The sequence below is a fragment of the Bubalus bubalis genome, chromosome 18 (genome assembly GCF_019923935.1).
Source record: "Bubalus bubalis isolate 160015118507 breed Murrah chromosome 18, NDDB_SH_1, whole genome shotgun sequence".
Taxonomy (NCBI): domain Eukaryota; kingdom Metazoa; phylum Chordata; class Mammalia; order Artiodactyla; family Bovidae; genus Bubalus; species Bubalus bubalis.
Genome location: NC_059174.1, coordinates 3,819,516 through 4,063,308, shown reverse-complemented (window position 1 = coordinate 4,063,308; position 243,793 = coordinate 3,819,516). Strand labels below are relative to the sequence as shown.

General features: G+C 40.9%; 1 protein-coding gene, 1 long non-coding RNA gene and 1 other non-coding gene across 3 annotated transcripts; 2 read left to right on the top strand and 1 right to left on the bottom strand.

Moving 5' to 3' along the window:
- Positions 1–9,883: 9,883 nt before the first annotated feature.
- On the top strand, positions 9,884–187,261 carry LOC112580193. The gene is made up of 7 exons (XM_044931884.2): positions 9,884–9,960; positions 10,903–10,952; positions 19,995–20,526; positions 181,489–181,559; positions 182,630–182,679; positions 185,186–185,245; positions 186,526–187,261. Exons 1-7 carry the CDS (start codon positions 9,884–9,886, stop codon positions 186,601–186,603), a joined length of 918 nt encoding a protein of 305 aa, XP_044787819.1. The 3' UTR covers positions 186,604–187,261.
- Positions 135,280–135,352, bottom strand: TRNAS-GCU. The gene has a single exon. It is a non-coding gene; the product is annotated as a tRNA-Ser (tRNA).
- Positions 135,341–139,292, top strand: LOC123330454. Its single transcript, XR_006546417.2, has 2 exons — positions 135,341–138,077; positions 138,823–139,292. It is a non-coding gene; the product is annotated as an uncharacterized LOC123330454 (long non-coding RNA).
- Positions 187,262–243,793: the final 56,532 nt, after the last annotated feature.

The following is a 243,793-nucleotide window of genomic DNA, read 5'->3' as shown; positions in this document are numbered from 1 at the left end:
GTTAAAATCAGAGCTCCTTTCAAACAGAAGTGTTAGTCTCAAATTATGAGAAAAAAAAAATAGAAAAACAACTAATGCTCATTAAGCACCTATCATGCAAGGACTAAGTGAGCTCATTCACGCACACGACCTTGCTCACTCCTTACAATGGTCCTACGAAGCAAATATAATTATGCCCATTTTTATAGTTGATGAAACTGATTGACAGAGAAGTGAAACATCCTCCCCGAGGTCACAAAGCTAGCAACCGGAGAGGACAGGATCCGATCCAGATAGTCATTCACATACTATTCATGCAGCAAAAGGGTAGAAGTTATTTGGATTAGAAATGTTCCAGAACATAAGCTCCCCACTGCTGGCCTCCATTGTAGGATGATCTGTTTCCCTTCCATGGAACCATAGGGTTTCCAAATACTTCCTTTTCAATAGTGAGATAAGTATTTGTTTTCCAGTTACACTGAAAGGTGTTTGGGGCTGGATTCATTGGACTTTTGGAGATCTTTGCTGAATGATTTCAAATGGCATGTCTAGCTACCGGGCTCTATGGTCAGTGCTTGATATTTCAGAGTAGTGATCGTGCTTCCTTTGTTGTGGTGAGGGGTGCCACGCAGAACGTGGGAACTTAGTTCCCCCACCAGGGACTGATCTCGAGTCCTCTGGAAATGCGGTATTTTAACCACTGGGCCACCAGGGGAGTCCTGATTAGTGCTTCCTTTGGAAAAATATTTAAATTATCAGTTTTATCAGATGCATAGACTTGGAACATGTATGCAGGTCAAGAAGCAAGAGTTAGAACCGGACATGGAACAATGGACTGGTTCCAAATTGGGAAAGGAGTACATCAAGGCTGCATATTGTCTCCCTGCTTATTTAACTTATATGCAGGGTATGTCATACAAAATGCCAGGCTGGATAAAGCACAAACTGGTGTCAAGATTGCCGGGAGAAATATCAATAATCTCAGATATGCAGATAACATCACCCTTATGGCAGAAAGCGAACAGGAATTAAAGAGCCTCTTGATGAAGGTGAAAGCAGAGAGTGAAAAGCTGGCTTAAAACTCAACATTCAAAAAATGAAGATCATGGCATCTGGTCCCATCACTTCATGACAAATAGATGGGGAAACAATGGAAACAGTGACAGAGTTTATTTTCTTGGGCTCCAAAATCACTGCAGATCGTGACCGCAGTCCTGATATTAAAAGATGCTTGCTCCTTGGAAGAAAAGCTATGACCAACCTAGAGAGCATATTAAAAAGCAGAGACATTACTTTGTCAACAAAGGTCTGTCTAGTCAAGGCCATGGTTTTTCCAGTAGTCATGTATGGGTGTGAGATTTGGACCATAAAGAAGGCTGAGCACTGAAGAATTGATACTTTTGAACTGTGGTGTTGGAGAAGACTCTTGAGAGTCCCTTGGACTGCAAGGAGATCCAACCAGTACATCCTAAAGGAAATCAGTCCTGAACATTCGTTGGGAGAACTGATGTTGAAGCTGAAACTCCAATACGTTGGCCACCTGATGCGAAGAACTGACTCCCTGGAAAAGACCCTGATGCTGGCAAAGATTGAAGGCAGGAGGAGAAGGGGACAACAGAGGATGAGATATGGTATCACCGACTTGATGGACAGGAGTTTGAGCAAGCTCCAGAAGTTGGTGAAGGACAGGAAAGTCTGGCATGTTACAGTCCATGGGGTTGCAAAGAGTCGGACAAGGCTCTAGGCACACGATAGACTTTGGAATACATATGGGAGGGTAAGTGGGGCAGAGTTCCATATTTGCGGACAGCAGAGCATAATAGTTTCAGGAAATACTTCTTTTTTGTCCACAAAGAAAATAGAATAAATAAATGTTCAGAAGCAAGAGAATATCATTGGTAAAGATCATTTATCCTGCTCTTTGATTCAATCCTTATATTTTTGTCTCCCTTTATCCCCCTCCAAGGTTGTACACCAACTTTTCTGTGGCCTGTCTTTCATTCAGTCTCTTTCCCTCTTCCTCCTTCTCTGTTATCTCTCACTGTAAGGATACTTAGTGTCTCTCACTCAAGACAAGAAGTAGATAGCAGAGGATGGAGGGGACCATGTGGAAGTCATGAGAAGGAAATGAATTCTGCCACCTCTTCCCCCCGCCATCATCAAAAAACTGTATAAAAGATGTTTCCCAAACATCTGGGAGTACACTTGGTGGGCAGCGATTAACATCTTTGTGGGACAAACACAATAATATAAACCAGCCTCAAAGAGAGATGCTGAAGCAGCAGGTGGAACCAGAAACCCACAGCCTTGGGTGTCTGATAAACCCACCCAGGACTTTATTAGGAAACAGCCACACATTATTGACACAACAGGATAAGCCCCATCCATGACTTTTAAAAAGGAAATAATTGTATCACCTTATCTCGTATTTTAAGTTATTTTAGGTGTTTGGCTGAAAGTCACGAGTGAGGACAGCTACTTCAAGAAGTGGTTTAACCTGGATGGAGAGTCAGAGAATGATAAAATTATGCAGTTGCTAAAATATTTATTTAGAAGGATGGGGTCTAGATTTGAGATGTTTAGGGACTTGGAATCGCAGGTTTGGGGCAGAGGGTGATAACCTGTAGAATTGGTAAGGTTCTTTCAACTTCAGCTTACCTCAGGGAGAAACCTACTGGTAAAGGATGTTCAGATCTCACCTGTGGGGAAGGACAGACAAGTCAGCATGCCCCAAGGGAATCAAGATACTGGATTCAGGAACTTCAAGCAGCAGAATCTGGGAGAAAATACAACGTCTGTGGAGTCTGTTGCAGATGGAAGACAATGAAGTCCTAACATTAGATATCTTCAGTCTGATGGGTGGGTACCAGAGTTAAGTTCAAAGAGTGGTGCCTAAAATACCACTTGCTGGTCCAGGGTCTTGATGAGGGGTCTGTTTCTCTAACTCTTAGTTGTTTAAGGGCTAACATAAAAAGCAAGTTATATTAGTTCAGTGATGAATTCTCTTTTTGTGTTTTTGTTTTTGACTAAAATGAATTTTCTTTTTTTTTTTTTTTTTTTTTAATTTTATTTTATTTTTAAACTTTACATAACATGTAAACCTGTGGCGGATTCATTTTGATATTTGGCAAATCTAATCTAAAATGAATTTTCTTAAATAGCAACAACAACAGCAATGAAACAGGAAGATTTGAGGGAATGAATCAGGTTTGAAATTAGGTATCACTGAAGCTTAAAACCTTGAATTTTTTTTTCTTACAGTTTTATTGCAATGTAATTGACATACAGCACTGTATGCATTTAAGGTATATAATGTAATTATTTGATTTACTTATATCATGAAATGATTACCACAGTAAGTTCAGTGACCATCCATCACCTCTGCTGCTGCTGCTAAGTCGCTTCAGTCGTGTCTGACTCTGTGCGACCCCATAGACGGCAGCCTACCAGGCTCCCCCGTCCATGGGCTTCTCCAGGCAAGAACACTGGAGTGGGTTGCCATTTCTTTCTCCAATGCATGAAAGTGAAAAGGGAAAGTGAAGTTGCTCAGTCGTGTCCGACTCTTAGCGACCTCATGGACTGCAGCCTACCAGGCTCCTCTGTCCATGGGATTCTCCAGGCAAGAGTACTGGAGTGGGGTGCCATCGCCTTCTCCTCCATCACCTCGTATAGATGTAAAATTGTTGTTCAGTTGCTCAGTCATGTTGTTGAGTCTTTGTGACCCCATGGATTGCAGCACGCCAGGCTTCCCTGTCCTTCACCATCTCCTGGAGCTTGCTCAAACTCACGTCCATCGAGTCGGTGATGCCATCCAACCATCTCATACTCTGTTGTCCCCTTCTCCTGCCTTCAATCTTTCCCAGCATCAGGGTCTTTTCAAATGAGTCAGTTCTTCGCATCAGTTGGCCAAAGTATTCTCCAATTTCAACTTCAGCATCAGTCCTTCTTATGAATGTTCAGGATTGATTTCCTTTAGGATGGACTGGTTGGATCTCCTTGCAGTCCTAGAGACTCTCAAGAGTCTTCTCCAACACCACAGTTCAAAAGCATCAATTCTTCAGCATTCAGCCTTCTTTATGGTCCAACTCTCACATCCATACATGACTACTGGAAAAACCATAGCTTTGACTAGAGGGACCTTTGTCGGCAAAGTAATGTCTCTGCTTTTTAATTTCATGTCTGCGATCACCATCTGCAGTGATTTTGGAGCCCAAGAAAACAAACTCTGTCACTGTTTTCATTGTTTCCCCATCTATTTGCCATGAAGTAATGGGACCGGATGCTATAATCTTCATTTTTTAAAATGTTGAGATATAAAATCGGGCAAAGAAAAAAATTTTTTCCTTGTGAGGAGAACTCTTCAGATTTCCTCTCTTAACTTTCATATGTAAGGTACGGTAGTGTTAATTATGTTTATCGTGGTGTACGTTACATCCCTGGTAATTATTGGTTTGGCTGTGTCAGCTTTTAGTTGCAGCACGTGGGCTCTTTCACTGCGGGGCACGGGCTTCTCTAGTTGAGGTGCGTGCACCTAGTTTCCCCCGTGGCACGTGGGACCACAGCTCCCGGATCCGGCATCAAACCCTGTCCCTTACATTGCATGGTGGATTCTGAACCACTGGACCACCGGGGAAGTCCCCCTGGCATTTATTTATCTTATGGTTATAAGTTTGCACCTTTGCAATGCCTTCATTTACTTCTCTCTTCCCCGACCCCTGCCTCTAGTAACCACAAATCTGATCTCTCCTATATGAATGTTAATCTCCAACAGTATCCTGGTGAACAATATGGTGATTCCATGTGACTATAAATTTCAAAATGTTCACCGTGATAAGCCTAGTTAGCATCTGTCACCATGCAAAGCTATCACGTGATTGTTAACTGTGTCCCCACACCATACATTACACACTGACATTTATTTTGTAACTGGCGGTTTATGCCTCTTGTTCTCCATCACCTGTTTCTTTCCGCCCACCCCCTCCCCCTCCTCCTCTGGCAGCCACCTGTTCTCTGTATTATGACTCTGCTTTTGTTATGTTGTGTTCATGTGTTTTGTTTTTCAGATTCCACATGTAAGTGAAATTACATAGTATTTGTCTTCTCTGTTTGACTTATTTCATTAAGCATAATAACCTTTAGGTTCATCCATGTTATCACAAGTGGCAATATTTCCTTTGTGTGTGTGTGTGTGTGTGTGTGTATATATATATATATATATATAACATTTTTATCCATTCATTTATCAGTGGGCCTTTGGGTTGCTTCCATATCTTGGCTGTTGTAAATATTGTCGCAGTGAGCAAAGGGGTGTGTATATCTTTTTGAATTAGTGTCTTGATTTTCTTCAGATAAATGGCCAGGAGTGGAATTGCTGGATCCCATGGTTGTTCTATTATTGATATTTTGAGGACTTTCCATCCTGTTTTTCATAGTGACTGCACTGATTTACCTTCCCACCAACGGTGCATGAGGCTTCCTCCTTTTCCACAGTCTCATTAGCACTCGCTATTTGCTGTCTTTTTGATGACAGCCATTTCACAGGTGTGGGGTGCTATCTCTTTACGGTTTTGATTGACAGTTCCCCGATGCTTAGTGATGTTGAGCATCTTTTCATGTGCCTGTTGGCCAATCTGTATGTCTTCTTTGGGAAAGTGTCTATTTCGGGGCCTTCCTATGTTTCAGTTGGAAGTGTTTTTTTGACGGTGAGTTGTGTGAGTTCTTTGTATATTTTGGATATTAGTATTCTTCCTGCTTGTGGGTTGTCTCCCTGGGGGTGGAGGTCTTGATAAACATCATATCACTCTCCTTCTATCCATCTTGTTGGGGCTCCTTTTTTATATCTTTAGTGGCAGAAGATCTTTTCTGCTAGTCTTCTCATCACTAGTCGTCCAGTAAATCGCTGGTCTTGGTGTGCCTGTGGGGGGAGGTGAGCCTGGGGTCTTCTGGCCCCACCTCTGGGCTGCCCCTCCTGGGGTCTGACACCTTGATTTGCCACTTCTTAGCTGGGTGACCCAAGTCAGGTTACTTTATTATTTTGGTTTTCAGCCTTCTCAGTTCTAAAATTAGGAAACTGACACGTAACTTTTAGAGTTGTTGTTAAAAAAAAAAAAAAGAAAAAAAAATCCCCTCTTCACTGCCTGGAAATTTGTATGCAGTCAATAAACAATTTTGTGTAAGTGAAAATTATTTCAGTCTCTTGGCTACACGTATTCCAGGGAGCTATATTTACCCTGACTCCTTTGTCCCTGGCTGGCACTAACCTTTCTAACAAATGCAGAACTTACAGGCATAGTGTTCATGAAGAAACAACAAATTTCTTGTTAACTTACCTTGCAGATGCAAAGCATTTTAGTAATAGCAAATTCACAGCTTACAGCTGCAAAACTTGCATTAAGTTTTATGTATCCTCCTCTCCTCTTCCCATCATAAAATAAAAATGTTAAAGAAGTGTATACTGAGTAACAGTTAGGATTTTGAGAAACCAAGACCAAGTCTTTAAAACCCTCGAATAAGAGGAAAGTTGGCCATCCTTGGGGAGGAAATGAAGCCCTCCTTTACCTCAATTAACAAATGAAAGCACCAGTATTCTGCCTGAATAACAAAAATAATTGAAGTTGCATATACATATGTCACAAGAGAATAGATGCATCTTTGAGGACAAAATTAAAGGTGTACTTTGAAAATAATTCAGAAATGTGTAGCTTTAGACGCAACATCAAAAGTCGATTTCCGGGACTTCCCTGGTGGTCCAGTAGCTAAGACTTTGTGCTCCCAATGCAGGGGGCCCATGTTCGATCCCTAGTCAGGGAGCTAGATCTCACATGCCACAACTGAAAAAGATCCTGCATGCTGTAATGAAGACTGAAGATCCCCCGTGCTGCAGCTAAGACCTGGTACAGCCAAATAAATAAATAAACCAAACTCAGTTTCCTACAGGACAGCTTGAGTGAGAACTCTCTGTAGTAGTGTTTAAAAAGTGAAAGGCTAGGGAAATTCAAGCCACTTGCTTCCTCCTAACTCCTTTTTCCCAGAGCTCAGCCCTCTGACCTGGAGGTAAGGTCTGCAGGGCAGTGGTAAGTTTCAGCTCTGTGTTCAACTGAGCTAGTTCAGGACCAGGTCACTTATAGTTGTGTGGGGTTTTTTTGTTTGTTTGTTTTTTGGTCACCTTTGAGGCTTTCAGGATCTTAGTTCCCTGACCAGGGATCGAACCTGGACCCTTGGCAGTGAAAGCATGGAATCCTAACCAATGGACCACCAGGGAATCCCCCATTGTAGTTTCTGACAAAGGCAAAGCTGATGGCACTATTTCAACCACTTTAAATCTGTATCCTATTACTGTCGATACTAATATTTGCAGCCAGATCCCTAAATATTTTTTATTTATGCTATGATGAATCTGAATAGTAACAAAGAGCTGTGGCCGTAACGAATGGAAAATGACTGCCCATAGCTTACGTGCAAAAGGAAGTTGCTTCAAGATGACTGGTTAGCTCCTCAGATTGAAGGGAAAATTGAAAATCAATCAGGCACAGTATCAAGGCAGCTCTAAGAATTCAGTAGCAGGTGTGATTGGTCCTCCTCCTTTTGAGACAAGTGTGAATATATATAGCAATGGCTTAGATCCACCTTCCTTCCCACGATGAGTCATTTCTCTTGAGACTCAAGTTCTGGGAAACGGAGTCGAGTTGTCCTGAGTGAACGTCCAGTGGCACTGTGATTGACACAACCAAAAGCTTTGATCAGTTTTGCAAAGAAAAATCAGAGCGCTGTTATTTAAAAAACACTGGAAGTATTCTGGGCAGGCAAAACCTGTCTAGTCTACAAGTCGCATCATGCTGGCAGGTAATGATTTTACCTGGAGTAGAGCTTTCCCAGTAAATCAGTTGCTAATGATGAGTGAAGTATAACAGCAGCTCATTATGTGACTGACACCTCAGTCCCATTAGAGCTTAGCCATGGCAGGCCAATGGCATCATAGATGAGGTGACAAAAAAGGAAGAAACGGGAAAGATCAAGGGAGAAGAGGAAGAAGGAGAGACGTGAGGAAGGAAGAAGAAAAAGTGACTCCAGTCGAGCCACTTCAATGCAGTGGGAAGAGGAGACAGGAGATGGTTGCTCACGGGACAGGAGGTGCAGAGAACATTCCTTAAATGTTTACCATCTGTGAGTGCCTCGCCACTGCCTTACAGGATAGGCGTCTTCTCCCCCATTTTACTGAGAAGGAAGCAGAGTGTTCAGGGCATCCACAGACCTGGTGGAGGCTGGTGGGGGATGTGGCTCTCAGCATCTGGAGTCCTCACTGACCCCCGACACCCAGAGCCTCCTGGGAACAGGAAGAGCTGGATCCTGGGGCCCCTTGATGCCCCAGAGGTGCTCATTGAGCGAACACTCTTCTGGTTTGAAAAAAGCAATCTGCTGATACGCTCAGGTGTTTTTGACTTTGCCGTTGAGCATCCCAGAGCAGAGTTCCTTGAAAACAGAGACTCTCCATGTTAACTAGATTTATCGAGGTGATCATTCTGCTCTGTATAAAAATATTGAATCATTCTTTTGTACACCTGAAGCTTATATAGTGTTGTATGTCAATTATACTTCAGTAACAAAAAAGAAAATGGGAGCTCTCTCTTTTAGTGGTTTTTTTTTTTTTTTTTTAATATTCTGAAGCTTCTAGTAGGTATGTGATACAAAATTTTTATACTTGGACTAAACGATCCCTCTCAGTGTCATTTCGATTATAAAAAATGATTCAGAAATGGCAACAGCTCCCTTTGGCAGTATTTCAGATGGAGAGAAAGTCTAGAAGAGTAATTAATGCTGTGCATCCTGGAGTCTAAGGGGGCACCCTTGAGTCTGGCTCCCTACTCCATAGACTTGTAATTCTTGCTGAGGCCAGAGCTCTTCTCTGGAAAGCACTTCTCCAAATTCTGCATCTGGCCTGACTCTAATTCTTGCTGAGCACAAGGCCCCAGTTCCTAGCCTGCTCACGGTACAGAGTGGTATTTCCTATTTGCTTTCTTCTCTGGTCGCTCAGATGGTAAAGAATCTGCCTGCAATGCAGGAGACACGGGTTCAATCCCTGGATTGGCAGATCCCTTGGTGAAGGGAATGGCTACCCACTCCAGTATTCTTGCCTGGAGAATTCCATAGACAGAGGAGCCTAGAGGGCTATAGTTCATGGGGTCGCAAAGAGTCGAACACAACTGAGTGACTAACACTTTCACTTTTCACTCCTCAGAAAAACAGTTCAGGGAGACTTCCCTGGTTGTTCACTGGTTAAGGCTTCCAAGGCAGGGGTTGAGCTTTTGATCCCTGGTTGGGGAGCTAAGGCCTCTGGTCCAGGAGCTAAGATCCTTATGTTGGCTAAAACATAACACAGAGGCAATATTGTAACAGATTCAATAAAGACTTTAATAATGGTCCACATCAAAAAAAAAAAAAATCTTAGAAGGAAAACAATTCAATGCAAAAAACATGTAGCAGACACATGCCATTTGTCATGGCAAAGTCTGGGGTATATGATGTCTATAACAATTAGGCTTTTTGCAATCTTCAATCTCCAGTAATATCTTACACCTTGACATGATGTTTGATGTGACATTTCCCTGTAGAGACATAAGTGAAGACATTGGAACTGAGTTCGCATTTGAGAAGTTGTTACCCCAGCACTTGCACTTTAGGATGATATAGGAAAATAAGTCATCTTTGCATGATGTATTCCCAAAGCCCATTATCACAAAATGCCCCTGATAATTCAAGTTCACATTAAATTTCTGCCATTTGGAGAAAGGACAATTTGGGCAAATAAGTGCTTATTAAAATTTATTTAGAGGGAATATTTTTCATTAGGGTGTTTCATTATTTAAGAATAGAAGCCCATGCAGTAATGCATAATGCTCTCACCAACATGGCATTTCAGATAAATTACATTTGGATAAGGACGAACGTGTTTGGGTTTGGAAGGCTGCTGATTGATTCTAGCAGGTACTGTAGTTGCATAATTATAAGCCAGGTTGAAAGGAGTGTCTGAAAAACAAGGATGAGCCCAAAGAAATCCACCAACAAGCCAATAAAAAATTATTCCACACTGGTCTAATTTTGTTCCTTTTGAAACTGAGGTTTGGGACCTCCATATTGGTGGAGCAGGCCCATCTGTGGGTGGTTAAAGGGCTAGATGGACAATACAGTGGTGAATAGGGAATAACAGGCACCCTGAGGAATACAGACCCTAACTCAAGCACCACATTTCATTATTTTTAAGGCAAAGGAAGGATGATTTGGGCCAGATTTGGGGTTTGGCTCACTGGTGAGCAGCCATGACCTCTAAATGACCGCACATCTCTTAAAGAGCTGCATTTTTCATTCAGAACTCTGGCTTTAAAATACTCTCTCACACAGCCAGGGGCAAATTCTCAAGATGCCTTCTTTCTGCATCAAGGAGGTAATTTGCCCGGAAGCCTTGGATGGTTTCGCTTTCTCTCTGAACAGGTTCTGGTTGGCAGTTTCAATGTGTATGTGTGGGTGTACCCTACACCAACCAGCAATTCTTGGGACACCAGCGGCGTGTTGTACAATTCAACTCAATTCAGCCTCCTGGAGGTAACATCAGATTGTACTAGTTAAGTGTTTAGTCCTGCAATGCTGAGTGATGAGGCCTCCGGAGAAGGCTGTTGTCTTGTTCTCTGTGCATCCCCAGGGCCCCAAAGCCTGCCTTACCTATGCGATACTCTGGCAGCGGAGCTTCCTACACACTTGCCCCCGCCCGAGCTCGTGACCGTTCTAACCTTTAGACCAGAACATCACTGGTTAGCTCATCACAGGGGCCGGGAGGGGCCTCGTGCCCCTTTGCTGGTTCCCCTGGTAACTGATGAGCCCCCGCCCTCCCCCCGAATTCCCGCTCTAACCAGGAGCCTCCCTCTCCTCCAGGAGTGTGGACCGCTGCCATGCTGTGCCCACCGTCTACAGCACACGATGGGGTGTGGCTCCAGGACCTTGCTTTAGACGTGTCTGATCCCCTGCCCATTGACCCACTATTTCGCTGACTCCGGGCTCTTTCTTTGATCTTGAAGCTGGCTAAGTACAGACTTTGCAGACCCGGGGGTGCAACCTGACAAAGGCTGACTCCTCTCCCTCCCTTTGCCCCCCTCCCCTCCGGCTTGTGATGCAGGCTGCAAGCCCAGGCAGTTAGCTGTGCTTCTGACCTACTGGTCAGAAATCAGAAGTTCCCACGAACCCCTCCTTCAGTTCAGTTCAGTTCAGTACAGTCGCTCAGTCGTGTCTGACTCTTTGCGACCCCATGAATCGCAGCATGCCAGGCCTCCCTGTCCATCACCAACTTCCAGAGTTCATTCAGACTCACGTCCATCGAGTTGGTGATGCCATCCAGCCATCTCATCCTCTGTCGTCCCCTTCTCCTCCTGCCCCCAATCCCTCCCAGCATCAGAGTCTTTTCCAATGAGTCAACTCTTCACATGAGATGGCCAAAGTATTGGAGTTTCAGCTTTAGCATCATTCCTTCCAAAGAAATCCCAGGGCTGATCTCCTTTAGAATGGACTGGTTGGATCTCCTTGCAGTCCAAGGGACCTTCAAGAGTCTTCTCCAACACCACAGTTCAAAAGCATCAATTCTTTGGCACTCAGCTTTCTTCACAGTCCAACTCTCGCATCCATACATGACCACTGGAAAAACCATAGCCTTGACTAGACGAACTGCTTATTTAACTTATATGCAGAGTACATCATGAGAAACGCTGGGCTGGAAGAAGCACAAGCTGGAATCAAGACTGTTGGGAGAAATATCAATAACCTCAGATATGCAGATGATACCACCCTTATAGCAGAAATTGAAGAGGAACTCAAAAGCCTCTTGATGAAAGTGAAAGAGGAGAGTGAAAAAGTTGGCTTAAAGCTCAACATTCAGAAAACTAAGATTATGACATCTGGTCCCATCACTTCATGGGAAATAGATGGGGAAACAGTGTCAGACTTTATTTTTTTGGGTTCCAAAATCACTGCAGATGGTGACTGCAGCCATGAAATTAAAAGACACTTACTCCTTGGAAGGAAAGTTATGACCAACCTAGATAGCATATCGAAAAGCAGAGACATTACTTTGCCAACAAAGGTCTGTCTAGTCAAGGCCCCTCCTTGGGTTCAGTCATTTTGTTAGAGTGGCTCATAGATTTCAAGAGAAACGTTTTACTTACTAGATGAGCAGTTTATTGTAAAAGGATGTATAAAACTCAGGAGCAGCCACATGGAAGAGATGCACAGGGCAAGGCGTGGGGAAGGGGTGTGGAGCTTCCAGGTCCCCTTCCTTCTCCCTGAATTTCCATGTATTTACCAATCTAGAAGCCCACCAAAACCTGTCCTTTTGGGTTTTTATGGGAACTGCCTTACGGTAGGCACAGTTGATTAAATCATTGGCCATTGGGTCACTGGTTCAGCCTCAACATGTTCCCTTCCCTGAGGTTGTTGGTGTGGGGGGATACTGAAAGTTCTGACCCCTCTAATCACGTGGTTGGTTCACCTGGCAACTAGCCCCCATCCCTTTGTTCCCTACAGGCTTTCAAAGTCATCTCATTGACACAGTGAAAGATACCTTTATGCCTTCCCCACCTTTTTTTAAATTTGAAACTAAAGGCAGCTTTATCCCTCTTATCACAGGAAATTCCAAGGCTGCAGGCCAAATACTCATCTCTTATTATAGATCCCACTCTCCATCTCCCCACCCTTCCTCAGTGAGCCCCTTTTGCCTCCTCCTGTTCCCCTTGTGGTGTCCTCTGTACCTGGCTGCCACAGTTACGGTTGTCGTTCTCTTGTGCTCTCTACTCCTGGAATGCGGCCTGTTTCAAAATCTCTCTGGTGGTTGGTTGGTAGGCCCGTCTACTATGCTTACTGATTTCAGTTCCAGCTCCTTTCTCACTCAGCTCCCAGGGCACAAAAGGGCATCCTGCTGAGCCAGGAGAACGAGTGAGCCCAGCACAGGCAGGGAGAACACTGCTCAATCACCCACTGTGGAACCTGCCCAGGGTTCACGAAATCCATTAAGTGCTTCAAGCCTCAATCTCTTCATCAATGAAATAGCATAAAAGGTACTCCATAGGGAACTTTTGGAGCTAATGCATAGGAAAAAGCCAGCAAACTTCTACTGATTCAACAAACATTAATTAAGCAACAGTTCATGTGCTGTATATCCTACACAGTATTTCCTGGTCCTTGTTTTCATCATACTGTCTGCTCTCTGGAATGTGGCTGGCACTCAGTTAATGTTAAGAGAGAGTGACACAACCGGAAAGCAAATATTTCCTTTATTCTGTTCATTAAATTAAACGCTTAACTTCTTTGCTCAACTGTGTATATATATGGTCAACATCCATTTAAAATTCTAAGTGGGTTGCCTGCCATAGATTAGAACTTTGTATGACAAGGGCCAAATCAGATTCTTATTTCACACACAAAAAAGCATTTGGTATTGGTAAAAGCTTCTGATGGGTTTAGCATATATTAAGAGCAAGTCTCAGATACCCCACTTATCAAGTTATGTCCAACATGATTAAGATATGAAATATGTGCTTACCAACCAAAATAGACAGTTGCTAATTTGCTAAAAATTGGTATCATTCTCCTTTGTGTCCTTTTCCAAGTTAACTAACTGCTGACAAACTTGAACTTCAAGAAGAATAATCACCCAAACTTGTAAGACCTACAAGGTAAAATGAACTTTAGTTCTAGACAGACCACCAGTACATTCCTCTTTCTTGTTCTACATGTTTAAACATCATTTACTTGAGTTTACTTGAGTAACTCTGGTTCTTCAGGGAAAGAAAACTACTAGCAAGCTTTAGATATGCACGTTTTTTTTTTTTTTTTTGTCGTCGTCGTTTTTTTTTTGGGGTGCACTGCCCAGCTTGTGGGATCTTAGTTCCCCGACCAGGGATGGAACCCATGCCCTTGGCAGTAAAAGCACCAAGTCCTAACCAGTCAGCCACTGGGGAATTCCCATAGATGTGCACTTTTTAGAAATGTCAAAATAAACAAAAAAAGAGGAAATCAAGGTATTAAGTTTTTCTCAAGACAATGCTGCAAAACCTGGAAGTCTAGGTCCCGTGCTTCCAGTTGACAACATGTCTTATTCACCTGTTGTCACTTACTAAGGGCTGGGTTTTACGTACTCATGTTCCTTCACTGGAGTCAGGCTTGGGGGAAATATTGGAGATATTCCAAGACCTGCCCTGCAGGGAAGGTCAGTGGCATGTTGTCAGCCATGGAGATGATAAATGATTGGGTCTTAGAGGATCTTCAGATACACCTGTATCTTCAAGTACCTAAACCCTCCCAACCAATATATTATTACATTTAGTTTTATTCTGAAAACCTCTACTTCAGTATTTAGGAAAAATACTGAGTTTTTTTCTTATGCTAGATGCTTATTAAACTCAAATTTTTTTTAATTTTATTCTTGTACGATTGTTATTTTTAATTCAACTGCAGAAATGGACATTCATCCTTGTTTATGTTCAACTCATTTCCTCTCATCTTATTGTGAACACAGACATGCAGGGAATTAATTAACAACATGTAAGTATATTTTTTGTTTGTAATAAACTTTTATTTCCCTTCAATCCTGAAATTTTCTAAGGATTTCCTTAGGAAGATTTTCCTTAAAAGATTATCTTCTTTTTTATTACTATGTGGTTGGAAAAGAAAATTCAGATTTGGGTATAGGTCCAAACAGAACTACAGAGAAAACATAACTGCTATAACTCACAGTGGTCAAGTTAAAGAGTGTTGTTCCTCCACCACCAATCTTGTTTGTTTCAAATTCACTTAAATAATAAGCAGAAAATTTAACTGTTCATAGAAGCCAGAAATAAAGAATATTATCAGTCCTCTGGAAAAAATATTATTTTTAAAATACCTGGACATTCAGCTGAGATTCCATAAACTCAGTGCCATATGGGTAAAAACATGAGAATTAGGACAAATCTGTTAGCAAACCTAGCAAAATCTAAAAGTGATCTATTGGTATTTTAACTGCCACCACGACAAAAGTCAATACTCTTTAGAAGCTGATAATGTAATATAAAGTCTCAGTCGCAATGTCCAGCATGAAATAAAGAAGTTACCATACGTGACAAGAAGCAAGAAAAGTGTCTAGTGATAGGTATAATAGTCAATACAAACAGACCTGGAGATGATACAGAGTAAGTAGTAGGCAAGGGTTTCAGAAAACTGGATAATATGAGAAATGAGACAAAAGGATAAAATGAATATAAAATTAAATACTTCAATAAATAATTGTGACCTATAAAAAGAATCAAATGAATGTCCTAGAAATAACAAAATATAGTATTTGAAATAAGGAGCTCATTGATGGGTTTAGCTGCAGAATTAACACAACAAAAGACAGAACTAGTAAATGTGAAGAAATACCAAAGCAAAGGTCAATGTATGTGAGGCATGAAGCAGAAAGAAAGACAACCACTAAAAAACAAAAACCAAAAGAAAAAAACCAGAAATGAGCAAAAAGAAATCTGGGGCATTGTTAACAAGTTTCATGTATGTGTCATGTATGTGTCATTGGCAAGGGCTTCCCAGGTGGCACTAGTGGTGAAGAACCCGCCTGCCAATGCAGGAGATAGAAGAGACGCGGGTTCCATCCCTGGGTCAGGAAGATCCCCGGGAGAAGGGAATGGCAACCCACTCTGGTATCCTTGCCTGGAGAATCCCATGGACAGAGGAGCCTGGCGGGCTACAGTCCACAGGGTCACAAAGAGTCAGACACAACTGAGTGTGCATGTGTATGCATGTACACACACACACACACACAGGCAAACCAGACAGACCAAAAGGAGATGGTTCCTTTTTGGGGAGCAGAGGGCTGTGGTTCCAAGCTGTAGATACGTTCCTAAAACCATATATTTATGTTTACATATTTAGCAAATTATGGAATCTCTAAGATTAAATGTGATAATCCATTAAATTCCCTCTAAACTTTCTTAACCAGTGGCTACATGCAGAGTGGAAGTAATCTTCTCAGACCCTAATTAGGCACATGTCTATTCCCTATAAATTGCCCCAAGCTGTGAATCCCAGGGACGGGGGAGCCTGGTGGGCTGCCGTCTCTGGGGTCGCACAGAGTTGGACACGACTGAAGCAGCAGCAGCATGTCTCATATGGGCTGGAGCATAGCAACCAATCTTTCTGGAGAAAGCGTACTGGTAAGATTTACTTTGCAGTCCAAACTTTAGAATAATTAAGTAAAAAAATCAAAAGAGGAAAGTACTTACCCTGGGAGAAAAGGGATGCCTTTCAGCACGTTCCCAGGACTTGTTGGCTGCTCATGTTGTAGCCATTACCCTCATTTTGCTTTTTAAAAATCTCAGGTTTTTTCTCAGGTACCCACCTTCTTTGTTATGGTGAGGTGTAACCACATTAATTCCTCCTGCTAGGCATGGGTTTAGGAAGAGACTTAGGAAAAATTATGACCCAGAAGGGGGTGTGTGTGTGTGTGTGTGGAAGAAGACTGCTAGGTGGATTACTAAGATTTGTTTTTCGGAGGGGACATTGTGACAAAATACCTTCTCTCACTGGATTTTCTCAGCTGACACCTGGGATGGTGGCAGCTAGTCTATGTTCTAGCAGGGCAGCAAGAGAGAAAGAACCTGGCTCCTCAATGATGAACCTAGCTCCTCCTCTCCTCCAGCAAGACACTAAAAGACAAATAAAGCAATCATATAAAAAAAAGCAGTTCAGTTCAGTTGCTCAGTTGTGTCTGACTCTTTGCGACCCCACGGACTGCAGCACGCCAGGCTTCTCTGTCCTTCACTATCTCCTGGAGTTTGCTCAAACTTATGTCCACTGAGTCAGTCTCATCCTCTGTTGTCCCCTTCTCCTCCTGCCTTCAATCTTTCCCAGCATCAGGGTCTTTTCAAATCAGTCAGCTCTTCACATCAGGTGGCCAAAGTGGCAAATAAGCATCAGGTGGCAAATAAGCAGTATAACTAGCGAAATGATAGTACAGGTAACTTTAACGTATGTACCAACATTTCAATTTAATTTTAATTAATAAGTATCTTATTTCCTCTAATAGTCAAATGAAAATATATCCATTGTGTAAAAGATACATAGAATACAAAAGTACATGGACTTAAATGTGGACCTTTCTCTTAACCACAATCTCCCTTTCCTGGCCCAACCTGACTTGCCTCCTGAGACATAACCACTCGCCATTGTTGGGGATGTATTGTTTTCATTCTTTTACTTTGTAGTTAAATACTAATGTGTATTTATATTTGCACATAGTTTTATTTTACAAAATGGAATTATAGCACATGTACATGTCTTCAAGGTGATTCCCGCACCCCTCCCCCCCGCCAGTTTTAACATCTTTAGATTTTATTTCCAAATCATGTAAGGAGTGTATTTGTGTACACATAAAATCAATTCAGTAAGACAGACTCCCAGAAGAGGGTTTCTCTACTTGTGCCAGAGGCTGTGCCTGTTTAACTTTTGACTGATACGACGGGATTGCCATCTAAACTCTCACCTAAAGTGTATGGGAAAAAGCATTTTATATTTTCTGAAAAACTTTTTGGAGGGTAAAAGACAATCAAACTAATAAGTTGTATTGTGCTGGGTAACAGATTTCACCTTTTTACATCCTTTGTCACAGCCATTCCACTTATAGAAATTAATCCTACAGATGTAATTGAGTGAAGTCGTTCAGTCGTGTCCGACTCTTTGCGACCCCATGGACAATAGCCTACCAGGCTTCTCCATCCATGGAATTTTCCAGGCAAGAATACTGGAGTGGGTTTGCCATTTCCTTCTCTAGGAAATCTTCCTGACCCAGGGACTGAACCCGGGTCTCCCACATTGTAGGCCGACACTTTACTGTCTGAGCCACCAGGGAAGTCGCAGGTGTAATTACACAGGCGAATAAAGACACATCTTCCCGACCCAGGAATAGAACCAGGGTCTGCATTTGATTCTGGTGGATTCTTTTTACCAGCTGCACTACTAGGTAAGCTGCCGTAAGCATGGCAGATACAGCAATCTTGTAATCTTGGAGAATTAGAGGCCACTCAATGTCTGGCAAAAGGCAGTTTGCTCAGTGAATTATGATATGAGACTGTGTCTTGAGAAAGATTCAATATGTCAAATAGGCACCCATCTCAGAATATACATTCAAAGCTCATAAACTCTAATGGTCTTAGTTCTAGCTGTCTTGGGACAGCTCCATAAACATTTACCCCACTGGCAGAAGGTTAAGATGTAGCAAATGAAGCAACAACAAAATACAGGATTTCAAACTTATATTCTCAATTGTTTTATTGTAATTTATTTGAAAGTTAAAAAAAAAAAAAACTTACCTCAGAGCTTAAAAAATGAGTATCAACATAAACCAACAGAAATTAGGAAGAAACATTAACTGAAATGGAATCTGTGAAAATTCAAAGTAGAAATGAAAGCAGAAATGTTGGACAGGATGCATGGAATTGTAGCAGGTGCCTCCAGCCCCAGCCTGTATCCATTCCTGTCCTCTTATCCAAGAATAGAACTTTGATTTCACTCTTTTTTTTTTTTTTTCAGGTGGAAATCTACTTAGGCTGCATTCCTAGAACTTCCTTGCCTCAGACTGTGGCTCTATGATTAACTTCTGGTAGATGATAAATAAACAAAAGTATGGTCAGAACTTCTGGGATGGCTAATAAAGGGGGTTGAATTATTGGTGAAGCAATTCTTTTATCTTTCCCTTCTGCCTGCTGCTGGCCAGAAACACAAATCTGATCACTGAAGCACCACAGTTGAGAGTGATAAGATCACAAGGTTGGAAGCTAGGCAGTGCAATCACAGCTTGAAGACTATGTCTGGGTCCCTGATGATGTCACGGTGCTCAGACACAGTTCCAGGCTGCACACCTCTGCACCTCTCTTACCTGAGAGAGAAATGAACTGTTGTCTTGTTTAAGACACTGTTCTTTAATTTTTTGGTGATACATGACATGTTCTATGTTACATGATACAAAATACACATTTTTGTTCTTTAAAAAGAATAATAATAAATTCCTGGTAAACCTAATTTAAAAAGAGACAGAAAGAGAAGAATAAATGTACAATGTTATTAATAAGATACATTAGAGAAAAGCTTAAAAATTTATATTAAAGCATCTTGTACAAACTCATAATAAATCTGGAAACTTAGAGAAATGGACAACGTACTGTCAAAACATATAATATCCCATTTGACCCAAAATGATAAAGAAAATTCGAACAGACTAATAAGCATAGCTGAATTCAATGGAGGCTCAGATGGCTTTACCACTGAGTTTAATCTAAATTCATAGATCATGTAATTCCTATGCTATTTAAATAATTCCAATCCACAGGAAAAAATGAAAGACTCCTAATTCATTGTATAAAGCATTGTAAAGATAATGAGAGAAAATAAGATGAATTTCAATTACAAATATAGAAGCAAATATTTCAAGTAAACTGTTGGAAGTCTGAACCCAGCTATCCATTTATAAAATTATGATATAAACAAATGGGATCAATTTCAGTACTGCAAGGACTTCAGAAACAAGAAGTTTTATCAACATATTTGATTATACCAACAAACTAAAGGATATCAATAGATGTTGAGAAGCTATTCAATAAAATACATAGCTATTGTGAATAACTACAAAGAGTAGGATTAGAGAAAGGTATTTAAACAAATGCTATTTGCTAAAGATAGACAACACTATTTTAAAGGTTGCCATTTACCACTAAAAACTGGTATCAGTATTAAGCATTTTGCATTAACGTAACTCTCACTTCGGTCCTTTAAGAAGGAGACTTAATATCCCCATTTTAAAGATGAGAGAAAGTGAAGCCCAAAGCGGCTATGGTAAGGTAATTTACTCTACCTAGTTAGCCAGGAGCCAGGCTTCATACGCAGGCAATCTGGCCCCAGGAGCTCTGTCTTTCCCCTGCATCCAAGTCGGTTTATTTGATCTCCCCCGACCCCAGCCAGCAGGTTCACTGTCGAGCCCCAGCCACCTGCAGAGACCCCAAGACCTCGCGGTCCACAGGGCTGTCGTGCACAGGGCTGTCGTGGTCACGGGGTCTGCCACGTGCTTCCGAATCAGCCGGTCACGCGGGTGAAGCGGCCACGCCCCCTACACGGGCGCCCAGCGCGGCCCTGGGACAGGTCACGCGGCACACGAGGTCGCACACGTGAGGCTCGCAGCCCTCCCGCCGTCCAGCGCCCTTGCGCCGGCTGGGTCCTGAGCGTTGCCGAGCCGCTGAGGGCACGCCGTGAGCTTGAAGCAGCTCAGCTGTACGGCTGCCCAGGCCCCAGCCTCACGGCGCCCTGCAGCCTCTCGAAGGCCGCCTTTTTCAGGTGTAGCGTGTCCCTCCGGCTCGCGCAGGAAGCCCTCTGCGGGGACGACGGGGTGTGGGCGGCAGGGACAGGCCGCAGCGCCCGGCCCTCGACGGCGCCCCGGCTCCGTGGAACGTTCTGGGTCCGCTGGCCTGAGGCCGCTGTGTCAAACTTCCTGTGGTAAGTGTGGCCGCTCCCGCCGTGCAGTTTGCTCTGTGACTGTTCGCCCTCCCAGTCGCCTCCTCATTCCTTTCCAGCTTTTCCAACACGGGAAAGGAACCAGGGAATGAGGTCAGGTGAGCCAGCTTTGGAATGGCGTTTTCATATTGTAATCTTATTCCATCCTTTTCCTGTGTGTCTATGAGTTGGTATTTTGTGGATGACAGACAGTTCTTTTATTTTAAAATTCAGTTTGACAGTCTCAAACTGTCAAGTGTTTGAGACTTTTTTTTTTACTTGTAATGTTTACACAATTTATATTTAATGTTGTTATTGACACGGTGGGATTTACATCTGTTACCATCTTGCTACTTGTTTTCTTTTTGTCCCATCTGTTCTTCAATTCTTCTCCCTCTTTTCTGCCTTCTTTGGGGTTAATAGAGTATTATTATTATTTTTTAATATTGTTGTTCTGATAAGCTCAATGTGTATCCAGATGAACAAATTCTTGTCCTTATTGTAAGGTAAGGGAGTTAGAGAAGGCGAGGTTCAGAAAAAGAGACCGGCACTTTACAGGAACAGATCACCTTTAATGAGGCGAGAAGGGGCAGCAGTCAGATTAACGAGCTGCTGCACTAACCTACGGAGAAGGCAATGGCATCCCACTCCAGTACTCTTGCCTGGAAAATCCCATGGGTGGAGGAGCCTGGTGGGCTGCAGTCCATGGGGTCGCGAAGAGTCGGACACGACAGCGATTTCACTTTCACTTTTCACTTTCATGCATTGGAGAAGGAAATGGCAACACACTCCAGTGTTCTTGCCTGGAGAATCCCAGGGCCGGGGGATCCTGGTGGGCTGCAGCCTCTGGGGTCGCACAGAGTCGGACACGACTGAAGGGACTTAGTAGCAGCAGCATATAGGAATGTATGTGGAAAGTTAAGGGGGCCTGTTCTTCTCCAAGGTTGTTCAGAGTAGTTATGTCTTAAACGGCTGGGGCAAGGAATTTTGGAGATCGGCCAGAGGCTGGACCAGCTGGGAGCTGGGTGTAATCAACCTTAATGTCCATTTTTTTCCTTCCGGTGAGAGAGTTCTTTGTTTTGCATAGAATGGTGGGGAGGACCTGGAGGGGAGTTTTAGCTCCAGGCTATTTTGAGCCATGTAACTTTCCTTCGCTTATAAAAAAAAGTGATTTTTCCAAGTGTGCAAACTATCTTCCTGGATCAACTGAATCGCTCCAGGCTATTTTGAGCCATGTAACTTTCCTTCGCTTATAAAAAAAAGTGATTTTTCCAAGTGTGCAAACTATCTTCCTGGATCAACTGAATCGCAAGAATTTCCTGAAGGTAATAGTGAAGTAAAATTTCTTGGGTTGCTGACTTATCTTTATGTACTAGGCTCTCCTGGAGCAAATGGTTAAGGTTATGTTTGACACAGGTCATCTCAGCTCTCCAGCCCAAATATTTAAGTTTAATTTATCCACAGAGCAAGAGAATGGATAAAGTATGCCATTATCACACGCTTGAATATTTTACAGCAGTGAGAATTAATGTACTAAAATGAATTAGCATGAAAATGCTGACTCTCAAAAACAGGGAAAAGAAAGCAAGTTGTTAATGAGTACATGCAGTGTGAAGTCATTAATGTCAGTTTCAGAGTACATGAGTGGTAAAATTACAAATAAAAACAGGAATGATGAAAACAAAATTCTTAAGTGTTCCTTGGCCCGTTTCCCACAAGATAAGAGAAGGCTGTGATCAGGGAGCACCACCGAGTTTCCATAGCATTGCCCATCTGTTAAGATAAATGGACTATTCATGGTTCTTCAACTTATACATGCAAATGTGGTATACATTGTATATTTTTTATTTTTAGAAGTACTAATTTTAAGAAGACAAAATACTAAACTTGTACTGAAAACATGGTGTCACATGCATCCCTTTTTTCCTCAAGTATTACTAGATGTTCACTTCAGTTCAGTCGCTCAGTCGTGTCTGACTCTTTGCGACCCCATGAACTGCAGCACGCCAGGCCTCCCTATCTATCACCAATTCCTGGAGTCCACCCAAACCCATGTCCATTGAGTCGGTGATGCCATCCAACCACCTCATCCTCTGTCGTCTCCTTCTCCTCCTGCCCTCCATCTTTCCCAGCATCAGGGTCTTTTCAAATGAGTCAGCTCTTCACATGAGGTGGCCAAAGTATTGGAGTTTCAGCTTCAACATCAGTCCTTTCAATGAACACCCAGGACTGATCTCCTTTAGGATGGACTGGTTGTATCTCCTTGCAGTCCAAGGGACTCTCAAGAGTCTTCTCCAACACCACAGTTCAAAAGCATCAATTCTTTGGTGCTCAGCTTTCTTTATAGTCCAATTCTCACATCCATACATGACCACTGGAAAAACCATAGCCTTAACTAGACAGACCTTTGTTGGCAAAGTAATGTCTCTGCTTTTCAATATGCTATCTAGGTTGGTCATAACTTTCCTTCCAAGGAGTAAGCGTCTTTTAATTTCATGGCTGCAATCACCTAAAGTCAGCCACTGTTTCCCCATCTATTTGCCATTCAGTCACTAGTAAATTGAAAATTTTTCAGGTTGCCTCCACACTCTAGCCTTTCCTTTTTTCTCTGCAAGATAAGGAGAAACTGTTTTTATGTCCATTAAAGTTCCTTGCAGATAAATAAAATGCTTTGATTTTATAACTATATTTTAACCTCTTCCCTCCCTCCTGGAAAAAGCCACCTGGAATCAGAGTGTATTAGTACTCTATTTTGATCTTTTTTTTCTTTTTTTTTGAGCAGCAGCTCAAAATGAACAGCAGCAATATGAACAAGAAATATTTGAAATAAATATTGGAGAAAAGAAACATGTTGGTGACATGATTTGTAGAGTTAAAAACCCTATAAAGCTCTATAAGCTGTGAAAATTAAAAGAATTTGATAAAGTAGTGAAGGAAAATGTGAGGTGCTAACTGTACTTTCCATGATAGTGCTAAGAAGAAGAAAAGAGGAGAGGAAGGTGTTGTGTAAGAGATTGTAAAGAGGCGACTTAGTTTAGAGGGATCAAAAAGGTGTCTGTGAAGAGGTGACATTTTAGCAAGATCTTGAATGATTAGACCTTTGTTGATCTGTAATGGAGGATAAGTATCAGATGTTACACCTTGAGGTACCTCCAGTTAGCGATACATGGGCTCAGAGGAGGAGGTGATAGCTTTAAAGGACCTGAAGGTCGCATAACTTTTTCCAGGGGAAGTTTGGAAAATCCTGGCTGGAGTCTGAGCACAGAGATTACACTGCCTACTCTTAGGCAGGGAGCATCTTGCCCAGTTTCCAACCATTCTGCTGATTTTGGTGGGCTGGGTGATGGTGAGCCAGGTCAGGAGCTGGGGAGGCTCTTTATAGATCTCAGATTTATCTGAATTTGGGGGGAAGAGCAAACCCCCTCTATCCAAGCCTGCTGGTTTTGGATATGTTGGAAACTTTTTTTTTCCTGCAGGGCAGAGGAAAAATCCCAGTAGCCTAAGACGACCAAGGCAAACTTCCTGTCCAACAAAGCACAGATTTATTAACTCACTGCAGTGGGAGGGGGTTTATGCTGGTGCAGAGGTCACCAGCCTCTGGGTTCTAATGTCTGATGATCTGAGGTGGAGCTGATGTCATAATAATAAAGTACACAGCAAGTGTAACGTGCTTGCATCATCCCACACCATCCCTCTACCCCCTCAGTCTGTGGAAAAATTAACTTCTATGAAACTAGTCCCGGATGACAAAAAGGTTGGGACCCCTGTGAACTGTGAAATATGGTTGACCAAAAAGTTCGTTCAGGAAAACCCAAATGAACTTTTCAGTCAACCCATTTCTCCTGATGAGAAAGAGCAGGGAGGGTCTTTTAAAAATGAGGCTTGTACTTGAGTTCAGTGATTCTTAGGAAGGGTTAGAGGCAGCAGGAACCATTTCTGAATTGTTTGTGATCACGGAGAGGTGGACGTTGCAGAGCTGGGCTGGGGACATCTTTTGTGAGCCACCAGTAGCCCTCAAAGAAGAGGGTCATTATGGTATTCTGCAGCCACAGTGTGACCTTTGTGGAAATATTCCTTAATGTTAACTTTGCAGTTGGCTTTATTGTGTCTGTTATCACAGTCTGGCTAATGGCAGGCCTGATATTTAATACCTCAGAGGAAAAGTGTAAAATGTCCCTGACATTTTTAGGAAATCAGGGGTGTGATCAATAGTGTTTTTAAGCCCCATTGTACTTGAAGTGCGGAATGAACCCACAGGATAGCTACAGGCTGCCTTAAGTTGGACCAGCTATCTTCTGTCCAAGGCAGAGTGGTCCTAGTTAGTAATAGAGTCTGAATTGAAATGGCTTATTTTGCTGAACTGAAAATTAAATCTAAATACTTATTTTTTTAATTGAACCAAAAAAGATTTCCCTAAAAACTATTATTCAAGGGAAAACAACTTAACAAACCAGTTCAAATGAAAACATGACCAAGCTAACTTCTTTGGCATTTTGAAGTGTACAGTTCAGTAATTTTGAGTATGCTGCTGCTAAGTCACTTCAGTCGTGTCCGACTGTGTATGACCCCATAGACGGCAGCCCACCAGGCTCCCCCGTCCCTGGGATTCTCCAGACAAGAACACTGGAGTGTGTTGCCATTTCCTTCTCCAATGCATGAAAGTGAAAAGTGAAAGGGAAGTCGCTCAGTCGTGTCCGACTCTTAGCGAGCCCATGGACTGCAACCCACCAGGCTCCTCTGTCCATGGGATTTTCCAGGCAAGAGTACTGGAGTGGGGTGCCAGTGTATATTCACATAATTATGTGACAGATCTCCAGAATCTTTATCATTTTGCAACATGGAAACTCTATATCCGTTAAACACTGCTTCCCTCTTAACCTCCCCTCAGCCCTTGGTAGCCACTTTTCTATTTTCTATTTTTATAATTTTGACTAGTTATGTACTTCATGTGAGTATCTAAAATAGATACATGATTATTTGACTTTTTTCAATTAGCGTAAATGTCCTCAACTTTTATGCATGTTGTAGCCTGATAGGATTTCCTTCCTTTTCAAGGCTGCATAAAATTCAGTCATATGTATATGCTACATGTTTTTATCCACTCATTTGTTGGTGGGAATCTGGGTTGCTTCCACTTCCTGGCTGTTGTTAATAATGCTGGAATGAACATGAATGTGCAAATGTCTCTTTAGGAGTGTGTGTATGCTAAGTCACTTTAGTCATGTCTGACTCTTTGTGACCCTATGGACTATAGCCTGCTAGGCTCCTCTGCCCATGGATTTTTCCAGGAATGAATACTCTAGTTGGGTTGCCATGCCCTCCTCCAGGGGATCTTCCCAACCTAGGGACTGAACCCACATTTAACATCTCCTGCCTTGGCAGGTGGGTTCTTTACCACTAGTGCCTCCTGGGAAGCCTGTCTTCTGCTGTGTCTCATGGTGTATATACCCAGAAGTGAGATTGCTGGATTATCTACTTTTTAATTTTCTGAGGCACTTCCCTATTTCCATAATGTTTACCCCATTTGCATCTACAACAACAGTGCACAAGGATTCTAACTTCACATCCTCAACAACATTTATTTTCTTTTGATACTGGCACTCCAGATGGATGTGAGGTGCTATCTCATTGTGGTTTAGAGTTCTATTTCCCTAATAATTAGGGATGTTGAACATCTTTTCATGTGCTAATTGGTCATTTGTATATGTTCTTTCAAGAAATATCTATTCAAGTTCTTTACTAATTTTTTGAATCAGGTTTTTAGTTTTTTGTCATTGTTGAGTTGTATGAGCTTCTTGAATATCGGAGATGTTAATCCTTTTTCAGGTATATGATTTGTAGTTGTTTTCTCCTATTCCATAGGTTTCCTTTTCACTCTGTTCATTTTTTTTTCACTCCATTCATTGTTTCTTTTGACATGAAGAAAAATATAAGTTTGGTATAGTCCTATTTGTCTATTTTTTATCTCGTTGCTTGTGCATTTGGTATCATATCCAAGAAGTCATACCAGATCCACTGTCCGGAAGCCTTTTGCCTATGTTTTTCTTTTAGAAGTTTAGTAGTTTTAGGTCTTATGTTTTAGATCTTTAATTTTAGATTTTGAGTTAATTTTGTGTATTATGTCATAGACAACACAGATTACTTCTTTTCATATTGCATATCTTAATAGACTTATAATTACTTTTTATGCTTAAAAATTTCTTTACACATTTTAGGGGGTTTACTAACCTTTGCAATACAGCAGGCTTCTATGTTTGTCTCTGTATTTACTCATTCAGGGACCCTGAGGAGAGGTAGTGGTATGTGTCAGGAATTCCCACCTGGATTTTCCTGTGGTTGTCTTTATGCTCGCTTGGGGCACAGGAACCTTTTAATTGATTTCCTGTTTCCGGATGTCTCACAGAGGTGTTTTGTTGGCTTTCTGTTGTGAAATCCGTGTCTCTGTAGGGGATGGAGGGTCTGGGGCTTCCTATTCTAACTTACTGATGTCACTCCTCCCAGCTGACTTCTCCAAATACTCCCTACCTAGTTTAGTTAAGGATCTTGAGCACAGTTTGCAGAGAATCTGTGTGGTTGGAAATGTCTGGAAGAGACTAGAGGAAAGCTTATCAACACACATTCTAGTTTATTAAGCAGGAACAGAGTGCCTGATTTCTCCCTGCCTCAGCCTTCTCTTTAAAAATGTTACAGACAAACATTTTCAGATTTGATGATGAGTGCTGGGATGACAAAGAAAAATGGCACCATCCATGTCCTAATTTTATAGAATTAGAAACCAAGGTTTAAAAAAATTAAGGTTCTTCAAGGTTTAAAGAAATTAACCAAGAAATACATTTCGTAATTGACTAAGCTGCGATTTCAGTTCATGCCTGTCTGAACCCAGTTCCTTCAAGAAAACTGTTGTTGGAAAGGTCTCAAGACTTGGGCAGCTTCAGGCCACTGATGGCCCATTTCGCCCTTTCTCACCCTGCTTCACTTAGAATCCCAGCATAGGTTTTTATGAAGCAATAAGATAAGATAGTCAACCTTAGCCTTCTCTGGGTTCAAGGGAAAATTAGGCTTCAGTGAAAGACCAGAAATTGACTGAGCTGAAATATGATTATCAGTAGGTATTCTTGGTTCTGGACTTCTTTTCATCTGTTTATGAAGTGAGGGTTAGTTAAACCCACCACCAAGTGAGAACTTCCACCCTCAAGATTGATAAAACTCGAGGTGGTACAGACAGTTCAAAGAGCGATCTGGTCGAGGTTCCCTGTGGTTTTCAATTAGCAGGTTGCAAGAAATGGAGCTGTCAGTGTAGGAAAAAAAAATCTTTGAATGTCCACTGAAGCCATTAGGTGGCTGGCCTGGGAGACTGGTGGGATACTAGGTAGTTATTATCGAAAGAAACACCACCTCTTACTCTCTTCTCCCAATAAGAGGTTTGAGCAGATAATTGAAATGGAAGCTAAATTCCAAGTGCTGCCTTTGAAGGCATCCAGCCAGGAAAAGGGTGACTTTGTATTTCCATACCAACTAAAGCAAAGAGTGAGACAGTAATATGGCTGGAAGGTTTTTTCCCCCTTTTTTCCAGTGTTTGTCCTGGTTCTGAGGTAAAATCTATGAGGGAATGAAATGCAGGCCAGTGCAAAATATTTAATATTTCTGTTTGGTGCTTTCCCTCTTTTGTTCTCTCCATCCTGGAGCTCTTACAGGGAGAGCACTTAATGAACTGTGGCAGCAGAGGCCTGCTCTGCTCTGCAGTTCTCCAGCACACATAAAGAAAACAGAGCTGAGGAGTAAATAATCCTTTTCTCTATCCAACCCAGAACTGGGAGCACTAATAACTGCTTTGAAGGAAAGATGATCCTCTGCAGACAGTGATGATATTCTGTGGGCAAAGAAGATTATTTTTTATTTTCTTAATTAGATGGACCAGATCAGATCTGGGGCATGTGAGTGTTAAGCAGAGAACCTCAACTGTGGGCATTCTTGTCTCATCAGGCTTCCAGTAGTCCCACTTCTAAATTAATGAGTATACACACCCAGCTGTTAAGGCACACTGTGCTAGAGAAAAATAACTCATCAAAATATCTCCAGGTTCCGTTAAAAAAATAAAAGAGGACTACTTATTTTCTCAGTATCTTGAGGAGATTTAAATTTGTAATAACGATTCATTCTCTTTGTGCTGTTGTGTTTGTGGAATCTAGAAACCTGAAATTTTGGCTTCTACGTAAAACCCCTTACTTAAAATGTGAAACATTGTGTATGTACCATATTTTCAAAATAAAAATAGCTCTTGTTCACCTTTACATAAAGATTGCACCCTCATAAACATAATGATTTCCTGTAATTTAATTTCCTAAGTACTGCTTTTGTCTGCCTCCTCCTTTAAAAATGCTTTTATCATTCTGGGGTAGAGGTATGAAAGTCCAGTGTTTTGAAGACACTAGTTTGCTACAAGCAGCATGTAACCTTGAGTTCATCAGGAATTTAGGATAAATTTGAGAAGTGCTTCACTTATTTGTTCTTATAATGGTTACTCTGAAATAAAAGGCCCACTTTTTTTTTTTAAAGGAGGCCTCTTTTCTTAAACTATTTATTGAATTTGTTACAATATTGCTTCTGTTGTTTATGTCTGGTTTTTTGGCCATGAGGCATGTGGGATCTTAGCTGGCCTGCCAAGGATGGAACCTTTACCCCCTGTATTGGAAGGTGAAGTCTTAACCATTAGACCCTCAGGGAAGTCCCAAAGGCCCTTCTTAAGACACACCAGCAACTTTTAGTATAGCTCTGCAACCAGAACACAGAACCCCCACAAGTTCATAGTGAATTCAAGATCCACCAACTTCCAATGTTATTATTTATGTTTATGAAACATATTTTATTTAAAAATAGACAAAATACCCCCTGCACATGTCTGGCTGTCTGGGGAGCGGAACACTGGGACATGCAGGAGTGACCTGAGAAAGTCCAGGGCAAAGAGAACACCAGGGATATTGGAGAACTCTCTGTGACCTTGGATATTTTTCCCACAGTCATCTCAGACACAAACTGATTGGTAGAGGGTGGACGTATTAGCAACTTGAGATGCTTGTGCACAAATCTTACCCCTATCCTTAGCTGACCACTAAATTGTCCAGATACAGGAGAAACCCCCAAGAAACTGGGATAAAAAAGAAAAATAAGAATAAAAAGAACATACTACTCAAGAGAGATTTTTTTTTTTTTGAAGTTTAAGTCCAGGCAAGTAAATAATAATGGTAGTGTTCAGTCATGCCTGACTCTTTGCAACCCCCATGGACTATAGCCCACCAGGTTTCTCTGTCCATGGAATTCTCCAGGCAAGAATACTAGAGTGGGTTGCCATTCCCTACTCCAGGGGGATCTTCCTGATATTAATAATAATAATAACTACTACTATCCAATAATAGTAGTAGTAATAGAATTATCATTGTTACTATTTATGGATAATAAAAAGAACCCACAGATCCTACAATGTATTATCTCAAAAGGAATCCACAGTTTCTACAGTGTATTATCTAAAATGTCTAGTTTTCAACTAGAAAATATGAAAAATAAAGAAATGAATGTATGAGTCATACATAGAGGGAAAAAGCAATAAAAACTGACTCTGTACGCCCAAGCTATTGGATTTAGCAGTCAGAGACTTAAAGCGATATTCATGAGTATGTGCAGAGATTTAGGAAAATTATATTCAGAAAACTAAAGGAAAATACAATGTCAGTCATGCACCAGTGAGGAATCTCAAGTGAAAATTTGAAATTATAAAAAAGAACTAAATGGTATTTCTGTACTTAAAAATGATAATACTGAAATTAAATATTACTAGACAGGATTACTGGCATATTTTAGATGTTAGAGGAAATTGTGAACGTTAAGAAAGATCAATAGAAATTATCCACCCCAAAAAGGAGAGAGAAGAAAAAAAGATTGAAGATAAATGAACAGAGAAGGTCAGACTGAAAAATGACAGAGTAAGGAGCTTGGCAGTTCTTACGCCCAAAAATCAGTGGTGAAAGTGGACAGAATTAAAAAAAAAAAAAAAACTATTTTGGAACTTTGGATATTAACTAAAGGCATACAACAATTTGACAAGCATTTATTAAGGATAAATAAGTGAACTTTGGATAAGAACAACCTGAGCTTATGACATTTTAGCCTTGGGGGTGCTCTCATCCTACCCCATCTCCCCAACTCTCAGCTCCATTGGCATAGTAGTTCTGCCAGGGCAGGATAAGGTGTGAAAACCAGAAGCTCTGCTGTCAGAGAGGGCTGACTGAAGTTGGAGTGTGGCACAGAAATAATGAATGTCCCTGGCAATTGTTGGAAACAGTAGCAGATGAAGAAGGAAGAATGGTATAACAGCTCTTCTGAAGTTGTAACCATGAGTGGAGGAAGCAGTGGAGAGGCAGACTGGCCAGAAATGTATCAAGGCAGTTGGGGAATGACAGGGCCACAGTGGACAACAGTAAGCTCCCACATATCCCTGGAAGTCCTTACAGTTGTGCACATGCATCGGGTGGCATGAGCTTAGGAGACACAGCAAGGTCCCTGGCATTTTACATGTCTCTGGTCAAACACGATGCCTTGCACACAATGACATTATATGAGACACACAAATCAATAGGAACATGTGACCCATAACATAGGGGAAAAAATGAGTCACTAGAAACTGTCTCTGAGGCATCCCAGATGTTGGACTTGGAAGACAGCGACTTTAAAGGATCTGTTAAAAATAAATTCCAAGAACCAATGGAAAGCATGCTTTAGTAATTAAAGAAAAGCCTAGAAGGATACTTACAAGCACATAAAGGCATCTGATAAATGGTTTAAATAAAAAGACAAATTAAAAAAATGGAAATTCTGGAGTTGTCAAATACAGTAAAATAAAAAATTCAGTAAAGGTGTTTAACAGTGACGTTAGATGGCAGAAAAAAGAAAAAGAAAGCTTGAAGCTAGATCAATCGAATTTATCCAGTCGGAATAAAGAAAAGAAAAAAAAGAATAAAGAAAAATGAACAACCCCTCAGAGACCTGTGAGGTGCCAAGAAAGAACCGATGTGTGCATAATAGGAATTCCCAAAAGAAAAGGGAGAGAGAGAAATGAGTAGAACACATATTTGAGTAAACAATGGCTGATGTCTTCCCAAATTTTGTAGCTACTTGGAAGCATTTGACAGCCTTTAAAATCTTAAACATAGACTTATGGTCCAGTCCAGTTATTCCACTCCTAGTAATCTACTCAAAGAAGCCATTATCCACACAAAGACTTACACATTATTCTTAAAAGCTAAAAACTATCCAGATATTCCCTTTGTTGTTGAGTGGATAAGCCAGATGTGGTATATTTAGGCAATCAAAGGAAACAAACTGCTGACAGAATGCAAAACAAGGATGGATTTCAAAAACATAATCCTAAGTGAAAATAGCCAGACATTTAGGACTGCGTATTGTCTAACTCCATTTACTTGAAATTTCCAGAAAAGGCAAAACTATGGAGATATGAAGCAGAACTGATTTTGCTTGAGGCTGGTTATATATGCAGGCGTTGACCAAAAATGGGCACAAGGGAGCTTCTTAAGAGTGGTAATGGAAATTTTATATCAAGAAAGTTAGCCACAGTCTCAAAAATGGTATTTCAGAGAGGAATACACAGGGGCATTCATAGCCACATGGTGGGTAGTTCTGATAGGTCTGCATTTAGAGAGGAACTGTCTTCTGTCGAGGTCATACTTCTTGACTGTATTATTGTTAGCAATATTGGTGTTGCTGTTACTAAACATTGTGAGGTTTTTGTTTTTTTTTTCCCCCATTGGAAGAAACCCCATCTCAAAAGATCTGATTATTTTGCCTATACTTTCTTGGTTGTGGAATTGAGGGTTCTGTCCAAATATGCCAGACTTTTGGAAGACACAAGGATACCTCTTGTCTGGATAAATCCTTCTCATACTGCTGATGAACCCTGGGCATCGTGGTACACGGCGGGAGAAAGCAGGAAGAGAAGAAAACACTGTTCATGCTGCAGTGTTTTTCTGTGAGACTGTAGCTCTATGCATTCTTCTTCCAGATCAAGAAAAGTCCTGATCCACAGAACAGGATAGAGATACCATTGAGTTTGTTACTTAAAAGGAAGCAAAGGCATTTCACCGGTCTCTGAAACCATAGCTGTCCTCCCTCTGCCTTGTCATACTTTTTCAGACTGGGGCTGGAGAATTTCTTCTCAGAGGAGAGAGCAGCAGATGGGACTTTGGGGGTCAGCATGTAGCTGCTGAGAGCCTTCACTGGCTTTGTCAGGACTAGTCTTACCAAGAACAAACGCAGTTCCCTAGGAAGAAGACTGCATAGTGCCAGTCCCAGGATAAATACATGTGATGATCTCTTTCAGGAAGATAAATGAGCTCCTTATTCAGTCTTGGAACAGATGAGAGGCAGAGCAGTGCCTCTGAGACCCGACCAAGTGTGGCATGTGCAGTTCCCATGGAGAGGCGGAGTCGAGAGCAGAGGCAGAGTCCCCTTCAGCAGGGCTGGGGTGGCGCTGGGAGGTCACACATTGAGAAGCATGAAGGAATGAAGGGTTTTGTCAATTTTAGTAGAATAAAAGTACAGTTTGTTTGAAGAGTAACTCAGGAAGAAATGATTTTCTTTTCCATTGATATTCCTTTCATTTCAACCTGAGATAATGAGATTTTTGTGTAAGTCAAGGAGCTGAAGAAGAATGTGTTTATTGTTTTTGAAAGCTTTAGAAAGAAGCAGCCTTTTTTCACTCAGCCAATGGGCTAATCAAGGTCTCAAGTGATGTTTCTGAGAGGCTTACACTGAGTCGTTCAGCTGCGGTGTCAGGGAGGGTATTTCTGATAAAGCTTGCATTCAGCAAGAAACTGTCTCTAACATCAAATTCCTTGCCTTCTTTATTACGTATAACTATTTGTATTGTTACTGTCAAGCAAGGGGAAGTCACCTGTCAGGTCATTTCCTAAGTGGCTGTTACAGGGTTGTGTGCATCCTGGAAATGCACAAAAGGACCTTCTGGGTTTGGGAAGAAAAGACTTAGAACTTCTAGACTTCTTGAAATGTAATAATGAAAAAGTAAATTTAAGCTTTACTCTTACTATAATTTTGTCATATTTTAAAGATGTACTATTACTGGGTATTCCAGAAGGAAAAAAATTGCTGACTGTTAAACCATGACACAATTTGTTGTTGTTCAGTTGCTTGTTTGTGTTTCTGATCTTTGCGACCCCATGGACTGCAGCACACCGGGCTTCTCTGTCCTCACTATCTCCCGGAGTTTGCTCAAACTCATGTCCATTGATTCGCTGATGCCATCCAAAAATCTCATTCTCTGTTGCCCCATTCTCCTCCTGCCCTCAATCTTTTCCAGCATCAGGATCTTTTCTACTAAGTCAACTCTTCACATTAAGTGACCAAAGTATGGAGCTTCAGCTTTAGCATCAGTCCTTCCAATGAATATTCAGGATAGATTTCCTTTAGGATTGGCTGGTTTGATCTCCTTGCAGTCCAGGGGAATCTTAAGAGTCTTCTCCAGCACCACAATCAAAAACATCACTTCTTTGGCACTCAGCCTTCTTTGTGGTCCAGCTCTCACATCCGTACATGACTACTGGAAAAACCGTAGCTTTAGCTAGATGTACCTTTGTGGCGTGGTGATGGCTCTGCTTTTTAATGTGCTGTGTAGGTTTGTCATAGTTTCCCTGCCAAGGAGCAAGCGTCTTTTAATTTCATGGCTACAGTCACCATCTGCAGTGATTTTGGAGCCCAAGAAAATAAAATCTGTTTCCACTGTTTCCACATTTTCCCCCCTCTGTTTGCCATGAAGTGATGCGACCAGATGCCAAGATCTTAGTTTTTTGAATGTTGGATTTTAAGCCAGGCTTTTCACTCTCTTCTTTCACCTTTATCAAGAGGCTCTTGACACAATGCCTTCTTTTAAATCTTATACTTACTGAAAGAGCTCCTTTCTATTTACTTATACAGACATAGATTTTTAAATCATATATTGGTCTTGTGCATACATGAAAAAGGGAATAGAGGTAAAGTTCACATATGCTCAGGTAATGAGTAGGCAGGCCATAGCTGCTGTGGCCAACATCAATCAATCATGAGATAATCTTGATTTCAGAACCACTGGAGTGTGAAAGCCTTTATCTTGAATCATTGAAATAGGGTGAAATGCAGAGTAATCTTACACAGGCATACCTTGGAGGTATTGTGGGTTTGGTCCCAGACCACCACAGTTAAGCAGATAACATGATCAAGTGAATGAATCCCATGAACTTTTTAGTTTCCCATTGCATGTGAAAGTTACATTTACACTATCAAGTGAAGTCGCTCAGTCCCCCATCCATGGAATTTTCCAGGCAAGGATACTGGAGTGGGTTGCCATTTCCTTCTCCAGGAGATCTTCCCGACCCAGGGATCGAACCCGGGTCTTCCATACTGCAGGCAGACTCTTTACTCTGTAATCTGTTAAGTGTGCAATAGCATTGTGGCTAAAAATGTTGATATTTTGGATATTTTGATTTCTTTCCATGAACCTTGGATGTCCTTCATGGCATCTCAAATGGTGAATCCTTTCCAGAGGGTTTTCAATTGACTTCGCCCAGAAATGTCAGAAGGATCACTGTCTATGCCAGCAGTAGTCTCTCAGAATATATTTCTTTTAAGTCTCATAAAGTTTTTTTAAATTTTAATTGGAGGATAATTACTTTACAATATTGTGATGGTTTTTGCCATACATCAACATGAATCAACCATAGGCATACCCATGTCCCCACCCCACCCCCCAAGCTCCTCCCCCTGACTTCTCTCCCCACCCCATCCCTCCAGGTCATCACAGAGCACCAGCTTTGGGTGCCATCATACATCAGACTCCCATTGGGTATCTGTTTTACATGTAGCAATGTATATGTTTCACTGCTGTTCTCTTAAGTCATCCCACTCTCTCCTTCTCCCACTGAGTCCAAAAGTCTGTTCTTTACATCTGTGTCTCCTTTGCAGCCCTGTGCATAGGATTGTTGTTACCATCTTTCTAGATTCTGTATGTATGTGTTAATATATGATATTTGTCTTTCTCTTTCTTAAAGAATAAGGCTTGAAAGTTGAAGTTATTCCTTGATCCAGGGATCTGTTTCCAAAGAAATCCTGAAAGAAAAAGGAGATGCTACACCACATTGATTTTGTCCTGGAGTGTCTGTGGCACCTGTTTTCACCTCTTTTCCTGGTGGTACTGGCAGTACTGGTGGATGAAGTGACCTCAGACCCTGGCCACCTTGCATCCTGACACCAGGACAGACTGGAGCTGGCCCTTAAGACACCACAGGATGCGGATACTCCCATTATCCAGCTCCCTCTTCACTTTTCTCCTCTGAGTAGTTTAGAGTTCCACAGGGGAGTCCACATTTATTATCCTGAGCCTTTATAAAATTAGTACCCTGGACAGGGAGTCTGCTCAATTAAACCCTGCTGATTTTCTCAGGGATTAAGAAGCAAGCTCCTTGGCATTGCTGACTAGTCACAAGCGAGCTCTAGTGAGGAAGATGGGAACAGTGCTAATCTAGCCTCTTTTTCTCCCTCTGTCTCCTCTCTCTCTCGTGTTATAAAATACGATTTTGAGTTTGTTATATAGCAAAAGGACCCGACCAGTAAAAGGGCCTTTTTTGTACTTTTAGTTTATAACTGATCAGAGCAGAGCTTCACCCTGGAGAGTGTGACAAGCAGAGCAGGCATCTGCTGTGATCTTTATTTGAGGTGCTTGTTTTAAGTATATGACAATCCCAGTATCAGCTAGATTTGCAGAAAAAAACACTTAAAAAAATGAAAAACAAATTATTGTTCAGATGAAATAGCAAAACTGTTGTTGAGAAAGCAAAAGAAGTCGGTAGGGTAAGATAAGCTTCACTGCAAAGTATTTTCTCATCTTTATGGCTTATGGGCTTCCGTGATACCTCAGTTGGTAAAGAATCTGTCTGCAGTGCAGGACACCCTGATTCAATTCCTGGGTCAGGATGATCCCCTGGAGAAGGGATAGGCTAGCCACTCCAGTATTCTTAGGCTTCCCTTATGGCTCAGCTGGTAAAGAGTCCACCTGCAATGCAGGAGGCCTGTGTTTGATGCCTGGTTTTGGAAGATACCCTAGCGAAGGGAAAGGCTATCATTCTAGTATTCTGGCCTGGAGAATTCCATGGACTGTATAGTCCATGCAGTCGCAAGGAGTCAGACACCACTGAGCGACTTTCACTTATGGCTTATGCCTCTTTAGATTCAATGAAAAAAATATGCATTGTTCAGTTTCCTATGGCAGGGAGAACCAAATAGTTTTAGAATATTCAATAAAAATGGAAAAGACATAAATATTTCTTACAGCTTCCTAAGTAGATGGTCAGTTATACCAAATTAATCATCAGTAGATGCCTAAGAAATGATAAATAATGAACCTTAAAATATGAAATAAATATGGAGTCATCAGTTCATTCATGCATAAAGCCTATCTTTAAAGCTAATAAACATATCTGCATATAATTATCATATTTTTACATTTTTGATTATTGTTGATTAACTGTCCTGAAATCCTTAATTTATCAATAACACACAAAAAAGTGTATACTTACCTTAATTATAAAGAACACTTACATGTGTAGGTCTAGCTGTTTTTAAAATATCCTATTGATCCCAAATCTACATGACCTCAGATCTGACTTAATGATGTTGTCCTGAAATAACTTCCCACTTACACTCATGGGCTCGTGGAACAGATATACATTCTTCTGTCCCTCCCTCCCTTTCCTTCTTTCATCAGTGAGTTGACGACTCTAGGGAGGCTGAGTCTGACTCTCCCTGCATTAGATGGTAACCCACTGGGACCCAGGGATGAATGCACGTGACGTAAAATGTAATCTTGTAAGAAACACTACAACTCTCCTCCCTCAGCCTGGATCAGGACCAGAGTGGTAGGATAACCTGAGCAATGCTGGTCAAAGTCTCTTACCTGAGATGCTACCTCTGGCAAGCTGTGACTGTGGCACGACCTCAGAGGTAACCCTTCCCCGCTCGTCCCTCAGGCCCAGCTACTAGGGATGTACCCTTGGGGTCACCTGTGTCAATTTTCAAACTCACGGTGATTACAGTGCTGACTTCCTCATATTTAAAATTACAGAACAGATATCTGTACACCAACATTCACAGCAACATTAAAAAAAGCCAGATGTCCATTGCAAGATGAATGGATAAACAAAACGTGGCACACACATAGACTGGAATGTTACTCTGTTTTGACGCATGCTGTAATAGAGATGAACCTTGAAAGCATGCTCTGTGAACTAAGATCCAAAAGGACGAATGTGTGATTCTACATACAGTAGTCAAGCTCACAGAGAGTAGAGTGGTGGCTGCCAGGGGCTGAGGGAAGGGGGATGGGGAGTTATTGTTTACTGATTAGAGCTTCAGTTTGGAAAGATGGACAGGTTCTGGAGATGGATACTGATGAAGTTTGTGCAACAGAGTGAAAGTACTTTATGCCACTGAAGTGTATACTTCAAAATTATTAAAATGGAAAATTTTATATGGATTTTATCACAATAAAAAATAAAAATATAAAACAAGAAGGCTGTTTTCATCCAAGTCTAAAAATTGCACCAAATACCAAAATCCCCCACAAAAACAAGAAAATAATTACAAGGAAATGCTTGATTTTATTAGTGCAGGTTCCCCGGCTATGCGAAAGTAGAGTGTTCTAGGAAATCTTTCATAAGCCTGGTTGGTGTAAGGTGAAGAAGCAACCACCTTAGGACGCGTCTTGCTAACGGACGCACAAAATAAATCGAGATAAATCACAGATACTGACACAGTTCAAAACTGGAGGCGCCGAGCTGAGATGTTGTGTGTAGTTCCCAGGAATGACGCTTGGTGGCGCCACTCTCACCCTGGGGCTGCACGCTGCTATATGGGCTCAAAAGTGAAAGTGAAAGTCGCTCAGTGGAGTCCAACTCTGTGACCCCATGGACTATTCAGTCCAAGCCAGAATCCTGGAGTGGGTAGCTTTTCCCTGGGTAGGCTTTCCCTTCTCCAGAGGATCTTCCTAACCCAGGGATCAAACCCAGGTCTTCTGCATTGATCAAACCCAGGTCTTCTGCATTGCGGCTGGATTCTTAACCAGCTGAGCCAGCAAGGAATCCCAGAAGTGCTAGAATGGGTAGCCTATCCCTTCTCCAGCAGATCTTCCTGATCCAGGAATTGAACCAGGGTCTCCTGCATTACAAGTGCATTCTTACCAACTGAGCTAACAGGGAAGCCCTGATATATGGGCTCAACTCATTTGCAAAACCAATGTTGAAGGCTTTTCACCTTTTTTCGCAAAAGTGGAAATCCTCTTCTGATTTCTTTTCATTGGCGGAAACAGGTGCTAATGTAGGTCCTTCCTAAAAGTGAAGTGGCATAGGACAAACTTTCAAAAAGCGGAGGATACATGTACTGTGGACAATTGCATGGAATTGTGGGCTAGTAAGTGGTCCCATGATTTTGAGGGATTCAAAGTGCTTTTTGGGTATGGCACTCAGCATTGCAGGGGTTAAGGAAAAATGCGCATATGCTGTAAATACCAAAATATGCAGCTGTGTATTTCCAGTGCTTTCTTTTCCTTGTGTATTTCCAGTGCTTTCTTTCCCTTCCTCACTGGCAGGCATGGGTTTGTCCAGGAGCCCCTGCAGGTCTCCATGAGGTTCACCATCTTCCAGGCGTGTGTGGTGTGGCAGTGCCAAGTTCTTTCCTTGATCCATCTACAATCTTGGAAAGGCCAGGAACTAACAGGAGTTGGTTAGTTGGTTAGGAGTTGGTTTAAAAAAATAAAAAAGTTAGATGTTCAAGTTCAAACATTTATCCCAGACACTCTACCTTTTCACTCTTACACTCTTAACATTTTTAAGGAATCGGATATGTGCAGTGTGAGTAAAAGTCACTCAGTCGTGTCTGACTCTTTGCAACCCCATGGACTGTACAGTCCATGGAATTCTCCAGGCCAGAGTACTGGAGTGGGTAGCCGTTTTCTTCTCCAGGGGATCTTCCCAACCCAGGGGTCGAACCTGGGTCTCCCGCACTGCAGGCGGATTCTTTACCAGCTGAGCCACAAGGCAAGCCCACGTGCACTGTAAAGAACATGAAATTTGGAGCCACACAATTGCCTCTGTTTCAGCACTGTACCCTTGAACTTCTCAGTTGTCACTTTCTTCCTTTGTAAATTGGGGAAAGTGACACTGGCCTTTCAGAACTTCCTTTTAGAAATAAAGGAGATGAGGAAGTTGCCAAATGCAGCAAAAGGTCTGCGGGTGCTAGTTTGCCTTCCTCCCTCTCGCCCTCCTCTTCACGGATGATGGAGGTGTCAGAGGCTCGGGGATTAGGTTGGAAGGCTTAGTGTTGCATTGGTGAAGGTGGTGGCATAGACACGTGAACAGAAACCAGTGCTGGCTGCCAGGAATGGAGTCCCAGCTCAGCAGTCTGCCAGCTGCAGAACCTCAGGCATGTTTCTCTAATCTCTCATTTTTTCACAAGAATATATGCAGCATATAAAATTATAAAAGCTCTCCACATTCTTTTGGTTAACAGTGTGAAATTGAATTTATCAAAATTTCTACGTTTGTGAGGCAACTCTCCTCTAGTAGTGCTGCTGAAAACAGAAGGTACATCTGTATGTGAAGTTGCATGTTTTATGAACAGCAACCATCAAAATAAGAAAAAATTAGATCAAATATACTAGAGGAAGGACTAAATTAGCATTCTATTCTTTCTAGAGAACATGAAATGACAAAATTGTTGCCATATGAGAAAGCAATCAAAGAGTATGCAGGTTACACAAAAAAAGCAGAAAGATATTTTCTGGATGTGTGTTAGGCACCTAATTAATGAAAATGTCATGTGTTTGGATTTTGTGGCATTTGGTGGTATTTTCCAGATTTTTACAGACAAATTTTATAATTTCTCTTGTCATTCTAAATAAGTACACACATTTGCATATAATTCTGAATTTGTCACTTTACATTTTTTTTTTCTTAAATTGGGCACCACAGCTGGTTCCTGAGATTGTCTCTTACCACATCCTCTTCTTGGCAGGTTGAAGTGGGGAGGCCCAGGAAAGAGGACGTGTGGTTCAGGGGTTTGGGGGTCAAGAATTCCACCTACAGAATCATATTGTCTTTCTTGAGCTAGACCCAGAACCTTAAGTGATGACAATAAATAGAAAAAATTAATTTTATAATTACTGAAGTTCTAGTTTTTTATATTCAATTTTGAATTTTTTTTTTTTTAATGCCAGGCACTGTGACCATTCCACATGCATTATCTTACTTAGTAAGCCCAACTGGATGAGGTCCATACTGTCATTATCTAAGTTTAGGAAGTGAAGAAATGAGGTCTGGGGAGATAAGCCCTTGTACAGAGTTTTTGGGCTGGAGGTCACATTATCAGGTGTTTGAAAAGCCTGACAGATTATGAAGATCAGTTGGGTGTAAGGCATCTCTCCTGTTTAAAGGCATGTGTGAGTGACTGCATGTTCTTTTCTGCTTATGCTTCTGCTGTCAGTAGATGAAGAAATGTATGGTGAAGGGGGTCTCTACTGAGACTCTGTGAGCCCAATTTTTTCTAGTTTCTCAGTAGGGACTCTGGCACTTTTATAAACTTGCATTTATCACAATTAATGAGGGCTTGTTGGGGGAAAGGGTCAGAGTTTTTTTAATTGTTTGTGATTTCAGTGTGAAAAAATGCTTTCCAAAAGTCCCATATTTTTGCCATGATTAAAATGATCTTTCCACCTCATTTCTTTTTTTTTTTTTTATGCTCTAAATGCCAGGGCTCAAGTCCCTTGACATTTCTGTTTAATTAAAATGATTTACAAACTAAATAAACAAATAAGTGAATTAATCATGCTAACTGCAATAATATTACCATTACGTGATGCAGATTAAGGTCAGTATATGTAAATGATGTGAAATAAAGAGAGGGGGTTCATTTTTTCTTTGAACATTGAAAAAATAATGCCACTATCAGGCAGTTTATTTTCCAAATTAATTTTTAGATTATTTAACCTTTGCATACTTTATATAAATGAAAAACATTTTATGAATTACTTCAGTAGGAACTTCTATATAAGCTAAATGGTTTCTATTAAAAGTAAAAGCATATATGTACAAAAGGAATGGGTTTGATTGAAGTTTGGAAAGGAATTTAGGACATGACTTAGAGTGATATTGAAACCAAATCTTTTTAATAATTTAAAGTTTCAGAAATGGCATATAATATTTCTTTTAAATGCTTCATAGTTCCTTTTTCGGAACTTAGTATTATTAAAAATTTTAAATCACACAAACTAGGGAAATTGTATTTTTAAAAATCCACATGTAATCAACATCCACATTCAGCAAAGATCAATATTGTGTCCATCCTTTTTAGATCTGTCTCCATATGTGGTTTTGCTAGAGTATTTTAAAGCAAGTTCCATTTATCATTTCATTTCACCCATCAAAGTAGAGCTGATAATAGAAGACAAGTGTAACACATGGTCCCTGAGATGACAGGGTTTAAAATCTGGTTGAGAAGATAGCATCGTGAACACACAGACATTGAAACCAAAATACGGTGCATGTAAGTTTACAGTCATTTCCTAAAATCTTGGTCTTTGCTCTTTTTTTTTTAATCTAAAATGACAATATAAACAATCACTGTGGATTGGAGCATTTGAAGATGAATGCAGGGATGTGTATGTGAGGAGGGAGAGTGCGGCAGCCCTGAATAGATGAGAGGGGTTTAAGAAGAAGACAGTGGATACAGCAGATGTTTTGAAGAAAATAATGCAGTAGCTTCATGAAATGGTGTGTAAGGAAGAATAGTATGTGGCACATATGTAGGATGAACTGGAGCATAGATTGACTGTGAGGAACCTTGTTTGGGTGCTCTTGCAGTAAGTAGTTAAGTCATGAGTTTATGGAAGATTAATTTAGAGTAGCCCAGTAGGAATTAAGAGAAGGGGTAAAAGTCCTCAGATATCAATCAGTACATACACAATTTTTTGAAATAGAGAATTACTACATTTAGTAAATTCTGGTACTGGTTAATTTTGAAAATGCAGAAAAGTATAAAAAGAAAAGGGAAAAAAAGTCACATTTTCACTGCTCAGAGATGATGACTGTCAACATTTTGCCTCTACTTTAAACAAAAAAAAAATACTAGGTTTTTAAAGAGCAGTATTAGGTTCACTAAAAGTTGAGCAGAAAATACTGGGTTCGTGTATCAACCCTGTTCCAACACACATACAACCACCACCCTCTCCCCCATCAGCATCCTCCATGGAGCGGTCAGTTTTTTGCAGTGGATTAATCTACATCGATCAATCTACATCATTATTGCTCAGATTCTGCAGTTTACCTTAGGGTTCATTCTTAGTGATGTACATATTCTGAGTTTGGACAAATGCCTAATAACATGTACCTACTATTGCCATATCATACAGAATAGGTTCACTGCCGTAATGATCCTTTGTGCTTCCCATTCTCATTCACCTTCCCCTGAGTTCAGTTCAGTCGTTCAGTCGTGTCTGACTCGTTGGGACCGTGTGGACTGCAGCCTGTCAGGCTTCCCTGTCCATCACCAACTCCCAGAGTTTGCTCAAACTCATGTCCATTGAGTTGGTGATACCATCCAACCATCTCATCCTCTGTCGTCCCCTTCTCCTGCCTTCAGTCTTTCCCAGCATCAGGGTCTTTTCCAGTGAGTCACTTCTTTGCATCAGGTGGCCAAAGGAGCTTCAGCATCAGTCCTTCTAATGAATATTCAGGACTGATTTCCCTTAGGATTGACTGGTTTGATCTTCTTGCAGTCCAAGGGACTCTGAGAGTTTTCTCCAACACTGTGGTTCAAAAAGTCAATTCTTTGGTGCTCAGCTTTCTTTATGGTACCCCTCCACTGAAATCCCCGACAAAGTCACATGGTTGGAATCACACAGTAAGTAACTTTTTCAGATTGCCTTGTTTCACTCAGTTACATGCACGTAAGTTTCCTTCATGTCTTTTCATGGCTTGGTAGCCTATTTCTTTTTGGTGCTGAATAATATTCAATTGTCTGGACATGCAAAAGTTTATTTACTCTTTCACCTACTGAAGGACATCTTGGTTCTTTCCAAGTTCTGACAGTTGTGAATAGAGCTGCCGTAAACATTGGCATGCAGATTTCTGTGTGCACAAATGTTTTCAACGTTTTTTGGTGGGGGTGTAAATAGCAAGGAGTGTGATTGCTGGATCATATGATAGAAGTATGTTTAGTTTTATAAGAAAGTGTCAAACTGTCTTCCAAAGTGGCTCTAGCATTTTGCACCCCACTTGCAGTGACTGAGAATTTCTGTTCCATACCCTCACCAGCATTTGGTGTTATGAGTGTTCTGGGTTTTGGCTGTTGTAATAGGTCTGTTTAATTTCCGTTTCCCAGATGACTTGTGATATGGAGACTCTATCACATGCTTATTTGCCATCTGTATATCTTCTTTTTTTAAAATTTATTTATTTATTTATTGGCTGCTCTGGGTCTAGTTGTGGTATGCAGGATCTTCGATCTTTTCTTTTTTTTTTTTTAGGTTTCTTAAAGCACAGATTTAGTTTTTTTTTTTTAATTTTATTTTATTTTTTAAACTTTACATAATTGTATTAGTTTTGCCAAATATCAAAATGAATCCACCATCGATCTTTGTTGTGGTATGTGGGATCTTTAGTTAGGCATGCAAACTCTTAGTTGCAGTATGTAGGATCTAGTTTCCCAACCATGGATCGAACCTGGGCCCCCTGTGCAGAGTCTTAGCCACTGGACCACAGGGAAGTCCCTCTGTAAATATTCTTTGATGAAGTTTCTGTGATATAAATAGTGTATTTCCTTCCAGCTTCATTGAGGTATGATTGAAAATACAAATTGTGTATAAGTAACAGGCAAATTTGGCCTTGGAATACAGAATGAAGCAGGGCAAAGGCTAATACAGTTTTACCAAGAGAATGCACTGGTCATAGCAAACACCCTCTTCCAACAACACAAGAGAAGACTCTACACATAGACATCACCAGATGGTCAACACCGAAATCAGATTGATTATATTCTTTGCAGCCAAAGATGGAGAAGCTCTATACAATCAGCAAAAACAAGACCGGGAGCTGACTGCAGCTCCGATCATGAACTCCTTATTGCTAAATTCAGACTTAAATTGAAGAAAGTGGGGAAAACCACTAGACCATCCAGGTATGACCTAAATCAAATCCCTTACGATTATATAGTGGAAATGAGAAATAGATTTAAGGGACTAGATCTGATAGAGTGCCTGATGAACTATGGACAGAGGTTCGTGACATTGTACAGGAGACAGGGATCAAGACCATCCCCAAGAAAAAGAAATGCAAAACAGCAAAATGGCTGTCTGGGGAGGCCTTACAAATAGCTGTGAAAAGAAGAGAAGTGAAAAACAAAGGAGAAAAGGAAAGATATAAGCATCTGAATGCAGAGTTCCAAAGAATAGCAAGAAGAGATAAGAAAGCCTTCCTCAGCGATCAATGCAAATAAATCGAGGAAAACAACAGAATGGGAAAGACTAGAGATCAATTCAGGAAAATGAGAGATACCAAGGGAACATTTCATGCAAAGCTGGGCTCGATAAAGGACAGAAATGGTATGGACCTAACAGAAGCAGAAGATATTAAGAAGAGGTGGCAAGAATACACAGAAGTATTGTATAAAAAAGATCTTCATGACCCAGATAATCATGATGGTGTGATCACTCACCTAGAGCCAGACATCCTGGAATGTGAAGTCAAGTGGGCCTTAGAAAGCATCACTACGAACAAAGCTAGTGGAGGTGATAGAATTCCAGTAGAGCTATTCCAAATCCTGAAAGATGATTCTGTGAAAGTGCTGCACTCAATATGCCAGCAAATTTGGAAGACTCAGCAGTGGCCACATGACTGGAAAAGGTCAGTTTTCATTCCAATCCCAAAGAAAGGCAATGCCAAATGATGCTCAAACTACCGCACAATTGCACTCATCTCACACGCTAGTAAAGTTATGCTCAAAATTCTCCAAGCCACGCTTCAGCAATACATGAAATTAAAAGATGCTTACTCCTTGGAAGGAAAGTCATGACCAACCTAGACAGCATATTGAAAAGCAGAGATATTACTTTGCTAACAAAGGTCCGTCTAGTCAAGGGCATGGTTTTTCCTGTGGTCATGTATGGATGTGAGAGTTGGACTTATAAAGAAAGGTGAACACTGAAGAATTGATGTCTTTGAACTGTGGTGTTAGAGTAGACTCTTGAGAGTCCCTTGGACTGCAAGGAGATCCAACCAGTCCATCCTAAAGGAGACCAGTCCTGGGTGTTCATTGGAAGGACTGATGCTGAGGCTGAAACTCCAAAACTTTGGCCACCTCATGTGAAAAGTTGACTGATTGGAAAAAACCTTGATAGGAGGGATTGGGGGCAGGAGGAGAGGGGACGACAGAGGATGAGATGGCTGGATGGCATCACCGACTCGATGCACATGAGTTTTGGTGAACTCTGGGAGTTGGTGATGGACAGGGAGGCCTGGCGTGTTGCGATTCATGGGGTCACAAAGAGTCGGACATGACTGAGCGACTGAACTGAACTGAAGGTATATAGTGTGAAAATTTGTATATTGAAATCACCATGCACTGAAGTTGAGGAACATATCCATCACCTTACATAGTTTACTATTTTGTGTGTGGTAGAACACATAAGGTCTACTGTCTTAGTAAATTTCAAGTACACCATTATTATTAATGATAATCAACATGCTGTACATCTCTAGAATTGATCTTATATCTGGAAGTTTGTATCCTTCAATCAACATCTCTTTATTTTTCCCACTCCTTAGCCCCTGCAAACACCTACATAGTCTTCTTTTTATGTGTGTTTGACTTTTAGACAGCAGAGGTTATAGCTGAGTTGGCAACAAACATAGCCATGGCTGACAGGAGAGCATCCTTTTGGACATTTAGTTAAGAGTAAGAGCCATTCGTTGTATATCATCGCACTTCATAGTTCTTTAGTAGAATGCCTGTCAGGTGGTAACTGCCCTTTAGCTGTAGGTTGAATACCCAAATGAATGAAGAATATGCTTGATCTTTGATAACTAATTTGTACTGAAAAATGACTTGATCTACTGATAGAAAATCAGGAAGCAGAGTGTGAACATCCTGAAATTCTGTGCTCAGAGAAAATTTTCAGTTATTACTGAAGAGAATCCAAAATCCCTTATTAACTAATTTTCTACCTTTTACATAGGCATGAAAGCTTTGGAAGTATCAAAGCTTTAGTATTGCTTAGCAGTGCTTGAGCCTCAAGCAGACACGAATGGCTCTTCCACTTAACCAGGAAAATGAAGAAGGACATGTTCCAGACTTCTGTCTGAGAAATGCTCCTTTGGCAAGACAAAAGCTTCAGGAGTAACAGGGTTTAATCAGGGAGTGATTTGTGTTTTTCTTTCCAATTCTATGTCCTCGAGCAGAGCTTCTCCGTGGTGGTTCCTGGTGCATGTGGAAGCAGGTGAGCAGACATGTAAACTTCCTCTGAGTGTGTAAATCTGAGCTTGGTATATTACAGTTGTTTTTTTTTATGACATCCAGATAATGTACACTATTTTTTTCCTCTTATGTAACATTTGAATCTTAGTGAGAATTCAAAATTAATTCTTTGAGAACTGTAGAGGAATATATTTTCACTATCAGTATATTCCCTGGAATAGGAAATGGCAAACCCACTCCAGTATTTTTGCCTGGAGAATCCCATGGACGGAGGAGCCTGGGGGGCTACAGTCCACGGGGTCGCAAGGTCGCAAAGAGTTGGATACGACTGAGGGACTTCACTTACTCACTCATCAGTATGCTACTTAGATATTAAATGCGAATATAAAACTCTCCTAGTCCTATAATTAAGACTCTTGCTGTTAACATTTTGGTGAATTTCCTTACTAGAGCTAATTTAGTGTATTATAAAATTAATCTATATTCTTGGTAAGAAACAAAAATGATATAACATGTAGAAATCAGTTGTTTCCTCAAACCCCAGGACTTACCCTCCACAATAAGCTACTGTTGATGGTTTTTAGCTTAATTTTCCGAATGTTTTAGCATGCTTATATTTAAAGTTCAGAAAGCGTTCCCCCCCACCCACCTTCTAGTTCCCCAGAAAAAGGAGGAGTTGGGTTCTATTTAATGCAAAGAGGCTGTGCTGAGGGTCCTAATAGAGACTACGTTCAGCTCAGTTGAAGACCTATTTCTGCAGTTTGCTTATGTTCTTGGTGCCATACCTTCTCAATGTATAGGTGTTCCCCTCAAGGTTCAGACAGTGAAGAATCTGCCTGTAATGCAGGAGACTAAGGTTCAATCTCTGAGTGGGGAATACTCAGCCATTCCTGGAGAAGGGAATGGCTACCCACTCCAGTATTCTTGCCTGGAGAATCTCATGGACAGAGGAACCTGGTGGGCTACACAGCATGCATGGCATTATGCTGGTACTTAGAGGGCTGTGAAGAAGGTGCTGAGCAAAGTTCGTGTGTTCTGTACAAAAAAAGGGTGAAAGTTTGGGGACTGGTTGTACTAATAACTGATTTTATATAACCCATGCCCCCAGTGCTTGGTGGTCTGAAAGAAGAAAAATAATGAGCTTACAAACGTGTAGCTTCCGCAGAGTGCAGCAGGAGACCTGGTCTGCTCCTTGCCGCGTCAGTGGTGCAGGCTGTCTGGGGACTGGAGGGAGGCTTACAGGACAGCTTGCCTGCAGGGCTGGCAGTTTGGTCCTGGCTGTTGGCTGCTGTTGAGAGCCTCAGATTTTGCTCCCTGTCAGCGTGGGCTTCCCCACAAACTTACTTGTAACACTGTGGTTGCTTCCCAGGAGTGGGCATTCCAAGTGATAGGGTGGCAGCCAGTGGCTGCTTTTTGGACCAGAAACTGGACAGCATCACTCTTAGCATATTCCATTGGTCAGGCAGGCGCAGAACCAGATCTGTATCTGGGGGACTTAGGTCCACTTCTTAACAGGAAGCATGCTAATGGAATTTGAAGGTGTGTGTGAGAGAGAGAGAGAGTCAGTCATGTATCTCTCTCAGCCTTCCAGAGGTAAGATTGCTAACCTTTCTATGGGGAGCTTCACCCCACCATTCATTGTGTAGAATGCTGGAGGGACTTCATTCAGTTTTAGTCATTGACCACAGGGTGGGTATATGATCTCAGTCTGACCAGCAGTCATACCGTATGCATGTGGCTGAAATGACTGATTGGACCTGGAGTGAGCACATGCCTCGTTAGGCCAATTGTATTCCTTCACCAAGACTATGACAACACAACCAAAAACAGTGTTCTCCCCACTTCTTCTGATGTTGCTATAACAGTAGTAAAGGCCTGTGACCTTTACTTCACTCCTTGCCACAGAAAAAGAGTTTGTCTGCCGTAGGTTTGGAGCCCATATGCCATACAAGTACTTGGGTGTAGCTTCCCTGGGTGTCAGTTTCCTGCCTTAGTAATGATATTGACCTTGCAGGGTTCTTTTAAGGACTAAATGGGACATGGTAGGTAATTTTTAAATGGAAAATATGATTATCATAGCATTATTCATACAATATCTGATACTATATGAAGCATAGTGACTTATATAATGGATGAAAATCTTGAAGTTTTATAAAACAAAAGTTTCCAAATATTTGAAGTTTTCTAGATCTTACATTTTGGAGGACATGCAGAGTTGATCAGAGCAATGTTAATTATCTAGTTAGCAAAAGTGAACACACACAAAATATATGTTAGATTGCATCTGGGGATTCATTTTATGCCCTAAATACCCATAGTTATTAGAATAACTAAACATTACAGATATAATTGTAATATTTAATTGTTTTTCCTTATCTAAAGTATGATGAATCAAGTTTTATGCATACACGTGACAACATTGGTGGTATTCACTTCCTGCAGGCAGCAAACAAGCAGATGTGTCCAGAAGATGTGCATTGTTGCAGGGATGGAGGATGTGTAGTGGCAAATTAAGGGAACAGTGCTGGGTTCAGAAATGGCATCATCACAAAAGTTTGAAATACAGACATTTCACAAAAATGGGAATGTACCTACAACTGCAGATATATCCACAATTAAATTATAATTAACTTATATAAAGAAAGCTGAGTGCTGAAGAATTGATGCTTTTGAATTGTGGTGTTGGAGAAGACTCTTGAGAGTCCCTTGGACTGCAAGGAGATCCAGCCAGTCCATCCTAAAGGAGATCAGTCCTGGATACTCATTGTAAGGACTGATGCCGAAGCTGAAACTCCAATGCTTTGGCCACCTGGTGTGAAGAACTGACTCATTTGAAAAGACGCTGATGGTAGGAAAGATTGAAGGCAGGATGAGAATGGGATGACAGAGGATGAGATGGTTGGATGGCATCATTGACTCAATGGACATAAGTTTGAGTAAACTCCAGGAGATGGCGAAGGACAGGGAAGCCTGGCATGCTGCAGTCTATGGGGTCACAAAGAAGTGGACATGACTGAGCAACTGAACTGAATCTGTTTTCTTATTTTCTACATTTTATAAATAAAATCCTATCATTTCACCAATGGTTGAATGCATATCGAATCTGTGATAAATTCTGTTTTCAGCTTTGAGCTTATGTAGCTCATTTTTGTATTCTTATCTTCCAAAAAATGGCCTGCGTATATTTTTTATCAAACAGAATCATGTGAAATTGTCCCTAGACTAAGTAGGTGGTAAAGAATCTGCCTGCCAGTGCAGGAGATGTAAGAGACATGGGTTAGATCCCTGGGTCAGGAAGATCCCCTGGAGGGGAGGGTATGGCACCCCACTCCAGAATTCTTGCCTGGAGAATCCCATGGATAGAGGAGCCTGGTGGGCTGCAGTCCATAGGGATGCAAAGCGACGGACACAACTGAAGCGACTTAGCATGCACATAACTCACTCAGTGGCCATGTTATATACAATTCAGCATAAAGCATTGGTTAAGTGATGGTTAATGCAATTTTGGGGGCTTTCCTTATGGCTCAGCTGGTAAAGAATCCACCTGCAGTGTGGAAGACCTGGGTTCGTTCACTGGGTTGGGAAGATTCCCCTGGAGAAGGGAAAGGCTTCCCATTCTAGTATTCTGGCTTACAGAATTCCATGGACTACAGTCCATGGAGTAACAAAGAGTTGGACTCAACTGAGCAACTTTCACTTTCAATGGACTTTTTAAATTGGGTTATTCATTTACTCAAAAGCATGAACACATATGCTAACAATATGCAATAGTAGTAGGAAATGAAATACGTCTGCAGGAGGAGCCAAGAGTAGAAGCCTAGAGAAGGGAAAACGTATGGTAGGTACTCTTGAAAGTTTATGTAGCAGTGAGAAGTAATCTGGGCCACACACTGTGTTCATTAAATTTTGTGTCAGTGATTCTCATGCAGGAGAGCTAGAGCTCCAGACACGTAGGAGAAGTCAGAGTGTTGGTGGGTGGACAGATGGAAGCCCCTGCAGAGACTCACTCGGTCACTGCTGTTCACACACACAGACATGGCCTGTGTGACACATAGGCACACGTTGCCATGGTGTGTCTTTGAACTTTAGTTTGAAAGTCCACTGATGAGAGATGAGAATCTGTGGTCCATGATACCCCTGCCTTGCAGTTTTTAAAAGCTTTTATCGCTATCTATATTTTGTTATTCTCAGTGTTCCCATTGAGTAAAGACTTATGGCTGGAGCATTTTGTATGTAAGAAACCGTACGTTATAAATGTCTTTTCTTTTTCTCTCTCTAAGCCTGGAGGAGTAGGGGAAAGATCAATAAAAATTACAATTCAGGGTAACTGAGGAAATGACTCTGCAGATGTTTGAGTTTCTTGGTGCTTCTGACTTATATCCCAAGGTGCTGGGGTGAAAAATTGTGGGCAGTGTAACAATATGGTTAAGTGGGTTCACAGCCCCTTGAGAGCTAATTAATATCTGCTGGGGTGGGGAGAGTTGGCAGTGGAGCGCTAAAGCTTGTTTTCTCCTTCAGTTTGTTCTTCAACATCTGGATGAAGACATAGGTGATACTTTTATGATATTTTTAGGTGAAGGTGATCTTGGAAAGCTTGAATAATTCCCCAGGGTGCATTCAAGAATATGATAATAGAGACAAATAATAATATCCTTCACATAAATCTTTATGCTCACTTACTGAGTACACAAAGTCACTGAAAGTAGATAGGTTCTCATTTTGTAAGAAAAAAAATGCCAAGGGCTCCATATTTACATAAACACAACCGAGACATCAGTTTGCTGACAGAGGTCCATATAGTTAAAGCTGTGGTTTTTTCAGTAGTCATGTATGGATGTAAGAGTTGGACATAACGAAGGCTGAATTGATGCTTTCACTTGTGGTGCTGCAGAAGACTCGTGAGAGTCCCTTGGACTGCAAGGAGATCAAACCAGTCAATCCTAAAAGAAATCAACCTTGAATATTCATTGGAAGGACTGATGCTGAAGCTGAAGCTCCAATATTCTGGCCACCTGATGCCAAAGGCCGGCTCACTGGAGAAGACCTTGATGCTGGGAAAGACAAGGCAAAGGAGAAGGGCGTGGCAGAGGATGAGACGGTTAGATAGCATCACCGACTCAGTGGACATGAATCTGAGCAAACTCCAGAAGACAGTGGAGGACAGGGGGTCCTGGCGTGCTGCAGTCCATGGGGTTCCAAAGAGTCAGATATGACTTAGCAACTGAACAACCACCACCTGTGTGCATGTGTATCTGGGGCTGTTTCTGGAAGGAGATGCCAGTGGTAACTGGTTGTTATAGAGAGGGCCTCAGGGAATGGAAATCTTGGACAGCAAGTGATAACTTACTTTGTAACAAGTATATTTTTTTCCATTCTTTGAATTTCCTTTTAAGCCATGTTTATTTTCTTTAATGTCCATGTGATTTTTTTTTTTTTTTCTAAAAATGTACTTAATCAGAAGGAACAAGTGAAGATGCACAGGGTTAAGGGGTTGTGGATTGAAAGGAACCAAATTGGAAAAACGTGAGGGATTGTGATCGTTGTAAATTCAAATATGAATCAACTTTCAGATGCAGTTAGTTGACAGAAAGTGAATCCCTTAGGTCTCAGTTGTTTACCTTCCATATTAGGCCATGATGGTCTCTGGTGGAATGCAGAGTATATCTTCTCAAAGATTAAGAGACACGTGAAGGACTGAGGTTCAAGTGCCATTGCTTAAGGGGTTTATGTTTGGAAAACTGGGTCTGGCCAGGAAGATCTAGCACCCTATTCTGTTTACCTGGGTCAGTGAGCAGGAGTAATCTCCAGGTGTTAGCCTAAGTTAGTTTTTTTTTTTTTTTTCAATAAGTCCTTAGATGGCTTTTCCATTTACTGGGTGGGCTGTCTGGAGTCACTCTATAGGCTTCTTGTTTTCCTCCAAAACCAAAAGATGATCATACCAGATCCTTAGACTTAGGCCAAGACAAAAATAAAACCAAACACACCCAAAATGATGAGCTAGTTTTACATTCAAAGAAAAAGTTCATTGTCATTAAAGATTTCTCAACAGTAGCCTAAATTGTGAAATGTGGTGAAATTAACTTTCTTGACATTTATCTTAGGATATTTAAAATATTATGAAAGTATATGATGACCAGAGATGCTTTCCATTTTGAGGCTATTTGCAGTGCTTATTTTTTGATGAAAAATATGTCGTTGCTCATTTTGGTACACAACACTGTCCTTAGCAAAATTCCCTTTTATATTTGACATTCTTACTGGCGCCTACGTTTGTTTTTGCCTGATATTCAGTAATAGCAGCATAACTTTGAAAAAAGGTAACAGAGCAGCAGTGTCTGCTGATGCAGAACAATTTAAACCTACTGACTTTATTTAAACCCAGGGATGTAATACAATTAGAATACTTGATGCTGTGTTGTAGGCGGACATGCAGCTTCCATTTCCTGTGTTGATTCATACTCCATGAATCGTTGGTTGCACCAGAGTATTTTGGAATCGTATTTGGCCTCCTTCAAGGTAGTGGTAGATACCCTTCTCTCATCAGAAACTATATGCATATTTTTAAAATTTATTTTTTATTGAGGTATAGTTGACTTACAATGTTTCTGGTGTACAGCAGAGTGATTCAGTTATATATATGTGTGTATATACATTTTTTTATTGTGGTTTATTACAGGATATTAATTATAAGCCCCTTTACTATATAGTAGAGCCTTGCTGTTTATCCGTCCTATATGCGATAGCTTGCATTCTGCTAATCCCAAAGTCTCAGTACACCCCCTCCCTCACCTCTCCCCGCTCTTGCCAACCACAAGTCTGCAGAAACTGTATTTTAAGCTATAGAATATGAGTGTGTAGAATATATAAATATATAGAATACACAATTGTGACTGGGAGATTTACAACCATATCAACCATATCAGCCTCTGTGTGCTGCATGTTTTTTCCTATAGGGAGAAAACCAGACACAAACTGGATGCTGGGGAAGCTCACGCCAGCCTGGTATTAAACGCACAGGCATGATAATCTTCCTTAGTCCCCCAGTGCTTAAGCAGAACTAGCAGTGTTCCCAAGCAGATCTGTCTTAACCACAATTTAGAGACTCTTAAAAACCAAACAGTCATTCTCGCAGGTGTGAATCACTTTTGCTTAATCTCTAGCTTCCACAGAGTGGGTTTTTAAAATAGTTGCTGTTGCTCGCAGTGCTGCCGGAGGAGATGGGAGGTACATGGTGTATTGAACACCTGCTGCAGAGCATCCACATCATGCCCACACCTGCCAGGACAGCTGGCACCCCGCGTGAGGACAGACACACAGCCTGCTGTGAGGAGCTACCTCTGTTCATTTGAGTCTGAGAGAAATTTGGTGTATTGGGGAAAAAACTCCACAAGATTTTATGCACAACTGCCATGCAGATAGATGGGACATAGCTGGGCAGATATTAAAAGTGGTCATCTTGGGACTGTGACATATATTATTTCTATTTTCTGGATTTTTCATATTTTCAATAATACAACAAATGACAGTATTTTTTATAAATCAGAAAAGGTTATTTGAGCTTTTTGTTGTTGTTGTTGCTTTATCCAATCATCTCATATATAAAAATATCATAGAATAACAATTCCATAGGAAATTTTAGGATTGTAGTATTCTGTGATCCTGGTTTATTTCCTCGATTCTTGTTTTGGAAATAGAGGAAACTAAGCAAGAGCGCCTCTCAAAGAGATTTTCTTTCCCAGCAGGGATGCTTACCTCAACTTAGGAGAAGACAGACTCTATTTAAACATCTTTCTCGCAGTCTTAGATTTTCCCAGTTATGTAGTGCTGTTGCTGGTTGGTTCTAAGGTAAGACATTTCTCAGAGCTCTGGGGGAAGACAGGTGGTTACTTGGCCTGATGGAGAAAGCTGGAACTTTGTAGGTGATAAAAGCAGGTAATAAACCACTCAACTTGTAAAAACTGACTCCACCTGGTCAAAGAGCCATTGGTTACTTTGATGTATTCCTTAGCTGCTTAATTTACTTATGGGGTGGTTCTGGCTCTGTGGGTCTTGCAGCTGGAAAATAGACTTCTTGATAGGTAAATCCTTTTGAAAGATTAGTTGTAAGGCCAGTTGCTGTGTTCACAGCAAAGCAGTTCAGATTTATGGGAAAATGCACAAGAGGCTGGCAGTATGCATCGCCTCTCAAGAGGAGGCTTGGGGCTCTGGACAGGGGGATGACCTACTTTTCCTTGTTTACCCATTAATACTGTGTTCACTTAGGTCTGGGTACTTGCGCTGCTTCTCAATTAAGCAGCAACTAGTAATTGTGCATGGCTCAAACTTTTATTTTCTGACTCTTCCTGACATGATTTTCTGTCCTCTACCAGGGATGACATCAATAAAAGTTTGTGAAAAAATTTTTTTGGGAAAGATGTGTGTGAGCTGGTTCCTACAATAAACGTTTAGCCAAATATGACTGGAGATACTTGGCTCTCATCATGGTTTTTTTTTTTTTTTTTTTTTTTTTTTGGCCTTATGAAAAGGCTGTTGAGTGTATCATTGTCCTGAGGAGTGATGTTTTTCTTTTGTGAAGTGTCAAGAGATAGACCTTTTGTACTTTTAAAAGGGGAAGAGCCTTGCCGTGCCTTCTCTGAGAGTGGTTTGGGGTCACCATCTCCAATCTTACTATCCCTCTTGCTTTTTGAATCTTGCTTGGAAGTCAAAAAGACAGCTCACACTCAACTTTCGTAAAACATGTTTTTCTGGTACTTCCCTGGTGGTCCAGTGGTAAAGAATCCACCTTCCAATGCAGGGGACTTGGGTTTGATCCCTTTTCGGGGAACGAACATCCCACGTGCCATTGTCAAAAAAGCAAAAAAAAAAGTTTTTTGCCTTCTCATCCCGGTGGGAAGGCTGGGGGAATGCTTGCAAGGGACTCTGCCCTGGGATCACTCTCAACCCCCCACCCTCCCACCGCACGTCCTGCTCCTGCGGTGGCTGCCTCTCACCTCTGCGCCCAGCCCCGCAGCTGACTGCTCTAGGTCATTTTCTCATCTCATTCTTGTGTCAGTGTACCCTCTTCTCTCATAAGTATTCTAGATTCTAGTCGGCTCTCCATCTCATCCATCCTTCAGTCTGCTGCAAGGTGATTCTTTTTTATAAATGCAGATATAATCTTCTTACTGGTTTTTTATTCAAAAGCCTCTAATTCCCTACCTTTCTTTCTAGGATATTGTTCTCAAGGGTGTTCCTGACCTGCTCTGGATAGAAACTTCAAGCCTCATTTCTCAGCACTCCTTTACACTGTAGCCCCATCTGAGCTCTTAAAAATCTCAGTGGGTCATGCTCTCTTTCTCCTACGTTCTTTCCTTGGCCCCAAAGGCGCTCCTGGCTTCCTGCTTTCCTCCGCTTCTTTACAGTGTGGTGCCAGGCAAGCCTTCCTGGCTCCCATCATAAGTTCCTTTGTCTCATCTGCTCCCACCAGTTAACTATGCATAGATTTATTCTTGCTCTCTGTAATTCTAATTGTTGCTTTACTTATTGCTTTCTATACTAGATTGTAAATTCTAATTTACAACTTGTAAGGGGAAAGCATCTTTAAAGGGAACAGTTTGGTAGGGGGGGAGCCGGAGTTTTTAATAGGAACAGTAAGAGAATATGTAGTTATTTTGAATTTTTTTTTAAATTTAATTTTATTAAAAACATTGGAGTATAGTTGATTTGTCATGTTGTGTTAGTTTCAGGTGTACAGTAAAGTGATTGCCTTATACATATACATATATGCACTCTATTTTAGATTATTTTCCTGTATAGATTCATTATAGCGTATTGAGTAGAGTTCCCTGTGCTATACAGTAGGTCCTTATTAGTTATCTCTTTATAGTAGTGTATATATGTAGTCTTGATCTCTCAATTTATCCCTACCTCCATTACTCTCCCTGCCGCCCTCCCCCCCCCTCCCGTAACCCTAAGTTTGTTTGTTTGGTTTTTTTACATCTGTGACTGCATTTCTGTTTTGTAAATAAGTTCATTTGTACCTGTCCCCCCTTTCTTTTTTAAAGATTCCACATATAAGCGATGAAAGTGAAAGTCGTTCAGTTGTGTCTGACTCTTTGCGACCCCAAGGATTATACAGTCCATGGAATTCTCCAGGCCAGAATACTGGAGTGGGTAGCTTTTCCCTTCTCCAGGGGATCTTCCCAACCCAGGGATTGAACCCAGGTCCCCTGCATTGCAGGCAGATTCTTTACTGTCTGAGCCACCAGGGAAGCCAGACACAAGTGATACTATGTGATATTTCTCTTTCTCTGTCTGATTTACTTCACTCAGTGTAACAGTCTAGGTCCATCTGTGTTACTGCAAATGGCATTATTTTTTACTTAGTGTTATTTCTTTATCCCTCTATAATGAAGAGTCTGGCTCCATTTTTGATGTTTGACTATTGATAGCTCTTCATCCCTATGTTCAGGCCAAGGCAGAACGAGGAAGACGACCTCAACAGAAGTAGGTTACCTTTATTCAGGCAAGGAGGGGCGACAGTTGGCCTAATGACCAGGCTGAGCGCGGAGAGGGATCAGGGAGGCTCCATATTTATAGGGAGGTTTGTGGAAGCGATAAGGGAAACATTAATCAGGCAGGATGTTTTGGGTATTCTTTAGTTGAGATGGCATTTGTAGTTGGGCAGGGGGTTATAAGTCTTCTGGGCAGGTGTAGGGGGTGAAAGGTTTCTTGGCAGGGGGTGATAAGTCCCAGATAGATGCAACTGGCCTGGAGCATCAGGGCGGGACCTAAAATTCTGTTTTGTTTTCTCTGAAGTTAGATGATTCAGCAAGCGCCTTTGAAACTGTTGTTTTCTTTCCTAGGCCCCAAAGACTCCTTCAGTCCCCATCAATCTTACCTCTCCTTTGTCCCACATTCGGGAATTGTGTTCAGAAAGTGCAGGGTCTTCCTTCCATGCAGCAGCATGAAGTTCAAACAGTGCCAGCGCTGGCTCACCTGTGCCATTCCCCTACCTCATAATCAACACAGACCCAATCCACGCTTTAGTCTCCTCTTTCGAGGCATGGTTAGCCATGCTTTGAACCCATGCATCTCTCCACACAGAACTTCATTTTGTGAGTAATAAATCTGTCTGTGCCTTGTTGGTGAGTTTGTGGTGTCATCAGTCTTGGCATCTGAACCAAATTTTGGTTGAGAACCTCCATTTCCTCGTGAGGTGGAGGCCACAGTACTTCTTCCTGGCCCTAAGCATGAGCCTCCAGACCCAATGAATCTGATATTTTATGTGTACAATACTCATATAATATTTATTGCATGGATAGAGGTAAAAGGACAGATTCCAAAGCACTCCAGCATGCAGGCTCCTGCTTTCAAACAGAAAGGCGATGAGGGGAGACGAGGAAACAACAGTGAGCACTGAGAAACCACCAAGGAAATGTATCAGTTCAGTTTAGTCGCTCAGTTGTGTCTGACTCTTAGCGACCCCATGAATCGCAGCACACCAGGCCTCCCTGCCCATCACCAACTCCCGGAGTGTACTCAAACTCATGTCCATCAAGTCGGTGATGTCATCTAACCATCTCATCTTCTGTCGTCCCCTTCTTCTCCTGCCTTCGATCTTTCCCAGCATCAGGGTCTTTTCAAATGAGTCAGTTCTTCACATCAGGTGGCGAAAGTATTGGAGTTTCAGCTTCAACATCAGTCCTTTCAAAGAATACCCAGGACTGATCTCCTTTAGGATGGACTGGTTGGATTTCCTCGCAGTCCAAGGGACTCTCAAGAGTCTTCTCCAACACCACCGTTCAAAAGCATCAATTCTTTGGGGCTCAGCTTTCTTTATAGTCCAACTCTCACATCCATACATGACCACTGGAAAAACCATAGCTTTGACCAGATGGACCTTTTTTGGCAAAGTAATGTCTCTGCTTTTTAATATGCTGTCTAGGTTGGTCATAACTTTTTTTCTAAGGAGCAAGTCTTTTAATTTCATGGCTGTAGTCACCATCTGCAGTGATTTTTGGAGCCCCTCCCAAAATAAAGTCTGTCACTATTTCCATTGTTTCCCCATCTATTTGGCTTGAAGTGATGGGACCAGATGCCATGATTTTAGTTTTCTGAATGTTGAGTTTTAAGCCAACTTTTTCTCTCTTCTCTTTTACTTTCATCAAGAGACTCTTTAGTTCTTCTTCGCTTTCTTCCATAAGAGTGGTGTCATCTGCATATTTGAGGTTATTGATATTTCTTCATACAGTCTTGATTCCAGTCTGTGCTTCATCCAACCCAGTGTTTCTCAAGGAAATATATAAATATGAGTTATTCTTTGGGTCTCCCTGACGGCTCAGACGGTAAAGAATCTGCCTGCAATGTGGGAGATCTGGGTTTGATCTCTGGGTAGGAAAGATTTCCTGGAGAAGGAAATGGCAACCCACTCCAGTATTCTTGCCTGGAGAATTCTTATTGCATCACATGTGCTTGCTTCTCACTGAGTGCATTGTGGATGTCTACAATAGGTGTTTATACACTTCACAGAATGCAGTAGATTGGTCCAAACAAAATTATGGTATCAGACAGTGAATTTTAAATCATTATAACTAGGCTCAAACACATCTTTATTAGTCAAAATAGGAACCATTGCAATCAATACATTTTTGCCAATGAGAAATAACTTGGTGTATTCTTGTAGCATAAAAATTCGTGTTTCAGGACTTGACGAACTCTTGGAAATCATTTTCTTCCTCTTGCTGGTTGTGAAAACATTTTCTCTGCAAAAAGTTGTCCAAGATGCTTGAAGAAGTGGTAGTCAGTTGGTAAGAGGTAATGTGGCTCAGCTGGTAAAGAATCCACCTGCAATGCGGGAGACCTGGGTTCAATCCCTGGGTTGGGAAGATCCCCTGGAGAAGGGATAGGCTACCTATGCCAGTATCCTGGCCTGGAGAATTCCATGGGATGTATAGTCCATGGAGTTGTAAAGAGTTGAACATGACTGAACGACTTTCACTCACTCAGGTGAATATGGCGGATGAAGCAAAACTTCATAGCTCAGTTCATTCAACTTTTAAAGCGTTGTTGTGTAACATGTGGTCAGGTATTGTCAATGGAGAAGAATTGAGCCCTTTATGTTGACCAAGGCCAGCTACAGGCGTTGCAGTTTTCGGTGCCAGCCACTAAGCTGGTCATTGCTGGTTGTTGTATAAAATCCACTTTTCATCACACATCATGATCCAATCAAGAAATGGTTCATTGTTGCTGCATAGAGTACGAGAAGGCTACAATTCAAAATGATGATTTTTTTGATTTTCAGTCAGTTCATGAGGCATCCACGTATTGAGCTTTTTTGCCTTTCCAATTTGCTTCAAATACTGAATGACCATAAAATGGTTGATGCTGAGTTTTTTGGCAACTTATCGTGTAGTTGTAAAAGGATCAGCTTTGATGGTGCTCTCAGTTGATCATTGCCAACTTCCAATGACCGGCCACTGTGCTCCTCATCTTCAAGGCTCTCATCTCCTTTGCAAAATTTCTTGAACCACCACTGCACTGGACGTCCGTTAGCAGTTCCAGGGCCAAATGTGTTGTTGATATTGTGAGTTGTCTCTGCTGCTTTATGGCCCATTTTGAACTCAAATAAGATCGCTTGAATTTGCTTTTTTCTAACATTTCTATAGTCTAAAATGAATATAAAATAAACAGTGAGTAATAAGTCATTAGGAAAAAAAATAAAGTGAGAAATGTGCATTAAAATTATGTATAACATAACCACATTTAAGAATGTATTCTGATATCAAACAACAAATTGCAACAAGGCAGAAAATGGCAGTTACTTTTGCATCTGGTAAATGTGTGTAAGGTTATTCTTTTTGCCACAAAATGTCATATGACCAGTGGGATATCGTCCATGAAGCTATGTTTGGTGAGAACACAGTGCTGCCCCAGAGCTTGTTTCCTGGCTCTGCTGACTTCCATGAATGATTCAAGTGGGCAAGGCTTCAATCTAATAGGGTCACTCCCCTGAAACAGGCATAGTCGGGATCACATCAGTCTATTCAGGTCTTGTGCTCTGTGGAAGGTGTAGGGTTGGAGAGTGGATGTTAAATCTAAGACCCCTTGTTTGAATGATGGTATCATTAAAAGTCCAAGTCTTCCTCTTTGGGAATTTTTAAGGTCAGGGTGGCCCAGCCCTTAAAGGACCCAACAAAGTGATGAATCCTGCATTTCAAGCCAAATTGTGTCAGTTAGTGACTAAAAGAACAAGAAGCCTCTTACTCAGTAGCTAATCCTGATTCAAGCACTTTGAAAATAGCTCCAATGAAAATCACACCAGGAGAAGGACAGCGGATGTCTGTTAGCAAAACAAAGCATAATGAAACCCTTTCCTTTACGCTTTTACAAGAACCCAAATCACAGGCTACCGAAGTGACTTTACAGAATACCATTTTTTCCCCCTTCGTTTCTTTTAAAAAAAGTGACTAACACATTGATGTAACAATACAAAGGAAATGTCAAAAATAGAAAATGTGTCTTACAATTCTTCTCAATATGCATTATTACCATTCAAGCCTTGTTCCTGTGATTGTATATTTTTAAGTAGGTATAAATCTTTTATGTTATATTTCATTTTAATGGATCATATATTTTTCCTTTTGGAAGCGCAGTTTTGATATGATCATTTTAAAATAACTGCACTACAATGCATGTTATTAATCAATTGCCTTTTCCAAAATTATATCCTCTGGTTGGGTGTTTAAAAGTTTTCCAGTGTTTTCTATCATAATTTCACGTAACAATGGTTTTGTTCAAGTCCATCTGTCTGTGTTGAACCTTTTATAGAAGCACAGTGTGCTTCTCTTAACTGTGTCTTTATATTATCTTCTTTATAAACAGGTGTATGAAACTAATAGATTTCAAAAACAGGGGTAGTGATGTGGCTTAAATGCTTCTTGATCAGATGGTAAAGCTGGATTTAGTTGTAAGTATAATGTTTCTAACTTGAAACAAGCATATCAGAGCTGTTCTGTGCTCTTTAGTGCTTGAGCAAATTGGTATTAAACAGTACAGCAAACTAGGTCATTATTCCTTAATGCCGAAGAGCGCCTTTTCCTTGATAAAGGCATATTTGGAAAAGAAATTTCATTGGCTTCTGCAGCTCACAAATATTCTATTCAAGGGAACAAGCATATTATGATGGCTTTACTTGAGATCAAATCTTATCAGAAAACCAAAGAAAATATTAATTTATTAAAACAATAATACTGAAAACAAAGACAGCTTTGTGTTTTTTTCCTCAGGACGTTGACATTTTAATGGAGGTGATGGACAAGTAGAGAGCAAATTAAAATGTAGTGAGCTGTTGCTGCTGCTGCTGCTGCTAAGTCGCTTCAGTCGTGTCTGACTCTGTGTGACCCCAGAGACGGCAGCCCACCAGCCTCCCCCGTCCCTGGGATTCTCCAGGCAAGAACACTGGAGTGGGTTGCCATTTCCTTCTCCAGTGCATGAAAGTGAAAAGTGAAAGTGAAGTTGCTCAGTCGTGTCCGACTCTTCGCGACCCCATGGACTGCCGCCTACCAGGCTCCTCCATCCATGGGATTTTCCAGGCAAGAGCACTGGAGTGGGGTGCCATTGTCTTCTCCAAGTGAGTTGTTAGGTCAGTCCTAACAAGATTTGCCTTTTTTGTGATCAAGAATAATCTCTGAACTTATTATGATCATGGGAGGAAAGCTGTTAGGAAGTGTGAAAGACTTTGAAATGAGCAAAAGTGATTAATGGGGTCCTTTCTAGTATACTTTCCCAAGTTATATGTTTCTTTCATTGGCTTTGAGCTAATTTACAGCTCTTTAAGTTGTGAAAAACTGATAGTAATGCAAATGATTATTGTCCATAAAATATAAATAATTTTTTTCTGGTGCCTTACTTGTCTTGGAGCTGTTCACTAGTTTTATAACTATTTGTAAACTCATTTCAGTATTCCTGACTGCCCCTATATGCATGCATGCATACTCAGTTATGTTCAACACTTTGTGAATCCAGGGACTGTAGCCCGCCAGGCTCCTCTGTCCATGGGATTTCCCAGGCAAGAGTACTAGAGTGGGTTGCCATTTTCCTTCTCCAGGGGATCTTCCTGACCCAGGGATCGAACCTGCATCTCCTATGGCTACTGCATTGGCAGGTGGATTCTTTACCACTGTGCCACCTGGGAACATAATTCTAACAAATTTTAACTTCTTACTGGTTCCCTCATTAATTAATGAATTAAGGAAATTCTTTTGCAAGTGTTCATTTTACATTTGTATGATGGTCATGATTTTAACTTTTTTTCCCCAAAGAAATAGCTTCTAACACTAGGGTACAGTAGCCGCTTAGTATTTCTCTTATACAACCTTTAGTAAAGGCCACATTTGGCATATCATAGGCTTTCTAACAAGACTGACTTTCAGTGACATAATTTTGCAATTATCCAGCCTAATTCCAGTCTACGAAGATTTATTGATCACTTGCTCCATACACATAGAGCAGTGATCAATAAGATACACCTGGGTGCCATAAAGTCCACATGGGTACAATTACAACTCCAGGCCTGACTGTGCTGTGTGTTATGTTATGTGTAATAATAGAATCCTGCACAAAAGGCCTTGAGAGGCTGAATAGGAAGCAGTGAATTCCAATGAGGTGGGATGTGCTGTGCTTAACTTAGATGGCAGTATTTGAGTCTTGTAGGGTAGTAAGTACGGTTTTTACTGATGGAAAGAAGAGGAAAGGGCACATATTCTGGAAGTCAGTGGGATATGGAAAGGCATTTTGTCTGGACAATCCCTTGTGTAGATGGGTGTGGGTGGGGCGGGGATAACTTAGGGGTAAATAGGAGATGTGAAATTCGGAACAGGACCAACTTAAGAAAGGTTTGAATGTCAAGCTTTGGAAATCAGGACTAAAATCTAGAGCAGGACTAAATTCTAGAGCAGGTAAGACGTATGACAGGTTTTTGTACAGTGAATGATCTTCATAGAGGGGAGATGATTGGCTTGTGGCATCTTGAAATATCCCAGCTGCTAAACTTGGAAAAGATTTGTAATACAACCTGTATGTGTGGGTTATTTTCACCCCCGATAGCCTGGGAGGGTACACTAGACAAAACTGTCCTGGATCATTTTTGCCCACTTCACTCTTTTGCCTATATTCCTGATGCTCTCCATTGTGAACCTTATATGCTTGAGAGTCTTCTTTTTTTTTTTTTAGTATTGAATTTGTTACAGTATTGCTTCTCTTTTATGTTCTGGTCTTTTGGCCAGGAGGCTTGCGGGATCTTAGTCCTTAACCAGGGGTCAGACCTGCACCCCCTGTGTTGGAAGGTGAAGTCAACCACTGGACCACCAGGGAAGTCTCACTTCATTGTAGTTTTGATTTGCATTTCTCTGGTATTCAGCGATGTTAAGCATTGTGTTATGTGTTTGTTGGACATCTGTGTGTCTTCTTTGGAGAAATGTCTCTTTAGGTCTTGTGCCCATTTTTTAATTGGGTTTATTTTTTGTGGTTGCATGAGCTGTTTGCATCATTTGCAGACATTTTCTCCCAGTCTGTAGCTTGATAATATCTTGAGAATATTTGCAGCTGTAGTCATCATAGATATTAACCTGTAATTTTCTTTCTTTTTGTTTTTGGTGATATCTTTGTCTGGTTTCAGTATCAGGATAATGGTGACTTCATAGAATGTTTTTGGGAATACTCCTTCCCTCCTGTTCAGTCTTTTGGAAGAGTTTGAGAAGGATCAGAGGATCGGTATGAATTCTATGTACATTTGGTGTGTGCATGCGTGCTCAGTCGTGCCTGACTTTTTGTGACCCCACTGACCAGGCTCCTTTTTCCATTTGATTTCCCAAACAAGATACTGGAGTGGGTTGCCATTTCCTCCTCCAAGTGATCTTTCCAACCCAGGAATTGAACCCACATCTCCTGCATCTCCTGCATTGGCAGGCAGATTCTTTACCATCGTTCCAACTGGGAAGCCCCATTTGATACATTTGATAGAATTTGCTTGTGATTCATCTGGTCCTGGACATTAGTTTCTAGGAAGTTTTTTTTATTATTACAAATTCTATTTCACTTCTAGTGATTTATCTCTTCAAAATATTTGCTTTCTTTTTTAAAAAAATCAGAAATTTTCCATGTAAGCACAAATAGATACACCTCCATATTTCTAGTGTTATTAATTACTTCTAGGATAGGATGCTAGAATAACAATTATAATAATAAAAAAAGTATTATTACATACTTCTAGGACCCTGATGCTGGGAAAGACTGTAGGCAGGAGGAGAAGGGGATGACAGAGGATGAGATGATTGGAAGGTATCACTGACTCAATGGATGAGTTTGAGCAAGTTCCAGGAATTGGTGATAGACAGGGAGGCAGGCATGCTGCAGTCCATGGGGTTGCAAAGAGTCAGACATGACTGAGCAACTGAACTGAGCTGAACTGAGGATGAGGATACCATGGATTTATTAACCATTGCCTTACTGAGAGGCACTTTGTTGTTGTTGTTCAGTCGCTCAGTCGTGTCTGACTCTTCATGATACCACGGACTATAGCACGCCAGGCTTCCTTGTCCATCATCATCTACTGGAGCTTGCTCAAATTCATGTCCATTGAGTCAGTCATGCCATCCAACCATCTCATCCTCTGTCGTCCCCTTCTCCTCCCGCCTTCAATCTTTCCCAACATCAGGGTCTTTTCTAACGAGTCAGCTCTTCTCATCAGATGGCCACAGTATTGGAGCTTGAGTTTCAGCATCAGTCCTTCTAATGAATATTCAGGATTGATTTCCTTTAGGATTGACTGGTTTGATCTCTTGCAGTCCAAGGGACTCACAAGAGTCTTCTCCAACACCACAGTTCAGAAGCATCAGTTCTTCAGCATTCAGCCTCTTTATTGTCCAACTCTCACATCCTAACATGAGTACTGGAAAAGCCATACTTTGACTAGGTGGTTTGCTGGCAAAGTAATGTCTCTGCATTTTAATACGCCATCTAGGTTTGTCATAGCTTTTCTTCCAAGAAACAAGTGTGTTTTAATTTCATGGCTGTAGTCGCCATCTGCAGTGATTTTGGAGCCCAAGAAAATAAAGTCTGTCACTGTTTTAGTTGTTTCCTCATCTATTTGCCATGAAGTGGTGGGGTTGGATGCTATGATCTTCATTTTTTGAATGTTGAGTTTAAGCCAGTTTTTTTTCACTCTCTTTCACTTCATCAAGAGGCTCTTTAATTCTATCTTTTTGGTGTAAGAATGGTATTATCTGCATATCTGTGGTTATTGGTATTTCTCTTGGCAATCTTGATTCCAGCTTGTGCTTCATCCAACCTGGCATTTCCCGTGATGAACTCTGCATATAAGTTAAATAAGCAGCGTGACAATATACAGTCTTGACATACTACTTCCCCTATTTGGAACCAATCTGTTGTTCATGTCCAGTTCTAACTGTTTCTTCTTGACGTGCATATAGGTTTCTCAGGAGGCAGGTAAGGTGGTCTGGTATTCTCCATCTCTTTAAGAATTTTTTGCAGTTTGTTGTGATCTACACAGTTAAAGGCTTTATTAAGCATAGTCAATGAAGTAGAAGTAGATGTTTTTCTGGAATTCTCTTGCTTTTTCTGTGATCCAGTGGATGTTGGCCATTTGATCTCTGATTCCTCTGCCTTTTCTAAATTCAGCTTGAACATCTGGAAGTTCTTGGTTCATGTACTGTTGAAGCCTGGCTTGGAGAATTTTGAGTATTACTTTGCTAGCATGTGAAATGAGTGCAGTTGTGTGGTAGTCTGAACATTCTTTGGCATTAAAGTGTTTGCTAATTATTTGCTAGTGCTAATAACATTGCATGTGAGTATCCTTGAATATACAACATTATGCAAAAAATCCTATATGCATTTTTATAGGATAAACTCATAGAAGTAGAATTGCTCTTGAGAATGGAAAATAAGGGGTATATGTGCCCATAAAATAGATGGGAAGAATGAAGAGAAATGAGGAATTGAGAAGACAAGAATTAACTGGGGATTAATCAAAATAGGAAATTTACAGTGAAATATAGGCTGTGATTTAAACTAGGTTTGGAGACTAATGAAGGGGGATTTGGGAATGGCATGGGATTTGTCCTGACTATTTGAATAGCAGCTTGTTTTATGGACACAAAGGCTGTTTTCAGAAACAAATTCTCTGTGAGATATTGTATGCCAGGGCCTGGAGATGATGCTGGCAGTTTACAGGAGGTTTTGCACGGTGATGGGGGTGCTGAGGACAGTGGCAGCTGGCAGAGTGTGCCTTTCCTGGGTGGGAGGACTCATAGCAGGAGCCCTCCCTGGGAGTGTAGAACACTGGCTCAAGGGTGACATTGCCGGAGCCACAGAGGGCAAAATGGCAGCTCCTGCTTTGCAGCAGCTGGGAGGTACCCCTTGTAGCCTTGTGGAAATACTTGGAAAGGAGTGACTTAGAGAAAGAGATGTATCAGCACAGGTTAACTGAGCTGGTGAGATTTAAGGGAAAAGATGAGCAGCTACATCTTAAATGCCCATGAATGATGGTCCTCAAACCTTGGTTCTACAATGAAATGACCTAGACCCTGCTTTTAAAAATCCTGATTCCGGGACTTCCCTGGTGGTCCAGGGGTCAAGACGTTGTGCTCCCAACTCAGGGAGCAAGTTTGATCCTTGTCAGAGAACAAGATCCCAAGTGCTGCAACTAAGAGCCCAGTGCAGCCAAATAAATAAATAAAAATAAATATTAAAAAATTCTGATTACTTGGCTGCTACCCAGACCAATTAAGTCAATCTTTGATAGTGGAACTTGGCATCAGTATTTTTAAAGGTCTACAGGTGACTCTCGGAGAAGGCAATGGCACCCCACTCCAGTACTCTTGCCTGGAAAATCCCATGGATGGAGGAGCCTTGTAGGCTGCAGACCATGGGGTCGCTAAGAGTTGGAAACGACTGAGCGACTTCACTTTCACTTTTCACTTTCATGCATTGGAGAAGGAAATGGCAACCCACTCCAGTGTTCTTGCCTGGAGAATCCCAGGGACGGCGGTGCCTGGTGGGCTGCCATCTATGGGGTCGCACAGAGTCGGACACAACTGAAGCAACTTAGCAGCAGCACAGGTGACTCTAGTGGAATTAGAAATTTCTGACAGTGAGTGCCCATCAGTCACAAGGAGTTGTAGAAGGTGAACTTTACCAATAAGGCTCAGATCTGAAATCTGCCCTCAGGTTATGTAGGATTTAGGAAAGATGCTTTCCCTATGCTCTTCCACTACAATTTATTCATTCTGATCTTAGAGATCTTTGCTGACTATTAGCAGATAAGTGTATCTGTTGGTTTTAAATCTACAGTATGTTTACTGTTTTAATGAGTAAAACTCCAATGCAAATTGAATAGCTAGCTCCTATTAGCAGGTCTTTGTCAAATGTGCTTTTCCTTGGGTTGACTTTCTTGAACTTGGCTCGTCCCTGCAACATCGTGGAGATTAAAACATTGGTGTTTTGCATAGAGTGGCTTTGTCTGTAAAATTCATTGTCAGGTGGGGGAGCTACCTTGTATTCACCTGCAGCTATTTCTTGTAATTAGAGCTGCCTCCACATGTAATAATACTGTCTCTCCCATGAGACCCTAGAGAATACATTTAAGGGTAAGGATCATTTAATTCTTCCCCAGTGAACTGATCCCTTGCCCATGTGTTCCAGTCTGTACTGAAAAAGTGCTGTGTGGGTTAGTCCCTAGACGAGTCATGTTCTGTCACTTTCCCATTACATATTTCTATAAAGATTTTTCCTTTAAGAAAAATATATCCAGTGGCAGGTAAGGAAGGAGAAGATGAGGGATTGACTTAGGTTGGACTCTTTAGGAAGCACACTGAGTTTATTAAACAGGGTGCTTAATAAGGAGCGACCTTGGGACCAATACTTATTGAAGGGAGGGGAAAAATAAGGAGGTAGAGAATTTGAGCAGCCCTCCAGACCCAGCAATACTGAACCTCGGGGAGCTTTAGGGCTAGAGTGGCCAGAATGGTCAACTTCAGAATGGTCTGGAGTTGTGCATAGAGGGCCAGGCCTTTACACTTCTGCGTCTGTCAGCCGTTGGATATAGGCCACCCCAGGACAGAGCATGACCTTGGATATGTCAGCTCTGCCACTGGTCAGTTGCTAAAGGTGATGGCACTCTCTGCCCGGGGCAGCAAGCCCTCTCTTGCAGGAATCTGGGCAGCGTATCTCTGGATCCAGCAAAAGGGAAAGAAATCTGTGCCTGGGTAGCCAGAGCGGAAATTTTTATATCTTCAGATATCCTCCATGGGTCAGCGCTCTGACCTTGGAGGAGGTGGACTGATAAGGGAGTGTGATGTGTGAGCATGTGCACAGGCAGGAAGCAGGGGAGGCTGTGTCCAGCCGCGCATACTCCTCAGCAGGCACAACACCCTTACAAAGCCAGAAGTCAGCTGCTGATGAGGGGTGGGAAGCGGTTCTAACGGGGCAGAGAGCAGAAACTTAGTACTTTCTGATACCTATTTGGTGTTCCTCAAAAATGGAGTGATTGAGGGACCTCTCTTATGCCCCTCAGAGGTTAACAGTCAACCTTCCAGTGCAGGGGATGTAGGTTTGATCCCTGGTGGAGGAACTAAGATCCCACATGCTGCAGGGCAACTATTGAGCCCATGAGCGACAACTGGAGAGCCTGAGTGCTGCAATGAATACTTCACACAACCAAATAAATAAATATTTTAAAAAATACAGTGATTGGGCAACTTTAAATAGAACAGGATACAAGCCAGATACTCCCTTTAAGTGATTGAACTTCTTGCTCGATGGGCTGGGGCACACTTGGCAGGATTTTCTTTTGTTGTTCCCTAACAAACAATAGCATCTTTTGCAATATGCAAACCATGATTAGGTGAAAAGTGATACACGCCCAGGCCCCACAAACCTCCGCTTCTTCACCTTCAGCAACATTGATCCGATCCCAGCTGCCACGGAGGATTTGCAGCCCAGTGGCTGTGTCTGTCGATATAAAAGCCCAAGTCATTTTGCCACTGACACATGATCCTCGTTCTCCCTTGGGCCAGGAGGACAGGTGGGTGAGAAAACTGACCACAGAGCAGCCACTGATTTATACTTCCTTTCTGGATCAGGGAATTCATATTGATTAGTTGGATGAATGAGACTGTCCCTTTGTTTCAAATGATTAGAGTGAGTGAGTGCCCTTGGAATATATCACAGCTCCACTGTGACAGAAGGAATAAGATCCACTGTATTTTTTGTAAATCTCAGTCCCATACTTGTGAAATAACACCTGTTGATGATACTTAACCTGGTTATGGAGAAATAGGTCTTCCTGGAGTTCTGAAGAATGTGTGTGCCAGTGGGGACATTGAAGTGTCAGATTCTTTCCTCGGGCTCTTTCAGTATTTATACTGAATTTGTCATCAAAGTGGTTGATGATGTTTTTTAATTCATCTGAATTTGGTTTTCTTCTTGCTATTTTGTTGTGGGATTTCATAATTGATCAGTGCTTATCCAAATAACTTATGCCTGGTTTTCTAATCTGCAAGACTTCATTACCTACTGAGAAAACAACCACCATGGAATGAGCTTCTGTGTTTTAATGGAATATTTGTCTTTTGACATTTGTAATTAACATGTTTACAAAAATGTGTTTAACACTTTCTGTTTTCCAGGAATTGTCTAGGTGAGGTGACTGTTTATGTGGAAAATATGATTTGCTATTGGTCTCTTCGCTCCATGTAGACTTTTGAAGGAAAAGATAGTCGTCTTTTACAAAATTGTCTTCAGTCCTAAATTGGTAGAAATGAATTGATTTGTGGAGCTCAGGTTTGCCTTCCTGCATTCTTCCCTTGGTACATCCTGGGTTTTCTCTCTGGAGGACCCCAAAACAAGCATTTATCCTTAACGAGGCAGGCCTTCAGATACTGACGTTAATTTTAATGTTTCCCTCTGATTTTCTCTTACTGTGATAGATAGTCTGTGTTTCCTTCAACCATTCTTTCCTCTCTTTTTAAAAGACATGTTTGGGAGATTGCTTTTTATTTAATTTAAAAATTTTATTTATTTGTTTACTTTTGGCCATGCTGGGTCTTCGTTGCTGTGCAGGCTTTTCTCTAGTTGTGGCGAGTGGGGGGTGCTCTCTGGTGGCAGTGTGCGGGCTTCTCATTGGGGAGCATGAGCTCTTGGTGCATGGACTTCAGTAGTGGCGGCTCCCCGGCTCTGGAGCACAGGCTTAGTAATTGTGGGGCATGGGCTTGCTTGCTCCTTGGCATGTGAGATCTTCCTGGATAAGGGATTGAACCTGTGTCTCCTGCATTGGCAAGCAGATTGTTTACCACTGAGCCACCAGGGAAGCCCCAGACATTCATGGTTCAGAAGAAGTGCCTGGAACCCTCCCTACTCCATCAGCAGGAGTTTATCACTTCCTTTCTGTGTTCCAGTGAAATTAGGCACCTCAGTGGTAGTATTGATCATGTGATTTGTAATTATCTTAGCTCCCCTTCCAGCAGTGCTCCGAGCCCTTTGTTGCCCAGTGACCTGGAGACATTTCTAACCAATTGGACCTCCCTAGCTCAGGAAATTCACACATGGACAGGATGAGGGAACAAGGGATGTGGTGAAGGAAGAGCAAAGAGTAGTTAATGAAAAAACTTTGGGGAAGGACCATCATCATTTTTTGCAGTGCTACCTGGAGTCAGCTTCCCTCATACAAAGTTATCTCTGAGGGAAAAAAATACGTACTGCAAACATGATAGTGTCTTATCACAGTTCAAATAATATTTTTTCTCAATACTTAAGACTGGGCTTTAAGTTATATTCTTAGCAAGTCTTCTAGATGTGCATGGGATGTCCCTAAATCCCCACAGATGCTCCCAATGCAGACATAAATAATTGTGTTGATTCTTCATAATCATAACTACATAATATATCTTTATGAATTTTATAAACTCAATTCATAGAGCACCCTGTGCTATAACCTGCCTTTCCCCCACGGGATCATTCCGTTGCCACTGAGTCCAGAGGACCACTTAAGAAGATTTTGCTGCTCTTACTCTTATTATTCACATGTAACTCTGTCCTAGTCTTGAATTTAACTTTTGATGTAGTGAAAGATTTGTGCTACACAGCATAATTTTGACTTTTGAATATGTGGCATGTTCTTTTAAAATAACCACAAGGCTGTAAATACATAGATCCCTGCAGTTGCCATCTGATGAATTTCTCGAAAAGTGTGATTGCCAGGCTCCCTGTCTTGTGCTGTTCTTGACATCTTCACCCTATAACGTCCTGCTGGATCATTCTCCTTTCCTTCATCTGCAATGTTATCTTCAGTCATAGCTGGTGATTGTGATCAGTGTGAAGTAAAAACTAGTGCTGAATCTTTAGTGGGTAAAATAAAGCATAAACGGGGTTGAGAAGAAGGTGAAGCAATGAGCAAAATACAGATGAGGGCCACTTGCTGAGCCCTGACAATTAAAGATATGAGGACTGATGAAGAAAGAATTTACAGGGCTACCTGTTCCCTCAGAGTCCCTGCAGAACTTCTGCAACAGGGAGTTCTGCCCCGAGCAAGTCTCTCTGATGATGCCTGAAGCCTCCAGTGGGCTTCCCCACATGTCCACATTCTCTAAGACTCTTCCTGCCGCACTTGCAGCAACTGACTTCTCAGACCCTCTTTGCATAGTTGGTACTCTCCCCGAAACCTGTCCAGTTTGAAACCCAAGATACCCCCATAGTCTGCCCTAGAAGCTGCTAGTGGGACTTCCTTTGTGGTCCAGTGGTTAAGACTTAGTGCTTTCAATGTGGGGGACCTGGGTTCGATCCCTGGTCAGGGAACTAGGTCCCAAATGCTGCAACTGTGTGCCAAAAGGCAAGGCCAAATAAATTAAAAATAACATTCCCTGGTGGATCAGATGGTAAAGAATCTGCCTGCCATGCAAGAGACCTGGGTTCAATCCCTGGGTCAGGATGATCCCCTGGAGAAGGAAATGGCAATCCACTCCAGTATTCTTGCTTGGAGAATCCCATGGACAGAGGAGCCTGCAGGCTACAGTCCATAGGGTCACAGAGAGTCGGACCAAATGAGTGACTATCACTAACTAACATAAAAAAACTAAAAGATACTTTTAAAATGATGATGGTAGTAATTCTTCTCTGCCTGTCTCTTCAGACATCTCCTAGATTGCACCAGCTAATTGCCAGAGTCTTTGAAGTTGCTATTACTATCTCCTATGGTACACTTGGCTTTACTGTTTTTTTCTGGGTCATGAAGAGGCTCTGAGCTAGTCTGTGCAGTGTGGTTAAAGTGTGACCCCAGGCGTCCTGCATTTTGGCAGGGTCAAGTCCTGGCATTTGGGGCAGCCCAAGTTTCTTTATCTTTCTGAGACTGCAGTGCATGTTGGTCCACTCAGAAGTGAGCTGTCTTAGGCATGGGGTATATGTGCCTGAATACTTAGAGGGAAAAACCACAAGGAACTCTGGTTTTGTACCAGCCAATAATACGAATGGGTGTAATGAATCCAAACTCTTAAGAAATTAAACTGGTAAGTGTAGGGACAGCTTGTGAGGTGCCAGACTTGGCTTTAAAGTGCTGGGAGGAGTGTTAGCTATAGTCCTTGGCCATCACTGTGCTTTTGACCTATACAGTGAGATCAGCCATGAACAGGAAAAGCAGCAGAACACATCAGAACAGTGGTGGCCAGAAGGCACTAAGCAGGGAGAGAGATTCTGAAGAGCCACGAGCCGTCTGCACCGGTCCGATTTAACCCTGATTTATGAAATACTGCTTATCTGTAGTAGGGAATTTCTACAATTTGGGTGATGAATGACTGGACTTTGTGATATTACAAATGTGAGTTTTCAAAGCACCGGATCATTAATACATTGCTTTCATGAGAAACACATTTTCCTATGGAAACATATTCTAAAAATGGTGGCTGGGCCTCCGAAAGTCAATTTAACTCAGAACTGAAATATAGAGATGTTATTGCAGATTTCCATTCTATAAATGAGGACTTAGCATTCCACACTCCAAGTCACCTGGCTGCAGTCTTATTTTCTGGGTGATAATCTCTGCTCCATTATGTACCAGCCTTGGCAACTTCTCTTTTTTACTTCACAACCCTGAAATGGTATATTGTTTTCTTCTTAGACCACGAGAGGGTGTCTTCCTTCTCCTCCCCTTTACCAATATCTGAGCAATGTGAGTGGAATCCCTCCCTTCCCCAGCCCCAACCTGTCAAACACATGCTCTGTTTCTGGAGGTAGCGGTTTAAAATGGTGCCAGTGGAAACAGTGAAAGAGGTTCTGTGGGTTAGAAAAGAGCTGGAAAATGTAATTCAGAGGGAAGGTTGGAGTTGAGAGGATGGGCTTAGCTTCAATAGTAAGACAACTGTTTGCATTGAGGGTGAGCTGAAAAATAAAGCTGCATGTCATGGTCACATGTTTCAATGACAGATAAAAGCTTTGACTGCCTATGGTTTACCATCCAGATGCCTCCAAAAAGTTGGAAAATTCCTCCAGACTTACACATCTCTTCTATATTTCTAAATGATTTACGAAAGTAAGCATTCTATCTCCTACACTTGCGTGGCTTAATTGGATTCAGCTAGGCAGTCGTTCGGTGGTTCTGGTTTGGATTTCCCATGCAGTTGTGGCCACATGGTAGCTGAGGCTGGATTCCTCTAGAGAGCACTGAACGATATCCTAGGACAACAAGGCATATTGACAGACTTTATATGGTTTGTCTGCCCTTCCTCTCTGTAGCATCTCTGCATGGATTTTCCATGTTATCTCTCCAGCAGAACATCTTGACTTCTTATACGATGGCTTGCATGCATGCTCATTTACTTAGTTGTATCTGACTCTTTGTGACCCCATGGACTGTAGCCCACCAGGCTCCTCTGTCCATGGGATTTACTGGAGTGGGTTGCCATTTCCCCACCCAGTGATCGAACCCACATCTTTTATGTCTCCTGTATTGGCAGGCGGGTTCTTTACTGCTAGCACCACCTGGGAAGCCCCCATATATGATGGCTTGGGTTTCCCAAAAGCACCAGAGGAAGTTGCAAGAGTTTTTTAAGGGTCTGAGTAGCTTCTGTTGCTATGACCAGTTCATTGATCTTTTCTTTGTGAAGTATCGAATCTGCTGTAAAGTCCATTGAGTGAAATAGCCATTTCACATCTTATATTTTTCATCTCTGAAATTCGTGCTTGATTCTTATTTGTATCTTACATTTCTCTCTTCATGATTTTTTGTTTCATTTTCTTTAAATTCTCAGTCCTATTGAATGTACTTCTAAAGGGTGTTCTGATGTCCTCATCAAGTGATTCTGTCATTTTGGTCATTTCTGATCTTATTCTGTTGACTCATTCCCCCCTCTTCACCTTCCACCCAGTATGGACTAGATTTTCCTGCTATTTTTATGTCTAGTATTTCTCATTGGCTATTGAAGGACATTGTGAGATTTTACATTTTATTGCTTTTTTTTTTTCTTTTAAAAACTGTGGACTTTGGAGATAGGGCAGTTAGGTTACTAAAGGATAAGTTTGATCTTTTTGAGAATTGCTTTTAATGTCTTTCATTGTGAATTTAGAGTAGGTTGACCAACTGTCCTGATTTGTCGGGGATTGACGGGTTTTCAGAGATGCAGGACTTTCAGTGGAAAAACCAGGAAAATTGTGGGCAAACCAGGGCAAGTTGATTATCCTCGGATTCTAGAGTAGCTTAGCAGATTTCCAAAAGAGGTGTGTGGAAAGGAAAATTCTTGAGATCATGTAGACTAAAAGTATCTTTATTCTACTTTTAAAGTTAACTGATTGATCATAAGCTGGTCATAAAAATATGCTAGAATTTATTTTCCTTGATAATTTTGAAGACATTGTTTTATTGCTTTTAACCTCCAGTCTTGTCATTGAAAAGTTAGAATCATATTTAAATTCTTAAAACTTTGTATATGACCAACCAGTGATTTTTCTTTGTGGGCAGTACATCTTTGGTTTTGTTTGTTTTCCCTTTCTGCAAACCTGTTGATTCTTCCATTTTTCTCCCCTCAGTGTTGCAAAGGTTTGCAGTAATATGCCTTGACCTGAGTCTCTACTCTTGGATTATACACTTTTAATCTGGCAACACCTGTCCTCCAGATATAGGAAGTGTTCTTGTTTTTTGCATGTAAACAAGTACTTTACCTCTGGTGTTTCCCTCAATTTTTTCCTTTTCTGGCACTCCTGTGCATGTTAGACCTCCTGAACACCTTCTCTTTCTAATTACTCTTCCTATTATTTCCCTACTGAGTAGTTCTAATTGCTGAAAGGTTGCCTCAACCAAATTTCCAAATTTTCTGTTGAGTTTTTCATTTCTACTATTACATATGTTTTCTTTATTAAAAATATATTTTTAATGTGGGCCATTTTTAATTTTTTTTATTTATTAAAAAATTTTTTTAAAAAAATTTTATTTTTAAACTTTACAATATTATATTGGTTTTGCCAAATATCGAAATGAATCCACCACAGGTATACATGTGTTCCCCATCCTGGACCCTCCTCCCTCCTCCCTCCCCATACCATCCCTCGGGGTCGTCCCAGTGCACCAGCCCCAAGCATCCAGTATCGTGCATCAAACCTGGACTGGTGACTCATTCCATATATGATATTATACATGTTTCAATGCCATTCTCCCAAATCATCCCACACTCTCCCTCTCCCACAGAGTCCAAAAGACTGTTCTATACTTCAGTGTCTCTTTTGCTGTCTTGTATACATGGTTATTGTTACCATCTTTCTAAATTCCATATATATGCATTAGTATGCTGTATTGGTGTTTTTCTTTCTGGCTTACTTCACTCTGTATAATAGGCTCCAGTTTCATCCACCTCATTAGAACTGATTCAAATGTATTCTTTTTAATGGCTGAGTAATAGTCCATTGTGTATATGTACCACAGCTTTCTTATCCATTCATCTGCTGATGGACATCTAGGTTGCTTCCATGTCCTGGCTATTATAAACAGTGCTGTGATGAACATTGGGGTACACGTGTCTCTTTCAATTCTGGTTTCCTCAGTGTGTATGCCCAGCAGTGGGATTGCTGGGTCATAAGGCAGTTCTATTTCCAGTTTTTTAAGGAATCTCCACACTGTTCTCCATAGTGGCTGTACTAGTTTGCGTTCCCACCAACAGTGGAAGAGAGTTCCCTTTTCTCCACACCCTCTCCAGCATTTATTGCTTGTAGACTTTTGGATCGCAGCCATTCTGACTGGTGTGAAATGGTACCTCATAGTGGTTTTGATTTGCATTTCTTTGATAATGAGTGATGTTGAGCATCTTTTCATGTGTTTGTTAGCCTTCTGTATGTCTTCTTTGGAGAAATGTCTGTTTAGTTCTTTGGCCCATTTTTTGATTGGGTCATTTATTATTCTGGAATTGAGCTGTAGGAGTTGCTTGTATATTTTTGAGATTAGTTGTTTGTCAGTTGCTTCATTTGCTATTATTTTCTCCCATTCTGAAGGCTGTCTTTTCACCTTGCTTATAGTTTCCTTTGTTGTGCAGAAGCTTTTAAGTTTAATTAGGTCCCATTTGTTTATTTTTGCTTTTATTTCCAATATTCTGGGAGGTGGGTCATAGAGGATCCTGCTGTGATGTATGTCGGAGAGTGTTTTGCCTATGTTCTCCTCTAGGAGTTTTATAGTTTCTGGTCTTACATTTAGATCTTTAATCCATTTTGAGTTTCTTTTTGTGTATGGTGTTAGAAAGTGTTCTAGTTTCATTCTTTTACAAGTGGTTGACCAGTTTTCCCAGCACCACTTGTTAAAGAGATTGTTTTTAATCCATTGTATAGTCTTGCCTCCTTTGTCAAAGATAAGGTGTCCATATGTGCATGGATTTATCTCTGGGCTTTCTATTTTGTTCCATTGATCTATATTTCTGTCTTTGTGCCAGTACCATACTGTCTTGATGACTGTGGCTTTGTAGTAGAGCCTGAAGTCAGGTAGGTTGATTCCTCCAGTTCCATTCTTCTTTCTCAAGATAGCTTTGGCTATTCGAGGTTTTTTGTATTTCCATACAAATTGTGAAGTTATTTGTTCTAGCTCTGTGAAGAATACCATTGGTAGCTTGATAGGGATTGCATTGAATCTATAAATTGCTTTGGGTAGTATACTCATTTTTTAAAGTCTTTATTGAATTTGCTAAATACCACTTCTGTTTTATGTTTTGGTTTTTTGGCCATGAATCATGTGGGATCTTAGCTTCTCAACCAGGAATCAAACTGTGCTTTAGAAAGTGAGGTCTTCACCGCTGGACCACCAGGAAAGTCTGTATCATATATTTTAAGATTAATTTTATTGGAGTATAATTGATTTACAATATTGTGTTCATTTCAGGTGTATAGACAGTGATTCAATTATACATATACATATATTCATTCTTTTTAAAATTCTTTCCCCATATAGGTTATCACAGAATACTGAGTAGAGTTCCCTGTGCTAAACAGTAGGTCCTTGCTGGTTATCTATCTTATATAGCTATACAGTAGTGTGTGTGTGTGTGTGTGTGTGTGTGTTCATACCAAGCTCCACCACATTTCCCCTTTGGTAACTGTACATTTGGTTTTAAGGTCTGTGAGTCTGTTTCTGTTTTGTAAATAAGTTCATTTGTGTTGTTTTAAAAATTAGATTCCATGTGTAAGTGCTATCATATGATATTTTCTTTCTCTGAATTACTTCACTTGTTGCTGCAAGTGACATTGTTTCATTCTTTTATGCCTGAGTAATAGTCCATTGTACTTATGTACTACATCTTCTTTATCCATTCCTCTGTCCATGGACACTTAGATTGCTTCCATGTCTTGGCTATTGTGAATAGTGCTGCAGTGAACATTGGGGTGCATGTATCTTTTCAAATTACGGTGTTTTCCAGATATATGCCTAGGAGTGGGATTGCTGGATCTTACGGTTCTACTGTCATATTTTTAATTTGCTCCAGTGTTCTTTGGGATGGCTTCCCTATGTGAATGTTTTCTTTTACATACTGTCCTTGTTTCCTGGCTGTATTGTCTCCTTTTGACTGTCACAGGAGGATGATAGTTTTGAATTTAAGATTTACTCTTCCAGTGTGTAGTCTTTCCTTCTCGGAGAACATGAAGGGTGGGTCTTACTGTGAATGTGTGGTACAGGTCTGGCACCCATCTTTTTTCTTCAGCGACATTTTAGACTGTTTTCCTGCTTTCATCCTCATCCTTTAATGCTGTGTCCTGGTAATTCGAGGATTCTGGATGTAAATTCTATATGTCTCCATTTTCCCTAATGATGACTTAAGATTCAGCTTTCTCAACTGAGCCAAGTTAACAAACACTTGTTCTTCTGTTTCTCAGCTTCCAAAACATAATTGTCCTTTTTCCTTTGTTCTTATGTTTCAATGTCTAACAGTACCTTTGCTCTCATTTTAATAGAATTTGGGAAAGGATTCAAATCTTTCTCTGTATTCATTTTATTAAAATTATCCTCCTTGTCTTTGTTAACATTATAATCTGTAATTTTTTCTGTGAACCAGAATATTTACAACATGATATTTAATGTATGCATCTTAGATATTTTATTTAGGCTTACTCTAGATGAAAAAATTATATCCAAGTGTCTTTAAAATTTTTCAATATATCTATAGAAATCTGAAAATATTATTTTTAAGTTTGCAGAATTTACAACTGTATAGCAAACAATTAAAAATTATGAATCAATGTTTAATTGGAAATGGAGGGTATTATGACTGAGAAACAGTGTTTGTAGTCATAAAATGAAATTAATACCAAATTAAATATCAAATTAAATTTTTAATGCTAACAGTTATACTTGGATTACAAGTATTAGTACATTTTGTAATTTTACGCCTTACTAACAGCAGAAACTTACTGCATATTTTCTTGCACTAAGGTCTTGGATACAGGTAAATGGTTTTTCAAGTGTGCAAGTTAAACTAACCAGCCACCAGGAAGTCTACAAAGAAGCTTATATGCATTTTCCAATTTGTTCTTTCCCACTATGGACACTTCCAGTAACATATTCATTTGGAGAAAAGCATCACAATGTTATTTCTTAGAGATGAAGATCAAAGATGCAGGAGACAAAATTGAGAGCTGGAGCTGAATGCATTTTTAGATGGCCAGACTGCTGAGTAAAATGGCTTATTGCTTTTTAAATTGCCTTATATTTTTTCCAAATTCTTAAACAGGCCCTAGAGAACAATTCATCCTATGTCTTTCAAAACTAGCTACTTTAAGAAATGCTGATTTAGTTTTTTATAGTAGGAGTTGGCAACGGTTAGAGAAGATGATCTAAGATTTTGTCTCTCTATTGGTGTGAGCTTAGATTCCAGGCCTCTGGCTTGTTAAATGTGATGCCAAGAAGCTCGGAACACGAATAGGAAAAACAGTTCACAGTTGATCATTCTTTCCTTCAATCTTTACAGGTTCAGTTCTTTTCAGTTCTCTTCTGCTGCTTCTCCATGTTTTTAGTGTTCTCATTTATTCTTTTTATTTTATTTGGGTTGGTTTCCCAGTGCAGTCTAATTCAGTCACGTTAAATAAGCATTCATGGTATCCACCTTACCTCCGCTTCCCTTTTCAAAGTAAATCAGGTGGGCGCTTATACACACAGTGCTCAAATTTACTTTAGTTTATGCTTCTATCCTCTTTCTTTCCTGTTGAGCCTGAAAGCTCTGCATTGTCTGGTCCCCTTCCACACCAGGTACCCACTCTGCTTTTTACTAAAATCGCACAGGCTCTTTCAGTTCCTCAGTTCCAATTCTCCTTACCAGTTCACAGAGTATTTGCACAAGATGTTCCTCTCCTTGTAAGCCTCATCACTCTTCTTGCCTTTTTAAACTCATCTCTTCCGTTAGATATAAGATCTTTCAGCATTTCTCAAGGAACACTTACCCTTCATCTCTTTTGATTTGGTAAAATTTCCCATTTTATGGCCCCACCTGCAGGTGACACTGTACTGTTCCACCAGGGTTACTCCTTCACCAACAGAAGGCTCTTTCTTTCCACACTCTGGGATTTTTGGCAGCTGATGGCTCCCAGCTGTGTTCCTCTCCAAGCTCTGCCCTCACCTAAAAGACACTGCCCCACTCCAGAGAGTATACCCCATTCCTGGAGACAGCCTACATCCAGTCAGGGGTCAGCAGAGGGCGGGGGGCTGTCACCCTCGCTACTTTCCCTCAGTTTGGGCCGTCTTCAGAAGGTCGTCTTAGCACCAGTGCTGTTCATCACATAGGCTGGGACCTCTGATGGGACTGTCCTGTTCAGTCTCTCCCTCTTCCTACTTCTGCTTCTCACACTCAGTTACACCTGTTGTTCCAGATTTGTTGTGTAGTTGCTAAGCCGTATATGACCCATGGATTTTTGTGACCCGTAGATTGTACCCTATCATGCTCCTCTGTCCATGAGATTTCCCAGGCAAGAACACTGGATTGGGTTCCATTTTCTTCTTCAAGGGATATTCCTGACCCAGGGATCAAACCCATGTCTCCTGCATTGGCAGAAAGATTCTTGATCACTGAACCACCAGGGAAGCCTGTTGTTCCAAGAGCATTCTCCATAAAACTGCATGTACAGCTCCGTCTCAGTGGCTGTGACATCCAACCTAGAGTCCCTTTTAGTGCTCCTTCCCAACACTTACTTGCTTTAAAATCATGCATGTTCTCTGAATCTTGGCTCTGATACCTAACAGCCCTTTGACTTTGCATGTGTAAATTATGTTACTTGTGCCTCAGTTTCCTTGCTTCTTTCATTGTGAGAATTAAACTGCTTTAGAATGGTGTCTTAGTGATTTCAGGCTGTGGTAACAGATTATTATAGATTGGTTGGGTTAAACCGAGACAGAAAGAGAGAGATCGCCTTTTATAAGGGCATGAATCCCATCATGAGAGCCTGCCACCCTCATGACGTCATCTAACCCCATTTATGTTCCAAAGGCTTCACGTTCAGGTACCATAACATTTGGGGCTAGAGTTCCAGCATGTGAATTTGGGGGAACACAAACATTCAGTCCATAGTAAATAATGTCTGGTGTATAATTGATTCTCAGTGATGGCTTTAATAGTGTATTATTCTTATCCCAAAGGTGTATAATTGCTTTTATCTAGAGGCAACCTAAAATACAAATACCTTTAAGAGCATATTGCTGTTATTCTGACCCTATGAATCAATACACAAATGAAGTATTGTTTGTTTTAGGAAGTGTGAGGAGAGCCCATGAAACCCACTTTTGAAGCATCCCTCAGGGCATAACACTGAAAGTTCAGAACAATAATCTGCTTCACCTTTGCCCACTATGCAGACTTTTTCTCTCTCAACACCTATGAGTCCTTTGGGATCCACTAGGAACTCCTTAGCCAGGGTGATTTTGTGAAGAGTGAGACAGGTTTCATGTGCTTGCAGGGCATGGAGGGGCAGAGGGGCCAGTTACCCCCATGTAATGACTGCATCGCTACCACCAGAAAGGCCTGAATCCAGGAGGAGACGGCAGCCTCAAGCATGGTAAATCACTGTTGGATGTGTGGTCTTTTAAAGTCCTAAACTGCCTAGAAGCTCCGTTTTTTGCTAAAAGAAGACGTATGTAACAGAGGGGGTTGTCGTGTCCCACTGCCGTGGGCAGTGTGTGGCCCACTCCTGGCTTGTAATCACTGTTTCCACATAGCAGTGACTGATGTTCTCGAGGGAACCCGGCACCCATCCGCCACAGCTTCTCATTAAAAAACACAAACATATACATGCACAGAGTTTTCCTTTGGATAGGCACATTTCCTTTTTACTGAACAGGACAAAATACATGAATAGTAATTTTTGTGTATGTGTGGCTAATATCAGTGAAAGAAAGTGGAGGAAAAAGAGAGAAGGCCAAGAAGTACTGACTTATGAGCAGATACAAGAATCACTAAGCAGCCTCAGTTTTCACAAAATGTTTGAGAGCGGAGAGTTAAAGCACATTGTATCACATGGCATTATGTTGTATTATGGTGTATTATATTGTATTGCATTGGCGAAAAGTTTCATTTGGGTTTTTATATAACATGGAAAAACCAAATGAACTTTCTGGTCAACTCAGATTTGTATTATAATTATATGTAACTGTGTCCCTTAAAATTCCTGTGTTGAAACTTTAATTCCAGTGTGATGGTATTTGGAGATAGGACCTTTGGCAGGCGATTAGGTGAAGAAGGTGGAGCCCTTATGAGTGGCATTAATGCTTTGTAAGAAGAGGCCAGAGAGCTGGCCAGTTCTCTTCCCACCATGTGAGGACATAACGAGAAGATGGCCATCTGCAAACCAGAACTCAAGCTCTTAGCAGACACTGGGTCTGCCGCCGTCTTGATCTTGGACCTCTGTCCTCCAGAACTGTAAGAAATAAGTGGTTTTTGTTTAAGCCACCCAGTCTATGATCATTTGTCCCATCAGACTGGACTAAGAAATATTATACGTATTTATGTATGTGTATGTGTATATATACAGCTTCCCAGAAGAATAGTCAAACCTGTTTTATCTATATGTCCAACTGTCCATCTCCCTGTTTTTCAAATCTGTTCATCTCTCTACTGTTCATTCACTCCTTCAAGCAAACATGAATTGAGGTCAGATAAAGGTAAATTTTGCTTACTCACCATTCTTACTTATGAAAGGCTGATTATGCAGACATCCTTGTAAAGTTGTGAGTAATCAAGAAGCAACAGATAACAAAGCATGCAAATTTAGCTAATTCTCACGAAAGGGAAGATCTAGGACTATACTTCAGAAAATGTTTGTCTTGAAATAACTTATTACCTGCTTCCTGACTCCAGTAGGTTTAAGCTTTTTCATGGTAGAATGGCAGAAAATAATGTTTTGGAAATGCCAGGCACTGGTAAATGGTAATCCAAGGATAGAATTACCCCCTGGTGGCTCAGATGGTAAAGAACCTGCCTGCAAAGCAGTAGTGGCAGGAGACCTGGGTTTGATCCCTGGGTCAGGAAGATCCCTGGAGAACGGAATGGAAACCCACTCTAGTATTCATGCTTGGGGAAATCCCATGGACAGAGGAGCCTGATGGGCTACAGTCCATAGGGTTGCAAAGAGTCGGACATGACTGAGTTACTAACCCAAACATGGAATTAGCAAGGCAAGCAACAACTTGACATTTTAGATAGGCAGGAATTTGAGGTGGGGGAAAAAAAAAAAAAAAGAGTATAAGACATGGCATCCTAGAAAATTTTCAAGTTCCAGTGACCATCACCAGTATATTTCTAACAAAACCAGAAACAGTTGACCTTTCTGAGACTCATTGGCACTTCCAGGTGCTAATATAATTGAACTGAGGAAATTGTAAGTTTCTTTCCATATTAAAGTTAGCTAGCAGTTTCTTCAGAACTCTGCTAAGTGTCCGCCCTCATCCCTAGCTGCTGTATTGATTTCTCCATTTCAAAGAACAGTTCTTAAACTGTGGACTATCTTGTCGAAGATTATTTATATATATACACACACACATACATATGTAGACCTATCTATTTATTGATACATAGAGAGAGGGAAAGAGGAAGGGAGGGGGGTGAAGGGAGGGAGAGAATATATATTGAAAACTCTGGATACTTTGCTTTATGTTGGATTAAAGCTTAGCTGAAACGAGGCCTTTGGAAAACATTCTCTTTTGAGGATATATTCTTATCTCTTACATCTTGTTAATTATGAACAAGACCACAGTAGAATAAACATAGTAAAGCGAAAGGAAATAGACCATAAAGGATTAAAGGAAGAAAAAGAGAGGCGAGATAAAGGACAGTTTGGAAAGCAATGTTATTTTTTATTATTTGGTGCAGAAAACTGTGAAGCACATAAAACAATCTAGAGGAAGTGGGAAAGATTTCTTCTCATTACTGGCCTTGAGGCGATTTTTTAAGCTGCCATAAACTGACAAACAGACATGATGGATATCATTATAAAATACACTGAGTTGGAAAAAGGCTCACAAAATGAAATGGTCCACATCAAAAGGGAAAAAAAAAAGTCCCACAGAGTTCTCCACAGAATAAATAGCTCTAAGACTGTTAAAAGACTGATCCTGCACAATTAGCCCTAACCTGGCTTTTTTTTTTTCCTGGAAGACCATTTGAGTTTTTCTCTATTACTTGTATCATGTGATTCCAAAATTCATGTCAAGACCTGCCAAGTAGAATTAAAAGTTTGGTGCCCTAGTCATGTATCTTAACAAATAATAGTGATAATCCTCTTATTCAGTTGCTAAGTCATGCCGGACTCTTTGCAGCCCCATGGACTGCAGCGTGCCAGGTTTCCCTGTCCTTCACCATCTCCCAGAGTTAGCTCAAACTCATGTCCTTTGAGTTGGTGATGCCATCTCATCCTCTGCTGCCCCCTTCTCCTTTTACCTTTAGTTTCGCCCAGCATCAGGGTCTTTTCCAGAGAGTCGGCTCTACGCATCAGGTGGTCAGAGTATTGGAGTTTCAGCTTCAGCATCAGTCCTTCCAATGAATAATCCCCTTAAAAGTTACACAATGGATTTCAAGGGCAGAAGACTTTGGTGCAGATTTCACCACTGTTCAGACTTTTGTGTGCATGTGTCTTTGTTTGTGTGCATGTGTCTTTGTGTGTGTGCATTAACTCTTTTAGGCCCACAAGGACACATTTGCAGAAACACCACATTGTTCCAAAAGAATAATTAGCCATTCCTCCAACACTTCTTTGTTCCCCTTCTGTTCTGAGGCCTCACAGTGGTCAGTTAAAGGCTAACCCTGTAGGAAGCCCTCCTCAGTTCCTGCTGCAGAGCCTGTGGAATCACTGCCAGATGACAGAAACCACACAGTCACAGCAGAACTGCTGTGTGATACAGACACAGGTCTGCCAGCCTTGGGATCCCTCGCCTGGTCCTGGGCTGAACGATGTGGCATGTCACTTAAGTTACTGACTCTAGAGTTTTCTTGTCTTTTTTTTTTTAATTTTATTTTATTTTTAAACTTTACATAATTGTGTTAGTTCTGCCAAACATCAAAATGAATCTGCCACAGGCATACATGTGTTCCCCATCAAGGCACACCTTGAATGGTTACTGCAAGAGTGAAATAAAGTAGATTATCAGTGACATAATCAATCATTACCCTATCTATATCTGTCGACTGTTTTTAACAGGATGTCCCTGGCTAAGGGTTGCATATAGTAAATAATCGCACAGTCTATGGTTCGATGAGGCCTGGCTTCCTACACATGGTCAGATAAGCTGGAGGATCAGGTGGAATTGCTCCATCACTGAATGTCCCCCCGTAGGAGGTGATGTCCTGTTTCTCTCAGAGACTTCATCTTCCCTAGGCCAGAGAAGGAATGTTTTAAAGGAGAAGCAGGGGCTTGGGAGGGCCAGAGGCTATCCTCCCTTGATGACTGGCTGCTCCTTCCTTTGTTGGAACCTCAGTGTCTGTATCTTTGAAACTGTTACTAAAGTTTGGTAATAGCTTTACTTGGTAAAGTTTAGTAATAGGATACTGTTTCTAGGTCTCCATTCCACTCATTTAAATGGGACTAATGATGGACATGAGTTTGAGTGAACTCCGGGAGTTGGTGATGGACAGGGAGGCCTGGCATGCTGCGATTCATGGGGTCGCAAAGAGTCGAACACGACTGAGCGACTGAACTGAACTGAATGATACTCACCTCATCTCTGTCAGTTCTCTTGTGTAGAAATAGTATTAGAGGTGAATTTAGCTTGGTGACTTTTAAGTTTTACATATGAATAGATTTCTTAAAAATAAAATTCTTGAAATATAGTACAAACAGTGAGTTTCAAGAAAACTAGTCATCATAGACTTTACTGATCTCAATACTCCACCCTGCACATTGGTTTAATTATTTCCATCCTGTTTTGGATTCTGGTGGCTCAGACGGTTAAGTGTCTGCCTACAGTGTGGGAGACCCGGGTTCAATCCCTGGGTTGGGAAGATCTCCTGGAGAAGGAAGTGGCAACCCACTTCAGTATTCCTGCCTGGAGAATCCCATGGATGGAGGAGCCTGATAGGCTACAGTCCATGGGGTCGCAAAGAGTCAGACACGACTGAGTGACTTCACTTTCTTTCTTTCTTTAAACTTCTGCTTCAGGTTTTAATTTCTGGTCTCACATTATAGTGAAAACCTGTGAGAGCAGGAAACGTGACTTTTTCATTTCCGTTTCATCCTTCCTGTGCCTGGGAAAATGCCTCACACACAGGGGGTTCTGTATGTGTTCTGCACATTGAATGTTTCAACTGGAAAGCTTTCTCTGAAAACTTTATAAACACCTCCTCATGCTTCACAAGAATCCTGGTGTTGGAAATATTCTTTAAAGGAATTTTTGTAGATCCTAACTAAGATAGTAATAGCTATAGAACTGTGACTTTTTTTTAAAGCTTTGGCTTTATTTTGTTCCTTTTCCCCCTAATTTCTTGGATTATTGATCTGGTACCTTTTTTCTAATATGAGCATTTAATGTTAAACATTTTCTTACAAGGACTGCTTTAGCTGCATCCCACAGATGTTGCTGGGCTATATTTATATTTTCCTTCAGCTTGAAATATTTTCTCATCTCTCTGGAGATTCATCCTTTCACATATGGATTATTCATATGTGTTTTGTTTAATTTCCAATATTTGTGTATTCTTTATATGTTTCTGTTAATTCCTAGATTAATTACTTTGTGGTCAGAGCACATTCTTTTTATGATTTCAGTTCCTTTGTGTTTGTCATGGTGTGCTTTATGACCCAGGATGTGTTCTGTCTTGGTGAATGCTTGAAAAGAAGGCTTCTTCTGCTGTTATTATGGGTGTTCTAAAAATGTAAATTTGATCCAGTTGGCTGATGATAGTGTTCAGTTCTTCTAAATCCTTGCTGATCTTTTTTGAATATTTTTTTAAATGAAAAAAAAAAGAAAAAAAAAAGAAAAAAAAAAGAGTGGTTTCAAGGTTATCCCAATAACAGTGTGCTTTTGAAGTGAGCACAGTGCGGTGCTCTGGGTCTGCCCGCACGGTGTGTCTCATGCTGCCCACTGGTGTGGGGGTGCTGTCAGGGAGGAGAACAGATCGCGCGTAGCTGATGCACACTGGTGACAGCACAGGCAGAGCGAGGTGCAAAAGACCCGCCATGAAACCACAGGGATTGGAGTGATTAATTCTGGCATGAGCCGCATTCACCAAGGGAAAGCAACAGAAATAAGGCATAAATGGAATCGACAACTTACCTTCGGCAATAAATAATGCATATTGATGAATACTCTCTGTGCTGGTCTCAGCAGTGTCCCAACCAAGGGACATGTGTGATATCACCATAGAGAGTCAGCATCTGGAGCTTAGAGGATAAACTGGAGCTTGTTTTTCTGTGAATTCATTTCTCTGGGTGCCCAGTGACCTAATTTCCTTCTTTCTTGGCGTTTATCCAGGTTCTCTATTCTCTGAAGCTTAAGAGTTAAAGTATTTATCTTCTGGTAGGCATGAGCATATGTGGCAACAGTGGCTCACTGCCTGCTGTTTATAAAGCTGCAGCGAGTAAGCAGCGCCCCCACAGCCCTCAGAGAGATGGATGAGGACGCGGGGAGCTGGCCATGGTGGGGGAGCTGGGAGTCCTTCATCTTCCAGCACAGCCACAATCTCCTCAGGTTCTCTGCATCTAGCACAGTGAATGTTCAAGCAGCAGCCGCCCTGTTAGCCTCTCAGGAGAGGCATTTGAGTAAATGCTTTGAACTCATGTAGTATATTTTATCTGTAAGGACGGAAGTACATAGTTCACCCTGACATCCTGTGTATTTCAAATTACTATCGATAACCGCTAGGCTGACACTTTTTTTCAAGAGGATAATTTTCCAGTAGCTTAAAATAACATTCTAGATGCTCTTCGTAATAACTATTTGAAATTGGTCCAGGTATTATCCTTCTTTTCGTAAAATATGCAAGCAATGGCCCCAAAGGAAAATGTCTTGAAAGGAGATGTGCTCACAGTCACTTCATACAGTTTAAACACTTTCATACCAGAATGGTATGTTTGCATTTCTAAACGCCCTTAATAACTGTTAATGTATTTTATATGAGCAGGGTGGTCATTATTGTGCCGCTTTCACAAAGACAGAAATTGAGGACACGGAGGGTGCCTATGATAGGAGAGCCTGATAGACCATGTAGCTTACAATTCCTCTTTCAGCCAGAAAGAGAAAGGGGTGGAATGGGTAATTGAGTTACACACACACACGCGCACGCACACACGCACTCTTCCACAAGGTTGAAGCAGCTCCTGTTAAGGCAAAGATCCTGCTGGAAAACATTTCCAGGAAGCGTTATGGCCAGAGGAAATCTATCCATGAGACTCTGAAGGCTCTTACGAAAGGGGCTGCAATCATGTGAGCACGCTGAAGTAACAGGAGGACTTGCCCAGGGCCTGTGGAAGGAAGTTTGGGGCTTAAGCTCTCGGAGGAGAAATAGCCATTCCAAGTGTAATGGAAACAGTCTTAGGGCAACCTGCTCTCATCCCGGATGGGACCAGTGCCTTGTAATTATTTTTTTGATGTTTCTTTTCTCTACATATGCCTTTAGAAAGAACAACTTTTATGTTCTTTTGTAAGTTGCATTGTCCTTAAAAATATCCTCCAATAAAAAAAAAAATTAGGGTTTCCCTGGTGGTTCATAGGTAAAGAATCTGCCTGTCAATGCAGGAGACACAGGTTTGATCCCTGGTCTGGGAAGATCCCACATGCCTAGGGGCAGCTAAGCCTGTGGGCCACAATTATTGAGCCTGTGTTCTAGAGCCCAGGAGCTACAACTGCTGAGCCCACGTGCCACAACTGCTGAAGCCTGTGTGCCCTAGAGCCTGGGCTCTGCAACAAGAGAAGCCACTGCAGTGAGAAGTCCGTACACCGCAACTAGAGAGTAGTGCCTACTTGAAAAACTAGAGAGAGCCTGCACACAGCAACAAAGACCCAACATAGCCAAAAATAAATTATTTTTAAAATAAATTTTAAAAATTAAAATTTAAATAAAATTAAAAAGATTTATATTTCAAAAGTAATTTAAACTCATGACAGAAAACTTGGAAAATACCCAAAATAGTAAAAGCAATTATGTTTACCATCTTTTCTCCTTTACTTAGTATTTTGTGCCTGGATCATTGAAGGTACTTCAATAAATATTTACTTGACTGAGTGAAATGAATTCACAAGAGATTCACATATGGTATTCAGTATAAAATGAAAATGATTGCTGTTGTTCAGTCACCGAGTCATGCCCAACTCTCTGCGACCCAATGAACTGCAGCTTGCCAGCCTTCCCTGTCCTTCACTATCTCCTGAAGTTTGCTCAAACTTGTGTCCATTGAGTCGGTGATTCCATCCAACCATCTTATCCTGCGTCACCCCTTTCTCTTCTTGCCCTCAATCTTTCCCAGCATCAGGGTCTTTTCCAGTGAATCGGCTCTTCACATCAAGTGGCCCAAGTTTTGGAACTTCAGCTTCAGCATCAGTCATTCCAATGAATATTCAGGGTTGATATTCTTTTTTTTTTTTTAATTTATTTTATTTTTTAACTTTACAATATTGTATTGGTTTTGCTATATATCAAAATGAATCCACCACAGGTATACATGTGTTCCCCATCCTGAACCCACCGCCCTCTTCCCTCCCCATACCATCCCTCTGGGTCGTCCCAGTGCACCAGCCCCAAGCATCCAGTATTGTGCATCGAACCTGGACTGGCAACTCATTTCATATATGATATTATGCATGCTTCAATGCCATTCTCCCAAATCATCCCACCCTCTCCCTCTCCCACAGAGTCCAAAAGACTGTTCTATACATCAGCATAGTTTTGGAAGTTTTGGCCACAGAAATCAGAGCAGAAAAAGAAATAAATCCAAATTGGAAGAGAAGAAGTAAAACTCTCACTGTTTGCAGATGACATGATCCTTTACATAGAAAACCCTAAAGACTCCACCAGAAAATTACTAGAACTAATCAATGAATATAGTAAAGTTGCAGGATATAAAATCAACACACAAAAATTCCTTGCATTCCTATACACCAATAATGAGACAATAGAGAAATTAAGGAAACAATTCCATTCACCATTGCAACGAAAAGAATAAAATACTTAGGAATATATCTACTGAAAGAAACTAAAGACCTATATATAGAAAACTATAAAACACTGGTGAAAGAAATCAAAGAGGACACTAATAGATGGAGAAATATACCATGTTCATGGATTGGAAGAATCAATATAGTGAAAATGAGTATACTCCCCAAGGCAATTAATAGATTCAATGCAATCCCTATCAAGCTACCAACGGTTTTCTTCACAGAGCTAGAACAAATAATTTCACAATTTGTATGGAAATACAAAAAACCTCGAATAGCCAAAGCAATCTTGAGAAAGAAAAAATAGAACTGGAGGAATCAACCTGCCTGACTTCAGGCTCTATTACAAAGCCACAGTCATCAAGACAGTATGGTACTGGCACAAAGACAGAAATACAGATCAATGGAACAAAATAGAAAGCCCAGAGATAAATCCACGCACATATGGACACCTTATCTTTGACAAAGGAGGCAAGAATATACAATGGATTAAAAACAATTTCTTTAACAAGTGGTACTGGGAAAACTGGTCAACCACTTGTAAAAGAATGAAACTAGAGCACTTTCTAACACCATACACAAAAATAAACTCAAAATGGATTAAAGATCTAAATGTAAGACCAGAAACTATAAAACTCCTAGAGGAGAATATAGGCAAAACACTTTCCGACATACATCACAGCAGTATCGTCTATGACCCACGTCCCAGGGTTCATATTCTTTAGGATTGACTGGTTTGATCTCCTTGCTGCCCAAGGGAATCTCAAGAAAATAGTTTTATGTGTTTAATTAGTACATGTATACCTCACTCTGTGTGTATATATACATTATATATAGCTATATTTTATGTAGTACTTTCATATCTATGTGTGTATAGATACAAAGTGCACAAAGATGTACATTCACAAAGGATAGCTAGATTTAGTTGACACTGATTGTTCACTGTTCAGCACTTTCCACCCTTTCATTCACTATATTGACCTGGACTGGTGAGAAGGGAGGCTCGGGGGGTTTACATACATGGACCAAGGATGTACTCGTTACATGTGATTGAACCAGGGTCTATTTACATAAAAACTTGAGCTCTGAAAGTACTTCCCTGGTGGCTCAGACATTAAAGCATCTGCCTACAATGCAGGAAACCTGGGTTGAATCCCTGGGTTGGGAAGATCCCCTGGAAAAGGAAATGGCAACCCACTCCAGTACTCTTGCCTGGAGAATCCTATGGATGGAGGAGCCTAGTAGGCTACAGTCCATGGGGTTGCAAAGAGTCGGACATGACTGAGTGACTTCACTTTGAGCTCTGAACTACTGTCTCAAATATTCTGAATCAGCCTTAAAAATATTGTAGTTGGTTTATCTTATTTGATTTTTTCTATCATATTATTTTATAATGGCTTGATAAGTTTCCATTGCATAGATAGACTAATTCTGATTGGGAAATTCTACCATTTGGGATATTTTTGTTCATTTTCTGTGATATCTGTTGAGTCTCTCTGCAAAGGGTCTCTATCCAGATGGCAGGGATCTGAATGCTATTTCTGTAAATGGACTCCTTCATATGAGTTCATAAATTTAGTTATTTGGAACAGCTCATCCAAATATGCAATAGGATAGCTGGCTATGCTTTTGTTGCTGATACTAATATTTTGCCCAAAGACATGAGAGTATGTGGAGACAATGCCAAAGAAGGTTAAAAAAAAAAGTGATTATTTTGTTGTTTTCTGGCAGCCCTGATGGGAGAAGAATTAAAGTGGAAAATTGTTGATGAAGAGAGTACATCTCTTTCTCTCATCTCTCTCTCTCTTTTTCTGTCATACATGTATCCAATGTTTAATGACACCACTGGCATATATTCTGAATGTGACTAATATCTACTGCTTTACCACATAATAGGAAAGAGGTATTGGGAGATTTATTGCAAGAAATTGGTTTATGTGATTCTGGAGACAAAATAGGCAAGTTGGAGATCTGCAGGGGAGCCCTGGCAAGAATTGAAGCTGCTGTCCATGAGGGGATTTTTTTCTTCTTTAGGGAGGCCTCAGGTCTACTCTCAAGGTCCTTCAACTGATTAAATTTGGGTTCAACTCAGGTCTACTCTCAAGGCCCTTCAACTGATTAAATTAGGAGATCATCCTAGCTGATCGCCTTTATTTTAAATTAATAGATCATGGACTTCAGTCACATCTAAAGAAATAGCTTCACATGGACTCATTTTTGATTGAATAACTGGAGACTACAGGCTAGCCAAGTTGACACATCAAAAAGATCATCACACCTGTGAGCACCTCAGTCCAAATGGGCATCGCCTGTCACCTGGATGATCTTCCTGACTGATCTTTCTGATTCTATGCTTAGACCTCTACCGTCCATTCTCCTTGTAGCAGGCCACAGTATCTTAATGATCTGACACCACTCTTTTCTCAGTTTCCTTCTTGTGATTTTGCTGTGTCTTGAGTGTGTCAAGCATCTCCATAGTAAGGGCTTTTATACTTGCTGTTCCCTCCGGCATAGTCTGTGTTCAGGAGATCGTGTGGCTCACTCCCTTGCTTAATTGAGGTCTCAGCTCAGAGTCACCTTCTGGAAGTCACGGAGCAGTACTAACATGATGATTAGGAACATAAACTCGAGCCGCACAGTCTGAGTGTGAGATAACTGTGCTGCTTTCTAGTTGTGCCCTTGAACAGACAGGTTGTTAAGCCACCTGGTGTGGACTTAGCCCACCAGGCTCCTCTGTCCATGGGGTCGCAAAGAGTCAGACACTACTGAGTGACTATAAACAGCAACAATAACAAGTGTAAACATGAGCTTTCTTCCCAGGCCGCCTTATCTCAATCTGTACTGCATTGCTCCAGTCCCTGTGCCTGGCTTTGTTTCTCTTCATTGCACTTCTTAATCATACTGTGATCTAAGAATCATATAAAGTGTTATTTGTCTTCTCTATTAGTTCTCCATGAGGACAAGGATTTTGTTTTGTTTACTGTTTTCTCCTTGCTGCATAGAGCAGATCCTGGTACACTGTACACATTCAGAGAATGTTTGTTAAATGCCTGCCAAGTGGATGCTCTTAATTATAGGCAAACTTTATTACATCATTTTTTCTTCTTAAGCAGCTGTAATACTTCCATTTTACCCAGCCTTGCTATAAGGCTTTAAAATCTTGCCTTCCACTTAGTGATCACAACTCCTGATCTTCTGGCCATTAGGGACCCTCAGGTTCCCATGGATGTTGTGCTGGTTTTGCTTTTGGGGGTCAGTGCCCAGTTAACCCACCGAACCACAGGCTCCAGCCCCACTCCCTGCAATGAACATCTGTCTTCCTCTTTACTAAAATGTGATTCAGAATTCTTCCAGACAGTAACCTTTCTCAAAGTCTTTTCCAGCCAGCACTATGCTATTCTCTATATTATTGTTCTGGGTTCTTTAGATTTTGATATTTTGGACCTTTTTAAGGACTTTTGTGTTATTTAATTGCCTTTTTCCTTGTCTTTTTGTATTCTACATGGGTGAAGCATATTGAGCACAGTGTCAGTGTTTCTTGCACATGGTATGTTGCTGCTCCTTAGATCATAAATTCTCAGTAAATGCTTCTCCATAGACTTGGCTTAAGGCCCTGACCTTCCATGTCCTGATGTGTGACTTTGAGTTGTGTGTCTTGGGATACTTTATTAATAAAATACAGTTATAGAAGGAAAAACTAAATCTTATATGCCATTTTAGGTCTCATCTGTCAGTAAGTTTGGGTCTTCCCTTTATTTTGTGAGTGTAAGCAAGCATATAGTCACAAAAGTAATCTTGTAGGGCTGTTATTCTTCTTATAATCGATCATCTAAACTTTTTGGATGACACTTTTGAGAGTAAAATAAAAAATTGAAATAGTAAATTCTAAATTATTTCCTTAGTTTCTCTTGCTGGTAGTTCATTATTAATGTATAGAAGTGCAGCAGGTTCTGCATGTTGATTTTGTATCCAAATTTAATAAGTAAATACTTAAACTTATCTAATGCATAAACTGATAAATGTGGGTCATTTTATTTGTGAACCTGTAGTATACTTTTATTCTAAAACTATTTCCTTAGAACAGTTTCTGTAACTCAAAAAATAATATGTTTATATACATTGAACAAAAAACTCTTTAAATTGAGTATTTGAACATTAACAGAAGTAAGTAGGATAAAGCTTCTTGATTTATAGTCATGTAGTCTGTTACTTAGCTCTGTCTTTAACTTATAATGTGCATCTGATTTCTTGGTTTTAAAAGGTATTTTAATTTTTTCTAAAAACGTGCATTCTTCAAAACCACATTTGATGTTTAATAAATGTGAAAGTGTTTGCACATTCAAATGACTTTTCCATAAACCATAATATTTTTAAATCTGAGAGAAAACTGTAAATGTCTAGTCGTCAGGTAATATCAAGGCACATTCTGCTAAAGGGAGAATATTCTCAAGCCTGTCTGTTTCACATTGAGATATTTAAATATTTGCCCATACATAAAGTACTGTTTTTAGAGTACTTTTTTAAAAAAAAGTACTTTCCTTTATCAAATATGTTTACAGGAAAAAATTAACCAGTTTATATTAATAATTATTTTGACTGTTTCATCAAATGTAAATGTTTCCCCAAATTGTAGCCTAAGATATTGATAGCATATAGTATTGGGGGATTCCCTGCTGGCTCAGATGGTAAAGAATCTGCCTCCAATGCAGGAAAGCAGTTTGGTCCCTACGTCAGCTCTAAGCTATTGATAGCATATAATATTTATTCAGTAACAAATAGGAATTTGGGATATTTTAAAACACTTTTATATAAGTAAGAAACTTAAATTTATATGTCAGTTTAGCTCTCATCTGTAGCTTTGTGTCTTCCCTTCATTTTTAAATTGTTTAAAGTTAATCATTTAGGCTGCATTGGGTCTTAGTTATGGCATGTGGGCTCAGTAGTTGCAGTGTGCAGACTTAGTTGTTCTGTGGCAAGTGGGATCTTAGTGCCTCTACTAAGGATCAAACCTGTGTCCCCTGCATTGGAAGGTGATTCTTAACCACTGGACCGCCAGGTAAGTCCCAGGGTTTTCCCTTTATTTTGTAAGAGTAAATACCATTATCATTCTCTTTGCAGACTTTAGTTCAATAATATCAGTTTCCAAGGTTCCAAAGCTTTCACTTACTGGGTTGCCAATTTGATTATGCCATACTTGCCAAATTTAAGTACATTAGGTTCCAAATAGGAAAAGGAGTACATCAAGGCTGTATATTGTCACCCTGCTTATTTAACTTCTATGCGGAGTACATCATGAGAAACCCAGGGCCAGAGGAAGCACAAGCTGGAATCAAAATTGCTGTAAGAAATATCAATAACCTCAGATATGCCGATGACACCAACCTTATGGCAGAAAGTGAAGAACTAAAGAACCTCTTGATTAAAGTGAAAGAGGAGAGTGAAAAAGTTGGTTTAAAGCTCAACAAGCAGAAAACTAAGATCATGGCATCCAGTCCCATCACTTCATGGCAAATAGATGGGGAAACAGTGGCTGACTTTATTTTTCTGGGCTCCAAAATCACTGCAGATGGTGATTGCAGCAATGAAATTAAAAGATGCATACTCCTTGGAAGGAATGCTATGACCAACCTAGACAGCGTATTAAAAAGCAGAGACATTACTCTGTCAACAGAGGTCCATCTAGTCAAGGCTATGGTTTTTCCAGTAGTCATGTATGGATGTGAGAGCTGGACTATAAAGAAAGGTGAGCGCTGAAGAATTGATGCTTTTGAACTGTGGTGTTGGAGAAGACTCTTGAGAGTCCCCTGGACTGCAAGGAGATCCAACCAGTACATCCTAAAGGAGATCAGTCCTGGGTGTTCATTAGAAGGACTGATGCTGAAGCTGAAACTCCAGTACTTTGGCCACCTGATGCGAAGAGTGGACTCATTAGAAAAGACCCTGATGTTGGGAAAGATTGAGGGCAGGAGGAGAAAGGGACGACAGAGGATGAGATGGTTGGATGGCGTCACGGACTCAATGGACATGAGATTGGGTAAACTCCGGGAATTGGTGATGGACAGGGAGCCCTGGCGTGCTGTGGTTCATGGGGTCACAAAGAGTTGGACACAACTGAGCAACTGAACTGAGTGAAATGATTGATATGAAATGTGATAAATGCCAATTTTAAATACATTTCTAATCTGTATATTTCTTAATTTATTAAGAAGAGAGGCTTAGGGCTTCCCTGGTGGTCCCGTGATTAAGAATCCACTTTGTCATGCAAGGGATACTGGTTCAGTCCTTGACTAGGGAAGATCCTACATGCCGCAGAGCAACTAAGCCCGTGCACCACAACTGCTGATCCAGCGCTCTAGAGCCGCTGAGCTGCAACTGCTGAGCCCTCTTGTTGGAACTAATGAAGCTCGTGTGCCCTAGAGCCTGTGCTCAGCAATAAGAGAAGCCACCACAGTGAAAATCATGGGCACCACAACAAAGAGTAGCCTCCACTCACTGCAGCTGGAGAAAGCCCATGTGCAGCAACAAAGACCCACCACAACCAAAAAATAAATAAGTCTTTTTTAAAAAGTGAAGAACATGGCATTTACCAGGGTACTGCGGCCCACCTTTCTGAGTTATTCTTACAAGATCAAGTAATATTCTCTTCAAAATAGAATTTGACTGAATTTATAATAGCACCTACACTGACAACGTAGTGTATTTGAGCAAAGAATGCTCAAACTACCATGCAATTGTACTCATCTCACATGCTAGTAAAGTAATGCTCAAAATTCTCCAAGCCAGGCTTCAGCAATACATGAACCGTGAACTTCCAGATGTCCAAGCTGGTTTTAGAAAAGGCAGAGGAACCAGAGATCAAATTGCCAACATCTGCTGGATCATCAAAAAAGCAAGAGAGCTCCAGGAAAACATCTATTTCTGCTTTATTGACTATGCCAAAGCCTTTGACTGTGTGGGTCACAATAAACTGTGGAAAATTCTGAAAGAGATGGGAATACCAGACCACCTGACCTGCCTCTTAAGAAACCTGTATTCAGGTCAGGAAGCAACAGTTAGAATTGGATATGGAACGACAGACTGGTTCCAAATAGGAAAAGGAATATGTCAAGGGTGTGTATTGTCACCCTGCTTATTTAACTTATATGCAGAGTACATCATAAGAGACGCTAGACTGGATGAAGCACAAGCTGGAACCAAGATTGCTGGGAGACATATCAGTAAACTCAGATATGCAGATGATACCACCCTTATGGCAGAAAGTGAAGAAGACCTAAAGAGCCTCTTGATGAAAGTGAAAGAGGAGAGTGAAAAAGTTGGCTTAAAGCTCAACATTCAGAAAACTACAATCATGGCATCTGGTCCCACCACTTCATGGCAAATAGATGGGGAAACAGTGGCTGACTTTATTTTTCTGGGCTCCAAAATCACTGCAGATGGTGATTGCAGCGATGAAATTAAAAGATGCATACTCCTTGGAAGGAACGCTATGACCAACCTAGATAGCATATTAAAAAGCAAAGATATTACTTTGCCAACAAAGGTCCGTGTAGTCCAAGCTGTGGTTTTTCCAGTGGTCATGTATGGATGTGAGAGTTGGAGTGTAAGAAAGCTGAGTGCTGAAGAATTGATGCTTTTGAATTGTGGTGTTGGAGAAGACTCTTGAGAGTCCCTTGGACTGCAAGGAGATCCAACCAGTCCATCCTAAAGGAAATCAGTCCTGAGTGTTCATTGGAAGGACTGATGTTGAAGCTGAAACTCCAGTACTTTTGCCACCTGATGCGAAGAGCTGACTCATTTGAAGAGACCCTGATGCTGGGAAAGATTGAGGGCAGGAGAAGAAGGAGACTGTAACAGAGGATGAGATGGCTGGATGGCATCACCGACTCAATGGACATGGGTTTGGGTAGACTTCGGGAGTTGGTGATAGACAGGGAGGCCTGGCGTGCTGCGGTTCCTGGGGTAGCAAAGAGTCAGACACGAGTGAGCGACTGAACTGAACTGAAACACTGACAATGAATGTTTTACCTTTACCAAATAAACTTTGCAAAGCTTAAATTTGATTCCAATAACTGGATGGAAAAATACAACATTTATTGAAATGTATTAACAAGTAATTTTGCATGTAAAATATGTGATGGTCCTGACATAAAAATGGTGTCATTTAACTTTTGAGGAATTGTTGTTGATATTGTTATTATTTTACAAGTGGAACTAACATATTAAAAGCAACCATTTTACATTTTATATGTACAGAAATAGTTGGACTCAAATTAAGTAAAATTCATATAGGAGGACAGTCTCTTGATCTCAGTGAGAAGTTGAGTACTTTGTAGTTGAATGAGGATTGGTGTCTTTGGAGCTATCTTCTTAAAATAGCAACTGACCTTGAAATAGATGCTGGTGTTTCTTTAGTAAATCTGTCTTCTGGTTTTCCTGTGGTTGGTGAGTTATAGACACTATATACATCAACATCAAATCTCATGATTAAAAAAAAAATCTTAACATGTTTTGGAGCTCAGTGGTGTTAAAGATTTATTTCAAAACAAAACAAAAAGGTATTCGCATATGTAAATGAAATAAAACAGACTTATACAGTGGGCTTCCCAGTGTCTGTGCCTCTTATAAAGAACCAGCCTGCCAATGCAGGAGATGTAGGAGACCTGCGTTTGATCCTGGGTCAGGAAGATCCCCTCAAGGAGGGCACGGCAACCCACTCCAGTATTCTTGCCTGGAGAATCCCATGGAGAGAGGATCCTGGCAGGCTACACTCCATAGGGTTGCAAAGAGTTGGACACGACTGAATTGACTTAGCATGCATGCGCATACAACAAATGACAAAACCTCCGTACCAAGAGTATCAGACTGTTATGTCTTTGCATACTTATTTCACATAACCTAAATTGTAGCCTCCTAACCTGTAATTCCCTGTGCTCCCCCTCCGATGCCCTCCATCCTTGTCTCCCTAGCCCTTGTGCTCCCACAAGCAGCAGTACAAGCCAGCACAGCAAGGGACCAGCAGGATGCATGTTCCCTTCTCCTGCTTCCACTGCTGAAGACCCGATGGGATCACTGTCCCTAGCTGCCCCTGTCACCGAGCACTTCATTTTGTCAGCAGGTGCCATGCATGCTGTCCTTGACAGGGAGGTATTAATTACCTTGTGTCTGAAAAGTGCTTGGAAAAGAGAGGGAGGTTGCAGCCAGTTGCCTTGCAGATTTGACCACAGGTTTCAGTAAGCCCTCTATTTTTCTGCTCCTGTGAAGCAGACATTTCATTTGCAGGCTCTGGCAGAAGCTTAAAGGACACAGTGCAGCTCTACCAAATCAGGCCAGCTCATGTGGGTGCAGGTATTAAAGTAATACCTTATTAAAATATGAAAAATCCAGGACGAGTGTCAAACCAGACAGGATGAAACAATATGCTAGGACAGCAGGGATAAACTGGGCCACAGACCTACTCTGTTTATGAGGATAAACTATGCATAAGAAAATTCTGTATTGATCTGTAGATGAATTGATTATACATGGTAGTAGCTACTATTATTTTGGCTTAACTAGACACTCAAATTTGGAGAATCATTTGTGTCTCAAATCCAGATAGAATCGTTATTTTCAGCATAGGGCCAAGTAAATTTAAATACTTTATGTTTTTCAAATACTCATTTATTCCACTTAAACATCAAGTATTTTCTTTGCAGAAACACTAGATTTTCTTAAGAGGTAAGTAAAGAAAAAATGGCTATCCTCAATACTACTGTTTGTTTGTTTGTTTTTTAAACATTTTGAGGGTATCTGATGCCTGAATTGAGAAGGAATAAAATTTCTTTTCGGAAAAAAATATGGCGTATACATATATATTTCTAATTGCAAGATGTCTCTGATTCCACAGACTCAGGCTGTCAGCCTCTTTGTCTGGGATCTAAATTTATGCACATGTATGGAAATGAAAGGGCTTCCCAGGTGGCATTAGTGGTAAAGAACCCACCTGCCAATGCAGGATATGGAAGAGATGCAGGTTCAATACCTGGATTGGGAAGATCCCCTTGGGGAGGGCATGGCAACCCACTCCAGTATTCTTGACTGGCAAGTTCTGTGGACACAGGAACCTGGCAGGCTACAGTCTGTGGAGTCCCAAAGAATCAGACACGACTGAAATGACTTAGCATGGACACACATGAACAGGAAGACCATGCAAAGTAGTATGTGAAAATTCTATTAGGGTTCCTCAGAGACTCAGGGGTGTGTGTGTGTGTGTGTGAGAGAGAGAGAGAGAATAGTATGTGTGTGTGTGTATGTGTATTAGAGAGATTGATTGGTTATAAGAATTGGCTCACTTGGTTCACATGTTTCTAGAGACCGAGAAGGCCCCCCCCATCTGCTGCTCTCTGTGGGCTGGCAACCCAGGGAAACCAGCGGTGTAACTCAGTCTGAGACTGACGGCCTGAGAACCAGGGGAGCTGATGCTGTGAGACTAGAGTTCAAAGGCCATAGCTCCACCAGGAGCTCTGAGGTCTGAGGGCAGAAGGATGTCCCAGATAAAGGAGAGGGAGAATTTGCCCTTCTCCTTTTTGTTCCATTCGGCCCTCAGTGGATTAGATGGTGTCCACCCACGTTGATGAGGCTGTATCTCTTTATGCAGTCTTCTAACCTAAATGCTAACCTTGCTCAGAAACGCCCTGTTAGGCACAGCCCGAAGTGATGTTTTGCCAGAATCTGGATATCCCTGAGCCCAGTCAAGGTGACACATCAGAATATTCTTCCTTATTTTGTTTTTGTTCAAGGATAGGTCACTGTGGAAAGTAAAACCAGGGTCTTTGAGGTCAGTTTTAGTGAAATGGAGATGGTTATCTTGATCACCTGGTTAGAGTGGTACCTGCCAGTTTTCTCCACTGTTTTCTCCATTTTCATAATCTGTATATAAGAAGCAATTCACTAAGTCTAGCCCACAGCCACAGGGAACATGATCAAGGTGTACTTCCTGGGCAGAGAAGCATCAAAGATTTTGTGGATTTAGGTTAAAAGCGCCTCAGTAATTAATCAGTATTTTGCTGGAGATGCTTGGAGGCCATGTATGCACTCTATTTCTCCTAAAAGTCCTGCTCCTAATTTTAGCATTCCGCCATGGATTTTTGCCTACAGCAGTAATGAGTATCGTGTTCTAAAGGTGATTTTTGCATATCTTTCATTCCTTCTACATTCATTATTCAAAATTCTTCTGTGAGGAAGGTTGTCTCCTTCCCCATGTTTATTTATGTATTCAATCATTTATTAATCAGTACAGACTCATGGGTATTAATTTTATTATAATTTGGTTTATGGTCCAATAATATCAATATTTACAACAACCCAGTTCAAATGAGCCATCTCTCCAAAGTCCTGGCTCTTTTTATTAGAAAATGATATTCAGAGAATTCCCTGGTGGTCAGTGGTTGAGACTTCGCCTCCAGTGCAGGGGGTGCAGGTTGGATCCCTAGTTGGGCAGCTAAGAGCCCACATTAGGGCCAAAAAATCCCCAAACACAAAACAGAAGCACTGTTGTAAAATGGTCCACATCAAAAAAAGTCTTTTTAAAAAAGAAAATGATATTTACAAATTAAGATTTGGGCACCAGATATGTTCACTGTTGCTGTTGGGGCGTCACTAATTTTAGGCTCATTTGAAGAACAGAGCTAGGAAATCAACGTGTACTAACTCATATCTGCATACACACCTATTTTTATTTGTATCTTATCTATAAACGTGAGTTATATCTATAACCTACATTCTAGCCTTTCCCCTTGCATTTTTGTAGCTTCTTCCTGGAATTGAGAAACTTGACTCCAACACTGTACACATTATTTACTTGTTTCATCCTAGTATGCATATGAAGTAGTTTCAGAATTGCTCGCCTGTATTCCTGGGAGAAACAAAACTTACCCGGTAGAATACAGTGTTTGCGTGTAGTTCTTTTTAGCTTTAATCTTCAGTAGCCAGTCAGAGCACTGTTTTCCGAAGTTATGTAGGTCAGCTCATTTTATCCCCCACCGTCCCCAGTGAGTATACGTGGTGCATTTGTAATGCAGTGCATTAGTTTTCTGTTGCTCTGTTCGCTGTGTAGCTGTGTTTGCAGCCTAGTGGCGGCAAAAGAATATGCATCTGTTAGCTCACGGTTGGATAGGTCAGCATTGCAGGTGGCCTGCATCCACTCTTTGCTTAAAGTCTCCCAAGGCAGGCATCAAGATCCTGGGCTCCTGTCTGGAAGGTCTGTCAAGAACCCACATCCAGGCCCATTCTGGTTCTTGGTAAACACCAGTTTATTGCATCTGTTGAAACTGAAGTCTTCATTTCCTTGTGGGCTTGCAGCTGGGGTCACTCTCAGCTCCCAGTAGTTACTTTCTGGTCCTTGAATGCAGCTCCCTCAGACTTCAAAGCCAGCAATGATCTTTTGCTTCAGAGTCGGCCTGGAACCTCTCATCTGCCTAGAATCTAACTTGCATTACCAGCTGGAGAAAATTCTTTGCTTTTAAATTGCTCATGTGATTAGATCTATCTGAAAAAAGAAAAATCTGTCTTCTGATTAACTGAAAGTCAATTGCTTAGTAATTTTAATTACATCTGAAAAATGCCATTTGATACATAACAGCACAGTCATGCGTGTGAGATGGCCCCATATCACACTCCCAGGGTTTAGGGTAGGAAGTCCAGGTACTGTTTTAGAATTCTGCTTACTACCTGCTTGTTACCACCTGCTTCCATTTGTGGATCTCCTGCTATCCAGGTTGACTTTTTTAAAGTTTGGGAGATGTTGGATACAACCACTTCCTTGTGGTGATGGTACCCTGAGTGTTTGCATATGTTCAGACTCATCAAACTGTATTGCAGATGGTGTTGCAGCCATGAAATTAAAAGGCGCTTACTCCTTGGAAGGAAAGTTGTGATCAACCTAGATAGCATATCAAAAAGCAGAGACATTACTTTGCCAACAAAAGTCCGTCTAGCCAAGGCTTTTCCAGTACTCATATGGATGTGAGAGTTGGACTATAAAGAAAGCTGAGCACTGAAGAATTGATGCTTTTGAACTGTGGTGTTGGAGAAGACTCTTGAGAATCCCTTGGACTGCAAGGAGATCCAATCAGTCTATTCTAAAGGATAGGTCAGCACAGTTGGATAGGTCAGTCCTGGGTGTTCATTGGAAGGACTGATGTTGAAGCTGAAGCTCCAATACTTTGGCCACCTCATATGAAGAGTTGACTCATTGGAAAAGACTCTGATGCTGGGAGGGATTGGGGGCAGGAGGAGAATGGGACGACAGAGGATGAGATGGCTGGATGGCAGCACCGACTCGATGGACGTGAGTTTGAGTGAATTCTGGGAGTTGGTGATGGACAGGGAGGCCTGGCATGCTGCGATTCATGGGGTCGCAAAGAGTCAAACATGACTGAGTGACTGAACTGAACTGATGTTACTTATATGCAGTTCTTGGGATATCAATTATATATCAATAAAGCTATAAAAAATAAATATTTGCATATGGTTAAGTTCATTCTTAGTGGTGTGGAATACCTGGGGCTGTGTGTCTGTCGACAAAGTAGCCTACAGAATGGTTTCTTCACCCTAAAATCCCTTTGATTAAGCACTTTGTAGACATCCCATCTCCACCCCCTGCCCCCCCGAACCAACTGTTGGCAACCACAAATCCAAATCTGTTTACCTTCCAGATAGTTTGTGTTTTCTAGAATGTAACATAAATGGTGTCATACAGTTTGTGGCCGTTTGTGTTTGATTTCTTTCATTTAGCAAAATGCATTTTAGGTTTATCCATGTTGTGGCTTAAATCAGAGTTTCTTCCTTTTTGGGGGACTTCCCTGGTGGTCCTGTGGTTCAGACTCTGTGCTTCCACTGCAGAGGGTACAGGTTTGGTTCTTGGTTGGGGAAACAAGATTCCACATGGCCAGCAATGCAGCCAAAATAATAAAAATAAAAATACAGATTCCAAACTCCACTGTAGACTTTAAAAAAGAGAGAGAAGAATTAAAAAAAGAGTTCCTTCCTTTTTTATAGTTCAGTAGTATCCATTGTGAAGAAGGCAATGGCACCCCACTCCAGTACTCTTGCCTGGAGAATCCCATGGATGGAGGAGCCTGGTAAGCTGCAGTCCATGGGGTTGCTAAGAGTCGGACATGATTGGGCGACTTCACTTTCACTTTTCACTTTCATGCATTGGAGAAGGAAATGGCAACCCACTCCAGTGTTCTTGCCTGGAGAATCCCATGGACGGGGGAGCCTGGTGGGCTGCCGTCTGTGGGGTTGCACAGAGTTGGACACGACTGAAGTGACGCCGCCGCAGCAGCATCCATTGTATGGATGTATCAAGCCTATACCTTTAACTGATGTCTTAAAGTCACATTGTAGTGTTTGCTGAAGTGACAGAATTCATTTTACATTATTGTCTATAGCAACAGAGGAACTCAGCTTCATCTTGTTATGGAAATAAACTTTGGTAAATAGCCTTTGTAAATATACTTTGTAAGTATAATGAGGGATACCTATTCATGCACTTTGTGTGTGTGTGTGTGTGTGTGTGTCTGTGATTGACTTCTATGTCAACGGCTTCCTATCAAATTGACTTCTGTAAAATATACATGAGTCATACTGACCCCTCCAGCTGGACTTAATAGGGAGTATCTCTAGCTTGGAAAATGAGGAAGTTGTTTTTTAATCCTATTTGCATAAACCCTTCTACAACGTTTTCATACTGTTAATGGGGTTCTCAAGGCAAGAATACTGAAGTGGTTTGCCATTCCCTTCTCCAGTGGACTACATTCTGTCAGACCTCTCCACCATGGCCTGCCTGTCTTGGGTGGCCCCACGGGCATGGCTTAGTTTCATTGAGTTAGACAAGGCTGTGGTCCTAGTGTGATTAGACTGGCTAGTTTTCTGTGAGTATGGTTTCAGTGTGTCTGCCCTCTGATGCCCTGTTGCAACACCTGCTGTCTTACTTGGGTTTTATTTACCTTGGATGTGGGGTATCTCATCACGGCTGCTCCAGCAAAGTGCAGCTGCTGCTCCTTACCTTGGATGAAGGGTATTTCCTCACCGCTGCCCCTTCTGACCTTGAACGTGGAATAGCTACTCTAGGCCCTCCTGCGCCCGCCTGTGCAGCCACCATTACTTGGAGGTGGGGTTGCTCCTCCCGGCCGCCTCCCCTGGCCTCGAGTGTGGGGTAGGTCCTCCCGGCCAACATGAACAGTAAGAAAAGGCAAAATGATAGGATACTGAAAGACAAACTCCCCAGGTCAGTAGGTTCCCAATATGCTACTGGAGATCAGTGGAGAAATAACTCCAGAAAGAATGAAGGGATGGAGCCAAAGCAAAAACAATACCCAGTTGTGGATGTGATTGGTGATAGAAGCAGGGTCCGATGCTGTAAAGAGCAATATTGCATAGGAACCTGGAATGTCAGGTCCACGAATCAAGGCAAATTGGAAGTGGTCAAACAAGAGATGGCAAGAGTGAACGTCAACATTCTAGGAATCAGCGAACTGAAATGGACTGGAATGGGTGAATTTAACTCAGATGACCATTATATCTACTACTGCAGGCAGGAATCCCTCAGAAGAAATGGAGTGGCCATCATGGTCAACAAAAGAGTCCAAAATGCAGTACTTGGATGCAATCTCAAAAATGACAGAATGATCTCTGTTCATTTCAAAGGCAAACCATTCAGTATCACAGTAATCCAAGTCTATGCCCCAACCAATAACGCTGAAGAAGCTGAAGTTGAACGGTTCTATGAAGACCTACAAGACCTTTTAGAACTAACACCCCAAACAGACGTCCTTTTCATTATAGGGGACTGGAATGCAAAAGTAGGAAGTCAAGAAACACCTGGAGTAACAGGCAAATTTGGCCTTGGAATACGGAATGAAGCAGGGCAAAGACTAATAGAGTTTTGCCAAGAAAATGCACTGGTCATATAAACACCCTCTTCCAACACACAAGAGAAGACTCTGCACATGGACATCACCAGATGGTCGACACCGAAATCAGATTGATTATATTCTTTGCAGCCAAAGATGGAGAAGCTCTATACAGTCAGCAAAAACAAGACCGGGAGCTGTCTGTGGCTCAGACCATGAACTCCTTATTGCCAAATTCAGACTGAAATTGAAGAAAGTAGGGAAAACCACTAGAGCATTCAAGTATGACCTAAATCAAATCCCTTATGATTATACAGTGGAAGTGAGAAATAGATTTAAGGGACTAGATCTGATAGATAGAGTGCCTGATGAACTATGGACTGAGGTTCGTGACTTTGTACAGGAGACAGGGATCAAGATCATCCCCATGGAAACGAAATGCAAAAAAGCAAAATGGCTGTCTGGGGAGGCCTTACAAATAGCTGTGAAAAGAAGAGAAGCGAAAAGCAAGGGAGAAAAGGAAAGATATAAGCATCTGAATGCAGAGTTCCAAAGAATAGCAAGGAGAGATAAGAAAGCCTTCTTCAGCGATCAATGCAAAGAAATAGGAAAACAACAGAATGGGAAAGACTAGAGACCTCTTCAAGAAAATTAGAGATACCAAGGGAACATTTCATGCAAAGATGGGCTCGATAAAGGACAGAAATGGTATGGACCTAAAAGAAGCAGAAAATATTAAGAAGAGGTGGCAAGACTACACAGAAGAACTGTACAAAAAAGATCTTCATGACGCAGATAATCACGATGGTGTGATCACTGACCTAGAGCCAGATCCTGGAATGTGAAGTCAAGTGGGCCTTGGAGAGCATCACTACGAACAAAGGTAGTGGAGGTGATGGAATTCCAGTTGAGCTATTTCGAATCCTGAAAGATGATTCTGTGAAAGTGCTGCACTCAATATGCCAGCAAATTTGGAAAACTTAGCAGTGGCCACAGGACTGGAAAAGGTCAGTTTTCATTGCAATCCCAAAGAAAGGCAATGCCAAGGAATGCTCAAACTACCGCACAATTGCACTCATCTCACACGCTAGTAAAGCAATGCTCAAAATTCTCCAAGCCAGGCTTCAGCAATATGTGAACTGTGAACTTCCTGATATTCAAGCTGGTTTTAGAAAAGGCAGAGGAACCAGAGACCAAATTGCCAACATCCGCTGGATCATTGAAAAAGCAAGAGAGTTCCAAAAAAACCATCTACTTCTGCTTTATTGACTATGCCAAAGCCTTTGACTGTGTGGATCACAATAAACTGTGGAAAATTCTGAAAGAGATGGGAATACCAGACCACCTGGTCTGCCTCTTGAGAAATCTATATGCAGGTCAGGAAGCAACAGTTAGAACTGGACATGGAACAACAGACTGCTTCCAAATAGGAAAAGGAGTACGTCAAGGCTGTATATTGTCACCCTGCTTATTTAACTTATATACAGAGTACATAATGAGAAAGGCTGGGCTGGAAGAAGCACAAGCTGGAATCAAGATTGCCGGGGGAAATATCAATAACCTCAGATATGCAGGTGACACCACCCTTATGGCAGAAAGTGAAGAGGAACTAAAAAGCCTCTTGATGAAAGTGAAAGAGGAGAGTGAAAAAGTTGGCTTAAAGCTCAACATTCAGAAAACGAAGATCATGGCATCCAGTCCCATCACTTCATGGGAAATAGATGGGGAAACAGTGGAAACAATGTCAGACTTAATTTTTGGGGGCTCCAAAATCACTGCAGATGGTGACTGCAGCCATGAAATTAAAAGATGCTTACTCCTTGGAAGAAAAGTTATGACCAACCTAGAAAGCATATTGAAAAGCAGAGACATTACTTTGCCAACAAAGGTCCATCTAGTCAAGGCTATGGTTTTTCCAGTAGCCATTTATGGATGTGAGAGTTGGACTGGGAAGAAAGCTGAGCGCCGAAGAATTGATGCTTTTGAACTGTGGTGTTGGAGAAGGCTCTTGAGAGTCCCTTGGACTGCAGGGAGATCCAGCCAGTCCATTCTGAAGGTGATTAGCCCTGAGTGTTCTTTGGAAGGAATGATGCTAAAGCTGAAACTCTAGTACTTTGGCCACCTCATGAGAAGAGTTGACTCATTGGAAAAGACTGATGCTGGGAGGGATTGGGGGCAGGAGGAGAAGGGGATGACAGAGGATGAGATGGCTGGATGGCATCACCGACTCGATGGACGTGAGTCTGAGTGAACTCTGGGAGTTGGTGATGGACAGGGAGCCCTGGCACACTGTGATTCATGGCATCGCAAAGAGTCAGACATGACTGAGCGACTGAACTGAACTGAACTTCTACAACCAACCTCATTTATTTCCTAAATGTGTTTTGTGATAGCCAACATTTTTGATGGTAAAGCCTCATTCAGTCAGTTCAGTTCAGTCGCTCAGTCGTGTCCGACTCTTTGTGACCCCATGAATTGCAGCACGCCAGGCCTCCCTGTCTATCACCAACTCCCGGAGTTCACTCAGACTCACGTCCATCGAGTCAGTGATGCCATCCAGCCATCTCATCCTCTGTTGTCCCCTTCTCCTCCTGCCCCCAATCCCTCCCAGCATCAGAGTCTTTTCCAATGAGTCAACTCTTCGCATGAGGTGGCCAAAGTACTGGAGTTTCAGCTTTAGCATCATTCCTTCCAAAGAAATCCCAGGGCTGATCTCCTTCAGAATGGACTGGTTGGATCTCCTTGCAGTCCAAGGGACTCTCAAGAGTCTTCTCCAACACCGCAGTTCAAAAGCATCAATTCTTCAGTGCTCAACTTTCTTCACAGTCATTAAAATTTCCTAATATCTACTTAGTGGCTATATAACAGAGAAAGGATGCTTTATAATCTTTATGCAATGCCTCCAAAGAAATCACTTAAATTAAAAATTTACTAGGAAGTCCTCTAAGAAATAATTTTAAAAACAAGAAATTAATTAAACCTTTAAATGATCATATTTTCCTGCAGCTTTACAATTTCACATCCTTTTAATTCTGCTAATTTAAGAAATATAAAAGGTAGAAGATTTCCTGTGAAAAAGATGGAAAAGAGAAAACTTGAACTTATTTGGACTTACTATAAATTCATAATTTATGTGCAATTTATTTAAATGAGAATATTCTTTGTTCCAAACCTATTCATGTAAATGAATGACTAAAATAATGCATCTTACACAACTGTTTCACTCAAATATATTGCCAAGCTAAATATGTCATTTAAAACTGTTTCTTCTAGATACTGTATATATTTTTTAAATGTATGTTTATAAATATTAAAAAGAAAAAATAAAGCAGCATAAGAGAACATTACCTTAGTGGAACTATCTTATGGGATTCAAATGTGGTGCTTTTCATTGTGATGATTTTAAAACATTTTCTTTCTGTGTCGGTTGAAAAGTATTTAGAAAAATAACATAGAACAGAATGTAAGTATGAATTTTAAAGCAGTATTCATGATTGAGGGCAAAATTATTTTCCTCAAAGAGAACTGTTTCCTTCTCTAAGAAATGCATTATGATGATCATACTGTGGATGTTAGACAATGGACACAAAACACACTTAGGTGCAGTCATCTTGTGATCTGTTAAGTTAATAGCAAGGTTGGCATCAGATTCTTCTGATCCTAGTTAAGGTCAAGTTTTACAAGAATTTACTGTCTTTATTTTTTGGGCAGAAAAGACTAGATAGTCCCCACACACATACACAAAAACGTGTATGGAAGTCAATGCTTCGTGGAACCAGTGAGTCAAAAATTATACTGAGGGAGTAGCTCAGACTAACTACTCCCAGTTGAAATGTGGAAATATTCCCCTCTTTTTATAAATATTCCAATAATAACTACAGACCAGACATATTTGGAATTATACACCTTCTCTATTTGCTTTATTTAAGAATGCAAATCTCACTTTAAACCTCACTCTTTTTTGATGGAGATGGGGAGAGAAGGGAAGAACAGCTAAAATACCACCAACTCAAATCCCTGCAATGGTAAATGGGAACCACAGACTCCCTTCTCTTTTCCAGAGGGCTTTTCTGACTCTTTTTTCTTGGTGCCCCTAAAGAGGAACACCAATGATATTTTGGCTCAGTGGTAAAGAACGCCCCTACCAGTGCAGGAGACGCTGAAGACACGGGTTCAATCCCTAGGTTGGGAAGATCCCCTGGAGAAGGAACTGACAGCCCACTCCAGTGTTCTTGTCTGGAAAATCCCATGGACACATGAGCCTGGAGGGCTACAGTCCATGGGGTCGCAAAGAGCTGGACACGACTGAACACACAAAGCAGTTATCCTCCAGTTAAGATAAGAGTTTGCTTCTTAGAAGGCTAGATTTCCTCCACCCTTTTTATATGCAGGCACTTTATTTGGAAAGTCATCTCAGAGAAGAATGGGAAAAGTAAGGGGAGTTAAAGCAAGACAGGAGGGCAGACCAGTAAAAAGCCTTTCTTTGAGTTGGCCATCACTTCACGGAGAGCTGTTTAGAACATGCCTTGGACTTTCTGTCCAAGACCTGGATTCGGAAACATTCATCTGTCAGTTCTCATCCCACTGGTCAAAAACTTCCCAGTGCAGCATTAACCAGCCCTATCTACGCATGTGAGGTTGTGGGAATGTGAAGGACAACCTGATCTTTAGATGGTTGGAGACCGGGTGGAAGGGGAGAAGCTAGTAGGCCAGGTGTGGCCACTGTCTGGCCAGCAGTGGCTGTTGGTGTGAGATGAGCAGAGACGGCGTGAGACAGTGTTTGGGCGCGAATTTTGGGAAGGCTCAAACTGGAGCAGACATCAGAATCTCCTGAAATACTGACTGCAATAGATGGGTGAATCTCATCTCCCACCCCGACAGTTTCTGGTGCATTAGGTCTCGCGGGGACAGGGACTGGGTGATGCTAATGAGGCTGGTTGGAGGATCACACTTTGAGAATCACTAGGTTGGGGATCTCCAAGGCCTCCTTGTTTTTTAGGTTATGATTTTAATAACTAAAGGAGAAAATGACGCAGGAGAGAAATGTGAAAAAGAACAGGTACCAGCTAAGGCAAAATTCACTGATAGCAATAAGGAGATAAAAGTTTCACAAAATGTTCTTTAGATGTGCTCTATGAGCTCCACAGGGCAACTTAGGATAATTAAAACTAGCATCTCTAGCATTTAGGTTCTTTTTATCCATTTTATTCTTTTTCTATTCATCCCTCTTTCTTTTTTAAATTCTCAGCTTATTCAATACTTCATTGTTGCAGATACAAAAGTGATAGCCAGTGCTCATTATTTTAGATTTTACATTTTGAGGTCATGTCCTGTACCGGACATGTTTATGTCTTGGTTTGTATATATGGGTTATAATGAAAACACATGGAAATAACAATTTTGAAGCAAAATTAATAGTAGTCAACTGCAACATTATCAGGTGGTTTCAAAATCTCCTATTTTAGTATCAAGCTATCTTCTGAATAAAAAATTTAGGAGTTTAAGTCATTTATGGTGGTATAATGTAAATCACAAGAGGAGAAATTATAGTCCACATCCTTTGCTGGGTGTTGGACCTTAACAGCATGCATAATTCATTGAAAAGCACTGTGTAAAGGAATATGGAGTAACCTTCAAAAATAAATCAAGGAAAACCGGTTACTAATCTACACAGTAGTTTACCTGGAGGAAGGTAATGTGAAGGAAAACAGTCCATCATTTCACATGGCTTAATGCCATCCCTGGTGAAAGTTACCTAGAGCTACGTATTTACATGCGGAATAGAAAATATTTACGCCCAGATATCTGCCACTTGGAAAGAAATCAGCCAAACAATGATAAATGAATTGAGCAAAGTGAGTATTAAATTAAGCAGATAAATTTCACTTCGATTGTGTGAAGTTCAGCCAGAGGAGAAAGACTTGGAAGAAAAAGCCATAGCTGGGAGCATCCATGTCCATTGTAAAGGGACAACCATGTAATCAGGCATAAGGAATAAAATTGCCCACTGCCCAGTCTATCCACAAGCAGCTACAAAGCAGTCTGATTTTCTTGATAGATGGTAAATCTCCAGATGGATGGAAAACAGTGCTAAAAAACCCCTCATCTGTCTAGGGAAGACTTTCCTTTAGATGTGTTTCTAGTTTCATGTTAATCTCTGATGAAGTTTATAGATTTTGAACATTTTCTTTGATACTTGTAAAGACTATTAGCCTACACTTGACATAAATTTTGCTTGACTTATGCAAATATAAAATGGTAACTAATGTTAAGTTACCCATGGACTGAGAAGCCTGGTAGGCTACAGTCCATGGGGTCGCAAAGAGTCGGACACCACTGAGTGACTTAACTTACTTAATGTAAAGTTTTCAAAGCTTGAATTCTCTTACATACAAATGAGTTTCTGTGAAAGTTGGTAATTTGGGGCAGTTCTGGGAAGATACCAGGTTTGAGGGTCAAACCTAAAGTTCACACTGTGTGCCAAGGAAAATAGCTCCTTTAAGGTAAAATTATGCATAACACCTTTGGCTTTGATTTATATGAGAACATCCTCGTGACCTGCTTTTGATTACTTGTGACACTTAGGCAAAAGGAAGGAATGGGTGGAGGAAATCCGTAGCCTCACCCGTCAGAATACTTCTTGGTGATAAGGCAGAAAGTAAATTGGCAGGCACATGTACTCACTCACTGTTACACTCTGGGTTGCTTCTTACCTGCTTAGAATCCACTTTCAGGGAAGTTAGTAGGGTTGAGGCATGCTCTGCATTCCCTGATCCGTTCCTCACGTAAGCATCTATAGACATACGTTATAAAATCTATTTTAGTTCACCACAAAGCAAGCTCTAAATGCAGGTGTTCATTTAAGTGGTATCCAGGGAGCATTGATAGGGGTGTGAGAAGTGAGGCAGGGAAAAGGAAGGAAGTCAATAAGGTTTGTGTTTATGGAGTGGTTTGCCACCGGGCTGCAGAGGTTGAATCACATCAGTAAACATCAGGGATCTGTCAGATTCCAGAATTATCCAAGCAAGGACAATGAAGATGGACATTTAGCTGCCAACTCTGTTCCACCTTAGTCTCCCAGCATTTTCAGTTAGTCTTCCATGGAGGGGCTGAGAGAAATAGGACATGTACATGTACTGCAGTGCCAAGTGCCATGGGGTAGTGAGCCAGGCACAGACCATATTTACTAGTTACAAATATTTCTTTGTTCACTTGTTCCTTTCTTTCCTTTGTGGGTTGTCTTGAGCAACAACGTTGAGGGAAAGTACAAACCAGGAAATGATGTCCAGTAATAGAATCATTGAAGTTGGCAGTGTTTGTCCCCAAAGGTAGGATTTGGGGACAAAGGTTGGACTTTAAGAGTTGTTTCACTGTGTGGATTGATCCCAAAGCCTGGTTTATCTCCAAATTATCTAAGTTTCCACAAATCTGCAGCGATTTGATTTCCATGGAGAAAAGTAGAGTGCAATAAAAGCCTTCATGGATTTTTAAGAGGAGGCTTGTTGTAGAAATTAGAGGTGGTGATTTGCAAAGTGATTTGTTCATTTTAATTGCATTGATTCCATTCTTGTCAATGGGGTAGACTTCCGGAAAATAAACCTCTTGAAAAGAACTTAAGGGAGACCAAACGACAATGGTTCCCTGAACTTTATGAGTCAGGCTCTCTCTGGATACCCATCAATTAGAGGTGAAGACAATAAAAGGAAAAATTTGCCCCATCTGGTTCTACATAAAACTCCCCGAGAGCTTTGACAAAAAGTCTTTTCTGCAAAGAGGGGCCAGATCTCTGGAGAGGCATTTGTTTTTCAGACTTGTTGAAATGCTTTTCCTTTGCAGGGGTGTTATTTCAGTAGAGCCAGATGAGATGTGCTTACTATTTTTATAGTTTTTAAAGGCTTAAGCAGGGCAAATATGTCTTTCCAAGCTGCCTTCTGTAATAAGCCTGATGTTAAGGGAGCTTTATGTCCCATAAAGGGTAACATTAGCCTCATGGAGCTATAGGCGATTTCTGATAATCTTGAGGATGGCTCTGTAGTATCTGATGAAAGGAGGGCTTGTATTGTTTTCCAATTTTTAAAAGCTACTGGCATAAAATAAATGATATTTTGACCAAAATAACTTTTTCTGTATTTGACCAAGTTTTCAAAATCTGTATTTTTTACAGAGTATATAAATTCAAGTATTTGGAGCATTCAGAAAAATTTAATATATATATATATAATATATATATTTCACATTTTCTATGTGGCCCTGAACATTAATGTTATAATTGAATTTTTGTTTCTCCTTATTGGAAGGACTGATGTTGAAGGTGAAACTCCAATACTTTGGCCACCTGATGCGAAGAGCTGACTCATTTGAAAAGACCCTGATGCTGGGAAAGATTGAGGGCAGAAGGAGAAGGGGACGACAGAGGATGAGATGGTTGGATGGCATCACCGACGTGATGGACATGGGTTTGGGTGGACTCTGGGAGTTGGTTTTTAATAAGCTGTCTAGGTTGGTCATAACTTTTCTTCCAAGGAGCAAGCATCTTTTAATTTCATGGCTTCAGTCACCATCTGCAGTGATTTTGGAGCCCCCCAAAATAAAGTCTGTCACTGTTCCCCATCTATTTGGCATGAAGTGATGGGACCGGATGCCATGATTGTAGTTTTCTGAATGTTGAGTTTAAGCCAACTTTTTCACTCTCCTCTTTCACTTTCAGCAAGAGGCTGTTTAGTTCCTCTTTGCTTTCTGCCATAAGGGTGGTGTCATCTGCATATCTGAGATTATTGATATTTCTTCCGGCAATCTTGATTCCAGCTTGTGCTTCTTCCAGCCCATCGTTTCTCATGATGTACTCTGCATGTAAGTTAAATAAGCAGGGTGACAATATATAGCCTTGACCTACTCCTTTTCCTATTTGGAACCAGTCTGTTGTTCCATGTCCAGTTCTAACTGTTGCTTCCTGACCTGTATACAGGTTTCTCCAGAGGCAGGTCAGGTGGTTTGGTATGCCCATCTCTTTCAGAATTTTCCACAGTCTATTGTGATCCACACAGTCAAAGGCTTTGGTATAGTCAATAAAGCAGAAGTAGATGTTTTTCTGGAAGTCTCTTGCTTTTTCGATGATCCAGCGGATGTTGGCAATTTGAACTCTGATTCCTCTGCCTTTTCTAAATCCAGCTTGAACATCTGGAAGTTCACTGTTCATGTACTGTTGAAGCCTGGCTTGGAGAATTTTGAGCATTACTTTGCTAGCGTGTGAGATGAGTGCAATTGTGCGGTAGTTTGAGCATTCTTTGGCATTGCCTTTCTTTGGGATTGGAATGAAAACTGACCTTTGCCAGTCCTATGGTCACTGCTAAGTTTTCCAGATTTGCTCTCATATTGAATGTGGCACTTTCACAGCATTGTCTTTTAGGATTTGAAATAGCTTAACTGGAATTCCATCACCTCCACTAGTTCCATCACCGTCACTTGTTCGTATTGATACTTCCTAAGGCCCATGTGACTTCACATTCCAGGATCTCTGGCTATAGGTGAGTGATTACACCATTGTGTTATCTGGGTTGTGAAGATCTTTTTTGTATAGTTATTCTGTGTATTCTTGCCACCTCTTCATAACATCCTCTGCTTGTGTTAGTTCCATACTGTTTCTGTCCTTTAGACCTTTGCCACCTAAAATGAGGTATATTAAAAATGAAGTTTATGTTGTTTGTCCAAAATCCAAATTTTTACCAGCTTTATTTTATTTGACTTTAGGACCTTGTATTCTTAGACATGAAATTTTCTTTTTGTCCTTGAATATTGAGTAAAATCTCCAGATAATGCCGAAAGCTCAGCTTCTCTGTACATGCATGTGTGTGTGTTCTTAATCATTCAGTCATGTCTGACCCTTTGTGACCCTGTGGACTGTAGCCTGCCAGGCTCCTCTGTCCATGGAATTACCCAGGCAAGAATACTCGAGTGGGTTTCCATTTCCTCTTCCAGGGGATCTTCCCAACCCTGCCTCTCCTCCGTCTCCTGCATTGTCAGGTGGGTTTTTTACCACTTCACCACCAGGAAAGCCCCTGTCTGTACAGTTGTGCCAAATCACATCTTGGATAAAGAGTTTTAGGTGCAGTAGAAAAAGATAGCTTTATTGCTTTACCAGGCAAAGGGAGACAGAGCAGATTAATGCCCTCAAAACCAAGTGTCCCCACTTGGGGAAGATAGTGACAAGTTTTATAGTAAAAGAGGGCGTGATCAACTTGTGGACATTCTTCTCATGGGTTGGTGGTCAAAATGGAGTCAGTGTTGCCAGCCTTGAAGTTTAACTGGTCTGGGGTCTACATGCTTGTGGCCAGCATACCAGAACTTCTCCCACCTGGAGGGGATTTCAGCATCTGTAAAATAGCTAAAAATTATCATTGTGTGTATCCGCTGATGGGGAAATAGGACCTTGCCCCAAGGCTGCCCTTGACTGTTTCTCCTTCATCCATCTATTCCTTCCTTCCCTAATAAGCAACTGCTTGAATCTGCCTATTGGAACTTAGAGAAGGTCCTGGAGCTGAATGAAGCCCATTTCCTATAATCAGAAATGAGGGACAAAGGCCTTGTTCCCAGAAGCCCCCGAGGGTCCTGTACGGTATCATCAGCTTTACTCATTGATCCCTTCATCCAGTTCTTCTGTGACGACTGTTTCCCTCCTGTGTCCCAGTCATACATCTAGCTGATTCCCAGCTAACAGCGATGGCCCTGTTTCTGCCTTTGTTGCTACTCTGGCTTCTCCCGTCTTTAATCTGCACTACATGCAGAAGCAAGATTTCTCAACAAAATAAGTTTTGATTTTATAAAGCACGTCTTATGGTAATTTTGAAATGGCGTCCAGTAATTTCTTGAAATTAAGGTCCCAGAGTGTAGTTCTCTGTTAGTTGTTCACAGCCCACTTCACTCATTATCCTAACAGTTTTCTCCCATCCCCTGTGTCACTGTCATCTGTTTATACAACAAATCATGATACGTACTATTGCCTCAGTCTTTGAGCATGATGGAGATGATATTTGCAAATGGATAGTCCTATTTGTCAGCTCTGTCACACACAAAACACGCATGTACACTAACTTTCTCGCCATTGTTTTCCTTCTGAAGGCTGCTCAGGATTCGACCCTGGGAGGCGCTCAAAGCCCCTGGATTATAATGACAGCTCTGTCACTGATTTACTGTGTGATTTGGGAAAGCCCTGATCTCCATGAGCCTCACTCTCTCTGCCAAAGAAGGAAGGAGATGAGATTTTCCAAGGTGGATTCCATATTGAACCTTGGACGATTTGCATTGCAACAGGAAACCTTGCTTTTGATTGATGACACCTAGCTATTACTCCGAGTCACTTGCACTTTTTCAGACTGTTGAGCGCCCAGCTGTTTATGTGCAGTTAATGTACGTCTTTGTCACTCGCTGCCACTGTGAAATTACAGGCTCCTGGGGTTTGCCTAGTGCTGTCATACTGTGGGCTTTCAGGAAATGTGCAAATCATCAGCTCATGTAAGAAGTTTCCCACACAGTTTGGTTGTGTCTCTAATAGAGTTCTCTGTTCTGAGAAATAATGTATCAACAATTATGATTTCCAGTAATGCCTGACTGGAAAAGCGTTCAATATAAACTTACATTTTGAAAATGTGCCATTTCTTTCTAACCTTTGGAACAACAAATGCCAGATTTAAATTTCAATATTACCTTTGCGTTGGAACTTTTGCCATCTTCTCTTAAGCTTACTCCCTGCAATGAGCTGAATAATAATCTGTTGGGAGCTGAATTCTCTGTCTCCACTTCTCTGCTGTATTTTGGTTTAAAAAAGTTCCACCATGCAGCAGTGCCCAATGTGACCATTAAATAAAACTGTAATTAAGGTGACATTGGCAGTTTTGATAATTAGGAGTCTTGCCGAAACTGTAAGAGTAAAAATAACACTCCCTGGCACTGAGATGGGGCAGCTGTGGACTCACACTTACAATGTGCCTTGGCAACTTAACATGACTAATTGTCAGAGAACTTCTTCACAGGGGATTGTGTTCATCTTCAAAAGTGTCTATCTCTGTAGTTTCTAGAAGTCATGTATTTTCTCTTTGTTCAAGTGCTGCTGTTTTCCCTTGTTTTGTAACAGCCCCCCACATCCAGTTTCATAGTTCTTCTCAGTTGAGTTTGATGAGATTCCTTGTAGCTGTCTTGATGAGCTGCCAGTTCTTTCTGATTGAGCCAGGACCTAGGACCAGGCAGCCCACAGAGTGAGTTCTAGCTGGGGCCTGAGGGGGCATCTTGTCAACTCTTCCTTTCTCAGCAGAGTATTCTGAGTATCACAGTTTTTAAGTGTATTGTCCAGAGTAACTGAATTACAAGGTTTATGATGACTTCAGAATCTAGCTACATGTCAAAGTCTTCTGAAAAGAGCTTTTCTCCCATTACATGGAACCTGTTGAGGGACTGTTCTCTTCAGTTCTGGCTGTCCTTCTCATTTCCATATGCATCGTCCTTACTCAGTCTTCAAGACCTGGGTGTAATGTCAGTAGCTTGTGAAAGACCCAGGAGGCCAAGCAGAAAGTGGTGGCCCTCTTGATTTTCCTCCATTGACTTCTTTCTTACCCTCTCAATCCTTAACCCTTGATTGCTCTCTTTTTTTTTAATTTTTTAAATTATGAAAATATGGTAACACATTTACAGGAGACTTGGAAAATACAGAACAAGGTTATATGTAGTTCCACTATATAGTACAATTATTTTTTAAGTAGATAAACTAAGATTTTTAGTTGAAGTTTCAGTATCAAACTCTCAAAAATTAATATAACAAATATACAGAGAAGTAGAAGGATATAGTAGACTTGAAAAGCCCTATGAACCAATTCAATATAATTAAGATTTATACAATTTTTTTTACACATTATGATACAAACTCTATTCAAGTTCCCATAGACTATAAACTAGGAGACTCTGTAACATATCCAGGGATATAAGAACAGGTGCAAAAATTTCATTTTTACAGGTATTGAAATCATACAGAATCTGTTCTCTTATTACTGTGGAATTATGTTAGACAGCGGTATCAAAAGGTATTTGAAAATAACCCACATATTTTCAAGTGCAATGTGACATTTACCAGAGAGATCTTTGACTTAGCCATTGAAAGCTTCATTAAATTTAGAAGACTGAAAAAACAGAGAGGGTGTTTTCAGGGAAGACATCCTTGATCTCTTGTGAGTAATCATCTTTTTGGTTCTTATTACTAATGCCATGGATGGACTGGTCTAAACACGTCCCTCTCTTGACCCGGCCTCTTGACCTCAGTCTTTCTAGCCCATTCTTCAGGCTGATGTGAAGTCAGTCATTCTGACACAGCCATTTGAAATCGCATTCCTCCCCTGGCCCACAGTACATTTAGGCTTCACTTTACTTGGAGGACAGTGTCTGATTCCACATCAGGACGTCCCAGCTCTTCATGATCAAGCCACCCCACCTGCCTTTCCAGTCTGACCTCTCACTGTTCCACATCCTTTACCTTGGGTTTGCAGTAATACTATTTGCAGTTCAGAGTTGGTGTTTGAACAATTCTGACCATGGGGGCCTTAAAGTATGTATCCTAAGACACCTCACTTTTCCTTACCTGGGTCGCCCACTCAGCATGATTATAGCCAGACCTCTCTTTACAATGATTGGCCACCGGTCCAGATACACAGCAAAGCCTAGATACAAGTTATTGGTTGGACTTGCTGAAAGTATGGAGGAAAGGTCTTAAAGTAGGAATCTGGAGAAATAAACATACAACTAATATCATTGTTTGGGGCTTCCCTGGTGGCTTAGATAGTGAAAAAAAGAAATCCACCTGCAATGTGGGAGACCTGGGATGGGAAGATCCCCTAGAGAAGGGCATGGCTACCCACTCCAGTATTCTGGCCTGGAGAATTCCATAGACAGAGGAGCCTGGAAGGCTACAGTTCATGGGGTCACTGAGAGTGGGACACAACTGAGCAGCTTTCACTTTCACATTCAATATCATTGTATAAAAGAGAATAGACTAAGTGCTTGGTGGCAGAAAATTAATGCTACAATTTCCATATAAGGCAACTCTTCAGGAATTTAGGGGAAGAGAGGAACAACAAGGGTTGGAATAACCATGCACTGGAGAAGGCAATGGCACCCCACTCCAGTACTCTTGCCTGGAAAATCCCATGGATGGAGGAGCCTGGTAGGCTGCAGTCCATGGGGTCGCGAAGAGTCGGACACAACTGAGTGACTTCACTTTCACTTTTCACTTTCATGCATTGGAGGAAGAAAGGGCAACCCACTCCAGTGTTCTTGCCTGGAGAATCCCAGAGATGGGGAAGCCTGGCGGGCTGCCGTCTATGGGGTCGCACAGAGTTGGACACGACTGAAGCGACTTAGCAGCAGCAGTAGCGCTCTTAGGAAATGATGGGTCAGAATAAAGATGAAAAATGGCCTTTCAGGTAAGGGAAACAGCATTAACCAAGGTTTAGAGGAAGAAGAGCATGACATGTGGCAGGGACAGCAAGGTTATACAAACATACAGACATACAACACACACACATGCATGTATAGGTTTGTATTAGTCATGATAGAGTAGATAGTGCAGTGACAGGAAACATACATACATCTTGGAGGTATTATAACCAAAGCTTACTTACCATGTCATTCAGGAAGCTGGATCCGATCCCCCATGGAGTAGCATTACCTCTGGGCCAGGCAGTTGGAGGGACATCTCAGCACAAATAGGGTGTGGATAGTATATACATTCAGGACCTCTAGCCACGTCAGGGGGCTGGCCAAGAAAGTAACAGCCTGGTCCAGGAAGTCAGAAGCATCATTAGAAGATGCTGCACCATTTTGTAGTCTTACATAATAACTCAAATTTAAATATTTCTGTTGATGATCTTGTATGTTAATAACACAATCACTTTCTTAGGATTTGCACCTTGGAGTCAATTTATATTTCTTGTTCTTCCTCCCCCACTGTGTTCAGTCAACTGTTGGTGTTAAATAGAATCATTCTTCACAAATCTCACCCGTCTGTACTCCTCAGTGCATTCTTAGCTATTTATTCCAAGCAACTTTGTTCCTGTTAGTGAGAAATGGTATTTAGATTTAAAAATCCAGTGTCAAGGACTCACTGCTTTGTATAACTGTTTCCAGGCCTTGTCAGTAGACATACGTAGGAATATATTTTTGTTTTTGTTTGTTTTTCAGAAGAAAAAAATGCATTTTTATGCTCATACTGATTGTTTCTAATTCAAATTTAGAATTATAGAGTTTTAATGCTTAGATTTAATATTCATATATCTTTTACAGTGAGATCTTGATTAAAATAATTCTTCATCTCTTTTATTCTACTGTGTGTGCATACACATAATAGTTTCAGATTAACAGTAGTAATATTATTGCAAGCAATATTACTCAACACAATTTATGATTTCTTAACTTTGCTTTTTATCCTGAGAACATCTCCCACTAGTCAAATTGCTGTGTTTCAAATTCACTTGAAGTAAATACTTTCTGGGTTGTTAAGCAGTCACTGCGATAAGTTAGCTTATGTGTTTCACTTTGCTTTTGACTTTTAGGGATTAAGTTACTTGGGAAGAGTTTGATCCTCTCAGGTTTGCTTTTCATCTTTATAGGTGGGACCAAGCAGCATTTAGTATAGTACTGATTTTGACCTACTACTAAGGTCAAACCCTCAAATTAAACTTTGACAGAATTGAATTATTGATACCTATGGGTAGGTTGTTCTCTACAGTGTTGCACCATTTTTTCTTCCTATCAACAGTGTATGAGAGAGTCTGTTTATTCAGATATTGTCAACTGAGTAAGTGGTCAGCCTCTTTTGCAGTGTAATAAGGGATGAAAGTGTTGGTTTGCAAACTAGCCATCATTCACAGAGGCCAAGGGAAGACCAAAGGAAGAGGCAGACCACTCCAGATTGGTAGGTGGAAGGTTTTAATACGCAAAGGGACTTACTTACAAGGCTTGTCTTGGGTGGCCACAAGGCAAATAGATCACCACATGCACCCGTCAGAATATGAAAAGTTTATACGGAGGCCTTAACTGAGTTGTCACCTATATCATCCTTGAGACAGTTCCTGAAGCCTGAGGAGGGCCCCCTGGGGCCTCTTACTATGTCACCTGCCTCTTGTTTATTGAAAAGCTCAGGAGAGGTCAGGATGAGTTGAGGAAGTAGCATTGCCATATATACAGTACCATGTGTAAACTAGACAGCTAGTGGGAAGCTGCTGTACAGCACAGGGAACTCAGCTCAGTGCTCTGAGAAGACCTAGAGGCTCAAGAAGGAGGGGATATATGTATACATATAGCTGATTTGAGGATTCCCAGGTGGCGCTAGTGATAAAGAACCTGCCTGCCAATAGAAGAGACATTTGGCAAAACTAATACAATTATGTAAAATTTAAAAATAAAATAAAATTAAAAAAAAAAGAAGAGACATAAGAGATGTGGTTTCAATCCCTAGGTCGGGAAGATCCCCTGGAGGAGGGCACGGCAACCCACTCCAGTGTTCTGCCTGGAGAATCCCATGGACAGAGGAGCCTGGTGGGCTACAGTCCATAGGGTCACAAAGAGTCGGACACAACTGAGCGACTTAGCCTGCGGCATAGCTGATTCACATTGTTGTACAGCAGAAACTAACACAGTGTTGTAAATGTACCCCAGTTTACAAAAAAAAAAGCTTTAGCCTCCTAAGCCTTCCCCAAGTTCCAAAGGACAAATTTAATCAGTTAATATTTAGAGAAGTGAGCAAAGACAGAAACAAAGGAAAATAATCAAGCAAGACAAAATAATAATAGCTTAGCCATACTACAAAGAAAAGAACTCCTTAGTTCCTCCTCAGGGCTATAGACAATGTCCTTGAATCATTCTACAGAAACTTAACATGTCCTCCACTCTCTGTATCAGATGGAGAATGTTGACTGTGTGCTGACCACCACCACGTAAACCCCAGAATGATTAGAACCAGAAACTTGATGATTGTGATTCCTGAAATATCACCCTGTCACCACACTACCTCCCAACTGGAAGAATGTCCATGAGCTAATCAGGCAGCCTGCAACTCTGACCCCTAATGTTGCCTTTAAAAATCCGTCCCTGAAGGCCATGGGGGTGTTCTGGGCTTTTGAGCACTAGCTGCCAGTTCTCCTAGCTTGATTCCCGCTAATAAACAATGTATTTTCCTTCACCACAACCTGGTTATCAGTAGACTGGCTTTGCTGTGCATCAAGCAGACAGGCCTCAGGTCAGTTTGGTAACATTGCCACTGTGGGAACAGCAGTGAGCAGAGTGTATGTTCCAGGTCAGGGGGGAGTGTGAAGAGCCTGCTTTTGTCCAGGTCCAGTTTGTAGGTTCACTGGTGATCTGATGCTCTCAAGGTCCTCTTCCAACAAAATGATATTTCTGAATTTAAAATTTTTCTCTTGTTATGGCTGAGGTTGAGCATCTTTATATTTAAGACGAGAGCTGTTTGCATGTACATGAATTTGCTGTGAGATCCTGGGCATGGCTCTGGCCATGCTTCTCCTAGTATCTTCTCTGTTTTTAAGAGAACTCTTTAAATGGTGGGAAACTCTTGGCCTGATACTATATTTGCAAATATTGTACTCGTTTTTCATTTGCCTTTTTATATGCCCTGGTATTTTAAAATCACATATGTATTTTTTATGTGGTCCAATTTATCTTTTCTCAAGTTGTTTCTAGATTTTGAGTCATATTTAAGAAAAGCTTTTCCTAGTCCTAGGTTATAGAAGAATTTGTCCATGCGTTCTCCTAATATTTGCTCAACTGCTAAGAAGTTATCCCAACACTGTTTTTTAAAAATAATCCATCCTTTCTTCACTGCTTTGACATAAAGCCTTTATCATATATTAAACTTCTATATTGGTTGTCGACTTTTCCAGTATCCTTTTTTTATAGCATGTTCAAAAGCAGAGACATTACTTTGCCAACAAAGGTTCGTTTAGTCAAGGCTATGGTTTTTCCTGTGGTTATGTATGGATGTGAAAATTGGACTGTGAAGAAGACTGAGCACTGAAGAATTGATGCTTTTGAACTGTGGTGTTGGAGAAGACTCTTGAGAGTCCCTTGGACTGCAAGGAGAGCCAACCAGTCCATTCTGAAGGAGATCAGCCCTGGGATTTCTTTGGAAGGAATGATGCTAAAGCTGAAACACCAGTACTTTGGCCACCTCATGCGAAGAGTTGACTCCTTGGAAAAGACTCTGATGCTGGGAGGGATTGGGGGCAGCAGGAGAAGGGGACGACAGAGGATGAGATGGCTGGATGGCATCACCGACTCGATGGACGTGAGTCTGAGTGAACTCCGGGAGTTGGTGATGGACAGGGAGGCCTGGCGTGCTGCGATTCATGGGGTCGCAAAGAGTCGGACACGACTAAGCGACTGATCTGATCTGATCAAAATGGAACTAAAAACTTTTAAAGGCAGAGTTAAAAATGTTTTAATAAACAGTAAGCCTTAATCTAGTGATAATTAACCTAGTTAAATCTAGAATTGATCATATCGGTAAATTCTGATTATTTGCTTCAGGTAATATGAAGAATTCAGGAAAATTAAAGTGATAATCCAGTAAGTAAATAATAGTCAAATACTCTTATCGTGAAATGATATTTATCACTGCCATGATTATGAGACAGTATGATATAATATTACTGAATATGGCTTTATGGAAATCTAATATTTTAAGTAGCACAGAGAAGTTAGCATATTATATATATGTATCTTCAGCCTGAAATAAACTTGATAAAGGTTCTGATGTATAAAAATGTGCTTTTCAGAAATTTCCCTTGCTACTGAGAATCTTTCATTTTTTAGGGGAAGCTCATTATTAGATCCACTCTGCTAATCTTTGCTGGAGAACTTTAAGCCACAGACTTGTGTAAGATGTTGGATTTGGCAGGAACACTCTCAGATCTCCTGCTCCTCTGCCACCAGCCCCCCTAGGGTTATAAATTTGCTTCCTTGTGATTGCAGCTTTAGTTTTCCTCTGACTCTCCTTAGGTAATAAAATCATTAGTTAGTTCTGTATTTGCGTATTAAAACCCAAAATGAGATAACATTTTGCATGTCAACTTGCATTTTTTTAAAAGGGCTCTTTTGGGATTGAATTGTATGTGTTTAAATCTGAGGAAATAGACATTCTTAATATGATACTGGGAGCAAAAATGTTTCGAATCTTCCTCAAGGAAAATTTGCTCATTTGTGGACTGACTTCCACTTCCACAATGTGTCTGAGCTCAGTCATCCTTCTGGTTTCAGCTCACGTGTCATCTCCCTCAGGAAGCTTTCTCTGATGACTATTGCTCACTCTATATCCAGTGCATCCTTATTTGTCTCCATCAGCGCAATGGCGTTGCCTTCCTAACACGTTCTCTTTCTGTGTGTTTGACCCAGGTTTGGCTGTGCGTTCCTTGAAGACAGGGATGATGTTTTATAAGCTTGAATGGCTTTGTATGTTGTGCTCCATTCACAGTGTCTGGCAGAGAGGAGACAGAATACTTGTTTTTTAATTGCTTTTTTTGGGGGGGTTTGTGATGGTGTTCAAAAAGTGTTGTTGATACGTAGTCATGGCATCATCATGGTGAGTCATTTGGCACCTGCTGCATTGTTGTTGTTAAGTCACTCAGTTGTGTCCAACTCGTTGTGACCCCGTGGACTGCAGCACGCCAGGCTTCCCTGGCCTCCACCATCTCCTGGAGCTTTCTCAACTCATGTCCATTGAGTCGGTGATGCCATCCAGCCATCTCATCCTCTGCTGTCCCCTTCTCCTGTGACCTTCAATCTCTCTCAGCATCAGGGTCTTTTCTATGTTTTTGTTGGGCTCATTTCTCTGGAGTCAGAGCATTTATGACATTTTACACCCATGCTAAGAAGAAAATGCTAGCTGGTGCTGGCGATATATTTGATGTGTAATAAACTTGAGTGATACCCTAGTCAGAATATGCAGTGGGTGAGATCTGTTATCCAGGTAGAACAATTAATGTACTATGAATATTTCAGAATAGTCACAGACAACACCAATTGCACAGTGAATAATTACACAGTGAGGACATAATGAATCTTTACATGATTGAAAGCCTGACAGAACATTGAAGGGCAAAGCTGGAAATGCCCAGGAACAAAGGCCTAAGTTTTAAAAGGTAGTAAACTAATTAAAAACGTTCCTAGAAGGCAATGGCACCCCACTCCAGTACTCTTGCCTGGAAAATCCCATGCACGGAGGAGCCTGGTAGGCGGCAGTCCATGGGGTCGCACAGAGTCGGACATGACTGAGTGACTTCACTTTCACTTTTCACTTTCCTGCACTGGAGAAGGAAATGGCAACCCACTCCAGTGTTCTTGCCTGGAGAATCCCCGGGACGGGGAAGCCTGGTGGGCTGCTGTCTATGGGGTAGCATAGAGTCGGACACGACTGAAGTGACTTAGCCGCAGCAGCCTGAAATAAGGAAAGAAACAAATTATCATTGTACTAATAATGTAAGATACTGAGGCTTAGGAAAGAACTCTTTGGCAGCTGTGACTGCCTTTTTCAAAATATACCAAAGTTGTAAAACTTGCTTGTCACTGTTAGACTGTAGAGATAATGATCCAGGTTTATCTAAAAGGAAATTGAGAAGATCCGTCCTGAGAATGGTGGAGAGCTGTCACAGGAAGCTCGAGAGATGATACGGGAGAAAGCCTTTGGTGTTGCCCCTGAAATTTTCGGCCCAGGGACACTGTCAGGATTGTTTGTTACCCACAGGCCTTTCATTGTATGCCTGTCAGTAACAAAGCCAGTTATCTTCCTTTTGTTTTCTTTGTTCGTTGTTTAAGTGTAGAAATTATTGAAAAATTCAAAGGAACAAAATTGATTTCTTCCCTGCTTCTAGTTCCAACCCCCAGAAGAAATGACTATTACCAATCTGCTGTGTGTACTTCCTGACAGTTTCCAGGTTATATAATCTGTGTGTTTGTGTGTCTGTGTGTGCATTTGTGTTTATGAAAGTGAAATCACCAGGTTACTGCTTCCTATTGGACACCTATTTAAGGTGTTACTTATCACACTTGGACCACGTGTCATGGGGTTCTTTTCCTTTGTTGTTTGGCCTGTCTCCACACTTCATGTTCTGTTCTTGGGATTGTTGACTCCAAGAAGGAATATAAAGAGAACAGGTTAGGATCTTTAGTGTCAGGGAGCAGGGGATTCAGCGAAAGTTCAGAGCAGAAGAGTTTACAGTTCTCCAAAATGAATTTTTTGACAGTACATATTAAGTACTGCAGATTTAACTCATTTGCTACATATAGTTTTAGATCTGAGGGTGAGATTTTTTTAAAGAAGTCAACCATAGCGTTCATACTGAATTAAAACACAAACAATAAAACTGAGTATAGCATTCCTATTAAAGAGTCAGACTTTTATAAAAGATTTCCTACATATGTGAAATCAGTACCTTATGATTTGATATGTTTTAAAAAGATGGAGCAGCAAAGTTAACCATTCATGACCCCCTTCCTTCTTGGGCAAATGGTGCAACCTTTTCCCCTGTGGAAGCCATTTATTTCCAAGTGTTTTCCTATCAAATATTTAAGTAACAACAACAGCTGGTCACAACTCCAGAGAGACATTAGGAAGAAAGCAGTAACCTCTGAAAATGAATTGAGTTTATAAGTAGAACTAGTTAGAATGGTAAGTTTCATTTTATATTAGGGAGAACATTTGTGTTTGGTAGGCACTTTAATTTTTAGATTTCTCTGTTATATCACAGTTTAAAAATACAGATGTAAGGGCAACCCCAGATCTTATTTTGCAAAATATATGGACATTCTTATTCAGAATGTGAGGAAGGGCAGTGGCATCTAAAACAAAATTCTTCATTTTTCCAAAATGCCAAAGCAGTTCATACTAAGTTTAAAATTTCCAAACATGTAAAATATCATGTATGAAATGAGTTGCCACTCCAGGTTCGATGCATGATACTGGATGCTTGGGGCTGGTGCACTGGGACGACCCAGAGGGATGGAATGGGGAGGGAGGAGGGAGGAGGGTTCAGGATGGGGAACACATGTATGCCTGTGGCGGATTCATTTTGATATTTGGCAAAACTAATACAGTTATGTAAAGTTTAAAAATAAAATAAAATTAAAAAAAAAAATTTCCAATTCTGTTCCATGAATATTGCTGCCACATTTTGCACATAGACAACTGAAATGTTGGTATTCATCTTATTATTAATTTTTATAATATGTGTTTATTTGTTTGGCTGTGCTGGGTCTTAGTAACAGAATCGTCCTTGCCACATGTGGGATCTAGTTCCCAGACCAGGGATTGAAACTGGGCCCCTTGCATTGCGAGAGTGGAGTCCTAGCTACTGCACCACCAGGGAAGTCCCGGTTATCCATCTTAAGATGAGTAAAATACAAAGTATTCCTGGGCCAGTGTGAAGTATATTTGTGTGTGTGTGTATATATATCCTGGAGAAAGGCATGGTAACCCACTCCAGTATTCTTGCCTGGGAAATCCCATGGACAGAGGATCCTAACAGGCTACAGTCCATGGGGTTGCAAAGAGTCAGACATGACCGAACATGTGTGTGTGTGTGTATAAACTCAAATTTCGTGTATGCAAAGATTAAACATTAGGATACTGTCATTATTCTAAGTAAAACTTATTAATGTGTTTAAATAAAGTATATAGAAATATAGAATCACAATACTGAATGTTTAACATTAAAAATTGCAGCTGTATGTTTTCACTCAATTGTGTTAGAGTGGTACTATCACTCATTTTTTGGTTAAGTTTTATATTCTGACTTACTTTGCTTCAGGTAGTGAGATCACAGGAAAGGTGATCTAGACCCATTAGTTGTAATTAAATAGCAGCACTGTCTTAGAATTGGAGTCCACTCTAGTGTAAGAGGAGAAGGAAATGGCAACCCACTCCAGCACTCTTGCCTGGAAAATTCCCTGAACGGAGGAACCTGATAGGCTACAGTCCATGGGGTCACAAAGAGTCGGACACGACTGAGTGACTTCACTTCCACTTTCACTAGTGTAATATGTCCATTAGACATGCCAAGAGGGGTCGTGCAGGCTGCCCTCTCAGAGTGATACTCATCGCATGAGGATGACCAGGTGTGAGGTCTCACAGGTAAGCCTTATGAGAACTCTTTGGAAAAGAGAGGAGCTGGGGACTGGGAGGGAGACGGATGTCTTCACATAGTAGAAGAGCAGTCAGCTGGAAAAGAATAGTTTTAACTCAGGTGGACATAAAAGACCAAAGAACAGTGATTAAAAATCACAGAGATGCAAGTTCATACCTATACAGGGAAGCATTTCCTAAGAAATCATAATTGTCCAAAAATGAAAGTGATCTCTTGGCAGAAGGGCTGAAGCTTTTCTGCCATATCTCATGCTTCTGCCATAAAGAGAGCCGATGGTGATTGAAGGGGCCCCAGGTTTAGTTTTCTGACCACTGGTGAATCGTTACAAGCAAGGGAGATTGCTTCCCATGAACAGAAGAATGGGGAAACTCAAAGACTGATTTTTTCTTTTTGGAAATATTTTGTTGTATCATAGTGTTCCTACATGTCAGAAGGTATGGGAATTCACATGAGATTAGGAAAAAAGGGAAAGAGAGAAAAGAAAAGGCATGCTGAAGTCCCACGGTACATAACAGGTGGCATCAAACCAAAATTGATGTTGATAATCAATGTCAAAATATCTTAGGGTATTATGGACAGAAGTACAGGGATGAAAGTTAATTCAAGAAGCTTAATGAAAAATGCAGAACTGAGAAAATTGACAAAAGAAGTAACAGAAAATGGACCTTTAGGATATTTTAAAACATAACTCGAGCAACATTTGACTGACTTCTAGAGCCTCTGAAAAGTATTTCTAAGTAAGTGTGGAGCAGAGAGATCAATAACAAATAGACTCTGCTTATCCATGTTTGTTTTACTTTATTTGGAAGGACCATGGAAAGCCACTGAGGGATGGAATAGGTATTGATATTATTGTGGCTATATTAATTTTTTGAAGCTTTGCAGTGTAAATTTAATGAGCTGGTGTCTGAAAGTTTCCTTTGTGGTTCTGGGAAAAAAATCTCTCTTCATCATACAAACGTGTTTTTAGACATTGTCAAGTGAATCATCACGCACTTTTTGAAATACTCATATTCAGCCTTAGTACAGTACTGTACTATGGAACAACAGACTGGTTCCAAATAGGAAAAGGAGTATATCAAGGCTGTATATTGTCATCCTGCTTATTTAACATTTATGCAGAGTACATCATGAGAAACGCTGGGCTGGAAGAAGCACAAGCTGGAATCAAGATTGCCGGGGGAAATATCAATAACCTCAGATATGCAGATGACACCACCCTTATGGCAGAAAGTGAAGAGGAACTAAAAAGCCTCTTGATGAAGGTGAAAGAGGAGAGCGAAAGAGTTGGCTTAAAGCTCAACATTCAAAAAATGAAGATCATGGCATCCGGTCCCATCACTTCATGGGAAATAGATGGGGAAACAGTGGAAACAGTGTCAGACTTTATTTTTTTGGGTTCCAAAATCACTGCAGATGGTGACTGCAGCCATGAAATTGAAAGACGCTTACTCCTTGGAAGAAAAGTTATGACCAACCTAGGTAGCATATTCAAAAGCGGAGATATTACTTTGCCAACAAAGTCCGTCTAGTTAAGGCTATGGTTTTTCCTGTGGTCATGTATAGATGTGAGAGTTGGACTGTGAAGAAAGCTGAGCTCCGAAGAATTGATGCTTTTGAACTGTGGTGTTGGAGAAGACTCTTGAGAGTCCCTTGGACTGCAAGGAGATCCAACCAGTCCATTCTAAAGGAGATCAGTCCTGGGTGTTCTTTGGAAGGAATGATGCTAAAGCTGAAACTCCAATACTTTGGCCACCTCATGCGAAGAGTTGACTCACTGGAAAAGACTCTGATGCTGGGAGGGATTGGGGGCAGGAGGAGAAGGGGACAACAGAGGATGAGATGGCTGGATGGCATCACCGACTTGATGGACGTGAGTTTGAGTGAACTCCGGGAGTTGGTGATGGACAGGGAGGCCTGGTGTGTTGCGATTCATGGGGTCGCAAAGAGTCGACACGACTGAGCGACTGAACTGCACTGAATCCCAAACTCCTAATTTATCCATCCCCCTCTGCTTTCCCTTTGGTAACTTTAAGTTCTTTCTCTTTGTAGTCTATTTCTGTTTTGTGAATAAGTTCATTTGTATCTTTTTTTTTATTTTTAGTTTTCACACATAAGTGATATCATAGGGTATTTGTCATTCTCTGAGTTATGTCACTTAGTGTGACAACCTGTAGGTCCATCTATGTAGCTGCAAATGGCATTATTTGGTTCTTTTTTATGGCTGAGTAATAAGAGTTTTGTTGACTAGGGGAAGGGATGAAGAAAACAGTACTCTACCTTCAAAAGCAATAAGTACCTCTTAGTACCTGGAGTAGGTGGCTCTTTGCTGCATGTTGGAGGGTCTGCAGTGAGGGTTGTGTCTGGAGAGGGCGTGTGAGGGTTTAGTGGGGACCAGTACAGCTACTGTAATCTCAGCAGTTCATCACAATAACCCCTTGAAGTCAGTATCAGTCTAATTCTAAAACAGAGAAGACCCAAACATAGAACTGTTACAAGAATTATCCAGCATCCCATGGTGCTGCTGCTGCTGCCAAGTCGCTTCAGTCATGTCCGACTCTGTGTGACCCCATGGTGAGTAGGTAGCAAACCCAGATATCACCAGGCCGTGACGAGGTGTGGGCTCCCTCTGCCAGGATACCGCCCTACCTGGAGCCTGAGCTGTCTTGTGTTGGTAATTCCATGTTCCAGACTTTTCCTCACCCTCTCTCCTGGAAATTATATCAGCTTGCTTGTCTACTACCAGATTTATTTGGACTCTCTTCTGTCCTAATGACATGTTTGCTGAACAGAAAAATATCCCATGAAGTGAATGTCTTCCGGTCAGTCCTCCAAGTCCCTCATGCAGACAACACCTGGCTCCTGCCGTACAGTTTCTGTCCTGGAGCAAGCTAGGGCCTCGACAAGTCCACATTCCTGGTGCAGAAACTGCCTCATCCAACTAGCATGTGTTTGCATAGTACTGAATGGGTTTAGTGGATTCAAATATAACTGCTTCTTTGAACAGAAGAACTGGCAAGCTAAGAGCTGGCTTAGCTTCCTCTATTTTTAATGCTGGGTTACCAGAAGTTTCTGCCTGCTCCTTTTCAAATATTCAGTGTAGACCCTGTGGTAATTTCTATTTAGGGGAAATGGGTGCACATTAGACTCCAGATGTCCATCGTAGGTCAAGAGAAAAATACTACATTCCACCAGGAATAGCTGCTAATTGGTTTCTCGTGCAAGGAGGGACCTTTTCTAGGGGAAACTAACACATTTATTCATAGAAAGGGCAGGAAGGAGCTGGTTTTCTCCAGGGCACTTGCCCATTTCCAGCAGCAGTGCTGGTAACAGTGCCGTGGTGGTGATGAAGTGAATCATTGGTGCGACACTTGCTGAATCCTTAGGGCATCTTCCTGAATGTGAGTGTTGTGGGGAAGAATGCTGGGAGTATCTTGAGAACATGAGCAAATCTAGCTCCTTTAGTTAAATTCTCTTGTATGGCATTTTAAAAAAGACTGTATTTCGTGGGTGGCAGCACCCAATTTTGTTATTTACTTGATTGTTTGTGAGAAATAATACTATAAGAACAATTCAATTCATATATATCCAGGTGATTAGGATAAAGTTATATGTGAATTATGTATATGTATTCTTATGCATGTGTATATAAAATTGTGTGTGTGTACACGTGTGTGTATAAATTATATATGTAGTATTTTTGCCAAAATTTTTCACGTAAGAATGGCTTTCAAGTACATATACTGAAATCTGTTTAGAAAACCATCATTCAAGCCAGGGGACCACGGTCTTAAGAGAACCCCCAAATTTACGATGTTCACGGTATTGAGTTACAACCAACACTTTGCCCCAGTTTTAAAAACAAAATAGGATGTCCTAGTGACATCCCCTTATATTTACCTTCCTCTGAAAGTATTCTGAAGATTTAACATTTTCATCCATGTGGTCAAGATGGCCTGTGGACGTCTAATGTAACTGAATGCTTTGTTTGGGTAAAAGCTGCTCTATTTGATTATCTCTTTGGCTTAACTTGGTTTGATTATGTACATCTGAACATTGTTTAACCTGTGCTCCTGTTTTCCCTTTGGGGCTTAATAAAGTTATTAAAAAAAATCTTGCAACATTGAAGGCCAGCAGAGCTACCTGTGAAGGAAACATTTTGGTGCTGCAGAGTGAGTGTGGGTTTGTGTGGAGTCATGGGCAAGGACACAGGCTCTTAAGACAGACCAATCAGATTCAAACCCTCTTCACTTTCTACAGACTGCAGGACTTTGGACAAGTGGCATTCTTCACTTTCCTCCAGTATATAATGGAGGCAGTAGTAACACCGGTCACCTCTCTGGAGTTAGGTAGAATTCAGTGAAGAAGCCCCTTAAGGTATGGAGCTGCTGCTGCTGCTAAGTCGCTTCAGCTGTGTGCGACTCTGTGTGACCCCCATAGACGGCAGCCCACCAGGCTCCCCCGTCCCTGGGATTCTCCAGGCAAGAACACTGGAGTGGGTTGCCACTTCCTTCTCCAATGCATGAAAGTGAAGAGTGAAAGTGAAGTCGCTCAGTCATGTCTGACTCTTAGGGACCCCATGGACTGCAGCGTACCAGGCTCCTCTGTCCAGGGGATTTTCTAGGCAAGAACACTGGAGTGGGGTGCCATTGCCTTCTCTGAAGGTATGGAGCAGTGCCCCTAATATTTTGTTTTTGGCTTTTAATAACAGCCACCACCAAAACCAAGCTCTAACAAGTTGGAGGAGTTTGGGGCCCATATTGAAGTTCGATCTTGGTTTGGTCAGGGCTCTGTCGCGGTTCTCCTGTGGTGCACTTGCTTAGTCGTCCTCTGTGTGCCACTGGTGGTGCTTTAGTCACTCAGTCGTGTCCAACTCACGACCCCGTGGACTGCAGTCCACCAGGCTTCTCTGCCCATGGGGTTTTCCAGGCTAGAATACTGGAGTGGTTTGCCATGTCCTTCTCCAGGGGATCTTCCTGACCCAGGGATTGAACCTGGGCCTCCTGCACAGCAGGCAGATTCTTTACCAATTGAGCCACCAGGGAAACTCAGTACCAGAGGTCAGACTTTGTTTTCATGCTGAGCTTTCTTGTGGTCACCAGATAGATTCAAAAAGGAGTTGAGGTGTCATACTTACTCATTCTCCTCTAAGAGGAGGGGGATAGGGTTTCACTGTCACGATTATTGAATGGAGTTATGAACGGACCATCCTGCACAAGTTCTGTAGCCCAGGGAATGTCGTACCAATTTACTTTTGCCTGTGTTGAAGGCTATCTCTGAACCACTGTCGTGAGAGTCATGAGATCCCCCTGAATGGCTTAAACATGTCAGGACTCAACGTCCAGAAGGGTCTGGGGTCTCACACACACCCAAATGAGAAGACTGCGAAACAGTGAAGGAGGGTGGAGTGGTTTTGGAGGTAAATCATAATATTTTCTACTGAATTTCATAAGTATCACTTATTATTATATAATAACTGTGGACAGTAATTTAATGACAATGACAATAAGGCGTATTCTGTTTGCTCAGAGAGCGAATGACCAGCCCTAGCTTTGTTCCTGTATGCCAGAGAGCACTAATGTAGAACCTTTGCTGATTTTTCTACTTGACTTCTGGATCATTTAGCATATTCTAGGCTTCAGTATTTGTATAACATAGCACGATCATTGGGGATAGTACATGGGTTTCAGCTGGAAACCGCTCTGCCCCAGAAGCAGTTGCCTCTGTCACTCCATGTATTATAAATGTGTTTTTTTTAAAGCGTAAAGATCGGCTCAATTGTTGTGATGGTTATTTGCCTGTTTATACACAGAACCTCTTCCAGCTCTTCTGTGATCTGCTCAGGTTGCAGGGGTTCCTCTCCTGTCATTTGCCTTGAGAGTCGGCTGCCAGCTAAGACCAGTCAGTGGAAAAAGCCAGGCGTTCCACCTGTTTCTCTCCACTCTGTGTAGGGTCTTCAGCGGCAGTTGTGTCTCGCCCGGGTTACTCTGGCTCCCTCCTGTCAGTCCTGGCCTTCTGCCTTGCTCCCCTAGCCCTGTGGTGTGTAGCAGCTTAGCTGCTGTTGCTGATCTCCTGCTGGCTCCATTCCCTGTTTGCCTTTTCAAATCTTCCAACACCATTGTAACTGGTGCCTCATATTCAATTCTCTCTATTGAATTACCTGGGTTGGACTCTGTATTAATGCCCTGACCCCGACTAATAAAAATCATTGAACTTCAAAATACTGAAATTCTAACTGACTAATGACATTTTTCTAGGAATAAATCCTATTGTCTGTAATGCTAATGTCATCTATTTATTTTTCCTAAAAATATAGATTTCTTGGTGAAAAAAAGTTTTCTTTGAAACCTGTAATTCCTATGATGATTTAACTCCTTAACTTGAAAAAGGTATGAGATTTATTAAAACCAATTATAAGCACATTGTTTGAAAAATACTGTGTTTCAACTCGTTTTGATCAAACCCCATTATTGAGTCCTATTTGAAATACAGTTGCAGACATCTGTGATATTGAAGCCTAGTTATTGAGGTGGGATGCTGTATTCTTCTAATGAAGGTTTGGATGGTCTATTGAAACACACTGGTATTGAACAAAAAGCACTTTGGTAAACTGCACAAAATACAGAACTTGACAGCCACCTGGAGCCCTTGGAGAATCGATCCTTTTTGATAGCTGGATTGTTTTTCAGATGACTGAGATTTTGCCCATTTGTCTTCGTGATGAATTGTTTGGTCACAAGGAAGAGAAATTCACTGGGGCTGGGTTAGGCCAAAATAAGTAAATAAGTGAAACGATTGGAAAGACAGTAGGGGACTCAATGAGAAGGCAGAAACCGCAGCTCAGTTGGTTGCAGAGGGAGTGGAGTTGGAACCTGCGGGCTGTCAGGGTCCTTCCTGTGTCTCACAGTTGGCTTCTCCGGAGGCTCTGCTGCATCCCTTTCTCCGTGCTCCCAGCCCAGCTGGAGCCATGTGTCCTTCAGGGCAAACGCACAAGTCCAGGGGTGTGCGCTCCTGGTCCTTTTCCTCCTCAGCAGGAATGATGGGAACAGCCGCCTTGGCCAGCATGTCCACAGCACTGCCTGTGCGCCCAGGTCTTGTTTAAGAAAACACGAGCCCTTTCCTGTGATGTGAAGTGTGTCTATAAGGTTTGGAATGTAACTTAGTCATTTCTCAGTGTGACGTGGTGGTACTCACTGGCAGCAGTGTCTGCTCTGATAGCAGATGACTTTAGACGGCTGTATGTATATGTTTGGTAGATGTTTTATGTAAGTGTTAATTTATTTTGGATTTCCTCTTGGCAGATGTCACTTGTCATTGTTGATTGGTATTTGCAGTTTCTATTTTGTTACTGCTGGGTTTGTTTGGTCTTAGAAACCAAGTAGCCTTTATTATAATTGCATGTAAAATAGAGTTAATTAAATTTTAGCGAGAAGGTCTTTCTCCCAGCTGCGAAAACTCATGGACCTCAGGGCATGCACGTTTCTACATCTGACCAGGTGTAAGAAGGGAAATCATTTGATTAAGTAAATGTGCTTAATGCATGTGGAATCGCTTCCTGGAGGCCCCAGAATCATTGCATTTTGATGTTAATTTCCTTAATTCCATTGTCATGGTCTCTGTTTAATCAAACACATTATGTTTGTGGTAGGCAGGGTTGTGGTGCTCAAAGATGCCCAGTTCTAGTCCCCAGAATATGTTACCTTACATGGCCAAGGAACGCTTCAAATGGGATTCAGGCGCTAGAACTTGTGATGGGGGCAGGTTTTCAAGGTGGGTGCCATCTGATCACATGAGCCTTAAAGCAGAGGATTTTCTCTGTCAAGGGTCAGTCAGGGAGATGTGGTGGAAGAGAGGAAGTGTGAACGTGAGCCTGAAGAGCTGTTGGTGGCTCTGAAGCTGGAGGAGGGGATCATGACTCAAGGAATGTGGGTGGCCTCTGGCCCGGTGGAATGGGCCCCGCTGGAAGCCAGTGATGGTACAGGGACCTCAGCCCTCCAGCTGCAAGGGAATGAATTCTGACCACAAGCTGCTAGAGCAAGAGGACTGACTGTCCCCTGGAGCTTCTGGAAGGGAACACAGCTCTGATGCTACCTTCAGTTTAATCTGGAGGGACCCCAAAACATTTCTGAACTGCTAAATAATACATTTATGTTTTAAGTCACTCCATTTGTGACATCTCCTTATAGCAACAAAAGAAAACTAATTATGATGCCCAAGTCTTTCTTTCTTCACAATAAATTGGAAATTATTTCTTAAAATCAGTGGGGTCTTCTTATTCCAAGTAGCTTTTGGCAGCTCGTATTTTCCAAGAATGGCTGCAACAGGCTTTCCTACCTCAAATGCTTTTTGAGAACTTTGCTGTACATCCCCACAGGAGGGGGATGGCTATGGCCTCTGTGACTGGCTCCATGCACAGGATCTGGCCAAAGTGATTCCGCATTACCTTCAAGACTAGGTGCACAGGCAGTACTGCTTCTAATGCTTTCTTTTTTTCTTGTGGTGCTCACTCTGAAAGCTTTTGGCCATCACATGAGAAGACTTGGTATCCAGCAGCTGCAAATGAAGAGGCTACTTGGAGCAACTGCCCAGAGAGGGATGTCCACAGAGCCCCAGACAGGCCAGTCTCCAGCTATTCAAGTGTTCTCAGCCTGGGCACCAGACATGTGGGTGGAGAAGCTGTTACAACGATCAGCATCTGCCTGTGGCCATGGAAGGAACCCAAGCAAAAGCTTTCCAAGTGGTTCCAGTCAATTATTGTTGTTGCTAAGTCGTGTCTGAGTCTTTGCGACCCCATGGACTGCAACACGCCAGACCTCCCTGTCCCTCACTATCTCCCAGAGTTTGTTCAAGTTCATGTCCGTTGAATTGGTGATAATGATGTCTATTGAATCCAGTCAATACCAGATCCATTAATTACATAATTACAGTTTTACTTTAAGCCACTCTTTTGGAATGATTTGTGATATAATAATAGTAACTGGAAAATATTTTTGGCTATGCATGTAATGTTAATAAATTTGTGCAGAGCTGTGTGCAATTCTAGATGCAAGAAAATCCATTTACCCGTCATTTCGTCAGTTATTACACCAATACTAACCACTTTTGTTCTCAGTTATCTCATACCCTTTGCTCCTCATTTTCTTGGTACTATGGAGAGCTTTTCTTGATTTTTCTCCTGGGCTGCTCTGTGCCCAGCCACCTGTGGTCTCGAATTCCACATAACCTGAGAGCATGCTTTGAGTTTTCATAGTGAGTTGCAGTTTTATTTTCCTGCCTGGACTCATTGGCAGAAGACCATTCATGCTTTATTATTCACTCAATGCCTGGGAGACCTGGAATTGACCTTCCAAATCCATTACTAGATTCTTGAGGTGAATTAGATAAATCTGTTTTCAGTTTCTATTGATTAAGGAGAAGCAATGGAACGATATTTAAAACTTAGCCCAAAGTAAAACTTGCCTTCCTATTTCTTACCTTACAATATATGTCTGCAGTTTTTGAGAATTTCTTGAAGGTGTGTAGTACTGTCTCATTAATAACAGTTGAAGACTTAACACTTCTCCTGCTTTAGCTGAGAACTTACTGTATGGCTTCCCTGGTGTCTCAGTGGTAAAGAACCTGCCTGCAGTGCAGGAGACTTGGATTCAATCCCTGGGTCGGGAAGATCCCCTGGAGAGGGAATGGCAGTTCAGCCCAATATTTTTGCCTGGGAAATCCCATGGACAGAGGACCGTGGTGGGCCATGGGGTCACAAAGAGTCGGACATGACAGAGCAACTGACACGCTTTACTGTGTGATGTGGAGAGGACATGAATGATGCCATATTTTATTAGCAGTTTATTTTGAGCATTCTGCTATGCCTTTCTTCTTCAATCCACAATTTTTGATAAATCATACATAGAAAGACTGGGGGCTTAGGATATTTTAATATCATCATGAAACAAAATAATAAAAATTATAGAACTAAAAGAGATATAAAGGAATGTCTAGTCTGATCCTAACATTTTTTAAGATGTGGCATCATAAATCCAGAGAAACCAAATTAGCTGGTTGCAGAGCCAGAATTAGAAAATTCATTTATCTGAGTGTGTCCAAGCAGCTCTCCTGTGAGGTGGGCGAGAACTCTGGGTGTGTTCATGGCTCTGATTAGGCTGCAGAACTCAACAAGAGAAATTCACCCTTATAAAGGTTGTTTATAGGGTTCTCAAGAGAAGCCATGACATAATTGGCTGTCTAGAAAAAAGTGAATCTTTGATTTTTTTCCCCAAAATTTTAATTTATTTTAACTGTGCTGGTTCTTCACTGCAGCCCACAGCCTTCTCTAGCTGTGGTTCATGGGGTTGGTTGCCCCTCAGCCATAGGTATACATATATTTCCTCCCTTTTGAAACTCCCTCCTATCTCCCTCCCCACCCCACTCCTCTAGGTTGATACAGAGCCCCTGTTTGAGTTTCCAGAGCCATACAGCAAATTCCTGTTGGCTATCTATTTTACATATGGTAATGTAAGTTTCCATGTTACTCTTTCGATATAGCTCACCCCCTCTTCCCCTCTCCCCATATCCATAAGTCTATTATCTATATCTGTTTCTCTACTGTTGCCCTGTAAATAAATTCTTCAGTATCATTTTTTGGAATCTGAATATATGTGTTAGAATACAGCAATTACCTTTCTCTTTTTGACTCACTTCACCAATATCTCATTTTGAGTAAACAGTATGTTCTATATGGAAGATGTTTGTTATCAGAAAAAAAAAATGATCAATCTTGGGCCCTATTTGCTCTTGCAAAATTAAAAGTATAGCATACACATGTAACATATATATGAATACATACATATTTGTCTTAGGGGTTGCTTTATCTTATGAGATTGTCTCTGTGCTACACTGCTATTTGCAACAGATTCCATTTTGAGAGCTCCTTTTCAGGTCTGACCATACTTGAGTTTATCTTATGTATTTCATGTTTCATATTAATGACTTATTTTATTCTTGATAGGTTGTGTCTCTGTATTCTTGGTTTGGGCAGCTATTACAAATTACCATAGATTGGATGGATAAGCAGCAAACATGTCTCTCGGTTCTAGATGTGGGAAGTTCAAGATCAAGGTGCCGGCAGATCCAGTGTCTAGCAGGGGCTCACTTGCTGGCTTCTTTTCTCATATCCTCACTTGGTGATGGGGAAGCAAGCTTTTTTCTCTCTTCTTAACTAATCCCATCAAGAGAGCTCCACCCTCATGACCTAATCACCCCCCAAAACCCTCCATCTTCAAAAACCATCCCTCAGAGAGAAGAGTTTCAGTATATAAATTTGTGGAGGATAAAGACATTCAGTCCATAGCAAGTATCTTTTTTTTTTTTTCTTAAAAAAAAAAATAATAAAAGCTTTTAGCACTTTGGACTACAGTAATCCCCTACATATAAACCTTCAGGTCTTGAACTTTCAAAGAATTGAACCTGCATGTCTTAGTCTTGCGTGTCCAGTCACATAAATAAGTTCTCATGTCTGGCGTACATTGTCCCTGTGTGCATCCTCTACAAGTGGTTGTGCTTTTCCTCCCTTCCTCCTTTTTTCCGCCTTCCATTTCCTTCCTTCTTCCTGCTCGTAGAGTCTTCCTTTCATCTTGTCTTGTGACCTTGTCCACAATCAAAGCCATCAATGGCCAACCAAGTCCTTCTCATGTTATGTGACTGACACTTTCTGCCTTTCTGTTCTACATTTTGGGGAAGGAAATGGCAACCCACTCCAGTATTCTTGCCTGGGAAATTCCATGGACAGAGGAGCCTGGTGGGCTATAGTCCCTAGGGTGGCAAACAGTGGGACATGACTGAGTACACTATGCACATTCTACATTTTAGGACTCTTGTGATTACATTGGATCCACTGAGTTAGTTCAGGACAAACTACATGTTTTAAGGTCTGGTGGTTAGCAACTTTAACTTCCTCTTCACTTTTGATTCCCATTTGCCATGTAATGTAATATATTTATAGGTTTCAGGAATTATTAGGCTGTGGACCTCTTTGGAAGGCCATTCTGCCTATTACACTAGGCTGCGCTGATGGCACTGAGGATTCTTTTACCTGCCCTGGTTTCCAACAGTGTGCTTGGATCTCATGATCCTTCTCTTAGGGAGTAAGGCTGGGCCTGTTGCTTTCAGCCTGGAGACCAGAAAGCTGAGATCTTAACACCCCTAGCTATTTTGGACATTTGTTCTATTTCTGATTCAGAGAGCTACTTTTTTTTTGAACTTTTTATTTTGTATTGCAATGTAGCTGATTAACAATGTTGTGATAGTTTCAAGTGAACAGCAAAGGGACTTAGCCATTGATGTACATATACATGTATCCATTCTCCCCACAACCCTTCTCCCATCCAGGCTGCCACATAACACTGAGCAGAGAGTTCCATGTCCTCTACAGTAGGTCCTTGTTGTTTATCTGTTTTAAATATAGCATTATGCACATGGCCATGCAAAACTCCCTAACTATCCTTTCCCTCCAAGAACCATAACTTCATTTTTTAAGTCTGTGAGTCAGCTGTTTATTTTGTATTATTTTTCTTATGTATCTTGGTGATTTTCTGTTTTTCTTTTTGACCTTTCTTAAGAGTCTGGAGCAGTGAGGATTATGAAATACGAATCTGTCTTATCATCTTGATATGGAGGTTCTCTAAATTCTAATAGTAGCTCAGTATGGAGCACTCAGATGTATCCTTAGAAAAACTTAAAATACTTGGCCAGTTGTCATACAGGACAAATTAGTGTTTTACTGGTTTGTGAAAGTGTTAGTTGCTGAGTCATGTCCGACTATTTGTGACCCCATGGACCCACCAGGCTCCTCTGTCCATGGGATTCTCCAAGCAAGAATACTGGAGTGGGTTGCCAGTCCCTTCTTCAGGGGTCTTCCCAACCCAGGCATCAAACCTGGTCTCCCACATTGCAGGCAGATTCTTTACTGTCTGAGCCACCACAGTGTAACACGAACCATGGGTCTTAAAACAAGAGAACTTGTTACGTCACAGTTCTGGAGGCCAGAGTCTTAAATAAAGGTGTCAGCAAGGCCGCACTCCCTTGGAGGCTCTAGGAGAGGAGCCTGCCTGCCTCTTCCAGCTGGGTGACTCCTGGCTTTCCTTGTCTTGAGGCAGCATTGCTCAGATGTCTGCTTCTGTCTTTATGTAGCTTTCCTCCCTCGGTGTGTCTTTTCTCTAAGTATCACTGGGTCCACATCTCCCTCTCCTTTCTCTTCTAAGGACACCAGTCACTGAATTTAGGACCCATCCTATTCCAGCATGTGCGTGCATGCTCAGTTGCTAAGTCGTGTCTGACTCTTTGCAACTCTGTGGACTGTAGCCCATGATGCTCCTGTGTCTACAGAATTCTCCAGGCAAGAGTGCTGGAGTAGGTTGCCATTTCCTTCTCCAGGGGATCTTCCTGACCAAGAGGTCTAACCCAGGTCTCCTGCATAGGAAGGCGTATTCTTTACCGCTGAGCCACCAGGGAAGCCCTCATCCAGTATCTGCCTTAATTTGGTTATATCTGTAAGACCCTGTTTCCAAACAAGGTCACATTCACAGGTACCAGGGATTAGGAATTGAAAGCATCTTTTTGGGGGAGAGGACATAATTCAACCCACAACAGGTGTATTCTTAAATGTATTTCCCGTGTATTTGTTTTACTTTCCCACTTAAAGTTGCCATTCACCCTATAGGGATTGAGTCAATTATGCCTTCCCTGTGTCCCTCTCCCCAAATCCGTGTTTCCTAGAGAGTAACTGCTCAATAAACGCCTGCTGACTGACCCAGGTGACTTTTGGCCATAACACTCCAACCCTTACAGGATCTGCTGAAGCCAGAGGGAAAGTGGACGTACCAGTGTTTTCCAAAGCAGCTGTGCTTATAAATTCATATTGCAATGAGGTATTGTCTCAGAGGGAGCCTTTGTGGCATGCAGCGTGAAATAAAGGAAAAACACAGAACTAGAAGACCTTTGGAAATTAAACAGAGTTGGCCATACATTTGAAGAGTGGGAAAGGCATTTTCAAGCATGTCATTAAAGGTGAACACCAAAAAGAAACATCTCAATAGATTTGATTGCCTTTTTATGCTCAGTGTGTCAAAGAGGATTATTCCCGGAGTTAAAAGGAAAGGACAAGGCGGGGAGGCAAAAGCAGCCAGAAGAACTGATGTCTCCTCAGCTCCGAGAGATGCAGTGGAAATTTTCTCAATAGAGGACCATCGATCAGTACTGCTATAGCGTGAAGGATGGTCATTTTTAGTTAAATAAGACATGATTCTTCTATCTGATCTGGTAAAAGTAAACTAACAATGCTTTTTTAGCTATTGCAAATTTTATCTTATCTTTTAAAACCATGACTATTTGAAAATCAAGATTGTATTTCTAAAAATGTTATACATGATGTGTATAAAACCACATTGCATTGAATTTTAATTAATGTAAGGTAAAACAATAAATATTCTTTTGGGAGTAGAGAGATTAAATTAGGTTTAAAAAGCAAGTTAAGCTATTTGATACAAGTCCACTTCTCCATGTTTGTAGAGCTTCTTTTCTTTCAGACAAAGTTGGCAAGTAATTTTTAATTTTAACTCAATTTATGAGGTGTTTCATTTTGGCTTCAGGTGCAGAGAAACTCATGATCCCAATGGAAAATGTCTCAGCCACCTGCCTGCCTTCTCTCCCCATCCGTCCTGCTTTTCTTTTGCCCCAAAGCCTCATCCAGCCACTTCTTACATTGCCACTGCCACACTTTTAAAGAAGAGGTGCTCAGTGCCAGCTCTGAGGTCTCCTGCAGCCAGAGCAGGCACTGGGATGCTCTGATGATGATCCCATCCCATTCTTTTTATGAGGGTTCAGCTTCAGTATCTGTAGGGGGAAAGATGTCTCATTGAGCCAGGCATCCCTCGTGGTGCTGAGATGCTTGTCCTGCTTCCCCCCTCACCCCCGTTCTGGGAGCTTCTCCATTCATCATCAGGTGGCTCTCAGTCCCTGATGATGGTCTCATAGGGCAGGTACCAGATCTGAGCGCAAGACCATGGTCAAGGCCTCCCCACTACGCAGAGCCTCTGACCACAAGGCCAGGCCTCCCCACTACCCAGAGCCACTGAGGACACTCTGGCTAGGACCAGCCTCCGCTTTTCTCAGGAGCAGTTCCCAGAATACCAGAGAGGGTGGAGAGCAATCTCGAAGCATGTAGTTGTAAGCATGTTGTATGCATCCTAAAACTCAGTGATGAACAAAAATGTTACCATTCACCTTAATGTCCACTCATCAGTGGCTACTTTGTGTTTGCCCCTGGGTTATCCTTTTTTTTTAAGGGAAAAATCCAGAACCTTGAGTTTCAAACAGAAATCGGAACAGACTGTAGGAATCCCCCTGGTCCAGGAAGCAGGAGCGGTCATTTGTATTTCAAAGGAGGGTCAGAGGAAACTCCCGGAGATAGTCTGATTTTCAGCTACACCCCCCAAGTCCTGTTATGGGGTGTATGTGCAGTGTATTTCAGTTGTTTCTGTGTATGGGAATCAAGTGTGGGTTTAGTGAACATACAGGCAGCCTGGTTTCAACACCAGTGATTTTGACTCTGTCTGGAACATGCTCAGGAATCTGCATTTATCTCATAAGGCAGGTGTGATTGCTATATTTCACTGAGGCTTAGGGAGATTCATTTATTTGTGTGTGTGTGTGTGCTAAGTAGCTTCAGTCATGTCCAGTTCTTTGCAACCCCATGGACTGTAGCTCTCCAGGCAAGAATACTGGAATGGGTTGCCATGCCCATCTCCAGGAGATCTTCCCGACCCAGGGATCAAACTCACGTCTCTTGCATCTGCTGCACTGGCAGGCATTTCTTTACCACTAGTGCCACCTGGGAAGCTCTCATTATTTGCCTAAAATTCCCTACATGTTGAGGGATGACTATTCATTGGAAGGACTGATGCTGAAGCTGAAGCTGAAGCTTCAATACCTTGGCCACCTGATGTGAAAAGCCAGCTCATGAAGAAGATGACCCTGAAGCTGGGAAAGACTGAGCACAGGAGGAGAAAGGGATGACAGAGAATGAGATGGTTAGATGGCATCACTGGCTCAATGAACTTGAGTTTGCGCAAACTCCAGGAGATGGTGAAAGATGGGAAAGCCTGGCATGCAGCAGTCCATGGGGTTGCAGAGTCGGACGTGACTGAATGAACAATAACAAGAACCAAGGTTTCCCTCCAGTTCTGATGGCAAAGCTTATTAACCTCTCCATGAAACTCCCTTAGTGCACACAGCCCGCCTTCGTTAATCCAGAAAGCAGATGTGGTGTAATAAAGGGCTGATTTTGCTGAGCCTGGAGCCTGTGCACACAGACGTGACCCTCACATGACCCTGAGCTTGAGGGGTGTGAGAGGCTCTGAGGTGACAAGCAGCTGGGCCCCAGAAGGAGGAAACAGAGCTACTGCCTCTTTGGAAAGCTGAACAGAATCCACGGAAAGAAGTTGTTGGTGACCATCACTGGTCTAGATGCAGTAATACTACTTGGATGCAGTTTAACAAACATGATGGGTCATTGCAGTTTCTGAAAATAAAAAATAGACTTGGAGGTCAGTGATTGGTCCCTGTTGTTGCACGGTAACCTCCCGTTCAGAACTGCCAAGCCCTGGGCTCACTTAATCTGACCGTCCTTGTGAAGTATGTGGGCCTCAATTAGGGAGCCCGCCATTGCCTGGCCTGTAGTCCAGGAGACAGGGCCTGGTTTGCCTCTCAGGGGTGTGGAGGAAGATACACCTTGTGTTTTCAAGTAATGGATGCTGGAGCACCCCTTTAAAAATATTTATTTATGTGTTTGGCTGCACCAGGTCTTTAGTTGTGGCACTTGGAATCTTTAGTTGTGCCATGTGGGATCTAGTTCCCTGATCAGGGATGGAATCTAGGCCCCCTGCATTGGAAGCTCAGAGTCTTAGCCACTGGACTGCCTGGGAAGCCCCTAGAGCACACTTTAAAACTCGAATGTGCTCATTTTAATTTGCCTGGTGAGTCTCCGAATCTCTGACAGGTAGATGGAGGCTGAAGGTTTGAAGCTGGAAGTGCCCTGTGCTCTGATGACCCCTCAGTCGCGTGGTTCATGACCTGGCTGACAATATGTCGGCCCAGGTTAATGTCTGAAGCTTCAACACGTTGTGCTTATTCAAGAATTATTTCTAACAGGTATCAGGTGCTGCTCTAGCTGAGTCACTTAAGTAAATGTAGAATGTTATTTCACCTCTTCTCAGTCACAAGGTTTGGAAGTGGCAAGGAACCTTCTGTAGGGCATAGAAAAATGGTGAAAGACAAAGGCTGTGGTAGGGAGAGACACAGCAGAACATGGGTGAGCAGGCACATGAAAAAGAGTCTACACAAAGAGGCTGTTGGATGTGTGGAGAGAGAGCTTGCAGTGATGGATGCCCGGCCAGGGAGCTGGCACGGGGCCGGCCTGGGACGAGGGCCCAGGTGCAAAAGCCTGTTGCGCATGTTGATTAATGGCTCGAGTCTTACGAATGAGGACGTCATGTTGTTCTAGTCCAGGAAACCCACCGAAAGGATTGTTTTAAATGTGCAGCAACAACAGAAAGTGCAGTATTAATCCTTCTCCAGTCATTCTGCTGCGGGCCTGTGGGGTGAGCAGGCAGTCCCACTCCATCTGGCGCCATGCAGGCCGTCTTGGGGTAACGGCTGAGACTGAGAACCCAGCTTCCTTCTGAACTGCCCTGCTTTCTCGAGCTTGTCTGCTTTCTTTACAAAGGCAGCATTCTGTTCACTTGTGATCACACAGACTGAGGGCACAGAAGCAAATTAGGGTATCTGTTTAGAGTTTTAAATGTTTATCTTTTTATTTGGGATTGAAGCTGATGAAAAGTAAACCAATTAGTTAAAAAACCCCAAATGTCTAAATATCAGTAACTGTGTTCAGCAGCTTCTCTACAAGAATAGTATTAGAAAACACTTTAATTGAAATACGAACTTTAATTACAATATGTGATAGTTACAGAGAAATGCTGTTTTTGCTACTTGGAAAAAATTGAGTTGGTGTATGTCTATGAATGGTAGGATTTGATATGCACCTTTAATTAATTGATGAAGATGATCGATAGGCATAATTAATAGTGAGGGATAAGAGTAGGTGTGTTTTTGAAAGTGTTAGCTGCCAGATCACATATAAAAATGGGGAAGCAGTAAAGCCTCAGAGAGTGAGCTTTCATTTGGAATCAAAAATGCCTATGTTCAGGTCCAAGTTTTGCCATGGTCAGCGACTTGAAGTTAACCAATTAGAGTCTAGGTTTGTTTGTTTGTTTGTTTTTAATCCTGAATTGCTAGTATCACATCAGGTCCTGGGGGTCTAATTCTGAAGAGAAGCACACACAATCCTTGCCTATCATGGAGTTTACAGTGTGGCGGGGCGGAAGGAAAAATATAACCATGTAATGTAATGTATGACTGTAAAATTACAGCTGTTTTGTAATCACAATCTGTGTTTTGAATTCTGAAAATAGGAAATTAAAGGCCATTTTAAATCTGTCTTTGGACATTGGCATTATTTCCTTAGAGGCATGCTTTAATAAAGAGGACTTCTAAAGAACATACTTAAAATTGATATGAGAATAATGACTTAAAAATCATAGCGACAGTCTTGCCTTTACTTCTGTCTTTTTCCTCTTTGCTTCAAATAAATACCACAAATTAGTAGCTAGGTGAGCATTTTTATTACAGATACTCAAGACCAGGCAGCCTGTCTTGTACTCAGATAATAACAGAATAGGTCCCACCATCCCTTATCCTGTGAATTGTAAAGTAAAAAGGCCCAGTGGTGGACAGAGAAGGCAGGTGGGGCTGGCCCCATGGTCCTGGCATTGAGGAGTGCCCTCTGCAGTGGCTGTTTTCAGATAGTCCACTGGGCTGGCCAGGCTGCTGTGGGGTTGGGGCCCAAGGTTCTCGAGACACCACCTCTGGACATGAATCAAGACCAAGGCAGATCTCACTGCTCAGTTCTTTTTCCAGATGAGCCAAGTGTTTCAACAGAGAAGTTGGGACCATGCAGAACAAAGGACCATAAAATGAAGATCTGTTTATGTTTGGGTGATTTACAAAGTCTCTTTTTTCCTCCTGTTACTGCTGCTGTTTTTAGAGATCTTATGTTGGGTGGTTTGCCAGGCAGTGTTTCACCTTTATTATATAACTGATTACTTTCCCCCCATTCAGAGCACTCTTTTCCCCTTTCATCATCATCACCAAGACAGTAAAGTACATTTGATTTAGTATCTTTATTAGGATGGTCTGACAACCATTATTTCCCCTCAGCTCTGTGATGAGCCAGCGTCGCCACCACACATGTCCAGCTCCAGCCATGTGCGTTTCCGTGACTCTTCCTCTATAGGCAGGACCCTGTCACCAATCAAGTAGGAACTGATTTTATTCATGTTGTTACCTGGCAAATAATCTCCCTTCCACGCTTCATAATAGTCTCACGTCATTTCTTACAAATACAAACAGATGACTAATTCGGCCACATTACTGGCTCATTACTGGAACATGGAAATAAACATTTTTTGAAATGTGACGGCAAGAAAGAAAGTTCTAAGGACCGCCCTTATCTGAAAGGAACCAACTGCAAAATCATGGCCAGCCACATGTAGGAAAAAAATCCCGTATTTGACCGAACCAGTTGGATGAATAATAAGGCATGCCCAAGGACTCTTCTGTTATTTTTTTTTGTTTATTTGTTTTCTGGTCTCATTTAAAAACATTCTTCATAGTTTATTTTGAGGACTGTATTTTAATATTTCAAGTAATCTCCAGTGTCATGCATTTTTACCTGAATTCGTTTAAACTATCTGCTGCGAAAAAGCAGGCAGGGCAGTGGGATGTTTCTGGTTATAATGTAACTGGTTTACCTTTAAAAGTCTTTATCCTCTTTCTTTAAAGAAGTAGGAGAGTGTCTCAGTAGTTTGTAGGAAATTGCATTGCTCAGTTAGACAGTGATTTTTTTTTTTTTTTCCTCTCCAGCAAAGCTTTAAATGTAACAGTCATTCAGGTCACTCGGTCTTATCTTTTCTCACCTTTGGCTCCTGATAGAAGCTTCCCATACACATGGATGAGCATCCTAGGGAAGAAGCAGAGTGAGCCTCCAGGGAGTCAGTGCATGGACATCTCTAGAAGTTTCTATGGGGAAGAAACCTTGGCAAGGACTTTGGAATCACACCACTTGAATATATTCAAGGTGAAGCCTCTCTTTCTTTTTTTTCCTTAGGCTACTTTTCTTATTTTTGCATAAAGAAGAGCAAGGGAAAGAATATTTTTCTTTGTCTCTGCTTCATGACTTTTCCTACAATGACTAAAGTTTTAGCATTTATTAGTGCTTATTATTATTATAATGTCTGTTCCACAACTAAGCCTACAGATAAAATCAGGTCCTTTTGAAAACTACAACAATATAACTTACAGAAGAAAGCACAGGAGAATATTTTCATGACCTTGGGGTAGGTAAAAATCTTCTTCAACAGGACACAAAAAGCAGTAGCTTTAAAGAAAAAAGTTGATCAGTTGAAGTACATTAAGAACTTTTGTTCATCAGAAAACATCTGTGAGAAAGTGAAAAGGCAAACTACAACAAAGAAGTCTTTTGCAATACCTTTATCTGCTAAAGGGCCTCTTTTCAAACTATAAAAAAGATTCCTACAAAACAGTAAGGAAAAGAAAGAGCCCTTAAAAGTGTGCAAGACACTTAAGTGTGCAGTTTATAAAATAGTCTATTTAAACATGAGAATGGGTTCAATATTTTTCATTCAGTGAGGAAATAAAATAGTCAATCAGTAAAAGCATAACATGATAGAATTACGTGCTCACAAGGATGACTAAAATGAAAAAGACTGAACATTTTCAGGTGTTGGTAAGGAAATGGAGCAGAGAAAATTCTCTTAACACTTTTTGGGGAAGGGTACAGTCTCTCTGGAAAATCATTTGATGATATCTATTAAAGATAAGGAGAAGATGAGCACGTGTCCTTCTACTCTACCATCTTTAAGTGGTTTTGGATAGGAACCTATGGAGATATCTGAATTTGCTGGGGGTGATAGATTTGCTGGGGGCGTTGGATCATTGAAAAGGCAAGAGAATTCCAGAAAACATCTATTTCTGCTTTATTGAGTACGCCAAAGCCTTTGACTGTGTGGATCACAACAAACTGTGGAAAATTATTCAAGAGATGGGAATACCAGATCTTACTTGCCTCCTGAGAACTCTGTATGCAGATCAAGAAGCAACAGTTAGAACTGGACATGAAACAACAGACTGGTTCCAGATTGGGAAAGGAGTAGGTCAAGGCTATATATTGTCACCCTGCTTATTTAACTTCTATGCAGAGTACATCATGAGAAATTCTGGGCTGGATGAAGCACAAGCTGGAATCAAGATTGCCAGGAGAAATAACAATAACCTCAGATATGCAGATGATACCACCCTTATGGCAGAAAGCAAAGAAGAACTAAAGAGCCTCTTGATGAAAGTGAAAGTGGAGAGTGAAAAAGCAGCCTTAAAACTCAACATTCAGAAAACTATGATCATGGCATCCTGTCCCATCACTTCATGGCAAATGGATGGTGAAACAGTAGAAATAGTGACAGACTTTATTTTTTGGGGCTCCGAAATCACTGCAGGTGGTGACTGCAGCCATGAAATTAAAAGACACTTGCTCCTTGGCAGGAAAGCTATGACCAACCTAGACAGCTTATTAGAAAGCAGAGACATTACTTTGCCACCAAAGGTCTGTCTAGTCAAGGCTATGGTTATTCCAGGAGTCATGTATGGATGTGAGAGTTGGACTATAAAGAAAGCTGTGTGCCAAAGAATTGATGCTTTTGAACTGTAGTGTTGGAGAAGACTCTTGAGAGTCCCTTGGACTGCAAGGAGATCCAACCAGTCAACCCTAAAGATCAGTCCTGAACATTCATTGGGAGGACTTATGCTGAAGCTGAAACTCCAGTACTTTGGCCACGTGATGGGAAGAAGTGATTCACTGGAAAAGACCCTAATTCTTAGAAAGATTGAAGGCAGGAGGAGAAGGGGACAACAGAGGATGAGATGGTTAGATGGCATCACTGACTCAATGGACATGAGTTGAGTAAGCTCCGGGAGTTGGTAATGGAGAGGGAAGCCTGGTGGGCTGCAGTCCATGGGGTCGCAAAGAGTTGGACACAACTGAGCCACTGAACTGAACTGAATTGATTCGAGATAAGTGGGCTGTACTGGTGGCTCAGTGTTAGTGACTGCATGCCAGTGCAGGGCCCAGCTCAGTGTTAGTGACTGCATGCCAGTGCGGGGCCCAGCTCAGTGTTAGTGACTGCATGCCAGTGCGGGGCCCAGCTCAGTGTTAGTGACTGCATGCCAGTGCGGGGCCCAGCTCAGTGTTAGTGACTGCATGCCAGTGCAGGGCCCAGCTCAGTGTTAGTGACTGTGCATGCCAGTGCAGGGCCCAGCTCAGTGTTAGTGACTGCATGCCAGTGCGGGGCCCAGGTGTGATCCCTGGGTCAGGAATATCCCCTGGAGAAGGAAATAGCAACACACTCCAGTATTGCTGCTTGAGAAATCCCATGGGTAGAGGAGCATGGCAGGCTACAGTCTGTGGGGTCACAAAAGAGTCGGACGTGAGTTAGCAGCGAAACAACAAAAACAATTAGAGATTAATATTTACATAATGCCCAATATTTCTACTCCAGAAACGTATACACATCTTCAGTCAAAGACATGTAAGAATGTTTGTTGAAGTACTGTTTAGGATAGCTCCAAACTGAAAATGACCTAAACGTCTCTCAGTACTATAGTGGGTAATTGCAATATATTGTTATTCAGTGGGGTATCATGCAGCAATGAAAAAGACCAAACTTCTGTGTTACAACATGGTTTACTTTCATATACATTGCAACGAGTGAGAGAAATCAGACATAAAGGAATACATAATTGTACAATTCCATTTATATGAAGTCCAAAATTAGGCAGACCTGATCCATTATGTGAGAAGTCAAGATAGTGAATACTCTTGGTTGAGTAGTGACTAGAAGAGTCCAAGGGGGTATGAAATTGTGGATTCTAAAAAGTTATATGGGGGGAAAGATATCTCAAAAACAAAAATTCTAACATTTTGAAAGCTACATTGACATAAGAGGAAGAATATGTCAGCTGGCATGTTTTTATTTTTGAAAAGCTAATTACGACTTTTTTTTTTTAATGAGAAAGAGGAAACAGAAAGAGGTGTTTAATGATATATTTGCTTACAGTTTTCCCCAAAATTATTGAACTGGTGACCCAAGAAAAACATCTGGATTTGAAGCAAGATACCCTCAGTCTCTCAAATTCTGTACTTTCTTGTTCCTGACTGTGAGCCCAGCAGATTTATTGCTTTCCAAAATTTAGATTTGTCAAGAGATTCTTCTAAGGCTTCAGAACATTGTTTGTTTTCTGCACAGAGTGCCATTTTGCCAGCATGACACTGGACAGATCTCAAGATGTTTCTAGCAAAGTTGTGGGGCTGTAGTGATGGATTGCTTGCTGTGGGGCAGGAGGAAGAGGCTAGTCATTCAGGTGGGTGGAGTCGTCACATACCATGACAGAATACAGGAAGGGACGGGAGGGCTTTGGAGTTGCACGAGTGTGGTGTTAGATATACTGGGTGCCTGTTTATTCAAGTGGCTTGAAAAGTGTGTTTGGAACCTCTAAAGAGTGATCTGGGTTTGTGTTGCAGGTAGAGAGTAATCAGTAAGTAGATAAGTATGACTAGATATGAGAAGATAATTTATAGTTTACATCTCCAAATTTTAGTTTTCAAAACACTTTTTTGTGGCTGAGGGTAAACCATATATTAGTAGATTTGGTCTCCTGGCCTCCAAGCTTCACAGACTGTAGATGAAAAGCTTTGAATTTTCATTTACCATGATGATAGGTGATTTGTCTTAGAAATGCCTTAAATAATGTCTTTTTGTTATACAAAATATAAAGGAACCAATAATTTGCTGGATTTATAGTTAACTTCGTTAGGCAGAATGAAACAACTGACCTTAATTATATATGCTATTTTTTTAGTAAAAATTGTTGCCTTTTAATGAAGATAAAGAATATATGAGGAATTGGAAAGATAAGTTAAATATATGTTCATTTTAATATACAAAAATTAAAGGAGACTATATTATATTTTAGGTGTTTGGGTATATTTAAAGAACATTTTAAATTTGCTGATAGGAAAATGAAGTTTAAAATTAGAATTTGTGAACTCAGAGTGAAAGCCAAAATACATGAACTTCTTGAATGCATACCTGACCATTTACATTTGATAATTCAGTGATTCCAATATGTTCACCACAAATCGAATTTCTGATAGTGGTCTCCTGCTGGAAGCAGTGTCCGTTGACCCTGTTCCTCTTTGTCTCCTCCTATCCTCATGGGGTCTCTTGGCTGGTTTATTTGGTGACAGGTCATTTTTCATGCTTTAGTGGTTTAGACAAATGCTTAATGATACACTTTCTTTTGCTTTTGATAACAAGTTTATTACTCTCCTCACAATCCTCCTCATGTGCTTGTGCTTAGTCATGTCCTACTCTTTTGCAGCTACCCCAAGGACTGTAGCCCCCCAGGCTCCTCTGTCCATGGGATTCTCCAGGCAAGAATATAGGAGTGGGTTGCCATTTCCCCCTCCAGGGGCTCTTCCTGACTCAAAGACTGAATTTCCCTCTCCTGTATTGGCAGGCAGATTCTTTACCACTGGCACCACCTGGGAAGCCCTATTATTATTCTGGGAAGGTGAAAATCTATAGTTTGTGTGTCATAGGTACACAAAGGGTCTGCTGAAGTTTTGTTTTGTTTTTCCTTTTTTTATTAATTAGTTTATTTTTAATTGGAGGATAATTGCTTTGAAATATTGTGTTGGTTTCAACATGAATCAGTATATCTATGTCCCTTCCCTTTTGAACCTCCCTCCTGCCTCCCACCCCATCCCACCCCTCTAGGTTGTCACAGAGCACTGAGTTTGAGCTCCCTGCATCTTACAGCAAATTCCCCCTCTTTGCCATAAATCACAGCAAGATCCTCTATGACCCATCTCCTAGAGTAATGGAAATAAAAACAAAAATAAACAAGTAGGACCTAATTAAACTTAACAACTTTTGCACTACAAAGGAAACTATAACCAAGGTGAAAAGAAAAGCCTCAGAATGGGAGAAAATATAGCAAATGAAACAACTGACAAAGGATTAATCTCCAAAATATACAAGCAGCTCATGCAGCTCAGTAACAGAAAAATAACCCAATCAAAAAGTGGGCAGATAACACTTTTAACAAATTAACTTGAAGTCAAGGTGATAAGCCATAGAAGTGCAACTGCAAACACCAAAAATTCCCAGAATTAAAATTTTAGAAGCTATTTCACAGGAACCCCAGCTGAGTATCATGAGTAATTTTTTATTGATTTCTATTGCTCTTGCTTGCAGTAGTTTAGTCTCTAAGTCATGTCCAACTCTTGCAACCCCATGGACTGTAGCCCACCAGGCTCCTCTGTTCATGGGATTCTCCAGGCAAAAATACTGGAGTGGACTGCCATTTCCTTCTCCAGGGGATCTTCCCAACCCAGGAATTGAACCCGGGTCTCCTGCACTGCAGGCAGATTCTTCACCAGCTGAGCTACAACTGCTCTTGCTAGATCTTCTTTTATATCTGCATTGAGATGCAGAGTATTTTTTGAGGTATCAGTTCAGTTCAGTTGCTCAGTCGTGTCTGACTCTTTGCTACCCCAAGAACTGCAGCACGCCAGGCCTCCCTGTCCATCACCAACTCCCAGAGTCCACCCAAACCCATGTCCATTGAGTTGGTGATGCCTAATGTCATATTTTGCTTAAACTATTGCACAAGCATAATGTATTTCTGGTCATGATTGTGTTTTATGGTAGGGTCCATTCAACATTTGCTTTTTCAGAAAAGCTGTTTTTTCAGATGTCCCTTCTTTATGCTATATATTAGCAATTCATACTAAAACCATTACTGAACTGTTTTTGTTTTATAATTCTATAGCCCTAGAATGCTTTTGTGTATTCAGAATAGAATAATAGCAATTATAATGAAAAAAAGAAAATCTTGATCTGCAATCAAAAAGATTGTTAATTTCCTTCCTAAGTGACCAATTGATTTGAACCAGCCATTCAAATCTTAAGTCTTAGGAAAAAATGTGCAAAATGGCTGTGAGTCTTTAAAAAGAAAACTCTTTTAAAAAGAGCAGACTGTGATTGATTGCACATTGATATAAACATGCACATGGGGCTAGTTCTGCAGCCTAGAGATGGAAAAATTCCTGTTGGAATCACAGAAAAATAGATGCATTTAAAGAGAGCCTGAAGCAGTGGAAGCAAGAGGATTGAGGATTGGGGAAACAGCCTGAATTGCATTATTTGAATGTTATTAGAAGCCTGTGTCTGGGATGCCCTTTTGAGCAGTTCGTTTTAAGGCAGTGTGGCCTGTGGGGTATGAGATAAAATCAGCAGGAGCTGGTGATGTGGTCCCAGCTGCGACCTCACAGAGCACGGTGTGGACTCAGATGTCTGCATGTGGTCCCCAGAGTCAAGACAGAGGGAGACTGTTGAACGCAGGCGAGCACAGACCCGAGGGGAGGCTCTGAGATCTGACACCACTCTGTCACTCCTGAGCTGGCTGGATGCGGGCAGGTCATTTCTCCTTAGAAGGGTCATTAGAACGTGGTCTGTAAGACGGCTTCCAGTTCTGACCTTCTGGAGCTGGTTATGAGTGGACACTTACCTGTGAGAAAGGGCTCTGTCAAACAAGATGTTCAAACAGATTCACAGGAGGATAGGATGTTAAATGACCACCCCCCCCAAAAGAAACACCCCTTTAGTTCTTGACCAAGGGCTGGGTAATAGACGGTGTGCAGCCCAGAGCAGCGCTAGGTGCCAGAGCTGGCTGGATGTCAGTGGCACAGAGCTCCTCGCAGGTGAGGTCATGTGGCTGCAGTGAGGCTTGTTATGAGAAGGTGGATGCAAGGTGCTGTTGGAGTCAGGGAGAGAGATCTGAGTGAGAGTGAGGGTAGGTGTTGCCCAGGTGAGGTCAGAGACAGAGGGAATTGTGTGTGAAGGTCCAGAGAGGAGAGACACTAGGTTTGAGGGCCAGACATTGAAACATGGTTTAGCTGGAAATAGTGAAATGGTGGCAAGTTAGCGCAGAGGGTGAACACAGGCCAATCTTGGAAGACGTGAGTGTTTGTCCTTCAGCCACAGGAATGGTAGGCAGGGGTGGGAGGGGCAGGTGTGTGGAGTTGGGGGCTGCAAGCCTGTGCCTGCGTCTGGCTCCTGTGCCTCTGTAGCCTCATTCTTGCTCCCCTATGTGGGAGAAGGGGGTTTCCTTTCTCCCTGAAGAGGTTTGGAGCGAACGTGAGCAGCTAGTGCCAGGCAGGTTTGACAGGGTGGAGTCCAGTCACCTGGTACTGCCTATGGACTTCACCAGAAGCCTCCAGGCTGGCAGCCCCCTAAAGTTCCCAGTGTGGGTTCTACCCAGTTATGACCACCAGACATGGGCCCAGGGCTGGGGGCAAGGGGGCAAGCAATTTCCCAGAAGCATGGAGCCTGATATCTTGTTCAGTTTTTAGAAAGAGTGCTGGAAAGATACCTGAGTTTTGTGTAGAAGAGGATATCCTAAGGGGTAGCCAGAGAGATAATCTGGGGCCATTTTGGGTTGACTTGTGTCCCCCACCCTAATGCATATATTGCAGTTCTAACTTTCAGAACCTCAGAATGGGTCACTGTGAGTGTGATTGCTGAAGGTGATGTGGTGATGCTGGAATAAGGTGAGCACTTACTGTTTTTTTAGCATTTATTCTATTGTGATTGTTGTCCTTATAACGGGAAATTGGGGCACAGACAAACAGGAAAAGTGCCATGTGAGGTGAGTGATGCCTCCTCACAAACATGGCAGCCCCAGAAGACTAAAACAAGGACAGTTCAAGTAATTTGATGTTAGTGTTCTGTAAGGGTTTTTTCTTTCAAATTGCCTAAATATATGATTGGAAAAGGAAAACATATATATTGGAGGAGGAAATACACACATAAATATATATATTGGAGAAGGAAATGGCAACCCACTCCAGTATTCTTGCCTGGGAAATCCCACGATCAGAGGAGCCTGGTGGGCTACAGACTGTTGGAACGCTAAGAGTCGGACATGACTTAGCGACTAAACCACCACCACACACATACTGTTGTTCAGTCACTGAATCGTGTCTGACTCTTTGCGACCCCATGAACTGCAGCACGCCAGGCTTCCCTGTTCTTCACTATGTCCTGGAGTTTGGTCAAATTCATGTCCATTGAGTCGGTGATGCGATCTAACCATCTCATCCTCTGTTGTCCCCTTCTCCTCTTGCCTTCAGTCTTTCCAAGAATTAGGGTCTTTTCCAGTGAATCAGTTCTTCCCATCACGTGGCCAAAGTACTGGAGTTTCAGCTTCAGCATCAGTCCTTCCAATGAATATTCAGGATTGATTTCCTTTAGGATTGATTGGTTTGAGCTCCTTGCTGTCCAAGGAACTCTCAAGATGCCTCTAATGAGGACACGGAAGCTTCATGGTTGTCTAGATATTAATATAAGGTATTCATATAAAATATTAAATTAAGTCCTGGTTTGGGACCAATACTTAATAGGATCGACCTGCACACAAATGTTAAATGTGAAGTAAATGTCAGTATGATTTTGAGCTTAGAAATAGTGATATAAAGGCTATTTCTTTTGCACAATTTAAAATTATTATTAAATAGGTATAGACATGCCTGTTTATCCCTAGAGAAAACTACTTAGAAGTATTGAAGAAATGTTATTACCTACAAGTGACTTTGTTGATATTTTATTAAGTCTTTGGGAATTAGACATAATGGAATGAAAATCAGCAGAATGGAAATTAAGTTTCTGACTTTATTTGACTCATTAGTGACCTAAGGGCACCTACTAAATTAATATGTTATATTCAGTTTCTCCAGATGCAAGCTAGAGCTTAAAAATTACCAGCTAGTTTATTCTCTTTTGATTTTGTTGAGAAGATTAAGGATGCCATTTTTTTCTTAAATGCAAAGTGGTATTATTTTGTGTACTGGTATTATTTTGCTTCAATAGTGTCTGACTCTTTGCAATCCTATGGACCATAGCCTGCCAGGCTCCTTAGTCCGTGGGATTCTCCAGAGAAGAATGCTGGAGTAGGTTGCCATGCCCTCCTCCAGGGGATCTCACCAACCCGGGGATTGAACCCACAGCTCTGCATTGGCAGGTGGGTTCTTTATCACTAGTGCCACCACAATTCAGAAACAGCTTGTAGATGTGTCTTGGTAGGAGCAAAGTGTACCTGTGTGATGAATATTATGATTGCTAATATACCTAGGAAAGTGAACATAATTATGGACTGGATTTCATTATATTTCAAAATAAGCCCCAGTGTATATGCTGTGTGTTGAAGAAGACATGTCTTGATGCTAACACATTTCAAACATGTGGGAGTTGTCACTCTAAAGTAGATTTTTAAAATCAAATTCATTAGGACTTACTTTATATATACTAAAAATTATTCAATCAACTTGGACAAATGATATACTAATGTAGCCACCACAATCAAGATGTAGAACATTTCTGTTGCCCCAAAAGTGTTCCTTTTTGTCCCTTGCAAACTCCAGCTGCAGATAACCACTGATCTGCTTTCAGGTGGTGGTGGTGGTTCAGTTGCTCAGTCCTCCTGGTCGCTGCAAGCCCTCCAGGCTCCTCTGTGTATGGGATTTCCCAGGCAAAAATACTGGATTGGGTTGCCATTTCCTTCTCCAGGGGATATTCCCAACCTAGGGATTGAACCAGTGTCTCCTGCATTGGCAGGCGGATTCTTTGTTGCCGAGCCACCAGAGAAAGAATGAAAACCCCATTCTTTCAGTTACTGTATGTTAATTTTACTTGTTCTGGAGCTTCACATAAATGGAATCCTATTTCATGTACTGTTTGTGTCTCACTCTCTCACTCAGCTGGTGTCTTTGAGATTCTCCCTTTCTGATGTGGGTTCTGTCAGTAGTCTCCACTTCACTGCTGAGCAGTGTTTTCTACTGGATGGACACAGCATGTTAGTTTATCAGTTAACCTTTTGATAGACATTTGAGATTGGGTTGTTTCCAGTTTGACATCTGTGTATAAAGATGACATGAACATTATAGTACACTCATTTTAATGGACACAGTATTTTAGTACACTGTTTTAAAACTCCTGGACCTAGTTAAATTCAAATCTGTGAAAATTCTTGATGGTATTCCCAGGTGGTTTGGTAGTAAAGAACTTGCCTGCCAATGTGGAGGACACAGGAGATGCGAGTTCCATCTCTGAGTGGGGAAGATCCCCTGGACAAGGAAATGGCAACCTGCTCCAATATTCTTGCCTGGAAAATCCCATGGACAGAGGACCCTGGTGGACTATAGTCCTTGGGGTCTCAAAGAATTGGACAGGACTGAGCAACTGATCATGATGCTTCCTGGCAGTATATTGAAATACACTTATATATTTACTTGAGCCTACTTCATTCTGAAAAACATTCTCTTTTTGCAGACTATGAACATTTTGTAAAAATTCAGAATGTAAATAAGTGATATAATTTGAGCCAAAGGAAAGAAGGGTAGAACATTCTATGTGTTTGTATACTTTTTAGAGAAAAAAATATGTACCTTTATTGGGTTTAAAAGGAAAAAAAAGTGTTTGGATAAGAATGCTGTGTTAAGGTTCTCCAGTTTTTATTCCTGACTCAAGAATGATCATCTGATTTGTAATATTTTGGGCATGTTGTCTACATTTCTCTCCCTAAATGTTAGATTAATTTTTTTTTCTTATGGACTTAATTACTGGTCTAACCCCACACTTGACCTTTCCCCCCACATTCTCACTGATACTTGTATTGTCAGGCTTTTAATTTAAACTGTTTTTAAAAGCTGATAGTGGTGTCTCATTGTGGTTTTATGTTTCCCTGAAGACTGATGAAGTTGACCATTGGCCATTGTCCAGTGCTTATTGGCCATTCTTATTTCTTCTTTGGTAAAGCATCTATTCAGTTTTGTGACCATTTAAGTTTACTTTTTGTCTTATTCAGTTATGAGTTCTTTCTGTGATCTCTACCCAGAAACTTGCTAGGTAGGTGTACTGCCAGTAATTTCTTCCATTCCATGTCTTATCTTTATTTTCTGAACAGTGTCTTATGAACAGTGAAGGTTTTTAATTTTTTTTTTAAACTTTACATAATTGTATTAGTTTTGCCAAATATCAAAATGAATCCGCCACAGGTATACATGTGTTCCCCATCCTGAACCCTCCTCCCTCCTCCCTCCCCATTCCATCCCTCTGGGTCGTCCCAGTGCACCAGCCCCAAGCATCCAGTATCGTGCATCGAACCTGGACTGGCAACTCATTTCATACATGATATTTTACATGTTTCAATGCCATTCTCCCAAATCTTCCCACCCTCTCCCTCTCCCACAGAGTCCATAAGACTGTTCTATACATCAGTGTCTCTTTTGCTGTCTCGTACACAAGGTTATTGTTACCATCTTTCTAAATTCCATATATATGCATTAGTATACTGTATTGGAAGGTTTTTAATTTTGTTGAAATCTGATTTGTCATTTTTTTTCTCTTTTGATCTTTTTATTTATTTTTTTGTTATGTCCTATTGCCCATTTCAAGAAATCTTTGCCTGTTTCAAAGTCACAATAATCTCTATATTTTCTTCTTTAAATGTTGTAATGTTTGCTTTTACATTTGGGTCTGTGATTCATTTCAAATATGATTCACAATCATATTTGTTTGTCAGCTTGATTTGAAATCACTTTCTTAGATTAGACTTTGCTTTCCCCACTGCATAGCATTTACAGTTATTGTTGTGGTTGATAAAATTGTCTTATAGAGAGAAATGGGCCTCCCTGGTGGCTCAGCAGTAAAGAATCTGCCTGCAGTGCTGGAGCTGCAGGAGGCGTGGGTTGCATCTCTGAGTCAGGAAGATCCCCTGGAGAAGGGCATGGCCGCCCACTCCAGTATACTTGCCTGGAGAATCCCATGGACCGGCGGGCTACAGTCCATGGGATTGCAAAGAGTTGGACATGGCTGAAGTGACTTAGCGTGCACAAGTGCATAGAGAGCAATTTTCATTAAAATGAAATTGTATAGAAAAGTCTTTTCTTACATAAAAAACTTTGTAAGAATGTCCAGAAAAATGATGTTTCAGTTTTGTCTTAATATACCCTCCCATGAGAGCCCATTCTGAATTTGTGAGTCTCACAGTCAGAAGAACAAAGACGCCTGTGGGATTCTTTAGGAGTCCCCTTGAGGCTTTTGCATTCTCATATTTGCCAGGCAGAAGGAAAAGAAAGTAGCACATTTTGTGAAAATAACTTCATTTGTACTTCTGCATTAGATAATGAAAGTCACCTCGTTTTGATAATCAGAACCCTTGGCTCTGATTGTCTGTCCCTAGCCAGGACCCTGCCATCCACCAGGACTAGGAGGGGCTGGGTGTACAGCTTGCCTTACAGTTGTCCTCAGATGGTGCTGCAGAGATAGCAGTGTGCAGGGGAGACATGCCCAGCTTTGGAGTGGGTACCAAAGCTGCTTCTCTTTTCATCATCACTGCCCTGAGTGTTATTTTCCTGTGGCTCAGTTACAACTGACTTGCCCTGAATTGAGTGAATCTGGAAGATGCCGAGGCCTGGAAATGACTGCATTCAAATGATTGGCCTGTCACGGCACAGCCCCCTCACATCACAGCTCTGTCCAGGGTAGGCATGACTGGCCATAAATGTCTTGGAATGTAGTTTGCCATAATTAACCAACTTGATTAAAAACATGCAACAAATGTTAAATACATCTTCAGCTGCAATGGAAAATATTGACATTTTTTTAGAGTCAAATTTTGTTCAAAAAACAGGAAAAATTTCAGGTGGCTGAAAACAAATGTGTGTGGGAGGGGGTGGGGGTGATGTGTGTGTTTGATGCATGTGTTTGCTTTTTAATTTTTTCTATCATTTTCTTTCTTGGCTAGTTTAGCACAAGAATGAAGTATTTCTTTATGCCTATGGAAGATTAATTCTTTCAGTGGTTACTGAAAGTCAAAGATGGGCTTCTCAGGTAGCGCTAGTGGTAAAGAAACTGCCTGCCAATGCAGGAGATGCAAAAGACAAGGTTCGATCCCTGGGTAAGAAAGATCCCCTGGAGGACGGTGTGGCAACCTACTCCAATATTCTTGCCCGGAGAATCCCATGGACAGAGGAGCCTGGTGGGCTACAGTCCATAGGGTCGAAAAATCAGACATGCACGCAAAGACAAGAGGTACTGCAGGGGAGGTCAACAGGAATGAGACTTCATGAAATGATTGTCCTTATATAGATGACTAGTTATTTTAATAATCAGATGGTTTGGCTTTTTCCTAATAGACAGCTGATTTTCAGAGTCATAGTACTTTTCTTTGATGAAAGCCTCAGATGATTTAGTGTAACAGAGAGAATGATCATTTACTACAGACCACTCTTTTGCCATTCAGCAACTACTGTGGTATATGTGTTGATGGCACAGACAGAATTTATGAAGAAGCAATTAATTTACTTCAGTTGGCTGAGTGGTAGGCATAACAATGGCCACTCAAAGAAGACTGTGTACTAGTCCTTGGAGAGTTGTATGTGTTACCTTACAAGGCAAAATAAATATTTAGAAATACCATTTTTTTCCAGGATTTGCTATGATGAGGGAAGGATCCCACTTTTACTCCTTTCACATGTCGTTTAATATACAAATTCCCTCTACCGAGACAGCAACTCAGCAGAAATTTTAGCTATTAGAGATTACATAATACATAAACATATACACATGTATGTATGCCTGTGTATTTAGGAGATATGAATTTAGGAGGTACGAATAAGTTAGAGTTCTTGAGAGAGACAGGGAGATTATCCTGGTTTCCTCCGTGTGATCACAAGGGATCTGTGTAGCTTCCCTAGCTGAGATCAGAAGGCTGCCTGGCCACAGGAGACAGACATGGAGACGTTCAGTAACATGGTTGGCTCTGAAAATGAAGAAGGAGATCTTAAGGAGTTGGAAAAAGCCAGGAAATAGATTCTCCACTAGAGTCTGTCCTAAAAGGAAATGCAGCCCTATCAAGGCGTGGATTTTAGTCAATGAGATCTCTTGGCCTTGCGACCTACAGAACTTGAGGATAGTATGTCTCTATTGTTTTAATTTGTTACAGCAGCACTAGGAAACTGATGCAGACTGTGTACCTCAGGTGTGGGAAATGGAGCCACAAAACCATCATTAATTATTGTTAGAGGCCAGGGATACACATATATAAACACACACACATGTGCAAACACACATCTCTACATACAGGCATACATACATGTGTATATATTTGGGTATTATGTAATTTCTAATTGCTAAAATTTCTGCCGAGTTGCTGTCTCTGTAGAGGACATTTGTATATTAAATGATACATAAAAGGAGTAAAATTGAGTTAGCTCCCTCATAATAGCAAATCCTGGAAAAAATTATGTTTTTGAATATTTATCAGTATCTTATTAGTTATTGATTACACCCACCTGGTTATTATTAGCACCTTATAGGGGCTTCCCTGGTGACTCAGATGGTAAAGAATCTGCCTGCCATGCGGGAAACCCAGGTTCCATCCCTGGATCAGGAAGATCCCCTGGAGAAAGGAATGGCTACCCACTCTAGTGTTCTTGCCTGGAGAATTCTATAGACAGAGGAGCCTGGTGGGCTACAGTCCATGGGGTCACAAAGAGTCAGACATGACTGAGGAACTAATACTTTTTTGAAAGATTGAAATATTTGCATGCTGTTGATCCTGATTCATAAAATAGGGATTTTTCTTCTTTTAGAAATGACAGTAAAATAAGCTATTGTTACAATGTGTATTTCATTAAGATAGATGAGATTATTAATAATATGCTAAAGCAACAAATCTCAAACTTTTGGCTTTGGACAGCTTTATAATCTTAAAAATTATTGAGGCCTCCTAAAGAGTCTTTGTTAATGGTTACATACAGAGTTGTTTGTTATGCTAGAAATTTATTTATTTTATTTTAATTAATTTAGATTTTTCTTAAAAAATTTTTTTTGGATGCACTTCACAGCGTATGGGAACTTAGTTCCCCGACCTGGGATCAAATCCACTCTCTGCGCTGAAAGTGGGATGGGGAAGAGTGGGAGGGAGGCTCAAAAGAACGGGATGTATCTATATATGTAACTGATTTTCACTTCATTGTGCAGCAGAAATCAAAACAAACTTTGTAAAGCAATTATACTTTAATTAAAAAAACACCTTGCAAAAAAACCACAAAAAATTATATTGAAGTTCAAAATTCAATTACAAATGTGTGAGGGCTTCATGTACTCAATGAGACAGTATTTATATCTAAAACAAAGCAAAACATTTACTTAAACCTGTGCCCCTCTAACCACTGGACCACCAGCAAAGTCCCCCTGTATTAGAAATTTAAACTGATGAATCTTTAAAATATAGTTCACTGATTTATTAAAAATAATAAAATGAACCTAGAATGTGATAACATAAATATATATTTTGTAAAAATAATTATATTTCAAAAATGTTTAAAAAATGGAAGAATGGCATTGTTTTAATTTTTGAAGATTTCTTTAAAGACTGGGCTAATAGAAAATAGTTTGATTTCTGTATATCTATTTCTACTTTCATTCAGTTGCAACCTGTTTTGGTTGAAGTATGTGAAGAAAAACTGGTCTTGGACAGGTACATAGTTGGAATGGAGAATTTTAACAGCCTTTTCAGATAATTGTGCTCATTCTTCTTCAACACTGTACCCAGACTTGACAGCTGGTAATTTCCTGAGGGCTGGTTGTAGTGTGGAATCTGAAAACATATTTGCTAATGTTTTGTACCTGGTTCTGTTACAGGAAGGGGGACCCCTTCCAGGGCCCGAAACTGCGCTCTTGTCTAACACTAGGAAATGAATTATCCAAGGAGACACATGTGCTGACAAAGCAAGAGATTTTATTTGGGAAAGGGCACCGGGGTGGAGAGCAGTAGGGTAAGGGAACCCAGGAGAACTGCTCTGCCGCGTGGCTCACAGTCTCGGGTTTTATGGTGATGGGATTAGTTTCCGGGTTGTCCTTAGCCGATCATTCTGACTCAGAGTCCTTCCTGGTGGTGCACGCCTTGTTCAGCCAAGATGGATGTCAGTGAGAAGGATTCTGGGAGGTGGTGGGACATGTGGTGTCTCCTTTTGACCTTTCTGGAACTCTTCTGGTTGGCGGTGGCTTATTAGTTCTGTGTTCCTTAGCAGGACCTCCTGTTGTAAAACAACTCATGCAAATGGTTACTATGGTGCCTGGCCAGGGTGGGCCATTCCAGTCAGTGTGTTTCCCCTAACAGTTCTGTTAGAACTCACTGCTCTGTCCTGTGAAGCATCTTTTACTCATGGATAATTTTGTACCACAACATATTAGACATTTGGGAAATATTGACTTACTCCCAAGTTTTGGCCCAATACATGCAATAGCAAAAAAATCACATTTATTAATGTTATGGGCATTCTCTTCAGAAAGTCTTTACTTTTTCAGAAAGATATCAAGCTTCTGGTAGCAGATACAAGTTTTCTAAGTTTTTGTTTTTTTTGCTAGAGAGCTCAAATTGGTAGTAGCTACTGTTAGTGTTCATTTTCAAGAGAATTTCTGCTAAATATTTAGTCTGTTGGGTGTTCTTTAAAAAGGCAGGGAAGTGGGATGTGCTTCATGAAAAATGAAGCTACTTCAGCTTGCAATGCAATCACACAAGTGCTATTCTCAAAACAACCATTGTACTTGAGCAGGTAACACAAGTGCTTTGGTATGCAATTCCCCTTTGTCATAGCATTATTAAAATTAGTAATAGAAGTAGTCAAGGATCAAGATTGAAAACAGCCTGACTTTACTAAATAAAGTTTATTTCATCACTAATGACATTCTTAAGTGAAGCATAATTTCTTTTATTTTACCTGAAGTGTGTGGCCTTGAAAAATACAGTGATTGTTACTATTCCTGGCTGTCACTGGCTTGACTGGTGCTAAAACTCCTGCAGTTTTACCACCATTGTTTCTGCACAATAGATGCAAATAGCAACATAGTGAAAAGTCAGTGAACATTGTTATTATGAAAAAGACTTTGACCTCTAAACGCAAGGACCCCACATCATGGGGACCCCACAGACAACAGCTGAGAATGTAAGGGTGGCTCTGTGTGATCACAGACACCTCTCCTCACTGTGGATTGCGGTACTTTCACAGTGTTGGGGACATAGTAAGAGGGGTACTGCAAACACGTATGTTCCCATGGTTACATAAATTACCTGTGTATCTGGTATCAGACACAAGCAGGGCTTCCGGACTGCAGAGAGTTACAGAGGAATTGACAGAGGAGAAACAGCCACCTCTTCATTCCAGCCAGTGCTGCCCTACAGAAACGCCAGCCAGTGTGGTCACATCTGCTTCTGAAGCGACATCAGAAATTTGTCTTCTATGTACAACATTTTGATTTTTCAGACTGTGCCAGCTGATGAAGCATTTGAACCAAAATCACTAGCAAAGGGAAAACAAAACGTTTCATCCTGGATTTGGTCTGCAGCCAGTCTCTACAGTACATGGGCAGCAACTACTTGGAGAGTAAAGGAATCAAGTTAAGAGTGACCAGATAGGAGGGTCAGCCGTTCACAGCCCCCTGTGTAGGTTGTGATGGTGCTTGCTGGGATTAGGTCCTCTCAATCCTCAACTGTTACAGATAGAGGAGAGAGTTGTCATGCAAAATGCATCACTTTGTCTTCAGCTCAGGTCTTAGTCATTTTAGGTATCGGATCCAGTTGTGGTAGTGCTGCGTTACAGGGGTTTTCCTTGCGAGTCAGGGCAGAAAAATCCAACTGAAAGAGTGAGAGATGCTGAAGAGCAACTGTGGGTATACTGTGATAATTTCAGATGTAGTCAGACATCTAGAATGTAAAGAATGCTGGGGATGACCATCATAGAGAAGCTAAAAAAGTTAGCACCAACTTGTGTCTTATATTTATTAGATTTATCTACCTACAACCACTAACCTCATAAATGATCTGTGATTCTTTAAAAAATATTGTTCTAACATTTCATAGGCCATTTGGGTCTCAGGCAATTGAACTGATAGGATAGTCATGAAAACTAGTCATTAAGAAAAGTATTTGGATACAAATAAACTGATCATATTATAGAATTTTTTTTTGTTTGTTAAATTCACATTTGGTAGTAAACATTCTTGATGTTCAGATCACCATGTGTGGTGCCCTGAGGCTAAAATGTTGATCAAGATACAGATTTTTTCCTGCTCAGAATTTACTCTGATGAGTGATAGAAATGCAGAGCAGCCTGTGGCAAGTGCTTCATGGTAGCCTATACGAAAGTGGGGCATCAGGCCTGTGCTGTTCTAGACTTCAGGGAAAGAGAAATGAACAAGATGGCAAATGTCCCTGACCTCAAGGAGCTTATATTCTAGTATCTTCTGGAGTAAAAAGATAAGTAGCATGAAAACAGAGGAGGTGGTGAACGTGACACCACTGGAAGGATCAGAGATTTTAAGCAAAACGTGGCGTTGGAGCCCAAAGCTGTGACACAGGTAACTTTCACAGGTAGAAAAAAGGAGTTGCAGGAGAGGAGAGACCTTCTTTTTTTATCGAGTTGCACTTGATGTACAGTATTACATTAGTTTCAGGTGTGCAACATAGTGATGAGATAATTTTGTACACCATAAAATGATCACCACGATAAGTCTGGTTACCATCTGTCACCATACAGAGTTATTATAGTAGTATTGACTGTATTCTGAATGTCAGAACAACACTGGCAAAGTGTGAAAGTCTGAGGTACCTCCAGAAAATTGTAAGGGGGACATGGTGGCTGGAGAATTAACCATGTTAGCTTTCCAGACTGCAGCACAATGTTATTTTTTATGTAAAAAACTGAGACTGTAGATTGCATGTTACTGAGTTTGCAAGCTCAGATTTCTGAATTCTAAATTATATAAGCCATGACAATAAAATTACATTTGTGAAAGCATTCAGCTCAATGTGAGAATATACTAGCAACTCAATAACTATCAATTGATACTGCAAGTTTTAAAGCAGTATTAGTCAGCCTTTGCCAAGGTTTTGGTTTGATAATAAAATGTCAGTAATTTAGAACCAACATAGATTTATATTTTTTGTTCTTGCTGCATTCTAGCTGCAGTGTCTGCAGCTTAGTTGTGCCTTTGCTGTATTTATCTTGTTCTAGTCAGGATCCAGGGTAAAAGGGGCATGGTGTGCACAGAGCATAGCAGCAAAGTATCAGTGGACAAAAGATCTAAGCCTTCTTATTGGATGTGGTATACATGATTTCATTATGTTCTGTTGGCTAATATGGGTCACATGACCAAGCCTGTCCATTATGGAACAAAGGAGGCACTGTAAGTCCCCTGGCACGGCTTAGGCATGTGGGCAAGTAACTAACTGAGAACAGTAATACTATCTGTTGCAATTATTCTCTTGTTTTTCCCCAGTGTAGGTTGAGTTTTGGGGTATATGGAATATCGGGTGGGCAGAGTTACTTTACTGAAGTCTAATTTAGAAGCAAACTCCTAGAATTTTGTATCAGTTCAGTTCAGTTGCTCAGATCAGATCAGATCAGATCAGTCGCTCAGTCTTGTCCGACTCTTTGCGACCCATGAATCGCAGCACACCAGGCCTCCCTGTCCATCACCAACTCCCGGAGTTCACTGAGACTCACATCCATCGAGTCAGTGATGCCATCCAGCCATCTCATCCTCTGTCGTCCCCTTCTCCTCCTGCCCCCAGTACCTCCCAGCATCAGAGTCTTTTCCAATGAGTCAACTCTTCGCATGAGGAGGCCAAAGTACTGAAGTTTCAGCTTTAGCATCATTCCTTCCAAAGAAATCCCAGGGCTGATCTCCTTCAGAATGGACTGGTTGGATCTCCTTGCAGCCCAAGGGACTCTCAAGAGTCTTCTCCAACACCACAGTTCAAAAGCATCAATTCTTCGGCACTCAGCTTTCTTCACAGTCCAACTCTCACATCCATACATGACCACAGGAAAAACCATAGCCTTGACTAGACAGATCTTTGTTGGCAAAGTAATGTCTCTGCTTTTGAATATGCTATCTAGGTTGGTCATAACTTTCCTTCCAAGGAGTAAGCGTCTTAATTTCATGGCTGCAGTCACCATCTGCAGTGATTTTGGAGCCCAGAAAAATAAAGTCTGACACTGTTTCCACTGTTTCCCCATCTATTTCCCATGAAGTGATGGGACCAGATGCCATGATCTTCGTTTTCTGAATGTTGAGCTTTAAGCCAACTTTTTCACTCTCCACTTTCACTTTCATCAAGAGGCTTTTTAGTTCCTCTTCACTTTCTGCCATAAGGGTGGTGTCATCTGTATATCTGAGGTTATTGCTATTTCTCCTGGCAATCTTGATTCCAGCTTGTGTTTCTTCCAGTCCAGTGTTTCTCATGATGTACTCTGCATATAAGTTAAATAAACAGGGTGACAATATACAGCCTTGACGAACTCCTTTTCCTATTTGGAAGCAGTCTGTTGTTCCATGTCCAGTTCTAACTGTTGCTTCCTGACCGGCATACAGATTTCTCAAGAGGCAGGTCAGGTGGTCTGGTATTCCCATCTCTTTCGGAATTTTCCACAGTTTATTGTGATCCACACAGTCAAAGGCTTCGGCATAGTCAATAAAGCAGAAGTTGATGTTTTTTTGGAACTCTCTTGCTTTTTTGATGATCCAGCGGATGTTGGCAATTTGGTCTCTGGTTCCTCTGCCTTTTCTAAAACCAGCTTGAACATCAGGAAGTTCACGGTTCACGTATTGCTGAAGCCTGGCTTGGAGAATTTTGAGCATTGCTTTACTAGCGTGTGAGATGAGTGCAATTGTGCAGTAGTTTGAGTATTCTTTGGCATTGCCTTTCTTTGGGATTGGGATGAAACCTGACCTTTTCCAGTCCTGTGGCCACTGCTGAGTTTTCCAAATTTGCTGGCATATTGAGTGCAGGCTTTCACAGCATCATCTTTCAGGATTTGAAATAGCTCAACTGGAATTCCATCACCTCCACTAGCTTTGTTCATAGTGATACTTTCTAAGGCCCACTTGACTTCACATTCCAGGATGTCTGGCTCTAGGTCAGTGATCACACCATCGTGATTATCTGGGTCGTGAAGATCTTTTTTGTACAGTTCTTCTGTGTATTCTTGCCATCTCTTCTTAATATCTTCTGCTTCTGTTAGGTCCATACCATTTCTGTCCTTTATCGAGCCCATCTTTGCATGAAATGTTCCTTTGGTATCTCTAATTTTCTTGAAGAGATCTCTAGTCTTTCCCATTCCTTTGTTTTCCTCTATTTCTTTGCATTGATCGCTGAAGGCTTTCTTATCTCTTCTTGCTATTCTTTGGAACTCTGAATTCAGATGCTTATATCTTTCCTTTTCTCCTTTGCTTTTCACTTCTCTTCTTTTCACAGCTATTTGTAAGGCCTCCCCAGACAGCCATTTTGCTTTTTTTCATTTCTTTTCTATGGGGATGGTCTTGATCCCTGACTCCTGTACAATGTCACGAACCTCATTCCTTAGTTCATCAGGCACTCTGTCAGATCTAGGCCCTTAAATCTATTTCTCACTTCCACTGTGTAATCATAAGGGATTTGATTTAGGTCATACCTGAATGGTCTAGTGGTTTTCCCTACTTTCTTCAATTTCAGTCTGAATTTGGCAATAAGGAGTTCATGGTCTGAGCCACAGTCAGCTCCTGGTCTTGTTTTTGCTGACTGTATAGAGCTTCTCCATCTTTGGCTGCAAAGAATATAATCAATCTGATTTCGGTGTTGACCATCTGGTGATGTCCATGTATAGAGTCTTCTCTTGTGTTGTTGGAAGAGGGTATGTGTTATGGCCAGTGCATTTTCTTGGCAAAACTCTATTAGTCTTTGCCCTGCTTCATTCCATATTCCAAGGCTAAATTTGCCTGTCACTCCAGGTGTTTCTTGACTTCCTACTTTTGCATTCCAGTCCCCTATAATGAAAAGGACATCTTTTTTGGGTGTTAGTTCTAAAAGGTCTTGTAGGTCTCCATAGAACCGTTCAACTTCAGCTTCTTCAGCATTACTGGCTGGGGCATAGACTTGGATTACTGTGATGTTGAATGGTTTGCCTTGGAAATGAACAGAGATCATTTTGTTGTTTTTGAGATTGCATCCAGGTACTGCATTTCGGACTCTTTTGTTGACCATGATGGCTACTCCATTTCTTCTGAGGGATTCCTGCCCGCAGTAGTAGATATAATGGTCATCTGAGTTAAATTCACCCATTCCAGTCCATTTCAGGTCATTGATTCCTAGAATGTCAACATTCAGTCTTGCCATCTCTTGTTTGAACACTTCCAATTTGCCTTGATTCACGGACCTGACATTCCATGTTCCTATGCAATATTGCTCTTTGCAGCATCGGACCTTGCTTCTATCACCAGTCACATCCACAGCTGGGTATTCTTTTTGCTCTGGCTCCATCCCTTCATTCTTTCAGTCATATCCAACTCTTTGCAACCCCATGGACTGTAGTACGCCAGGCCTCCCTGTCCATCACCAACTCCCGGAGTTTACTCAAACTGATGTCCATTGAGTCAGTGATGCCATCCAAGCATCTCATCCTCTGTCATCCCCTTCTCCTCCCGCCTTCAATCTTTCCCAGCATCAGGGTCCTTTCAAATGAGTCAGTTCTTTGCATCAGGTAAAACCTAAGGAAATTAGTTGTCATAGTTCTTGGCCCAGTTCCAGAGACAATTGTCTTGAAGTTTTATACAGTCTGGCTGGTTATACAGGCTGTAATTTGTTCATGAATTCAGAAAAGTATGAAGCCTATGAAAGATCCAGTTTGGGAATGTTTCTATCACTTGGTAAAATTCTTCTAATAGAGATGTGAGCATCTTTAATACATTTTTATAGACTTAACCAAGAAGCATTTCTCATACTTGTCCAAGAGCACAAAATACATACCTTCTCTGAGCTAGAAGCCCACAAGGTCATTCTCCATTCTAAGCCTGAATAAAAACTGCTCTGGAGCATTTAAAACTCCAATAGTGAAATTTATCTAGCAGTACTAAGCATTGTTCTCGCTTTTTAAAAGTTTTCAGATTTCTGTGGTCCAGGCATTAAGGACAAATTCTCAATCTCTGTTTCTTTCCCAAGGATGTAGGAGGGTCTGGGCAGAGCTCCATTTGTTACCCACAACTCTTCTCTTTAGTTCAGTTCAGTTCAGTTCAGTTCAGTCACTCAGTCGTGTCTGACTCTGCGACCCCATGAACTGCAGCATGCCAGTCCTCCCTTTCCATCACCAACTCCTGGAGTTCACCCAAACCTTAGTACAAGGAAGCATTTACTGACATAAGGGCAGCATTTCAAAATCTTGGGATTAGCCTCTCATCCTACCCCATCCCTTGTTTGATACTGGACAGTGAAACTCAACCATCGACTTAGAACAATGAGTATCTTTCTGGTCTTAAATTAGGTGTTGCTCTTCCAGAGTTGCCATTCCTAAAATGCCATTTACAGCATGTGGTAAGACGAAATTTAGGGGGGAACCTAGTCACTCAAGAAGCAGATCTCTGTGTTTATTTTTAAAACTCTTCTGCAGAAATGAAGACTGCTTGCATCTGCTTTATAGCACCACAACATCCTTTTGGAATGCTTAGCGCCCATAAACTCTGCGTGAAACTGTTCTGGTTCCTCTGGTAATGTTAAGATTCTTTTGATGAAGTATAATATGAATAATTAAATAGCAGTGTCTGCTGCACCCCCTCCCTAACTTAAGGATTTGCAAGTTGATGTAATATTTCTATATCATACAGTAGATTTTAATTAAAATCAGAATGCTGTGTAAGATTGAGCAAATTGTGTTCCATTTGAAGAATTAAAGAATTACTCAGGCTTGCCAGCATGATCTAAAATTGTAATTCTAAACTGTGCTACAGATGCCAGATGCACAGGATTCTTACTGTCCATCAAATACCACCTGGAAGTATTTATCACAGCAGAAGGAGCAAACCTGTAATATCCTTTCTGGAGGGAGACTTTTATTAAAATTGGCTTCCTTTGATAATGTCCACATTTATAATAAATGGGCTCCATGAAAGGTCCTTAACTCGAATCAGGAATGCAGAACTGATTACAGTGTTTTCACGACCATATGAAAGATAAAACCCTCAAAAGATTTTGCTTCAGTGGTAAATCAACTCTTTATACACCAAAGAGAAACATAGAAGCAAGTAGAAATTTGCTGAAATAGCCTATTTGTCATCAAACAACTCGAAAGAAAGAGTTCAAAAATATTTCCTCCTCCTGGAAGAATACCAGTTGATTTGGGCCATGAAGTCCTTTTAAGAAGTTTGGGAAGAGAAGAGCGCCTAAGAGTTTGTTAGTGGAAACTCTTGTCTTTTCATGGTTTTCATCTTCTATATTTCAGTAGCAGTTTGAAATGATATCAGTGTTTGTATGGATTTATAAAAAAAAAAAAAAAAAAAAAAAAAGATCATGCCCAAAATGATGTCTTGAACACGGAAGGAAGTTTGATACTTCGTCTCCTTTACTGAGAGTGGAGCCTACCTAATTCATAGCCTAAAACTGAGATTCTGACCTTATTAAAAAAAAAAGTTTTTTTTTTTTTAAAGTAAGAGAGAGACAGAAGAGGTGAGTAAGAGGGCAATGTGACTGCAGAAACATGGTCAGAAAGGTGCAAGGTTGTTGTCTTTGAAGATGGCACACAGGGGAGTCAGGAACCACACAGGGGCTGTGCTCAGCCTCTGGAAGCTGTGAAAGGCAAATGGATTCTCCTCTGCAACCTCCAAAAAGAAACCCAGCTCTCCCTGCATGTTGATTCTAGCCCAGTGAAGCTCATGTTGAAATTCTAACCTACAAAGCTTGTAAGATAATAAATTTGTGTTGTTTTCATTCAGTAAGTTTTTTGTGATCTGTTACAGCAGCAATAGAAAACTCGAGAAGCTAATGATTTAGCTCAACAATTGATATGTACCTTTCTGCTTTCCACTCAGTGAAACAAGACTCCAGCTATACTACTATTTTTAGTTCCTTCTTGAGTGCAGGGACTTGGTTTCTTTATGTCCACTTGCCATATGTATTCTGCTTTCCACTTAATCTGTACAGTAGATTTCTCCTCTGCCATCTCCTGTCCTTAACATTTTCTATTCAAGCATTACCTTTGGTTTGGTCCAGAATTACTTTATTTTCTTTGTGCAGGATATCACACAATCGGGTTGATTGAATTCACTGAGCTCCTCAGATGAACAGTATCATTATTGGCCTTTTTTTCCCCATTCCTTTTTTTTGGCATTGTTACTCTTTATTTATTTATTTGGCTTCACTGGGTCTTAGTTCTTGGCATGTGAACTCTTAGCTGTGGCACTTAATTCCCTCACCAGGGATTGAACCCAGACCCCGTGAAACTGGGAGTTTGGCGTGTTAGCCTTGAACCACCAGTTCCATTCTTCTTCCTCTGCCTCATGCCCACAGTTCATCATCTGTGGTCCTTCTAAAATGTATATATTGTGTTGTGTTGCTTTAAAAATATATGTAAATTGTATCATAGTTTAGGTCTCATCCTGTATCTTGCTTGCTTGACTCAAATTGTGTATCTGCGATCTGTCTTAACAAATGTAGGTTTATTTTATTGCTTTTACTGCTCTATGGTATTTTGCTTTATGATTTTGGCACATTTCATTTTCCATCCTACTTTGATGGACATTTAGTTTGTCTCCAACTTCTAGTTATTAGAAACAAGGGTGGAAAGCATGGAGTTGTATGCTATGCTATGCTAAGCCACTTCAGTTGTGTCCAACTCTGTGTGACCCCATAGACGGTAGCCTACCAGGCTCCCCCGTCCCTGGGATTCTCCAGGCAAGAACACTGGAGTGGGTTGCCATTTCCTTCTCCAATGCATGAAAGTGAAAAGTGAAAGTGAAGTCGCTCAGTCGTGTCCAACTCCTCACGACCCCATGGACTGCAGCCCACCAGGCTCCTCCATCCATGGGATTTTCCAGGCAAGAGTACTGGAGTGGGGTGCCATTGCCTTCTCCGATGGAGTTGTATACATACAGGCATTTTCAGTTTTGTCAGATGCTGCCACTGTCTTTTACAGAATCTTACCCACTTACTTCCCAGCAAACAGTGTGCAAGGATGTTTATTTCCAAAGCCTCCCGTAGTATTAAGTGTTGCTTAAACTATGTTGCAGGAAGTGAGATTTCAGTATTTTCATTTCATTGATTATCACTGAGGTTTTGACCACGTCTTGCTATACCTGTCACTTGTGTGTGTATGTGTGTGTGTTTTTTCCTGTGAAATGTGTGTTCACGTTCTCAGCCCATCCTCCAGTATTGCGTTTTGTTGTTGTTGTTGTTGATTTTTAGGATGTTTTTATGTAGTTTAATCCTTCTTAGTTGGACACATTATAATGTCTTCTCAAGGCCTGGTAATTTTAGTTTGGTTGTGTCTGTGACGTTCTTCATTATAAAATACTGCTGACTTGAACTTAGTTAAATCTATGAGTTTTTCTATTGTACTTCATTTTTTCCTTTATATTTGTATAAGAAATCTGCTCTTACCCTATTAACATCATAAAATTTTTACTCTGTAGTTTCTTCTAATCTTTCCAAGTTTCACTTTTCACACTAATAGGTTTCATCTATCTGAAATATTTTTTACATATTGTATGAGCAGGGATTTAATTTTCTCCCCAAATGATGAAATCCTTCTATACTATTTTTCATAGAGTAAGTTGTAGTGAACTAAGCCCTTTATTTGTTTCTATCAATCTTTTGTTTTCTGTTCTCTTTTAATTACTATGACATTTCAAGTTTCCTTTGTTTGATTTTGATATTTTTGAGCTATTTTCAGACCTTCACTGGTATAATCATTTCTCAGTGTAATGTACACTAGCAGTATGTCAAGTGTCCCACAAAATGCAATTGGATTTTGTTTGCAATTGCATTCAATTTTAGATTAACTAGATTCTCTAAATTAACCCACACATTATCTTTATAGTGTGGAGTCTTTGCCACATAAACATGGAATATCCTTACATTTATTAACATGTCTTTTATGTCTTTTAATAAAGTTTCAGAATGTACTTCATAAATATTTTACACAATGCTAGTTATTTTCTCAGTGTTTTAAAATAAATTCTATTGTTATTTTTTTCATTACATTTCCTCATTTACTTTTGGTGGTGGTGTTCAGGATGAACTATTCTGTTACAATGTCTTGATTCCCTAGTAGGAAAAGACCCAGACCTCAGTGGGATGATGTTGTCTCCAAAGAAATAGAATATTTCCTTTTGAAAAGACTTACATGTTGATTGGCCATCCTGGATAACTATATTCAAATTGGTGTGTGTCACTCCTAAAAATATATAAACTGAGTGTTCTCTTTCTATTGAAATAGAATCTTATCTCCATCTCTTCTCACTCTAGGCTGTAAGTAAATTGCTGACTCTGCAGGAGTCACTACCACTAAAAAATGATTGGGAGAGATATCCTGTTCTTATGTGGATTTGGGGAAAGTTTGATAAAACTCTTCCATAGGACTCCTTAGTTCAGTAAGGTGACTTTTGTGAAAGAATGCTTATCACTGTTTTGATTTTTCATGATCCTCGTTAAATTTTCCACTTCTTGGGTCAATTTTGAATGTTCATTTTTTTAATCCATTTAACCTGTATTTTCAAATTTACTGTCAGTTGAAAAAGAAGTGCTCTTTTATTTTCTGAAACACATGGGTTTTTTAAGCTATGTATTCTCATTGATTTCAAATTTTATCGTGGTCTGATCCAATAATACAGTTTTTATAATTCAGTTCTTTAAAATAGTTGAGAATTCTTTTATGATCTCTACATAGTCATGTTTTTAATGTATGTTTGATGCAAGTGCATTTTCTCTCTTTTTTTAACTTTTGTATTGGGAAATAGCTGATTAACAATGTTGTAATAGGATGGTGCAAAAGTAATTGCAGTTTTGCATTGTTGAACTTTGCCAGTTGATATTAGAATACATTCTTAAATGTGGTTGTGTTATACATCATTTTAATGCACATTTCTCACTTTGTACTTTTGCTATTGACTTCTTGCTATTTATTTTACATTTATTTTAGACAGAAATGATGTTAGCAGATTTGAGTGTTTTTTTAATTTGAGTTCAAAATGAGTCATAAAGCAGCAGAGATAACTCGCAACATCAACAACACATTTGGCCCAGGAACTGCTAATGAACATATGGTGCAGTGATGGGTCAAGAAGTTTCGCAAGGGACATGAGCCTTGAAGATGGAGAGTATAGTGGTCAGCCATCAGAAGTTGACAACGACCAACTGAAAGCCATTATCAAGGCTGATCATCTTACAACTAACCACATGAGAAGTTGTTGAAGAACTCAATGTCGGCCATTCTATGGTCATGTGGCATTTCAGCCAAATTGGAAAGGTGAGAAAGCTTGATAAGTGGGTGCCATATGAGCTGGCGAGAATGGAAAAAAAAAATCATTGCTTTGAAGTGTTGTCTTTACTTATTCTGTGCAACAATGAAGAACTATTTCTCGATCAGATCGTGATGTGTGAAGATAAGTGGACTTTATATGACAACTGGCGGCAACCAGCTCAGTGGTTGGACTGAGAAGAAGCTCCAAAGCACTTCCCAAAGCCAAACTTATACCAAAAAAGATCATGGTCACTGTTTGATGATCTGCTGCCCATCTGATCCATTACAGCTTTCTGAATTCCAACGAAACCATTGCATCTGAAAAGTGTGCTCAGCAAATCAATGAGAACAGAAAACTGCAGCACCTGCAGCCGGCCTTGGTCAACAGAAAGGGCCTGTCTGCATCCTCACCTGACTTCTCACCAGCCGATTACCCCTCCTTCACGCATCTGGACAACATTTTGCAGGCGAAAATGCTTCCACAGCCAGCAGGAGGCAGAAAATGCTTTCTAAGAGTTCATTGAATCTGAAGCATGGATTTTTATGCTACAGAAATAAATTCCCACATTTTTTCTCATGGGCAAAAATGTGTTGATTTTAATGGTGAATGGTTCCTATTTTGATTCATAAAGATGTGTTTGAGCCTAGTTATAATGATTTAAACGTCATGGTCTGAAACCACAATTACTTTTTCACTAACCTAATAGTTTCAGGTGAACAGTGAAGGAACTCAGCCATACCTGTATATGTATCCATTCTCCCCCAAACTCCCCTCCCATCCAGGCTGCCACAAAATACTGAGCAGAGTTCAAGTGCATTTTCTATTGTAGTACAAAATCCCACTTTTAAAATCATATTATTGAAATGTTATTGTTGCATATTTTTATCTGCATATCTCAAAAGTTTCTGAAAGGAGTGTATTAATATCTCAAAATTATAGGTTTTTTTCTGTATCCTTTTAATTTTTGCTCTATTTCAAAGCTATAACATGACTTTTATGTACATGACACTTAAAATGATGTCTCATTGCATAACATGGGAGAGGGAAAAGGCTAATGTGTGGTCATAAAAAGGGTTGGGTGATGGGGAAAATATGACAGCGTCATCATTGGTTTAGTATATGAGTGTATATCAGGCAATATTGTTTGTAAAAGATGTAATAGAATTAGCCTACCTTCAGAAACAGTTAACATTCTGTACAGCATTAATCCTGAAATCCATTTCAAAATTGTATTCATATGAATCATATTCATATTCAAAAGCATATTAAAAAGCAGAAACTTCAGTTTGTCAACAAAAGTCTGTCTAGTCAAAGCTATGGTTTTTCTAGTAGCTATGTACAGATGTGAGAGTTAGAGCACCGAAGAATTGAACTGTGGTGTTGAAGAAGACTCTTGAGAGTCCCATGGACTGCAAGGAGATCAAACCAGTCCATCCTAAAGGAAATCAGTCCTGAATATTAATTGGAAGGACTGATGCTGAAGCTCCAATACTTTGGCCACCTGATGCGAAGAACGAGCTCCTTGGAAAAGACCCTGATGCTGGGAAAGATTGAAGGCAGAAGAAGGGGACAACAAAGGATGAGATGGTTGGATGGCATCACTGACTCAATGGACATGAGTTTGAGCAAGCTCCGGGAGTTGGTGATGGACAGGGAGGCCTGGCGTGCTGCAATCCACAGGGTCACAAAGAGTCGTTCATGACTGAGCTACTGAACGACAACAACAGTGTTGAAGAGAAGAAGGAGAGTGAAAGAAGTCCTAAGGTCTCAGAGCAGGGTTAAAAAAGTACGATTGGAAGGTTAAGAATGTTGAGTATGGCTCTGAATCATCACAGACCCTCTAAAGAGGAGACGAGAGTCTTTTCCAAGTACTATTTTAATTGATAGTGAATTAAAAAATAGCCCTAGTGGTATAAGAAGATGCTTTCCATTTCTAGGCTGCAAAGCCACTCTTGGAAAAAAATCTCTTGCGTCATTTGGTTATTGAATAAAAATAGTTAATAAGCTGTTGCAATAGTGAGCTTATCACTGAAGTGATTCCAATAGATGAAGTCTACACGTGGGGCTGATAAGCTCCACAAATGCTAATCACTTTTCTTGTTTGACTGTTTAATCTTAACCTGTTTTTAATGCTAGGATTAATAGTAGTATAGAAAAGAGGGGAAAAAAACCTTCCCAGGTACTTATAGTCCAAATAGAAAAAAAAGCTTTCCCAAATACTTGTAGTCCCAAGTACTTATAGTCGTTTGTGAAATTAATTTTACAAAGGAAAAGTTGCCAAATGACACAGAAAGGCTGCTTTGACTCTGTCTTAACGCTAACATCAGCTTGTGTGCTATATCCTGGGAGAGCAGGATTGAATAAAGTGGAGGCGGAAGAGCTGCTGTTTGTAAAATCCAGATGGTACAGAGTTCTTTTTAAAAGGGTGGGAACATAACCACCTTCCAAAGGATGAAAGTAAGCAAGTGCCACACGTATTTCTTCAAAAGCTAAATGTTCTCCCTTTTTCCGGTTTGATTTTTCTCAACTTGAAGCTTTTTGTCTTCTTCCAGGAGCCAGAAATCTTGGAAGGCGAAAAAAAAAGTTGCAGTCATCACTGCCAACAATCTGGTTAGCCGGACAGGTGCGTCTGAGGCTCTAAATTCCTGCCTGGGTAGCTGTATAACTGGGGTGCTCCTCTGCCATGGTACTGCTTCTAAGATTGTTTACTTCATTGTAATTCACTTCTGTAAAGTTTTTTAAATTGAGATTCCTCATATAGAAATCTTTTATGTTTTATTGCCTTGATGATGAGCGGAGATTAGCTTTGCATTTGCAAAATTAAATTACTTTCCCAAAGTATTTCTTAATTTTCATGCAGATGCCACTGAAAATTCCAAGAGAGTGAAAAGTTGTTAGCTGCACTTTAAATACCAGAAAATCTCTGTGTGGGAAGGGGAAAGGAAAAGGGTGAAATTACTTTTATTTTAAAATTGAACATAGGGGCGTTCGTTCTTCAGAATACACATCTGGAGAATAAGTACCTAAGGGGAAAACACTCTCGTAGTTCAAATTTTGAACGTTTTAGTGTCAAACTTTTGCATCACTATCATCTACTAAGGAAAAATAAAAGGAAATTTAACATGAGGGGTGAACAGCTGTACTAATGTGAGAACAGCATCCTGGGCTCATTTCAAACTTGTTTCTGAGAATTCAGCTTCCCTCCAAATTTTATTGATGAGGTGGGATCTGTTGTGATAGTACCCCTCTGATGTCCTTCCAATTCTGTGTCCCTTTCTCATCTCCAGATCAGCATATCAGCAATTCCATGCTTTACCCCAATACACATTTTTAGGGGGAAGATAAATGTTTTCCTCTTTCCTCTTAGGTTCAGTTATTGAAACCTGTGAGTTAAACTGACACCTGATGAACTGATAAAAAGTTTGTATGCACACATGAGCCAACAAGAGAAATAGCTTGCTGGTTAAATGGTTAAAGGGCAAACTTTGTAGGGGAAGGGAAGGGGGAGAAATGGCTTCCATGAAAGGACAGATAGGGTTGTTTAGTAAAGATAAATGGGTTTTTAGGAGAAAAAATGGGAAATAAGTTGATGGTAATATTTGACTGTTACATAGTATATATTATATACTCTAATATTATTATATAATAGAAAAAACTACAGTTTTTTCTGTTTTTCTTTTTTGTCTTCTTCAGGACCTTCCTGTTTTCTGCAGGGTCATAAAATTCTCCTTAGGGGATTTATGGTAGGTTTACTCTTGGTTTCTCCCCTTCGAGTAGAAGCTGCCCTGAAGAGGGAATTTAAGGAAGGCAGTCCTCATTTCTAAAAAGTTTCTGTTTTTAGTCAGATAAGAGAACTCTGAAAAGGCTTCACTCTCCATATGTTGAATTTCAAATGTCTTCAGCTTAAAATAATCCTTATACCAACTCTGGAGTTCCAAGTGAGTGCCCACACTTTGAGGAATTCAGGTTTCTAAAGTTGACATTTCAAATGTGCTAAAGTTACTCTATGATCAGTTACAGCATAAAATATAAAGAGAAAGAAGAGAAGTTATTCTTAATCTGCTGAAGCCTGAAAAATTCTCCTAGGGTATCTTCCTAAATGAGTTAGATACATTAAATGGCAAAAAGAAACTTTCATAATTAATAATCTTTAATAACTGATAATCTTTGATGATCTTTTTGATAATTTTTCTCAGTAAATTATCCACACAAATGGTTATTTAATGAGGTACCAAGTTCTGAATAACCCATTTCTCGTTAAACATTTGATCAGTCAGCAAACACTTAAAACACGGTGGGTGACTGACACATTTTAACTTCTGAGTTTGATTTGAACCTCCTGTCACTTGACATTTTCTTAAAAACATCTGGATCAATATCATATGTGGGCAACATGAAGCTTTAAGTAGATTATTTGTGTTATGGTGAGGATTTAATTATTGTGTGCATTTGAATTTTAGCCTTGTTTTTGTCTCTTTTATGGGAAAATGAATAGATTCACTATTCATGCGATAATAAATGAATCTCAGAGTTTTGAAGGGTGAACTTTGTTCATTTATTCAGATTGGACTTATTATAGAGACCGTATTTCTAAATCAGAGTGAAGATCAGTGGCAGAATGAATCAGTGTATGAAATTATCTTTGCATCTATTGAAGAAACAAATCTAATAGGTAAAATGAAGTTCTGCTGGCATTTTGTACATTCATAAGGCAAAATTAATGGCTTTAGGTTTTGTAGTTTTGGTGGGGATTTTTTGATACATATTTATCACAGAAAAACTAGCAATGACATCAAAATAAGTCAGCTTTGTTTTCTTTTCCTTCATCGTTAAAGCTCATGTTATTCTGCACTGGTAGAACTAACAGCCTGAGGATCTCTAATAAGTTAACAAATGTCTCACGCTATTGCAACCTTTGTGTTCTCAAATGCTTTTCTGGGTGGAAGATTAAAGACCCTCTTAACCGTCTTGATATTTAGTTATTAGGGAGTGGTTTGTATAATTATGAGGCTTCCCTGGTGGCTCACATGGTAAAGAATCTGCCTGAAATGTAGGAGACCCTGGTTTGATCCCTGGATCGGAAAGATCCTCTGGAAAAGGGAGTAGCTACCCACTCTAGGATTCATGCCTGGAGAATTCCATGGACAGAGGAGCCTGGCAGGCAACAGTCCATGACTGAACTTCATAGTAAGAATACCATGGTTTAAGTGTCCATTGTTCTGGAGTCCAATGGGCAAAGCATCTAATTGATGTCTCAGCTTTTGAGGTTATATCCTGATTTATCGGTGTGTGCACAAGTCATCTATCTGATGTGTTTGCTGGTCTGTGGCCACAGAAACCAAACCACCTGCTCCCTATACTAGATTGTAAGCTCCATGAAGACATGGAGTCCTCCTGGGCCCATATTCCAACACCCAGCAAGTCACACTACCTGAGCGTGCAGTACCTCCTCTCTCTCATTTGAGATTAATTAGCTACTCCAGTTGGAGAAGGTAATCGCACCCCACTCCAGTACTCTTGCCTGGAAAATCCCATGGACGGAGGAGCCTGGTAGGCTGCAGTCCATGAGGTCACTAAGAGTCGGGCACGACTGAGTGACTTCACTTTCATTTTTTACTTTCATGCATTGGAGAAGAAAATGGCAACCCACTCCAGTGTTCTTGCCTGGAGAATCCCAGGGACAGCAGAGCTTGATGGGCTGCCGTCTATGGGGTCGCACAGAGTTGGACATGACTGAAGAGACTTAGCAGTAGCAGCAGCAGCAGCAGCAGAAGCAGCCACTCCAGTATTCTTGGGCTTCCCTTCTGGCTCAGCTGGTAAAGAATCCACCTGCAATGAGGAAGACCTGGGTTTGATTCCTAGGTTGAGAAGATCCCCTGGAGAAGGGACAGGCTACACACTCCAGTATTCTGGCCTGGAGAATTCCATGGACTATATGGTCCATGAGGTTGCAAAGAGTCAGACATGACTGAGTGACTTTCACTTTTTATAAGAATTATTAGGAGAAAAAAACCCCAAGAATGTGACCTGTGGCCATGATAGTTACGAGGTAGTCATTGTGTTGATAGCATAAACACAGCTTATTCTTATTTGCTGCTAGGAAAAGAAAGAGTAGAAATAATGTAACATGCAGAAGCCAATATTTATAAAGATGATGTTTGTAAATTTTAAGTGAAGCTATGATTTATTGTCCTTTGAGGTTTTGAATTGAGACTTAAAATATCTTCCTGTCTTTGCTCCATTCACTAGGCTATATTTTTGCTTAAACTGGATGAGGCAAGAATAACTGAAGAACAGAGTGTGCTGACTGTATGTTTCTGATTCTTGGACATCTGGGGCTTTGTTGACCCTGGAGAGATGTCACCCCACAGGGTCAACCAGTTGCTAGAGATGGAAGGTGCCTCTCGTGTGTGAACAACCCACCCAGATCCTCCCCAGCCCCCACCTCTGTTGAGTTCTTAGGGAGTTCTTACACTGCAGACCACCAGCCACCTGCCCTAAGGACCCCAGGGCTGAGTACCAGACACCTAGGGGCAGCCTGTGTGTTTGGAACCCACTGATGAGTCAATTAGCCAGTCCCAAACCTGGTTCCTCTGCCTGCCCTTTCCTTCCCACAGAAACCTACATAGAGGTTCTTACCCACATCTTCCCCTTACCTCTCTTTCCTCTGGGGGTCCCTCCCCTTCCCCCCTACCCTCCCATTTGCTCTCCTGTGGTCTGGCACGCCCCCACCCCTCAGGAACTGTGAACAACAAAGTACTTTTCTAAGGCAGTCACCCCCTGATCTGATGGCTTCACCATATACAAATAGTAATATTTCCAAATAATAATATTTAGAACAATTAATTAGGGGCTTCCCCAGTAGCTCAGTGGTAAAGAATCTGCCTGCAGTGCAGGAGCTATAGGAGACACAGGTTTGACCCCTGGGTCAGGAAGATCCCCTGGAAAAGGGCATAGCCACCCACTCCAGTATTCTGGCCTGGAAAATCCCATAGACAGAGGAGCCTAGTAGGCTACAGTCCATGGGATCACAAAGAGTCGGACACGACTGAGCAACTTCAATTTCTTTCACTTTCACTTATCTTTTGGCTGTGCTGGGTCTTCCTTGCTGCACGCAGGCTGTCTCTTGTGGTGAGCGGGGGCTACTCTCCGGTTGGTGGCGCATGGGCTTCTCATTGCGGTGGCCCCTCCTGTGGTGGAGCGCGGGCTCTGGGGTGTCCTGGCTTCAGTAGTTGCTGCATGTGGGCTCAGTAGCCGTGGTGCATGCACTCAGCTGCTCCATGGCACTGAGCAGTGGGCTCCTCCTGGACTAGGGTTCTAACTGGTATCCCCTGAACTGCAAGGCGGACTCTTAACCACTGGATCAAGGCTGTGTAGTTCTGAGAGCAGACGGCTTTGACTTTGGAGAAGACAGTTAGATGTTCCAGAATCTCATTTAAACTAAGGGGTCTCTCACCCAGCTACCTCCTGACACCTGGTAGAATTCTGAAATGTTAAATTGCACCTCTTCACATCTGAGTTTGGAAATAGTTGAAGGATAGAAACAGGAGTCAGATGAGACAGAGACCAAAATATATCTTTTCCTACAGATAAAACTTCCCACTTCAGATTGCTTGGACTCTGTCGTAGATGGGCTTCCTTGCGCTTCCCTCAGTTTGGCCGAGTGACCCAGCCTGGCACAAGCCGCAGGATGAGTTTGGATCTCCTAACATACAGCCCTGAAAAGGTGAGGGTGTTGTCTTGTCACTAACTGGGAGGGGTGTCTAGCTCCCTGGATTTGAAGGAAGAGCGTGAGGAATAGGGATGAATGCCCACCACTGTGTTTGTTTCAGCAAAACTGTCTTCTGAGTGGCACCAGGAAACCAACTGAATTCTGACTTTTCCAAACAAGAAATCATATGACTTCGGGAAAACATTTAGCTCATGAATTCCTCTGGTTCCCTTCATGTACAGAGCACATTTACAATGAGTACTCAGGGGACTCTTGATTATTAAGTAATAGACTATTTGCTCAATAAACACTAAATGATAGTTATAGTTACAATTAAGTTCTTTTCCAGTTTTTTTTCAGAATTAAGTTCCTTTCTGTGACATGGTAGTTGTGAAGTAAGAAAAAGAACAGCACTTCCCTTGTGAAGTTGTTTTTGCAGTATTTGTTTACGTTCATAGAAGGATGGCATAAGCTTACTAAAACTGTCATCTTTGGACAAAAATAAAGGCCAGTCCATTACCTGTCATGTGAGACACTCTGGAGAAGGGAACACAATTCATGCACATAGTAAACTTAATTTATATTTATTTATTTATACAGATAGGCAGTTTTTATAGAGGGTTATTCCTTATTTCCTCATCATTTTTTTTTTTGCAGTATATACTTACTAGAGGATTTGTATGAATAAATTAATAGTTTTCCATTGGCTTTTATTGAACTCTCATGCTAAGAGCTGGGTTTCTCAGGTGGTGCTAGTGGTAAAGAACTCGCCTGCCAATGCAGGAGACAGAAGAGATGAAGGTTAGACCCCAGGGTTGGGAAGATCCCCTGGAGGAGGGCATGGCAACCCAGTCCAGTATTCTTGCCTGAAGGATCCCATGGACAGAGGAGCCTGGTGGGCTACAGTCTAAGCGACTTAACATGCACGCATACTGAAAATTAGCATTTTTGAGGCAGTGCTCTGGGCCAGGCCTCTGCTAAGGGGTCTCAGCTTTCCCATGATCTCAGGGAGCAGGCAGATGTCTCTGTTGTCCATAAAGTCCCTGGCAGCTGAGGGACTTGTCCCTGGTCATATGGCTTAGGTGGCAGTTAATGGCTCAGATGGTAAAGAATCTGCCCATAGCGCAGGAGACCATGGTTTGATCCCTGGGTCAGGAAGATCCCCTGGAGGAGGAAATGGCAACCCACTCCAGTATTCTTGCCTGGAGAATTTCATGAAGAGAGGAGCCTGGTGGGCTACAGTCGATGGAGTCACAAAGATGTGTACATGACCGAGTGAGTGACACTCACACACAGCTTCTGGAAGTCAGCCCTGACATTGTGCTGAAGGTAAGAGCCAACCCTTGACTGAAATTCACAGTCGGGTCCCAGTCTTATGTTTCTAACTCTTCTTACAAGCTTCTGTCATGCAGTACTTCTTCTTTACACAAGTTAGGTCTGTCTTATGACCTGCTATTTAGATTTTTATTTCATTTCTTTTCAATGGATAGTTCAAAAGTTAAGCCTTTTCTTTCAGGACTAGATCTCAGAGATCTTTTAGAAATCAGAGTTTCTAAAAGGTGCCACATCATCAAGCCCACCTTCAGGACACTTGCTTTTCACACTGAGAATCCTCCTGAAATTGGCAGAAAATAAACCCGCAGCTTCTGTTTGGTGTAAAACTCCCATGATGGCTTAAATCAGTTGTAAGATGACTTCTTAGGGGGACTTCTCCAAGCTAAGCAGATGGCAACTTTAACTGGTCAGAGAAGCATCACTACTTACTGATTAATTTATTCCTCCATGAATCATCTTTTCAGACATCCAAGGGGAGAGAGAGGCCCGATATTCTAACTCAGAGGACTCCAGAATGTTCTACCTGAGAACTGGTGCCTCTTCTCAGGCTCCACTTGGGTTAACAAGCACCACACAGGAAGCCTGCCCACTGAAAACACTTGTTAACGTACATTGGCTGCGGTACTACTGACAAGATTTCTGATGTTATTTAAAATTCTAGTTAATTCCAGGCTGTTATTTCCACACTGAGTGGAATGGGATATCATAATACATGCTCCTCAAACGCTTAATAGCCAACTTGTCGGGAGCTCCATTTGTCTCACATTCTCCCTGGTAAACGAGAAGTAAGCCATGTCGTCGGCATCATCCTGTCTGCCGCCTGCCGCCATCATGGACGCAGGAACCTGGTGGATCGTGCTCTCCCTGAACGCACTGCGGTCAGCACCTGAGCATCTGTGCAGTTCCCACCATCTGCCCAGCGCCTGACTGCGGTGTGCTGGGTGTTCACTCATGGTCTGCGTGCTGTGCGTACAGGTGCACTGTTAGTGCAGCTAGGCATACAAAGAGGAATCCCTAGTCTGTTTAAGGCTTGCTCCAATTTTTAGAGAAAATTCTTTGAAGAGAAAGAAATACATACTTATATAGTTAAGGTGTTATTCTCTTTCTGAGCTCACAAAAAAATTGTGATTACAAAAATATAAAATGTCACAACAGAGCATAAAGTGGCTTCCTGTGACTTGTTGGAGAAATTCTAGCTATCTAAATATTCTTTGCACGACCCTGGTGGTCCACTTGCTAAGATATCTGAACCACCAGGGAAGCCCGGGTTTGAGTCTTGTATCTTTCATAATTTATTGATTGATATTGTCATTTTTTGATTATTAACTCTGTTACTTCCATATCTCTGTGGCATGTATTAGTAATGAAATATATAAAATAATAATAGCGAAAATAATGACAATGGACCATATTTCCTCAGCACTTAGTGTCTGTTGGATCCTTCTTTAGCAATTTGCATATCTTACCTCACTTAATCCCTAAACCACTTTATAAACAGGGACTTCTTCTAGTCTTGCTTTCCAGATTTGGAAGCTAAATTTAAAGAGGCAGCAGGCTTAGTATCATTTAAACATGGAGTGACCAGGGGCAGGGATTGAGCCTGGATGTGTTTGATATCCTAATCCATACTCTCAACCACTCACTCTGTGTTTCCTAAGTCTCAGTTTGGTGGTTTAGTTGCTATGTCATGTCCAATTCTTGCAACCCCTTGGACTGGAGCTCGCCAGGCTCCTCTGTCATGGGATTCTCCAGGCAAGAACACTGGAATGGGTTGCCATGCCCTCCTCCAAGGGATCCTCTCGACCCAGGAATTGAACCCAGGTCTCCTGCTTTGCAGGCAGATTCTGTTCTGACTGAGCTACAAGGGAAACCCCAAGTCTCAGTTTACCCAACCAAAAAACAGAGGTGTGTTGCATTAACATAAGGAATAACTGAAAAGTTATCAAAAAACTAAAGAGCTGACCACAGCGTTTGAGACATATGATAGCTTATGGACTACTAGGTCACGTTTCATTTGGAAATTGGGATTTTTTTAAAAAATTACATTAAGTTCAACTTTTTAGTGCACAGTTCTGTGAGGTGTTTTCATAGTTTCATTGAAAAATAATTGACATTCATCACTGTAAAAGGGGTACAGCATGATGGTTAGATTTACAATACATATATTGTGAAATGAGTTTCTTTCTTTTTTAAAAAAAATCTGGTCACACTGCGTGTTTTGTGGGATCCTGGTTCCTCACCAGAGACTGACCCCACACCCTTGGCAGTGAAAGCACAGATCCCAACCACAGGAACAACAGAGAATTTACAAATATGAATTTCTTTTTCACATTAGTTTTTTCATGTATGATGTCTAGTGTTAGTATTAATAATACATATACTACAGTGTTTTGTATCATAAGAAAATACTGATGTAGGTACTGACAAATAATTTATTTTATAAACATGATATAAACTCATAGTGGTAAATAATAGTGCATGACTGTAAATGTCTTTTTTTTCTGATTTTCTTAATAATATTTTCTCTAGCTTACTTGAATGTAAAACTGTAGTAAGTAACACATATAACAAGAAAAGTATGTGTCAGTAGACTGTTTATCGGTAAAGGCCTCTAGTCAATAGTAGTCTATTGGCCACTCAGTTTAGGGGGAGTTAAAACAAATGCAGATAAGCAACTGCATGCAGGTTGGCACCCCTAACCCCACATTGATCAAGGCTCAATTGTATTCCCAGAAACGGAATGGTAGTTCTATTCTTAATTTTTTGAGCATCCTTTACACAGTTTTCGATATTGGCTGGACCAGTTTATAGTCACACTCCTAGTGCACAAGTGTTTTCTTTTCTCCACATCCACACCAGCATCTGTATCTCTTGTCTTTTTGATGATGGCCATAAAAATGGATATTGCTCTAAGTGACAGGAAGCATGAATGTGATTCATTTAGCAAATGGAAGTTTTGTTGTTGTTGTTTATAGTCACTAAGTCATGTCTGACTCTTTTGTAACCCCATGGACTGCAGCCTGCCAGGCTCCTTTGACCATGGGATTTCCTAGGCAAGAATAGTGGAGTGGGTTGTCATTTCCTTCTCCAGGGAATCTGCCCGACCCGGGGATCAAACCCTCATCTCCTCCATTGAAAGTCAGTTCTTGACTGCTGAGCCACTGGGGAAGCCCCCCTAAGTAGAGCTTTACTTGTCTTATTAAACAAAAGGTTCAGAGAAAAGCAATCATGGTTCAGTCATGTAGAAGCTGACTTTTGTGTGATTTGTTTGCTATTACATTTTTGAAGTAGGTGCTGCTACTGCAGCTGTTAGATCTGCCTTCAGAGATGAAAGAATAGGGGAGAAGGCCACCAACTTCATCTTTCCCTCTTATCAGGAAAATGGGCCATTGGTCTTTATCCCATGTGAAAGAACTATGTCCCTGTCTGCTGCTTGCTGCTAGGGAGAAAATGCATTCTGATGCTTTATATTTTTCCACTTTCTATTGTTGAGGCAGAAGGATGAAAGGGATTGGTGATGTCTTTTTTTTTTTCAGCATAGCATAAGTTTCTTCCACAGTCACACCTTTTCTTCTTTTAAAATTCCTTCTGGGCCTTCCCTGGTGGTCCAGTGATTGAGACTCCATGGTCAAGGAACTAAGATCCCACATGCCACACAGCAAGGCCAAATTTTGAGTTAAACAAAATTTATTCTAATGTGAAGTGATTTTCAGCTGAGAAAATATGAGAAATTATGTGTATAGGTAGGACAAGATCCAGACAGGAAACATAGCCCCTCCTCTAACCAGGCTGATGTTTGGCAAGAAAGTGAGACAACCCAGCAGTGACACTTGGCTGTTTGATCTTTCATATTTCAAACCATGAATTTGATAACTAGGATATGGGAAAGAGCACAGTGATAATTCATAGGATATCTATTAGGTATGTAGGACCGAGGATATGACAGATGAGGGACATGGAGAAAGGTTATCATGTCCTTTCAGCTTTATTAAAGTAGAACCTAAATAGGTTAAACCTACAATTTCATTGTATCTTGCAGGCATTTGCTGAGTATATAGTGTGAAAAGCCAGATGAGTTCTCACCCTAGAATGGAAAGGGGAATTTATATTTTGTCCTATAGATGATACTACCTACAGATGGAGTCCTGTAGATGTTCTGTAGATAGAGTCCAGCTGTGGGCATGGTGTTGCTTTGAAGTTGCATCAGAGAATGATCAGTATCCCACATTTGGCTCTGTATTTGACACAAGTTAATAAACTGTACTTTCTTCCTACAAAATACTTACAAACGTGGGAGGATAATTTTGCTGAACTACAAGACAGAAGACGAATATGATAAAGGAGCATTATAATGGCTCAATAGTGCTTATTTAGTCCCTAGTGTGATTAATTCGGAGACTTTACAGGGGAAATGTTATTTTTAACTGGAGAAGATTAGCATATTTGGCAAGTAGAAAATATGAGGGAAGGTGTGGCTGGGGAGGACACAAGATCTATTAAATGAAGTACAATGCTGTGGCTTGAATTCAGGGGGAATAAAAAGAAAAGATATTTTGGAATCAGAATTTGGGAGATAACAAATGACTTGCTAACTTTAAAAGTCAGGTTTTTCTTCTGGCATTGATAGTTATCAAAAATTTTATTATTTGAGATGAAGTTAGAAATCATGATCAGTGTGGATTTCAGAAACCTAAATTAGTCATAGTGAAAAAAACACAGTGGAAGAGCTGAGAGTTTAGAGGAAGAATGACAGGTGGAGATTGTTAAAAATAATACAGGCAAGAGAAACAGGACAGACGAGGGTGAGGAATATAACTGGAGTTTCAGGTAGAAACCTCATATTATAAATCATAAAATTGAAAATAAAAAGACATAGTGAACAAAAGAGTCCAAAATGCACTACATGGAAGGAGTCTCAAAAACAACAGAATGATCTCTGTTCGTTTCTAAGCCATTCAGTACCACAGTAATCCAAGTCTATGCCCCGACCAGTAATGCTGAAGAAGTTGAAGTTGAACGCTTCTATGAAGACCGACAAGACCTTCTAGAATTAGTACCCAGAAAAGATGTCCTTTTCATTATAGCAGACTAGAATGCAAAAGTAAGAAGTCAAAAAACACCTTGGAGTAACAGGAAAATTTGGCCTTGGAGTACAGAGTGAAGCAGGGCAAAGGCTAATAGAGTTCTGCCAAGAGAACACACTGTCATAGCAAACGCCCTCTGCCAACAACGCCAGAGAAGACTCTACACATGGACATCACCAGATGGTCAACACCAAAGTCAGATTGATTATAGTCTTTGCAGCCGAAGATGGAGACCTCTATACATCAGCATAAACAAGACTGGGAACTGACCGTGGCTCAGATCATGAACTCCTTATTGCCAAACTCAGACTTAAATTGAAGAAAGTAAGGAAAACCACTACACCATTCAGATATTACCTAAATCAAATCCCTTATGATTATATAGTGGAAGTGACAAATAGATTTAAGGGATTAGATTTGATACAGTGCCTGAAGAACTATGGACAGAGGTTCGTGACATTGTACAGGAGGCAGGGTTCAGGACCATCCCCAAGGGGAAAAAAATGCAAAAAAGGCAAAATGGCTGTCTGAGGAGGCCTTACAAATAGCTAAGAAAAGAAGAGAAGTGAAAAGCAAAGGAGAAAAGGAAAGATATACCCATTTGAATGCAGAGTTCCAAAGAATAGCAAGGAGGATAAGAAAGACTTCCTCAGTGACCAATGCAAAGAAATAGAGGAAAACAACAGAATGGGAAAGTCTCGAGATCTCTTCCAGAAAATTTGAGATACCAAGGGAACATTTCATGCAAAGATGAGCACAATAAAGGGCAGAAATGGTATGGACCTAAAAGAAGCAGAAGATACTAAGAAGAGGTGGCAAGAATACACAGAAGAACTATACAAAAAACATCTTCATGACCCAGATAACTATGATGCTATAATCACTCACCCAGAGCCTGACATCCTGGAGTGAGAAGTAAGTGGCACTTAGGGAGCATCACTATGAACAAAGCTAGTGGAGGTCATGGAATTCCAGTTGAGCTATTTCAAATCCTAAAAGGTGTTGCTGTGAAAGTGCTGCTCTCAATATGCGAGCAAATTTGGAAAACTCAGCAGTGGCCACAGGACTGGAAAAGGTCAGTTTTCATTCCAATCCCAAAGAAAGGCAATGCCAAACGATGCTCAGACTACTGCACCGTTGCAGTCATCTCACACACTAGTAAAGCAATGCTCAAAATTCTCCAAGTCAGGCTTCAAAAGTATGTGAACCGTGAACTTCAGATGTTCAAGCTGGTTTTAGAAAATGCATAGGAACCAGAGATCAAATTGCCAACATTTGTTGGATCATCGAAAAAGCAAGAAAGTTCCAGAAAAATATCTACTTCTGCTTTATTGACTATGCCAAAGCCTTTAACTGTGTGAACCACAAGAAACTATGGAAAATTCTGAAAGAGATTGGAATACCAGACCACCTGACCTGCCTCTTGAGAAATCTGTATGCAGGTCAGGAAGCAACAGTTAAAACTGGACATGGAACAACAGACTGGTTCCAAATAGGGAAAGGAGTATGTCAAGACTGTATATGGTCACCCTGCTTATTTAACTTCTCTGCAGAGTACATCATGAGAAATGCTGGGCTGGATGAAGCACAAACTGAAATCAAGATCACTGGAGGAAATATCAATGACATGCAAATGACACCACCTTTATGGCAGAAAGTGAAGAAGACTAAAGAGCCTCTTGATGAAAGTGAAAGAGGATAGTGAAAAAGTTGGCTGAAAACTCAACGTTCAGAAAACTTAAGATCATGGCATCCAGTTCCATCACTTCATGGCAAATAGATGGGGAAACAGTGGCAGGCTTTATTTTTTGGGTCTCCAAAATCACTACAGATGGTGACTGCAGCCATGAAATTAAAAGATGCTTGCACCATGGAAGAAAAGCTATGACAAACCTAGACAGCATATTAAAAAGCAGACACATTACTTTGCAAACAAATGTCCAACTAGGCAAAGCATGGTTTTTCTAGTGGTCATGTAAGGATGTGATAGTTGGACTAGAAAGAAAGCTGAGCGCTGAAGTATTGATGCTTTTGAACTGTGGTGTTGGAGAAGACTCTTGAGAGTCTCCTGAAATGGAAGGAGATCTAACCAGTCCATTCTAAAGGAAATCAGTCCTGAATATTCATTGGAGGGACTGATGCTGAAACTGAAACTCCAATACTTTGGCCACCTGATGTGAAGAACTGACTCATTTGAAAAGACCCTGATATTGGGAAAGATTGAAGGCAAGAGGAGAAGGGAATGACAGAGGTTGAGATGGTTGGATAGCATCACCGACTCAATGGACATGAGTTTGAGTAAACTTTGGGAGTTGGTGACGGACAGCGAGGCCTGGTGTGCTGCAGTCCATGGGGTCACAGAGTCGTACACGAATGAGAGACTGAGCTGAACTGAACAGAGTCTTAGGTCCACTCAATAGAATATTGTCCAGATTCTTACTATGTGCAAGGCTTAATGTTATTAGCCTTAAAAATGAGACTTATGTGTTTAACTTTTCCACATGGGGATTAAAAAGTATATGAATGAATTCCAATAATGATGGAGCAGCCTCCATTAAGCTAACACTCTGTCAAATTGCAGTTACAACTCTGGACAACATGAGGAAGTCATATATGCGTGCACTGGAAAAGGACCAAAGATAGTCAGAAGTTGGAGGGTGTATGGCCAAGATATTGGAGCTTCAGCTTCAGCATCAGTCCTTCCAGTGAATATTGAGGATTGATTTTCTTTAGGATGGACTGGTTGGATCTCCTTGCAGTCCAGGAGACTCTCAAGAGTCTTCAATACCACAGTTCAAAAGCATTAATTCTTTGGTGCTCCGCTTTATTTATGGTCCAACTTTCACATGCATACATGACTACTAGAAAAACTATAGCTTTGACTAGATGGACCTTTGTTGGCAAAGTAATGTGTCTGCTTTTTAATATCCTGTCTAGGTTGGTCATAGCTTTTCCTCCAAGGAGCAAGTGTCTTTTAATTTCATAGCTGCATGAAGTCTGCAGTAATTTTGAAGCTCAAAAACTTAAGCTCTGTCACTGTTTCTATTGTTTCCCCATCTGTTTGCCATTAAGTGATGGGATCAGATGCCATGATCTTCGTTTTTTGAATGTTGAGTTTTAAGCCAATTTTTTCACTCACCTCTTTCACCCTCATCAAGAGACTTTTTATTTCTTCTTTGCTTTCTGCCGTAAGGTTGGTGTCATCTGCATATCTGAGGTTATTGATATTTCTCCTAGCAGTCTTGATTCCAGCTTGTGCTTCATCCAGCCCAGCATTTTTCATGATGTACTTTGCAAATGGGTTAAATAAGTAGGGTGAAAACATACAGCCTTGATGTACTCCTTTCTCAATTTGGAACCAGTTCGTTGTTCCATGTCCAGTTTTAACTGTTGCTTGTTGACCTGCATACAGATTTCTCAGCAGATAGTAGGTAAAGTGGTCTGGTATTCACATCTCTAAGAATTTTCCGCAGTCTGTTGTGATGGATGCAGTAAAAGGCTTTAGCATAGTGAATGAAGTAGATGTTTTTCTGGAAGTCTTTTGCTTTTTCCATGATGCAACGAATGTTGGCAATTTGATCTCTGGTTCCTATGCATTTTCTAAAACCAGCTTGAACATCTGGAAGTTCACGGTTCATGTATTGTTGAAGCCTGACTTGGAGAATTTTGAGCATTACTTTACTAGTGTGTGAGATGACTGCAACGATGCAGTAGTCTGAGCATCATTTGGCACTGCCTTTCTCTGGGATTGGAATGAAAACTGACCTTTTCCAGTCCTGTGGCCACTGCTGAGTTTTCCAAATTTGCTCGCATATTGAGAGCAGCACTTTCACAGCAGCACCTTTTAGGATTTGAAATAGCTCAACTGGAATTCCATGACCTCCACTAGCTTTGTTCATAGTGATGCTCCCTAAGTGCCACTTACTTCTCACTCCAGGATGTCAGGCTCTGGGTGAGTGATTATAGCATTGTAGTTATCTGGGTCATGAAGATGTTTTTTGTATAGTTCTTCTGTGTATTCTTGCCATCTGTTCTTAATATCTTCTGCTTCTGTTAGGTCCATACTATTTCTGCCCTTTATTGTGCCCATCTTTGCATGAAATGTTCCCTTGGTATCTCAGATTTTCTTGAAGAGATCTCTAGTTTTTCCCATTCTGTTGTTTTCCTCTATTTCTTTGCATTGATCTCTGAGGAAGGCTTTCTTATTTCTCCTTACTATTCTTTGGAACTCTGTAGTCAGATGGATATATCTTTCCTTTTCTCCTTTGATAATGTGACCCAAAATCAAAAGGAAAAACACAGCATCCCTCGCTTTTTGAAAGTTCCCTTTACACCACTTGACTTTTATCAAAGACCTATGTTAACACCCGTATTCACTCACAGGAGGAAATCCGGGAAGGATTTCTATTTTTAAGAAAAAAGAACAAAAGCGAAACTAGGAAGATAGCGTTCAGCGTTGATTTGTTGGTTTTGCAGTGAGCTGTTTTAGAGGCAGCCCTCCCTAAGCAGGAAAAGTGGCGCCACCGAATTCTTCCCCCAGGAACTTCACACAATGGGATTTAGGGTTTTTTTCTTTCCGTTTTATTCAGATTCATTCGACATATAGCACAGTGTAAGTTTAAGGTGTCCAGTATTATGATTTGACCTACATAGGTCATGAAATGATTACTGAAATAAATTTTGTGAACCTGTCATCTTATATAAATATAAAATTAAAGAAATATAATATTTTTTCTTGAGAGCTCTTAGAATTTACTGTCTTAATAACTTCCGTACGTAGCATGCAGCAGTGTTAATTATACTTATCATGTTGCACATTACATCCTTAGTACTTTGTTATCTTACAACTGGAAGTTTGCACCCTTCGACCACCTTCATCCAGCCACCCCTCCCTCCGCCCTCTGTCCTTAGTAGCCTCCAATCTGGTCTCCTTTTCTATGAGGTTGTTTGCTACTGAAGTGTATTGACCTACAACATCGTTTAAGTTCCCGTAGTAGAACATAGTGACTCAGTATTTCTGTACATTTCAGAGTGAGCACTGGGATAAGTTCAGTCACATGCGTCATCTTACAAAGGTGTTACATAGTTACTGACTGTGTTCCCCACACTGTACCTTTTATGCCCAAGACTCATTTATTTTGTACCTTTTGATCTGCCTCACCTATTTCCTCCTCCGAAGCCCCTCCTCTCTGGCAGTCGCCTGTTTGTTCTCTGTATCTGTTTCTGTGTTGTTATGTTTATTCATGTGTTTTAGATTTCACGTATAAGTGAAATCATATGGTGTTTATCTTTCTGTGTGACTTATTTCACTTGATATAATACCTTTTAAGTCTATCCATGTTGTCAAAATGGCAAGATTTCATTCTTTTTATTGGATGAGTAGTATTCCAGTATGTGGGTAAACCACATTTTATCCATCCATTCATATACTTATGGACACTTATTTTGCTTCCGTATCTTGGCTATTATATAAATGATGCTGCAGTAAACATAGAGCATATATTGTTTTCTGATTAGTGTTTTCATTTTCTTTGGAAAAATACTAAGAAGTAGAATTGCCAGATCATATGGTAGTTCCATTTTTAAGTTTTTGAGGAATCTCCATAGTGTTTTCAATGGTGGTTGCACCTGTTTGCATTCCCAACAACAGTGCAAGAAGGTTCCTTTTCCCCATGTTCTTGTCAATAATTTTTTCTGTTGTCTTTTTGATAATAGCCATTCTGACATGTGTGAGGTGATTTCTCATAGTGGCTGTGATTTGCGTTTCCCTGGCAACTAGTCAGGTTGAGTGAGCATCTTTCCATGTACCAGTTGGCCATCTGTATGTCATCTTTGGAATAATGTCTGTTTCATGTTCTCTGCCCATTTTTTATTGGTGTTGTATTATTTGTGTATTTGTATATTAACCCTTTATAGGATGTATCATTTGCAAATATTTTCTTCCATTCAGTCGTCTGCCTTTTCATTTTGTTGGTAGTGTCCTTCCCTGTGCAAAAACTTTTTAGTTTGATGTAGTCCCATTTGTTAATTTTTGCTTTTATTTCCCTTGTCTGAAGAGATTTATCCAAAAAAAAAAAAAAAAGTTAAGACTGATGACAAAGCACATAACTGCTATAGCTTTGAACTGTGTCTGTATCTGTGCTTTATCTTAATTTATTATGTGCACCCATTAGTAAGATGTATTCTAAGGTAATTGCTTTTTTGCTTTGTGCCTTTTAAGTTTGTGAAATGTTTCATAGGAATGGTCTCCTTTTGGGTAGTGGGAGGAACCTATTGTGCATAAAGACTCAACTGAGGATAACTCAGATATTGTGATCAACATACAAGAACCTTATGTTTTAAATTTAAATTTTCATTTACTTTTAATTTTTTAAAGAATGCTTGTTTCTTTTTTACATTTCTATTTATTTCTGTATTACTTATCTGTGTTTGACTGCGGTGGGTCTTCGTGGCTGCACTTGGGCTTTGTCTGGTTGCAGCAAGCAGGGCTACTTTCTAGTTGCGATGCGCAGACTTACTGCAGTGTCCTCTCTTGTTATGGAGTGTGGGCTTACTGCGGTGTCCTCTCTTGTTGCGGAGCGCGGGCTCTAGGGTGCACGGGGTTCAGCAGGTGTGGCTCGTGCTCTCAGCAGTTGCAGCTCAAGTGCTCTTTGGTGCACAGTCTTAGCTTCCCCATGGCATGTGGGATCTACCTGGACCAGGGGTCAAACCCATTGGCAGATGGATTCTTAACCTCTGAACTACCAGGGAAGTTCCAACATAGAAGAACTTTAAAATATGTGTCATAAATATGTTTTCAAGAATGGAAAGGGAATAATGGCCGTAACGAGGGACTAGAAAAACTTAAGCAGAGAATTACAAACTATAAAATAGAATCAAATAATTTTAGAACTTAGAAGTAACTATGTGAAATGGGAAGCTAACTGGAGAGATTTGACAGCATCCTGAAGATAGCTGAAGAATGGGTTAGTGAATTTGTAGATCTTACAAGGAAATTCTCTTTTCTAAGGAACTCAGAGAAGTAACATCAAAGAAATGGACAGCACCTAAGTGACTCATAGGACATATAATCTGTCATTTGAGCCTTAGAGAAGGCAACAAAAAATTGAGGAAATAATGACTTAATTTCCAAAATTTGGCAAAAAAGACAAACGGGTAGATCTATCAACCTTAGCAAATACCAAATAGGATGAATGCAAAGAAGAGCAAATGTACTCAAATTGCTAAAAACCAGAGATGTAGAGAAAATGTTAAAAGAGGCAAAAGAAAGTTACACATTAGATGAAGGGAACAAGACTACAAGTGATAACTGATTTCTCACCCAAACAAGGCAGAAGGCAATGTGAAAATTTTCAAGTGCTTTGAGAAAGTAATAGTTTAAATTTTACATGTATCAACAATCTACTTAAAAAATCAAGGTGAAATAAAGACATTTTTCAGGTAAATAAAACTGAGAGAATTTGTTGCAGTTAAATTAGCACACCAAGCAGTGTTCAGTTTCTTCTGGGTAAGGGAAAACAACAGACAATGAAAGCTAAAAGCTCAGGAAAGAATAGAAAGTACCAGAAATTGTAAACACATGGGAAAATATAGAAATACAGAAAACGAATGTACGGGCTATTTTCCCAATTGTTCCCCAAATGGTTCATAGTTGCTGACATTGTAGCACAATAGATAAGATAGTTTATTACATTCAGTGGATATTTTGGGCATTAATTGTCTCATGGAAACTCATTTGAGAAAGATTGCACACAAAAGGAAGACCATAAACTATCAGTATTAGGGATAAAAGAAGAACTATTTCTATAGAGTCTATAGATATTAAAAAGATAAGTGAATATTACATTTTAATGTCAATAAATCTGAAAACCTAGTTTAAATAGACACATTCATCATAAAAGCCAGAATTTATACAGTTGGCACAAAATGAAATAGAAAACTGAACACACACACACAATTGAATTTGATCCTAAAATACCTTGAAATACATATATGCATACTCCAAATAGAGATAGTTTCACTGGTTAAATTCTGTTGGAACACTGAAGCAGGAAATAACACCAATTGTATAAATTCTCCTCCATAAATTAGTGGAGGAGGGAAGAGTTCCCAACTTGATTCACAGGGCCAGCGGTACTCTGATAGCAAAGATATTACAAGAAAAGAAAATTACAGACTATTATCTCTTATAAACATAGCTGAAAACATTCTTGATGAAATATTAACAGTTTGGTTCTAGGAATATAACAAAAGGATAATGCATGATGAAAAGTAGAGTTTATCTCCAGAATGCAAATTTGACTTACTGTTAAAAAAATCAACCAGTGTATTCACGTTTTAATAGACTAAAAAGGAGAGTTTTCCCCTCAAATCACCATACCTGCCCTAAAAGAGAAGAAGGATCTTTTCAGAATGATTAATAACCTGTTTCTGGTTTCCCAACCTGGTTCAGGTTGGGAATCCTGTTGTGAAAATGGTTATATCTAATTGATTTTGCATTGTTTTCAGCAATGCTGTCTTCGTCCCTGCCAAGACCTAAACATCAAGACAGTGCTGAGCTTAAAATGAAGGTAACTTAAATCAGAGCTTATGATATGTGGAACAATTATTTTAACCAGATGGTTTAAAAAACCCACTCTGATTTTATGTTGAAAGTGAAAGTTGCTCAGGCATGTCCAACTCTTTGCGACTCCGTGGACTATACATCCATGGAATTCTCCAGGCCAGGATACTGGAATGGGTAGCTGTTCCCTTCTCCAGGGGATCTTCCCAACCCAGGGATCGAACCTGTTCCTCCTGCTTGGCAGGCAGATTCTTTACCACTGAGATTCTTTACCTTTACCCAGGTACCACTGAGGCACCTGGGAAGTGTCTAATGATAATATTTCTTGTTAAAGATTCAATTTCTCATAATATATGGTAGCCCTTCCCAGGTGGTGCTGAAAAGTAAAAGTGAAAGTTACTTAGTTGTGTACAACTCTTTGCGACCCCATCGACTTTACCATGGAGTTCTCCAGGCCAGAATACCAGAGTGGGTAGCCTGTCCTTTCTCCAGGGGATCTTCCCAACCCAGGGATCAAACTGAGGTCTCCTGCATTGCAGGCAGATTCTTTACCGTGTGACCCACCAGGTGACGCTGTGGTAAAGAAGCCACCTGCCAACGCAGGAGACACAAGAGAGACAGATTTGATCCCTGGGTCAGGAAGATCCCCTGAGGAGGGCATGGCAACCCACTCCAGTATTCTTGCCTGGAGAATCCCATGGACAGAGGAGCCTGGCGGGCTACAGTCCATAGGGTCACACAGAGTTGGACACAAACGAAGCACCTTAGCGTGCACACAGCAGCAGCATGCACACAACCATTAACCAGGGACCAAAGTATATAAAATCTGCAGTGCATGCTTTTGTTTTTATTACGTGTCATTTGTAACATGTGGTAGGGTTTTAATCATTACTTGAAGGACTCCAGGCTCATTTCCTCTCCCACATAGTGGATGAGTTAGCTTAGTAAAAGTTCCCTTATATTTGGGTTGGCCAAAAGGTTCATTCGGGTTTTTGGATAACAGCTTATGGAAAAACCCAAATGAAATTTTGGGCCAACCCAATACTTCTGTGACCTTCAGATCCCTCGAGGCCACACGAGGTCCTCAGTGCTGTAATGAGCTTCCTGAGGTTGGTATGGAGCAAGCAGAGAGAAAAGTGACCTCAACTCGGGCAAGAAGAGAGCTGACTCAACCACAGCATCCAGAGTCGCCCTTACAGCAAACGAGTCAGCCCCCAGGCAGTAGGCTTTTCTTCTTTATGAGATTAAGGATTTATGGTCTGAGCAGGGCCAGAGGGCCATCTGGCTAACCGGACAAAAATAAATTACCCTCAAAATCTCTGAGATATGTTTAGATGAGTCATTCTGATGAGACTGTAAATCTAGAGTCAGCTTTGATTAGCTGTTGCTCTACATGGTAGTTCTGTATTTAAAATGTATTTTCTCAACCAATTTATAAATTATGCAGAGAATTTTTTAAAAAATATCAAGTATAAAATTTGAACATCAGAATGACATCGTATTTGTATTATGTCTCTAGAAAAGTTTCTTTTTCAGTTTCCAGTAATGAAGGAAGATACAAACCATGTCAGCTTTGAGACCTTTCAAAGAATGGATAAAATACAGCAGAGGTTCCACGAACAACAACAACAAAATTCTCCCAAGCCTCTAAAAAGTTGTATTGTCAGTCAGTTGCCTGATATTTAACTTTCATATTTAAATATCAGTAACCTGATATTTAACTCAAACCAGCCCTCGACTCCTTTCTCTTGGTAACCAAGAGAACGGTGTGTGTTGAACGTGACAGGGAGCCCTGAAGACATATTTCTCAGAGGTTATTTCACAGATAAAGACTATCAATGTCTATCGTGAGGGCCAACAAGGATGAGTAACTTAATAGAGACCCGTAAACATGAGAGAAGAGTTGACCAAAGAGGAACACTGGAGAATATTTTAGAGCTGATTTGTTGATGAGATTGAGAATATCTGGGTAAAATATCTTTTCTGCTCACTTCTAATGTTGATCATTACCACAAAATAACCTGTTCGCTTTTGCTACCCAGTGGTAAGCAGACCCATATTAATTTTCATAATGCCATAAAGTTTAGTTTTGAAAAGAAGAGATTACACTTCATACATAAAATACCTTTATATCTCTTGAGATTTGTTTTGTTACATGATACACAGTGAAAGCCATATCTGCAGAGATCTCTGACCTTAATTTTTTGTGACTGCATTATTTTTTGTGGCCCTTAGCAGTGCCTTTTAGAAAGAGAACATCACAGGCATTTCTCAGGTTTACAAGAATTTCCTGAGTCCTTTAATTAAAGAGTAATGAATGGGTTGGATGACTTGAGAAGCATGTAGAACTTTATAAATTAGAAACGGACAAACACCACTGCCTCATTTTGGACTGTGCCGTTGGCAGATAATAATTACATGTTTTGTCTGTTCTTTTTTTAAGGGCTGTGAATTTCAAACGATAACACTCCTCTCACCTCAATGTGAGAAATTGAGTCTGTATAATCAGCTCAAGTTATTCCTGCTTTACTTGTATTCCATTATTTAAAGCATACTCTTTTTCAGTAGTTAATTATTATATATTATCTTCCCTATAATTATTTTTTTCTTTTTCTGCCTCACTTATTTTTAGATGTCACAATTGCACTTAGTTGAATACTAGATAAAAATACATTTAGTCATTGCAATCTTGCCTCATTACTCTGCCCTTCCACTGCTCTGAATCATTTTTTAGTGTGTGTGTGAACTTCTTGGAACTCCTTTCAATTTGTCTTCTCCTCTGTGTCATTTCAGAGAGCTAAACTAAAAACCAGGGTCAGCCTGTGCAGATAAAGGCAAAACTTCCTTGCCTTGAAAATAAGGGCTGGTTCACAGCAGCACTTCTTGATGGCGCGTATTTGTTAGAAAAATTCTTCACTTATACTGTATTTCTTTAAATCTCCTGGCTATACCACCATGCTTTATTTTCAGTAGGCTTGACTATAAGTGTTCTAACTGGAGTTGTTTTTTTTTCTTAAAAGATTTTTTGGATGTAGTCCCAAAGTGTCTATTGTATTTGCCACAGTATCACTTCTATTTTATGTTTTGTTTTTTTTTGGTCACAAGGCATGTGGGATCCCAGTCTCTTGACCAAGGATTGAACCCACACTCCCCTGCATTGTAAGGCAAAGTCCCAACCACTGGAATGCTTAACTGGAGTTAGAACCAGAAGTTTCTCTAAGTTTCTGGGCTCTCTGTGGTGTGCAACACTGTTAAAACTATGGTTTTTCCAGTAGTCATGCATGGATGTGAGATTTGGAACATAAAGAAAGCTGAACGCCAAAGAATTGATGCTTTTGAACTTTGGTGTTGGAGAAGACTCTTGAGAGTCCCTTGGACTGCAAGGAGATTCAATCAGGCAATCCTAAAGGAAATCAGTCCTGAGTATTCATTGGAAGGACTGATGCTGAAGCTGAAGCTCCAATCCTTTGGCTACCTGATATGAAGAATGGACTCATTAGAAGGGACTCTGATGCTGGGAAAGACTGAAGGCAGGAGGAGAAGGAGATGACAAAGGATGAGATGGCTGGATGGCCTCACCAACTCAATGGACATAAGTCTGAGCAAGGTCCGGGAATTCATGATGGACAGGGAAGCCTGGTGTGGTGCAGTCCGTGGGGTCGTAAAGAGTCGGACATGACTGAGTGACTGAACTGAACTGAATGTTGTATGTGTTGATCAACATTCTGCATCCACTTCCTAGGGCAGTACCAGACAGGTTTCTGTTCTAAAGGTGCTAAATAATGCCAAAGAGTGAAGGAGTGAATGTGATCTTCATGACAGGGAGGTGGTACAGAGAGAGCTGTTAAGTCAGGCCTGGTCTAGTATGGAGCCAGGAGTCACATCAGTTATTTTAATGGAGAAAGAAAGTTGGTTTAAAGACTTGTTAATTTGGTCTAACAAGTTGTTTGTTAGGCAACTGAAAAAGCCAACAGAGAAAAACTGAGCTCTCATAGGTAGCAATTTCAGAAAGCAGTCAGCACTCAGACTGAGCTTGGAATAATGACAGCTAGGAGCTTGGAGGGCAGCCTCATGAGGCTGATCCTCAGCCCCTTGATGAGGAGGCAGTGCTTGGCTGATGCCGGTATGTCTGAGGTCAGAGGAGGAGCTGCAGGAGACTGGGATTCTGGGCTTTGAGGTCAGTGTTACTTCTGTGCAGGTACCCTCGATGGGGAGAGATATGACGATGCCTGTCCTGTGGCCCTGGAACAAGTTCAAGCTGTGCTTAGATGCTTTAAAGGAATAAACTGCTACTGCAGGGTGGTGGGGGAGGAAGCAGGCAGGACACAGGCCAGCCAGAGGGAGTGACGGGAGGCAAGCAGGAAGAGTATGTCTCCCTTTTCTCCTCCACCTCCTGGTCTTGATCCGCAGCCTCCTGTTGGTAAAGCCCAGCAGAGAGGAGTGGGCTGAAGGAAAAGGTTCACAGAGCCCAGTCCCAGCCCAGTGAAGTGTCATGGCTTGTTTGACAGGTAAGATTTAAGCTAGGGCAGTGAGAAATGAAGCGGCTTTCCCATGTTCCTTGTTTTTCAGGCTCACACAGGTGTGAGGGCAGGAGGGTAAGAGGCCAAATCACTGCCATTTCCCAGTAAGTCATATTACGGGGGTGAGCGTGAAGATGTTATTAGTATTACATTTGTTTTATCATAATATTGTGTATTATAGATATACACATTAACTATAGGAAGCTTTTTCAGGCATTTTTGTAAAGCTAAGAAAAATATTTTTCCTTAAATGTTTTGAAAGATTTTTTTTTACCTCTTGCCCACACTGAGTCAGAAACATAATTTTCTTGGAAGAAATAACAAATCAAATAATTCTGCTTATAAAATAATTTTACATGCTTTTTATTTTATATTTCATTTTGTATTTTCAGAATTATGCTTATTCATAGGAATCTGTATTTTATTTTAGAACCACATTTTAAGACAGTTATAATTACTTTGCTTAAGAAAAGTATTGAACTCAAAAGAGGACAGTAATTTAGGAGCCAGAGATGTGTTGTCACTGACAGAGCCATGAATCTGTCACCAGGTGCTTATCATTGTAAAATATCTCCTTTAAGTTGAAATAGAGTGTACGAGATAATTGCACAGAAGCAATTTTCTGCTACTAGATAAATTTTGTTTATATCTCTTTGGCCATTTTTAGGACTCTTTTTAGACCATGCCGTTGACTAACATCTTCTGTTGAAAAATATTTGCTAGTTTGGAAATGAGGGATATTAAAAGAGAATAATGTTCAGTGGCAGTTTGTCCAAGAACTTGAGAAGATGGTTCTTCAGGTACATTGGTAATGCAAGCTAGGGTTTGTGTATTTTATCTTTAAAAAATATTTATTTATTTATTTGGCTGCACGGTGTTTCAGTTTCAGCGTACAGGGTCTTCAATCTTTGTTGCAGAATTCAATCTCTTTAGTGCGGCGTGCAGACTCTTAGATGCCATGTGTTGGATCTGGTTCCCTGACCAGGGATCACATCTGGGCCCCTGCATTGGGAGGCCAGAGTCCTAGTCACTGGACCACCAGGGAAGTCTTGTGTGCGCGTTATCATTTTAACATTAATCATGATGATTCCTCATTAATAGTAGCTGTGTGGAAAATCCGGTTCTCTGAAAATCTCCATCATGAAAAAGAATATTTCTGGTAGGTTAAGGTCATAATGTAGAATTATGTGTCTGATATTATATCAATAATTCAAATACTTTTAAAGAAAAGATAAAAGTGATAAATGGACCTAAAAAGCAGTATACAAGTTAAACTCATTTCAAGAGATCCCCTCATCTCAAGATGACAGGGTACACTAGTTGACATTTATAAAATACTGGCCAACATGATTTTTTAAAATATGTGAACCAGTCATTCATGTAACAAGAGTTTATTAATTAAATTCACTGTTTTCGGCATTGGTAAACACAGGACTGCAAACAATGTCCAGGACAGTGATTGCCCTCAAGGAGATAGCAATTAATCATGGAGACAGTGTTTTTACCCAGAAAAAAGGTTGAGAACAGTTTAGGGCACTAATTAATTATAGTCAACTTTTCATAGTAACCAGGGAAGTAAGTCAAGTCAAGTGATGAGATTTGGCTAGAAGTGAAAATGTATTTTTTTTTTCCAACATCATTTCTTGAAAAGACTATCTTTTCCCCATTGAATATTTTTTTTTTCTGATCTGAAAGTGTTCTCTTTTTTAATTTTTATTTTTAATTAGAGAATAATTACTTTACAGTGTTGTGATGGTTTCTGCCAAACGTCAACATGAATTGGCCATAGGTACACAAGTGTCCCTCCCTCTTAAATCTCCTGCTCCATCTCACCCCTCTAGATTGTCACAAAGCACTGACTTTGGGTTCCCCACATCATATAGCAAATTCCCACTGGCTATCTGTTTTACATGTGGTAATGTATATGTTTCAATGCTCTTCTCTCAAATCATTCCACCCTCAAAAATGTATTTCTAATTATTTTTGGTGGGGAGGCTTCAAAGCAGATGACGGTCCTAGTCTTCACCTCAGTACCTGTCTGTCTCTAGACTGACTTCCTGGTTTCACCTACAAGCATTCCTTTCCCTCCCACCTGCCCACCTCCATGAGTTTCCATTAGGTGTCCTTGATTTGATCTTCCATAGCATTTTGCAACGCCCTAGTGCAGACTTCACTGTGCAGTGTTGATGTCTCTGTCTTCGAGGGCAGTGACAGAACCTGTCTTTGCTCTCATGGTCTCTCCAAGCCTCATGCAGTCCCCTTAGGCTCCTCTTAAAGAAGAACTAAATGACTCAGTGGGACTGCTCCTCTGTCTCTTGGTTCATTCTATGTCCACTCCATCACTATTCTGGTTTGCTCAAGAAGTTTGGCAGCAGCATCTAGACTTTTGGCAAGAGATTCAGAGGCTCAGGCAATTCTATGAGGACCAAATATGACCTACCTCTTAAAGGTCGACACATTTCTCAAGAATGGAAACTGTCCTGCCCATGCCTTGTCAGGAGGGTCTTCTTCCAGTCTTTTGTGCTGGCGCTGGTCATTCTGTGAAGGAATTAAAGTCATGCATGGGTGGGAGTGGGTGAGGGCAGGGCAAGTCCAGTTCTTGGTTGAGACAAAGCGTTGATATTTGGTTTGGCAGGAGCAAACACCATCTTGCTCACTTGGGAGGAGGAAGAGTTTGCAACTCTTGATCTTGGGCTAGCTTAGTGTACGAAGTGAGTCTCTGGTCAGACACGGGAAGAGAGTGAGCATTTATGGTCCATACCCTAGGGGTCTCAAGGGTCATCAGGTTTTTCCTGAATGCCCAGAACATTTCTCCCTGGACTGAATGCCATCTGGTGCTGCCCCTCGGTCTCTACCAGGGCTCCTGCACTGACCGCACTGTCCTTTCTGGCTCTGGTCCAAAGAGACATTCTAGAGGGTTCTTGAGTAATCTGGAAGCCTCTCACCTGCTTGGTATGTCTTATAGTGACTTTCTTACTGCTCTTCTACAGTTTTTAAATGTTAGAATATTATACATTTTAAATATATAATAATGCAAACACTAAGAGAATAATTGATTAAAATCCATGAGAGAGGAGAAATGCCATTATCAACAAACCGAAGGACACCAATTGTTACAGGACATCAACTACTGGAAGCCTAGCGTGGTCTGACGTGGCTGCTCACAGATAATAGGGGACTGGCCAGTGTAACCTCTCTATAGGGGCCTCAGGCAAAGTCTTTCCATTCACCACCATTACCACTTAGTGAGTCAGAGAAAAATGTTATGGATTATATGCACAAATTAACAATCTAAGCATGCACATGCTCTTACCCAGTAGGCTTTTAAGAGCTTTGCCATTTGGCAGCAGAACATGAATGATCAGAGATATTTATTATTTGCCTAGGAAAATGAAAAGTAGGAGCATACATTTATTGTGTGAATTACCCATTATCTGTTTACTTAAATGGATGTGCTGTAAATATTTTGAACTGCTGGAGATGATACTGTTGGGAGCCACGCATACTTTAATCTATTTGTTTGTTTATTGGCTGTTCTGGGTCTTCGTTGCTGACATGGGCTTTCTCTAGTTGGTGACGAGCAGGGGCTACTCTTGTTGCCGAGCATGGGCTCAAGGGCACGAGGGCAACCGTAGTTGTGGCACATGGGCTTAGTTGCACTGGGAAGCAAGTTCTTTAACCACTGGACCCCAGGGAAGTCCCGAAAAGTAGTGTCTACTTTTAATTAGCAACAAATCAATTCACAGCTAGTTATTTGGACTAAGAAATAATAGCAGTTGAAGAAGTCACTTTTTTTATAATTTAGAATCTTGTCAGTTTGCATCAACAAAACATGTTTTTTGTATTTTCACAAATAAAAGGACAAAATCAAAGTGAATATAATTTGTAGGTTGTTGGTTTATATTAACTGAATGACAATTTAAAAAAACCCCAAAGCTTTTAAGAAGCCAAAGTATCTTGTTCTTTCACTGAGCCATTATATCCTTAATCTTGGTTCAGATGGAATATTTATACGGGTGCTAAACAGCACTGAAAATAGGATTTTTAATGACAAGACCCACAGGCTCTTAACTGCAAAATATGTTGAGCAGTGCTATAACTTAGCATTTATAGGGCTTTCATATATTTTGGAATAGTTTGTTTAAAACTGTTCTAATGTGTTTATAGCTCTTTTTCTACCAAACCTGATTTAAACTGTGCCTTATCCAATTTTTACTGTACTATACAGGCGAAAATACTTATTTTGTATATTTCTTTAGCTGAAATCCATAAATCAGAACCCACAATGCAATTGCACAACCATATTGGATTTATAATAAAATTGAGAAGGCTTGAGTCACTGCAGACTAATGACAAAGCACCCTTCCTGGAGTTAGTCAGGTACAAAAATAAGGAGAAAAGTAAAGAAAGGAGAAACAGAGAGAACCACAAAATAATTGAAGTCACGCTCTTAAGACTATGGGTGTTGCTTCAGAATCAATTATGGTGAAACTTCCTATTGCAGATTATACTTTTTTTCTGATATTTTTGAAAAGTGATCTTGAACCAAATCAGGGAGGTTTTTCAAGCTCCCAAGACTAGAGTTCAAAGAACTTTCTGCTTGTTTCTTTTTTTTTACTATTAAAAACCCTAAATGTTTGACTGTCACCAACCACAAAAAGGCAGCCACAAGTTTTGAAGCTTAATAGTTATTAGGGAGATTATGTCCGCAGTTAAGGAAGGGATTATGTTAAAGAACATTTAATGACTGTCTGGAAGGCTTTCTTCATAGACTCTGCCAACCCCATGGACTCTGTAAAAATAAATAATAGAAAAATTACAGAGGAGCACATTCAAGATGGTCAAAACAGAAAGCACAGCTGATGCCTCTGAATTCATTTATCTTTTGCAGTGGTCTAAATTAAATTATCAGAATAAACTATGGCTGATAACCATTGGACTCAGTGAGTCAGATCAGACTCAAACATTGGGATTGGTGTCCAGCATGAATAATGATAACAGTGGTTCTTTTCCCCTTCAGAATTGGGATTCCAGTTCTGTAAAACCTGGTGGAAAAAAGTAGACACATTATTTGAACCTGGGATAGTTTTGGAGTTTAGGGATTTCTTTCTGTACTTGTTTATACTCTCGCAATATTATTTAAGACAGCTTACAAAAATACATACATAGGATAAAGATTAGACCTTATGTAATGTGAAGATACTAAAAAGCTGGGGACACCACTGACTGACAGTGTGTGCACACTGTTAGCCTGGGGCTGTTTAGCAGCTGGTGGCCCTGTCCTAAAGACCAGGTAGCAGGTCTTTATCTTTGTTTTTCCCTCGCCCAGCCACAAGGGGAATGATGCCGTATCAGGCCTTGATGTTGGCTTCTGCTGCTGGCAGATTGGACACTAGCTCTGGCAGCAGGCAGGTCAAACGTGGAGAGTTCCTGCTGTAGAGCGCACACAGAGCCTCCTTTCTTGCTCCCGTGGCTGCTTTGTAGGTGGAGCCATGGAACAAGCACCAGAGTAGCTGGTAAAATGGGGTGCCTTGGATCCACAGGAGTGGGTCCTCTGGACAGCTATTGAGGGCGTCCTCTGAAAAGCTCTTGAGAGTGGCATCAACCCCACAACGACACATCGAATGTTTTGTGAATGTAGTATCCTGTGCCCCCACCCCCACCCCAGGGTCTGGGTAGGGGTAGCTGAGCAGTTTGCACAGATTAGGTTCATTCTCTAAGTCAGTGACCTCACTCACTCATGATTTACCTTAAGGAGTTATCATTTTAAACTTTTTTCCCCTTTGACTATAAATGCCTATTGATGAAAGAATTGAAGAATTGATCCATCATGCAGACTGCTAATACCATTTCTAGGTACTTAAATGTATTAAACCTCAATTCCCAAAAGAATGGATGCATGTAAATGAATTTAGCCCAAATTTAATATTATTTTTTTCTTCATTTGTATTCTCCCAGTGGTGACAGAGGACTTTGGAGAGTCTGATTCTTCAGTCTGACATATGTGTACATCAGCCAGGGCTTCCTGGCTAGTGGTAAAGAACCGCCTGCCAATGTAGGAGACATAAGAGACGCGTGTTCCATCCCTGGGTCGGGAAGATCCCCTGGAGGAGGGCACGGCAACCCACTCTAGTATTCTTGCTTGGAGAATCCCATGGACAGTTGAGCCTGGCAGGCTACAGTCCATAGGGTCGCAAAGAATCTGGCACTTCTGAAGCAACTTACCACACCACACGCACATGCGTCAGCCAATGCCGTGCAGAATCCCACTGCTTCTCAACCAGGGTTGTACTTTAGTCTGGGAGACCTGCAAGTTGCATATGTGATTAACTCTGTAGAGCAGACACGGTTGCAATCCCCAGTCCTTTGAATTAAATCAACACTTTAAATATTACATTCTCCTTGGTTACATTTCCCCAAGGCAGTCAAGAATAGCTGTCCCTCCTCACATCTTGATAAACAGTATTGTTGCTTTGGTAACTAAGTGCCAGTCTGATCCTCCCCCTGACCTTTGCCCTGTGCTGCCAGGAGTGTTTGAGTGACAGTGATGCCACTGCAGACTGCAGAGCTCCAAGGTCTGTTTCCCTGTCAGGGAGGCGTTCTCTGCCTTCAAGGAATACACGAGCAATCCTATCCCGTTCTCCTCTTTCGAGGGTATGCTCGGATAGTATGTCTGGTGGTCATGACTCTCACAGTCAGGGGCTCCTGCAGAAGATCGTTGTCATGACCAGAGTCAACAGAAGAGAGTTTAATGATGTGCTGTTGAATCAACAAGGGAGTGCTCACAGCTCAAAGCTGTCGCTTCTGTCCAGCCTGAAGAGCCTTGGAGAGAAAGCTGGGATGAAATGAGATGGGAGCTGTTCACAGACAGAGAACCACCACATGACTGGCTGAGGCTGCAGAGAAAGCACGGCTGCTGGGGGTGAGGGTGGGCAGGGAGCAGGAGGAGAGAAGCATCTTGACGTCCGCCGCCTCCTGCAGTTCATAGTCTGTGCCTCTCTCTGGCTTAATCCAATGGGGGACTGAAGGTAGGGAGCCCATCTATAGATTTCAGTCTTTCAGGGCATACAGCAGAGCAGAAAGGAGGAGGAGGGAAAATGAAATGTAATCCAGAACATTCCATCTTTATTGTTACATGAAAGCAGGAGAAGATGGATGGCAGTGAATACTGTCATTATTTTGCGTGGTTCCAAGAGCCCTGCATTTATAAACTAATAAATATCACCTGGTTATGACTTTGTAATTATTTATCTAAAAGCCCTCTAGGGAAATGAAATCAGCAAATTCAAAATAATCACGTTTTGATTTTTCCCTAAGGTGTTACAAAATTTTCTTTCTGATCACAGTTAGATATATTGAGTTTCTGAGACACAGAGCTTGGAGATGGTTGTTCAAAACTGTGCATCAAATGGACTTCAGTTCATCTTCAGTAACAGTAATAATAAATGGCAAACTGGACAAGGACATTGGCACCCTTCACTGATGCCCCTGGGGGACAACAGGGAAGAGGCAGACTGAGGAGAGTGAGACCCACAGGGCGGCGGGCAAGGCTGACACCTGGGAGCCAGTGGTCTAGGATGTCCATCCTGGCTTTGCCATTTGCTAGCTCTGTGAACTGCAGAAATTACTTAAATTCAGAGTCACAATCGACTCAGCTATAAAGTGGCAATAAAATAATAATCCTCTTAATACTAGAGAACATGAGCTAAAGAAAACACATCATAGGGTGTTCTAGCTTAGCACCCACATTATGACAGGAGCTGAGTCATATTGTCTCTTTTCCACTGGCTTTTCCTCTCCCTTTTCTTGTTTTCTGAGCTGCCTCAAAAACTTTTGGGAGCTAGTAGAGGAGCCTGGACACTAGAGGAGGTATAATGCAAGCAATAGATATTTTCTGTTTTATGATGTGGCATCCTCCAGAGTGGGGCGGGGTGGAAAAGAGTGCAGGGAGGAATACAGTGAGCCACTTACAAGACATTCAGGGCAAGAGGACACACGGGCTTATTATCCCATTCTCACTGCCTCACCTGTACCCAGAGACTCAGGATTAATAATAAGGAGATAATGCTTAGATGGGCACGCTCTGGAATGCATTATACAGAGACATGGCCAGTTTTTCACACAGAAAGACATGGGGTTATGTTCCCTGGCTAACAGTTACATTGAAACTTGGTACAGGATGAATGAGAACATAAAATTTTTATGTCAAATTACAGAAGATTAGACTGAGCGACTTCACTTTTCACTTTCATGCATTGAAAAGGGAAATGGCAACCCACTCCAGTGTTCTTGCCTGCAGAATCCCAGGGACGGAGGAGCCTGGTGGGCTGCCGTCTATGGGGTCGCACAGAGTCGGACACAACTGACCGACTGACTCGACTTAGCAGCAGCAGCAGCATAGTGGCACCCTGTAATTCTTTTTTTTTTTTTTTTTTTTGAGGCAGCATTTTCTAGATGCTGAGAGAGAACAAGATTGCTGAATATGATGTCATTTAGTTCATGGTAGAATCCCCAGATTTTGGTATATAGGTAAATTTTGTTTCTTGCCAGGCTTTTCTCCATATCTTGCAAGACCTTATGAATTACAAACATCATGTAGATATTTCTCTAATACTAAAACTTGATTGTATAGAATTCTACCAGTGTAGAAAAATGTTTTAAAAACTGTTTACTACATAGAAAGTGAAGTAAAATTCATCCTATTTAGACTTTTGGTCTAGTACCTATTATCAGATTTTGCAACTATGTTATATTGAAAATATTTAAAAAAATTTATTCTCCTTTATGTTAGAGAATATCTACAGAGTCCCTTTATCACATAAAGTAACAGATTCAGTTTCTGAGATTAGGGCATAAATATCTTTGTGGTGGGGGAAGGGGATGTGTTATTCAGCCTCCCACAATACTTCTGGCCTATTTGATAAGCTCTTTTTATAAATAATGTTTGCCTTTGTCCATTTAAATAAATTAAAATATGAAAATATTTAGCTGCACAGGCCATATTTTTAATCATGTACTTTGAGTCCACTGCTGAAACTAGATATTTAATGTAAATTTAAGGTACATCATTTGGTAAAAGGAAAAGTTCAATGACAAAATGAATAATCATCCTAACTTTTAAAGAGTTTGTTGGATCCAGCTTAAACTAACTTGCCAGCATTTTATCTATGGCCTCCTACTTAAAATAGCCTGAGAGGGTAGTCAGTGGAATTGTGCCTTCATTTCATTCATCAGTTCATGAGTTTATTTCTCCCAGCAGAAATAATGTAAGTGGTTACAGAGCTGGGGTGGGTTGACCTGGTTCTGTCTTGGTCTTTGTTCCAGGAGAAGGGGATTAATGATCATTACTGACTGAAGTAATGAATGACTAAAAACACTGGTCTTATTTTCTGCTTCACCACCTTGGTTTCTTTTGTGTGGCTTGCTTTAAATATTCATCTTGCTTCTTTTCACTGCAAAGCAAATATTCTTCCTTAATCTTTAACTATGTCTTGACAATTCATACCTGTGTGAATCCTTATCTCCAATTCTTGCCACATATTTTCTACTGTATATAAACTTATTTTTTAATGGAGCTTAAATGTTTATTCTTAAAACAAATTTTAATTTAATTTTCCTTGAAAATAGCATTGCTGCTTTTTCTGGGTTTTCTGTTGGGCCTAGCACTGTTAATGCCTCTTGACTCTCTTTTAGGATCTCAGTGTTTATTGCATCTATTTATACATTATCCATCTATCAATCATTTATTCCTGTCTCTTTCTCTCATATTAGCAGGTGATACATTTTTGCTGTAATTTAACTTTATAATTGACAAAAGTAATCAAAATTAAAGGATCTTGCATTTTTGGGATACTTTTATTGGAAATGTTTTATAATAATTTTAGTGGTGAGCTAATTCAAAGAAATGTGGCTTTGTTTCACACTCTCTTGATACAGTCTTCTGTATCAGGGAAGACATCAGCTAGTCTCCTCTGGGCCGAATATCCTAAGTGTTGCAGAGCATATTTTACATTAATGTACAAAAACCCTCTGATGATCACATTTGTATCAAGCTGCTTGGAATTTGTGGAAAACCAGGAGGCTGACAGAGAAGGAAGCAGTGATAGATGGGTGGAGAGTCTCAGCATTGGAAAGGACCATCTTTTCTCATGCATGTCAGTTTCCATTTAATTTCATGTAGTCATTCAAGACCCTAATGCATCAGCTGAAAGAAAGCCTCTGAGGAAATGACATTTGGGAGAGATCCAACGTGGGATACAACCCGAGGCTGCAAATGCCAGTCTGCTTGGCAGCTGCAAGGGGAGCAACTGTTTGGCAACAAATTACTTGGTAGAAAGCCTCTGGAATCAGCAGAGGATTAAAAACGGAGAAATAGGATGGGTTTCTATGAGAGAGAGAGAGAGAGAGAATTCAGTTCCCCTGCCTGCAGGGATAAGTCTGCAATGCCAGGATCTTTCTTTGAGTTTATAGGCTGCAGTGCCAGATGACAAACAGAAGTGGCCACAATGAAAGGAGTGGTTAACTCTGTTCTCAATCACTCTGCCAGTCATGCTCCATGACCTTGCATGTTACTTAATTAAACTATATCTGAATTGGCTCATAGCATAATCTGTTCCTCCCTCACAGGACACATTTCAAGGCTATTAAACTATAAGATGTCGGGCTGATAATCTTGACGTGACTCTTCCATACAGCAGGATCCTCAGTCCAGCATTGATTTTTATTAAAAATATATCAGTCGGCTTCCCACACCCTTGGCATATATCTGTATTTATTTTTCAGAGGATTCTCTCCAGCGACTAGAAATACATTTCTCCATTACAAAGCCAAGAGTATTATTCTCTTTACTTTGTTCTTCCAAGAGTACAACTGGTAATTGCCAATGAATCATAGATCCATGTTTCTCAAAATTTAATTTGCAGATGAATCACCTGGGATCTTGTTAAAAGACTGACTCTGATTTAGTAACTCTGGCGTGAGAGACTCTTTCATTGCTTTAATTTTTCTTTTTAAAACACAAACTAGTAGCACCAGCTGCCCCATCTCCTGGCCTTCCCCTTAGGGTGGTGGTCCCTCCTGGGCCACTTATCCTTACTAAGGGTGCCCAAGGCTCTGATGGGGATTCTTCTTGGATTATCTTTGGCTGCGTCTTGGTGTCCAACCTGATTAGATTATTTGGTTGACAGGGAGAATGTGGTAGAGTTGAATAAAACTCCAAGTATCTCATCCTTAAAGACATTGTGATTCACAGCATCCCTGGCATGGGCTGGGCTTCTGTCATGTTACTGTGTCACTCTCTTCCTGTTGTTGGAAGCAGGACCTGCTGCTTCTGTTTCTGTCTCCCAGGTTTGCTGTACTAGAAACCAGGATTTGTACACTTATTTCCAAATGGATCATTAGAAACAGGGATCCATTTCCTAGTGAGTGAACTGCTTTATCTTGTTTAATGAGGCTAAATTATGAAATAAGTTATTTTTCCAGTCCACAATTTTTTGTAAATTTATTTTTAATTGGAAGATAATTGCTCTACAGTATTGTGTTTCTGCCATGCAGAGTCGTGAATCACCCATAAATATGCACATATCCCCTCCCTTTTGAACCCCCCTCTCACCCCCTCTAGGTCGTCACAGAGGACCAGGCTGAGCTCCCTGTGTTACAGAAGCTTCCCACTGGAGGGCTATCATACACATGGTAATGTATACCTTTCAGTGCTACCCTTTTGATTTGTCCCATTCTTTCCTTCCCCTACTGTGGCAGTCCACAGTTTTTAAAAATTGAAGTATAATTGATTTACAACAATTTGGGTGTACAGCAAAGTGATTTAGTTATACATGTGTATATATATTCTTTTTCAGATTGTTTTCCTTTTTAGGTTATTATGTTGAATGTAGTCTCTCTTGCTATACAGTAGGTCCTTGTTGTTTATCTATTTTATATATACAAGTGTGTGAAGTGAAGTCGTGAAGTCGCTTAGTCATGTCCAACTCTTTGCCATCCCAGGGACTGTAGTCTACCAGGCTTCTCTGTCCATGGGATTTTCCGGGCAAGAGTACTGGAGTGGGTTGCCATTTCCTTCTCCAGGGGATCTTCCTGACCCAGGGATTGAATGAACCCAGGTCTCCTGCATTGCAGGCAGACACTTTACCCTCTGAGCCACCAGGGAAGCCCATTCAAGTGTATATCTGTTAATAACAAATTCTTAATTTATCCCTCCCTCCTGTTCTCTTTTGGTAACCATATGTTTGTTTTCTCTGTCTATGAGTCTGTTTCTGTTTTGTAAATAAGTTCATTTGAATAATTATTTTGGATTCCACAAGTGATATCATATGATGTCTTTCTCTTGCTGACTTACTTAGTATGATAATCTCTGTGTCCATCCATGTTGCAAATGGCATTGTTTCATTCTTTATTATGACTGAGTAGTATTCCATTGCATATATGTGCCATATCTTCTTTATCTGTTCCTCTCTCAGTGGACACTCAAGTTGCGTCCAGGTCTTGGCTTCCACGTCTTGGCTATGAATAGTGCTGCAGTGAACAATTGGAGTTTTCTCTGGATGTATGCCCAGGAGTGGGATTGCTGGATCATATGGAAACTCTATTTTTAGTTTTTAAAAGAACCTTCATACTGTTTTCCGTAGTGGCTGTATCAATTTACATTCCCACTAACAGTGTGGGAGGGTTCCCTTTTCTCCACACCCTCTCCAGTATTCATTGTTCTTAGACTTTGATGATGGCTATTCTGACCAGTGTGAAGTGATACCTCATTGTAGTTCTGATTTGCATTTCTCTCATAATTAATGATGTTGACCCTCTTTTTATGTGCCTGTTTGCCATCTGTATGTCTTCTTTGAACAAATGTCTACTTAGGTCTTCTGCCCATTTTTTGGTTGTATTGTTTGTTTTTTTGATATTGAGCTGTAGAAACTGGTTGTATATTTTTGAAATTCTTTGTCGGTTTTGCAGTCTACAGTTAAGGATTAGCACAAAGTGATTAATACTACTTTTTGTGATAGTATTATAAAATTATAGGTCAATAACTCATTCTCCTTTATTTCCCAAGGTTTGATGACCACGTGCAGAATTTGAAGAAATTTATGACATAGCTATAATTAAGACTAGTTTACATGAGATATGATTGCTTCTACACATTGTTATAGAGGTATACTCATTCAGTGTTCAGTATACTGCAGTACAATAATAAGAATTCAAATATGGAGTGAAGTAGGTTTCTGTAGATGAAAGTTCTGTAGTTCTGTAGATGAAACTCTTAAATGTTCCTTTAAGAATGTATCAAAGACTGGTAACAAGTGCTGCTCATCTTGACCCAAACAGCCTAGCTTATTTGAACAGTTGCATTTTTCCCATTAAAAATGTAGTTTGGAGGATGAAACACAGATATGCCTTTGTTCATTATCTGACTCATGAGGTTGAGAGCATGTTATTTAGTAGTACAAAAACCACTTTGGACACTTGAAGCAGAAAGTGGTTTATATAGGGAACTTGGTGTTAAAAAATGCCAGAAAGGCTGCAGAAGGTGTCAGAGGCTGAAGCTGGTTTTCAGGCTTATCACTAGAGTTCTAGTCCAGAGTCAGAAAGACCCTGCTGGCTTGATAAGGAAACTGTGGGAAACCGGTGCTAATGGCTTCTGAAGTGAATAAACCAGGGCGTGCAACCTCGTATCTGCCACTATGAGCCTTTGCTCACCAGATCTACAGAAGAAGAATATGGCATCTGTTGTCTATGCATTTTTAAAACTTCATGGAAATGAATCTCAGTGGTGGAATGTAAAGTGAATGCACAGCCTTGTGCATCAAAGGAATGAGGTGTTGGTGGTGTTTAGTCACTAAGTCGTGTCATTAAGACTCCTTGCAGCCCCACGGACTGCAGCACACCAGACTTCTCTGTCCTTCACTATCTCCCAGAGTTTGCTCATACTCATGTCCATTGAGTCAGTGATGCCATCCAACCATCTCATCCTCTGTTGTCCCCTTCTCCTCCTGCCCTCAATCTTTCCCAGAGCAGAGTCTTTTCCAATGTAAAAAATGTAGATCTCAAGTGATGCTGGAAAGAGCAAAATAAAATAATTAAATAAACAGTGGTTGTCAACACAGTATTCATTATACAGAGGATATGGAGTTTACTTGTTGAAAGATTTAAATTGTAGTTTATTTACCTGATTAGTTTAACATCTCTCTTTTATAAGGTGAGAGGCAAATCCTTTGAGACCTTCCACGGGTACCCTGGGAAATATTGAAGTTAATTTGAGATTCAAAGGACTCCATTTGGAATTTGATTTTGGGAAAAGGTCAAGTAAGCACTTGATTAAATAGGAGCACAGATTATTATGAAATAATATTTAATTATCTATGTAACCATTAGAAGATTTTAAAGGCAAATACAGAAGGTAACATAGTGTGAACAAAACTTAGCTCTTTTAGTGTTGAGAAGCCTGGGTTTTCTTAAGTAATTAAAGATAGATAGAGACAGTGTGAAGTAGAGTAAATTGTTTGGTAAGTCACAAAAATCTTTGCTTCCCAAGAAGATTACTCAAAGTTAAAAACAAAGCAAAATAATAATAATAATAATAATACCCACCAACCTTTAATGATCACAAACAGACCAATAGTCCAATAAAACTTTTGTTTTTTTACATAATAGAAAATGATAAATTCCAGCTTTGCTCTGGTGTACATTTGATATTAAAACTCACTCCTTTAAAAATTCAAATAAATTCATTCCAATCTTAGCTAGTGTGGCCACACATGAAACTCTTTTCCCAGAATTCTTTTTCCATGAGCCTTCTCCAGGTTTTTTATATCCATTTAGATATCGTCCTCCTCAGTCCATAGGGTCACACAGAGTCAGACACGACTAGGGCGACTGTGCATGCGTGCACATAGACGTTGTTCTAGGTTTTTTTCCTCTTTCTCATCCTGGACCAATCAGGCATTTTATTTTTCTTATTTTTTTCGTACATAGTTGTTTCCTTTCACCTTTATTATTTCTATTAGTAAGTAGTTGTAAGTACATATATTAATTAGAATTCTTAACCCTTAAAATCCTCTGTTTCTAGGGAAACCTAGGGATTCAGCAGTTGGGGACTTACACTAGCATTCTGTGGACTGGAAAATTTATAAATTTCACAGGAGTTAGAAGTGTATTCTCCATCACAGTAGAAACTTCAGTGTGGCCCAAGACATGTTTACTAGTTGACCCAAATAACTTTTGTTCCTCTGTAAAAGGAACAAAAATGGATAAACCTGTGTTCACTAATTAATGTTTCAGTGCTTTATCTTATTTGGAAATGATCTAAACACTCAATGAATATCTATCATTTAACTTACCTCAATATAACTTTAAGGTTTAAAGTTCCTAAAAAAATTATGGAAACTGTTTTTAAGTAGACATATCATAAAGTGTAATTATTGTTGAAAAGTTTATTTATAAACTTTTGTCTTATTTACATTTATTTAATTTACTTATTCTCAACAATTATGCTTAGATTGGTCCTGAAATTTTCATGAGATATTAAACAGCTAACCACCATCTTAAATTATCTTTTTTTTTTGCTAACAGATTCTGTGACAGAGATAACATGAGCTTATTTAACTTTCAGTAAACCTAGGTAGAGTGAAAATATTATATTTAATGCTGACAACTCTAAAGACATTCCTATTTTAATTAAACCAAAAACTTAAGCTAGCTTTTATTTAGCAAAGATTATACTAGATCACATAAACTTGTAAAAATCAGGGTTAGTTTCTATATTTTTTTAATTAACTTATTTTTTTATTGAAGGTTAATTGCTTTACAGAATTTTGTTGTTTTCTGTCAAACCTCAACATGAATCAGCCATAGGTATACATATATCCCCTCCCTTTTGAACCTATCTATTTTAAAACTGAAGTATAGTTTATTTACAATGGTATGTTAGTTTCTGGTATACAGCAAAGTGATTCAGTTGATGAGTATGTATATATATATTTTGTTTTTCACACTTCTCTATTATGGTTTATTATAGGTTATTGAATATAGTTAGTTTTTATATATCTGAAAGTATACTTGACTTATATAAGCTAACTCATTTGTCTTTAAGTCAGTTTAATAGAATTCTTCACAAATTAATTTTGGCAGTATTAATCAAAGCTAGAAAAAAATCACAGATTTATAACATACATACCTAGACATACATAACCATTCTGACAGATGCAAATGGAGATCTTACAACTTCCCTTTTTGTCTTTTTATGCAGTCCATGAGGTTCTCACCACAAGTAGTCTTGGGTGATTGGCCATTGCCGCCTCCAGTGGATCATGTTTTGTCAGAACTCTCTGCTGTGCCCCATCCGTCCTGGGTGGCTCTACATGGCGTGGCTCATGGCTTCACTGAGTTACACAAGCCCCTTCTTCATGACAGGGCAGTGGTCCGTGAAGGGGAAATGCGAATGATGCCTCTCCAATGGACGAAAGTCCCTAATGCTGGGAACAGTTGAGGGCAGAAGGAGAAGAGAGCATCAGAGGATGAGATGGCTAGATGGCATCACCGATGCAATGGACATGAATTTGAACACACTTTGGGAGATGGTGAGGGACAGGGAGGCCTGGCCTGCTGCAATTCATGGGGTCACAGAGAGTCCAACATGGCTGGGTTGACTAAACAACAACAACAACTTCTCTTTAACAGTTTTAGCCACAAAACAGGTGCACTAGTGAAAAACTCACTAGTTCATAAAAAGAGCAATTGGATTCAGATTGTCTCAAGCAGATAGAATACGTTAAGCTTTAACCTGTTCAGATGGCTAAAGCTTTTTACAAATATTAGTGGAAGAGACTTTTAAGATTTTCTTGTAGATCTAGTTTTCAAAGTAACCTTTATGTTGTTTTTTCTTTCTGATTAAGAATTACCTTGGCTACTGGAGAAAACCATGTAGAATAGTTGCATCTCAAAATGCACAGAAAACCAATATAAGGTCCACCAGAAAAGGTTTTGTTTACTAAATCCAAACTTGTACAATATCTGCAAGCCTTTTGAGATGAGTAAGGGAGGTTTTGGGCTTGGTAGGAAGGATTGTTACTGTTCAGTTGCTAGTTCATATCTTACTCTTTGCGACCCCATGGACTGCAGCATGCCAGGCTCCCCTGTCCTCCAGTATCTCCTGGAGTTTGCTCAAATTCATGTGCATTGAGTGGGTGATGCTGTCTAACCATCTCATCTTCTGTCACCTTGTTCTCCTTTTGCCTTCAATCTTTCCCAGCATCAGGGTCTTTTCCAATGAGTTGGCTCATCAGGTGGCCGAAGTATTGGAGCTTCAGCTTCAGCATCAGTCCTTCCAATGAATATTCAGGACTGATTTCCTTTAGGACTGACTGGTTTGATCTCCAGGAGTCAAAGCGATGCCCAGGAGTCTTCCAGCACCAAAGTTAGAAACCATCAATTCTTTGGTGCTCAGCCTTCTTTATGGTCCAACTCTCACAGGTGTACATGACTATTGGAAAAACCATAGCTTTGACTCTATGGGCCTTTGTTGGCCAAGTGATGTCTCTGTTTTTTAATATGCTGTATAGGTTTGTTATAGCTTTCATTACAAGAAGAAAGCATCTTTTAATTCCATGGCTGCAGTTACCATCTGCAGTGATTTTGGAGCCCAAGAAAATAAAATCAGTCACTCCTTCTGCTTTCTCCCCTTCTATTTGCCATGAAGTGGGCATGACCAGTGATTAACTATTTTTAGCCCCTCTCTGAAGGATCAGGGTAGGACTGAACATTTCCAGGTTATTATCCATCATGGTTTTGTCTTTCTGGTGACCAGCTCCTAGCCAGGATCTCACCAGGACATCCCCCAATGTCTCTGTGCTAGAGGAAACGATGCTTCTGGTGCTCTTATCATTTAAGAAGTTACAAGGTTTCCAGAGTCCTGTGTCAGGAACAGGCTCAAAGACAAATATTAGAACTAGAATTGCTCCCAGAGTTCTAATTGTGTGAGAACTTGTAAGGGTTTTATGATCTCTGTGCAGGGAATCAGTATTATTTATTTCACACTTACCTAGGTTAGTAGTTCTCCACTAAGGTTACGCTAATTCAGGATTATCTTTGATAGGTTTTACCTGCTATTTCAGCCTTAAAACACAATTGTATTCACCTGAGACCTCTGCCACTGTTTCCACTGTTTCCCAATCTATTTGCCACGAAGTGATGGGACCAGATGCCATGATCTTTATTTTCTGAATGTCAAGCTTTAAGCCAACTTTTTCACTCTCTTCTTTCACTTTCATCAAGAAGCCCTTTAGTTCTTCTTCACTTTCTGCCATAAAGGTGGTGTCATCTGCATCTTTGAGGTTATTAATATTTCTCCCAGCAATCTTGATTCCAGCTTATGCTTCTTCCAGCCCAGTGTTTCTCATGATGTACTCTGCATGTAAGTTAAATAAGCAGGGTGACAATATACAGCCTTGACGGACTCCTTTTCCTATTTGGAACCAGTCTGTTGTTCCATGTCCAGTTCTAACTGTTGCTTCCTGACCTGCATACAGATTTCTCAAGAGGCAGGTCAGGTGGTCTGGTATTCCCATCTCTTTCAGAATTTTCCACAGTTTATTGTGATCCACACAGCCAAAGGCTTTGGCATAGTCAATAAAGCAGAAATAGACGTTTTTCTGGAACTCTCTTGCTTTTTCGATGGTCCAGCGGATGTTGGCAGTTTGATCTCTGGTTCCTCTGCCTTTTCTAAAACCAGCTTGAACATCTGGAAGTTCATGGTTCATGTATTGCTGAAGCCTGGCTTGGAGAATTTTGAGCATGACTTTGCTAGCGTGTGAGATGAATGCAATTGTGTGGTAGTTTGAGCATTCTTTGGCATTGCCTTTCTTAGGGATTGGAATGAAAACTGACCTTTTCCAATCCTGTAGCAGACTTGATATTTTTGGGCTCCAAAATCACTGCAGATTCTGACTGCAGCCATGAAATTAAAAGATGCTTGCTCCTTAGAAGAAAAGCTATGACCAACCTATACAGCATATGACCGAGACATTACTTTGCTAACAAAGGTACACCTAGTCAAAGCTATGGTTTTTCCAGTAGTCATGTATGGATGTGAGAGTTGGACTATAAAGAAAACTGAGGGCTGAAAAATTGATGCTTTTGAACTGTGGTGTTGGAGAAGACTCTTGAGAGTTCCTTGGACTGCAAGGAGATGCAACCAGTCCATCCTAAAGGAAATCAGTCCTGAATATTCATTGGAAGGACTGATACTATGAAGCTGAAACTCCAATACTTTTGGCCACCTGATGTGAAGAACTGACTCACGGGAAAAAGACCCTGATGCTGGGAAAGATTTAAGGCAGGAGGAGAAGGGGATGACAGAGGATGAGATGGTTGGATGGCATCGCTGACTCGATGGACATGAGTTTGAGCAAGCTCTGGGAGTTGGTGATGGACAGGGAGGCTTGGTGTGCTGCAGTCCATGGGTCACAGAGAGTCGGACACAACTGAGCGACTGAACTGAAATGAGACCTCACACTGACTCAGCCCCACCCTAAGTCAGATCCACTCTGACGCCAGAGACTTTCCTTCCTGCGTCAGAGCAGGCAGCATTCAGCAGGTTTCCTGACCCAGAGCAGCAAAAGAAATGCTCAGGTGGCCTGAAAGCTCATGAGGCAAAAGCTGCAGATCCAGAACCGAGTCGGCTCCTCCAGCACCTCCAGGGACTGCGAGAGAACAGCAGGTACCCGCCCTGGTTGCTCTGGGCTCCTGGCAGCTGTCCGGGGAGGGAGGTCTCCTTCAACTCCCTCTCTGACAGCAGAACTGTTAAAGGATAAACTGAGGTAGATTAAAAATTTTAAGAACAAAAGTTGATTTGAATCAGCCAGCTTCCAGTGTAGCAGGTGGAAAGAAACTGAGAAGCTGTACAAAATGAAGTACTTTAATACAGAAGGGAGTGGGAACAATGATGTTTTTTGAGTCAGAAAAGCTGGTTGGTTTTGCACAGCTACTTTCCTTTAGGCGAATGGCAGGGGTCCTTCAGGCACGTGACCTGACTGGTGCCAGTCAGGGGGTTTCTTTGTGGATTTACTGAGATGCGGTCTCTGGGAAAGCTGAAACTGTAATTAAACTTTGGTTTGGTGACATGGGGCTTAGCCTAAGTGACTTTATTTTGGGCCTGATGTCTTGTTTCTAACAAAGGCTTGGGGCATGGTTTATACCTTTGTTTGTTGAAAACATGGGGTGGACGTGATACCCGGGGCTTTGAAGTGGCAGATGCAAGTTTGGTTTCCATGTCCTCTTTGTGCGCGTGGGTTCCCAGTGCTTCTGCAGACCTTGCGAGAAATACAGCTGGTTGGTTTGTGCTTTATGTCTGCACCTGAAGTCAGTTCTTGTTAACCGTCAATACCGAAAATACTGCTTTCAGTTAAAAAGAAGCTCAAATCAACTGCTGTAACTCTTTCTGTTGAAAGAAGCCGCAAAGATTCTCATCTTCCTGGGCGCATAAAAGGCTGAGCTCCACTGGGAGTGGGCATCTGTTACATTTGACTTCTTGTTTCTTTACAAAATTTTGGAGTAGCTTCTGAATAGATAGAGTGGGCAGCAGATGATAAAGATGAATTTTAAAAAACAGTCATAATTATCTTCTGGCCTTTGGCCAAGGCAGCAGTGTTTGGAAGCTGACTAGAAGTGCTAGCTATCTTCCTGTTGGTAAACTTTAGGTGGCTTTGTTTCTTATACAGTTTTTTTTTAAGTGCGTTAATAAAAGAAATAAAAGGAGAGAGAGAGAAGGAGGAGGGATTAGAGAAGAGAAAGGGGAAGGACAGGGAGGGAAGGATGAAGATTTTAAATTCTAGTTTCCTAAGGAAGGATTATTTAGTTAACAGTGAACTTGCAAGACAGACCATGAAGGGGTCGTGTATTCCTCACAGTCTCAGGCCATCCTATGTCTGGGCATAGTAAGCTCTTCAGGAGGACTTCGAAGAAATTACAAAACCAGAGCGGGGTCAGAGAGGGACCTCCAGCACTGGGTTCTGAGCTAGGAAAGGAGCTGTGTGTTATCAGACAGCCAGATATGCGAATTTGAGGAAGAGCAGAGGTCAGTAAGGATAACTTCAGAACTTCTACCACTTGGAATTTTTAACAGAACACTTCTTAACACTATAGACTTTATATATATATATATATATATATATATATATATATATATATATATATCTCCATGATCTCATTAAACTCTCAGAGTAATAGTGTAAATAAAAGAGGTTCATTTGGCACCCACAGTGAGGTTCCCCTTGTAATAGGGAGAATTCTAGCCCAAGCCAATGATCCAAGGCTGCCTGGAACCCAACCTGATTGGGGGCGGGGCCTTCTCGCAGTGGGGAGGTGTGGAAGGGGGCCCAGATGATCCCAGGGAGAGTGAGTATCCTTGAACTTCTCAGCTGAGTGCCTGGAACGCACTGGGTGCTTCCTGGTGAAAGTGGTTCAGATCCTGAGAGGGGTTCAGCACAAGGGGTCGTCCTCTTCCCTGGCTTATAGCTGAAGGGGCCACATGACAAGGAAAGAGGCTGCTTCCATCCCCTGGGGCTGACAGCCAGCGAGGAGGCCTCTCGGTTTCATTTGCATTATTAATATGTTTTCCATCAGGTTTGGAAACGTTTCTTGCTGCTGTATAATAGTCTGAGTCACATGTTTTTCTTTCTCTCTTTCTTTTATGCTTTTGCTTGCTCTCCCTCCCTCCTTTCCTTCCTTCCTCAGTTTCAGTTTCAGTTTAGTCGCTCAGTCGTGTCTGACTCTTTGTGACCCCATGAATTGCAGCACGCAAGGCCTCCCTGTCCATCACCAACTCCTGGAGTTCACTCAAACTCACGTCTATCGAGTTGGTGATGCCATCCAGCCATCTCATCCTCTGTCATCCCCTTCTCCTCCTGTTCCCAATCGCTCCAGCATCAGAGTCTTTTCCAATGAGTCAACTCTTCGCATGAGGTGGCCAAAGTACTAGAGTTTCAGCTTCAGCATCATGGCTTCCAAAGAACACCCAGGACTGATCTCCTTTAGAATGGACTGGTTGGATCTCCTTGCAGTCCAAGGGACTCTCAAGAGTCTTCTCCAACACCACAGTTCAAAAGCATCAATTCTTCGGTGCTCAGCCTTCTTCACAGTCCAACTCTCACATCCATACATGACCACTGGAAAAACCATAGCCTTGACTAGATGGACCTTTGTGGGCAAAGTAATGTCTCTGCTTTTGAATATGCTAGTAGGTTGGTCATAACCCTCCTTCTAAGGATTAAGCGTCTTTTAATTTCATGGCTACAATCACCATCTGCCGTGATTTTGGAGCCCCCAAAAATAAAGTCTGACACTGTTTCCACTGTTTCCCCATCTATTTCCCATGAAGTGATTGGACCAGATACCGTGATCTTAGATTTCTGAATGTTGAGCTTTAAGCCAACTTTTTCATTTTCCTCTTTCACTTTCATCAAGAGGCTTTTTAGTTCCTCTTCACTTTCTGCCATAAGGGTGGTGTCACCTGCATATCTGAGGTTATTGATATTTCTCCCGGCAATCTTGATTCCAGCTTGTGCTTCTTCCAGCCCAGCATTTCTCATGATGTACTCTGCATATAAGTTAAATAAGCAGGGTGACAATATACAGCCTTGACGGACTCCTTTTCCTATTTGGAACCAGTCTGTTGTTCCATGTCCAGTTCTAACTGTTGCTTCCTGACCTGCATACAGGTTTCTCAGGAGGCAAGTCAGGTGGTATGGTATTCCCATCTCTTTCAGAATTTTCCACAGTTGATTGTGAACCACACAGTCAAAGGCTTTGGCATAGTCAATAAAGCAGAAATAGACGTTTTTCTGGAACTCTCTTGCTTTTTCGATGATCCAGCGGATGTTGGCAATTTGAGCTCAGGTTCCTCTGCCTTTTCTAAAACCAGCTTGAACATCTGGAAGTTCATGGTTCATGTGTTGCTGAAGCCTGGCTTGGAGAATTTTGAGCATGACTTTACTAGTGTGTGAGATGAGTGCAATTGTGTGGTAGTTTGAGCATCTTTAGCATAGCCTTTCTTTGGGATTGGAATGAAAACTGACTTTTTCCAGTCCTGTGGCCACTGCTGAGTTTTCCAAATTTGTTGGCATATTGAGTGCAGCACTTTCACAGCATCATCTTTCAGGATTTGAAATAGCTCAACTGGAATTCCATCACCTCCACTAGCTTTGTTCGTAGTGATGCTTTCTAAGGCCCACTTGACTTCACATTCCAGGATGTCTGGCTCTAGGTCAGTGATCACACCATCGTGATTATCTGGATTGTGAAGATCTTTTTTGTATAGTTCTTCTGCAATTCTTGCCACCTCTTCTTAATATCTTCTGCTTCTGTTAGGTCCATACCATTTCTGTCCTTTATTGAGCCCTTCCTACTATAAAAATGTGAAAGAAAAAAAGTCCTTAGTGTAAGGACTGAATGAAAACAGGTTCTGGGTGGTTTGCTAGCTCCTGGTCTTAAACAATCAACAGAACAATAAATTTAGGCCTGAATTGGTGTTTGCCGTGTTTCATAGTGTAAATACACTGAGTGTGATTGATTTCAAGCTTCGATGTGAAGGCTCTTCCCTGTCAGGAAGGCCTGCAGAAGCAGGGGGTGATGTGTCCCACGCAGAGACACCACGAGTAAATAACCACACAACAGGCTGGCAGTGGCATGTGGTACTGTAAACAGGAAGAGGGGGTTCTGAGCATCTGTTGCCCTTGTTTTTAATGTGATTTGGAATATCTAATTTAATTTTTAACAAAGGCTGTGTTTAACAACCGGCTCCTGTAATTCCCGAAAAGTTGACAACTGGCTCTCCTGGGCTGGTTCTGACCACCCCAGTACAGCACTGCTCACCACCCCAGTACAGCCCTTGGGGGTGAGAGGTCTGTGTTCCCTCCTGTCTCTGGGAGGTGACCCCCACAGTGGGATCATGGGCCTCCTTTCATGTTGAGGATGTGGCTGTGTCCTCACTGGTGGGAGAACGAGGCGGAGCCTGAGCTCTGTGACGCGGGTGGGTCAGGCGTGATGCCTCTGGAGTCTCCCACGGGCATAGAGGAATTCACTTCTCCCTTGCTTACCCTTCTGTTTAGAGTTCTGTTACCACAGTCGTCTCTGTGTTCTAACTGAATGTTAGAATTCCCTGAATGAGGTAACTGATGCTTGGATAAAACAACTTCCCTGACATCACAGGGCTGAACATCGCTGACTCAGCATTGAAACCACATCTTGAGGACAAGAGGGGCCACTAGGGTTTCCATCACATCCTGTTGCAGCTGAAGTCAGTCAGTCAGTAGTCTGTTCAGGCCCCCAGCTGGGGATTGAGCAGACCTATGGCTGCTCTGGACGGACTGACTGCAGCCTTGTCTCTGGAAGTGCTTCACCAGTGAGAGGTGTGGTTTGGAGAAGACGCCCATGAGGGGTGAGAACAGGGACCCCGCCCCCCCCACCCCCGGGCCGTCAGGGGGATGGAGGTGGCCGGGGCACCTCCCGCATCTGAGACAGTTGAGCACAAAAACGGGACTCGTTCCTGCACTGTGAGCTACAGGGATTGCAGACCTAGAGAGGGGAAGGGGTCTAGGATCCTATACTCGCATGTCCCAGATGGATCAGCTTTAACGTCCTCTTAGCAGCATGCTTCAGGACCACTTCTGATGATGGTAGTCTTGCAAGACCCCAGGTGCCCCAGGACCCAATTCATTCACAGCTCAGACGAACACATAGACGTGCTTTGTGAGAAATCATTAAGTCCTTTTAAAACAAATACATCATAAAATATTAATGTCAGTATTTTTTATGCAGTTAAACAGTTGAAAACATTGACATCTCATTTAGCATGGTTTTCCCTTGAATGAATTCTCCTTCCTTGTTAAGGGTTTTAGGATTGTTTTTACATCAGAAGTGATAGTGATCTTTTCCTTCAAAAATAACTTTATTCAGATATTAAAAATGTCCTCTTTATATTTTGTCTTGGTCATCCTAAATTAATCCTTAATCTCAGGATAGATGAATTTAATTTTCACTGTTACTTCTCTAAGATCACACCAGCTAAAGGCAATTGGTTTGAGGATTCCCTTTATTAAATATTGTGATTATATTCTGCTTATTCTGTTGGGAGGGCAGGTGGCTGTACACTGCAGTAACATACACTCTGGGGCACCTGCAGCTTTCTGCTTTCCCTTTTGGAAGAATTTATTGTCTTCAGGATGTTTTATCTTGTTGTCAGAGTTTTCCCAGGTTAAATGTGTGTGGGTCACGTTTCTCTTGCCTTCACTGCGTCTTGGGCTCTTGGCTCCTTATTTATGAGAGCGTCCCAGCCTTTTCCGCCCCCTCCACACCACGGCCCCTGCCCATCATCTAACAGCGCAGGTGCTCTTGTCCTCCTCCTGCCCCCCAGGGTGAGTGCTGGCATCTGGAAGGACCCCAATGTCACCGCTGGATGGAGACATGGAAGTTCCAGCAGGCATTCCCCCCATGATGGATCCTCTGAGGCTGATTCCTCCCATCACTTCTGGGCACGAATGCAGTGCTGTGGTCCAGAGTGTGCCCTGTAGCTTCACCTGGGAACGTCTGAAATGCTCGGAGGACACCAGCTGGCACTGAGGAGTCAGGTCCTTCTGGGCCAGACTTTGACCAGTGAGACAGGAGATGAGCGGGAGCTGGGGGTCCATGGCCCCTCTTGTCCTCTGATGCTGGACACAGTCCAGAGGTGGCCGCTGGCTGGGCCACCAGCTGTGTCTTTTTGTGAAGCAGTGGCCCTGAGTAATGCAAGACTTGCTCTCTGCTTCCAGACATTGCCTGCCTCTCTCCTCCTCATTCTTTTTCCCTTGAGAATTACATTTCCTCCTAAAACATGAGCACTTTCCTATTTAGTCAGTTAGTTATTGTCATTTACTGCCTTGATTTGTATATTGTAAGGCAAAAATAACCGAGGGTCATTTGAAAAAATTCCTTAGTTTTCCTTGTTAGTCTGACACAAGCTAAAAGAGTCAGTCAATCCTTGTGTGATTACAGTTCAGTTCATTGCATATTGTCATTGCTGATAGGTTGGAATCCACATGGAAGAGCAGAAATAAAAATACAAGAAAGTATTATGAGATATAACCTAATAAAATGAATCCCGTGTCAAATAACACATCAGAGGCATCAAGCTGCCTTTGTACAGATATTTTTAAAGTTGGATCATGAGTAGAGTGTATGTTGGAAAACAGGACAAAGTATTGCATAGGCTTAAGTTACTGAGAAAAATCAGCCACTGAAAACAATAGCCAAATCTGTGCTTGGGCTTAGGAAATGGTCACACTGAAATCTCCTATCAAGTGCCCACCAAGCACAAACATTGCTTCTTAACTCTCCTGTGGAAATCAGTGAGGACCACTCAGAGGAGAGCAGGGAGAAGCTGTGTATTCAAAGCTTGTAACAAGGATGTCAGCCACCATCACCTGCATTTGGCATTAGAGGAGAGCTTTATGATGCAAGAGAGAAAAAATCAGTCTTCAGTGTGTGCCCTACTTGGAGCTAATTCTAAATATTAAAGCTATGATTGTAATCTAATCTTTATTAATTCTCTGGAGACATAAGTCCTTGATTTTTGCTAAAAATGGATTTTAAAGAGCAGTAATCTTGATATGATTTTGAATAAAAAAGGGATGAGTGAAATTGGAGGGACAAGGTGAGAGGATGAAAAGATTAATATCCCAGCCCATACAGAGTAATAGCTGTGTGATTGATGAGATGAAGGACAAGCTTTTTCTGAAAAAAAAAAATTTAGGAGGTGGGGTGATGTGGTCTGACAGCAAGCTGCATGGTATTCACAGTATTTAAACACTTCAGATACAGCATTGTTTTTCTCTTTCTTAGTCCCAGAGAAGTTTCTCCTACTGGTTTTGTTATGTAAGATTCAGAAAGTTAGAGATAAGTGGGACAATATCCATCACTTCTGGGGTTTGATTTGGTAAAAAGTCAGTGAGTGGTATTTCAATTGTTCCGTCCACCAGGTAATCAACTAAATGCACACAGACATGACTTTCACCCTTAATGAGATTGTGATTCAATTATGTTTGAAAGTGGAAGAACATTTGAATAAAAATATAAGAAGATAAATTGAGGTCTGGAGAGAAATTTAGAAGGAATGTCTATACTTCAAATATAATCAGCCATAACATAAGCAAATTTCATTTGCAACTGCAAATGGAAAGAAATAAATTAAACACTGTCAATGGTTCTGCTTTCTCACAGTTCCAGATTCACCATAGAAAAATGTACATTACGTATTTTGAGAGACACTGGAATCAGAGGGCATTTAGCTTCGTGATGAAAATAGTTTTTATTAGTAAACAAAAATTGTTTTCTCTAAGTGATGGTGGACTGGCTTCCTAAGGCTGCTGTAGCATGATACCCCAAACTGGGTGGTTTAAAGCAGTAGAAATGTCTTCATTCACAGTTCTGGAGGCTGGGGGTCTGAAATTAAGGTATTGGCAGGGTTAGTGTTGTAAGGAGGCTATGAGGGAAACAGTCTCTTGCCTCTCTCCTTACTTCTAGAAGGTGATTGCAGCTAATTCTTGGAGTGTCTTGGATTGTGGACACATCACTTCAGTCTCCACCTCCATCTCCACAGTCCTTCTTCCCTGGGCTTGTGTGCATCCTTTTCTTCTAAGGACACTCTCACTGGATTTATGCTGCTGCTAAGTCACTTCAGTCATGTCTGACTCTGTGCGACCCCATAGACGGCAGCCCACCAGGCTCCCCCATCCCTGGGATTCTCCAGGCAAGAACACTGGAGTGGGTTGCCATTTCCTTCTCCCATGCATGAAAGTGAAAAGTGAAAGTGAAGTCGCTCAGTCGTGCCCGGCCCTCAGCGACCCCATGGACTGCAGCCTTCCAGGCTCTTCTGTTCATGGGATTTTCCAGGCAAGAGTACTAGAGTGGGGTGCCATTGCCTTCTCTGGATTTATAACTCACCCTAATTGAGTATGATCCAGTTTCAATCCTTAACTAATTAAATTTGCAAAGACTCTATTTCCAAGTAAGGCCACATTCAGATGTTCTGAGTAGAAGGGAATTTTGGGGAGACACTGATGAACCCATGACAGATAGACTGTCTGAATTATCTTTGAAAAAAGAGCCAAATAAAGCACAAGCTAGACTTTTACTACAAATTCTGGCCTGTTGCTTAATTGGAAATATGACCTTATTTAATAAACCAATCTTGGAGAATCCTGTCTCTGAATTTCTTCATCTGTAAAATATAAATAACTTTGTTTTATCTATCAAAAACATAGCTGTGACCTTTGAATGAAATACTAATTTTAAAATTTTGTTGACAAGCATAAAATTCTCTCTCAATGCAGAGTGAGCTTAATTTTATTGCTGTTTACTTTTTTACCTTCTGTGTTCTATATTGGTCAATTTCAGAAACTATTGGACATGCTTTGTATCAGGTAAAGATTTTAGGAAAATAGTTTTGCATATTTATCTGAAACTTAAGTTTTTAGCAGCTGTTTTCTACTTTGCTGATTTTCAAAATCATTGAAAGCATCAGGGAAGGATCACATATGAAATCCAATTGGTCAGTCATAGTCCTTTCTAGAAACTTGGAGAAGAAGGTTGCATGGAAAAGAAAAGATTATTGAATTGAATAATATTTCTGATATTTGCAAATTCACCCACTTGTTTCCCCCACCCCACTGACCTGGATAATTTACCTGAAGAATGCTTCTGAATCTTTCCCTGGCTCCTCCCTCCATTAGTGTGGCTCTGAGACCACAGATAAACACATGACTGCCAGACTCTTATGTCCCTTCCAGACTTTTTCTCTGAGTTCCAGACATACACATCCAACTACTCATTCAGCATCTTCTCTTTGAGGTCTCAAAGGCATCTCAAATTGACAACTTTTCTAGACATAGAATGGTGCTCTTGGGCCCCATGCTTTTTCTTAAATCCATCGAAAAACCTGGTCTTTTAACGTGGTTTCCCATCGTAGTGAATTGCACTGCTGTCCTTTCAGGTATGGAGCATGAAAGCCTACATGCAGCCTCTGCCTCCATCTCCCAGTAGGCTCCATGTGCCCTGAGTCATCAGTTACTGCCACTCTTAATACCACATCCCCTCTCGCTTAGGTTAATTTCCATCAGCAGCCTCATCTAGCTATAATGATTATTAATTCATGGTCAGTCGATGTATCTGTATGTATCCCACACACCACAGTGCCTCCTTGATGATTTTGAAAACATTCTAGTCACCATACCATTTCATCTCTATATATATTTTAGATACCTATACAAGATAAAGAATCTTTTAAAAAAATGTTACCTGCAGTTTCATTGTCACAACTGAAATAATAGTAATTTCTTACTGTATTGAGTATCAGTAAATCTTTAAACTTCTCCAGTCATCTCGTTTTTCCTCATACAGTTTTTTGTTTGAATCAGGGATTTTGCCATCAACCACCCAACTGGTGACATCAGCCACCCAGTTGAAGCCCTGCTGTGATTCCCCTTGGTCTCAGAAGAAGTATAACATTGCCACAGTCTCTAGGACAGTTGGTGTTTGGACTCTACATATCCTTGCATTCTTATCTTGCTTTCCACTTCCTCTCTGCTCTCTCTTCTTAAAGATTGAAATTAGTTCAATATGTCATTCACTGAGTGCTTGTTTTGGCAAATGGCTTTGAAGACACTGTTCCTTATTCCAGGAAAACCTTTTCCTCCTCATCTGCACCTCACTGGGAGGTACCGGATCAAATTCTCATACTCTGGATCATATCTCTGACCAGGTTTGGTTGTTCAGCACACATGCTCATAGTACTACATCTTCCTCCTTTGTCTCACTTAGTCACAAATTATGCAAGCAGTTGTACACTTTTTTTTTTTTTACTTGTTTTATGTTTTCTTTCATTGGCTTAATTCCTTCTTTCAAATTGTTTCACTGTTTGATAACACTAACTTTTTAAAAATTTAGGCATGTCTTCAAATCTGTAAGGCTAGTTCAGGCACTGTTGGGGACCACTGAAGCAGACAGTAAATTATTTCTGTTAGAAATACTGTAAAAAGAAATATCCACAAGTTTCTCAACTCTTCAGAACTCTTGATGATTTTAAGTTAATATTCCAAACCTTACTTAGGGATAGTGAAGTACTCTCATCTCTCCTTCTCAGAAGTTGTAATACATAAACATGCATTGTAGATTTCCAAGCTCATCAGTTAAAATATGATGTTACAATTGTAATATTACACTATTATAATACTATCCAGAGTTCATTACATCTCGTATCTCAGAAATGAGGAATTAAATCATGTAATTTTTACCTTAGAAGACTGCAAGGAGATCCAACCAGTCCATTCTAAAGGAGATCAGCCCTGGGTGTTCTTTGGAAGGAATGATGCTAAAGTTGAAACTCCAGTACTTTGGCCACCTCATGCAAAGAGTTGACTCATTGGAAAAGACTCTGATGCTGGGAGGGATTGGGGGCAGGAGGAGAAGGGGACCACAGAGATGAGATCACTGACTCAATGGACATTAGTCTGAGTGAACTCCGGAAGTTGGTGATGGACAGGGAGGCCTGGCGTGCTGTGGTTCATGGGGTCGCAAAGAGTCGGACGTGACTGAGCGACTGAACTGAACTGAATAGTAAAGAAAGAGCAGCAAAAACATGGACAGATATTTTGAAGGAAAAAAAATCAATAGCCTCTATGATGATAGCAACCGTACAAAACACCAGCAAGACATCAGAATGGCTGTGATAGAAACAAACAAAACTGGGAAAAAGTTTTATCTCAAGTCAGGAAAGCAGAAGAAATGTTATTACCAAGACAGTAGCCTTTCCCGTTTTTTTATGTTTATGGCGTTTGTAAATATCAAAAGGAAATATAAGGGAGGTCATGTCAAAGTGTTATCTTCTGTATATAGGAATGGTATTATATATATGGGAAGACATTTTTTTAATATTGAATTATTTAATACTGTAACCTAAAACTTGGTATATGGTAAGCCCCCAATTCATTGTTTTGTAATAATGTCTTCAAGTTCATTGTTTTAAAATTAAAAACTATAGGTCTGATCAAATTATTTTTTGATAATCAGTAATGTTCAATCCAATAAAATTTCATCTTAGAAAACTTCTAAGACAGTGTGGTCTATAATACCCAGTCATAATGTATGTCACAATGGTATGTGGTTTGCCAGAAAATAACACATTTTTAAAAATATTTTACTGTTACTGGATTGTACTTGATTTACAGTGTTGTGTTTCAAGTATACAGCATGGTGACTCAATCATACATGTACATATATTCATCCTGTCCTAAATGCTTATCTAGGTTTTCACAGAATACTGAGTATGGTTCCCTGTGCTGTAGGTAGGTCCTTCCTGGTTATCTGTCTTATATACAGTAGTGTGTGTGTGTGTGTGTGTGTGTGTGTTTATCCCAAGCTCCTGATTTATCCTTCCCTGGCCCTGTTTCCCCTTTGGTAACCATAAGTTTGTTTTTGATATCTGTAAGTCTTGTTTCTGTTCTGTAGATAAGTTCATTTGTATGTTTTTAAATTAGATTCCACATACGAGTGATATCATATAGTATTTGTCTTTCTCTGTCTGACTTACTTCACTCAATATGATAATCTCTAGGTCCATCCTTTTGCTGCAGATGGCATTATATATTATTATTCGTTATGCTGCTGCTGCTAAGTTGCTTCAGTTCTGTCTGACTCTATGAGACCCCATAGACAGCAGCCCACCAGACTCCCCCGTCCCTGGGATTCTCCAGGCAAGAACACTGGAGTGGGTTGCCATTTCCTTCTCCAATGCATGAAAGTGAAAAGTGAAAGTGCAGTCGCTCAATCATGTCCAACTCTTCTCGACCCCATGGACTGCAGCCTACCAGGCTCCTCCGTCCATGGGATTTTCCAGGCAAGAGCACCGGAGTGGGGTGCCATTGCCTTCTCTGATTGTTTGTTATGGTTGAGTAATATTCCATTGTATAATTGGAAGTGGTCAAACAAGAGATGGCAAGAGTGAATGTCGACATTCTAGGAATCAGCGAACTAAAATGGACTGGAATGGGTGAATTTAACTCAGATGACCATTATATCTACTACTGTGGGCAGAAATCCCTCAGAAGAAATGGAGTGGCCATCATTGTCAACAAAAGACTCTGAAATGCAGTACTTGGATGCAATCTCAAAAATGACAAAATGATCTCTGTTCATTTCCAAGGCAAACCATTCAGTATCACAGTAATCCAAGTCTATGTCCCAACCAGTAACGCTGAAGAAGCTGAAGTTGAACAGCTCTATGAAGACCTACAAGACCTTTTAGAACTAACACCCAAAAAAAGATGTCCTTTTCATTATAGGGGACTGGAATGCAAAAGTAGCAAGTCAAGAAACACCTGGAGTAACAGGCAAATTTGGCCTTGGAATATGGAATGAATCAGGGCAAAGACTAATAGAGTTTTGCCAAGAAAATGCACTGGTCATATAAACACCCTCTTCCAACAACACAAGAGAAGACTCTATACATGGACATCACCAGATGGTCAATACCGAAATCAGATTGATTATATTCTTTGCAGCCAAAGATGGAGAAGCTCTATACAGTCAACAAAAACAAGACCAGGAGCTGACTGTGGCTCAGACCATGAACTCCTTATTGCCAATTCAGACTGAAATTGAAGAAAGTAGGGAAAACCACTAGACCATTCAGGTATGACCTAAATCAAATCCCTTATGATTATACAGTGGAAGTGAGAAATAGATTTAAGGGCCTAGATCTGATAGAGTGCCTGATGAACTGTGGAATGAGATTCATGACATTGTACAGGAGACAGGGATCAGGACCATTCCCATGGAAAAGAAATGCAAAAAGCAAAATGGCTGTCTGGGGAGGCCTTACAAATAGCTGTTGAAAGAAGAGAAGCAAAAAGCAAAGGAGAAAAGGAAAGATATAAGCATCTGAATGCAGAGTTCCAAAGAATAGCAAGAAGAGATAAGAAAGCCTTCTTCAGCAATCAGTACAAAGAAATAGAGGAAAACAACAGAATGGGAAAGACTAGGGATCTCTTCAAGAAAATCAGAGATACCAAAGGAACATTTCATGCAAAGATGAGCTTGATAAAGGACAGAAATGGCATGGACCTAACAGAAGCAGAAGATATTAAGAAGAGATGGCAAGAATACACAGAAGAACTGTACAAAAAAGATCTTCACGACCCAGATAATCACGATGGTGTGATCACTGACCTAGAGCCAGACATCCTGGAATGTGAAGTCAAGTGGGCCTTAGAAAGCATCACTATGAACAAAGCTAGTGGAGGTGATGGAATTCCAGTTGAGCTGTTCCAAATCCTGAAAGATGATGCTGTGAAAGTGCTGCACTCAATATGCCAGCAAATTTGGAAAACTCAGCAGTGGCCACAGGACTGGAAAAGGTCAGTTTTCATTCCAATCCCAAAGAAAGGCAATGCCAAAGAATGCTCAAACTACTGCACAATTGCACTCATCTCACACGCTAGTAAAGCAATGCTCAAAATTCTCCAAGCCAGGCTTCAGCAATACATGAACCGTGAACTTCCTGATGTTCAAGCTGGTTTTAGGAAAGACAGAGGAACCAGAGATCAAATTGCCAACATCTGCTGGATCATAGAAAAAGCAAGAGAGTTCTAGAAAAACATCTATTTCTGCTTTATTGACTATGCCAAAGCCTTTGACTGTGTGGATCACAATAAACTGTGGAAAATTCTTAAAGAGATGGGAATACCAGACCACCTGATCACCTCTTGAGAAATTTGTATGCAGGTCAGGAAGCAACAGTTAGAACTGGACATGGAACAACAGACTGGTTCCAAATAGGAAAAGGAGTTCGTCAAGGCTGTATATTGTCACCCTGTTTATTTAACTTATAAGCAGGGTACATCATGAGAAACCCTGGGCTGGAAGAACCACAAGCTGGAATCAAGATTGCTGGGAGAAATATCAATAACCTCAGATATGCAGATGACACCACCCTTATGGCAGAAAGTAAAGAGGAACTCAAAAGCCTCTTGATGAAAGTGGAGAGTGAAAAAGTTGGCTTAAAGCTCAACATTCAGAAAACGAAAATCATGGCATCTGGTCCCACCACTTCATGGGAAATAGATGGGGAAACAGTGCAAACAGTGTCAGACTTTATTTTTCTAGGCTCCAAAATCACTACAGATGGTGACTGCAGCCATGAAATTAAAAGATGCTTACTCCTTGGAAGGAAAGTTATGACCAACCTAGATAGCATATTCAAATCAGAGACATTACTTTGCCAACAAAGGTTCATCTAGTCAAGGCTGTGGTTTTTCCTGTGGTCATGTATTGATGTGAGAGTTGGACTGTGAAGAAGACTGAGCGCCAAAGAATTGATGCTTTTGAACTGTGGTGTTGGAGAAGACAGAGTCCCTTGGACTGCAAGGAGATCCAACCAGTCCATTCTGAAGGAGATCAGCCCTGGGATTTCTTTGGAAGGAATGATGCTAAAGCTGAAACTCCAGTACTTTGGCCACCTCATGCGAAGAGTTGACTCATTGGAAAAGACTCGGATGCTGGGAGGGATTGTGAGCAGGAGGAGAAGAGGATGACAGAGGGTGAGATGGCTGGATGGCATCACTGACTCGATGGACATGAGTCTGAGTGAACTCCGGGAGTTGGTGATGGACAGGGAGGCCTGGCGTGCTGTGATTCATGGGGTCACAAAGAGTTGGACATGACTGAGTGACTGATCTGATCTGATCTGATATGTGTACCACATCTTCTTTATTCATTCCTCTGTTGGTGGACATCTGGGTTGCTTTCGTGTCTTAGCTATCATAAATAATGCTGTTGTGAACATTTGCGTGCATGTATCGTTTCGGATTATGGTTCTCTTCGGGTATATGCCCAGGAGATGGATTACTGGATCATAAGGTAGCTCTCTATTTTAGATTTTTAAGGAACCTACATACTCTTCCATAGGAGCTGTACCAATTGATGTTCCCACCAACAGTGTAGGAGGACAATCTTCTCTCCATACCCTCTCCAGCATTTATTGTTTGTAGACTTTTTGATGGCTGTTCTGACTAGTGTGAGGTGATACCTCACTGTAATTTTGATTTGCATTTCTCTGATAGTGATATTGAGCATCTTATCAAGTGCTTTTGAGCCATCTGTACGTCTTCTTTGGAGAAGTGTTTATTTATTCTGCCCAGTTTTGATTGGGTTGCTGATTTTTTTTTGATGTAGAGCTCCATGAGCTGTTTGTATACCGAACAATTCATTAAAGTGGGTTATCACAGTTACCACTATTGCAGTTTTAATTTTTTAGGGTAAGTCTCCATATCTTTTTGATAATTCCTTCAGTTCTGTTTTCAAAGTTAACTAATTAATTTACTTACATTGGACTGCACTGGGTCTTCATTGCTGCATGTGTGGGCTTTCTCTAGTTCCCATGAGAGGAGGCTACTCTTTAGTCTCAGTGCACAAGCTTCTCATTGTGGTGACTTCTGTCATTGCAGAGCATGGGCGCTAGGCACATGGGCCTCAGTAGTTGCAGTGCATGGGCGTAGTTGCCTCATGGGGTATGGGATCTTAGGTCCTGGATCAGGGATTGAACCTGGGTCCTCTGCAATGACAGGTAGATTTTTAACCACTGGACCACCAGCAAAGTCCCCCCTTCAGCTCATTAAAAACCTACATTTGAATGTCTTATTTGATCTGGGAGCAAAACATAGAAACTGGTGAGGGATGGCAGTAGCTAAATAGCACTGCTTTGTGACCACGGAGTCTTTTATGGTAATGGAAATATATGTGAGAGGGAAAAAGAATAAGTTGAAAGGGTGGGACAGAGTAAAGGGAGCCTGGAGAAGACTATACTCTCCACTGTATCTCTAGTTCCTGAAACAGTGCCTGTCCCAGTTCAGCATGCCTGAACAAGTTCAGCATGTGTTAAATAAATGTATGATTAGATGGTGAAGTTCAAGGGAAACTCATTGATCCTGAGGGACTCTGAGTGAGGGCTGGATATTCCTCATCAGCCAGAGGGCTGGCCCTGTGAGTCCCAGGCCCTCCATGTGCTCCAAAGATGACACACAATCACAAACTTTGTTGAAGTTTTAAAATTTATTTTGGGGTCTGTAATCCTTGGTTTTGAATGGTTCTAATGATGACATGATCTTTTAAAAAATCCTTCCTAGAATGGAAAATTAAGCAAAATGCTAAAAGTTCAAAGCTACAAGTCATCTGGTGGTTAAAATGAAAAAAAGTAGACTATATTAATTGTAACATGGAATTATATGACAATGAATCGTTCTACTTCTAAATTACATTAGGAAGAAGAGTCCAAAATGCATTGGTTTCCACTAAGAAGAACCTGACCTCCGAAGTTGAGTACTTAGGAGGTCCTGATAATCTTTCAGTAGAGTATTTCTAAAGTGCTTTATAATTTCTTAAAATAGTGGTTTGAAATGTTCTGTGTAGAGCTCTTGAGTGGCTTTGTAATGGATCAGTGTCTACTTTTGATGTATTTCTATATTTTGTTTTTTATTTTTGGGTATATCTATAAATAAAATTGACTTTTTGCTATATTTCCCTTCTATCCAGTGACTGCTAAACTCCCGTTAATTGTGATGGCTTATCTCTATATTCATTTGGATTTTCTATGTGTACCAGTCATCTGTGAAGGATGGCAGTTTTATTTCTTCATTTTCTAAGCTTGCCTTAATGCATTACATAGGCCTTCCAGTAAAATGTCAGAGAGAATTGGTGATAGCAGCCATCCTTGTTTTATTTCTGATCTCAAGGGAAAGTTTTCAATATTTCACAATGAAATGTGAGGTTTGCTGGAAGATTCTTACAGATATGCTCTATCAGATTCCAAGTTTGCTAAGAAAGTTTTCATTAATGAGGATTGAATTTTATGATTTGCTTTTTCTGCATCAATGTGAATAATATTTTCTCCCTTGTTTTTCTGCATCCAAGTGAAGATTGTTTTTTCAGTGCGGTGGATTAAATTGATGATTTCTTTCTCTTTTGGGGAATTGTTATTAAAGTGTGACATGCATACAGAAAAGTGCCGAAATCATAAATGTGTAGTATAGTGAATTTTGACAAATGAAATTAGAGTTTCAACCGCCACATGGAGGTATAAGCCATTACTAGGGCACCAGTATTCTTGCCTGGAAAATCCTAGGGACAGAGGAGCCTGGTGGGCTACATAGTCCAAAACCACCAGGGTGCCAGAAATATTCTTGAACCCTTGTTAGTGTAGGACTCTGTAACTAGTATCTGGATTTCTAATGCCCTGTATTGGTTTTGCCATATCTTGGGGATGGGTGAGCATCTGGCTTCCTCCATTTCAGAACTGTGTTTGTGCTATTAATCTTAGTTGCAAGTAGTTTTACTTTGCTTGTTCTCATTGCTGGAGAGTGTTCTGCTGTATGAACAGATGACAGTATGGTTCCCGTGCTATTGGACATGGATATGTTGCATCTTTTTGAGGGGCTGTTATGATTAATGCACATAACAGTAGTATTTAACAGGTCTCTTGTGACTGTATCCATGCATTTCTTTTTTTTTTTATTTTATTTTATTTTTAAACTTTACATAATTGTATTAGTTTTGCCAAAT

Bases quoted from the DNA above. Each gene is read 5' to 3' on its own strand.
- LOC112580193 (XM_044931884.2), top strand. From the start codon at position 9,884: ATGGCATTTCAGATAAATTACATTTGGATAAGGACGAACGTGTTTGGG. The intron at 9,961-10,902 runs GTACTGTAGTTG...CCTCTCCTCCAG, and splicing joins CTGCTGATTGATTCTAGCAG to GAGTGTGGACCGCTGCCATG. The intron at 185,246-186,525 runs GTATGTTTCTGA...CTTTTCCTACAG, and splicing joins AAGAACAGAGTGTGCTGACT to ATAAAACTTCCCACTTCAGA.